This window comes from Symphalangus syndactylus, chromosome 22 (genome assembly GCF_028878055.3).
Source record: "Symphalangus syndactylus isolate Jambi chromosome 22, NHGRI_mSymSyn1-v2.1_pri, whole genome shotgun sequence".
NCBI lineage: Eukaryota > Metazoa > Chordata > Mammalia > Primates > Hylobatidae > Symphalangus > Symphalangus syndactylus.
This window is the reverse complement of record NC_072444.2, coordinates 67,589,512-67,877,869: the sequence shown is the minus strand read 5'-3', so window position 1 is coordinate 67,877,869 and position 288,358 is coordinate 67,589,512. Positions and strand designations below refer to the sequence as shown.

At 37.0% G+C, this 288,358-nt stretch overlaps 1 protein-coding gene, 1 long non-coding RNA gene and 2 pseudogenes across 8 annotated transcripts; 2 read left to right on the top strand and 2 right to left on the bottom strand.

The window, feature by feature from the left end:
- The first annotated feature begins 26,511 nt into the window (after positions 1–26,511).
- Positions 26,512–30,196, top strand: LOC129472179 (cytochrome b-like; annotated as a pseudogene).
- A 45,577-nt stretch (positions 30,197–75,773) lies between these two features.
- KYNU (kynureninase) lies at positions 75,774–228,476 on the bottom strand. 7 transcript variants are annotated; one of them, XM_063631318.1, is made up of 15 exons: positions 224,335–224,498; positions 222,818–222,967; positions 220,801–220,988; positions 199,352–199,472; positions 190,409–190,491; positions 157,096–157,157; positions 155,697–155,768; positions 154,270–154,344; positions 151,231–151,377; positions 126,634–126,732; positions 125,795–125,868; positions 88,435–88,487; positions 84,788–84,873; positions 77,416–77,646; positions 75,774–76,039 (listed from the first exon to the last, which is right to left on the bottom strand). In XM_063631318.1, exons 2-15 carry the CDS (start codon positions 222,841–222,843, stop codon positions 75,914–75,916), a joined length of 1,443 nt encoding a protein of 480 aa, XP_063487388.1. In that variant the 5' UTR covers positions 222,844–222,967; positions 224,335–224,498; the 3' UTR covers positions 75,774–75,913. The 7 variants fall into 7 exon arrangements, 6 of the variants coding, with proteins under 6 accessions (XP_063487388.1, XP_055117571.1, XP_063487389.1 ...); XM_055261596.2 differs by lacking the exons at positions 222,818–222,967; positions 224,335–224,498 and adding an exon at positions 228,345–228,476; XM_063631319.1 differs by lacking the exon at positions 151,231–151,377.
- On the top strand, positions 210,877–235,467 carry LOC134735605 (uncharacterized). The gene is made up of 3 exons (XR_010118860.1): positions 210,877–210,934; positions 234,388–235,298; positions 235,449–235,467. It is a non-coding gene; the product is annotated as an uncharacterized lncRNA (long non-coding RNA).
- Positions 235,468–250,278: 14,811 nt separating this feature from the next.
- Positions 250,279–251,947, bottom strand: LOC129472207 (RNA polymerase I-specific transcription initiation factor RRN3-like; annotated as a pseudogene).
- Between the last annotated feature and the right edge of the window lie 36,411 nt (positions 251,948–288,358).

Below are 288,358 nucleotides of genomic sequence, written 5' to 3'. Positions count from 1 at the left end.
AGTAAAGAACCCAGAAATAAAACCAAATACTACAGCTAACTGATCTTCAGCACAGCAATCAAAAACATAAAGTGGGGAAAGGACACCCTATTCAACAAATGGTGCTGGGATAATTGGCTAGCCACATGTAGGAGAATAAAGCTAGATTCTCATCTCTCACCTTACACAAAAATCACCTCAAGATGGGATCAAGGACTTAAATCTAAGATCCGAAACTATAAAAATTCTAGATCACAACATCAGAAAAACCCTTCTAGATATTGGCTTAGGCAAAGATTTCACGACCAAGAACCCAAAAGCAAATGCAACAAAAACAAAGATAAATAGGTGGGACTTAATTAAACGAAAGAGTTTTTCACAGCAAAGTTTTGTCAGCAGTGTAAACAGACCACTCACAGAGTGGGAGAAAATCTTTACAATCTATACACCTGACAAATAATTAATATCCAGAATCTACAAGGAACTCAAATAAATAAGCAAGAAAAATACAAACAATCCAATCAAAAAGTGGGCTAAGAACATGAATAGACAATTCTCAAAAGAAGATATTCAAATGGCCAACAAACATATGAAAAAGAAATGCAAATCAAAACCACAGTGTGATACCACCTTACTCCCGCAAGAATGGCCATAATCAAAAAATAAAACAATAATAGATGTTAGCATGGATGTGGTGAAAAGGGAACACTTCTACACTGCTGATGGGAAAGTAAACTAGTACAACCACTGTGGAAAACAGTGTGAAGATTCCTTAAAGAACTAAAAGTGGAACTACCATTTGATCCAGCAATCCCACTACTGGATATCTACCCAGAAGAAAAGAAGTCATTGTAGGAAAAAGATACTTGCACACTCATGTTTATAGCAGCACAATTCACAATTGCAAAAATGTGGAACCAACTCAAATGCCCATCAATCAATGAGTGGATACAGAAAGTGTGATATATGTGACATCTATATACACACACACACGCATACACACACAGATGATGGAATATTCATATATATCATGTATATGTTGTGTGTGTATATGTGTGTGTGTGTGTATACATATATATATATATACATATGTATATATATATGATGGAATACTCAGCTATAAAAGGAATGAATCAACGGCATATGCAGCAACCTGGATGGGAATGGAGATTGTTATTCTAAATGAGGTAACTTAGCAATGGAAAACCAAACATCACATGTTCTCACTCATAAGTGGGAGCTAAGCTATGAGGATGCAAAGGCATAAGAGTGATACAGTGAACTAGTGAACTCTGGGGACTCGAGGGGAAAGGGTGGGGAGGGGGTGAGGGATAAAAGACTACAAACTGGGTTAAGTATATACTGCTCAGGTGATGGGTGCACCAAAATCTCACAAATCACCACTAAAGAACTTAATCATGTAACCAAATACCACCTGTTCCACAAAAACTTATGGAAATAAAAAATTAAAAAACAAACAAACAGCTTGTAGTTCAGTGAAACCCATGTGACCTTCAGAAGAAACAAATGTAAAACAACTATGTAGCCAACACTTTCTCAACCCAGACTCTATGAAAGTTCAACCCCAGCCACACACTCACACTCTCATAATAAAATGCTTTCACAATGTGAAATGACACTGCATATCAAGAAGTTATGAAGCACCCGCAAAAGTCATCAGGAATAAAAACAGGACAAATACTTTCTTCAAAGTTTGTTTATAGAAAACCAGAAAGAACCTCCAAAATGAAAGTAGTAAAGTTAAATACAAAGATTACAAATAAAACAGATGCCATGAGGAAAACCAGCACTTCATAAAATATGACTGGCTATTTTTATAAGAATCAACTAGAATTTTTTTAAGTAGTAAGATTAAAAATTTAAAAGATATACCAAATAGCAAATCAATGATAGGTGAATAGATAATTAGCAAACTTGAAGAAAGACATGAAAAAAACAGTAATATGGCAAGAAAAAATAAGATGCCAAATACAAAGGAATGAATAAGAAACATGAAGAATTTAATGCATCTCAAAGGAGTTCCAAAGGAAAGGAATAAATAAAATGGTAGAAAACAAAATATAAAGAAGTAAAGGCTTAGAATTTCCTTCAATTAATTAAAAGACTTGAAGACATGACAGGGGACTAGGATAGAAGATGGTAGATTGAGATGACTATGATATCCATTAACTGAGATTTTTCTGAACTGAATTTTGAGGAAACATTCTGGTGAGTCATCAGGCTGTGTATATGTACACATAAAGAGAGGCATTGACTGATGGGGTTGTTCTCTCTACTCTAGTGAATATGATAATGTATGAGCCCCATACCCACCAGAAGGAAAGAATTGCGATTATTTTCTGCGATTATCTGGCTGCTGTCATACCTGATTATACATTTTATTTTGCCAGCTAAACACCAAATTGTAGCCTTCCAATTTTCCAATGAGCCCATATTACAGATGGAAAGTATAAGCAACTGATGAGGATATCTAGTAATGTGCTGAAGCAGGCTTGAATGAGTATTTACACCACAGAGATTGGCAACATTTCTATAATCTGAGGCCTTATTTCTCAGAGATTCCATTATTATATATTTATCACATACTACTGGAGATATGCTGTTGATGGAATGAGGTAACCAATACCTCTAAGCAATAATAGAAAGTTTTCATTGAAAAAGTTATTTTTTTATTTTTTAAATTAACAAGTAAAAACTGTATATATTTATGGTGTAAAATGTGATGTTTTGATATGTAAATGTCACAGAATAGTTAAATGAAGCTGTTTAACATATTCATTATTTTACATACTTATCCTCTTCTTTTGTGGTGAGAATACTTAAAACCTACTGAAACTTTGAGTCCTTTGGCCAACATCTTCCCAACCCCTCCACTCCCCAGCCTTTGTTAACACCATTTTCCTCTCCTGTTTCTGTGAGTTCAACTTTTTAACATTCAACCTATATGTGAGATCATGCAGTATTTGCCATTCTGTACTGGCTTATTTAACTTAGCTTGATGTCTACCCCAGGTTCATTCATGTTGTCATAGACAGATTTTTTCCTTATTTTTTAAGGCTGAGTAGTATTCCATTGTGTATATACCCACATTTTCTTTATCCATTTTTCATTGATTCTTGGCTATTGTGAATAGTGCTGCAATAAACGTGGGAGTGCAGATATCTCTTTCACATACTGATTTCATATCCTCTGGAAATATGCCCATTATATGGTTTGGCTTTGTGTCCCTAACCAAATCTCTCATCAAATTATAATCCCCACACGTTGGAAGAGTGGGCTGGTGAGAGATGAATGATTGATGTGGGTGGACTTTCCCCTTGCTGTTCTCATGAGAGTAAGTGAGTTTTCATGAGATCTGGTTGTTTGAAAGTGGGTAGCACTTTCCCCTGCTCTCTTTCTCTTTCCTGCCACCATGTGAAGAAGGTCCCCGCTTCCCCCTCTGCCATGATTGTAAGTTTCCAGAGGCCTCCCCAGCCATACCTCCTGTATACCCTGTGGAACTGTGAGTCAGTTAAACCTCTTTTCTTTTTAAATCACCCAGTCTCAGATAGTTCTTCACAGCAGTGTGAGAATGGACTAATACAACCCAATAGTGGGATTGCTGGATCATATGGTAGCTCTAATTTTAATGTTTTGAGGAATATCCATACTGCTTTCCACAATGGGTGTACTAATTTACATTCCTACCAACAGCGTACAAGGGTTCCCTGTTTTCCATGTCCTTGCCACACTTGTTGTTTTTCATCTTTTTGTTAATAGTCATCCTGACAGGTGTGGGTGATATCAAGTTTTGGATTTGCATTTTCCTGGTGATTAGTGATGTTGAGCATCTTTTCATATGCTTGTTAATTATTTGTATGTTTTCTTTTGAAAAAATGTCTACTCAGTTCCTTTGTATATTTTTAATTGGATTTTTATTTTCTTACTCTTGAGTTGTTTTGAGTTCCATATGGAGTTTATACATTAATCCCTTATCAGATACATGGCTTGCAAATATATTCCATTCCATAGATTGTCTTTTTATTCCATTGATTGTTTCCTTTGCTATGCAGAAGCTTTTTACTTTAATGTAATCCCATTTGTCTATTTTTGTTGTTGCCCATACTTTTGAGATCATATCTAAGAAATCTTTTCTGAGACCCATCTCACAGAGCTTTCCTCCTATGTTTTCTTCTAGTAGTTCTACAGTTTCAAGTCTTACATGTAACTCTTTAATTTATTTTGAGTTGGATTTTTTAAATGGTGTGAGATTAGGGTCTAATATCATTCTTCTGCATATGAATATTCAGTCTCCTAGTACCATTTATAGAACAGAGTGTTGTTTCTCCATTATGTGCTCTTGGCATCTTTGTCAAAAATCCATTGACATTAAGTGTGTAGATTGTGGACTCATTATTCTTTTCCATTTATCTATGTGTCTGTTTAAATGCTAGTATCATGCTGTTTTGATTACAAAACTTTGTAGTTCGTTTTGAAATTAGGTAGGGCAATGTCTTCACCTTTCTTATTTTTGCTCAAATTGCTTTGGCTGTTTGGAATCTTTTGTGATTCCATACAAATTTTAGGGTTGTTTTTTCTATTTCTGAAAAAAAAAATGACATTGGAGTTTCGATAGACATTGCATTAAATCCGTAAATCACTTTGAGTAGTATGGACATTTTAACAATATAAATTCTTCCAATCTGTAAACATGAAATATCTTATCATGTATTTGCGTTTTCTTCAATTTATTTCATCAACGTTTTATAGTTTTGAGTGTACAGCTCTTTCTTCTCCTTGGTTAAATTTATTCTTAAGTATTTAATTAGTATATCTATTATAAATGGGATTATTTTCTTATTTCTTTTTGGATAGTTCATTGTGTTTAGAAATGCTACGGATTTCTGTAGGTTGATTTGTATTCTGCAACTTTACTGAATTTATTAGTTCTAACAGTTTTTTTTGGTGGAGTCTTCAGGATTTTCTATATAGAAGATATGTCATCTGCAAACAGAGAATATTTAACTTCTTTATTCCTCATTTGGATTCCTTTTATGCTAGGATTTCCACTGTTACGTTGAATAGAAGTGTCCAGAGTGGGCATCCTTTTCTTGGTCCTGATCTTTCAGGAACAGCTTCCCACTTTCACAGTTGAGGATGACGTTAGCCATGGGTTTCTGTATATGGTTTTTGTTAAGTTGAGATACATTTTTTTCTGTACCTAATTTTTTGAGAGTTTCTATCAGGAAAAGATGGTGAATTTTGTTGAATGTCTTTTCTTCAAGAAAAAGTTATATTCTAAACTAAAGCATGCACATATGCACACACAGGGGCCACATAGGTCCCAGAAATGGATTTTGAGTTATTTCAGGGTTTTATATTACAATTTATCACTAACGTGTTTCACACTGAAACCCAACAGAAGCATTTCTATCTGGTTAGATTCAAACATAATGTTAGGACCTCTTTGAAAGAACATAATAATGAGGCTAAGCTTTCTTTTTGTTCACCACTAGAAATGAGAGTAATTAGGACATGGAGAAAATATAAATAGCAACATAAATATAAATAGCAACCTGCTAGACTTGGCAAATGCAATGATATATTTTCATCTAATACAGTAGCAACAACAAAAATAAACAAAAATAAATTAATGAGAATCTTAAAACATCACTTTTAAAATATGTATGGCCAAAAAAAAATACCTAAAATGTTTCCTTAAAGTGATGTCTTTATGGGTTTGTCATGGGTCTTATACACCTTTGTGTCTCATGAACTGCCCAAGCTATGTCTGTTTGCTTTGCTCAGGAAGGACACAGATAAGCAGAGTTTTAAAAGATTACATGGAAGAATGATTTGGTCTACTAAAAAGGCCTGTGAAGACATAAAGTGGTACGATGTTGCAGAGATGCTAGTAAAAGCTGCTGTACCTTCTACATCCTATTGGCAGTTCATTTTCCATGGGTCTCTTGCATTTCTGGTCATTTATGGGCTAGAGGCCATAACGGCTTTCTCTGGAGTATCTCTTCGAGGACTTTGTATAGGAAACAGCCTTGGAACATACAGTGTCTTCCTCTGGAGCAAAGAAGAGACTTGTTCACTGCTGAGAATAATAAAGATCATGTCTATTTTTGGTGCGAAAATTGATTGGACAGGTTTTTCTTTATACATGATTGGGGTTTTATAATTTCAGGTTTTCTCAGCTGTGACAGAAACCTCACTGTGTGAACATTTTCCACTTGAGGCCAGGTCCACATTGCTTCCCTGGGACCTGAGAGGCAAGGGAATTTGGTGTGAACATGAAGCACATGCTACCTGCTGTGCTGTGAGTAAAAGTCCTTTGTATCCGACCCAGGACTCTCCTGTCTTCTTCCACCATCTCTAAAACTTCAGCAGACGTCCTTGCCAGCTTGTACATAGAGCAAAATCCCAAACCCTTCGCAGTTATCAATGTATTCAATCCTTCCAATTATGACTTTTCTCCTTTGTACTTTTCATCACTTCAATCACTGGTCATTTCATTCTTTCTTCCATATCTTTATTCTATATTGTCTTATTTTTTATTCTTATTTTACTCGACCTGACCCCAACTTCAATATATGAATACAACACCCGACATAGGGCTTGCCACTTAATCTGTATATGTGGAATAAGCCAATACATTTAAAAGTTTCTATCTCTAAAGAGCATTTCTTGCTGAGTTTATCATTGACAACTTAAATTAGGTGTGCATAATGTTAGTTAGTTCAGTGTTGGGTTTCAATTGTTAATTTCCTTTTAAATTGTAGGATGTAGAATTGATTATAGCAATTTTATGAACTATATTTTTCAAGGGTTTTCCACATCATTTCCTTCTTTCTAGGGGATTTCTTTCTCTCTCTCGTCTTTTTGATGTACAGGGCCATTTAAGTCCTCCATGCATTTCTGGAAAACTAAAAACCCAAATCTAAGCCTGTTGAACCTCTTGTCACACAAGTATTTGAAAGAATGATACTTAAGGGAAATAGGAAATGACACTTTTCCCCTCATCTTTTGAAGACGAAATGATCCACCCCCCTTCAATTCTACCAAAGGAGATTCCTAGCTCATTTTCCTTAGCAAGAGCTTTAAAGTGTAAAAAACTCATCAAACATCTTTTCCTCTGAGACAATGTCATCTGAGTTCAAAGGATGTACACAGCTTTGCAAAACTGCTGTCTTGTTTCAATGATAAGGCCTTGGCTTTCATTTTATGTTTGATTCCAAGAAAATCAAATCTGTTTTTATGTACACTATGACTATAACTAAATCAGGAAATTAGAAGAAATAATCTATTTCTGTAGACAGCTGGGGGCAGGGGGAAAGTTTCCAGTTTAAAAAAAAATCCTATAATTATTCTTCAGCTGAGTTCATTTTTACTCTCTAAAATATGCTTGATTATGTAAACTGAAAACATATATTTATCCTTCTATACAATAAAAAAATCTATTGTGGCTCTTGGGAAACAATACTATCTTCTTACTATGCCTAACTCATCGTAAAACCTTTATTGGCTAACTGGAAGATTGAGGGCAATGGTTGTTTGTTTTTATTTTCTCAAAATCTGGTCAAAATTCCTGTACCATGATGACTATGACTTTTTTATACAGACACACACACACACACACACACACATAGATACAGACACATATATAAAAATATATTTATATGTGTGCGTATCTGTGTGTGTGTATATATATATATAGGTATATATAAATTTTAATGTCAACAGCCTACTGAATCAAAATTTTTAGGCACAGTGCACAGAAAACCTTCATTTCAAAGAATTCTAGGCAATGCAATTTTATCTCAACATACGTTAACCCATTTGATATAGTGGTAGCAATTACAAGGTTAGAGTATAATATATTAATTTTATTGTACACTCAAAAGTAATCTGAAGAGTTTAATAAACTCTATGTTAATCATACTCAGAATATGAAGCATTAACAACCCCCTCTCTCAAATTCAGTTGTAATCATTCAGTTGTAATCAATCATCTATGGAAATTGAACAGATTATTTTGTTTCTTTTAAAGCAAAGGTGTAGTTGTAAATATTTTTTCTTCAAGCTTATATACATTTGAAGGAAATTTTAAGATCATTTAAAACCTGCATATAAAAATCTTCACCAAAGCGACATATAAATAACTTTATTTTGATGATTTTTTTCATTTTTTAACCTGAAATATTAAATTACGTAAATATTTAGAAAACTGTATTCTGTATGTGTCCTGATCAAATATATGTAGATACTTTTAGAATAAAGGAGTTTGCCTCCTCAAGAAAGTTTCCTCATCCATTTCAATAAACTTCACTAAAACTCTTCTAGTATCTAATAGGTGCGGCCATGAGTAGAGCAGAGGGAAGACAATGAACTTGGTTACTACTGTCACTCTTGTGCCTTTCAATTTCATTTAGAGATTCAGGAAAGTTTTATGAACATTCCAATAAATGAGTTCAGTTGAACAATACTCAAAAAGTTAATTGAGCCCTGAAAAATATGACAAGTTTAAGAATCTATGTTACGATGAGCTCTGTTGTTATCCAGTTATTATATTTTAGTTTATAATGAGAATATTGTCACAAAATAGAAGTTACAGATCAAGTGCAGTGGCTGACGCTTGTATTCCCAGAACTTTGTGAGGCCGAGGAGGAAAGATTGCTTAAACCGAGGAGTTCAAGACCAGCCTGGGCAACATAGCGAGACCTCGTGTCCACAAAAAATAAAAATAAAAAAATTAGCTGGGCATGGTTGTGCATGCCTATAATCCCACCTACTCAGGAGGCTGAGGTGAGAGGATCACTAGAGCATGGGAGGTTCTGGTTAGAGTGAGCTGTGATCATGCCACTGCACTCAAGCCCGAGTGACAGAGTGAGACCCTATCTCAAAAAGAAAAGAAAAGAAAGAAAAAGAAAAAAATAAAATACAAGTTATGGTCAAAAATAGAGCTATTTAAGCATATGGTATTTTTTGAATTTCAGTCCTCATTGTAACTGATTAATTATATCCACATAATTATTTTACAGTAGTCATAATGTTTGTTTATTCTACAAATATATCTTGAGCATTTACAACATATTAGGCATTCTCTTCTTTGTGTGTTGCTCTGTCCCCACTCTATCTCTTCTTTCAGTTATTCAAACATGCCAAGCTCTTCCCACCTGGAGTACTTAGCTCTAGCTGCCTACTTTGCTACTGAGACTCTGCACCCCATCCTCATGTCCAGCTCCGAGGTTTTCCATAGCTAGTTTCTACAAATTTCAGCTTGAAATTCTGTCTGTTCAACTTATCTATATAATATCAGATCTTGTTCCACATTTTCTATCTTGTCTCTCTGTTTCTTTTTCATGGTACTAAATTTTTTATTTTTCTATTTATTCATTTCATTTCCTCTTCAAGAATGTGAATCCCCATTAGATCAAGTAGGTTTTTTGTATTGTCTACAATACATATCTCCAGTATCTTGTTTAGTGCCTGGCATGTAGTAAATGCCTAATAAATAATAACTGAATTAACTGCATTTTTGGAATGCTCAAATTAGCATTACTTATAAACTGAGTTAGAAACATTATAGCTGTAAAAAGCTTTGCAAAATCTCAGCTCAATTCATTTCAATAAACACTTAGGGTATCTAGTTTTAGAGCACTTATATGTTTAAGACAATCATATAAAGATGATTGATATTTATTCTCTGTATTAGTTAGGATTTTATTCAGTTACTTATAAAAGAAAATGCAATATATCAGTGGCTTAGACACATAAGGGTTTATTTTTCTTACATAATGAATCTAAAACTAGTTGGTTGCTTGCACTGATTCAGTGCCTTAGAATAGCAAGGGTTCAGTTATTTATGACTCTTTTATCTTTGCCCTCATGATGCCAAGACTGCTGCCTTAGCTCCCGCCTTCATGTCTCAGTTCCTTGGGGCATAAAAGGCAAATGAGCAAAACAGCACTCTCTTAGTTGTTCCAATTAATAATTTTACTTTTATCTTACAGACCACTATAGGCCAGGAAAACAAAGTTCGTAAATGTGGTCTTTTAGCTGGGCACACTGACAGCCAAAAAGAAAATTGGGATTCCATAACATAGAAGAGCAAAATGGTTAATGGATAAGCCACTGTTTCTGGACACCAAAATGAAAGCTTAGGTAAAGATTGTATAATTTTAGGTGACCAGTATGATTTTTTTTTTCTTTACAGATCACAAAATCTAGGAAGATACAAAATTTAGTGAGATACTCTACCTTCAACTATAAACAAGTAAAACCTATATTATTAATGAAAAATAGCTCTGTATGTTTAGAGTTTACATATAAGTGTATATATAAGCACGCACACACACACACACACACATATATGCATGTGTATACAAGCACACACGTCAAGGAGTTAAAAGAAGGTGAAATCCTGTGGTTAAGCCAAGGTCCAGTTTAAAATCATGTCATTCCTAAGTGCTCATTCTTTATTCTTAAATCAAAGTAGAGCCATCAAAAATTCGTCATACTATCTGTGTTAACAAATACCATTTTGGTGGATGGATTGTGGCTGCTTTTATTATTTCACTTAATTTAGGGAGATACTTCTTGAAATATTGGCTGATACAAAGCAATGTCACAGAGTAAGAAAATGTTGCCAGTACTGATAGCATTATCAATGCTGAGCCCTTCTCCAGTTTGTAGAATTAATCATAGGCATCATTCACAGTTAGTAGCCATTTGGCTGTCCAAACAAACTTGCTATGTCTCTTCCACATCTTATTATGCAAACATTCCTGTTTGGTTTTACTGATCAGTGTCTCCATCTCCCCTCTCTCTTGTTTTACTTATTTGTATAGTAAAATCCCTCCAAGAGAAGATAAATGAGACTCAAATAATTAAAAAAGCATGCAAAACCTAAGATTGTATTATTGCAAGGTTAATGAATGAAATGACAAGGGCTATCCTGTCATCTAGCCAGCTGGAAGTTCTGGGAGATCCATCCACCCAAAGAATCCAAACTGGCGTCAGTTTCATCTGTGGTTTGGCGCCATCTTGTGGCACTGGTTTACATTAGCTTAATTAGAGATGGGGACCATTCTGCCTTTCGTGGCCGCCTGGTACTTCCTGTAGGGAGGCTGTAAATTCAGAAATCTCACAGTTACATGGCTCTATAGTTAGTTGGAGACTTGGTTACTTCCATCAGCCATATATGAAGAGATTTGGGCAGAAAAAATACTGGGAATGTAGAACACACTGTCTCCTGAGTCATGCTTCCTGTGGTTGAAAGTTAGCCCACTTCACGACAAAAGATTGAATAGTGGAGAACTAATGCCATTCTTTTTATATCTGAGTTTCACTTATTGCAATATTTACTATATTTAAAATATATTTACCATTTTCCTGTGTACAGCTTACTTGAGATTATGTTTCAGGTAATTTACTTCATTTAGCCCTAAAGGCAATGAACAGATCCAACAGATAAGGGTGATATACAAAATACTTAAGTACTGGTAAGGCATAGGCAATGACTGATCATTAAGAGACATTGTCCATAAACAACAACTATAGCCTCGTACCCATCCAGCTTGGTGCCAGTCCCACCACCAGGCTATGCCCCAGATTTAGACTGGCAAAACAATAGAAGGCCAGCAGCTTGCTCTCCAAGCTCCCTTCTTCTATTACAATGCTCCTTGAGTTAAGGAGACTCCGATATGAATGGTCCCAGGACATCATCAAATAAAGTCATGATGAAAAGTTGGCATTGTGAGACTTCAAATTTTATGAAGAGTTACAGAAAACTAAATAATATCTGGATTTTCTTTCCTTTTACATTTCTGTACGTAATTTAATTAACTAGTGTTGCGAGATTTGTACCATCTCTCTTTTTCTTTTCAATGGTATTATAAACTAAGAAGGCTTTTTGCTGACCCACTTGACAACAGAATTGCCACTTTGCACCTTCCAGGTTTCCAACTATCACGCTACAAATTGGATCTTTAAAATGCGAAGTTGGTGACCTCATTGATTTCAGAAGTAGGGGATCGTTTCAGCCTTCCTAAAGAATTAGTACTATTGGCCATTCACATGTTTATGTGAATGACCTTAGGTTGCTTCTTCTCTAACATAAAACTGACACAAGTGGAGCCCCTGCCTTGAGATGAGACCTACATATTTTAGGCCTTGCTCTGGTTCTCTTCCAGTCATTCTCCTTCCTATAGGGTAAGGAGTCCTCAGGGCTAGGGACATGTGCCTAGCTGAAATCCATGTCTCTGTCCCCCCAGACACCTAAAGGTACTGAAGATTTGGAAATTTCCTGTCCAAAGAGCCTTGAGCCTGTTTTCAGATCTTAGTAAAGTTCTTTCCTTTACTGCAAGGTTCTGTGTACCACTAGGTCTCAGGTTTGACTACGGGAGAGCTGTTTTGGAGGGGAAGGGGTGGATAAAGCTTGGACATACATGTCAGTGAATCCCTTGGGCTGTGGGATGGAGCCCAAGGTGGGAAAGAAATCAGGACTCAAACTGAGAACCAGGGGCAAGAGACTCTGTTCTCCTGCACCCCCATTTCAGGGTGGACTCTAAAAAGCATAAGAATTTTAACTTTGAATCTAGTTTTCCAGGTCATTATAAGGGAATGTATGTCATGGCGGGAACAGAGAACCATGTTTTATTTAATAGTTTATTAATAATTTGTTTTACAACTTTTAATTATTTGATAATATGATATAAGGGTCTCTATTTGTACTCCTGCTCTGGGCTCTGCAACCGTTCAAAGTGGATTTAGGAGGTGAGTGGGGAAAAGAAGCATTAGTTTCCTAGGTCTGTAATACCAGATATCATCTTGTTCATTTGGACACAGAAGGGCAATCGAACTTTGATATATTTTCATACAGTTTTTCATCTCCCTCCTTGCTTGTCTATAGACCACATGAAATGCTGCCGACTTCTACTCCTAAGTTCCTGATCTTTTTTTAAAGAAAAAAGCTCAAGAGAGAGAAGTTGGCAAATGGAAATTAGAATCAAATTAAGACATATAATCTGAAATTAATCAATCAACTTGATGAATCTTGACCAAATTAAATTCAAAGGTAAAATCTACCAAACAAATCTCTCCTCAATTCAAGCAAGAATCTAAAACTTGACGAAGGACAGGATGGAAAGGAAATAACGTAAAACATAAATATATCTTCTGAAAATAACTAATAGTCAATTAAGGTTATATGCATATGGTTTTGTCATGATATGTTAAAAAAGAATTTTTTCTTAAGTTATAGACTCATCTTCAAGATTCAAAAACCTTGGTGGTCTCTTAAATAGTTTGTTAAGCATGTAGAAGTTGACTGGGTGCATAGATTGAGTACTCAGATAATCTCATGTCTCTTCTAGAGCCCAAATGAAATAGTATATCTGAGTACTAAAACAGCATTAAAATGTAAACAAGCAAAATTTTGGAGTTTAAACAGAGCTTTAGCATGAATAATGTAATATATGCAATTAAGAGAAATTTCCCCACATTGTGGGGGGCTTCATTCATGGTGGGCTATGATACAATACAGCAGAAATATTGAATGATGCTATTGGATTGGAAACTGATATTAACAGGGCTTTCTCTCTTTAGAAAATTTAATATTAGTAAAAAGTATATAATTTTATAGTATATATATAATTAACTTCATTCTATATAATTTCATGCTTAAAAAAGTTATTGACCTATTTGGAGTCTCAATATGCTTTATTATACGAGAAGGAAAATTCCCATTAAAAGGAGTTTTTCTATAATTTTAAATGGGAGCCATTTTCAAGTTCATGTTATCCATTGTAATTCTTCATAAATATTACATCTTATGTTGTAACTTTGTGTGATCCAAATTATACTAAGTGTGCTTTCATGTTTTCATTTGTTCTATTTACTTTGTATTTCATGCCACCGTATATTGAGATCTTGGAAAATTTTTAATGCCACATTTGTAGAAATACAATGTCTTACTCAATAAATGAAAATGCCATATGTGTAAAGCAGCCACCACCAAATATGTCAGCTATATTAAATGAAATTTTAAATGTGGGATCTGTGTTTTAGCCTTTGCATATTGATGGATTCATTACTTAAAACTGAATATGAAGACAAAGAGAACTTTGAAATGCATACCTTAGAGTATTAACAAGTACTCAGCGCTTGATGTAAATGTCAGAAAAAAAGAAAAAGATCTGATGAACTCTCTATTAGTGAAATACTGAATTGTTGCTGAATAGAATTATAAATGCCACTGAGATAATGCTTCAACCTGAAACAAGATAATTGTGGTGCCATTTACTTGCGATGTGAATCTTGGCTCAATATTTATAAAATGTTGCTCTAGAAGTAATTTAGGAAGGTGGGACAATGATGTAACTGTCCAGTTCACTCTTATGCCTTAATGTCCCAGATTAGAAATTGTCCAGGAAATAATATGTTCTAACCATTGGAGTCTTTTTCCCCCCAGCAAATTATAGCACCGTAAGTTTTCATTTTCCCCAATGTCTTTTCTGCTATAATAATGGCTTCAGGATTTAAATCCTGTGCTGTTATTGTGACTTCAAAGCCTTAAAACTGCAATTGAATGAGGCAGTTCATCTGTCATTATTCAAATATGAAGCAATTATGATGAAATAAAGATAAAATTCCATTGAGAAATACTCCAATCAATTTTCACTTATATTTAACTAGAAACATAAAATGATGCTTAGAAGAGTAAGTTTAGGTAATAAAATTGAAGAATAAAAAATCATGAATTACTGATATATAACTATATATAACTGAGACATTTGTGAAGGTTGCAGGGCATATAAATAAAATGTGTCACCACTATTGAGTGAAAGTTTGTTGTATGACAAAAACAAAACAAAAGCCAAAAACAAACAAACAAAATAACCTTATTACTTAACTGGTCAAAACAATGCTGAAATCTACCTTACCCATCAGAAGTCTCCCTTAGAATATTTATGATAATACTTGGATTTCACTTGCCCAATATAAAATTCAATAAACTCATGTGATTTTTGTGGTTTTTGTAGAAAGGTACAGTGACAGACACATGCCACAAAATCAAAATTTATATTCTGACTGAGCATTTTACGTTCCCTCACTTGTATCAACTGCATTGTTTTATAACTCTTTCTCTATTATCTTTAATATTTCATTTTTTAATCTAAATTTCAATATCCCACTTGTTTAAATTAATCAAATTGACCCAAAAGGCCATCCAATAGAATGCTTCACTGTGTTCTAAAAAGAGCTAGAAATAGAAGATAAGTTAAATATATAGCATTATGTCATATAATAATTTTATAAATATGTTTTTCATTAACTATTCCTCCATTCATTTAGCACAATTTTATTTAAAACATTTCTACATTAATCTTATTAAGTTCTCATTCTGTTCAAACTCATATAAGCATAATGTTCTGCTTTTAGTTAGCATGATTTATTATTTTCTTATTTTTTGCTTTACAAATTTAATTTCTAATATAGGACAGACCTATTAAAAACTTGTGTTTCAGCTATCTGAAGTCTCCTACATTAAATGAATAATAAATATGATGGGTGAATTTAATAGTACAAAAGAATAAACATTCTTTGAATGCCTACTATGTTTCAGACTTCTTTCCCAAACTCAGGGTGTGGGGATCAATACAATGATTAGGATGAAAACAGAGAAGTACACAATTGCAATGGAGACGCAAATAAGGGAGTCATTAATTTTGCCATGGGAATATTTAGATAGTTCATAAGACCTTGTTATAGATGAGGCTTGTACTCATCAACAAAGATTTCATTGGCAAGTGAAGACTTAGCTGAGGCTTGAAGGATGAGTAGAAAGTAACCAGTACGTAAGGCATTAGAAATGTTTTCTCAGCAGAGCATGGCTCATGCCACAAAGCAAGAGAAAACAGGGTGAATTGTGGCTGACTAGCAATTTGAAGGAAGAGGTGAGTGGTGAAATATGAGGCTTGAAAGGGAATCAGAGCCAGATAAGTATTAATATTTTGTCCCCAAATTTCTAGACATAGTGACATTTTTAAAAGGGATCAATCACAACACATTTGCCTTTTAGAAGATATTATTGCCTGCAATGTGGAGAACTCAGTTTATGACCCAAGACAGAGAAATATATGAGGTGCATTTTTATTAATCCAAAGTAAAAAAAAAAAAATGATAGTGACTGAACTATGATCCTAACAATGGGAATAAGAAAACTGAACAAATTCTAAAGGTGGTAGGAGGTAGTCAACAAAATTTGGTTATTGATTAGATATAGGAGATTGAGGGAAGGGGAAGTCTATAAATGACCATCTAGCTTGAGCAAACGAATGGATGGTAAGGTATTAAATGAGATAGTGGGTGAAAGGGAGCAAAAACAAGGCTCATTTGGGGCAGTTAGGAAGACAATGAGTTCAATTTTAACCGCATTGTGAATGAGATAGCCATAAAGTTTCACTCTAGACTTGTTTAAGAAGGATGTGAATGGCATCACTGGAAAATTCTGAGGATCCACTGGGTGACAGGTGCTTGGAGTACAAAAGGTGTATACAAAACGTAGGTGGAGTAAGAGGGCATTGAGATCAATTTGGCACATTTTACATTTTCTCAAGTGGCTGATCCAGTAGGATGGTATTACATTTAAATCAACTCAGTTGAGGAATACAAGTACTCTGTTAAAGTGTTTTAATAACAGTGCTCAGCATTTAGGTAGGAAATAGTTTCAACACTAAGCAGTATTCAGTACTCGCTTCATGATCAAGAGACAGGCTCTTAGTTTATTGGTAAAACCAGATGCCCTCTATAGCCTGGCCCAACTCTTCCTTGATCTTTATCCTTTGACAAGTCCCTTGACTTCTTCAGTGTGACAATAACAATAATAAATTGTGGCAATACAGCCTATCTCTGTGGGTATTGAAAGGCTTGAATAAATAGTGTGTAAATACTTAGAGTATTGCAGAACTAATGCCTGGAGTATAGAACTCAAAAATGCCTCATATAGTGCAGAACTGAAAAGTGTAAGTTTTTAAGGGTTTATATTCTTTCCCCACAAAATATCTCTTCTGCTTGAAGTACTAAATAACATAAACCTATGTCATTTTTTGAAAAAAAAAAAAATGTTTGCCCCATTCATTCAGCAACTACTTCCTTAGCATCTACCCTGTGTATTGAGTGATGTTGCATGTCATCAAGGAGCCCCAAACAATGTGAAACATATTCTCTGTCTGGGAACTACTTCCTATATAGTTAGTAATATATGTCTTGCAAAGATAAAACAAAACAAACAAACAAACAAAAGAATAAAAGGCCATTTATGGAGGTTAGAGAAAAGTATGATGCAAGAAATAGTGGATCACTTCTGTGACAAAACTGGGTTGCTACCGTTTAGACTGATCATTGAACACATTTCTGGTTGCCTACAGCACCTAGCATATAGGACTCCTTTTCTATAGCCATTTCTCATATAAAAGAGCCATCCTTGTAGTTCCTGAGATCTGGTTTAAATTCTGTTTCCATCAATATTAGCATCACAACTATGGGCATATCACTTAACCTCTGAAAAGAAGTTCTAGTTCTGAAGTAAAGATTACAATTAGGTTGGTGCAAAAGTAATGGCGAAACCACAATTACTTTTGCACCAACCTAATATTATTTATGACATGGCATTGCTAGATAATGTGAAGTCCCTATTGTAGTGGCTGGCCTATAATGGAAACCCAATAAGGGGTGGTTATTAGTTGTAATTTAAAAAACCCAGCAACACTAATTTTATTACAAATAAATTTTAGAAATACTACCTAATTAAGTGTTCACAACAAACTTGTGAGTTGGACAATATTCTTACTTTGTAGTGAGGAAAATACAGCTTGTTGACGTTATTTATTTTCAGACAAAAGAAGCAAGAAGTTCAAGAGCTTAGAGAAAGAACAATGTTCACAGAATGACTTTGGTAATTGTGACTCAATAATCATACAGATTCAAGAGAGATATATGGATTTCACTGGATGTCATTTTCATATCTGCTAAACTTATATGAAACTAAGGTAATGTGAAAATCCTTTGAGCTCATGGGCCTTTAGACCTAGAATAAGAGCTATTTCTATAGAAAAAATACAAAATTGAATGAAACGTAATTCTGTGGTAGGGTAATACAGACTCTCGGTTAATGTGAAGATTTGGTAATGATATGACTCAAGTATAAGGATATCATCCAAATGTCTGCCCATTTTAAGTTAGAAGGGTTCTTTTAGATCCTATAATAAACATGGGAAGTTTCATCAAAACCCCAGATAAGGATCCATTGCTTCTTGGCCAATCAATACATACTGCTCTTTAAGAACCAGAAAAGTAGGCTGGGCATGGTGGCTCACCCCTGTAATCTCTCACTTTGGGAAGCAGAGGTGGGTAGATCACTTGAAGTCAGGTGTTGGAGACCAAGCTGGCCAACATGGTGAAACCCAGTCTCTACTAAAAATACAAAAATTAGCCAGATGTGGTGATGGGCGCCTGTAATCCCAGGTACTTGGAAGGCTGAGGCAGGAGAATCACTTGAACCTGGGAGCCTGAGGTTGCAGTGAACCGAGAAAGCACCATTGCACTCCAGCCTGGTTAGCAGAGCAAGAATCCATCTCAAAAAAAAAAGAACCAGAAAAGGGAAAGGCAAACCCCAAAAATTCATGGGAAAGTAACCAAAACTGTGCTTAGTGTCATAATTGTTTCATTATGTACAATTGTTTGTTTTTTGTTTTGTTTTGCTGTTTGTCTGTTTGCCTTGAGATGAAGTAGAATTAAGCAACAAAATGCTTAAGAGAATCACATTCATGGTATTATTATTATTTTGCCATGTTGTTAAGCCAACTGTGCATATTTAGTATTTCAAATATTTGAAATGTTTTGCAGAATTTGACATATTAAAATAACAGGTCAGGCTTGTAACTCCAGTTTAAAACATGCAATTGTGTAATCTTACATTTAAGGTTGTTACTTAAAATCTCAGTAAGTTTATGTAAAGTATTAGAACATCACTGGTATAGGTTTATTCTATTTTTTAAATAAATTTAGCAAACTTTATAAGAATTGTTTAAGAACTCAAAGAAATTTTCAGCCATGTAAGTATTTAATGAGTGAAATTGAGGATATTGAAATCGCACTGTAGCTTAAAATGTTTAAAGGATGTTATGTTTCTAAATGGTACCAAATATTAGTGAAATACTTCCCATATAAAAAGAACATTTTCCCCCAGGAAATTTAGTTATGTGCACCAATCAAATTTTATTTCTACATTGTTGAAAAAGAAAAGATCTTAAATTAGACAATTTGAAGCTTTCATCTTGATGGTTAGATATCTTTTTTAGCAAAAAGGAAACATAAAAAGATGTCTGCAGAAAGATCATTGAACTCTTGATTATCACTCAGCTGAGTGAAATGACAACTGGTTTCCCAGAAGAGGTCTTAATATCATTAAAAGTTTATCTGAAAATTGCTTAATCAGTTTATCAGGAATGCTAATTTCTTCCCAGAAGGAGGTTATAATTTAAAAGGTCTGTCCCAGGCCAGGTCGGGGACAATTTTCTCTTTACAATTTTTTTAAATTATTAACTTTATTAACATTTTCTAGACTTATACATGAAAAATAAATTTTGTGATCTATAATTCTAGTAGTTACTGAAAATCTGGATTTTTCATTTTCCTTTTTTTTCTTAAAAGAAAAGCATCTTCAGATTAGACTTTTAGTTACCCAAAAATCACCTGCAAGTCCACTTCCAGCCTAAAATAACCACAAAAATTTATCAAGCAGGATTTCCTGTTTATACAGATTTTTGTATATGCATGTTTACATATATATGTACATATATACCTCCAATCACCTAATCAGTAATCGATTGATCTCTATCCAACAATGATTCGTTCAACTTGTACTAAAACAAATAATAACTATCCATAATATTAAAGGACAAACCTGATCCCTTATACTGATATCACTAATGTTCGTCATTGCCTCAACCAATCTCCTCGGGTTTCTACCCTATTCATTTACAGCAACTACCCGATTATCAATAAATGTAGGTATAGCAATCCCCTTGTGAGCAGGCGTAGTAATCACAGGCTTCCGCTTTAAAATCAAAACCTCCTTAGCTCAGTTTTTACCACAAGGCACACCTATGCCACTTATCCCTATACTAGTGGTCATTGAAACTATTCGCCTATTTATTCAACCAGTAGCATTAGCTGTGCAATTAACAGCCACCATTACAGCCAGTCACCTATTGATACATTTAATTAGAGGAGGCACACTAGTATTATCAACTATTAGTATCTCCACAGCTTCAATCTCTCTCATTATTCTAATCTTACTGACCATTCTCAAATTTGCTGTAGCTCTTATTCAGGCTTATGTCTTCACACTACTAGTAAGCCTTTATTTACATGATAATACACAATGACCCACCAAACACAAGCCTACCATATAGACAAACCCAACCCCTGACCACTAACAGGAGCTCTCTCGGCTCTCCTAATAACATCTGGCCTGGCCATATGATTTCACTTTAACTCCATTACTCTTTAACGTTAGATCTACTGACCAATACACTAACTACATATCAATGGTAACATGATATTATCTGAAGAAGTACGTTTCAAAGCGATGATACAACAGTTGTCCAAAAAGGTGTCCGATATGGAATAATTCTATTTATTATCTCAGAGGTACTTCTCTTTGCTGGTTTCTTCTGGGCATTCTACCACTCTAGCCTAGCTCCAACTCCAGAGTTTGGGGGATATTGACCTCCAACAGGCATTCCTCCCGTCAATCCTTTAGAAGTACCCCCCCTTGAATACATCTGTGTTACTTGCTGCAGAAGTTTCAATTACTTGAGCTCATAACAGCCTGATGAAAGGTAGTCAAAAGCAAATAATTCAAGCACTAGCTGTCATATTTACCTTACGCATATACTTCACCCTTCTACAAGTTTCAGGATGCTTCAAGGCCCCTTTTACTATCTCTGATGGAATTTATGGCTCAACGCTCCTTTTTTTTTTTTTTTGAGACAGAGTTTCGCTCTTGTTGCCCAGGCTGGAGTGCAATGGTATGATCTTGGCTCACTGAAACCTCTGCCTCCCACGTTCAAGCAATTCTCCTGCCTCAGCATCCTGAGTAGCTAGGATTACAGGTATGCACCACCAGGCCTGGCTAATTTTGTATTTTTAGTAGAGATAGGGTTGCTCCATGTTGGTCAGGCTGGTCTCAAACTCTCGACCTCAGGTGATCTGCCGACCTCAGCCTCCCAAAGTGCTGTGATTACAGGTGTCAAAGTTTCTCACTATCTGCCTCCTCCGTCAATTAAAATTCCATTTTACATCTAACTACCACTTTGGCTTTGAAGCCACCACCTGATATTGACACTTCGTAGATGTAGTGTGACTATTGTTATATGTCTCTATCTACTGATGAGGATCTTACTCTTTTAGTATAAGCAGTACCATTGACTTCCAATCAATAAGTTTCCATAATATCCAAAAAAGAGTAATTAATCTGACACTAGCCCTAGTAACTGACACCTTACTGGCCCCAATACCAATAGTAATCACATTTTGACTCCCACAACTTAATATGTATATAGAAAAATCCAGCCCTTTTGAATGTGGATTTGATCCATTAACCTCCGCCCGCCTCCTCGTCTCCATAAAATTCTTCCTAGTGGCCACCACATTTCTCCTGTTCGACTTAGAAATCGCTCTACTCCTACCCCTGCCATGAGCCCTTCAAACAAACAACCTGACACTAATAATCAGCACAGCCCTTATATTAGTTACCATTTTAATCCTAGGCTTGATTTAGGAATGAACTCAAAAAGGATTAGATTGAGTTGAATTGGTAAATAGTTTAAATTAAAATGAATGATTTCGACTCATTAGATTATGATAGAACATATTTACCAAATGCCCTTTATTTATGTCAATATTGTATTAGCATACACCATAGCACTTCTGGGAATATTAGTCTATCGGTCCCACCTACAATCATCCCTATTATGCCTAGAAGGCATAATATTATCAATATTCATTATAATTACTCTTCTAACTTTAAATATACATTTCGCTCTAGCATCCATAATACTCATTATTCTCCTAGTATTTGCTGCCTGTGAAGCTGCAGTGGGCTTTGCCGTACTAGTTTCAGTCTCCAACATATACAGCCTAGATTATGTACAAAATCTAAATTTACTTCAATGCTAGAAGTTATTATTCCAAAAATTATACTGTTACCAATAACATGACTCTCTAAAAACTCTATATTCCAAATTAACATGACTATTCACAGCCCATTCATCAGCCTTATTACTCTACTATTTTTTAACCAATTAAATGATAACTCATCTAACTTCTCATTAATCTTCTCCTCTGACCCTCTAACTTCACCCCTTCTAATCTTAACAACTTGACTACTACCTCTTATAATTCTAGCAAGCCAATATCACCTTTCCAATGAGTCACCCCCATGGAACAAACTCTATATTTCCATATTAATTTCCCTACAAATTTTTTTAATCATAGCATTCACAGCCACAGAACTAATTATATTTTATATTCTCTTTGAAGCCACACTTATTCCTACCCTAATTATCATCACCTGCTGAGGTAACCAATCAGAACGCCTCAATGCAAGCTCATATTTCTTATTTTACACACTAGTAGGGTCCCTTCCCATACTTGTTACACTTGTCCATACTGAAAATACCTCGGGTTCTCTAACTATAACTGTAATAATATTTGCCACCCAAGAACTATTAAACTCCTGTTCTAATAATCTTATATGATTAGCATGTATTTTAGCTTTTATAGTAAAAATGCCTCTATATGGACTTCACCTAAGACTCCCCAAAGCCCACGTGGAAGCCCCTATTGCTGGTTCAATAGTACTTGCAGCAGTACTCCTAAAGCCAGGTGGCCACGGTATTATACGGCTTACCCTTACCCTCAACCCCCTAACAGAATATATAGCCTACCCCTTCCTCATCCTATCCTTATGAGGGATTTTATGACAAGCTCTATTCGTCTATGACAAACTGATTTAAAATCACTTATCGCGTATTCCTCCGTAAGCCACATGGCACTTGTTATTATAGCTATTGTTATTCAAACCCCTTGAAGCTTCACAGGTGCAGTCACCCTTATAATTGCCCGTGGACTCACTTCATCCTTACTATTCTGCCCAGCAAATTTGAATTATGAGCGAGTCCATAGCCGAATTATATTACTTACCTGAGGCCTTCAAACACTGCTTCCACTGATAGCCTCTTGATGACTTTTAGCAAGTCTTACTAACCTTGCCTTACCCACTGCTATTAATCTAGTAGGAGAACTCTTCCTCGCCCTGGCTTCATTCTCCTGATCAAACATCACCATTACGCTTATAGGACTTAATATACTAATTACAGCCCTTTACTCCTTACATATGCTAACCACAACACAACGAGGGACACTTGTGTATTACATTAACAGTATTAAACCCTCCTTCACATGAGAAAATACGTTAATACTTATACATTTTGCACCTATCTTCCTATTATCCTTAAACCCTATAATTATTATGCGGTTTGCATACTGTAAATGTAGTTTAACCAAAACATTAGATTGTGAATCTGATAATAGAAGCCTGCAAATTCTTATCTACCAAGAAAGTATGCAAGAATTGCTAACTTATGCCCCCATGCCTAATAACATGGCTTTCCAGACTTTTAAAGGATAAGAGCTATCCATTGGTTACAGGAACGAAAAATACTGGTGCAACTCCAGGTAAAAGTAATAAACATGTATTTTACCACTACTGTAACAACCCTAATCCCCTTAATCTTACCAATCATTACTACCTTAGCCAACCCCTGCAAAAAGGATTCACATCCATACTATGTAAAAATATCTATTGCATGCACCTTTATTATCAGCCTCATCTCTACCACAATATATATATTTATAGACCAAGAAGTAATCATCTCAAACTGCCATTGAATAACAACCCAAACTCTTAAACTCTCACTAAGCTTCAAACTATACTACTTCTCCACAGTATTTATCCCAGTAGCACTATTTGTTACCAGATCTATTGTAGAGTTCTCAATAGGATATATAAACTCAGACCCTTATATTAATCAATTTTTCAAATATTTACCCATTTTCCTCAGCAGAATGTTAATTCTAATTACTGCCAATAACTTCTTTCAACATTTTATCGGATGAGAAGGTGTGGGAATTATGTCTTTTTTACTAAATGGCTGATGATACGGCCGAACAGACGCTAATACAGTAGCCCTCTGAGCGGTCCTGTATAACCGCAGAGGCGATATTGGCTTTATTTTAGCTATAGCATGATTCCTCTTATTCTCCAACACATGAGAGCTTCAGAAAGTATTTATTCTAAATCCTACCTCCAATTCCTTTCCATTAATTAGTCTTCTCCTAGCAGCAGCGGGAAAGTCAGCTCAATCTGGCTTTCATCCCCGACTTCCTTCCACCGCAGAAGCCCAACTCCAGACCCAGCCCTACTCCACCCTAGCACTATAGTTGTAACAGGGGTTTTTCTACTTATCTGCTTCTACCCTTGAATAGAAAATAACCTATTAATCCAAACCTTTACAGTATATTTAGGGGCTATGACCACCTTATTTACAGCAATCTGTGATCTAACACAAAATGACATCAAAAAGATCGTAGCATTCTCCACCTCAAGCCAACTAGGCTTTATTAATAGTCACAACTGGCATTAATCAATCACACCTAGCATTTCTTCATATCTGCACCCGCAGCTTTTTTAAAAGCTATGTTATTTGTATGTTTAGAATCCATCATCCATAATCTCAATGATGAACAAGACATCTGAAAAATAGGACTAGTCAAGACTTTACCCCTCACTTCCTCCTCCCTTATTATTGGCAGCCTTGCACTTACAGGTGTGCCTTTCCTCACAGGCTTTTATTCTAAAGACCTCATTATCAAAACTGCAAACATGTCATATACCAACACCTGAGCCCTTTCTAGTCCTCTTGTTGTAACCTCCCTAACAGCTGTCTGTAGCACCTGAATTATTTTCTTTGCTCTGATAGGACAACCTCGCTTCACAACTCTGATTAATATTAACAAAAATAACCCCTTCCTAATTAACTCAATTAAGCATCTAATAATTGGCAGTATCTTAGCTGGATTTATCATTACCAATAGTATTACTCCTATTTCATCCCCACAAAAAAACTATGCCACTTCACCTAAAATTCACAGCCCTATGTGTGACCACCTTAGGCATCTTACTAGCAATGGAGCTAAATTTTATAACTAACAACCTTAAGCTAAGGTATCCATCACAGACATTTAACTTCTCCAATATATTAGGTTTTTACTCAGCCACATTCCACCATACAACCCCCCACTCAAGCCTATTTACAAGCCAAAATCTGGCCTCACTTCTACTAGACCTAATTTGGTTAGAAAAGTCCACACCAAAAACCATTCCACAAACCCAAATATCAGCTGCCATTACTGTATCTACTCAAAAAGGCCTAATTAAACTTTACTTTCTCTCCTTTTTTATTTTGCTCCTTCTAACTCTAAATTATCTATTACCTTGAGTAATTTCATTTACAACATAAATACTAACCAACAATGTTCAACCAGCAACTACCAGCAATCAACATCCATAACTGTACAAAGCAGCCACACTGACAGAATCCTCACTCAATAAACCCATCCCCTCACCCTCAAAAATTATTCAACTCCACATGCTATTAAAATTAATTGTGATGACCATCCCATCATACTCAACTATTCACCAAATCAACACCAACCCTATTAATAACCCTAATAATAAAGCCCCTCAAATGGCAATAGTTGACCCTCATGTTTCAGGGTATTCCTCAATAGCCATTGCCACAGTATAATCAAAAAGAGCCATTATACCACCCAAATAAATTTAAAAGACAATTAACCCCACGAAAGCCTCATCAAAGTTCAACACAATACCACAACCCACAGCACCACTAATAATCATCCCTGGACCTCCATAAATAGGAAACGGCTTCAAAGAAAAACCTACAAGGCCGGGCGAGGTGGCTCACGCTTGTAATCCCAGCACTTTGGGAGGCCGAGGCGGGCGGATCATGAGGTCAGGAGATCGAGACCACGGTGAAACCCCGTCTCTACTAAAAATACAAAAAATTTAGCCGGGCATAGTGGCGGGCGCCTGTAGTCCCAGCTACTCGGGGGGCTGAGGCAGGAGAATGGCGTGAACCCAGGAGGTGGAGCTTGCAGTGAGCCGAGATCGCGCCACTGCACTCCAGCCTGGGGGACAAAGCGAGACTCCGTCTCAAAAAAGAAAAAAAAAAAAAAAAGAAAGAAAAACCTACAAACCCTATAAGAAAAAGAATACTTAATAGAAATAAAACATATGCCATTATTCCTACCTGGACTATAACCATGACTAATGGTATTAAAAAAACATCCTTGTGTTTCAACTATAAGAATACTAATGACCAAAATATGCAAAACACACTCGCTAATAAAAGTTATTAACCGTTAATTCATTGATCTTCCCACACCATCCAACATTTCTACATGATGAAACTTTGGCTCACTTATTGGTGCCTGCTTAATTCTCCAAATCATCACAGAATGATTTCTGGCTGTACACTACACATTGGATACCTTAACTGCCTTCTCTTCAGTCGCCAATATCAGCCGGGATGTAAACTACGGCTGAATAATCTGCAATTTTCATGCTAACGGCGCTTCAATATTTTTCATCTGCCTCTTTCTACATGTTGGCCGAGGTTTATATTATGGGTCATTTATATTTCTAAGAACCTGAAATATTGGCATTATCCTCCTACTCACAACCATAGCAACAGCATTTATAGGTTACATACTCCCATGAGGCCAAATATCATTCTGAGGTGCTACAGTAATTACAAATCTACTATCAGCCATCCCATACATGGAAACTGACCTAGTATAATGAATCTGAGGTGGATTCTCAGTTGACAAAGCCACCCTTACACAACTTTTAGCCTTCCATTTTGTCTTTCCCTTCATCATTGCAGCTCTAACAACTGTTCTCCTTTTATTCTTACATGAAACAGGATATAATAACCTTCGGGGATCTCATCAGACCCTGACAAAATCACTTTCCACCCTTACTACATAATCAAATATATTCTAGGCCTAACTCTCCCCCTCCTCCTCCTAATAATCCTAGTACTATTTTCACCTGATCTCCTGAGCCACCTGGATAATTGCACTTTAGCCAATACCCTCAATACCCCAACCCACATTAAACTAGAGTGATACTTTTAGTTTGTATATGCAATCTTATGATCCATCCCTAACAAACTAGGAGGTATGCTGGCCCTTATATCCTCCATTCGCATTCCAGCAGTCATTCCTATACTTCACACATCTAAACAACAAAACATAGTATTCTGTCCAGTAAGTCAATGCCTGTTCTGAATCTTAGTGCTGACCTGCTCACACTCACATGAACCAGAGGGCGGTGAGTCGACTACCCTTTCATTATCATCGGACAGACAGCATCCATTATGTACTTCTTTACTGTCCTCACCCTTATACTAATCATTGCCCTAATTGAAAACAAGCTACTAAATGAAACTGCCCTTGTAATATAATTCAATACTCTGGTCTTGTAAACGAGAAATGGAGAATTTCCTCCCCAGTACAACTCAGGAAAAAAAGCATTCCCGCTTCACCATCAACACCCAAAGCTGAAATTCTGATTAAACTATTCCTTGTACTTTTTTCAGCACACACTTTAACTACCATGCCAGTATTAATGAACTAGCACTAATATGTTAGTGCTCTTATGTACTTTGTGCATTACTGCTAGCCCCCATGAATAATATATTGTACTATAATTGCTTAACTGTACATAGTACATTAATACATCAAGGTACATTAAAAATACAATCCACATAGATAGAAGCATGTATTAATAACTCTCCAACTATCGCACATTCACTATCATTAATCGTACAACAAAACCCAGTCAATACAAATATCGACCCATACTAAAAATCCTTAATATTACATAGCACATAAAATTGTTCATCGAACATAGCACATTTCAGTCAAAAAAGTCCTTATCAACATGAATATCCCCTCCCAAATTTTGGTCTCTTAATCTACTATCCTCCAAGAAATCATCATCCCTCTCGGGAGTGCTACCTTCCTCGCTCCAGGCCTGTAACACTTGGGGGTGAGTATACTGAAACTATATCTGGCATCTGGTTCTTACCTCAGGGCCATAAAACTAAGATCGCCCACACGTTCCCCTTAAATAAGACATCTCGATGGACTAGTGACTATCACCCTATTAACCAGTCACTGGAGCACTGTCATGCATTTGGTATTTTTAACTTTGGGGGATGCTATTACTCACCATTGCGAAAGGCCTGGTCCCCTCCAAATCACTGTAGACAAACTCGGATTTGATTTCTGCCAAACTAGTTGTAGAAACTGAGCTTATATTTAATATTCTGGCCTGGCATAACAACCATAAGGTGTTAACTAATTCATGCTTGAAGGATATAATGAGTAACCAATAGACAGGTATGCACAATCACGTATGCACGATCACGTATGCATGATCACGTAGGCATGATCATGTACATGTATTTTCAAGAACTATTTTCGATTTAATCCACAAACCTCCCTTCCCCACCTCTGACTTTACCATCAACCTAGCTAAGTGTACCCTTGCCAAACCCCAAAAACAAGAGACTTAAACCCAGTCAGAGTCCAAAAGTCATATTTTAATCATGAATAACCCAACAGCTACCCTTTGATTGATGTGTTTCCCAAAAATCTAAAAAATCCTCCTACTAAATTAAGCCTCTACTTATATAACAAATAAAATAACTAAATTTTTCACCCTGGTACTAATAGAATACCTTGAACATAACCCTCTGAAAGTGCTACCCATAAACAACATCCTAAAACAATTATCCCAATGTCAAACCCCTCTCAATCAAACTTCTGCCAATTCAAGTTAAACCCCTTAAGTTACCATAATTGTAAATGACTATTTCTTCCCCTTATATTTTAACTTTATACTCAAACATTTATGCAGTTAATGTAGCTTAATTATTCCAAGCAAGACACTGAAAATGTCTAGATGGGTCTGCACAACCCCATAAACATAAAGGTTTGGTCCTGCTCTTTCTGTTAACTCTTAGTAAGATTACACATGCAAGCATCCCCATCCCAGTGAAGATGCCCTCTAGATCACCTCAATCAAAAGGAGCAAGTATCAAGCACGCACAAATGCAGCTAAAATACTTTGTTCAACCACACCCCCACAGGAAACAGCAGTGATAAATCTTTAGCCACAAGCAAAAGTTTAACTAAACTCTACTAATACTTAGGGTTGGTCAATTTTGTGCTAGCCACCGTGGTTATATGATTAACCCAAGCTAATAGATCTGGGCGTAAAGAGTGTTTAAGATCTACCCTTAATAAAGATAACTCCATCTACGTTGTAAAAAAACTCCAGTTGAAATAAAATGCACTACAAAAGTGGCTTTAATATCCTGAAAACACAATAGCTAAGACCCAAACTGGGATTAGATACCCCACTATGCTTAGCTCTAAACTATAATAGTTAAAATTAACAAAACCATTTACCAGAATACTACAAGCAACAGCTTAAAACTCAAAGGACTTGGTGGTGCTTTATATCCCTCTAGAGGAGCCTGTTCTATAATTGATAAACCCCAATGCACCTCACCACCTCTTGCCCCCAGCCTATGCGCCGCCATCTTCAGCAAACCCTAGAAAGGTTGCAAAGTAAGCACAAGTATACACATAAAAATGTTAGGTCAAGGTGTAGCCTATGAGGCTACATTTTCTTTACCCAGAAAATCTCATGATAACCTTTATGAAATCTAAGGGCTCAAAGGGGATTTAGCAGTAAACCAAGAGCAGAGTGCTTGGTTGAATAGGGTCATGAAGCACGCACACACCACCCATAACCATCCTCAAATATTATTCTAGAAACAAATATTACTAAAGCTCTCTACCCATATATAGAAGAGATAAGTTGTAACATGGTAAGCATGCTGGAAAGTGTGCTTGGAAAAATCAAAGTGTGTAACTTAACCCAAAGCATCTGGCTTACACCGCAAGATTTCATCACAACTTGATCTCTTTGAGCCAACTCTAGACCCAAACCTCTCTAAAAATATTATCGAATTATCTTAATTAAGTCATTTACCTAAACAAAAGAATAGGTGGTAGAAATTTTCACCTTGGTGCAATAGACATAGTACCATAAGGGAAAGATGAAAAAACTGTCAAGCATAAAAAAGCAAAGACAAACACTTACACCTTCTGCATAACGTATTAACTAGAAATAACTTTACATAGATAACCCCAAAGCCAAGTCTCCCAAAACCAGACAAGCTACTCAAGAACAGCTGAAAGAGCATACCCACCTATGTGGCAAAATAGGGGGAAGATTCATGAGTAGGGGTGACAAGCTTACCAAGCCTGGTGATAGCTGGGTGTCCAAGACAGAATCTCAGTTCAACTTTAAACTTTCCCACAGAATTACTTAATCTCCCTGTAAGTTTAACTGTTAATCTAAAGAGGGACAGGTCTTTAAACTCTAGGAAACAACCTTCCTACAGAGAGTAAAAAATATTACCATCATAGTTGGCCCCAAAGCAGCCACCAATTAAGAAAGCGTTCAAGCTCAACATCTGACTATCCTAAATTCTAATCACACTACTGAACTCCTTACATCACATTGGACTAATCTATTACTTAATAGAAGCAATAATGTTAATACAAGTAACATGAAGATATTCCCCATTACATAAGCTTACATCAGAGCGGAATAATCCACTGATAGTTACAGCCTAATATTAGCAAACGATTTCCTAATTAATTCCCCGGTTCAGGGGGAGAGAGAAAGGAAATGATCAGAAACCAACCACTGTAGGCAATATAATGGCCCCCAGAATGTCCATGCCATAATCCCCAGAATTTATAAATATGCTACCTTACATGGCAAAAGGGACTTTGCAGGTGTGACTAGGGTTAAGAACCTTGAGACTGGGAAATATCATTATCCCAATCTCAATTATCCCCGTGTGTCTATCGAGTCATATGGCGCCTTAAAAGCTGAGAACCTTTCCCAACTGTGATGAGAGACTCCAGAGCAATAATGAGACAGATGCAATGTTGCTGGCTGGAGAAAAGGGCCATGAGCCAAGGAATGTGGGCAGCCTCTAGAAGCTGGAAGAGATAAGGAAAAGGATTCCTCTCTGGATCTTCCAGGAACTATTGCAGCCCTGTCAACCCCCTGATATTAGCCTAGTGAAGCCCATGTTAGACATCCAACCTGCAGAACTGTAAGATAACAAGTGTGTGTTGTTCTAAGCCTCTAAATTTATAGTAATTTGTTATAGCAGCAACAGTAAATGAATTCCCCAACCTAGGATAGAAGTTGAAGAAAAAAAGCTTAATTGAGGAGGTGGTGAATTATAGTAACGGAAGCAGATGGCAACTTGAGGAAGGAACGATAATTTGGGGAAGGAATAGAAGTTAATTATCCTAGGGTTTTTATGGTTTTAGGTATAACATTTAGGTCTTTAATCCATCTTGAATTAATTTTTGTATAAGGTGTAAGGAAGGGATCCAGTTTCAGCTTTCTACATATGGCTAGCCAGTTTTCCCAGCACCATTTACTAAATAAGGAATCCTTTCCCCATTGCTTGTTTTTGTCAGGTTTGTCAAAGATCAGATAGTTGTAGATATGCGGCGTTATTTCTGAGGGCTCTGTTCTGTTCCATTGATCTATATCTCTGTTTTGGTACCAGTACCATGCTGTTTGGGTTACTGTAGCCTTGTAGTATAGTTTGAAGTCAGGTAGCATGATGCCTGCAGCTTTGTTCTTTTGGCTTAGGATTGGCTTGGCGATGTGGGCTCTTTTTTGGTTTCATATGAACTTTAAAATAGTTTTTTCCAATTCTGTGAAGAAAGTCTTTGGTAGCTTGATGGGGATGGCATTGAATCTATAAATTACCTTGGGCAGTATGGCCATTTTCACGATATTGATTCTTCCAACCCATGAGCATGTAATGTTCTTTGATTTGTTTGTATCCTCTTTTATTTCATTGAGCAGTGGTTTGTAGTTCTAGAAGAAAACCTAGGCATTACCATTCAGGACATAGGCATGGGCAAGGACTTCATATCTAAAACACCAAAAGCAATGGCAACAAACTCCAAAATTGACAAATGGGATCTAATTAAACTAAAGAGCTTCTGCACAGCAAAAGAAACTATCATCAGAGTGAACAGGCAACCTACAAAATGGGAGAACATTTTTGCAACCTACTCATCTGACAAAGGGCTAATATCCAGAATCTACAATGAACTCAAACAAATTTACAAGAGAAAAACAAACAACCCCATCAAAAAGTGGGCAAAGGACATGAACAGACACTTCTCAAAAGAAGACATTTATGCAGCCAAAAGACACATGAAAAAATGCTCATCATCACTGGCCATCAGAGAAATGCAGATCAAAACAGTGAGATACCATCTCACACCAGTTAGAATGGCCATCATTAAAAAGTCAGGAAACAACAGGTGCTGGAGAGGATGTGGAGAAATAGGAACACTTTTACACTGTTGGTGGGATTGTAAACTAGTTCAACCATTGTGGAAGTCAGTGTGGCGATTCCTCAGGGATCTAGAACTAGAAATACCATTTGACCCAGCCATCCCATTACTGGCTATATACCCAAAAGACTATAAATCATGCTGCTATAAAGACACATGCACATGTATGTTTATTGCGGCACTATTCACAATAGCAAAGACTTGGAACCAACCCAAATGTCCAACAACAATAGACTGGATTAAGAAAATGTGGCACATATACACCATGGAATACTATGCAGCCATAAAAAATGATGAGTTCATGTCCTTTGTAGGGACATGGATGAAACTGGAAACCATCATTCTCAGTAAACTTTCACAAGGACAAAAAACCAAACACTGCATGTTCTCACTCATAGGTGGGAATTGAACAATGAGAACACATGGACACAGGAAGGGGAACATCACACTCCGGTGACTGTTGTGGGGTTGGGGGAGGGGGGAGGGACAGCATTAGGAGATATACCTCATGCTAAATGACGAGTTAATGGGTGCAGCACACCAACATGGCACATGTATACATATGTAACAAACCTGCACATTGTGCACATGTACCCTAAAACTTAAAGTATAATAATAATAATAATAAAATAAAATAAAATAAATAAAAAAGAAAATTAAAAAGAAAAGAAGTTAATTCTCATGTAAGGTCCATCCCAGATGTTGGGGAACAATAGTGGGTGTTATCAGATAATTTTATTTTTTCCTCTTTGGCTGCTTGCTCATGACAGATCTGAGAAGACACTTCCACATTGCTGATGTTGACTGGATATTAAGATATGTTGCAAGTGCCTCATTCTCCAATTAGTAGAAAGGGTTATAACCAGATAAAACAAGCAAGTATGCAACCAAAGTTGCTAAAAAATGAGCACAAGCAAAATGAGTCTTTGGAACCTGGTAAAGCCAGACTACCCTTGTTTATCAAGTAGGACTAGGTATTTAAGGGCCATGAAACAGGAGATCATTTATAAAAAATTATTCTCATTTTGGTTGATCATGAAATCTAAAAAGTATGTTTAGCTATTGAGGAGGAAGTAATATTTTGGTTAAAGTAGGCAAATTATTCCTATGAGCATGTCAGGCAGGGATTGCTTATAGGAGAAAGTACATTTTTTGCATTTTTAACATTAAGTTAATTAATAATTTATTATTGTAGATTGGATGAGAGTTCTGTGTGGGATGAGATTACTCTATTTCCCCTAATTTCCTGTCTATACATTCTTTTCAAAGCTTTCCAGGCTAGCAGGAAAAACAAACAGTAACAACAACAAAAAAAACAAAACAAAACCTGCCCAGTATGTCCCTAGGGCTGAGGAGTTTTTGACCTTGAAAGCTGAGATCAAGACAGTGCCAATACTCAGGGGATACACGTCGTACTCTATGGGTTTTAGGAGCTGGGATTTGGTTACTATCAGTTAAAGGCATACCACAGAGATATTGCAGGTTCAGTTCCAGACCACCATAATAAAGCACATAATAAACCATGTGTGAATTGAGTTATATAAATTTTTTGGTTTCTCAGCCCATATAAAAGTAATATTTACAAGACACTGTAGTCTATTAAGTGTACAATAGCATATGTCCAAAAATGTACTTTTCAATTAAAGAATATTACTAAAAACTGCTAACGATCATCGAAGACCGTAGCCTTCAGCTGGTGGAGTGTCCTGCCTCAATGTTGGTGGTTGCTGACTGAGCAGAATGGTGGTTGCTGCAAGTTGGGATGGCTGTTGCAATTTCTTAAAATAAGACAACAATGAAGTTTGCAGAATCAGTTGACTCTTCCTTTCGTGAAAGAATCCTCTGCAGCATGTGATGTTGTTTGATGGCATTTTACCCACAATAGAACTTCTTTCAAAATTAGAGATAATCCTTTCAAAACCCATCACAGTTTTATCAACCAAGTTCATGAAATATTCAAAATACTTTGTTGTCATTTCAATGATCAGAGCATAGTCATCAGAAGAAGATGCCACCTCAAAAAACAAAACATCAAAATAAAACAAAACAAAAAACAAAAAACCACATTCTTTGCTCATCCATAAGAAAAAACTCATCATCTGTTAAAGTTTTATCAGGAGACTGAAGCAATTCAGTCACATCTTCAGGCTACACTTCTAATCCTAGCTCTTTTACTATTTCTACAACATCTGCAGATACTCCCTCCACTGAAGTCTTGAACTCCTCAAAGCCATCCATGAGGATTGGAATCAAGTTCATCTAAACTCCTAGTATCAGTGGTATTTTTACCTCCTCACATGAATCATGAAATATTCTTAGTGGCACCCAGAATGGTGAAACATTTAAAAAATGTTTTCAATTTTCTTTGCTCAGGTCCATCAGAGGAATCACTATCTATGGCATCTATAGCCTTGCAAAATGTATTTCTTAAAGAATAAGACTTGCAAATCGAAATTACTCCTTGTTCCATGGGCTGCAGAATGGATGTTGCATTAGCCGGCATGAAAACAACATTAATCCCCTTGTACACCTCTATCAGAGTTCTTTGTGACCATGTGCATAGTCAGTGAGCAGTAATATTGTGAAAGGAATCTTTTTCTGTGAGCAGTGGGTCTGTATAATAGGTTTAAGTATTCAGTAAATCCTGCTCTCAACAGATGTGCTGTCATCCAGACTTTGTTGCTTCATTTATAGAACATAGACAGAGTAAATTTGGCATAATTCTTTTTTTTGGGGGGGGGGGGATTTCTTTCATTTCATCTATTTTTATTTTTATTTTTTATTATTATTATTATACTTTAAGTTTTAGGGTACATGTGCACAATGTGCAGGTTTGTTACATATGTATCCATGTGGCTTATTGGTGTGCTGCACCCGTTAAGGGAACATTGTGTGTTTGATCTTCTATCCAGACCTCCCAAACTTGCTTCATGTCAGCAATAAGATTGTTTTGCTTTCTTATCATTTTTGTGTTCACTGGAGTAGCAGTTTTAATTTCCTTCAAGAGCTTCATTTTGCATTCACACATTGACTAAACCATTTGGCAAAAGTGGCCTAGCTTTCAGCCTGTCTTTGCTTTCAACATGCCTTCCTCTCTAAGCTTAGTCATTTCTAGCTTTTGATTTAAAGTGAGAGACCTGTGACACTTCCTTTGACTAGAACACTTACAGACCATTGTAAAGTTATTATTAACTGGCATAATTTCAATACTGTGTCTTGGGGAGTAGGGATGCCCATGTAGAGAAAGAAAGACAGGGAAATGGCCAGTGGAGCAATCAGAACACACACATTTATTGGTTAAGTTCACCATGTTATATGGGCATGGTTTGTGGCATCCCAAGACAATTATATAGTAACATCAAAAATCACTGATCACAGATCACCGTAACAGATATAATAATGAAAAAGCTTGCAATGTAACAAGAGCTACCAAAATATGACACTGAGACATGAAGGGAGCACATGCTGTTAGAAAAATGGTGTCAATGGACTTGCGTGACACATGGTTGCCATAGACCTTCAATTTGTATGAAATGAAATATCCACAAAGTACAATAAAGTGAAATGCAATAAGGCAATGTATGCCTGTATATACTATGCAGTATGCATGAATTATTGCTTTCTTTTCCTGAAAGTTAGTGTGAGAGCAGTCAAAGCAGGTATAGAGAGAACAAGGAAAACATTACAGGCGCCCACCCTTCCTGGCTGGAATGGAGTTTCGCATATGATCAGAGTTGCACATGTATTTCCTGCAAATCAATGAATAGTTCCTGCATTCGATGCTAAATATTCCATATTTTAAACAGGTGTGTGGTGACTGAAGCCAGAGAATCCTGTGAAGGACTATCACTTCTGTCAGGAGAGAGGCAGGTTTATAAAGAGGCTTAAGCAGCTAAACAAAATGATCAGTAATTATCTGCACTATTGTTATCCCCCGAAGGGATCGTGTAGCAATTGAGAATTGTAGAATCCCCACAGAAACACAGTGTAGAAGAGAGAGGGAAAAGGAACAGGCATAATTACAACCTAACGGTTCTAGACTTTGACTACTTTTGTCATCAGTTTCTACATCTGTACAAAGTGGGGATGTAGAATTTTAGGGCCCCAATGACCCCTAAACAAACTGCAGATCTTCAATGGAGGCAACGTGCCAGAAGCCTATATTCTTTAAATAAGTCCAGTGTGGACAGTTTTTGCTCCATTACTGGAAAACAGGACACTTTGATTGATTTCCAGGTCATGTATCTAATTTAATTTTGAGTAAAAAAAATTACAAAATAGACCTCATATAAACACTGGAATCCTATTGGGAAATGCTCTGGGAAATGCTTGTTCCTGAAAGACACTTGAGAGGCAGGAGGAATTTTTGTCAGTTTGGCCATGTTCAACCTGGGTCCTCAGCTCACTGAGAGGAATGAAGAGCTGCATCAGCCACCTACACAATTTAGGCCATTCTTTATTTCTAATTTATTTTGACTGAGCACATTTAATTCAAGCATTTGAAAGTGAAACCTTCTGCATGCAACAATGCCACTGTATTTAGATGATGCCGTTTCCTCTCTGACTCACTGATTACTGCTCATGAAGAAAACCTGAGAAGTTGAGTCTTCTGAGGAATTCCAGAAACTGAAAAAAAAAAAAAAAAAAAAGAAAAAGTCTTCTTTTATCCCTGTTGTTAGGATTAAAACTCTCCTCTTCATTTTCATAAAACTTGGTGGAAGTACCTCTGTTAACTTATTCTGACTTAGATTTAATGATATTTATCTTTATTTCTAATTCTTGTTCTTTGGGAGTAGGAATCCTGTTTCTCTATTTTCTATATTTATATATATAAATGCCAAAATAGTTCTAACACAGGATATTTTTTTTTTTTTGAGGCAGGGTCTGGCTCTGTCACGCAGGCTGGAGTGCAGTGTCACAATCTCAGCTCAATGCAGAGTCAACCTGCCAGGGCCAAGCAATCCTTCCACTTCAGCCTCTTGAGTAGCTGGGACCACAAGAGTGCACCACCAGACCTGGCTACTTTTTGTATTTTTTGTAGAGAGGGTGTTTTGCCAGGTTGCCCAGGCTGGTCTCAAACTCTTGAACTGAAGCGATCTTCCCACCTCACCCTCCCGAAGTGCTATCATGCCTGGCCTTAAAACAGGATTTTTAACGATGCAATAATTGAACCAGTCCCTTACAGTTGTGCATTTGATTCTTGCTTTCTATCTTTATAAATAATATTTAGACAAGCTTTCCTGAACATAATCTTTATGAATTTTTCTGGAGTCTATTATATTTCCAAAGGTAGCCACAACCAGAAAGCCCATCCATGTGGTCTCCCACAGCATGCCTATGCTGCTTCAGCATCAAGAAGTAGAATCAATTCCCCCTTCCTTGGGATCTAGGCTAGCCCTGTGACTTGTTCTGGTCAGTAGAATCTGGTGGAAGTGACACTGGGAAACTTTCAAAGCTTGGCCTAAAGACATCTACAGCTTTTGCTGTCACCACTTAAAATGCTCGCTTTTGGGATCTAGTCACCATGAAAAGGGGCCTGAGCATCCATGGGGTGGGGTAGGGTGGGGGTGGGGAGAAAGAGAGAGAGAGAAGTCTCAGGTGTCCAGCATCTCAGCTATCCTTGCTAAAGTGCCAGATATGTAAGTCCTCTTAGTTATTCCAGCCCTAGATGCCATTGGAGTGGAGTTTAACCCTGTAAGACATTCCAGACAATGACATGTAAGTGGAAAAACCACTCCAGCTGAGCCCTGTCCAATTTCTGACTTACAGAATTATGGGCAAATCAAAACATTTTTCTCCCAACCATGAAATTTATGCAGCAATAGATAATTAAAAGATTTTGTAATTTAGAAAAATGCTTAGAAATACAATTATAATTCTAATTTTTAGGAGGATAATATTTCTGGAAAATACAAAGCAGAGGTCTTTCTGGTTTCCTTAAATCATGATTCCTATGAGTTCTCATAGGGGATTTTAGATTTAGGGAGACACAGATACAGTGTAACATAATTCATTGTTCAGCTGTGTGAAATTAGGCTTTCCTGCATTCTTCATTGAGACTTATAGTCTGGAAAATCAGAAACCTTATCAAGAGGAAAATGGGTGTTAAAAGAAAAACTTCAACCGAATTGTTTAAAGGAGCTTAATTCAGCAATGAATTATTCATAAATTGGGCAGCCTTCTGAGCCAGAGTAGGCTGAGAGACTCCAGCACACCCAGTTGGTGGAAGAAAATTTATGGACAGAAAAAGGAAAGTGACGTACAGAGAATGGAAGTGAGGTATTGGTTACAGCTTGGTGTTTGCCTTATTTGAACATGGTTTGAACAGTTGGCCACCTTTGGCCAAAACTCAATGATTGGCACAAGTGTAGGCTACCGTCTGTTTACACCTCCATTTGTTATAGTTTACAATAGTTTACAATGTACAGAAAAACATTAAGGCCAAACTTAAGATATGTAAGGAGGCAGGTTTAAACCAAACGTGATTTAACAAGGGTTTAAAAGTCACTTAAAATTGTAAACATGTGAAGAAGCAAATCTGGTGGACTAGGTCTATACAGTTATTCTCTAAGCAGTGATTCACAGACTTTAGCATGTGTCAGATCACTGGGCTCCACCTTCAGAGTTCCTGAACAACCAGGTAGAGCCCAAGAATTTGTGTGTCAACTACTATTAAGACATTGCTGTTGCTGCTGGTCCAGGGACCACACTTTGAAAACCACTACTCAAGACATCATGGTGAGATTCAAAACAGAGGAAGTGCTGTAAGTAGGGCATCCATCTGAAGGGATCCTAGGGAGATTTTTTTTTTAATGACAGAAACTTCAAACAAAGATTGGGCTGAGGAGAAAAGGAGGCAGAAGAAAATCCCTGCACGGTACTGATGACCCAAAGGAAGAAAGGCTTTTTGCTCTGATGCCTTTTTAAAACTGAGTGGAAGCCTGCCTAGCAGAGTGACCTACACCTAATTGGGGTAGCTACAAAAGAGCAGACATCCGGCACTTGATAGGACTATTGTGAAGATTAAAGGAGTTTGTATATATACAGATCAATGAGAAGGCATCTAGCCCAGAGTAAATGCTCAACAAGTTGCTTACTATTATTATTAATTTATTTATTTTCCATGACATGTTTATAGCTAAGGAGTTGTTGGCATAGGATGGCTCAGATATTAACACCTCTCTCCAGGTGGAAAGCAAAGGTAGGTGAGAATTAAAATGCGGCATACATTTCCCAAAGTGGACCTCAGAAGTAGCATCTAGCAAGAAAGATGTCCAGGCAGGAAAAAGGTCATCTTTGTAAAGTCTAGCAAGGACAAATACATGGTTAAGAAAACCCCCCTCAGGCACCATATGGATAGTTAAGTTCTCATCCCTTACTACTTCTTAGCTATAGGTATGTGAGAAAAAAGCAAATAAATAATAATAATAATAATAGTAACTTATTAAGCATTTACTCTGTGCTAGATGCCTTCTAATTGATCTCTATATAAAAACTTACTTAATCTTCACAATAGTCTTGTCAGGTATGTCTCATTATTATTCTCATTATTCAGATGGGGAAATTAAGGTACAAAGAAACTAAGTAACTTGCCCATGGTCATACACTAAAAAGTGGCAGAGTTAAAACTAAACCCAGCAGTCTGGCTCCTGTGATGACATGCTTATCTGCTTGCAATTTAGAATTTAGAGATTTTTTGAGTTTACAAAGTAAATTTTATATACATTGTACAATACTTAACACTTCCACAACTTAAATGCATTCATATAACTGCAGCAAAATAAGTAAATATTCAACATATGAATATTCACACTAAGTATAATAAATAAAAATGATAAGTAGCCTAATGCCAATTCATATAAAATGAATTAAGTAAGAATATCTTTAATTATCAAGTTTGAGTCCTCTCCCCACCCTACTCTCAGTTGTTTCATGGGGCTTTGGAGCAACAGAGATTTTTCAAAGATGGGAGGTGAGGATGTGTTTTTCTTTTCATAATTAAGTTGGAATGTTTGAATTACTTTTTTACTTTTCCACCAAGTCATACGTTATCTGGCAATTTAAAGTCTATTTCCTTGCTTCTCTAAGCATTCCACCAACATTGGAGATTGCCATTGTTCTGATTATCTCTTGCTATTTAACAAATCATTCCACAATTTAGAGGCTAAAATCAACTCATCTCATGAGTTTTTTGTCCAGTATTTGAATAAGGCTTGGTTTAATGATTCTTCTGTTCTGTGACATCAACTGAGGACACTCTTACATTCAGCTGGCAAATGCGCCGGTCCAAAGGGGCTGAGATTTATTTACTCACATGTCTAGTACTTTGGTGCAGTTGGCTAGATGGCTAGGCTCAACTGGGTCTGCTGATGGGAATGTGTATATTATATGTGCCTTTTCTAGCATGACAGTTTAAGGCAGTGGGCCTTCTGACATGGTCGCCAGCTTCCCCTTGAGGGACCATTCTAAGAGAGCAGACTGTAAACTGCAAGGCTTCTACGACAGCCACAAAAGGTCCATATCCTACTGGACAAGGAAGTCACTAGGGTGAGCTCAGATTTGAGAGGAAGAGTTAGATTCCATTTCACAATGAGAAGAGAAACCAAGAAGCCCTTGACCACATTTAATCTAATATATTCATTCAAAATAAGAAAAAAACTGATGAGCATTTTTAGCAATTTTCCAATCTCAGTGTTTCCATTTTAACTTTATTCTTTGTTAATAGGGTTGAAATTATATTAAATATTTATTGATCATGTATACTGATTATGCATATATGCATGATTGTTTATTTGTGTCCTTTGTCCTTTACTGGGTGTTTATTTTTCCCTTATTGATTTATTAGGGCTTAATAAAGTTCTCATATTACTAGAAAATGGGTTTGCTCATATATTATACACAGATATGGAAGAACATTTCATATTTTTAGAGAGATATAAAGGTGTGGAATAGATTTTATCTTGTTTAATCCTTGCTTCTTGGGTAATCATTCTAAGCTTGGTGGTATTAAGACAAATAAAAGTTCTTTGAGACATATACAACACACACACACACACACACACCACACAAGAAATTATAAGATTTTCTGTGATTAAACGATTAGAGATAAGAAATCTTTTTTAAAGGTCTGTATTGGGTCTTTTTCATATGTTATATTAACCCATTTAATCAAAATAAAGATAAAAGAAACATTAGAAATGACAGGAGAGTGCTAACATTTGTGGGGCATCTATTGAGCCAATTACTTTGACAAGTGATTTATGAAAAACAGTGTTAGAATATTTAATCTTCACAGCAACACTGAAGAGTAGAAACTAGACGATTCCTTTCCCCACCTACAATAATACAGGTTAGAAAAGTAAGGCATAGATAAGGTTAAGGAAATTGCTCCAAATCACAAAGCTACCAAGTCCTGGAGCAGAAATTCAAACTCCATATCCTTTCCACGTCCTTACAATGCTTCCCTAGTATTCCCCACAACAAAACTACTTTGCCACTAAATGGTCTCTATTTTGAAACTTTATTTAGATCACAATAAAGAACTTTTAGAAGATACTTGTCCAAGATGGTTTTTATACCTTCAAATGATTAAAAATGAAAAAAAAAATTATGACACATGAAAATTACATAAGATTCAATTTTTTTTCTCAATTTTTATTTTTGGAATTCCACCATGCTCATTCATTCATTCATGTATTGTCTATGATATCTTTCATGCTATAATGTCAGAGTTGTGTAGTTGTCTCAGAATTTATCATCCACAAAACCTAAATTATTTATTCTCTGTTCCTTCACAGAAAAGGTTTACTGACATCTGCATTAAAACACTCATTTCTTTTTTTTTTTTTTTTTTTTTTTTTGAGACGGAGTCTCGCTCTGTCGCCCAGGCTGGAGTGCAGTGGCGCAATCTCGGCTCACTGCAAGCTCCGCCTCCCGGGTTCACGCCATTCTCCTGCCTCAGCCTCTCCGAGTAGCTGGGACTACAGGCGCCCGCCACCACGCCCGGCTAATTTTTTGTATTTTTAGTAGAGACGGGGTTTCACTGTGGTCTCGATCTCCTGACCTCGTGATCCGCCCGCCTCGGCCTCCCAAAGTGCTGGGATTACAAGCGTGAGCCACCGCGCCCGGCAAAACACTCATTTCTTGAGACTGTGTTGCACTATGTTAAATATCCCTACTCACAGACATACGGAAAAAACATAACAGAAGATACCTAAAAAATGATTTCTTAAAATTTGTTTTGTAGATATCATTAAAAAGATTTCATTAATACAGAAAACAAAAAATGGCAGAGAAAACAGTATAATAAGAATTGAAATTTTCCAGTGAAGATGCTGTCTGCAATAATGCAATACATTTTTCATTGACACACATTTACTAAATAATATGTAAAATACTGACACCTAATGTTAACTTTTTGTATTATAATTTCAGAGAATTTTTCAATAGCCCAAAAAAACATTTAGGAAGCTATTAAAAAATTAAAGTTAAAAAAAAGGTCACATAGTTTTTCCAAATAAAAGTATTTGATTGTTTTTATTGTGTGTTAATGGGATAATATTTCTGAAATTAAAGGTAGAAAAAGATACATTTAAAGCTTACAATAAAAGTCATGGGCCTGCAACTGAATTGAGTATTAGTAGCATGAGTGTACCACTGATAATATCTCCACAAACTAATATTTTAATGCAGGTGTCAGGAAACATTTTCTGTAAAAAAATAAAACAGAGGCCAGGTGAGGTGGCTCATGCCTGTAATCCCAGCACTTTGGGAGGCCGAGGAGGGCAGATCACTTGAAGTCAGGAGTTTGAGACCAGCCTGGCCAACATGGTGAAACCCTGTCTCTACTACAAATACAAAAATTAGCCGGGCTTGGTGGCACAGGCCTGTAATCCCAGCTACTTGGTAGATTGAGGCAGGAGAATCACTTGAACTCAGGGGGCAGAGGTTGAAGTGAGCCAAGATCACACCACTCCACTCCAGCCTGGGTGACAGAGTGAGGCTTGATCTCTAAATAAATAAATAAATAAATAAATAAATAAATAAATAAATAAAATAAAATAAAATAAAACAAAGAATACATAACTGAAGCTTTGTGGATGATAAGGTCTGTCACAGCTGTACAACTCCAGCACCACAGTATGAAAGATAACATAAACAATACATGAATGAATGAGTGTAGATGAGTTAAAAAAGAGGTTGATGATGAAATTTGAATTTCATATGATTTTCATGCATCATGAACTTTTTTTAAAAATTGTTCTTTACCATTTAAAAATGTACATATGATTTGGGGATAATGGCTCATGCCTGTAGTACCAGCACTTTGGGAGGCCAAGGCAGGAGGATCGCTTGAGGCCAAGAGTTCAAATCCAGGCTGGGTGACATAGCAAGAGCCCATCTGTATTTTAAAAATTACAAAATTAGCTAGGTGTGGTGGCGCATGCCTGTAGTCCAACCTACTCTGGAGGCTGAGGTGGGAGAACTGCTTCAGCCCAAGAGGCGGAGGCTGCAGTGAGCTGAGATTGCACCACTGCACTCCAGACTGGGCAACAGAGCAGGACACTGTCTCAAAAAAAAAAAAAAAAAAAAAAAAAAAGAAAGAAAAAGAAAATGTACAAACCGTTCTTAGCTTCAGAGATGAAAAAAACACAGTTGGTGCATTGGATTTGACCAAGGAGCCATAGTGTACCAACCCTTGTATAAGGCCTTTTCATTGACTGGTTAGTGTAGGACAAAGTTTTTGAACTTTCAAACAGGAAACCTTCATTATTAAATGTTTCTCAAATGCATAAAACACATTTCCATGTGAAGCCCTGCTGCACCACACGCACTCTGCCCTTTGTTTGGGATGCTCTTTCCCCAACACTCTGTTCCATTTCTCATCCTGTATATTTCATGTAAATCATTCTACCCCTGACCCCTCCCAAATCTCATGTCCTCATATTTCAAAACCAATCATGCCTCCCCAACAGTCCCCCAAATTCTTAACTCATTTCAGTGTTAACTCAAAATTCCACAGTCCAAAATCTCATCTGAGACAAGGCAAGTCCCTTCTGCCTATGAGCCTGAAAAATCAAAAGCAATTTAGTTACTTCCTAGATACAACAGGCATACAGGCGTTGGGTAAATGCAGCCATTCCAAATGAGAGAAATTGACCAAAGCAAAGGGGCTACAGGCCCCATGCAAATCCAAAATCCAGCAGGGCAGTTAAATCTTAAAGCTCCAAAATGATTTCCTTTGACTCCATGTCTCACATCCAGGTAATGCTGATGCAAAGGGTGGGTTTCCATGGTCTTGGGTAGCTCAGCCCCTGTGGCTTTGCAGGGTAGAGCCTCCCTTCTGGCTGCTTTCACTGGCTGGTGTTAAGTGTCTGTGGCTTTTCCAGGTGCATGGTGGAAGCTGTTGGTGGATCTACTGTTCTGGGGTCTGCAGGATGGTGGCCCTCTTCTCACAGCTCCACTAGGCAGTGCCCCAGTAGGGACTCTGTGTGGGGACTTTGACCCCACATTTCCCTTCTGTACTGCCCTATCAGAGGTTCTCCATGAGGGCCCTGGCCCTTCAACAAACTTTTGCCTGGGCATCCAGGTGTTTTGACACATCCTCTCAAATCTAAGCAGAGGTTCCCAAGCCACAACTCTTGACTTCTGTGCATTCACAGGCTCAATACCATGTGGAAGCTGCCAAGGCTTGGGGCTTCCACCCTTTGAAGCCATGGCTTGAGCTCTACATTGGCCCCTTTCAGCCACAGCTGGAGCAGCTGGGATGCAGGGCACAAAGTCCCTAGGCTGCACACAGCATGACGACCCGGGGTCCAGCCCACAAAACCATTTTTCCCTCCCAAACCTCCGGGCCTGTAATGGGAGGGGCTGCCATGAAATCCTCTGACATGCCCTGGAGACATTTCCCCCATTGTCTTGGGGATTAACATTCAGCTCCTTGTTACTTATGGAAATGTCTAAAACTGGCTTGAATTTCTCCTCAGAAAATGGGATTTTTTTCTCTCTCTCACATCATCAGGCTGCAAATTTTCCAAACTTTTATGTTCTGCTTGCCTTATAAAATTGAATGCCTTTAACAGCACCCAAGTCACATCATGAATGCTTGGCCGGGCGCGGTGGCTCATGCCTGAGATCCCAGCACTTTGGGAGGCCAAGGCGGGCAGATCACGAGGTCAGGAGATCGAGACCATCCTGGCTAATATGGTGAAATCTCGTCTCTACTAAAAATATTTTTTAAAAAATTAGCCATGTGTGGTGGTGGGCACCTGTAGTCCCAGCTACTTGGGAGGCTGAGGCAGGAGAATGGTGTGAATCCAGGAGGTGGAGCTTGCAGTGAGCCAAGATCACACCACTGCACTCCAGCCTGGGCAATAGAGCAAGACTCCATCTCAAAAAAAAAAAAAAAAGAAATTTCTTCTACCAGATACCCTAAATGATCTCCTCAAGTTCAAAGTTCCACAAATCTCTAGGGCAGAGGCAAAATGCTGCCAGTCTCTTTGTTAAAACATAACAAGTCACCTTTGCTCTGGTTCCCAACAAGTTCCTCATTTCCATCTGAGACCAACTCAGCTGGGACTTTATTGTCCATATCACTATCAGCATTTCTGTTAAAGCCATTTAACAATTCTCTAGGAACTTCCAAACTTTCACACGTTTTCCTGTCTTTTTTTGAGTCCTCCAAATTGTTCCAATCCCTGACTGTTACCCAGTTCCCAAGTTGCTTCCACATTTTTGGGTGTCTTTACAGCAGCACCCCACTCTAATGGCACAAATTTACTGTATTTGTCCATTTTCATGCTGCTGATAAAGACATACCCAGGACTAGGCAATTTTAAAAATAAAGAGGTTTAAAGGACTCACTTGAAACTGTGGTTCCACATGGCAGGGGAGGCCTCACAATCATGGTGAAAGGTGAAAGGCACATCTCACATGGCAGCAGACAAAAGAAGAGAACTTGTGCAGGGAAAGTCCCCTTTTAGAACCATCAGATCTCATGAGACTTATTCACTATCATGAGAACAGCATGAGAAAGACCTGCCGCCATGACTCAGTTACGTCCAATCTAGTCCCTCCCATGACACGTGGGAATTGTGGGAGCTACAATTCAAAATGAGATTTGGGTGGAGACACAGCCAAACCATATCAAAGAGCCAATTAAGCTTCTTCTTTATAAATTACTCAGCCTCAGGTATTTCTTTATAGCGATGCAAGACTGATCTAATACAGTATATTAAAGAGAAATGTACCCAATAATATGGTGAAAGACAGGGACAGAAAACCACAATAGAGATGCCCATTCAAAAGAAGAGAAAAAGTATGGAAGGTGCATAGCAATCAGCGGTCCATAACAATTCTGAAATCCAATTGGCACATGCCACCAGTTCCTTGATTAGGACTCAGTTTTACTCCTTTGAAGTGGTTCTCTGAAGGTCCTTGTTTCACTTCTATGCTCTTGATTCTATATTTCTATATTTTGAATCTTTATTTCTTTTACATGAGAAATAGAACATTCTTGAAGCTGAATAGCTTTCTCAGCCTGCTTCCTGCTAAATTAGTTATCTGTGGCTGTGTTATGAATTACCTGAAAACATATAAGTTTAAAACAATAAGATTTATAATATCATTGTTTCTGTGGCTCAGATTCAGTAACTTAACTGGGTTCTCTAAGTCATGGTTGCTTATAAGGCTGCAATCAATGTGTTGGCTGGAGCTGCAGTCATCTCAAGGCTCAAACAAGGCTGGAGCTTCTTCCAACTCCACTTAACGGGTTGTTGAAAGAATTCAGTTTCACATGAGCCATTAGACTAAGGATCTTCATTTCTTGGCTGTTGAATGGAGACCTCTAGTAGCTCCTCGCCACATGATTCTCTCCAAAGGGCATATATCAATATTGCACCTAACTTCCATTAAACTGAGGAAGTGAGAGCACAAGAGAGGGCAAACAAGAGAAAAGCCAGAGTTTTTATGTAGCCTAATCTTGGCAGCAGCATCCCATCACTTTTGCCATAATCTATTATTAGAAGCAAATCAGTATTTTCAGCTTACAGTCAAGGGGAGGAAATTACACAAGGAAATAAGTACCAGGAAGTGGGTATCACTGAGAGACATCTTGGAAGCTGCTATACCCCAGTTATTTGGGAATCTATAGATCTCTTTTCACTTTGAACTGCCTTCATCTTTTTAAGGCCAATTGATACAATTCTTTTAAAATTGCAGATTTTCTGTGTATCAAATTTTATAATTTACTAGAAAAAAGTAATACTCACAAAAGTCTCATTTCATATTGGGCAGAGAGTTGCAGGGCTAAGAAAAAATACTGGTAAGATTTTCTGAAGCAATGTTGTCTGGTTAAGAAGTCCTACAAAATCTCAACAGAAGATCCTACATCTGCACTTTTCATCTGATATTGAGTCTGAAGCCATGTTTAATGGAAGGATTTCATCTTTTCCCTCAGACTGTATTTTCATTTGAGAATCTTTTGCAGGATAGAGAAACTATCTTTTTTCCCTACTTTGGAAATCCTGGTTGAAAATATTTTCTCTATATTCTAATTGAAAATTGAACATAGCTCTTTATTTCATCTCTTTATATCTGATTTTTATCATAGGAGAAAACAAAAAATAAAATAAAAACACTTGTCACTTTTTACATTTGGTCTGGAAATCTTAGCTAAATCTACAAGTTTATTAGATATTGTTTCTGTCTTTCATGTTACCTCTTGTCACTAACATGAGTCAACTTTTCTCAGGTCTCCAATATCAAAACACTCATTATCTTTTCAACTCCCATTAATATATTTCTTAAAAAAGCCCTTCTATCTCCACCTAATCTCTGGTCCTAAAGCCAATGGCAGATATATATATATATACTTTTTGAAATCAAATGTATTTGCTTTCAAGTTCCATTCCAGGTAACAAATATATGACCAATAAACTGATGTCTTTAGTTTGGCCATTGGGCAAGCAAACTCTGCCTTTTTCATAGTTGAGTGCAGCACTGAGGTGAGTACCAATTGTTCCTCTACTGTAGAATAGGACAAAGTTGTTAAGCCCAAGAAAAGTATTAACATTTTATCCTCATTGCCAGTCAAGAAATCACCAAAATTTCCCACCTTCCACCACCCCCAAAACCCAAGTAAAAGGGGTATAAATTAGCCCTGTGTAACTCAAACTTATAAGAATCAGACACAATCATTGGCAAACAAAATTCTTGGTTTTTCCACCCTCCTATTCAACATTTCCCCTGTATACCTAAGAATGCAGGAGTGTAGATATTTAAAGCAGGCTCAGTAGCAAGTCAGCTAACGTCAGGATTAAGGATAAAGATAAGTTGAAATTTTTCAAACCCAGGAGGTTGGCTGCTGGTGGATTGGAGCACCTTATAATAAGAAAGGGGATGCAATAGGAGAGGGAGAGGACTCCCAGCACCAACCCCCATCTCTCCTTGTGTGAAAAACTCATGTTTGTTTGAGGTAGGGCAACCAGGCCCACATACAAGAGGAATGACTGATCCCTCAAATACACTACACAGTGTGGCTTCCAGGAGTCCTTCACCTTGGGCCTCAGAAACCAATGACATTGACATGTTCTCAGCCATATTCCAAAATATACATAGGATTCTTTGCACCAGGGGAATGGGGAACTCTGCCTTGAAAGGAAGCAAACACCTGTGAAACATGTTTTCAGTCTGAAACCACATCTTTCTTTATAGGACCTGACATAAAGTAATTTAACCTGCAATATTATACATACAACTTTGGAAAGGGGAGTGGTGTTTTACAGGCTGACTTAGTCAACTCCTAACCAATAGTACCTCTGAGCTTAAAGGAAGAGAAACCCTTTCTTAATAATTTCCAGTTCTTCATATTCTTGTTTTCTTGTTAAAATTTTATATATATATATATATATATATATATATATATATATATATATATGGAAAGGTATTTATTTTAGATTTCCCCTTCTTTTACAGAAACCTGAAATAGCCAGGTATCATATGATTCATTGACAATATCTCAAACCCATCTAGATTTCACCAGGATACATGGTTAGTCTGTACAAGAATGTGCTCCAGTCTGTTCAAATCCACCCTCATTCCATTGTTTTCCCTGTCATTGTTATTCAAAGTCCTATGCTGTGGAAAGGACAAAGGAGGAAGTCACAAAACTTTTTATGTACATATATAGACATAAATACAATCTGTAGGTGAGGTGACAATAGCAGTAGGGGGTCCAGTCTGCACACATAGTGAGAAAATAAATTCATCCCCCACATCCCATCCTTTAATGTGAAGGATTCTGCTCCAAGGTTCCAAGTGACCAGCTAAAGCAATTAGGTATACGAGAACAATATTCCCATCTGACTCACCCAAGTGTCTTCGTGTGGAACTTCAGGGTGGAGCTGCAAAGTGCAATGGCACATATTTTAAGTTTTAGTCACATCAACACCTCACTTTCAGGTGTGAGTTTTTTTTTTTAATCAGTTGTTTGTAACTAACTTATGACCCTAGAACTTCGTGCCTTAAAACAGAAACAATTTATTGTTTTTCACAACTGTGTGAGTTGAATAGGTAATCCTCTGCTTAACGTGGTATGATCTGAAGTGCTGGGAGAACTTAAAAGTCTAAAATGTTCTCATTCACATGACAGCAGAGATGGTGCTGGCTCTAAACTCAGTTTGGTCTGTTGGCTGGGGCTTTGGTTCTCCTCCATGTAGAACTGTACACGTGGCTGGTTTGGTCTACGTAGCATGGTAGCTGGCTTCAGGGAGTAACATTCAAAGTGGTAAAAGTGGAAGCTGCAGATTTCTTAAAATGAAGCTTTGGAAAGTTACACAATGTTGCTTCTGCTGCATTCTATTGATCCCAGCAAGTTACAGGACCAGGACATATTCTATGTGGGGAGGGAATATACGTGGCCCTAAGCACCGACAGGCATGATTCATTAAGGGACATCTTTGGAGTCTGGTGTATTGGCAATGTTGTGAAGTATGGATTAGGAGGGTGTGAGACTGACAGCAGAGAAAATAGGACTCTACTACCTTAACCCAGGCAAGAAATACTTATCAAAACAATAGTGCTTATAAGTGAATGGAGAGCACACAGACACTGAAGATGATCTGAAGGTCACCAATAGATGGAGAAATTCGAGAGACTGAGAGAATGCTGGGACAATTTACAAGTTTTTACTAGGGTTTGTTTGTTTGTTTGTTTGTTTGAGATGGAGTCTCCCTCTGTCGCCCAGGCTGGGGTGCAGTGGCACGATCTCGACTTACTGCAACCTCCGCCTCCTGGGTTCAAGTGATTCTCCTGCCTCAGCCTCTTGAGTAGCTGGGACTACAGTTACTAGGGTATTTCTACACTACAGTGACCTCATTGAATAAATAGGACCTGAAATCGCTTAATATGGATGCTAAAAGCAACTTGGACTTCTCTCCTGAAGTTCTATATGCTGTCAGGTTTAATTATTCACAGGCCACTCTTCTCTGAATCATTGTCTGTGTCCCACCAGCACTAATGAGATTAGGTAGTGATAAGCACACTGATCTACTATTTATTCCCCAATCTAGAATAATGTTAATGCTATCCTCTACTGCTGTGAGCTCCTATTCTTGTTAGCACTGTACAACCAAAATCTGCTACTCCTAACTCTATAAATGTATCATTATTTAATTCCTTGGAGTTCTCAGAAATTCACAATTTCCCTGAAACCCCAAGTCAGTAAGAGGTAAAAATGTCCTTCTATTATTGCCAAAGCAGCTTTAACAGGGAAGGCACAGCGACTTGCTTCAACAGAATCCTTCACAAGAACTCCTTGTACACACATTCCTGCCTACCTGGAACCCAGAGGATAGAAACACAAGTCCTAACCTTGGGAACCCTGGTAAAGACAAATCAGTGACTGCCTGCTGCAAATGCAAGTCGGAAGTCTACTGGGGTCCATTGGGAGGTAGGCTAAGAATGCTCCCTCATGACAGAGTACTTTTTGGTCAATCAGGTAGTTTTTGGTCAATCTCTTAACAGAGATTTATGACCTGAAAAATTATGTCTATGTCTTCTGACCAAAAAGAACCACCATTAGAAATTCCAGAGAATTTTAAGTAGTTCCAATATGATTTAAGTGTGTGGGAATTGCAACAAATTATTGTTGAGATTTAGATGGACAACTGCATGTGAGACACACTACCTAAAACACATGGAGTTTGCCTAAGTCATGAGTTGCCCACAATTCTATACATGGCCCAATCTACTCCCATCTTGTTAGCTATGGAATTCCCAGCATGCTCTGTGGCTGCAGAAGTTTACATTTCAATAGTGAAATCAGGTTCCTCAGTTTCTTCACGTATATCTGTCCACTTGTGAGTTCTTCCAGAACCAGGACCATATAATCTATCTAAGTGGGGATGTGCTGGTAAATGTTTAACGACTAGTAATCTGAGTATACTTTGGACATGAATGTTGGCTGATTATTTATTTACAGTAATGTGCCAGATGAAAATAAAACAACAAAAATATTAACTTGTTCCTCAATGATGTGAGTGACATTTTGATGAAACAGATAATAGTTTTGAATACTGAAAGAATATTTCCCCATTTTAAAAATGTTATTCACAGTGTAGCAGCTACAGCCATGACACACTTAAAAGTTTTATCTAAATTATTAATATTCTTTTTTATGTCTAAAAAATCAATAAAACAATAAGTCAAGTCCTGTTTTGTAGGGTTTGTCAATTTCTATGGTATAAATACTTCTACCATGGCTTATTTTAAGCTATCAATGTAACGTTAAGGAATGCAGAATTAGGACAAAATATGCTATTATATAGTATTTTTTCATATTTAGATACAATAGACATAAACTGAAAAGTATGGATAAAAGTAAAATGAATAGGAAGTGATAAGTTGTACATGTTTATTGCTAGCTCTTAAAAAACTTTTGTGAAGCAGAAGTTGCCAAGAAATATACAGGGGGATCTGATGCACCTTCACTTCCCTTCCTCTAATGTTGCTATCTTGCATAACTATAGCACAATAACAAAACAGGAAATTGACATTGGTACAATACACAGAACCTATTCACATTTCACAATGACACATGCCGTCGTGTGTGTGTGTGTGTATAGTTCTATGCCATTTCATTGCATGATACAGCATTATAGCATTACATAACCACAACAATCAAAATACAGAAATCTTTCATCACCATGAAGTACTCTCAAGTTACTTCATAGCAATTTCTTGATTCCCAATCTTTAACTCCTGGCAACCGCCAATCTGTTCTTTATATCTGTAAAATGTGTTATTTCACAAATGTTGTGTACATTGAGATACACAGTGTGTAACCTCTTGAGGCACGCTTTTTTCACTCAACATAATCCCCTTAAGATTCATCCAAGTGTCTGTAAGTATTACTGATTTGTTCCTTCATATTTAGGAGTACTATTTTATGGTATGGATGTACCACAGTTTGTTTAACCATTCATCCATTGAAAGACATGTGGCTTGTTTTCAGTTTCTATTATAAATATAGCTACTATGAATATCTGTGTGCGTGAGAATTTTCTACATAGACAATAATGTCATCTGCAAATACAGTTACATTTCTTCATTTTTAATCTCTATGTCTTTTTAAAATTATTGTCATTTTTTGCAATATTATGCTTGCCAGTACTCTTTGTTGAATGAGAGTGGGGAAAATAGACATCTTTGCTTCTTTCCTGATCTTAATGGAAAGCATCTAGTCTTTTATTGTTAAGTATGATGTTAGCAGTTAAGTTTTCTGTAATTGCTCTTTTTGAGTCAATATCACTAATAGATAGACTCTGTAGTTTTCTTTTCTTATACTCTGGTTTTGTTATGAAGATAATACTGGTCTCATAGAATGAGTTGGGAAATGTTCCCTTTTCTATTTTTTAGAAGAGTTCATAAAGTATTGGTGTTAAGTCTTTAAATGTTTGATAGAATGCACCATTAAGGACATCTAGGCCTGTAAGTTGCTTTGTTGGATGTTTTACAATTACTAACTAAACCTTTTAAGTGTATTTGGATTTTCCATGTCTTTGAGAGATATAACTTATTCTTATTATAACCATCCAAGCAGCAAAATATTACAGTATACATCTTAGGCACTCAATATATAGAAAATATTTTTAAAATTCCTGCTATATGTAGGATTCTGTAATAACAAGTGATTTTCTATTTAATATCTAAATATAGCAAATAAAATGAATTGAATTTTCTATATGACAAATGTTTCAAAAGAAAACCAGCAATTAATCTTCTTAGTCCTACCAATTTGTTCTCCTTTCCTTTTTATTCTTTTACCATTCTTCATTTTCTGTCTGCTAAAAAAATACTATGAAAGTAAATTTAAAATGGTTTACAAGCTGCAAATAACTTATAAATAACTAAATACAACATGAGTTGAATGAACAGAGGAAAATGTAGATAAATTTTTCATTATCATGTAGTTTCTCCATACCTAAACTTTTTTGACTAGAAATGTCTTTAAGTGTTATATGCCTGGCAGTAATGATTGGATTAGTCTTTGTCCTTTGAATAACTTGTTCTTTCCTTTAGTCATCACATACATACACACACACACACACACACACTAGCTTTACTTTTTTCATAAATTGTATATTATTCAGCATTTCCAGGATGTGCCTAAACTTGTGAAGATAAAGATGTCTCATTGTGATTCTTTCCTGATCCTCAGATACTCAGAATACAGATACTTCCAGGTCCAAATAAAATGTATGAAGTTGTATATTATGACGTTGTATATTATCACATGATGTTTTCCCTCTTTTTTAGATTATGTATGTTAAAAAAATGAAAACTAAGTATTTATTTTACATCATGAACCTTTGTTTCTTCACATATAAAATGAAAATGGTGGCAACTTTTACTTCACAATATTGTTATGAGAATTATATGTGATATTGTATATAAAGCATATAGCACAGTGTTTGGAATTGGTAAGTTCTCAATAAATTCTATTTCTAGTTATATCTTCAAGTCTAAGGGAAATTAATGATAAGTCAATTTAATAATGGTAATTTTTAATATTTTAATTTTTTATGACTTGGAAACATGAAAGATTATTATTTGGCTCCACAGGATTCTAATCTTCACCATTTATTAAAATATAAATTTCCACATAATATTTAAATCAGGAAAATTGAACTTTTATTTATTTGTAGAAGAGCTTAGTCTACATGGTAAACTTTCTTTCTGTATTAGTCTGAGAAAATTGGATCAACCATGGAATACAAACTCAGCTCTTGGAGTTGTGGCAATGTAACTGCAAAATTGGCCAAAGAAAGCTGTGTGTGTATTTCTGACCTTCTGAAAGGTCAATTGTTTAGTAATAAACTTAATTGACAATAAAAAAGACAACCCAAAATGATGATTAAAACTCAAAATAATTGAAAGTGATGTATTGTCTTTATTTTTAAGTATGGAGACCTGCTTAAGTTTTAGTCATGCCATATCAATTACAACTTGAAATAGCTTAAGGATTTATGCATGTTATACTGACTAGCAATTAAATTGAATGTATATGTGTATCACTCAGTAATGATCTTTGCACAGGATGTGTACCATACAGATATACTTGTCTCTTCAGTTACCCCATACTTCTCTATAGAGTGTGTTCTGCATGAGGACTTGAGGCAAAGATTTGGCCCATGTGTGGAAGAGCAGGTTTCTATTTATACGACACCATTCCTCCTCAACTCACTCAAGCCTGGATTACAGTATGTTGTCTAGCTTCTCCAGAAATCTCCTTTTTCATTTACAATAATAAAAATTCAATTTTTTGTCCACATGTTTAAAATGTTTTAAAGCTGCCATTCACTAACAGCCGTAGTTTAGTTACACACAAACTGTTTGAATGCCATCAGAACTTCTTAAATTACAGCTTTCTCCCTAATTATGAGCCATACATTATTGTCTATATCATCTGTCGAATAAACAGTTTTTGTGCCTGCCAAAAGAATATCTGGAGGTGTTCTTATTTACATTGTATGTTGAAAATACAAATAAAAACACAAACATGATTTACTGCATGTTATAATTAATAGAAGCACCATGATCAAAACATTACCTGATTTTTTTTTCTTAGTTAACAGTATTTCTTTAAACAGAGTTGATATTTGGGGGAAAAAAGTCTTTCACTTCCATTGAAGAGGAAAAAATGTCAATATCAATTTTTCTGAAATCTTGAATTCACTATATATTAAAGGTAGAGACGTGTTATAAAAGGTGTTATAAAAGGTAGAGATGTGTTAAAATCTGTTGAGAATTTATGATTTTCTTAATGTCAAATTGAGATATAGAAAGCATATCTACTACTATATGAACATATCTAAATCAGATGTAGTATAATGTTCAGCAGAACAGAAGAAACATTAACATAAGGATTAATTATCCTTCTAACAAATGTTAATTATTAGTTTGAAATCAATTGTACTGTCTTGATTCTTTTCAGTGAATGAGATTCCTATTTTTTTAGAAGCCTATTTTAATTTCTACCTTTGGCAATATATTCACATACTGGTAGTTACAAAAGACACAAATGAATTTTTCACGATTAAGCATAATTAGTGAAATATTCTTGTTTAGATGTTAGATAATAACATACTTTATTTCATTATTGAATATTCATCAACTTTCAGTTTTGGAATATAACGGATTCTTTCTATTTATTCATTGCTTTCCGTGTATCTTACTATGTGTTATGCCTTCCTTGTAATTTTTTATTGAAGTAATTCATGTAAATAGTTAACAGCCACATGGCAGTACTAATACTAATAAATTGTGCCAAATATTTTTTAAATGATTTCACATATTAACTCATGTAATCTGTAAGACATCAATATGATTTACTAATACTAGTACCCAATTTTATAAACAGAGAAATAAAGTCATTAAATATCTCAGCCACAATATCACAATTATTAGGTGGTGGAAACAGTATTTGAACCCTATATTTTGGTTTCAGGGCCTGTGAATTTAATGCTTACAGAGTAGTTCTTTGTAGATTTTAATGCTTATGCTAAAAATAATGGTCCTCTGACCCATTCACATCTATCTTAATTTCTGCAAATAGGGAATTGCTTACAACTATTTTTGCTGTTTCTACTTATATTTAGCTCAATATTTTTAAGTAATATGTGTCGATTGCTATTTTGTATCTTCAAATTTACATTTTTCCCTATTGTGAAAATTAAAGATTTAGCTGTTACATATCTCCCTCTCCCACATTGTGCCTGCATGCAAGCACACACATACACATTTTCTCTTTCCTCATCCTCCAAATATAATGAAATCATGACTTTGATTACATCAATATTCATTGTTTGCATGGTTATGGCTACATGAATATTATTTACAACTAGTGTTGTGTACATATGAAAGAGTAGGGACATAGGTAAAATATATTGGGGACTCAGCAATGTTTAATATTAAATATGTCATATTTTGTACATTACCTGGTTTACTCTGATAATGTTTCCTTCACTGTATAGTTTTATTTTAGAGTTCACAATTGACTTCATTTACATTTGTTCAACATTGTTGTCTCTGTTTATTGGGATCCTCAAATTAGTTCTGACAGAGCTTAAAGTAGTAGATGGGAAAGGAATATTCTAGGTCTTTGCTTACTGAAAAACATCTTCAGTCTACCTTCACATTAATTGATAATTTGGCTTGTCATATAATTCTGAATTGAAAATAACTTCCATCTGCTGACTTTTTGCATTAATCTAATTATTCTTTTTTTCTAATTTTGAAAATGTTTCTCAATTATATATTACAAAATTTTCTTGAATTATTTGTTTCCTATATTACATCTTTCATTTTCACAAGCTCTTTCTTGTTCTCTGTATCTTTTTAAGAGGATAGTTGTTCCACCGTATTTTCTTTTCTCTCTGAATATATTAATTATACCTTTTTTCCCTGTGCTTTATCTTCACTGTTTCCATTGAATTGTTTGTTTCCTGTTTGTCCTTTTGGACTCTGTCCTGAATTTTAAATGTTATGGTTGACAGTCTGGTGATACTTTGGGTGCATTCATTTTTAAAACTGGAACTCTAAAAACCAGGTGCAAGCATTTTGTGCAAGGGCAGAACTTTTTGATTGGTGGACACCATTGTACCACAATGAGCCCGATGTAATGATTTGTAGCTCTTATCAATTGGACTGGGCAGTTTTCCCAGAGATAAATCTATAATCATATTCCTGGGGTGTGCTGGGGGAAAGGCGAGTATAAGCCTGGGTGTATGAGTAAGTTCTTAGGAGCTAAGTAGGGAAAGGGAGCTGGGGCTTTCACCACTTAGAATGCAAAATGTTGCTGAATCACCCTATTTTTCTATCAAACGGCTCACTCATCTGCCTCCTCGGATGTACTCATGTCTCTAAGCCCAGAACTATACTAGTTCATCTTCTCTAGAGAGTAAACTCCCACTATCATGGATGTGGAGAAGATTCAGTGTTCTGGTTGCACAGGCTGGAGGAAAGAATCTGGGCTCCTACTGCTAACTTTACCAACTTTCAACCACCTGTTTTCCAACTCCCCTGCATCGTAGCCTTCAGCGACAACTAGTACCTCCAATGCTGAAACATTTCCATGGTTCTTTGACTTGGATCAATTACTTCTCGTTGATATCCTCCCCTTCTCACACAAGCAATTATCTTCGAACTTTTCTGCAGCCTGCTACGTCAGTTTCCTCTACTTTCTAGCTTTGAGCAAGTTGACGTTCCTAACATGCTCTTGTCCCTTATCATTTTGGAAGAGCTTTTCATGTTTGTACCACTTTTATTCATTTGTTAACATTTTCTGTGAGTTAGAGCACCAATATTACCTGGAAGTGTGGTTATTATACAGTAATTTTTTTCACGTATGATTATTGTAAGTTACTCAACTTTGCCAGAGAAAGTACTTAAAATTTTAGTTTTTTGTTGTTGCCTTTTTTATATTTTTACTTTCTCTGACACAAGTATACATTTAAGCTAAATAAGTTATTTTCTAATGAATAGGTAATCACACAAGCACTGAATGTTAAACTGCACGGAAGAGCATGAATTGATTGTAATGAATATGCCAGCCTTTGGCTAGACAGACTGAAAGCCATTCAAGGGAGGTGTCCCCAAACCTTTAACCTGCTTCTCTTCAATCCTCCTAAGCACTGTTGAAACAAAGAAAGATAAGAAAGAATCTAGACAACAAATATAATGTATAAAAATATATGTAACAAGCTTGTTATGAAAGAAGTTAATATGGCCACCAATATAACCAAGTAATGGTTATAAAATAGCAATATTATTTAGCATTCAGTGAAAAATGTGACATTTGGAGTCAGTTACCAGTTTCAAGCAGTCTGGTTCTGTTGTTGCCACCTAAAAAAAGACTGTCTGTGATTCTCTCTTTCTGTTCTTTTTTTCCCTCTTAATTGCCATTTTTTCCCAGACCAGCTGTAGCATCTATGTCCTGACTTTGATCCAACAACTTACTTTAACCCATAGAGAAAATGTCTCCCATAGACTGTGTATATTGCTGCAATGTCTCCATTCTTGACAAGCTTGCTGTTTTAACACAATAGAATGCACAGAGAGCTGCATGAAGTGAAGCTTCCACATACTAGGAAAGAGAAAATTAAGACCCCTGTTTAGTAAATATTGGCATAAAAATGAAATTCTTTTCACCTAAAATAACATTGTGAGTATGTGAAATTGAAATTTCAACAGAGGCCAAGGAATCCAATGTTAGCTTGTTTCTCTTTCCTGGGAAATCATGCTTTAAAACATGTTTCTCATTTGATTTAGGACAAATAAGTCATTCTCAAGTTCAGTCCTGGGTGGGGCACTGGCAGAGGGTCTTTGAGGACCTTCTAAGGCAAAGAAGGTTGTAGTGTGATAATAAATAAGACATAGCCAGTGCATTTAGATGCTCTCAAATCTGAAGATTTTATAATTATCTTCAAACTGGATAACAGAGTAAAATTGAATTTCTACATGTGGAAAACTGGTATCTATTAAAAGTATGTTTTGTAAATTTCATGTATTTCTGACTTGTTCCAGTGGGCTTACTGTGAATCTGATTCAATTATAAAGGAGTTTCTATAACCTGCTGTTTTGAGGCAAAGGCCCCACTGCTAGACTCAAGGTAAATATGTGCAGCAGATATTACTTGTCAGGACTACACATTACTCATTAATTACCAGCTCAGGATGGGATGAACTAAGTGTTCAGCACAACTGTAAGTACTGTATACACCAACAAAAACAGAAATATTAACTACATCATTGAGCAGTTTATGTTAAAGGAAGGAGGAAATACGTTGTCCACAAATACAATGCAGGATCCAATGTGTTCTTTGAAGCCTATTATAAGAAAATTACAGACAAAAGCTTTTAAAATATGGAGGCTGATATGGTTTGGCTTTGTGTCCCCATCCACATCTCATCTTGAATTGTAATCCCCATGTGTTAAGGAAGAGACCTGGTGGGAAGTGATTGGATGATGGGGGCGGTTTTCCCATGCTGTTCTCATGCTAATGAGTGAGTTCTCATGAGATAGCTGATGGTTTTATAAGAGGCTCTTCCCCCTTTACTCTTACCTTATTCTCTCTCCTGTCACCTTGTAAAGAAGATGCCTCCTTTGCCTTTTGCCATGATTCTAAGTTTCTTGAGGCCTCCCCAGCTATGTGGAACTGTGAATCAATTAAACCTCTTTTCTTTATAAATTACCCAGTCTCAGGTAGTATCTTTATAGCAGTGTGAGAACAGAGTAATACAGTAAACTAGTTATCAGGAGAATGGGGTACTGCTATAAATATACCTAAAAATGTGGAAGGGACTTTGAACTGGGTAACAGGCTGAGGTTGGAACAGTTTGGAGGGCTCAAAAGAAGATAGGAAGGTGTGGGAAAGCTTGGAATTTCCTAGAGACTTGTTGAATGGTTTTGACCAATATGCTGATAGACAATGGACAATGAAGTCCAGGCTGAGGTGGTCTCAGATGAAGATGAGGAATTTATTAGGAACTGAAGCAAAGGTCACTCTTGCTATACTTCAGTAAAGAGACTGGTGGCATTTTTTCTCTGCTCTAGAGATCTGTGGAACTTTTAACTTGAGAGAGATTATTTAGGGTATCTGGTGGAAGAAATGTCTAAGCAGCAAAACATTCCAGGGGTGGCAGGGTGTAAAAGTTTGGAAAATTTGCAGCCTGACCATGTGATAGAAAATAAAAATCCATTTTCTGGGGAGAAATTTAAGCTTGCTGCAGAAATTTGCATAAGTAACAAGGAGCTGAATGTTGATCACCAGGAACAAAGGGGAAAATGTCTCTAGGACATGTCCGAGACCTTCATGGCAGCCCCTCCCATCACATGCCCGGAGGCCTAGGAGGAAGAAATTATTTCCTGGGCTGGGCCCAGGCTCTGTGCAGCCTTGGGACTTGGTGTCCTGCATCCCAGCACGTGTGACTGAAAGGGGCCAAGGTACAGCTCAGACCATTGCTTCAGAGGGTACAAGCCCCAAGCCTTGGCAACTTCCACGTGGTGTTGGGCCTGTGGGTGCACAGAGGTCAAGAATTGAGGTTTGGGAGCCTCCATCTATATTTCAAAGGATGTATGGAAATGCCTGGATATCCAGGCAGAAGTCTACTACATGGATGAAGCCCTCATGGAGAACACCTGCTAGGGCAGTGCAAAGGCGAAATGTGGAGTTGGAGCCCCTGGAGAACTCCTAGTGGAGCTGTGAGAAGAGGGCCACCATCTTCCAGACCCCAGAATGGGAGATCCACTGACAGCTTGTACCATGCACCTGGAAGAGCTGCAGACTCTCAATGCCAGCCTGGGAAAGCAGCTGGGAGGGGAACTGTACACTGCAAAGCCACAGGGTTGGAACTGCCCAATATTGTGGGAGTCCCCCTCTTGCATCAGCTTGACCCAAATGTGAGACATGGAATCAAAGAAGATAATTTTGGAGCTCTAAGATTTAATGACTGCCCTGTTGAATTTCAGAATTGCATAGGGCCTATGGTCCCTTTGTTTTGGCCAATTTCTCCCATTTAAAATGGGAGCACTTATCCAATGCCTGTACCCCCATTGTATCCTGGAAATAACTAACTTGGTTTTGATTTTACAGGCTCATAGGCAGAAGGAACTTACCTTGTCTCAGATGACACTTTGGACTTGGACTTTTAAGTTCATGCTGGAACAAGTTAAGACTTTGGGGGACAGTTGGGAAGGCATGATTTTGAAAAGTGAAGACCAGAGATTTGGTCAGGTGTGGAATAATATGGTTTGTCTTTGTGTCCCCATTCAAATCTTATCTTGAATTGTAATACCCACATGTCAAGGGAGAGACCTAGTGGAAAGTGACTGGATCATGGAGATGATTTTCCCCATGTTGTTCTTGTGATAGTGAGTTCTCACAAGAGCTGATTGTTTTATAGGGTCTCTTCTCCCTTTACTTTTCCCTTCTTCTCTCTCCTGCCACCTGGTGAAGAAGGCGCCTGCTTCACCTTCTGCCATAATTGTAAGTTTCCTTAGGCCTCCCCAGCCATGCAGAACTGTGAGTCAATTAAATCTCTTTTCTATATAAATTACCCAGTCTCAGGTATTTTTTATAGCAGTGTGAGAATGGACTAATACAAAGGCAGAAGGGATTGTTTCCAACATCAGAATATATGGTGAAAAGATTACATACAAGATGTTATTGAAGTCATAAATTTTGAGGCAAGTGACATAAATTCTCATCCAAGTTGTCACTGTTCATTGTTTTTATTAAATTTTCCAACGATAACAAAAATAGAGAGAATTCCACATATTATTCACCCAGTTTTCAAATTTATCAAGATTTTTTCATACTGTTTTTTTCTTTTTCTCTCCTACCTCTCCTCTCCTCTCCTCTCCTCCCTTTCCTTCTTTCCTTCCTTCCTTTCTTCCTTCCTTCCTGTGGTAAGATGACTAATGACCCTCAAAGATGTCCATGTCCTAATCCTTAGAGATATGAATATTTTACATTACATGGCAAAGAGGAATTGTGATTGTAGATGGAATTAGGTCACTAATCAATTGACCTTAACATAGGGAGATAATTCTGGATTGTCCAGTTGGCCTCAATAGACTCAAAAAGGCTCTTAAAAGTGGAAGATGGAAGAAAAGGAATAGTTAGAGGAAGATGTGACGATGAAAGAATAGGTAGAGAGATGAAACATTGCTGTCTTCAAAGATGGACCTTAAGCCAAGGATTGTGGGAAGCCTCTAGAATCTAAAAAAAGTAAGAAAACAGAGTTCCCCCTGGAACCTCTAGAAAGAAATATCACCCTGCCAAGGCCTTGGTTTTGACCTCATGAGACCCATGTTGAACTTCTAACCTATGAAACTGTAAGATAATAAATGTGGGTTATTTTCAGTCACTATGTTTTTTGGTAATTTGTTATAGCAGCCATAGAAGAATACTACACCTTTTTAGTTTGTCATCGTTGTTTTTTATAATTTTGCAGAGGAATTTTAAGGCAAATTCCAGATTTTGTATTATTTCACTCCTATGTACTTGGTATATATATCTAGAAATATGAATAGCTTCTTACTCCCACAATACTATTGTCACGGTTAACAAATTGGATAAAAATACATTTCTCATTCAAATTTCCTCAATTCTCACAATGCCTTTTTATAGTTGGTCTTTGAATGAAGATCCAAACCAAGTCCACACACTGCATTTGTTTATTATATCTCTTCAGTCTCATAATTCAGGGTAGTGCCTTCTCCCCTACCTGCCTCCTATTGTATTCATGCCATTGACATGTTGAATAAATCTAATCAGCAGCTATGTTGCATGCCCTGGATTTGACTCTTTATGGTATCATTTAATTGCCCCTCTATTCTTCATACTTTTTATAAACTGGAAGGTAGCTTTAGGGCTATTTTGATTGGACTTGGTTTCTTATTTCCTGACTGTACTGCACAGTGGTGCAGTCTACTTCATATTCATCACATTGAGCACATAATTACATGTTGTTCCATTTTTAGTGGTATTAGTATTGATCAATGAAGTTCGTAACAACGATATGCCTCCACTATATATTAATAGTTTTCACTAACTTTTCCTTTAATGTTTTATCTTTGCCTGAATCTGTTATCCTAAGTATTGAAAAATGATTATATTCGATTTTCTTCATCAAATATCGTCTGTAATTTCATATAAAGAATAATTTTCCAAAGTGGAGTATTCATAATATGCTCATATTATATATGAGAAAAGAGAGAATTGTGAATTGCCTATATAGCTCTATTATATAAAAAAGTAATAGAAAGATAAAGTGAAACGTGGGGAAAATACTTATACATAGTAAGAGGGAATAAATTGAAGAATTGGAGATATTGTAGAATATAAAATTTAAAAAGAAAATTTATAAAAATTAAAAGAAAAATTTCAAAATACTGAAATAATATATCCAATTGGTGGTTGGAAGGACACAGGAAAAAAACAGTGTTATTTCTATTCTCTCACTCAAGAATCAACATAAAATGCTCTACCTCTGGTCACCAAAATGTGTATAGGGATTTCTCCTCACCAGCAACCAATTCTGCATTGAACACAAGCTAGGTATCCTCTAATTGAATTCAATTCTGACATGATATACCTGGAGATAGCATTCAACCCCACAGGTTAAGGGCTCAGTTCCACAAGACTGCCCCCACAACCCCACTTCCAATGCTAATGGCAAGTCCCTGGCTTTTTACCTACTAGTTATAAATTAGTATATTAATCTGTTTTCCCACTGCTGATAAAGACATTCCCAAGATTGGGCAATTTACAAAAGAAAGAGGTTTAATGGACTCACAGTTCCACATGGCCAGGGAGGCCTCATAATCATGGTAGAGGTGAAAGGCACATCGCACATGATGGCAGACAAGAGAAGAACTTGTGCAGGGAAACTCCTCTTTATAAAACCATCAGATCTCATGAGACTTATTCACCATCATGAGAACAGCACAGAAAAGACCTGCCCTCATGATTCAATTACCTCCCACCGGGTACCTCCCAAAACACATAGAAATTCAAGATAAGACTTGACTGCAGACAAAGCTAAACCATATCATTCTGCCCCTGGCCCCTCTTAAATGTTCTCACATTTCAAAACCAATCATGTCTTCGCAACAGTCACCCAAAGTCTTAACTCATTTCAGCATTAACTCAAAAGTCTGCAGTCTAAAGTCTCATCAGAGACAAAGCTTAAAGATGGACCTTAAGCCAAGGATCGTGGGAAGCCTCTAGAATCTAGAAAAGGTAAGAAAACAGAGTTATCCCTGGCGCCTCCAGAAAGAAACATCGCCCTTCCACCTATGGGCCTGTAAAATCAAAAGCAAGTAAGTTACTTCCTAGATACGATGGGGATACAGGCATTGGGTAAATACAGCCACTCTAAATGGGAAGCATTGGCCAAAACGAAGGGGCTACAGGCCCCATGAAAGTCTGAAATCCAGTGGGGCAGTCAAATCTTAAAGCTCCAAAATGATCTCCTTTGACTCCATGTCTCACATCCAGGTCACACTGATGCAAGAGGTGGTCTCCCACAGCCTTGGGCAGGTCTGCCCCTGTGACTTTGCAGGGTATAGCCCCCTCCTGGCTGCTTGAACGGGCTGGCATTGTCTGCAGCTTTTCCAGGTGCGTGGTGGATTTACCATTCTGAGTTCCGGAGGACAGTGGCCCTCTTCTCAAAGCTCTACTAGGTGGTGCCTCAGTAGGGACTCTGTGTGGGGGCTCCCACCCTACTTTTCTGTTCTTCACTGTCCTAGCAGAGGTTCTCCGTGAGGGCCTTGCCCCTGCAGCAAACTTCTGCCTGGGCATCCAGGCATTTCCATACATCCTCTGAAATCTCAGTGTAGTTCCCAAACCTCAGTTCTTGATTTCTGTGAACCCAGGCTCAACACCATATGGAAGCTGCCAAGACTTGGGGCTTCCACCCTCTGAAGCCACAGCCCAAGCTGTACCTTGGCCCCTTTTAGTCATGGATGGAGCGGCTGGGACACAGGGCACCAAGTCCCTAGACTGCACACAGCAGAGGGACCCTGTGACCAGCCCACGAAGCCATTTTTCCTCCTAAAGCTCCTGGTCTGTGATGGAAGGGGCTGCCACAAAGGTCTCTGACATGCCCTGGAGACATTTTCCTCATTGTCTTAGTGATTAACATTCAGCTTCTTGTTACTTATGTAAATGTCTGCAGCCAGCTTAAATTCGTCCTCAGAAAATTGGTTTTCCTTTTCTACTGCATTGTCAGGCTGAAAATTTTCTGAACTTTTATGCTCTATTTCCCTTTTAAAACTGAATGCCTTTAATAGCAACCAAGTCACCTCTTGAATGCTTTGCTGCATAGAAATTTCGTCCTCCAGATACCCTAAATAATCCGTCTCAAGTTCAATGTTCCACAATTGGACAGGGCAGGGGCAAAATGCCTCCAGTCTCTTTGCTTTATGTCTAAAACATAACAAGAGTCACCTTTGCTCCAGTTCCCAAGAAGTTCCTTATCTTTGTCTGAGACCACCTCAGCCTGGACTTCATTGTTCATATTATTATCAGCATTTTGGTTAAAGCCATTCAACAAGTCTCTAGGGAGTTCCAAATTTCTCACACTTTCCTGTCTTTTTATGAGTCCTCCAAACCATTCCAACCTCTCCCTGTTACCCAGTTTAAAGTTGCTTCCACATTTTCGGGTACCTTTTCAGCAGTGCCCCTCTCTACTGGTACCAACTTACTATATTAGTCCATTTTCAGGCTGCTGATAAAGACATACCCGAGACTGGGAAATTTACAAAACTAAGACCCAATTCCACATGGCAGGGGAGGCCTCACAATCAGGGCAGAAGGTGAAAGGCACGTCTCAAATGGCACAGACAGGACAAGATCCTTTGCAGGGAAACTCCACATTATGAAACCATCAGCTCTCATGACACTTATTCATTATCATGAGAACATCATGGGAAAGTCCTGCCCCCATGATTCAATTACCTCTTACCAGGTCCTTCCCACAAAGATAAAATTCCAAAATCAAACAAGTTAAATAAAACATCTTATTATCCTAGACAAAATTGAAAATACCACTATGAAATAAAAATATAATTTGTATTTTTAAAATATGTATTTTCTTTTAAATAAAAAATCCTAGAAACATGATCAGCTCAATTAAAATGAGCACTCTTTCTGCTAAGATTCTGGTCTCTAAAGAAGGTTTTTCTCTGAAAGGAACTGTATAGTCTTAGATAAATAAATAACAAGTTTGAGGTTGGAAATATGTAATATAAGCCTACCTGTTTTTATACTAAAGGCTATGAAGTTATCAAAAATAGATAGGGTCATGTCAAAAGGTCTCAAGAGCCATCTTAATCAAAAGTTGAAAAACTAGAGAATTAGTCAAAACAATTATTGCAAGAAACCAAAACCACATCAGATCTATTTACACGCACTACTTCACAATGACCTCCATTATTATTGTGTTATTTAGGACTAAATCTTGCTGAAATTAAAAATAAAGTTATTAGTGGGAAGAGAACATAGAGCATATCATACACACAGTACGCATGCTAATGGCCCACACAAGCATCATATCCATAATCTCAGTAACAGGGTGCCCTAATCCATTGATTTCCAGGTTGTGTTTTGTTGATGTGATATTTCCAGGCTGTTTGCAGGTTTCTTTCTTGAAGTGGTGCAAAAAATCCATTTACTTAAAAAAATCAATGTTCTAACAACTTCAGTTTATGGAGAAAATACACTATATAATTTAAATGTGAACCCATATAGTTTTGAACTCAAGAATAAGTAGAAAGTTATTGAGCATAAAATAGCTGTAGAAAAGTTTATTTAATTTGAAATTAATTTACTGACTTCACACCCAGTCTTTCTTCAGTCTGTTTTTTAATAAGTTAAAGCAACATGAAATAAATATAATTAGTTTTAAACAAACAGCCCTATATATTGTAACAGCCCCAGCAGATCACCATAAAAGAATTGACATTCATATAAATTTGCATGACTGGATGAAAAAAATGTGGTATATATACACCAAGGAATACTATGTAGCCATAGTATTGAGGAATGAGATCATGTCCTTCGCAGGGACATGGATGAAGCTGAAAGCTATCATCCTCAGCAAATTAACACAGGAACAGAAAGCCAAATATCGCAAGTTCTCACTCATAAGTGGGAGGTCAGAATACATGGACACAGAGAGGGAAACAACACACACCAGGGCCTGTTGTGGGGTGGGAGGTGAGGGGAGGGAACTTAGAGGACGGGTCCATAGGTACAGCAAACCACCATGGCACACGTATACGTATCTAACAAATCTGCAGGTTCTGCCCATGTATCCTGTTTTTCTTTAGAAGAAATTTTTTAAAAATACAATTGCTTTAAATATTTATTATATTTATATTATGTAAATATATATTTATCATGTTTACATAAAATAGATTTTACATAAAATATATTTTATACTGTATTATATTTCATATTTTATATGTTTTTATTTTATTTAAATATATATTTATATATTATATACATATTCAGGTAAATCCTACTTACTTGATTTGAAAAAAACCAAAAACAAGAATTTAAAGTGTTCATCTCATTGATTCTGTGCAACTGACAGAAGCAAACATAAAAACTCTGGAAAAATCAGACTTAACTCAGTTTTCAAAGAATTCAAAAGGTCAAGGTAAATGAGCAGTTCGAAGCTATCAATCACAAAACTACAAAAGAAACAAGGCATCACATGTGAATTCCAACAGAAACAACTGTACATTCATTATATATTAGATATGGACTATCAAGTATTTGTGATTAAGAATAAAGAAAATGCTGACTTAGATCAGGTTCCCGCGACACCGTGCTTGAGACTGGGATTTAGATGACTATGTTTTATTGAAGGAGTGCTCATCAGGGAAACCTGTAACAGAGGAAGTGAAGGGGATCACCAAAAGAGCTGGGCAAAGGATGGTCTCAGGAAACCAGTCAGGGTCTCATCCACAGAGAAGGGGTGGCTTCTGAAGCATAAACTGTAGTGTGAAGATTATCCTTCTCCTGACTGATACAAAGTGTAAGTTTTTCATATTTTCATGTTTTTTTCCCAGTCCTTTATAGTGTGTGGCCTGACCCCAAAGTATGAGGAGGGAGGTAGCTAAAAGCGTTGGTGGCAGCCACCAGGCAGGACAACTGATGCAGGGAACCTCAATAGGGAACCAGAATGTCCACTACTAATGCCTAAAGCAGAAGCACATTCAAAAGATCACAAATGGAAGTAATTTTGAAAAGAAATCTAATGAAACTTTTAGAAACTAAAATATATGTTTTAGAATTCTTAATCAAGAATGCAGCCCAGAAATTCAAAGAAATAGAAAATATGAGGTTAAAGGCATAAATGAGAGAGTGAAAAATTCTAACATATATCCTTTTATTTTAAAAAGGAAATAATGGAAAGAGGTAATAATTGAATAAATAAATGATACTTCTGAATTTTCTAGAACTTAAAAAATTAATCCTCAAATCTTGGAAAGACAGCAAATAAAGAAATAGAATAAACACAATAATAACTGCCTAGACACATAATAGAAGTGCAGATCTTAAAGACAAAGAGCCCTTAAGAGCAACGGTTGAACTAATTTACATTCCCACTAACAGTGTAAAAGCATTCTTATTTCTCCACAGCCTCACCAGCATCTATTGTTTCCTGACTTTTTACTGGTTGCCATTCTGACTGGCATGAGATGGTATCTCATTGTGGTTCTGATTTGCATTTCTCTGATGATCTGAATGCTTAACAGCAGTAATGGAAGCCAAAACACTGTAACTTAATATTTTCTACTTCCTGAAAGAAAATTACTGTCGACATAGAATTCTATATCAAGTGAAACTGTTTTTAAGTAATGAGAAAACGGTATCAATAAAAGTGTTTTTTCCCAAAGAGTAATACAATCTACCACTAAAAGTTCTTCATTAAAATGAATTGTAATAAATTATATATGTACTTCATCCATAAATAAAATTCTGAATTGTAGGGAGAAATAGCAAACATTAGTGAGAGAGAGAGAGAGAGAGAGAGAGAAAGAGGAGGGAGGAAGCTAGACTAAAAATGCTATAATGAATAGCAATAGTGTATAGGTAAAGAGTTGGCTGTTTGATGTTAAAGCATTCTCATTTCTTCAACCAGTCAGAAGGAGAGTTATAAAAATGGCTAATTCTAAACTTCATTATATTTGCATGTTAAAATAGCCAGAGTAATTGCTAAAATAACAAAGAATAAGTGTATAATTTCCACACAAACCGAAAGAAAAAACAGACTCAATACACCGCCCCCACACACATCCCTAAATCCAAAAGAAGAAAAATAGAGGAAAATAAATAAAAATCAAAAACAAAATGAGGGGCTGGGCGTGGTGGCTCACACGTAATCCCAGCATTTTGGGAGGTCAAAGTGGGCGGATCACCTGATGTCAGGAGCTCGATACCAGCCTAGCCAACATGGTGAAACCCTGTCTCTATGAAAAATACAAAAATTAGCTGGGCATAGTGACCTATGCCTGTAATCCCAGCTATTTGGGAGCCTGAGGCATGAAAACTGCTTGAACCCAGGAGGCAGAGGTTGCAGTGAGCTGAGATCGTGCCACTATACTCCAGCGTGGGTGACAAAGAGAGACTCTGTCTCAAAAAAAAAAAAAAAAAAAATGAGGTCCAGGAGTGGCAGCTTATGCCTGTAATGGGAGGCTGAGCAGGGAGGACTGCTTGAGGCCAGGAGTTTGAGATTAGCCTGGGCAACATAGCAAGACTCTGAATCTACAAAAAAAAAATTATTTTTAAAAATTAGCTTGGCAGCGTGGCATGTGCCTGTCGTCCCAGATGCTTGGGAAACTGGGGCCAGAGGATCACTCAAGTCTTTGAGTTGGGGGTTGCAGTGAGCTATGATCATGTGCCATTGCACTCCAGCCTGGGCAACAGAGTGACACCCTGTGAGAAAGAAAGAAAGAGAGAAAGAGAGGAAGAGAGAGAGAGAAAGAGAGAAAGAGAAGAAAGAAGGAAGGAAGGAAGGAAGGGGAAAAATGTGCTCATTTGCATATAATTTCCTATATTAAAAATATGTATCAATCAAATTCATGTATATACAGTATCAATTATCAGTTAAATGTTAAATTTTATAAAAGATAACACATGGGGGCTGGTGCAATGGCTCATGCGTATAATCCGAGTATGGGAAGCTGAGGCAGGAAGATTGCTTGGGGCCAGGAGTTTGAGACCAGTCTGGGAAATGTAACAAAACACTGTTTCTACAACATTTTTTAAATTTAACACTTAAAAATGAGCCAGGCATTGTGGCACATGCCTGTAGTCCTAGCTACTCCAGAGGCTGAGGTGGGAGGATCACTTGAGCCCAGGAGTTTGAGGCTACAGTGAGCTATAATCACATCAGTACACTCCAGCCTGGGTGACAGAGTGAGACCCTTTCTTTTAAAACAACAACAAAGATAATGTGGAATGACAATAAAATTAGAAGTACTTAGGAATTTGTCAAACTATAAATGTGCTTTTCCATAATAGAGAAAATAAAAAATTTTGCGAAGCATTAAAGAAATCATAAATAAATGGAAATAAATGCCATGGTCTTGGGTAGGAAGGCTCACTATTGAGTCAATTCTTCCAAAACTGATCTAAAATTTAATTGCAATTCAATTGAAATCCCAACAGGGGTTTTATGGAACACAATAGATTTATTCTAAATTTATTTAGATGTATTCAAAAATATAAAAAAAAGTAGGGGGCCCAGGATAACCAGGCCAATTCAGGGCAATCTTAATAAAAAGAAGCTGAGAGATTTAATCTAGCAGATGCCAGGCCCTGCTATGTTGTAGTAATTAAGGCAGTGAAGTATTGATGAAAAAACAAGCAAATTAGCCAGTGTGAAAGTACAGATAGCCCAGAAAGACGTCCATATATATATTGCTTTCATATATCTACATATCTATATTTATATAGATATATAGAAATCTGGCTTATGAAATAAAGGAATTATTAATAATATAAATTATCTATATGGGAAAAAATGAAACAGAATCACCACCTCACATCGTTTACAAAATTACTTGTAACATATTAGAACTTAAAGATGGTTTATGACTCTTCCCTAAAACAAATGTAAAATTTGAAATACAATACTGAGCAGCAGTGAAAATGAATGGAAAGCTATATGCCACAAATGGATGGATCTAAAAATATGTGCAAAAGCAGAATATATACAGTATAATTGCATTGATACAATATTCATGCACAACCAAAATTAGCTAATAGATTTTTATGGGTACATACATGGGTGTAAAACTTAAAGAAAGTAAGGGAATGAAAAAAACAAAATATAATTTGACGGTTATCTGTGGATTTGGGGAGGGAGCAGAATGTGAGCTGGAAAGAGAATTTTTAATGCTATTTTTTAACCTAGGTGTTGAGTACATGGTGCTGATTATGCTTGCCATGATATGTATATATACTTTGATATAATTTTAATGTGATTAGCATGAAATATTTTAGAACATTTATAAACTTAAGAGCACCTTCCAATACTTCCCCTCACTCAACCATCTAATTAATACCCTTCAGAAATTACGATTTGTCATTATAGATTTACTTCTCTGCTTACAAGTTCAACATATGTTTCTCCTACTAAGCTCCTTGTTCCATGAGAACTGAAAACACATATGTTTTGTTTACCACTATGAAGTTGAAAAACAATTCCTGGTCAGGCATGGTGGTGTGTGACTAAAATCTCAGCTACTCAGGAGGTTAAGGTAGGAGGAACATTTGAGCCCAGGAGTTTGAGTCCAGCCTGAGCAACATAGAGAGACGTCATCTTCCATCTTTAAAATAAAAGCATTCCTATATACCAACATAGGTATATAGGACAAACAGAGAGCCAAATCATGAGTGAACTCCTATTCACAATCACTACAAAGAGAATAAAATACCTAGGAATACAACTTACAAGGGATGTGAAGGACTACTTCAATGAGAACTACAAACCACTGCTCAAGGATATGAGAGAGGACACAAACAAATGGAAAAATATTCTATGCTCATAGATAGGAAGAATCAATATCCTGAAAATGGCCATATTGCTCAGAGTAATTTATAGATTCAATGCTATTTCCATCAAGCTGCCATTGACTTTCTTCACAGAATTAGAAAAAACTACTTTAAATTTCATATGGAACCAAAAAAGAGCCCATATAGCCAAGACAATCCTAAGCAAAAAGAACAAAGCTGGAGGCATCACACTACCTGACTTCAAACTATACAACAAGGCTACAGTAAACAAAACAGCATGGTACTGAACAAAAACAGATATATAGACCAATGGAACAGAACAGAGGCCTCAGAAATAACACCACACATTTACAACCATCTGATCTTTGAAAAATCTGACAAAAACAAGGAATGGGGAAAGAATTCCCTATTTAATAAATAGTGTTGGGAAAACTAGCTAGCCATATGCAGAAAACTGAAACTGGACCCTTTTCTTACACCTTATACAAAAATTAACTCAAGATAGATTAAAGACTTAACTGTAAAACCAAAAAAAACCCTAGAAGAATATCTAGGCAATACCATTCAGGACATAGGCATGGGCAAAGAATTTAAGACGAAAACACCAAAAGCAATTGCAACAAAAGCCAATTGACAAATGGAACCTAATTAAACTAAAGAGCTTCTACACAGCAAAAGAAACTATCGTCAGAGTGATCAGGCAACCTACAGAATGGGAGAAAATTTTTGCAATCTATCCATCTGACAAAGGGCAAATATCCAGAATCTACAAGGGACTTAAACAAATTTACAAGAAAAACACAACCCCATCAAAAAGTGGGTGAAGGATACGAACAGACACTTCTCAAAAGAAGACATTTATGTGGCCAACAAATATATGAAAAAAAAACTCATCATCACTGGTCATTAGAGAAATGCAAATCAAAACCACAATGAGATACCATCTCATGCCAGTTAGAATGCTAATCATTAAAAAGTCAGGAAACAACAGATGCTGAGAGGATGTGGAGAAATAGGAACACTTTTACACTGTTGGGAGTGTAAATTAGTCCAACCATAGTGGAAGACAGTGTGGCAACTCCTCGAGGATCTAGAACCAGAAATATCATTTGACCCAGCAATCCCATTACTGGGTATACCCTAAGGATTATAAATCATTCTACTAAAAAGACACATGCACACATATGTTTATTGCAGCACTATTCACAATAGCAAAGACTTGGAACCAACCCAAATGGCCATCAATGATAAACTGGATAAAGAAAATGTGGCACATATATACCATGGAATACTATGCAGCCATAAAAAAGAATGAGTTCATGTCCTTTGCAGGGACATGGATGAAGCTGGAAACCATCATTCTCAGCAAACTAACACAGGAACAGAAAACTAAACACTGCATGTTCTCACTCATAAATGAGAGTTGAACAATGAGAACATATGAACACAGGGAGGGGAACATCATACACCAGGTCCATTCGGGGAGTTGGGGCAAGAGGAGGGTTACCTAATGTAGATGACAGGTTGATGGATGCAGCAATCCACCATGGCACATGTATACCTATGTAACAAACCTGCATGTTCTGCACATGTGTCTAAGAACTTAAAGTATAATTTTATTTATATATATATATATATATATATATATATATGAATCCACTTATGTGTAAGTTTTAAGGTTTTGAGAACTCTTCCATCTATGAGGATTAGTTACAGTGGGAAGATTTGCTAAAGCTGAATGTAGCCACTCAATTAAGGGAGATAACATGAGTAATGTAGCACAATACATGGTACATGGTAAGTACATGATAAATATCAGTAGTTACTGGTATTGGTAGGTGTTGATGCTGGACTTCCACACATTATTATTTATGTCTACCATCCAAAGTGTTTATCTAAGTTTGTTTATTTCATTCAAATTTGTTTAATCGGGGGCAATAATTATGTCACTCTTTCTTGTTCACTATGTATACAAGTCTACATTATTTTGTCAACTTATAAATAATGATTGTGGCATCAACAGTTGAAAACTAGGTAAGTCCAACAGGGCTAAGTGTAACTTTAAGTTTTTCATAGTGGGTAAGAAAGGTCCATAGATTTGAGATAAAGATGTCAAGAGATGGAGCACATATTTCTTATACCTCTAATCCTCAGAAAGATCTTGGGGTTATTTATTTACTATGGAAACATAGTAATATAATATCTAAGCTCTTATATTAGGGGAAGTTCTGATTTAAAAAGAGATTACGATAACATTAAAGAAAGAAACATTCTTAAAAAGTGTGAATTAGGGCCCATGAGTGGGTGAGGAAATCAATATAATGAGTTTCCAACATTTCTTACGAGATAAAATAGAATAGTACATATTAGAGCACAGGCTAATAATTGTAAAAAGTTTTATTTTTGCTATGTAGACTATTTTATCAAATAGAAGATGGTAGCTGTTTATTTGAGATGCATGCTAATTTCATGGATGGTAATGAGAAAGATGGCCAATGGTGACTGTAAGAAACTAGTGACTGAAAATTGAAAGATGGGTCCTCTTTCAAAGATGTTAAAATATGACAAAATATCTTAGAATCAATAACACTTGGCATATATTCACATAAATACTGGTTTCTGATACTATAGATCAGCAAGAGTAATGTGGATTGTGCCTAAAAAATATTTGAAAGCCACTATCATATATATATATGATATATATATCATATATATATATATCAGACTACAATGCTTCAAAGAAACTCCTTGCTAAATTGAAACTAAAGTAATATTTCCAAATTTGACACAATAATTGCACATACATTATGAAGTTGTCAGTTAAATCGGTAATTAAACCAACATAAAACATTTCAATGACCATGAAACGTGACAGCTTACCGCGACTGTATAGATAATACTTGAACCAACACAGTTTTGGTCCCCCAAACACCAAGCACCTAGGCAGCCCTGTGGACTCCTTAGTGCCACAGACTCTGAAAAATTATATCAGATTTTCCGTAAGGTATATTATTTATTGTTAGTTACATGTGGTCAATGGTGACATACTTTCAATAATTAAAAATTGAATAATACTGAAATAACCACAGCAGCTTTCAGTATAATTTGCTTAAGTTTTTTCTGGAAAACACTGCTAATTTGTTGTTTCTGCAGAGTCAAGTATAGAAGTGAGCAGATTGGTAAATTTATAAACATCATGGAAAGAATTATAGAGAGGAACTGGAGCCACTCGAATGCCATTTGGATTCCGCTTGTCACACTGTGGGGAAAAAATAAAGCCACAGTAATGCTAGCGTTATTCACACATTGAAAATTTATATTCCAGATAAACTTACGTAAAGCACTTTCATAATGATTTCCCTAAAAATTAATATATAAGCAAAATTTTTTACTTTAAAACATGGTGTTTTTATGTTTTATGAAACTTTTCTCTTGATAATAATTTAAGAAATAAGAATGGATTGGTGCATAAATAGCCAAGATAAATTCCTGAAATCTATTCAGCAGCTATCTTCCTTAAACATTTAATAGATCATAAATACATTTCGTTTTTGTTTTTCCTGTAGGGACCCCATGGAAGGACTGGAATTCTTGGGTGAATTTAAGTGAATGAAAACCTCATTAGGGTCTGGAGAGTTTTAGTAAATTATCCTTGAACTTAATTCTCTAATCTTTGATCTCACAAATAAGAAGTGGGCTACATTGTAGGTCCTGAAGTAGCACCAGATAATTTGACATGACTGGAGATCACTATGGTTAACTTTAGAAAACACCTGCTATAGGCTAGACAATATAGTATATAGTTTATGTGTGCTGTCCCATTTCAATCCAATCACAACTCTTGGAGGTAATTTATTTTATACCCCAAATACAGATGAAAATTTCAAGCCAATAGATCCTAATGAACTTTCCAAAGAGGACAGAGCTTGACAACAGCAGAGTTTGATTTAGAACCTTGATAATCTGACTTGTGCCTCCAGCATCTGGGGGTAACCTCTCCTACAGGTAAACATGAGCCAAGCAGCGCCTTAATTACATAATCATTGGAAGTAGATACATTATCTTTTTTCCCTGAAATTACTCAGTTCACATTTATTAGTTCTCTTCAAGAGACTCAGAAGGTCATATAGGCTGAAGGGTTCAAAAAAATTATTCCTTGCAATGTTACCACTCCTGAGAAGTGTACATATATATTTTTTGACAGAAGTGACAAGGTTGAAAATAACTTAATTTGATCAAGCAACTAAATAAGACTTTTTTTACCCTTCAATAAATTGGTATGATCTTTAATTCCATTAATCCAATAAACGAATTGTAGTACAAACTAGAGAAAACAATGTCCTGACTATGATGAAATAATTTTTTTCTGCCCAAACTGTTATGAAAAGAATGAGTAAGTTACAAAAAACTATTCCTATAACCCAAGTTTGTGGTATCTTCTTTTTTATCAGAAATGACAGATCTCTATGCCTTTCAGTTAGCATAGTGCTGAGGGCTTAGTTGGCACTTAATTTATCCTTAATTGACTGACTGATATGAAATAACATGCGACAATGAATAAATCAAAGAATCCAAATTTTATCCCTAACATGCAGCCCATAGACAAAATCTGGTAGCGAAGCAAGACATACTTACAACCACTCCTCTTTTTTCTAGTTCCTGGAAAACATCTTTGTTTGGAACGGCAAATGTTATTGTTAGCTGGCACCCCCGCTCCTCTGCATGAGATGGAGTAATTATGTTCACAATTGGTTTCTTGGTCGCTGCTTTATCTTTGCCATAGTTATGCTTGATCAGGTATTCCAGATAGCCAGTTAGCAAAATAGATTTTTTCCGCAATGCCTTCATTGTCGCTTGCTTAAAGATCTGTGGAATGAGTAACAATCAGATTAGTGTCTTATTGATTTACAAAGAAGCAAAAATAAGAGTAAATCATGCATAAAAAGGAAATGCCCATGTTGGACCTTTCCAATAAATATCTCCTTTTACATAATCTTTTTTTGTAAAATCATGCCCTCCTTTAAATGCTTTGCTATTAAACACTGAAGGTAAAATTTCCATGACAGAAAAATTGTAAAAATGTCACTTAAATAAAACTTAAGGAAAGAAAGAAAATGCAAAGGAAGAAAATGTAAGTTAATATCATATACCTGTGGCAGGCCAGGTTTCACTAACACAGGCCTCCATCACAACTGTTTCAGTACTGACCGAGTGGTTAAGTTAAATATTAAAAACTAAAAAAGCCAGTGCCCTTATACAAAGGCTGGGATGTAACAAAAGCCCATCAAGAGTTTTGCCTAGGCTTTCCCCGGGCCTTAAAGCATGACAGAATAACGAAGGAATTCTTAACAGGACCCATTCAGGATTAAACAAGTTGTACTGTGGGTGTGAAGAAACTCTCCAGGCCTCTACAAACAAGTTTATGGAAGGTCTGGAGGAACTCCTCAAACCTCAGTGATTTAGCAGAAGACAAGATAAGGGTAATCACTCCAGCACCTGGACCCATTTAGATTAAGTAAATTTACTGAGACTCCAGAGGAAGGTCTTCAGGACTCAGACCTTAGTTGTAGATTAAAAGAAGTTAATCACTTATGTCTTTAGATGAATGCACACTTACACGTAAACATATAGCTTAGAAGGTATATAAGCTCGGAAAACTTCATAATTTTGAGTTGGTCTGGTGATAATTTCCAGGCCTTCTCCCTGTAACCAGTTACAGAAATAAAAACTCTCTTCATCCCCTGTTCATCTGCATCTTGTTATTGGGCCACGAGAAATAGCAGCCCAACCCTCAATTTGGTCCGGGAACATACCTTCAAATTTATTTTAAATTAACTTAGTATAATCAAGTAAAACATACCTTAATAAATGGATTTAAATATCACACAATGTAAGCTTTTCCCCAAAACCACTTTTTGAAATCATAATCAAGAAGACTTTTCCAACTTTGATGTAAAGTTTGTTTATCCTCAAAAAAGTGCAACATGATCTAAACATGTGCAAATGTGGAAAGCAGTGTTACTGGTGATATTTATAACTGCTTTACTGACTCCTAAATCTCTTCCAGTTTAACAATAAGAAAAGAAGCAGTTAAATAATAATGCTAAGTTTTCTCAGAAAGGAAAGCAAATAATATTAGATAATGCATTTATTTTTACTGAAGCATTTGGGCTTGCTTTCTCTCATTTTCCCCCTTCTAAATTCTAGCACTGGTGTGAAAATACTGCCATTTGTGGCCTGAGATGTCTTATATTAAGATGAGTGACAAGGGCACACAATAACTGGTGTTGGAATATTAGGGGTCAGAGCAGATGTGCTTTTCTGGCTTATCTCTTAAGGTCAAGTAGAGTGTAAAAATATATCCTATGTATAAGAACTGAATGAACCGCAAACAGAGTGTGATGCACTGGCCTGCCACTTAATGTTCCTTTTCTGTGTCATGAGCAAAGATATCAAGAGCAAAGATAGGGTCATTTGGTGATATTGAGACTTTATCAAGTGTATGAAAACAGTTATCCCTGTATGTACACGTGGCATGTGTAGGCAGGCACTCTAATAAAACTCAAACCATTCAGCCATAGATTTCTCGGAACTATACTGTATGGAGGCTATGGACTGGCTGAAGGAGAGGATGGGAACTGTACTGAAGGTAAATGATATCTAAGCAAGAGAGGAAAAACAGCACAGAATGGCGCCTGTCTCTCTCTTCAACCACACCTCCCAGACAATGTCTGAAGCCTACAGAGACAGCTCAAGTAGAGGCTGATATCTTGGTTTCATAAGCCCCCGAGAGAGATCTGGAGTACAAATAATAGTGCTCCAAGACTCAGATGACCCAGGTTACACAGAATTTGGTAGGAGGCATCTCTTCATTTTCTTGGGCAAAGCAAAATGTAGGTAGACTTGGTACAAGGAGGACTCAAGGGAACACCGCCATGTCTGGAGTCAAGGACCGCGAATCAAAATTCTCCAAGAGGAGCAGGGACAGGCAAGGCACAGGCCACAGCTGGTTTGGCTGTGAAGTTTGGAATAAAAACCTATGTGAGGAATCTTTCCAAGATTCTCTCTGGAGCTTAATAATATTCTCAGAAATTCTAAATAATAAATAATGCTAGGAAATTTTGTGGTTATGCTATGGGTGCCCTAATATGTACATGGGGGCAATCAATATGTGTAGTATCACATTTAATGATAGTTCATTTGTGTGCATAGGTTAGTAAAACTTTGAGAAATATTACTTGCATTTAGTTTTTAAAGGGGCTTAGGGAGTGTTGCTCTTGAAGCTTTCTCTTGATAACTAGAAACCAAATTTTTTGGTATGACAAATAGCTTCCATCTTTGGAATGTTGCCACTCTTTAATCATAAAATAACTTGTAAATATAAAACTTACTTTCTCCATTACAACCACAACAAGGGCAACTGCATTCTGAGGCACTTTTAAATTCATCTCACAGAGGGTAGAAGTCTCTTCTGAGCCTCACATAAAAATATTGAGAGAGAATAATAGGGAAGTAACATAAATATTCTATTTTCTTTTTTGCTTCTCATAAATGTTATGATTTCAATATTGAGAAAGAATAATTTTTTTAAATTAGAAAAAAATGAAAAGTGTGGTTTGAAAAATATTCAGCTTAGAAGATAATACTTGGCAGAGTTTCAACTACTTGTATTTTTTTTCTTACTACAAAATGAACACAAAGCTAGAAAAGCTAGATAAGTTTAAACAGGAAAAATAAGTTTGGTGTGATGTTTTCAATTGTCATATTTTTCTCTTAAATTCTTAAAGCTGGCTCCCTAGGAACTTTGAAAGGAAACATATGGTACATTTCTTTGTTGAGTCTTCTGACTGGCCATGTATTTTAATTGAATGCTCTAACTTTGTATTTTGCAGCCACTTATTTCATTATGAATTCAGAATACTGAAAGATGCTAAATATTGTCTACCTATTGCTACATATAAATATGAACCTTCAAAATATAATATATGTATTGTTTAAATTTAAGTATTTTGAAAAGTGAGGAGACTTCCGAAATAATCTTGTCCAAACACCTTACTTTAAAAAATAAGGCAAATACATCCAAAGGGAGTTGTTGCTTGTGTAAGGTGACACTTCGTGTCCATTGAGGGAGAGAGTACTTGCCACCAGGTTCCTGGCCTCAGGCTTCATCCCTTGATCCACAATATTTTAAGAATTATTGTATAAATGATTCGGATCAAAAAATATAAACAAAAGGACAGTTTGAAACTGATTACAATGTGCTATTTTTAATATCAATCAACCATATACACATGTATTTATAAAAAAAAGCCATATTAATATCTTTTTAAACAGTCATTGTATTAAAAATCTAAGGTCTTATTTATATACAATTGATTCTTAAGTATAGAATCTCTCCTCCAGTTCGTATTTGACTGTGTTGAATATTTCTTAAAAGTAGAGACAACAAAGAGGCAGTCTGATTCATGCATTTACTTCTTTCATTTATTGAAACTTCAACCACCTATCTCCTAAAATGGAATAAACTGGTTTAAAAAGATAAGGTGGCTGAGTGCAGTGGTTCACATCTGTCATCCCAACTGCTTAGGAGTATAAAAAGTAAAGTAGAGGTTCCTCTTCAAAGACTTTCCTTCCCGTCTAATTAGGAATAAATAGTAACTTCTCTTAGAAGCAAAATTTATTCAAAGACCTGTGCTAACATTCTTAAATATCTGCTAGCTGTAATAAATAAATCAATATACTTTATGTTTTTAGCTCCCACAATTTAGCCTAAATATTTGCCCTGGCATGCTTATACTGGTCCAAGCAAGCATTAGGTCATAGCCTGTTCCTCTTCCTTCTTTAAAAGTGTTTTTACCTTTCTTAGCATTCCACAAGTTACTTCCTCCTTCCTTTGTTCCCCTCTACCTTTACCTCTTTTAAAAAGTTCTGAGTTACTAGCCAGTCGGGACAAAAACAGAGTGTGAGGTCCCATCCCAGCCATTGGAAACCAGACACAGCAGTAGGGGGGGACATGTCAGGTCATAAATGACCCAGTCTCCTTTGTTCGGTGTACTCTCATGGCAAAACTGCTGGCGAGTGTACCCTTTCTGCAGGAAGTAAAAATGGCCTTACTAAATAAATTAAATATACGTTCAAGTGCTATTTCTTTATAGCACCGAAAAACAAACATTTCAAACAGGAGACTGAGGCAGGAGAATCGCTTGAGGCCAGGAGTTCCAGATTAACATGGACAACATAGCTAGACCTCATCTCTAAAAAAATTTAAAAATAAGCTGAGCACAGTGGCATGCCCTGTAGTCTTAGCTACTCAAGAGGCCAAGGTGGAGGATCACTTGCAGCCAGTAGTTCGAGATCAGCCTGGGCAACATGGCGAAATCCTGTCTCTACAAAGAATACAAAAATTAGCCGGGCATGGTGGTGCACTCTTGTACTCCCAGCTGCTGTGGAGGCTGAGGTGGGAAGATCAACTGAGTCCAGGAGGCAGAGGTTGCAGTGAGCTGAGATACCATCACTGCACTCTAGGAGTGAGAGAAGGGGACCCTGTCTCAAAAAAGAAATAAAATAAATAAAGAATAATAATCAGCCAAGTGTGGTGGCGCAGACCTGCAGTCCCAGTTACCTGGGAGGTGGGGGCAGGAGGATCACTCGAACCCTAGGAGTTTGAGGCCACGCTAAGCTATGATCGTACTATTGCACTCCAGTCTGAACGACAGAGCAAGACCTCATCTCTAAATAGAGAAGACCTCATCTCTAAACATAAATAAGTAAAACTTAAAGAAAGGTAAGTATTAATAGAAACATAGTTAATTCACTGATGCTTACTCACATGAGAAACCCATAAATGTCTAGAAAATAGGACATTTTAACAATTAGAGAAAGGGAAGCAATTCAACGCATTAGTTTGTAATTCAAAAATTTTGCAATTTACAGTAGGAAAGAATTTTGAAAAAACACTTTTACCAACATAAGGCTTGATTAACTAAAGATAATTTTGGTTAGAACATAGTCTCAGCAGTGAAATGAGCAGAAAGAGGCTCAAGGGAAATATGTCAGTGATTAGATGATCCAGAGAAATGCATATCATTCTTCTTGTGGCTTTTAGGGTTTTAAGTTTAGATATTGACTGGGTAACATAGTGAGACTTTGTCTCTACAAGAACTACAAAAATTAGCCCAGTGTAGCGGTGCACACCGTAGTCCCAGCTACTCAGGAGGCTGAGGTTTAAGTTTAGATATTAAAAAGAAAAAAGAAATCAGTTCTCAGATTATAACTGAAAATAAAAACTTTGTCTAGGTGACTCTAATACAGTGTGGTAGGAAAACAGTGGCTGGAAGAATAGGAATGTGCTTCCTTTCCCACAGCGGAAGGGTGAATACTACTAGAAAAGCCAGTCCACTGCAGAAAGTTTGCTAAAGTGAGGGCGTCTAAAAGCAAATTTCCAGGTGCATCTGAGAAGTTATTTGCAAAGATACGGTGCATCAGAGGAAATTACTTTAGGTACAAGCTCTTCCTAAATTATGTCCTGGTGCTTCTGATACTGTCACACATCTTCTCGCTGATACAAACTTGCAAGGAATGCAGAAACTTTATTTTGTTGCAAAATGTTTGAACAAAATATTTCTCTGAATGGATACTATAAAAACAACTCAAATATCATTATCTGATTTACTAAGCAGATTTTTACTCAAAAATCTTTCAAAAATATATATCACTGGCTGAAAAATCTGGTTACTGTGTCTATTTTCCAAGTTAAGGATTCTGCCATGAAGTGAAAACAACACAAGCTCCATCTAGTGGTTAAACTGAGTAGGTGCGCTTTAAATTGAGACGGAATGAAATGAGGTGATCACTATTCAGTGGTGAAATTTAATAAAAACAGAGGAACTTGATGCTGCCATCCAGTGGCCAGAATGAGAAACTGCTATAAGTGTTCACAGAATTATGCAATTTTAGATTAGAAGGAATTTTGAATCTTCATCCTGTCACTCATTTGATGCTGAAATCCTCTATAAGTTTTTGCTAAAATATCATAAACTACATGATTTCAGAAGGAGACATGAAAAAATTTCAAATCCTTGTTTGAACAGTTCTATGTAAAACCTCTATTAGAAATATATATGCGTGTTTACTTAAAATATATTTTACTTAAATATAGGTATACAAAATATATATTTACTTTATTTACATTATTATGAATTTTATACTATATAAGCTATATATTTTTACTTGACTGCTTTTAGTCTAATACTAAATAATAGTATCTAAGGAATCACAATTTCATTTTCTTGTTATGTATATTTATCATTTCAGGGTGAGACTAAATTTACCTAAATAAAAATATAAATTAATTTAAAGGAAAATATTGAGTCAGTGATAGTGGAGACTATAAATGGATATAATGGCACAGAAGTCCCAATTTAAAAAAATCATAAAACCACCCTACCTTATGAGACAACCTTATTTAATCTTTGGTTTATTCTGATTATTCTTTTTTTCCTTCAAGTAAGTCTTTCGTAGCTTTGTCACATGGTACTTGGTCAGTTCATTCACCTACAATGAACTAGAAAAAGTACAGTCCCCAGTAATCATGTCAGGCACGCAATATTTTCTCAATAAATTTATGTTGAATGAGCGAATTTATGAAGAACTAAATATTGCATGCTTATTTGGTATAAAGAGAGGCCAAGAGAAGGTTAAATAACTTATTCATGTTTAAACAGATTCTAAGTGGAGTAAAAAATGTATCTCCCCAAAAGAGCTCCATTTAATATTTACTATGTGCCAACAATGTGCCAAGCATTGTGCTGGGGGCTGGTGACATGAATGAAGGAAGACCCTCACCACATCATCACTGTCCTAAAGGGGAATGCTGCCTTCTGTCCCTTGTTCATGCACAGTGCACATGTATCATCTTGCTGTGTAGCAGAGAAAGTACTACAAATTGTCACAATCAGATCAAGAAAAAAGACAAAGATGTGGGAAGGTTGAAACATACATCACTTACCTCTAAACTAGCATGCAAGGAACACACCAACAAAATGGGAGGATTTGAAATTCGGAATCCACAGACCCCAGGGATTAACTGCAGTTCTGAGAAATTAATATCATGTCATTATCACATAAGGTAACTTTAAAAGTGTCCATAAAGATACTAAAGTACCGGAGAGTAAAAGAGCAAGACTTAAACTTTTATTCCTGGGTAGGATTTCTGAGATATTAAAGATAAACCGCATGGAACTAAAATATTGATGTTATTTCCCCTTTACCAGCAGTTCCCACCTCCCTTGTCCCCACCTTCTTAGCAGAACACCAGAAATCTTAGACCCAAGGTAAAAATGACCTCTTCCGGAAGTTTTTCTGGACCCTGTTCTCTGCCTTCCTATTCCCAAGCCAGGATTCCTTGTTCTGCCCAACTTTTGCTATTCTATTATGAAACCATGTCAATGAGAGAGAGCGTCAGCTTTTAGTGGCATGTAATTGTAATGTTGCCCAAAGGCAGAAATATGAATGAAATGACCTAGGAAGGTGAAATGACCTAGGAAGGTGACTTTTAGCTCTAGGATTGTTAGGTCAAGCGGTTTCTTTTACAAAACACACACAGACACACACATGCACACACACACACACACACACACATACAATAGAGGGGGCTTTAAAAAAAAGTTCTGCCTAAGTATATAAAAAAGGTAAATTAATAACAGATGCTCTACTAATTAGAATTAAGCAGATTGAACTGTAGCAAGTTAAATTCAATAGGGTTAAGATAGCTAGTCAGAGATAAGTTAACGCTATGACTGAGTAAAAGAATGTTAAAACATGATGACTTTTTATAAAGTCATCAAATCCAGAATTAAGCAAACTGTGGTGATATGGTTTGGCTCTGTGTCCCCACCCAAATCTCATCTTGAATTGTAATCCCTGTATGTCGAGGGAGGGACCTGATGGGAGGTGAATGGATCATGGGGGCGGTTTACCCCATGCTGTTCTCATGATAGTGAAGGAGTTCTCACAAGATCTGATGGTTTTAAAAACAGCAGTTTTTTGTTTTTTGTTTTTGTTTTTTTTTTTTTTTTTGAGATGGAGTCTTGCTCTGTCACCCAGGCTGGAGTGCAGTGGCGAAATCTCGGCTCACTGAAACCTCCGCCTCACAGGTTCACGCCATTCTCCTGCCTCAGCCTTCTGAGTAGCTGGGACTACAGGCGCCCGCCACCACGCCTGGCTAATTTTTTGTATTTTTAGTAGAGATGGGGTTTCACTGCGTTAGCCAGGATGGTCTCGATCTCCTGACCTCGTGATCTGCCCGCCTTGGCCTCCCAAAGTGCTGGGATTACAGGCGTGAGCCACCGCGCCCGGCCAAAAACAGCAGTTTTTATGCACTCTCTCTCTCACCTCCCATCACCTCATATGTGCCTTGCTTTCCGTTTGCCTTCTGACATGATTGTAAGTTTCCTGAGGCTTCCCCAGCCATGTGAAACTGTGAGTCAATTAAAATTCTTTCCTTTTCAAATTACCGAGTCTCAGGTGGTATCTTTATAGCAGTGTGAAAACAGACTAATATATATTGCCATATGGCCTGTGGGCCAAATTTGACCCACTAGTTTCGTTTTTGTTTTTGAGACAGAGTATCACTCTGTCACCCAGGCCGGAGTGCAGTGGCTCAATCATGGCTCACTGCAGTCTTGACCTCCCCAGGCTCAGGTGATCTTCCCACCTCAAGTTCCCAAGTAGCTGGGACTACAGTTGCATGCCACCACTCCTGGCTAATTTCTGTAGTTTTTATAGAGACGAGGTCTCACTATGTCACCCAGGCTGGTCTCAAACTCCTGTGATCAATTGATCCATCTGCCTTGCCTTCCAAAGTGCTGGGATTACAGGCGTGAGTCTTCATGCCAGGCTCTGCTTTTCAAAATACAGTTTTATGAAAACACAGCCACAATCTTTCACTTACGTATCACCTATGGCTGCTTTACCACCACAATGACGGAATTGAGTATTTGCCACAGAGACTGTATAGCCCAGAAAGCTTAAAATATTTCCTATCTGGTCCTTCACAGAAAAAGCTTGCTAACCCTGATCAAATTCAATTCCTTTATTTCCAAATAAGAAAACCCATCTCAAAGAATTTAAATAACTGGTATAATAACATATCTAATTATTTTAGTAGCCAAGGTAAAATACAGGTATCCTGACTAGACTGGAATATCACATCTTGCAATTTGGTTGCTACAAATCTGCATACCAATGGACCCTGACTTAATAATGGTTTGACTTAAAATTGTCCAATTTTACAGTGATACAAAAGCAGTATATCTTCAGTAGAAGCCATACTTGGAGTACCCATACACCCATTGTGTTTTTCACTTTTAGTATAGTATTCAATAAATCGTATAATATATTCAATGCTTTATTATAAAATAGGATTTGTGTTAGATGGTTTTGCCCAACTCTAGGCTATGTAAGTGTTTTGAATGTGTTTTAAGGTAGGCTAGGCTAAGCTATGATGTTCTATAGATTAGGTGTATTAAATGCATTTTTTACTTAAGATATTTTCAGCTTATGATGGGCTTATCAGGAAATAACCCCATTGTAAGTCAAAGAGCACCTCTATACATAAAACATTATCTCAGGCCAGCCTAGACAACATAGCAAGACCTCATCTCCACTAAATCATCATCGTCATCATCATCATCATCCAGTCATGGTGGTGCACACCTCTAGTCCCAGCTACTTAGGAAGCTAAGGCGAGAAGATTGCTTGAACCAGGGATATCAAGGCTGAACTAAGCTTGATTGCACCACTGTACTCTGGCCTAGGTGACAGAACAAGACCCTGTTTCAAAAACAAAAAAATAAAGTCAATAAAAAACGAAAACAAATTTAAAACAGTATCTCAGGGTTTAAAGCAATCTGAAGGATCCAGTTTATGTTGAACTCTCAATGCGCTTATGATCTTTCTGCATCCCATGTGATTGAGAAACAGGGTCACGCAGGAAAAAGAAGCTCTGTATGGTAGAGTTTCACTGCTATCTGCTGGGGTTAACTGCTCACAGGAATTGCTACACTCTTTGGTACATGGCAAAAGCCACAAAACGAAAATAGGAAAAAAGAGGAGTGAAAATGAGTAATGATTAAGGTGCTGCTATGTCCTACTTGGCTTATTGTTTTGAGCTTGACTAACCCTAAAATCAAATCTTTAAATAGATTTTATTATTCACATTAGATAAGTGGGAAAGAAAAAACAATGACACAAGACGATATAACTTGTGCAGGATCAAAAAACTATTAAGCAGCAAAGTGTGATTAACACCCTAGTCTTTCTGGATCTGACTCCAAGCCCCAAATTTCCTCCTGTCTTCCATGCCCAGTGTTTCAGGTGCTCTATATTGATGGCACCTGACCAAGCCACATGACTCTTACCTTGGACTTCATTTTCATTTACCTCCCTACTAAGGGATAGACTCAAATCATGCTAAAATCTATAAACTCTTAGTCTTACACTCTGGAAATGTCATTTCTTATGTGACAATTCGCAGTGACATTTTTGAAGTGCACTCTCCCTGGGGCATATACATTACACATAATACAAAGACAGATGAACATTGAAATAAAGTTAAAATAAAAATGACTTATTAGGTAAAATAAATACACTTACTGTTATCCATCTTAAATCTGGTGCTGAGTTCATGGCCAAACCATCCCACTAATCTAAAATATAAATAAAAACATTAGGTTTTTGGGGGTTTTTTTGGATGGAGTCTTGCTCTGCTGCCTAGGCTGGAGTGCAGTGGCGTGATCTCAGCTCACTGCAACCTCTGCCTCTTGGGTTCAAGCAATTCTTGTGCCTTAGCCTCTCAAGTAGCTGAGACTACAGGCATGCACCACCATGCCCAGCTAGTTTTTGTCTTTTTAGTAGAGATAGGGTTTTACCATGTTGGCCAGGCTGGTCTTGAACTCCTGAGCTCAAGTGATTCATCAGCCTTGGCCTCCCAAAGTGCTGGGATTACAGGTATGAGCCACTGTCACTGGACATAATATTTTGATCTATAAAAATAAACACTACTAATTTAGAAACCTGGGGCCTGCATTATAAAGCCATTTGTAATATAAGTCATCAAATACTTCAGCCGATAAAATACTATATGGTATCATATGGTAATTAATATTTATAATTTAAAGAATGAGGATAAAAATCTATCCATCTCTATTATTATTTTATTTTTGTGTGAAATATCAACTTAAGAGTTATAGTTAATGACTGTTTTTTATTTAAAATAAAATGAACAAAAATATTAAGCAGTTTTTATTTTAAAATTAAGCTAAAAGCTCAAAAAGGTCAAACAATACAATATTTTCACAACAGAATCTCTAAAGAGAAATGTACCCAAAAAAACCCATATAATTGTTGAAAGTTTCAAAAACTTTTAAAAGAAATTGGTTGCTTTCATATTGTTTTTGTTTTGTTTTGTTTTGTTTGAGACAGAGTTTTGCTCTTGTTGCCCAGGCTGGAGTACAATGGAGCGATCTTGGCTCACCACAACCTCCGCCTTCTAGGTTCAAGTAATTCTCCTGCTTCAGCCTCTCAAGTAGCTGGGGTTGCAGGCATGTGCCACCACACCTGGCTAACTTTTTTGTATGTTTAGTAGAGATGGGGTTTCACCATGCTGGTCAGGCTGGTCTTAAACTCCCGACCTCAGGTGATCGGCCCGCCTCAGCCTCCCAAAGTGCTGGGATTACAGGCCTGAGCCACCACGCCCGGCCTCATATTGTTAATAAGAATGTCGGCCGGGCACTGTGTCTCACACCTGTAATCCCAGCACTTTGGGAGGCCAAGGCGGGTGGATCATGAGGTCAGACGTTCGAGACCAGCCTGACCAGCACGGTGAAACCCCGTCTCTACTAAAAATACAAAAATTAGACAGGAGTGGTGGCACACACCTGTAGTCCCAGCTACCAGGAGGCTGAGGCAGGAGAATCGCTTGAACCCAGAGGGGGAGGTTGCAGTGAGCCAAGATGGAGCCACTGCACTCCAACCTGGGTGACAGAGTGAGACTCCGTCTCAAAAAAAAGAAAAAAAAAAAAAAGGAATGTAAAATAAGCCAGACATAAAATACAAAATATATGGGGAAAATCATATGCGTGTGTGTATATATGAGAAAAAGACTACAAAACAATTTAGAGAAAAATATAAAAACTTTAGAAAGAGAAATATCATGTTGCTTCTAATCAATTATCCCTAAATATTTTAGTTTTAGTGATGTCAAAATAAAAATTCCAAGGCACTATTTTTTGGGACATGACAAAATGTTTTAAAATTTATACAGAATAGAAAAGTATAGAGAGGAATATGCTATATTATCTTGTAATAGTATCCTATATGCTTTATATGATAATACAGCATATTATAAAGTGCAGTACATAAATGAGACTAATTCTAGTAAAGAAACATCAGTGAGACAAATGAGATATGACGGTAAATACAGAAACAGTCCTCAGATAATGTCACAATTATCACCTCTTAATTATGACATTTCCAAAATGCAAAAACGAAAAAATTATATTTACATACTCATGATTTTCAAAACAGAAATTTCTAAGTATAAAACAGAAGAAAATTCAAAGGAACATACCAACAGATTTATAAACATTTAAAATTCTGTATTAAAAAGACAGACAAAATTGCAAGGCAAACCAGAGATGGTGAAGAGAAGTGATATTTGTCCCATATGAAAGAGTTTTCACTAAGAGTTTTTACATAGAAAAGGGACAATGTACCAAGAGCAACCCAGCTACAGAGCAGGGACGGGCAGTTTATAAAGGAGAAATGTCTATGCCCCATGAATTCAGGAGAAGCAAACAAAACAAACAAAAGCACCTCAATCTCACTAATGTTTCACACTATAATGTAACGATGAGACCATATTTTATATATCAAATATACAAAATGATTTAAAATTATGCATATTTTCATTAAAGATTCAAAGAAAAGGAAATCAGCCACTGTTGAATAATGATAATAAATAAGTAATAAAATCTTTCTAAAGGACACTTTAAGAAGATATATGGGAAATATGCATTGCTTTCTGTCCCAGAAATTTTACTCCTTCCAATTTAATTAAATTGGATTACACTATTTGGATTACACTATTTGAAGTACACCAAGATTTGTGTACTAGTGATAGGGAACAGCGGGCACAGAAAATCTAGGCAGAAAAGAGTGGGTCCCCAGGAATTCCCACCCTCGAGCTGAAAAGCCTGAAACCACAGCCCAAAGTGAGAACTTCTATCCCTGCTTTCCCGCTCAAATGTTGCCTTTTCCTAAACCACTCAAGGCCCCACCCCGCCCCATCCTGTGCCTATATTAATCCCAGACTCAGCCAGTAGACAGGATACAGCTGGGCATCGGAGAGAAGTGGCTTGACTTCAGAGGGACAGCTTGGTGGAGTAACTTCGTAACTTCGAGAAGAATCTGGCTGTCACACTGGCTCTTCGCCCTGGCTGGTGGAAGGCAGCCGCCTCATGTGAAAAGTCAGAGGCCCCACTGAGCTATTAACACTTACGCCGACTGCTGACAGCAGAGCTAAAAGAGCACTGTAACGTGCCCTCTGGGGCTCTGAGGGTCGCAGGCACTCCCGGTTGGACTCTGCTGTGGGGCCTGCATGCAGTTCACTCCTGCCGGTTCTAAAGCGTGGGGCCAGTTCCTACACCTGCTCACCTGTGCGCTCCCTCCCACGAGGGGTGGAACGCTGCAGGTCCAAGTGAGTGGAGTTGGGTCCTACCAGCGCCAAGTGGCCAGCCGATTCCAGCACTCATTCATTCCAGCTCCCGTACTCGTTCGTTCGTGCACTCCCTCCCGCCAGGAGTTGAGAGCAGCGAGCGAGCGGGGCTTAGTAAACGAGGCATCCCTGTCAGGAATTCCGCGAAGGGGTCAGGGAAATATCCTGCTTCATTAGAACAATTAACACAATACAATTTTCAGTGTTGAAACCACCTGAATATCTTGTAATGCAGAACTGATAAAAACAAATTACACCATTGCATGTGAAGGGATACTCTGCAGCCATTATAAAAATCCTATTTAAAAGAATATATATACAAAAAGATTAAAATGGAGATCACAATATTTTGAGTGTGATTCTAGTTTTAAAACACTAACATGTATGCATTTATATTTAACTATGGCCAAAATGTTAAATATTTTAATCTATGCTTTATTCCTATCTATGTTTTCCTTAAAACAGATTTTTCTTAAAGAGCACATATTGTTGTTGCATTAAAGAAAGGTTCTAAATTATCATTTTAACTCCTCTTTATTAGTCCAAATTTTAATTTCAAAAATATTTTATGCATTTTGCATATAGTTTTATAAAATTAGCAGAGTCTATGAAAAATGATTAATTTTTAAAAATCCATCACTTAAAAATATCATACAGTTCTCACTAACTTATTAAAATTCATAGTGTACCAGCCCAGGCATACCTTTGAAACCTTATTTCTAATATTTATTCTCTCATTTCAAGTAATTCATTATGAGAACCTTAATGATCCTCTCTCTTTGTCCCCAATGGTTCTTCTGGCTATAATGATGATATTAGGTGGAATCTGCATAGGAGGAACTGAAAAAAATCAGAACAGAGTGGTAAAGGCTCAAGTGATGGAATATCTACCGAAGTTCCAGTTTTTTTAAAAAAAAATTATCTAAAGTAAAGACAAGGTGCCCAATTTGAATTTCAAAAGCTACACCCTTGATACAATTAAGGGTATAGAATACAAGAGAGCAGTGCCATTTTTACAGCGGCGGTTACATTATGTATCCTGCAGAAAAAGGAGGCACATCCGTAGAAAGAACCAACAGGACCCCTAAGGGATGGAAGTAGTGAGCAAATGAAAAATCTGAAGGGCTTACTGTATTCTTTCTCCCCTAGCCTCCTGCTTAGGTACCTCCCCCAAATTGCTAATCCAGGAAAATTCAACACATTCTGTGATGAACAATGAAAAAAGAACTGGGTATAACACTAACACAAAGATTTTCCACAAAAAATGGGAGAAATCTACAAGCAGATGAAAAATATGCACGAGGAAAAGATTGCCTGAAAATGGATGAGAAATGTAATGAAAATGAATACATAAAGAAAACAACAGAAGCTTAATGAAATAATATTCCATGTGTTTGGAAAAAGCCAAGTAAAAATGTAGGAATAGGATTAACATATCTTAACAATAGGAGGGATGAAAATGAGCATGCAGAAATCAGGAAAGAATTAGAAAAGAAAAATAAAACACACAAAAGAAAGGAAAAAAGATTTGAAAAACTGCAAGAAAGGCAGGATACTATGGAAAACCTAGCAAAGGACAAAAGATAGTTGTAAGAAAAAATAAACAAAAAGATATATTTAAAATAGTTTAGAGAGAAAATGACAAATTTAGTAAACAGATAAATAAGTTCCATCATAATCAAAATGAGTTTCCAAAGAAGAAAAGCCTGAGCAGAATTTTTTTAAAGTTGTAATTCAAGACAACTTTAAGGAAATAAAAATGATTTGAACTACATTGAAAAAATGCAACATCCTCTGAGTTAGTTGGGAGGAATTAACTCAGAATGGTCAATTCTGGTTACTGCCTATTAAAATTATTGGATTTTAAGGATAGAGAAAAAATTGAAGTTCCACTCAAAAAAGGTTAAGTCAGAATAAAGAAAGAAATGTCAGATTGGCTTCAAATGCATCAAATGCAACCATTCAATGACACAGACTAATATAGAAACACCTGTATAATACTCAGAGGAAAAAAACATGATACATGAATGCTATGTTTGACTAAGCCAAATTGTATAAGTTTTACTGGTATTGATCAAGCAAGTGTTCAGCTAATATTTTTCCCATGAATTCTTCACTACCTGAAAAAGAACTTAAGTCAGCCAAGAGATGACTGGTGAAACTATAACAAAATGACATATTGTGACTATCGAATGTATTTAATTATAGGACTGAGACTAAACAAATGTGGAGATTAAGGTAACAGTAAATAGGAAATGATATGTGAAAGTGTAAAAATAAACAAATGGGGAGTTAACGTAGTTTTACTCACTATCCATAATTTAAACATGATAGATCAGGTAAAACAAGTATAATCAAATCTAAGAATACAAAGTGAATATCAAGAAAGTTAAAATTATTGACAAAAGTATCCCTCTTATCATTTTTTTGGTCTGAATTCCATTTTGTCATATATAAAGATTGCATCTTGCTTTATTTTCCATTTTCTATTTATACTCTTGCTCATCCTTTTATTCTATTTTTTTCTGAGTTATTTATTTTGAGTCTCTTTGCTTTGTAGTACAATCTGATGACTTTATCTTTCAATATGTGAATTAAACCTATTGATATTTATTACTTTGACAAATATATCTGGTCTTAATTCAATGTCATTTAATGTCATATTTTCTATTCCTAAAGCTTTTTAAAAAAGTCTTTAAACATGAGATGATTTGCTTAATTTTTTTGAGTAATTTACTCATTTTTTATTTAGTACTTATTTTGATATTTAAGGTTTTAATTTAAATTTTTCTTTTCCTTTATTCTATTAGTCCTCTTCCTTGAACAATTATAGATTTAGCAGCTTTCCTCTTCCTTCTACCTAATCTGTTATCACTTGATAGTTTTGTCAATAATTTGAAGAATTCACAGTAAAGATAAAACAGTTATGAATTGCTCTTCATAACACAATGCCACACCAACACTCATAATGCAAACATTACAGAGAGTATAAGGAGAGATAAATATCCTGTGGCAGAAGTTTTCTTAACCTAAGTCCATGACAGATCAAGTGGAAAAATATATCAATTAAGACGGTACATCTAACATAAATGTTTAATGCTGTGACTTGAAATAAAGATTATAGCTTTCAAAAGAAATGCTCATAAAATGTTGACTGTAACTACACAAAATCTTTAATATCTCCAAAAAGTATATATTGCTGACCATAGTATCCGAGTATAATCCAATAAGACTAACAATCAATCAATAAAAAACTCAGAAAATGAAAAGACTCAATTACCTGGCAAGTTTAAAGTAAATTTATCTGAAATTACTTTCAGGATAAAGAGAAATACAAACTGAATTGGTAAAATTTTCTTTATAAGAATGATTTTTAAAAGCTCCAGATCAAGACTTTTGGGAAATTGCCAAAACAGTGCAGAGAGAACAATTCATAGCTTTAAACTGTAGATCAATTTTAAAATTAGAAAGACAGCAAATAAATCAATAATAAGACTAAAAAGTGTTATAAAAATACATGAAACAAATCTAAAATAAAGCAGTGGTACGCAATTAACAAAGAAAAAAGCTGAAATTAATACTTAGAAAACATAAAATGACAGTTACATTGATACATAAGTCAAGTTTGCTGTGGTGAGGGAGAGGAATACCAATTAATCAAGAAAACACAAGAAGGTATAGCTATGAAAAGAAAAACATATGCAGAAGGATATTCACAAAACAGGGAAAAATAAGCACATCATAAGACAGACACTGCTTAAATTGACAAATCTAGATTAAATGAATAATTTTCTGAGAGAATATTACTTATTCATCCTAATCCCAGAAAGGAACAAAAATGTAAACTAATAGATTTTATTAGGAGAAATAGAGAAAAAGCTTAAACATCTAAAACTCACAAAAGAAGGTAATCTCATGGGGAAATTCTATCAATACATTTTAGAAGATAATTCCAATGCTATTTAAACTAGCTCAGTGCATAGAAAACAAAAACCAAATCAAAAAAGAGGTACGGGACATATTATCATTTTTTGTGATGATATTATAATATTAATATTAAACTAGGTTAGGATTGCACACATACAATATTCAGTCTTTAAAATATTAACACAAAAATCATAAAATACTGCAAACAGATTCTAACAGCATATTAAATAATAACACATTATGAACAGTAGGGTTCACATAGAGCAAAAATGGGTCTATACTAGCAAATTTATTAATATACAATTCATTTTATTAATAAAGCTAAAGGAAAAAATAAGATTATCTCCTTAAACCGTGTAAAGACATTTACAATATTCTTATTCTTAAGTTTTAAAAAATCTAAAGAAAACAATAGTAGAAAGATACTTAATGTAATGAAATACAGCAACCTCAGCCTGAAAGTCAAACTGAGATTTAGCAACACTGAAGTAACTTTCATTAATACCAAGATTTGGCAGATATAAAAATAGGAAAGAAGATGTAAATTATTACCACTGTACCTTCAAGTTACACAATTTTTTACTTGATATGAATATTCAGATACTTTTGTATGGTAGTCTGGTGGAAAATTAATATAAGAAATAAATATCTGAAATCTAAAATTGCAACAAACAGATATATTACCAAAAAATGTTCAAGACCTACATTCCTGAACAACAAAAATATTGAACAATATTCAATATCAAGAAAATGTCAATTATCCTTAAATTGATGCACAAATTTAATATGATCTCAGTTGATATAATGTGGATTTTGTCCCTGCCCAAATCTCATATTGAAATGTAATTCCCAATGTTGAAGGTGGGGCCTGGTGGAAGTTGATTGGATCATGAGGATGGATTTCTCATGAATGGTTTAGCACCATCCCTCTTGGTACTGTCCTTGCAATAATAGTGTGTAAGTTCTTGTGATTTCTGGTCGTTTAAAAGTGTGTAGCATCTCATTCCTTGCTCTCTCTTGCTCCTGCCATGTGAGGTGCCTGTCCCCCATTTGCCTCCCGCCATGATTGTAAGTTTCCCGAGACCTCTACAAAAGCCAAGTAGATTCCAGCATAATGCTTCCTGTACAACCGCAGAACCACGAGCCGATTAAATCTCTTTTCTTTGTAAATTACCCAGTATCAGGTATTTCTTTATAGCAATGTGAGAAAGGCCTAATACACCAGTAAAAATAGATTTTTATTTGGGAAGCAGAAAAGCTGATTCTAATGTCATTTGGGAAAACAAATAATATTAAGAAATCTCCAAAAAACAATATATAACTCATTATATTAATAAAGCTAGAGAAACTCAGGATCAATTCTATAGACCAATGAATCAGAAGAGAAAGTCCTATCAAGCAACAATATATTTTTAAAAAATCCTCTGCAGCTCATATTACAAAGGGTTAATCTTTCTAGTAGAAGAGTATATATAGATCAATAAGACCAAAATAAAAATCTAAGAAAAATGGCCAAAGGATATGAATAGACCATTTACAGAAAAGAAAAACAAATAGTTCTTAAAAGTTAAAAAGAAAATCTCTCCAATTACTAATAATATAAATACAAATTAAAACTACATTGCGATACCATTGTTCGCCTCTCAGACTGGCAAAAATACAAAAGTCTGATTATGTACTCTATTGGTGTGACTGTGGGTAAAGGCTAACTCCCATGTATTACTTTGAGAGTATAATGTGATGCGCCTCTGTGAAAATAAATGAGCAATAGCTACCAAAGTTATAAAGACAAACACCATTGACCTATGAAATTCACTTCTGGAAATTTAATCTCTAGAAGCATTTAAATAGCTATGAAGTAAATTATGTATAATTATACTCAGTGCATCTTTTTAGTAATAGTCCAAGATTGAAAGGAACCTACAAATTGTCTGCACAGAAAATCAACAAAGAAATATCAAAGTTAAACTATAGTCTACCAAATGGACCTAACAGACACTTACAGAATATTTCATTCAACTACTTTAGCATACACATTTTTCTCATCAGCACTTACAACATTCTCCAGGATAGACCATATATTAGGCCATAAACAATTCTCAACAACTTTTAAAATGTTGCAATCATATCAAGTATCTTTTCTGATCATAAGGGAATAAAACTAGAAATGAGTTACAGAAGGAACTTTGGAAACTGTACAAATACATGGAAATTAAGCAACATGCTCCTGAACAACCAGTGAGTCGATGAAGAATGTAAGAAGGAAATTTAAAAATTTCTTGAAACAAATGAAAATTGAAACATAACACACCAGAACCTATGGGATACAGCAAAATCAGTACAAGAGGAAAGTTTATGGCAATAAATGCCTACATCAAAAAAGTAGAAAGTAGAAAGATTTCAAATAAAAAACCTAATGATGTACCTTGAGGAACTAGAAAAGCAAGAACAAACCAAACTCAAAATTAGTAGAAGGAAGGACAGAATAAAGATCAGAATAGAAATAAATAAAATTGAGAATAGAACAAATATAAAAGATCAACAAAACGAAATGCTGTGGGTTTTTTTTAAAGATAAACAAAATTGGCAAACCTTTAGCCAGACTAACAAAAAAGAAGACCCAAATAAATAAAAACACAAACTGAAAAGGGAACATTACAACTGATACCACAGAAATACAAAGGATAATTACAGACTACTATGAATAGCTATATGCAACAAATTGAAAAACCTAGAAAAAAATTAATAAATTCCTGGACACACACAATCTACCAGGGTTGAACTATGAAGAAACAGTAAGAAGATTGAAGCAATAATAAAAAGTCTCCCATTAAAGAAAATCCAAAGACGTGATGGATTCACTAATAAATTCTACCAAACACTTAAAGAAGAACTAATACCAATTCTACTCAAACTATTTCAAATATTTAAGAGGAGGGAATAGTTTCAAACTCATTCCATGAGGCCAGCATTACCCTGATACCAATAGCAGACAAGGACATAGCAACAGAAAAAAAAAAAAAAAAAAAAACTACTGGGCAATATCCCTGATGAACACAGTTGCTAAAATCCTTAACAAAATACTAGAAATTCAATTCAAAAAACACATTAAAAAGATTATTCGCCATGATCAAGTGTCATTCATCCCAGGGACGCAAGGATGTTGCATCCAACATCTTGAGCCATCAACATACACAAATCAGTAATGTCATAATCACATGAACACAATCTAGGACAAAAACCCTATGATCATTTCAATACGTGCTGAAAAGGCACTTAATAAAATTCAACATACCTTCATAATAAATATCCTCAACAAATTGGTTATAGAAGCAATACACCCCAATAACATAAAGGCCATAGATGACAAACCCACAGCTTACATCAAATTGAACAGGGAAAAATTGAAAGCCTTTTTTCTAAGATAGGAACAAGACAAGGATGCCCACTTTAACCACTGCTGTTGAACATATTACTGAAAGTACTAGACAGAGCAATCAGGCAAGAGAAATAAATAAAAATCATCCAGACAGGAAAAGAAGAAGTTAAATTATCTCTCTTAACTGATGATATGCTTCTGTATCTAGAACATCCTAAATAATCTGCCAAAAGGGCCCTGAAACTGATAAACAACTTCAATAAAGTTTCAGGCCACAAAATCAATGTAAAAAAATCAGTAGCACTTCTATACATCAATAAAAATCAAGCTGAGAACAAAATCAATAATACAATCCCATTTACAGTAGCTGGAAATAAATAAATAAATAAAATACCTAGGAATACATCTAACCAAGAGGTGAATGATCTTTACAAGGAGAACTACAAAACTCTGCCAAAAGAAATCAGAGATGACACAAATGGAAAAACATTCCTTGCTCATGGAATCAATATTGCTAAAATGGCTATACTGTTCAAAGCAATCTACAGATTCAACACCATTCCTATATCAAGCTACCAACATTATTTTTTCACAGAACTAGAAAAAACTATTCTAAAATATATAGAGAACCAAAAAAGAGCCCAAATAGACAAAGCAATCTTCAGCAGAAATAACAAAGCTGGTGGCATCCCATGACTTGACTTCAAACTATACTCTAAGGCTACAGTAATCAAAATGGCATGATACTGGTACAAAAACAGACACATTGACCAATGGGACAGGACAGAGAATCTAGAAATAAAGCTGCATAACAGCCATCTGATCTTTGACAAAGTAGACAAAACAAGCAATTGGAAAAGGACTCCCTATTCAATAAATGGTGTTGGGATAACTGGCTGTCAATACGCAGAAGAATAAAACTGGACCCTTACCTTTAACCACATAGAAAAATTAAATTGAGATGGATTAAAAGCTTAAATGTAAGACCTAAAACTATAAAAGTCTTAGAAGAAAACCTAGGAAATACCATTCTGGATATCAGCTTTGGCAAAGAATTTATGATTGAGTCCTCAAAAGCAATTGTGACAAAAACAAAAATAGACAAGTGAGAGCTAATTAAACTAAAGAGCTTCTTCACTGCAAAAGAAACTATCAACAGAGTAAACAGACAACCTACAGAATGGGAGAAAATATTTACAAACTATGCATCTGACAAAGTTCTAATATCCAGAATCTATAGGGAACTTAAGCAACTGAACAAGCAAAAAACAACCCCACTAAAATATGGGCAAAAGATATGAACAGATGCTTCTCAAAAGAAGACATACAATTGGTCAACAAACATATGAAAAATGCTCAACATCACTCAGAAAGATGCAAATCAAACCCTCAATGATATACCATCTCACAGCAGTCAGGACGGCTACTATGAAAAGTTTAAAGAAATGGCTGGGCATGGTGGCTCACACCTGTAATCCCAGCACTTTGGGAGGCCAAGGTGGATGGATCACCTGAGGTCAGGAGTTCAAAACCAGCTTGGCCAATATGGCGAAGCCATGTCTTTACTAAAAATACAAAACTAGCCGGGCTTGATGGTGCACGCCTGTAATCCCAGCTACTAAGGAGGCTGAGGCAGGAGAATCGCTTGAATGTAGGAGGCAGAGATTGCAGTGACCTGAGATTGCACCATTGCACTCCACCCTGGGCAACAAGAGTGAAACTCCATCTCAAAAAAAAAAAAAAAAACAAAGAAAAGAAAAGGTCAAAAAACAACCAATGTTGGTGAGCCTGTGGAGAAAAGAGAACAGTTATACGCTGTTGGTGGGAATGTAAATTTTTTCAGCTATGTGGAAAACAGTTTGGATATTTCTCAAAGAATTTACAAATACCATTCAACCCAGCAATCTCATTATTGGGTACATATCCAAAATGAAATAAATTATTTTACCAAAAAGACACATGCACTTGTATGTTCATTGCAGCTACTCACAATAGCACAGACATGGAATCAACCGAGGTGCCCATTAATGGTGGGTTGGATAAAACAAATATGGTACATATACACAATGGAATACTATACAGTCATAATAAGGAATGAAAGCGTGTCCTTTGCAGCAACATGGATGCAACTAGAAGCCATTATCCTAAGCAAATTAATGCAGCAACAGAACACCAAATATCACATGTTCTCACTGATAAGTAGGAGCTAAACATGGACATAAAGATGGGAACGTGGACATAAGGATGGTAACAGCAGACACTGCGGACTACTAAAGCAAGGAAAGAAGGAGGGGATCAAGAATTGAAAAACTACTGGTGCTGTGCACAGTACCTAGGTTATGGGATCAGTAGGACCCCAAACCTCAGCATCACACAATATACCCAGGTAATAAGCCTGCATATGTACCCTCTGAATCTAAAATAAAAGGCGAAGTTATAAAAATAAAAAATAAGAAATTAACTAGAACTAAAGCATAAAGTCATAATTATCAAAAGTTCTAATTTTCTTTTTGTTATGGTTAAAACACAAGTCAGAACCTTTCTCAAATCTAATATAAACAGCAGTTCATATAACTGAACTAAATTTTGACATAATTGTTTGTATGAGATGTCAAGCTAATGATAATGGATTTTTACTTGGAAAATTATTAAGAATTGACTTAGAAGACAGGCATAAAGTACTTGAGACTTTTCTGGTAATGATTTAAAAAATCCATGTCCACTCAGAAAATTCTCACCCTGCATTGTGTACATGAAAGAGAGAATTTTATAATCTTATTAGAGATAACCAAATTGTTTCCTAAATTACGTATTAACGTATTGAAATGTGCATCTGTGTGAAAAACAGAATTTGAAATACAGCTGAATATGAGGTCTTGCCTCAGAGGTGAAGTACATAAATCTTATTCCAAAGGAAATAATCACTGACTGTAAAATTTTACGTGATAGTAATAAACTTGATACTTTATCTGTGCAGACGTCCACTTTCACTTTTCAAAGCCTCAGAGCAAGCTTTATTTTAAGTGTCAACTCGCTAAAATATTTCAACAGAATGAACTTTTAGAGAAAACTATATTCTAGAATTGGTTGTTTAGACTTGTAGCTAAAGGACAGATTTTGAACAGTCTGGAGAAAAAAAGGAAAGGAGATAAGAATATGTTTCAGGTGTGAGGAAATAGACTATTCTTAGGGCAAAGACATGCCTCTGGCATTACTCCAAACTGAACTGGAGCCGCTGAGTTAAATTCAAAGAACCTATCAATGAATTTCACTGTTGAAATTGACATTCTGTCTAAGCCACACTATTCGTTGCTAGGAAAATCTGAGCTTCCAAACTGACATCACTGATTCCAGTGTATCTCAAAATATGAAGTCTCTATTTTAGAGGAAATGTTTTGGGTAGTCTCATTTATACGCTCACAAATCTATGTTTATATTTCACTGATCCTACCAAATGCAAAACTTCATCTCCATAAACAGAACAAAATAAAAGAGGGACAAAAACCCAGGAAGAAAGAAGGAATGTCATTCACATAAACATAAACAAATATCCAAGTTTACATCTAGCATTTAAGGACATTTAAGGACATCCAGATGGTCTTTGTCAGGTCATGAGTCATGACCTGATAATATATTATATCCAGCATTTAAGTACTGATCATATTTCCAGTTGTATGCATTGACACTGTGAATAATTACCACATACTTCTTCACTCTACTTGGCGCCTGAGAATTTTGCATGATGCCCCTGGTCTGTCCATTCCACCTCCAATATGCATATAGGATAGGTAATTTGATTTCCCCACACCCTCTTTTTCCATTCAAATTTTTACTTTTAGTATTGAACTGTTTGATCTTAAAAGAGTTCTGAGGACCTTTTCCATTAAGTTTGCTAAACTTTTAGGCACACACTTAATATTCAGCTTCAGAATTGTTGTCTAATGATTTTTCTAGAAAAGCACTAAATCTGATTAGAAAACTTATCATCCATTGAGAGGCCAAGACAGGAGGATTACTTGAAGCCAGGAGTTTGAGACTGGCCTACAACATAGGAAGATTTGTCTCTTAAAAAACAAAAAATAGCCAGGCATGATGGTACACACCTTTAGTCCCACCTACTTGGGAGACTAAGGCGGAAGAATCACTTGAGTCCAGGAACTCAAGATTACAGTGATCTATGATCATGCCACTGCACTCCAGCCTGGGTGACGGAGCCAGACCCTGTCTCTAAACAAACCCAAAAACAAATAAACACACACCTGATGAGTTTTAAATCTGTCCCTGTTTTTCTATGCTATATTAAATCTCATGTTGTAATTTCCTCTGATTTGAAAACTGTACGGATTCAGAGACAACTACTCATATCCTATTGTTTGGAAAACGTTTGAGGTGATAAAACTTTAAATATATTAAGAATTTTGCTCATCATTTACAAACGGTCTCCCATAACTTTCTTCTTCCCAACAGTGACTCAATACATTTTATAGCTTCAGGATCATTTGTTAAGTGGAGAACACCAAACGGTACATATAGAACCAAAATTCTAATTTTTAGCTTTGAGTTCCAGAACAAACTTCTGAAACTTATAGCAGAGACAATTCTCTTTAAAAGCCAAGACTTTTGATTTGCAATAGACATGTCTGATCTCAAATCATGTGTTACATATAGCCCAGCATAAAGTTTATGCCAGAAACAGCATATACAAAAGAAAACTGAAGAAACAATGGACCTAACCCATTAATTAAACCAAATTTGCTCCTGCTGGGGAAGGAGAAGCCTCAGAAAAGGATGAGATTCATACCTGATTCACGTTCCTAATACTTAGCCAGGTTGTACTCCATACCACTAGATAAATTCCAAGGGATGAGGCTGGGAGGGTTGAGAGGTCAGTGGGAACTCCACATATGTTTGAGAAGATCTGATGATGGAAATGACCTGAGCCATGTTCCCTCAGCCCTAAGGGGCAGTCCAAAGGTTTGTAAATAATTTCTTCATGCCCCAAATTGGTGCCATAGTCTTGGTGTAGGAATGTTAGGAGAATGGACCTGTGTGTGATAGCACCTCCATTTAAAACCCAGGTTCATACTATATCCTCTAAAGATGCAAGAAACTATTTTGAAATTCCTGCTCCTCCAGGGATAGGTATAGAAGTGACTGACAGACCCCAAGTCTCCAATGGAGCTTTGGGATGGTTGGGATAAAAGGCATGAGGCCATTTCAGTTTCATACACATTTGGAGGATGTACTGGTAATGAGAGCAGTTGACCAAAAGGGTACAGGCACATCTCAATGTACTCCAGGAGATGGTGTGGGTCCGAAGCCTCTCCCTTACCTATGCCTGAGTGTTCTGTATATCATCTACCTTTGCAATGTCATTCTGTGGCGGAAAGGAAAAGAACGCTGAACCAACAGAACTTTAACTCCGAATTTACTGAGAAAAACAACAAAAGTCACCTAGAAGTTACAAGACCAAATTTCCTTCAAGAAACAGATGTGGGTTCATGATAGAATTAAATTCAGATAGACAAAAACAAAGAAAATAAAATTATTTGTTCATTTAAATTCAAGACTTGATAGCATTCATATATGCAACTTTTCTTTAAAACTATCAAATTTCTAGAAATTAAAAATAGAGCTACCATAAGACCTAGCAATTCCTCCTCTGGACATATACCCAAAGGAAATGAAATCAGCACCTTGTAAAGATATCTGCACTCTCTTGTTCACTGCAGCATTTTCAAAATTGTGAAGATTTGGAATCAACCTAAATGTCCATCAACAGATGAGTGGAAAAGAAAATATGATGGACACACACACACACACACACACACAGAGAGAGAAACAGAGAGAGACAGAGAGAGAGAGAGAGAAAAATATTATTTAGCCCTAAAAAAGAATAAGGTCTTGCCATTTACCACAATGTGGATGAGCCTGGAGTACCTTATACTAATTAAAATAAGCCAGAGCCAGGTGTGATGGTACACACTTGTAGTCCCAGCTACGTGGGAGGCTGAGGTGGGAGGATCACTTGAGCCTGGGAGTTTAAGGCTGCAGTGTGCTGTGATAGCACCTATGAATAGCCATCACACTCCAGCCTGGACAACATAGTGAGACTTTGTCTTTAAAAAATTAATAACAAAAAAAGAAAGAAAAAAGCCAGACATGGAAAAATTGCCTGATCTCACTTATGTATGAAATCTAAAAAAAATTCAAATACACAGAGATAGAGAACAAAAGAGTGGTTACCAAAGACAGGTGTGAGGGAAGGTCAGAGGACACAAAGTAGCAGATATGCAGGATGAACAAGTCTAGAACTCCAATGTACAGCCTGAGGACTATAGGCAGTACAGTTGTATTATATTTGGGATTCAGGCTAAATGAGTAGATTTTCACTGTTCTTGCTAGAAGAAAAATGAGTAACTGTATCAAGGTGGATATCTTAATCTGCTTCACTATAGCGACCCTTTACTGCTTCTATATATCCCATACAGCATGTTATAGACCTTAAATATACACAGTAAAAAATAAAACAAAAATATGAAAAATATTATGAGAAATGACACATGGGCCTTTGTACTCCATAGTCCCTTCTTTTTTTCTTTGGAGATGGAGTCATGCTCTGTCGCCCAGGCTGGAGTGCAGTGGCATGATCTTGGCTCACTGCAACCTCCACTTCCTGGGTTCAAGCCATTCTCCTGCTTTAGCCTCCCAAGTAGCTGGGATTACAGGCATGCACCACTAGGCCCGGCTAATTTTTTTGTATTTTTAGTAGAGATGGAGCTATGCCATATTGGCCAGGCTGCTCTCGAACTCCTGACCTCACGTGATCCACCCGCCTCGGCCTCCCAAAGTGCTGGGATTATAGGCGTGAGTCATCGTGCCCGGTCCAGAGCCCCTTCTGAAATAGAGCTGCTTTCTTCTGTTCTCCTTTGTCACAGGAAACATTTTATATTTTGGAGAACCTCCAACTTGGGGAGACCCTCCGATATGGGGACAACCAGTGTATTTTCTCTAGCTGAATCAGCAGTGACTTTGGATATTTCCTCCCAGAACCATCAGCATTCTAGACTCTACTTACAGCTTCAGTGATTCGGGTTCTGAAGACTTCCGTGGATTGTCGGAACACAGCATGAACTGAAGCAATGTGTACTTGTCACTTCAGACTGCAGCAAACTTTACCTTGCTTTCCATCCTTTTCTATTCAGACTGGCCTTTGTAAACCAATAATCTATCATTCTCTACCCAGAAATATCACATGTTGGTGCAAAAGTAATTGCGGTTTTTATCATTCCTTTCCATGGCAAAAACCACAATTACTTTTGCACCAACCTAAATAGTTCCAGGTTTTTCCTCTTTGGTAATCATAACAAAAATACTTAGGAAATAATGTACTATTCAAATACACAAGGTTTGTATATTTATACTATTTTATGCTATATATATTTATACTATTGCAAACATACAACTTTGTATACTTCTGCTTTCTCAGGAAATTTATTGACATATAACTGAGCCTTTCTTCGTATTTTTTCATCAAGTTCTCACTCCTATTATAGATGCACACGTGACTTGTTGACAAAGAGGGCCAGACTATTTTCTTTCCGGTTTCTCTAGGTCACTGGAAACTCTTAGAGCAGGGCCTTGTTCTGTTTCTCTTTGCATGTCTAGGTCCTAACATGGAATCTGGTATATGAGAGCTCTACAGGTACTTCTTAAAGTGAAATGTGACTGCCCTAAGCAAACTTTAGACACAACCAGGTAGGTCATTTTCGCTTTCTACCCTTTAAAGCAGTGTTAGACAGTGCCTAGGGCAAGGATTGATCTCTCCATCTGTGACTGCAGTCTCATCGTAGTATTAATCAATTTGCTAGTATCAGACTTGAATCATCTATTACACTTGTCAAATAGCCCACATCTCCACTAGAGGGTAGATCTTTCAGTCCAACATGGAGAAAGCATATCCCTAGAGTCTGGATGACCTACGTATCAGGAAGCCTCGCTCTTAGCTTAAGCTAGGCCAAGATATTTTGTGTTGGTTTTCATTTAGAGAAAACACAGTTTATGTTAGCCTTGAGGTGATTTGACTATGATGCATTGGATCAGATGGCACCTGACCAGTGAAAATGATACTAGTGACCCCTTTGGTAGAGGGGGGTTAGATACTGGTGATGGCAGATTAACTTCCCTCCAGGTGAAACCTAATGAGGTATGATTTCATCACCCTAAGTGCTTAAGTTAGTAGTACCTAATTTAACTAGAATTCAGGAAACATTGTTGATAGTAAAGATAGTATTGTGTGCTCGGGAGGAAAAATGAATATTGCCTTTATTTTTATTTTTGAGACAGAGTCTTGCTCTGTCAGTCAGGCTGGAGTGCAGTGGTGCTATCTTGGCTCACTGCAACCTCCGCCTCCCGGGTTAAAGCGATTCTTCTGCCTCAGCCTCCTGAGTGGTGGTGCACACCACCACACCCAGCTAATTCTTATATTTTTAGTAGAGACGGGTTTTCATCATGTTGGCCAGGCTGGTCTCCAACACCTGACCTCAACTGATCCACTGACCTTGGCCTCCCAAAGTTCTGGGAATATAGGTGTGAGCCACCATTCCAGGCTGCCTTTATTTTTTATTTTCTCTAGCAGCTTCAACACATTTAGAACTATCCATGTTGAGAGCTGACAAGGAAGATTTTACTGGACCTGAGACTTGACTCTCAATCCCGCAACTTTCTACCAGTAGAGAGCTGGGCACAAGTTTATTCATCTATAACTTCATAGGCCTATGGTTAAATAAAGTGTGAAGTTTCTAGCACAGTGCCTGTCAAGGTAAGCTTATTGTAAACATTAGTTAGATTCCCTCCCTACTTGAATATATCTGGTATTCATCTTAAACCTTACAGTTGAAAATTAATGCATGGGGAAGGAAGTGTAGAAGCTTATCAACTAATGAATTTGTTAGATTTTCATGAATTAGTCAAAATGATAGGCATATTAAGAAATCTGTCTTCTGGAAGTTTAAAGTAAATGAAAGTGATGTTTGTTCATGGAAGATCTTAGTCAAGTAATAGGAGAATGTCTTTGATTAGAAGTCAGAAGACTTATTCTCTAGTTCTGCCTCTGCCCAAAACACAATATGTCCAACACAGCATTCGTGTTTTTCTTTATATTTGTTCATCAGCTCAACTCTTTGTTAGGTAGTTTTAGACACCTGAATTGGACACCATTAGGTTATTTCCCTCTTCTCTTTGAGTCTTATGAGTAAGTAATTTTGTTGTTTATTCTTCAAAATGGCCTTGTTATCTACTCCTTCCTTTATATTCCACAGTTAGACCCTAACCTAACCCATATCATCTGGTTTACAGAAAAAAAAAAATCAAATTTCAATAGACAAGCAAAATTAATGACAAAATTTTGAAGTATGAATACCAAAGTCTTGTAAAGAAGTGTTTTTTTGTTTGTTTGTTTGTTTTCAGACAGAGTCTCACTCTGTCACCCAGGCTGGAGTACAGTGGCACAATCTCAACTCACTGAAATCTCTGCCTCCTGGGTGCAAGCAATTGTCTGCCTCAGCCTCCTGAATAGCCGGGATTATGGGTGCCTGCCACCACACCTGGCTTTTATTTTTATTTTTTTTTTGTATTTTTAGTAGAGACGGGGTTTCACCATCTTGGCCAGGCTGGCCTTAAACTCCTGACCTCAGATGATTCCCCCACCTTGGCCTCCCAAAGTGCTGGGATTATAGGCGTGAGACACCGCACCCGGCCGTAAAGAAGTGTTTTTGTATTAAATATCAGAAACAGGATTGGGCAGCTATCTTGAGTTAATTTGAACAGATAACTGAGCTATATTAATGAGTTAAATTGTGTAGAAAAGCAAAATCATCTTAGAAAGTAATTGCTTATTTAATGTACTAATGTTTATCATGATGTATATTCAAAATCCATTCTTTCCGCAAGCATGAATGGCCCTGTGCTGAGTACTGAGGGGAACTTATTATGACTCCCCCGTTAAGGCTGGTAAGATAATGTTTGCATAAAAAGGAGGAAATAAGGAAGGAGTTCTAGCATAAATGAATCAGATCCATTCACATTAGTTTAGAACCATAGGGCCATTGACTATTATTTTATTTTTTATTTTTTGAAAAGAAGAAATGCTAAAATTTACCAAAGAAACTTATTTCTCCTATATTTACATATCAAAGATAATATATGAAATTTTATGCACATAATGCTTTCTGCGGAAACTGATTCAAAATGTACCGCTTGGCATTTTCTTTTTTAAAAATCTGATGCAAACAGTGGCTGTGAGACAGAGCAATGAAAAAAATAGCAACATGTATTTCCCATTTATTTTCAATGGGATCAAAACAAAAATCAGGAGCAATATTTCAGTATTTCAATCTTTTTTCTGATTTAGCAAACTTTTCTTTCATTTTTTGTGCATTCACTAAAGAACTGGGTACTTGACACTTCTGTTTGTGGAGTGATATTAAAAATTCAAGAGTATGAGTTATGATGATTGCTGGGTATATCTGACAAAAACATCAAAGACCTAGTGTTCAAACACAGTATCATAGGAGGAAATAATAACTTGTGCTTGAAAACAGTGATGACATTTTCATAACCCAAATATGAAAGAAACAAGGGACTGCACGAAGAGTAAAATGTGTTCTTAGAAAAAAAGAACTCAGAACTGATTCCATAACTGTGGTCAGGGCATTGGGGTTTTATTAATGTTTTATTTACTGAAGTTACAAAAGTGCTTTATATCTGAAAAAGTATAAGTACAATATGATTGTTTACAAAGAATTTCCGAGTTGCCTATCTCATTATTTCATGCTAATATCTCTCTTTTGCATTTATTCACTTAAGAAATTATATATTTCCACCAGCTTTGTACAAAGGACACAAAGAGACCATCTGGACCTTGAACCAGCTCCACCGAACATTCTAATTGTTTGCCATCCATTGTCTTTCCCCACCCCCATTACCTGTGGATCTATTACCCCTGTATGGAAGCTATGAAACCCCACAGAACATTTAAGAATGGCCTGGCGAATCAAATTATTGGCTCCTGTGCCAATAAGAAATCCTGTTCAAAAGGAATAGTTTAGCAAAGCTTCTGCACATCCAGCTGCTAAGGAAAAATGGATGGAAACTAAGACATGTTTGCTGGGAAATGGGCATAGTCATTTCCTGTATTCTCACTTAATTTTTACAACACCACTTTGAGTTAGATATTCTTTCTACCATTTTAGATTTGAGAAAAGTAAGGCTTAAAGTGGCTGAGTGACTCATCCAAAGGGGCACAGCTAGTTAAGCCAATGTCCTGCTCAATAAATAATCAGGAACACTGACCACAAGCAAGAAGCTGTGATCAAGATAGCATAACCGGAACCAAGTTGAAGGAGGGAGTAAAACAGTATCTTAACAAGCCAGCAGGAAAGCAGAAGCTCAGATGCTGGGTCCCTGGAAACTGAATGGAAGAGCAGAGGTGAAAAGTAGGGCTGAGTAAAGTAAAATGGTTTAATAACTCTACAGTTGATACTTGTTACTAGGGGCTCTATATCTATTGTTTACGCTCCTGATTAAATTATCCTTCTTTTTGGAGGCTTATTAGAGTTTTCTTATGTTTCACTTATTAATAATCCAAAAATAGTTAATGAGACACTTTGCTAGAAGCCAGAGAGACGCAGCATAAGACAAAACAGGCATTGTGTCTGCCCACCATCGCTGCACAATAGTTTAAAGTCTATTGGGTGTGAGGATGGCTGGGGTAAGGGGGTAATTAAGTATATTCAATGAAATTGTGGTGGGCAGACTCTTAAAGTGCCCTCCTAGTGTTCATGCCTTTGTCTAATTCACTCCCTCTTGCCTAGATAGGATCTGAGACTCCACACCAAGAAGTAAGAATCCAGGGGACAAAGTGAGATAGAAAGAATGAAGAGAAGGAAAATAGAGTCAAAGCTAGGTGTCTCATATTTTCATAGTCAGTACTTAAGGAAGACAAAGTGCTGACATATCTCATCATGAGTGAGGCAATAAGTGGATTGAAACACTGAAGGATATGAAACCAGAGACTCAAGATAAGATGTTTCAGTTTCATCGCCATGAATATCAAAGTAATTACAAGGGGAGAAGAGGGTGAATGCTGATTATACAAATTGGGTCATTCTTGTCATACTCACCTAAATCAAAGTCTAAAGGCCAGAGGAAAAAAAGCACCCAGGGTACATAGCACTGCTCCAAGAATTGACTTCTCCACAAGCCCAGCTGCTGAAACTACCTGCTGTAACCCGAAGTCCAGTTTCACTTAGTATCTGCTGAAATACCTGCTATAACTAAGACTAGTTTTACCTACCACTGTCACTCACCAATCAGAGCTTGCCAGCTCCCAAAAGCTTTTCTAGTGCCAAAGAGATTTCTTTCAAAAGGATATGTAACATTTCTTTAAAATAAATACCCCAACATTTTCTTCGTTCTTTAGACACACTGATGACTGCCTGATCTGTATGTGTGCCCCAAATTGCAATCCTGTGATTCACAAATAAAATGTTGAATTTAGAGATATGTCTCTGTATTCTATTTTGACCTCAATAAGAGTAAGAGAAATAGAATAAAGAAAATAGTAGCTCTTTATAGAGGTTATTTATATTATAATTCTCTAACAATGAGTAGTAAATGGAGTCAGAGTACTCCGGATGTGGAAAATAATATAATTTTCTGCAAAACGTGGCATAAAGATTAATATCTCGATGTAATAGTGATATCATTGAATTCAGTGGTCATAGCAATTACTTAAATAAAATATTCATCAAAACAACTCAACCAGTCATAAATACAGACTCACATAGTTTTCTGCCATGTAGCAACAGAAAAGTAGGGGAGGGAATATTTCATATTATATGTGCTATAAAGTCCTGGGGCCATTGGTAGCTAATTATTTTGGACTGTCACTAATTTTTCATATGATGTTTTACTTCCTTTATGTCTTTATTTGGATATAGAATATTAATAATTACCTTGTTATTTTAATAATTGGTGGCTTTGATCTTCAATCTTAATGAAATTCTAAATGTAATCTCCTCTGGAAAAAAAATTGGAACTTTGTAAGATGAATGCTCTACATGTTCATTTGATAAAGAAATTTAATCATTTGATAAAAGAAATTTAATCATTTAAGTGGATTACTATAACAAGAAGATGAGATTTCTATCTTATTAAAATGTATTTTTACCCATACCCCTTGTGAAATAAAGACATGTTGGCTCTCTTCTATGATGTATGACATTTTTCAGGCTATTCTGAATATTTTCATGAGGAACAACAACAATGATGTTATATTTTTAATATAACAGCCCATACTGATATATGGTTAGCTAAAGTTTTGAAAAACATTACTAATTTAAATAAGAAAAGAAAAAATAATTATATTTAGTAAAACAATATTAGAGAGCCTGTTTCCCATATTATCTTCCAATTGCTAGCTCACAACTTGACCCTAGGTGATTGATGACTCCTCAAACACTCAGCTAAGGTCTTACAAAAATAATCAAACAAGTTTAACTTAGAGCATGTGTGATTTTTCCCTCCACTTAGGTTCTTTTAGTTGTTTTAATAATATTGAGACCAACAAAAGCAAATGTTAATTGAGATTTTATTATAAGCCAGACACCATTCAAAGCAATCACTTAATTTTTAAAATAATCCTATGAATTATACTATCATTATCCACATTATAATACAAAGGAGGAAATGAGGGCTCTAAAATTCTTGATAAATAGTCTAAGATTTCACAGTTATTAATTGTTAAAGTCCAAATGTAGATATAGACCATCATGACCCAGGATATTCACAGAAAATGCAAAACCATCAGGAGCAGGTTTTTAAAAATGAACCAGTGATTTAATAAAAGCAATGTTTTCCAGACTACTTCTGGGTTTGGGGCTGGCAGAATGCTAGGCTAGGATAGACTAGAATAGGCTAAGATGGCAGAGCTGCTATTCTTTTTTTTTTTTTTTTGAGATGGAGTCTCACTCTGTCGCCAGGCTGGAGTGCAGTGACGTGATCTCTGCTCACTGCAACCTCAGCCTCCCGGGTTCAAGTGATTCTTGTGCCTCAGCCTCCCGAGTAGCTGGGATTACAGGCATGCACCACTACACCCAGCTAACTTTTTTGTATTTTTAGTAGAGTTGGGATTTCACTGTGTTGGCCAGGATGGTCTCAATCTCCTGACCTCGTGATCTGCCCTCCTCAACCTCCCAAAGTGTCAGATTACAGGTATGAGCCTCTGCGCCTGGTCTTTTTAGTATGTACAATGTCCACTCCCTCAAACAAATGTTCTTTTGACCTTCTCTATTCTTTTAGAATCTCTATAAGGAGTTGCCTTTCTTCAAAATGCATGATCCTAGACACTTGATTTAGTGAACTTGGGTAAGCATCTCACTCATCTGTTACAAGTTCAAGTCTTTACAAACAGAAATAAGAGCTGTTTAAAACCTTTTAAAAAGCAAATAAAGAAATGATTATTTCAAAAAAACATTCAAACACAAAATACATTGCACAGAACCTAGGAGGAAGTTAAATTCATTTTAAGACCCATCACTTGGAATGTAGGAAAGATAAAATCCAAACACAAAAGAAATGCAATCGTAATGAAATCTTGGATTCTTAAAAAGCAAATAGTCGAAAGCTAATGAAGTAAAATTAAAAACCACTGAATTAGTTTATAAGTAGCTATTATCACAATGGGCTCATAAATCATTCCTAAAAACTAAATGTCAACAATAACAATTAAGATACAATCTCCTTGTACTTGGACTAAAAATTCAAATGTTTTCTCATCAAAAAAGGGAATTAATTTACTAAGAATGGAGATATAAACAGAATTTGAGAGAAGTAAAGTGTTGGAAGAGATCCAATAAATAATAAAAGCATAGATCTTAATATGCTGTATGTTCTTTGAACATCATAAATTCCAAAAAAGGAGTTTCAATAAATGTTATCAAATGGAAAGCATCGCTTGTCATAAAGGCATCTTTGAAGTATGATACTCAGATTCAGTAAGAGAAAGCCACTGGGGATCTAGTGAATATGATTTTGGATGTGAGGAGTTATGAAATGAAATATCCAAACTCTCCTTGATCTCTTCAGCAAGTCTTTAATAGCAAAATGCTCAATATGAATTCCTAAATATGTCATTCATTAACTTATCCTTTAAACCCCTTACCTATCACCTCAACCTCACCAAAACTAAACAACAACAAACATCTGTTTCTTAGCTTATGTTAAAGAACAATTTCCCCTTTGGCACAAAATCAAAAATATAATAAAAATAGTTCACAATCTTTCTTAAGAACATACATTTTCATAGAACACTGCTGTCATAAGTTTCTTTAATTTGGCAACTTATTACCATACATTTAATAATTTAAGTTTGTGTTCAGGAATGCGAACATTCTTTTCCTCTTCTCTCTCTTCCTAAAGGCTATAACTTAAAATAAAATACAATTGTCCTACTGTTTTCTTGGCTTTAAAAAATGTGCTGATCAGACAAATTGTCATAGCATTGCAAAAACATGGAACATGCTGGGTACAGCATGATTGTTTATTCTAAAAATAAACAGAGTCTGTAATAACAACTTGGGATAAGTTAGAATGTCTGTCATCCTAGCATCCTCTATAACCTAATCTGAAGTATGTTACTTATTTTCCTCATTAAATAATCAGGGTTCATAGAGTCAAAAGTTCCACAAAGCTTGTTTTGTTTAGAGAACAATCGGAAATTTATCCATTTAAATAACTTTGATATAGTCTTAATTTTCATAGTAAAAACTTTAGCAACTGAAGTTTAAGAAATATATACATAGTACTCTTTCATACTTGAGAAAAGGAAAAAGAATGTTATAGCAAATTTGTTATCAAGTTGTCTGAACTGACTGTACTTTATTGCATGCACTTATTACAGAAAGGAGTGGAAAGGAGGGTCACTGAAGTTATTGATATAGCCGGCGATGCACAGATTTCCATCAAGCTGGTTTTAGTTTCTGAGCTATCCCTACCGGCAGTTCACTCAATTGTGATGCTTCATTTTTATCACTTGAGAATGACAGCATTCGAAAGCTGGAAGAGAATCTTCCAGAGATCACTGGGGTCTATTTATTTTTTCCACAGGCAAACCAAGACTTAGATAGGTAAAGAGACCTGAATTTGTAATCTTGTTCCACATGAACAGTCAGTGGCTCCCCTTTGTCTTTAAAATAAAACCAAAATTCCTTAGTTGGAACATAAGGATCTGAATGTTCTGGCCCCTGACTGGCACGCGTGGAAAATCACCCTGCCCAACAGGGCTACCTCACAGTTACTGCCTGTTCCCTTTCAGTCTGACTGAAAATTATGGGATTTCTCCAGTTAGCTTACATTTCATCTTTGTAAGGTTCTCCCAACATCTCTCTTCTTTCACTGCCCACACTGAATGGTAAGTTCAGGACAATGGGGGCTCATTCATGCCTGTATCCCCAGTGCTTTGAATACAGCCCTGTCTATAGTGAATGCTCAAGAAATAGGCCAGCATGGGCAACACAATGAGACCCTGTCTCTACAAAATAAAATTTTAAAACTTTGAAAATGTCATAATTCTTTCATAATGTTCAGTATACATATTAACTTTTTCTTATGAATAGGTATAGACTTTCTGCTTTTCCTTTTGATTGTTCCAAGGTCTATTCATCTATCATCAGCCAAAATGTTTCTTTCAGCCTCCACTAACAATCTTTTTTAGCCAGTCAATCCAATTTGGATGGCCTACTACAAAAAGCATGAGCTTGACCATACTACAGTTCTGTCTTCAAGACAGTAAGGTCAGTTTAGTAGGATTTGGGCATGGTTGCATGGGTTCATAAGTCCCCTAGTCAAGATCTTCAGCCATATTCCCACAGTAAGGCATTACTGTTGCTAGACTGCCATGTGTAGTGAGAAGAAAGGCTTAGGAAACAGAGACACGCTTGGTACAGTGCAAGCAGATATTCGAGTTCAGAAATCAGAGTAGTTCAGGCACATATAGAGAACACAGAACTAGTGTCTATAAAATGATGATCAGACAAAACAGTAGATATGCATCAAAACAAGTGGGCAAAACAACACAAAACAAAACACAATGAGAGAAGGAGCAAACAGAGTCTAAATCCAGGCAGTTGGTAATCAGAATAGTGGCAGGAAAAACAAAAGTATGGCTAAGTGACAAAAGCAGATTCAAAGGTACTAATGACAAAGAAAAAGTGTTGAAAACTGAGAAAGTAGATTGCTTCAGCTCATAAACTGTACATTCACCCTTTGATGCCAGCAACTGGTCCCCAAGCATGCCCACTGGAAGGCTTGGCATGGCATGACATTAAACAGGTACAATATTGCTAACATACTCTTAGTTTGAAAAGATCTCTATCAATTCCTAGTTTTATAAAATATTCATCTAATCACAATTGTTCTGCTTTTTTCGAAGTTAGCTGACTTAATGCTATTCTAGAAAGTAGTTTTAGGATGTATCATAAAATTCAGTTTCATTTGTTTCTTCTCATTTGCCCACTCATCTGTAAATATTAGTGCTTCACTTGGGTCTGTTACATATTCAATTACCTCTTCAAATCTTACTCTGTAAGAGGCTTGTTCTAATATGTCCAGTAAGCTAACAGTATGATAAGCATAGTCATAAAAAAGCACTTCCAGAAATGATAAATTTTAGTTAATAAAAATTGTTTTCTGAAGTTTCAGAATATGTTGTTCTTATAAGAGCTAAGTCAATATTTTTTTTTGGCGTGAGACTATTATTAACAAAAAAGCCTTTGAACATTTTCTAAATATACTTTTCTGAAATATCTTATTATTTTGAAATATTGGCAAAATAATCCTTTGAGTTAATACTGATGCTCCAAGTCCAAGAACAGAAAGTTTTCTAGATTTAGGACTTTAGAAAGAACGACTTGAATTTTGTTCATCAATGTTGATTAAAAATTCATGAAGGATTTTAAAGTTGTCTGTAGCTAGTTTTCATGGATATATTTGGTCTTCATAGAAGCATATGGAAATGCATATTTAATTTGACAGTATTTTGCAAATCATACCCGCTTCAGAATAATTTGCAAAGTAGAAATGCTTCCATATGTTAGAAGATGGTTTGTCTATTATGCTGAGAGTAAAGACAGAGCCGTATATTCAACAACAAAAATTTAAAAAATACTTTCTTCAGCGCTATAGATTATGAAAGTAAAGAAAGATTAACAGGACAATGTCCCAGGACTCAAAGAATTTAGAATTAAGATTTCAATCTATAATAAACTTACTAAGCAACCATATAAGACATGCTAAAATGAATTTTCATAGGGATCATTGGGCCCTTAAAAAACATAGTGTCACATGGTTATTTTCTGCCTAAATTGCCATGGCTTGTGCGAAATCTTCTTAAATCCTGACCAAAGCTGATTGGAGCAGGGACTGATATGGGAGACAAAGCAAGCTATTTATATATGAGTTGATCATGAGGACAACAGATGGTAGCTCTGGACAAAAGAATAATTCCCACCCAATCAAATTCTCTCCTCTTGAAGAGCAAAACAGGTGAACATAGAGAATATGGATCACGTGGTTCAGAAGTTTGTTGTGAGTAATATATTCCAAGTGTTCTTGTGTAGACGGTGAAGTTAGCCTGCCTGAGTGTTGGAAGTACCAGGACTTGGTACCTGGTCTGTGTTGCTGAGGCAGCTCGCAATGCTTCACACAGCATGGATTATTACGACAAACTTCCACCCTGTCTGTTTGGAAATCATAAAAAGCCAGATGGATACATGTATGTTCTAAACAAGAACACATGAAAATGTAGCAATAGCTCTTCACAGTTAATAGTAAGAAAAAAATAAAGCCCCTGCAGATTTCAAAGGTTACTTTAGGGATAAAACTTGAAGTAATTAAAACAAGAGCTGAAGCTCTTTGACAAGTTTTACTTTTTATGCCTGAAAGGTTCATTGACCCTATATATCTTCAGAGACACTGGACTGCAGTTTTAGAACAGAAAATAAATGTTTAGGTTTCAAAGGACTTTAGTGTTCTCAAATTAATGACTATTTCATCATTATCTGAGAGTAGTGATTTACAAGCAAGAATAGCTTTAATGTATGTTTTTATACTGATAATTACTATTTTGGCTTTCTTTAATATCTAGGATTACTTTATCTCTGGAATTAAAAAAATACAGATTGTTTACTGAATTTATTTTTAACTGTGCTCATGCCTCAATGCATGTAAGTTATTTTTATGATCACGGCTTAAATTCCCTACACAAGAAAATTATCTGGAGAATTTCGCACAGTAAAAATTGTCAAGCCAGGAAGATTTTTTTTAAAAATCCTTTAAAAATTATTGATCTAAAATGGTTTCTAAATGAAAATATGTTTAGGTTGTATGTCACGATTCCACAGATGAGTTTTCTTCAAGTGGTGTGTCTACTTTTGGGTCCCTTACAGTCACCATTTGAGGACTAAGACTGATGACAGGTGTAACCCACTTCACAAGTGTGTTCCCAGAGGAAGGGAGATCTTAAAGCAATCACGATTTTACCACTGTTTATAATGGCTAAAATATTGTTGAAAGATAAAGAACAATTTTATGATAATGAGGCAGGCTTTAAAATGTTGTCAATAACTCCAATTCCATAAAAATTCCATTGAGGAGAATAAAAAGGAAAAGATCACTTGGCATATTCCTTTAAGAAATGCTATTTAAGTAATTCTTTGTTGTTTTTTATATCTCCTTAAATTCATGGAACTTATGAAGTGAATCTCTCTCACAGGCAACAATTTTAGTTTTCAATGTAACAGAGTAAATTTATTCACTTAGTTAGTATTGCATTCCATTTTACAGAAGATTCGTATCTGTAAGTTTCCCCACCTCCTTGCTCAAGCTCTTCCCAAGCAGCTTTGAGTCAGTCTGCTATACCTCCGCTGCCCCTACGGCAAAAGCAGTCTGAGAATTCACCCAGTAATTAATCAGAGGCTGCCTTATGGCACATATTCTAAGCTTGGGTTGCCTGTGACTTAAATCACTTATTTAACTACTTAAAACATGTATCTCCAAACGAAGTATAACATTTTAAAATCGCAGGCAATAGCCTATATTTATTTTTCATCTATGAAAGCTTTTTGCAGAAAAATATTGGTTGGTTATGTTTGTTCATGTCTCTTTAATAAACTCAGGATCATTCTCTTTACATGAGAAAGTGAAGATTACCTTAGAAAGATACTTATGTGAGATAAAATGCAAGTTTTACTATATTTAGTTTCCGAGATAGAAAGATGTGTGTGTGTGTGTGTGTGTGTGTGTATGTATACACACACATATACAGACATATCCAAAGTCTTTATTATCTGATGACAAATGAAAATATAAAAAACCACTTAAATAAATCAATTTTAAAGTCAATGGCAGAAGGTTTGACAGAGATGCTGTCTTAAAATATAGAGCTTAAAATTATTTTTAAAATGTAATATATGATTTGAAAAAATATAGGTTAAAATTATAATATTCTAATAATTAAGAATAAGGATAAGCCGTGTTGATTTTTTGGTATATTTCTTGGCAAAATGATATGGTAGCAAAATATCATCCCTTTTATAGTATATTTAACTTTCTCAGCATGACCTTAAAGATAATTTTTACAATGATTTGTGAGGCATTCATCATTTATCTTGAATCCTTGATGTTCCAGTTATGTCCTTTTGAAGTACATTGTCCAATGTCCTCTACTTCACCTGGTAACTGCTCTGACATATTCTCATTGGCCACGATTCTGTGATTCAGGAGTTTTCCAAATTCACTTGCATCATGACATCCTGAATCTCCCTTGAAAAATCTTACTTTACAATCATTTTCATTACATTTTCACTGTATTATCTGATATTTATGATATTATATAATCAGCAAGAGACTATGACTTCGTAGAGTAATTCATAGCGATAGATGCTGCTACTACTTGGAAAATGATGTTCAGGTAAGGACTAATTTTACAAGCGGGGAGTTTATTAGTGAATATTTTCCTTATATCTTTGGGGACTGAAATCATATTTGAATAATGATAAACTCTTGCAATTTGCAATCAGATGAGAACAAGGGCTAAAAATTATGCAAGTGGTAAAGCTGGAAATAAAAGTTCGTTTCTTCTACATCAGTTGTGTATTGTTGAGATAACTGTGGATGAGATACTTTTGGGCAAGAGGATTAAGGACTGAGGTCTTGAGAGAATCAATGAAAAGGTGAAAAAGTAAACCTTTTAAAATACAGAAGAATTCTCACACCCATTGGAGCAGAAGCAAAAGAAAATGGTACCACAGAAGCTTAGAGATGTGGGAGGCAAATATTAAAGACAAAGGAGATAGCCAATTACATATGGCTGAGAGGCCAAGGAGTTGTAGCTGGAAAGTCATCCATGTTAACACTGGCTAAATACAGTCTAAATAAGCAGAACAGGTGCCTCAGAAGGCCGACGTCACATTTCAACTGGGGATTCTATAAAAACTCACTGAGAAATCTATTGGCACTGGTCTATCTCATTTGAAAGCATCAGAAGTGTTGTGAAGTCACACATTTTGTTACTGTGACCTATACTTCCTGTTGTCTCAAACTTTGCACAAGAAGGCCTTATTCTGGTACTAGATAGGGACTTGATAAGCAGTAATTCAGAAGGCATCATTAGGAAACTAAAACAGGATTTAAATTATAGATAAGTTTTGGGCTATGGCATTCTCAACTATTGCCTGGAAAAGCATATGGAATTGAAATATGTAAGTCAGTGTTCCCCAGACAAATGTGCAAAAGATGATCTCTTCATACAATGTTAATTGTACACTTGGGACAAGCATGGTATAAAGTTATAATTTTTTAAGTCTTTTTGCTGAAATTTCTGGATGTTTATTTTTATTCTTTCTGGGACTTTCCTGGGAATTGTTTGATACATATTGTTTGTCTAATGTTGTTGCCAAATAATAACAACTCTCATAACTTAACCATGCACTGAAGTCAGCCAGCCTTTTCAAAAGGTTCTTTTTCACCAGCAAATTACTCTTTACAATAAAGGAGATGATTCAAGCCCTTAATAAAGCCTTTAAAATGTCATCACTGTTTAAAACTTTCAATCAAATACCTCTAGCTGATTATGGAAATGTGTTGGCATGATTTAAAATTCAAGCATTTTTATCAAAATTGTCAGTCGGCCCCATTCTTGCCCATTCAAAAAAGCTCAGAAGAAAAGTATCCCAAGGGAAATGTGCATTTTAGGAGAATCTAATACAATGGGCAGTTTGCTACACCAGCGTGAAAAGTGAGGAACAGCAGGTTTTCAGTATATACAATTTCACTGGCTCACATAAAAAAAGTAAGTGATAGATGGATTTGTAATACCTCATGTTATCCACTCCTGTTTTCATAGTAGACTCTCTATTAAAAAAAGAGGGAGGTGGTATCTTAAATTGCAATGTATGGGCTCTTACAGAAGAATCATTTTAAAGGATTCACAAAGCTTTGAATCCCCTAAAGTTAAAAGGTTAAACAGTCCTCTAAAGTGTGCCATGAGGGTTAACATTTGTAACTTTTTTTAAAACATTGAAAATTTACAATATTATTTAAGCATGTTTTTAGTGAAACATTTCATATTGTCAAATTTGTACTATTAAGAGTAGTTCCCTTCATATTTCAGAGCAATAACTAACTGTGTAGACTGAATTAAAGTCTACCTTGAAGTGGCACAAAAACATCCAAGAAGTCATTTATTCATGACCAGTCCTAATTTATTGTACAGACAGAGTTTAGAATATGACATTGCAATGAGCAAAGTTAATAATGAACTAGGAAAAGGTTAAATTCTAGGTGAGAATAACAGCTTGAGTTATGATGCTTAATGCAGTGGGTTGACTCTGGCCTCTAATTTATTCAGTCTCTTTATGGGCAAAGGGCTCTTGGAAAAGCCTTAGGTCACAGGTTTTGAACAATGTCCAAAATGCATATTTAAACAAAAAAGGAAGTGAAATCTCTTGGTACAGATGCAATTTGCCGTTTGCTAATGGAAACATCACATAAAGGACTATTTCAAAAATTATATACCAAATATTAGACTTCTAAAATGCAATGTTATATATCTGGGGATACACTGTCTACACCAGGTGGGTCACCCATGCTTATAATTCCTTTCTTAGATCAGCCTTTATGAACTGTTAAGTCTTCTGTTTAACTAAGCACCAAGAATGCCCCCTCAGGTTTCCTTCCAATTTTCATCACATTCTACCTCTTTATTGAAGGCTTAAACTGCACAATTATTGCACTATCAACATATAGTCAAACTGTCAAAAAGAAGAACACATAATTCAAACATATGTACTTTAAAATACTTGTTAAAGAGTGAATGAGTGGACTATGAGAAGAAGTGTTATTTGGATATTATTTATTTGAAATAACATGTTTAGCCACTAGATGTCACCCTTTTTAAGCAACAAAGACTACTTCACAAAGTGTGACATCAATAGCAGTTACATTAGTTCCACTGTATTTGATGTTCTCCATATGGTTCTCGGCTACATACTGAATACTTTAACAGTGAAAAACTCTTTGGTCTCCCTAAAGCTCTAAGAGAACAGAAAAGTAAGATGACAGAAGGCTTATTATACATAGTTAAACCAGCTAATCTTGGAATGCTAACAACTGAAATATAATTATTAATTGGCAAATAGAGTCAGTAGTCATACAGACTCTAAAGTTTTCTCAAAGTTTGAATTGGATTTGACCTTAGAACTATAAATATCATTCACAAGAAAACTTCCTCTCCCCATCTTCACAATATTTTATGTATGGACATTCTTGTAACATCTGAACAATTACCCTTATTTGAGCAGCGTGATATTGCAGGCTTTTGGGTCTTTTGTTTATCACTCTTCTCACAGGTGGTATTTGATTTTCAGGTGAATAAAAAAATAAAACACTGAGGGACACAAAGTTAAGTTTCAGCAAAACATTTCTTTTCCTATCAGGGACAATGAAGTGATGATTGGGAAATACCTTGTCCTTGACTTGTCCAAATCTGCTGCATTCCATTCCTAATTAAAGGGCTCTGATTTCCTAATGCAAATTAAGTACAATATAAGATACTTGGTACAGAATAGAGAGCCAAGGCTAGAAGTTGACAGCACTGAGATCAGTCACTGACATCACTTAAAAAGAAGCTTTAGGAGTGTGAGAAAACAACAAACAGGAAAACAACCAAGGTTTTTCTTAACGTGGCCTTCATGAGTCAAGCCTAATTTAAGTCCCATAAATTTCCATAGCTAAATTGTTAAAATGCAACAACAGCTAATAACATATAATTTTCCAAAAAAGTTAAAAGCAAGGTTCTCATACACATACAAAATAAACAGCCATGAAAGATCTCATTCAACCCACTAAATAGTGGCAGAATCAGTAAGATGGTAGGAAGGCCAGAATTCTTTCTTATAGCATATAAGAGAGATTATATCTCCAAGGAATGGAGATTATATTGTACAGTCAGCTCATCAAAGGTCTGCTAAAATAAACTTGGTGATAGTTACAAACTAATGTCCTACAAAGTCACAAACCATAAACTTTGAGGTTATATTTTCTGCTTAAGAGAAATGATCTCTACTGGGCAAAAGTCTACATGTTACCACGCACATTCACAGTGAGTCAACAAAGTAGTTAGGGGTTAGTACTAAATAATTACCAAACAATACTTGGGCTAGGGTGTTACAGAATGCCACCCATCTTTTTCCTATATATTTTAAATTTTGGATTTTTTTTTCATATAACCCCACACCTATTGATCACATATAATGCTGTATTAGTCCATTCTCTCACTGCTACAAACAACTGCCTGAGACTGGGTAATTTATAAAGAAAAGAGGTTTAATTTGTTCACGGTTCTGCAGGCTGTACAGGAAGCATGACTGGGAAGGCCTCAGGAAACTTACAATCATGGCAGAGGGCGAAGGGGGAGGCAGGCACATCTTTCATGGCCAGAGCAAGAGGAAGAGAGAGAGGGAGAAGGTGCTACACACTTTTAAACAACCATATTTCATGAGAACTCACCATCATGAGAATAGCAAAGGGGAAGGCCCCATTGTCCCATCACCTCCCACCAGGCCCCTGCTCCAACATTGGGGATTACAATTCTACATGAGATTTGGGTGGGGACACAAATCCAAACCATATTAAATGCTTAAGTGGCTATACTTAGTGTTTTACATACATCATCTCATTTTATTCTCACAATAACTGCTTATGAGTAGGGGCTAGTACTACCTCAGCTCAGAGCCCAGAATATTGAACAATCATAGAAGATTCGCCAGGTGACAGACCACCAAAAGACCAAGCTGAACTGTGAACCTGGTCTGCCTAGATGGTCTTTCTCTTGGGAGCCTAGACTTAACATAGATTTAAACATTGTCTAGAAGATTTTGAAATCCCACAAAATGAGGCATATGTGAGCACAATACAATCCCTTTGTCCTTGTTCCTTGTCCATGGTGAGAGAAATCTCAAGTGCAAGACCTGTGCATGCTAGGAGGTCAAAGCTTAACTCCGAACACTGACATTCTCTAGAATTTGTATATATTACTTCTTCCCCTCCCCCCACCCCTTCTATCCCGGCACTGGCTTACCCTGTTGATATAATACATGAGATCCTCTATTTCAATTTAAATAAATGGAGACTGAGAAATGGCCAGGGTTGTGAGTCATCATACAAAAGCAAGCAATATCTTATATACTATTTATGTGGAAAACATGGTATTCTTATAATATTTGCCTTTTAATCTTCTCAGAGACGTTGGGACATGGAGGGAAATCTAATGTACTGATAATGATATTCAAGTAAGATGTCTGGTTGACTAAACATCTGTCCAAAGAAAACGTTGTCTTGTTGTCTTAAGTTTAAAACCTTAAAACCTTGAAAGCAATTTAGACACAATTAAAGAAACTATAGAAAATCATCTTAAATTCCTAGGATTTATATGCATAGAACTTCAGAAATGTGAGGTGCTCCAAAGCCTATTACTAATTCAGCTTCAATTCTTGTAAAGATTATACCACTCAGCCAGTGGCTGAGAAAATTCAGAAAACTAATCAAACATTATTACATTATCTATTAGGAGTCTAGACAGTCTCCTCACCACACATACTCCAATACAACAACTATGAAAAGGGGTTTTTTTTTCTTCCCAGCATATTATTTCTTTATCTCCATACCAGAAAAAAGTAAAAGGAACACTTATGAGTTCCCCAGTCAAATAAAAAAACGTTTGTTGGTGTATTACATTTGCATTGATACTTGCTCTAAAATATGAAAAGTTCTATAAAACAGAAGAGTATTACTTTTTATGTAGTCAGTCTGTTGTTCAGTGTTCAGCTTCTTCGGGTTTCATGGATTATAAAGTCTTTTAGGATAGAAGATATTCCCTACAAGCTATCACGTAACGTTTATAGCTTTAAAGGTAGATGTAATTTTAATAATAACATGCCACATTTAAGGCTCTATTAGGCACAGCTCTGGTTGCCTTTGATTTATTCATCAACGTGAGGAATCTGAAATTTTCTAAAGTCTAATTTTTGAAAAAAATATTCAAGTGCTCTCTTTGCTTCTGCTCTACATGATTGCAGTGACTCGTCTTTAGCACTGAAGCTTCCCTTTTTGATTAAATTTCTTGTTCAACCAATTGAATTCTTTGGAAAGCATTTATTTCGAATGAAGTATATTGTTGTTAGCAGAGTAGGAAAATAATTATAATCCAATCCTAATTCCTATTGGATAGCATCTTAAAGAACTCATGTAAATTTAACATATTATTAACGCAAATTAATTTGTTCATCACCAAAGAATTAGCTGAAGATGGTACTCACGCAGGTTTAATCGTATGGGCATGCTTTTCATGAACAAAGGCACCAGCAATTCCTCCTGCTCCTGAATTTAAATACTAGATTGAAAATAAATTAAATTATGTGGGTTTACTTAAATATATGACAAAACTAAACAATGTAGTCATTTGAATTTTTTAAGTGAAACCACAACATTTGACTAGTTCAAAATGTGTGATTATTTGTGTATTTATGATAAAACAGAAGCTTAGGTCACCTTCTTCAAAGAAAAACAAATAAAAAATACTATTATTAGGTTGAGAATAAATGGCTATTACTTTTACGGGGCAATTTTGCTCCAGCTGGTAGAAAGCAGTTTTAATGAGGTCTGGCTTCAAAATTCATACATTTAAATTATTTTGTCCTAAAATATTGTAATAATGATAAAAATATACTTTTAAAGCAAGTAAATTGTAATTGGTTTTATTTTCATGCTCCCTGTCAACTGTTTGCAAATATGAATTCTAAGTTGATTCTCTAAAAATTATCTTTATATATGCAGAAATTTCACAACTTATCAATAAAAAAACTAAAAAGATCATCAATTTGAATTAAGTGTAGGGCTTTTTCTACAGAACCTCCTGACTTTTTCATAGCAGCCTAGGAATTGAAGAATTAATTTGTCTATATTGATAGAAATACTAGAATTAAATTACTTATCATACTATTCCATCATATAACTCTATTAACTAAAAGCAGAAAATACAATAAAAGAAATAGGGAAAGTAACTCAAATCTTTAAAACTGGCCCACAGATCCAGTTTCTCCTTCAGATTAATGTCAATGTGAAACAAAGGGATGTAAACGTATTAACTCGTTCGTACCTTGTAGGAACACCAGCAGGCGAAATCAACTCCCCAGTCATGTAAGTAGAGTTCAACATTTCCAACTGCATGTGCTAGATCAAAGCCAACATAACAACCCTAGGGAAGAACATAATAATAGGCTTTAAGTTTGCTTAATGATTAGAAATAATAAGTACAAATATTTTTAAGAAAATATTTGACAAACTTCTGTACCATAAATTATGGTTTGCTCTTTGATGCAATGGTTCACAAAGTATGATCCATAATTCCCAGGACCCTTTCAGAAGGCCCACCAGATCAAAGCAGTTGTCATGATGCTAAGACATTCTTTGCCTTTTTTGCTGGATTGACACTTGATAATGCAGAAGCAGTGATGGGTAAAACAGCTGCCACCTTAGCAGGAGCCAAGGCAGTGGCACCGAACTGTACTAGTAGTGATTACATTGGTCCCAGCCTTTCACCTGGGGGTATGGGAAAGTTTCATGTGAAAATATCCTTGTGAAAACTGTAAAAATGATCAATTTTCATTAAATCTCAATATCTTAATTCTTATATTTTTAATTTTGAGTGTGGGAAGTACACATAAAACCCTTGACCACATTCTGACGTAGGATGGCTATCTTAAAGCAAAGTATTTATGCAATTATTTGAGCGGCAAGCTGAACCTGCCACTTTTATATCATGGACAACCATTTCTGCATGACAGAGCAACTGACAAACAATGATAATTCACATGTGTGATGTATTTAACAGATATTCTTTTGAAAATGGAGTGTCACTTCAATAAAACAACTTATAATATTTGCTGCCAATGATAAAATTAGAGTTTCCAGAGGAAATTAGAATATTGAAAAACTTGTATCCACTTCCATGAGTATGAGTAGCTCCCATTATTGAGATAATTCTGAATATAGTAATACATAATCTTTAATTATTATATGATTAAATATGTCAATATTTGGAAAATACACATAATTCAATGAACCGATATTTTCTGAATGGCCAATGCTCGATGTTACATATTGTGCATTGATAAAGGATCTATTCAAAATGCAAGTTCAGTCAATGGATTTTAATATAATAAAGTACAGAAAGTTCAGTGATTCAGTTTCAAATTCCATACCAGAACTCCTAAAAAGTTCTCACTTGTCAAATTCTGATGCAATATCAAAGAATACACAAAATTGACGGAAAGGCTATTCAACTACTCCTGCCTTTTCTGATTGCATATCTCCATGAGTGCCTATTTTCTTTGTAAGATTCAAAAAGAGAAAAAAAGAGATTGAATGCAGGTGTAAAAAACCAGCTGTCTTGTATTAAGTCAGGTGCTAATAAGATTTGCCATATATAAACAATGCTACTGTTTTTTAAAGAAAACAGTTTGTATAACAATATTTTGTTTATGTTAATATGTAATGCATTTGTTTTTATTCTAAAACAAATAAATACATTTTAAAATTTTGTTTTAATTGCAAATACAGTAAATACAGATATACAGCCAATGTCAAATCTCCTCAGTGGTTTTTTAAGAGTGTAAAAGGTTTCCTTTTCTAAAAAGTTTCTGAACTGCTGCTCAAGTGTATCCTAGTAATATGAAAGAGTCAATAGTTTCCTTGTTTAGCATTTAATCCCACATCATGTGCATATTTAATCAGTTCAAGTATATGCACTGTTATAAATTCTATCAATGGTTCTGCTTCTCTGCCCTCTCTTGCACCCATGTTATTTGCCATGTAAGTTCTAGTTCCTCCACTGTGGGTAAGGTGTAAGTCTCAGCCACTGGGATCAGCCCTGTGACTTGTTTAGACCAACAGAATGTTAGCACATGTAATAAAAACAGTCTGAGAAAAGTAGTTGAGTTGCTCTCTCTGGCTCTCTGCCATCTCTATGAGAAGGACTTGCTTGGGCCAAACTGCTGGCCCAGGTGGAAGATAAAAGAAATGTGGAGCATAATCATCCTCACCTGAACTCAATCTGGATCAGCTGCTCCTCCATGCCCTCCTCACCCCTCGCAGTTTGCCACAGAAACATGAGTGAGCTCAGCTGAGACTAGCAGAACCCCTCCAGCCAAGTCCTACCTTGATGCTCTGACACCAAGGTGATCCATAAATCAATGGTTATTGTTTTAAGACAACAAGTTTCAAGATGATTTGTTACACAGCATTGTAAGGGAAGACATCCTTTACTTGGTCTTAGGAATTACCACTGCCATTCCTCTTAAAGAGTACAAGATACCAAAAGATCACAAGATGGAGGCTTGGATCAGTTACTGCTTGAGTTCTTCTAGGTCTCTGTTAGAATAAGAGTAACAGTCCTTGCTTAATACTATTTGGTAAGCAAATATGCGTACTTTGATACAATACAGATCCTCAATGTGAGCCAGCTGTTTTATATAGTGCTTAATTTTTAAAAAGTATTCTTATCCAATAATAAAGAGGAAGAATGATGTTGCTTGGGAGAGAATTTCAAAGTTTAATGTTAACTCTACTGTCTCCTTCATACACACTGACTTTGTACCCTCAGAGTCTCTTCTGATCTGACTCCATTCTGTTTTAGTTATTTACTTGTCATGAGGTTTTAAGTGTTTTGTGTGTCTGTGTAGTGGAATTCACAATGTTAAAAAAGCAAGTCTCTGTTTCCACTGAATTCTCAGAAGCACAAACTGGAACAATGAATACATATTATCCAAATTGTACCCAAGTAGGAAGTTTCTAATTTATTTGCCGATGATCAAAGTCATTTAACTTACTGAATATCAAAATGTTGAAATGTTTACTGAGAAAATATAAAGATTAATTCCACATGAAGACAACTTTGTACATGAACATGAATTTAAAAACTGATGGCTAAATGCAGGTGATAGGACTTTGCAAAACATTTTACCTCTGGGTTTGTGTATGATTGGTTTACCAAGTGTAGTTTACTATGTGTATGATTAGTTTACCAAGCACACATACCTGCTCCAAACTAGATTTTTTGAAACACTGAAGGCACACAACTCTCAATGGAATTAAAGTTTTTGAAGTAAATACTTGAATAAATTTTAGAAGTGTTCTAACACTTCCTAAGAAAAAAAAAAACCCAAATTACAAATACAGGTGTTTTCCCTAGAGAAGAGACATGCAAACTATAGTCTGTTTCTGTAAATTTAATTTTGGATCACAGCCAGTCTCATTTGTTTAAATATTGTCCATGGCTGCTTTTACGCTACAGCAGCAGAAATGAGTTGTTGCAACAGGGACCATATGGCCCACAAAGCCTAAAATATTTGCTACTTGGTTCTCTACAGAAAGATGTGCTTACTTCTACCCTATAGCATTGGTTTGCACAAAGAAACCTCAATATACTGAAAAGTTAATTAATTAAAAACCTCATTCACTATAGTATGACTGGAGATAGCATCTCACAAAAGGACAATATATCAGCACAATATAACTGAATTTTGAGGGAGGAGGGGAGATTATTTATTCTTTGTTTCTCACCAAAAAATGAGCAATACATACCATGAAAATAAGTCAAGTGCTCCATTGTAATATAAGTTTAAGAGTAACAGGACATGAATATAATTAATCTTCATCAAAACTTAGAAGTCATCAAGTCATCAAAACCTAGGTTTGGAGACTAATGTTTAGCTTTAATAGACACACCCACCCACACACACACACACATTTATTTGTTTATATTTTAAGATACACTTATAATACTGAAATTCCATATGAGGAAAAAAAGTTAATTATTCTAAATTTGAAACCCTCTTTTCTTGTCATCAACATTTCCAATTAAAGCAACTTTTATGAAGCAATTTTTACAGCTCAGATTTTCACATATTTGTTTTTACAACTCAATTTTTCTAAGAAAACTCAAGAAATAGAAAAAGCAGCACTTTAATTATCAATTACTTATAAACAACGGCACATTGAAGAAACCACAAAACTTCACGTACAATATCCCATTATTAAAATCCTTGTGGCCACAACTGTGGTACCACGTTGAAAAATCAAGCACGACTTCTACACTACGTTTAATGCATTTGTAATTATTTCCCCATTGGTTGGTAGACAATATAAATTATTAAAATATAAAATGTATTGAGAAAAGAACTGGAAGATACAAACATGAGTATCACTGCAAAGTGATTTCACAAAAGTGTCACTAGATGGCAGCATCTTAAACATTAAAAAATCTAAAGGTTCTCCAAAACCTCTCTACAGCCATCCAGTTATTTTCATTGTTTTGCCTCATGTAGGTAACATGATACGCACAAGTGAAAGCAAACACTCTATACTTGAGTACCTACTTAATGCAATTTTTCAATAAAAATCAAGTATTTTTCAACACATTTTATTTAAAATTACCCACAGGTGCTCACACTCATGTTGATACAATCACACTCAATACTGACACAGCTCACACTCATATTGACACAACCAGCACAGCATTGTTCAGCCACCATGCCACCTTACTTTATAGTCAATCCAAAACTTGCAATCATTTTCAGGCCATTCTGATTATTTCCAGCCTGCCTTCCTCCAAGAAACATTATAAATCATACATTTGATGATAAAACTCGCTGCCTTTGTTCACAGAGCCCCCATTAATTTCAGAATGCAACTCACAGTCCTTGGTATGGTTATCAGAGGTGTTTGAACCAGAGCAACTCCATCTTGGGTAGGGTCTGAGTAAAGTAAGTCTGAGAGCTGCTGGGCTGCATTCCTGGTAAGTTAGGCATTCTAAGTCACAAGATGACACAGGAGGTCAGCACAAGGTAGAGGTCATAAAGATGTTGCTGATAAAACTGGTTGAGTAAAGAAGCTGGCCAAATCCCACCAAAACCAAGATGATGACAAGAGTGACCTGTGGTCATCCTCACTGCTCATTATAAGCTAATTATTAGCATTATAAGCTAATTATAAGCTAATGTATTAGCATGCTAAAAGAGACTCCCACCAGTGCTATGACAGTTTACAAATGCCATGAAAACATCAGGAAGTTACCCTATATGGTCTAAAAAGGGGAGGGACCCTTGGTTCTGGGAATTGCCCAACCCCTTCCCAGAAAAATCATGAATAATCCACACCTTGTTTAGTATATAACAAGAAATATAATAACCATAAAAATGGGCAACCAGCAGTCCTCAGGGCTGCTCTGCCTATGGAGTAGACATTCTTTTATGCTTTTACTTCCTTAATAAACTTGCTTTCACTTTGTTTTATGGACTCACCTTGAATCCTTTCTTGTGAGAGATCCAAGAACCCTCTCTTGGGGTCTCTTGGATTGGGAGCCCTTTTCTGGTTACATAGCTATTTGTTTTTTATTTTTTAAGTTTTTGTAGAGATGGGTTCTCACTACGTTGCTCAGGTTGGTCTTGAACTCCTGGGCACAAGCCATCCTTATGCCTCGGCCTCCCAACACAGGTATTGCAGGTGTAAACCACCATACCCAGCCCTCCTGGGTATGACTAAAGATCTGTATGATCTGTTGGTGCCCCTTGTTCAGATGCCCCATATAGAACTCTCTCTATTTACATAAACTTCTCCCTTTCCTGGGGATGTGCTTTCTCTCCTCCATTTGCCTAGCAAGCTCAGATTTTGATCACTGGATAACTTTGAGCGAAGATTCTTTCGCCATCTCTCTCTTCTCTCTTATTCTACAGCCCTGTTTGTACATCTCTCTTGTAACAATTTTCCAATCTTACTGTCTTCTCTCACACAGCATGAACCCAAATAATTGTGGAATAAATAAATAAATGAATGAACAAATAATAAAGTCTTACAAAAGTCAGTAGTTATTCTCTAAAGTGATGTTAAATTTATAAGAATATTATTTGAGGGATTCTGTTTCTGATGCAATTTTATTGCATGTGTTATTTATTCAGACATGATATCTTTTAGAATGAAATATCTTGGGCAAAACAGTATTTGAGAATATGTTCAAAATCATTCTCAATTAACAAGAAATATCGTGTGTGTTTTGTCTTTGCCATCTTCACTAACACAAAACTAAATTTTTTTCTAATTAGTGAAATAATATGATACATAGGGCCTGTGCTGAAATTTCCAGGAGAAAAGCTAGCTCATCTTTCCTAACTTTGATTAATTGCCTATTAAAATGAAATATAAAATGGTAAAGCTGAATTATTTTCCTAGTAGCATTAAAGCTCTGATTGCTTTATTGATTGATTTGGTAACAAATTGATTTTGGACTATTATTATTATTTAGTTTATTCCTTTTTCACCAAGATTAAATCCTGTGAATTGTGAAGATTCTTAGTAATTAGCAAATTTGGTATGAAAAATAGTACTTATACAAGATATTTGTTGCTATACCCAGGGCTGATATATAGATGGTATGCATTGATACACTCTTATTAACTATTAAAATAATAAAATAGTTAAGTTACATAAAAAGTCTTTGTCCTAAGCCACCTGAATAAGCAACCACGGTTGCAGCCCTTGAGTTCATGAGAGGTGTCTGCGAATATCAGCCTGTGATGTTCACTGCTAGGGACTGGCCCAGACTCCATTGGATAAGACAATGCCTTTGCCAGTGCCACTATATCATGGTGGGTGAATTCCAGGTGACTATCAGTACCTTCTAATAGGCTAATGATGGATACTACCTGGTATTAACATAGAGTATGACCTTCTTTGTGACTGTGGGAAATGCAGCTTCTATACCATACCAATCAGAACTTTAAGTGTTCTGAACATCATTCCTTGCTTGATGCAAAAGTAATAAGAAACAATCCAAGAACTACAGTGCTATACATTTGGACAATATTACTTTTAAAAAAGTATAATGAGAAATTTAAAGAAAATGAACAAAAAAAGAAAATGGTATAGGGAGATGTGTGTCTGAGTGTGTGTGTGTGTGCACACATGCTGGTCATCTTTATATAGAGGATATGAATAAATGATTAGCAATAATAGGTTGGCTAGTTAACTCTGATATTGGAATTTCCCAAAGAAATTCCTAATTAGGGAGTTTTTGAATAGTACTAGAGAAAGTTGGGAATGGAAAGGAGGAAGATGAAAGCTGGTAGGTTTTTTTGCCACAGTCTTGGAGCATTTAACTTTCCAGAATTCATTCAAGTGTTATGATTCAAAAGCATACTTACGTGCTAAGTTAAAAACAACAGTAAATATTTCTATAAGAGGGGCCTCCACTATCTCTGTAAATGACTCTTTTCAGAGTGAATTTCTATTCTGAAAGTTCTGCCTTTCATGAAGACTAAATTTGCCATGGCCTTCAAAAATCCTTCTCACTCTTTCTCTATTTTTCCTTTCCTCCCAACTCTCTGGTTATGAGTAGGAACTAAGCATTATTTTGCATATTATGTTCATGCTGTACTTAAAGTCACTAAGTTCTACAGGTCACAATTCCTTTCCAAAAATTATTTAATATAGCTATCTACTATTTTTATGCAATGTGTTAAGCTTCATTTATTTATATCAGTATAGTACAGTTCAGTGAGAATAGCAACTCCTCACTATCAAAACATGAAACAATAGAAAATGAAAACCAACACAAATAAAAAGGAAAAAGGCACAATCTTCAAGTGGAGCTTCAGTGAAATTTAGGAGAAATCACGTCACATGGCAACCAGAACCAAAGCTTACGTTATCTGCAGGACAAAACCACAATTTTCTTCCAACTTATTTTAATCCTATGGCTCTTATAGTTAATATGAGATCAAAAAATGAATAATCAGTATGTGTATATATATATATATATATATATATCTCCACACAAAATTCCATCCAGGAAGCTAGCCACCTGAAAATCAATTCTAAATGCTCACATTTTAGTTGAGCACCAAACAGGAACAGAAACAAGAAAAATTCAGATGGTAGAAAATATTTGAGCCTCAATTTTGTAAACTACAGATAAAATTCTAAGGCCCCCGAACCATCTGAATGGACCCCTCCTCTTGGCCAAGGGCATTCCAGAGTTAACCTGAGAAGCTAGTTCAAGCCATGATGGAAGAGGGGATGGACATACTTCATTATACTTTCCAACATTAACATCAGCACAGACCATAAGTCTGATAGGAAATATTTACATTCTATTCCCTCTGAAGCCTGCTACTTGGAGGCTTCATCTGTGTGATAAAACCTTGGTGTCCACAGCCCCTTATTGGAACCCAGCCATTCCTTTCTATTGATAATAACTCTTTCAACCAGTTACCAAAAATATTTTCAAATCTATCTATGACCTGGAAGCCCAGCCCTCTCCTCCCCAGGCCTTCAGCTTTGAGTTGTCTTTCCCTTCCAGATCAAACCATTGTAAATCTGGTATGCATTGACTGATGTATTATGTCTCCCTAAAGTGTATAAAAGCAAGCTGTACCCTGACCACCTTGGGCACATGTCATCAGGAGCTCCTGAGGCTGTGTCACGGGTATGTTCTTAACCTTGGCAAGATAAACTTTCTAAATTGACTGGGACCTGTCTCAGATACTTTTGAGTTCACAACCTTCTGAAAAATTACCTAAAATTAAGGTAATTTACCTAATGATTGATTTCAAATATATCTTTTACCAAATATTTTAAAATATAAGTGCATAGAGAAGGTGATCATTACAAAAACCCTTTACACAACAAATAACTTGGAAAAACCCCATTGTCCTAGAGCTATTGAATGACTGTACTTATGTCAATATATACAAACAGAGGAGACAACAGGCCCTGGTAGAGACAACACTTCTCTGTGCCACTCAGGTGGGCTAATGCTAGAGAACTGGATGCCATGAATATACTTGGGAGGTTCCAGAAAGGTTAAATGTGGAGTCTTGATAAGTAAGCAACAACAAAGAAAGGGCCCCAGCTGGGGAAGAACAATGAATAATTGTTCTGAGAAATGTTAATCACTAGTAACCTGTGGACACAGTGACCTCCTTCCACACATAGCCCCAGCAGCATGGCTTCGGTCAGCATGTGGCCCCCTCCAGCACAATCCCGTCAAACTTCCCTCCACCCCTTGCCTCGCTGCAGACAGCCTCTTCTCTGTCGTAATGCCCATTGCTTTCTTGCAAGGTATCTTCATACTTTCTCTAATAAATCTGCCTTTCTTTACCTATGACTGTCTTGGTAAATTCCTTTGCCACCCATGATGAGCTCCAGCTAGTCGCAGCTGTGACATTAATTTTGAAGACAAGAAATCCAATAAGGGAGTGTTCTGAATCAAAAAAGGGGTATCATGAGAAAAGTGTACACAGCAATCAAGGAACTCATTGAATTAAAAATGAGTATCTTTAACTTGGAATCAGAATGAAATTAGAGTAAACATGTTTACATAGTGATTTAAAAACTCTGGTATGGATTCAAGGATAAGCTAAACAGTGAAATGAATTCATCAAGATATATTCATTTATTTATCAACTTGTGCAAATTAGGCTAACACAGAATTAGGGAGATGGGAGGGCTCCCTGGACCCCTTCAGAGGATTTGCGACATGGGTGTGGTTCACTTACTCAGCTGCTTGTGGGAGGGGAGCATGCAGGCGAGTGTGTACCAGGGCAAGGGTGAGTGCTTTTGGGCTCCAGACCCATGGTAGCATCTAGGAGTATGTTACAATTAGTGCTCTTTTAGCAGTTGCCTTCCATGGATGGCCAAATGTTAACAAGCTCAGTGGGGAGTCAAGTGACAGTCTTTTACACCTTGCCCTCTTGGCACCTAGGAGGTCCTTGTCTGGCATCCAGGAAGAATGAGGTCACAGGGACTTAAAGGATGGTGAATTGAGTGATGGAGGTGGGATCTCAGTGGGATGAGGAACTGGAAAGGGGATGGAGTAGGTAGCTAATTTTCCCCTGGAGCTTGGCTGTCCCAGTCTAAATCCTCTCTGCCTATCCAGCTGCCTCTTTGATGTTCAGATGCTTCTTCTCTCCTTCTCTGCCATGCCACTCTGCTCCTCTGCCAGAGGAGTTTGGGAATTTTATGGGTACAGGATTTGGGGGGGGCAGTCATGGTGAGCCAGGGTGGTTTTGGAAAAAAGCAGGAAAACAGGGATAACTGTTCTCATTTAGGGCCATGGTCTCCAGGCTTGAGGGTGAGGCCTTTGCTGGGGAAGCACCCTCTTCTACCCAGTATTTCCCTGGCTCTTGACTTTATCATTAGAATTTTATTACCCACTAATTTCAAGTCATACCCTAATATTTTTTAAAAGTGTAGTAGCTTATAACTATTGCTACTCTAAAGGAAAATATGAAAGTAATGTCTTGTGGGAAAAGAGTCACAGAATGGGTAGTTGGAGAGAAGAGGCTGGACACAAGCAAGCTGGTGCTTGTCTTTCGATAAAAACCCTGGATTCCTGAATAGCGATGGTGAAGATGTTGAAGATGGCCAAGCTATCACAATTTGTATAGGCCTTCTTGAGCTATGTTTATTTCACAAGAAGGAGAGCCTTTACATTTTTTAAAATTAATATGTAACTCAAGTTACTCTTTGTTTAAGTTCCAGAAGGCTTCCAGCAATGTGATTTACATAGCTAGTCAGTTACTCCTTGGGGGAAACTGGCAAAGAATCTGGCACCATTGTTATGCCCTCTAGTTATGCAAATAGATGGCAGGGGGAAAAGACAGCTTCTCAACTTCAGTGGTGTGAAAGGAAAATAAAAACTGGGACCTCAATTTACTAGGCCAAAAGGAAAAAGCTGAAAGCTGAGTCATACTAGAAGCTGTCTTTCCTGTTTTTCCTAAGCAGATAGCTACAGATAAAAGGTTAAATCCTACTCTACGTTCACCTTATTTTATGTAAAGTGCCGATTTACTGAGCATGAGAGGAATACATAATTGATTATTCCCTTACCTGCTCCTTCTCTCTTGCACCATGTGGGTTACCATACCCTTCCCCTTTCCCCTCCAGCCCACTTTTCCCCTTTAAATACTGAGGTCCTCAAAATTATCTTTGTAGGAAGGCACAGACCACAGTTTCTGTGATTCCGTTTTTATTTCTTCTGGGCATGTACTTATCCTTGGAATAATAAACTTCTAAATTGAGTGAGACTTGTCTCAGATACTTTTTGGCTTACTATGGGAATGAATGTTCTGAACTATCTGAATGCTCTCCTTGAGATTATTCACAGTTTGTGGTTTTGGCCAACCTTAAAGCTAAATGAATTGCAGCATACATAAGTATACTTTTTGTGGTGTTAGAACAGGTCAAGGTTGTTTTTTTCTAAGACACCTTAGTGAATCTATTGTCTCCGTTTTTCAAGCACTTAACACAGTCTAAAGCAATATTCTCTTTACATATTTCTATGTCACATCTGATTCTGATCTCTTTAAAGACAGAGATGGTGGGATTTTTTTCTTTTATTCTCTATTTTCTCTCTGTCTCTTTTAAAACCCAGAGCCTGACGTAAAATGAGAGGTCATTATACATGTGAAAGAATAAAATTTCTTGAGAGTAATGTGCACCTCAGCTAGTATTAGAGAGTGGAAGCGGGGGATGAGTACTTCCTGCTGGAATTCTCTCCAGTGGTTTGCAGCTGTGTTTCCCAATCATACAGAGGCTTGCAAGCTCTTAATTAGAGGGAAAGCGCCTGCAAACACCCTAAAGGTCACTGAAGGTATGAGGATGGGAGTGGTAATGGGGCCATCCTTGCTGGGAGCTGTTGCCAATGGAGCAACTGCCTAAGAGACCTGCCAGAAGGAGATAAAAGGGGTATGGAGGGGCCAGTGTATTGGGGCTTCCCTATACGAGGGTAATTGGAAAGAGTAGGCTTGAGGTTCTGAGAAGGAACACTGATGAATGCTGGCACTATCTCATTCAGAAAGATTTTTGATGCTTATTGACATTTAGGCAATGCCTTCTTGACATTTAGGAGCAAAGTAAAACTTGTGGGTTTTCAATATTCTCAAGATAGACAATTACGTAGACTACAGAGACAGAGGTCCCAGATTACCAAGAAAAGAAAGGACCAAAAAAAGATGATATATTTTTTCTTTGATGTTTTTAAATGCTGACACCAATTTGCCATTACATGATTAGTTTATATATATATATAATATATATAATGTGTATATATGAGATTAGTTTATATATAAATATATATTAGATGTATATACGATTAGTGTGTGTGTGTGTGTGTGTGTATATAATATATATACACGAATCATGTAATGGCAAATTGGTGTCAGCATTTACAAACATCAAAGATACAAACTTTTTCTTGGTCCTTTCTTTTCTTGGTAATCTGAGACCTCTGTCTTTGTAGTCTACATAATTGGCTATGTATGGCAAATTCATATATATAGAGACCTCATCTCTGTAGTCTCTCTTTCTCTCTCTCTCTCTCTGTATATGTATATATACATATATATATGGCCTCTGTCTCTGTAGTCTACATAATTGACTATAAATGGCAAATTCATATCTATATATAGACAAGATAATACTGTAGAAAGACAGCTTTGGTATCAGCTATAGCTAGACTCCAATTCTAGCCTTTACTTGCCAGTTAAATTGCCTTGAGGAAATGCTTAAACTCTCTCAGATTCACTCTCCTCAAATGAGCAGTGGTGAAAACTTACTGTTAGGGTTGCTAGGAAAATTGGAAATACATGTCAAGTACCAGAAACACAGTAGGCCATCAACTGTAGCTATTATCATTCACATTTTTACGAAGCATTATTTCAGAGACTAGATTCACTGTTTCAGCCCTGCTTGCTTAAAGTAGACATCGACAAGACTGTCAAATCTAGAGATGAGAGATAAGAGGAGGGAAGAAAATGAGCATTTTGCTAATGAAATTTAAGGGAAAGGTGTGAATTGAGAAGGTATTAGAACTGACGGCTGGATAGATAAGAGTAAAGGGTTTGGAAGAAAGGAAAAGCAAACCAATCCTGAGCCCCTAAACGACTGTGTAATTTGCAGGTACAATAATCTCCCCACTTTAAAGAAAGTATATGCTTGAAAGAGCAAATTTCAGCTATTTCTTTTTACCAGAAAAAAATAATTGTCTTTACTGTCAAAAGTAAGTATGAAAACCAAGAAAAATTAAATAAATTCAGTCATGCTGTTCTCTTCTACAGTCTTTCTCTGGCTAGCAAGGAACTCACACAGAATGTAGTTTGTTTGATTTATTTCAGAGACTCAAGATGGGAAAAATAGCTTAAGGTAATTTTTCAAGCTTAATTTAGTTCATTTAATATTTAGTGACTTAATGGAGCAGTCTGCATGTCCTAAGCGTGTCAAAGAATAGAAGTGGAATTTGAAAAAAAACTCAAAACTTACAAAAAGTATCTTGATTTTTTAGACTAATTAACCATTATAAGTTATTCTGCAGAAGCTTCTGATTCTTTTTAAACAGGAATACAGTTGTGCTTTTTATGCAGTACTGTTCCATCAAATCAACGAGGCTCACTTGACTGCTGATGTACACACATTTATACATTCACTTGTCTAGCAAGTATGTATTTAATGATGAAAGACTATGTGCAAAGCACATGAATCTGTGAAATTTGCAAGGTCTACCCTCAATCAGTCATTGAACACTCTACTGACATAGCTTCCTAAATTTGAGAGTTAAAATAGGCATAGAAGTAATTATGAGACAGTGCAAACGGTGGCCAATGATACATTTTTCATCATGGTGTGGAAGTATAACAGGAAGACGGATATATCCTGATACAGAAAAGTGAGAAAATGTTGCTAATAAAAGTCAAGGATTTCATGTGCAGGTTTCTACAAGAGTCAGTCAAGTAATGTATGAGTTGGGCCTGCAAGAAATACTTTATTTTACACTTCATTGTAAGAATATCATAAGCATGAATACACACACACACACACACACACACACACACAATGTTGTGGTATTCATATAGATATATTCACCAGCTATGACTTGGCTTCAATGGTGGGCTCAGTGGGTAAACATGGATGTTGCGTTGAAGAGCTTAAGCCCCATCTAAGGGACAGAGCTGCTACCCAGTGTCGCCACCTATAGGAATGAAGGTCCATTGTTGTCAAAATTCTAATTTTTTGGAAGATATTTGAAACCAGGAGTTTTTATATGAAATCTCATGAATTCCTATTGTTGGCATATGACTACATTTTAAGAACACACCATGTTTGCTAATATAATGAGGGCCTACACAAAGCAAATCTCTAGGACAAGTTGTAACCTGTGAAGCAAGTAATGGTTGACTGAAAATAGAGGAAAAGAGAATCTTGGGCCGGGCGCGGTGGCTCACGCTTGTAATCCCAGCACTTTGGGAGGCCGAGGCAGGCGGATCACGAGGTCAGGAGATCGAGACCACGGTGAAACCCCGTCTCTACTAAAAATACAAAAAATTAGCCGGGCGTGGTGGCGGGCGCCTGTAGTCCCAGCTACTCGGAGAGGCTGAGGCAGGAGAATGGCGTGAACCCGGGAGGCGGAGCTTGCAGTGAGCCGAGATCGCGCCACTGCACTCCAGCCTGGGTGACAGAGCGAGACTCCGTCTCAAAAAAAAAAAAAAAAAAAAAAAAAGAGAATCTTCACTTGTGGGAATATGTAGGTGGAGGGAAAGCTAAAAAGGACGACAAGGAGGTACAAAGTAGGACATTGAGACAGGGAATATATACAACTTTTGGCTTAGCTGATATATAAGTTATGTGAAGGAGAACAGTGGAACATATGATATTGATAATTCAGCATATGCAAAATCTTAAAGAGCTAAAGTTATTTGCATTCTATTCCACAAACAGTAAAGGAACAGTGGTCATCCTGTGGGAGAAACATGATGCAGGAAATTCAAGTAGGCAAAACATGGTGCCAATCACAACCGTCCCAACAAAGTCCAATGGACTTTTCAGACACATGGTGACTTTTAACCTTTATTCATCAATTTACCTACTAGTCTTATTATAAAGTGGATTTAAAGCAAGTATTTAATTTATCCATCATGTACTAGTGACAATTATATCTGGAGATAGCCCCATTTAGATATAAAATAAAAGAACAGTCTCCCATAAGGTATTTTTCTGCTGATTACTGTGTCAACCTGAATGGCCTATTCCTCAACCAAATTTACTTTATTTTAAAATATTTATTTACATACTGAATTTGATAATATTGCATAGACACCTATGGGACAATTCTCAAAGACACTGCTTCTAAATTGCTTCCTTTGATGCCAGTTTTTATAGACAATATGATGATTATCTTCTTTGCTCACCACCCTCCTCCATAAGATAGATTATCTGCTGGGAAAATATTTTCTCTGAAAATCAACTAACCTTTCATGTTGACATCCCTAATCTTGTTTGTATAAATAATTTAACTGATGAAAGAAGTGAATTTCAGAGAATAGTGTGGAAGAAATCTCTCATTTTATTGGGAATTTTTTTTCTGCCCAAAGATCTTTTGGAATTCCATTTGTATTGCCATGAGACATAGCCTTCCTTTTCCATTTTTATGGAGGGTAGAATAAATTAGAACTGATGTGTACATTTCACATTGGAAAACTTTCATTTTTCAGTTTAACAAAGACTTAAATCTGCCTTCCTTGGTTAGTCAAGAGGCATGAAAAATGGAATATTCAAGAATATACTCTGGGCTTTAGGCAACTTAAGTATTTTATGAAACATCTATCACCTACAAAAAACTTAAGTGTAACACTTCCTTCGGGAGGCCCTAAATTTAGCTGTTATGCCAATGAATGAGGCTAAATTAGGAGAAACAGATATCCCTCATGGCTTTGATAAGGGTGGCTGCAGAAGCAGAGATCCTGATTGACAACCAGGAGGCTTGCTTTTCCCAGATCTGTAATCCTATAACAACATCTGGAGGCCAGGCTTCATTTCCATTGAGAATTACTCATTATTTCTCAAATGGTCTATTTAATCAAAAGCTTAAATTAAACACCTGATGAAGACTTCTTAGAAACAGCTCAAAATTTTCAGATTCTTGGGCACTGATCCTCACCAACATATTTTGACTTATTTGACATATTTTAGGCTTCCACCTGCATGGATTTAAGACTATAGATTGCTCACTATCTGTCTGAACAAAACAATCTTCCACTATTTCCAAAGTGAAGAGTAAAGGCCAATTAGTTAATGGAACATTGCATCTAAGCTTTATGTCATTTTCCCCCACGTCAAAATACAGGTCTAAATTCCTTAATCAATATTTTTCATAAGCAGATATAGTATATCTTTTATCACCCTGAAAATATGTGTCAAGTATATATACACATACACATATACACATATATAAGCATACCCATAAACATTTACAAATATATGTATGTGTGTGTTTGTGTGTGTTTAACATCTTTTTCTTGAATTCTGTGAATAGAACCAAAGGTGAGCTAAACTACAGGAGTTCAGTACAGATACTTTATTTCTGATGCTTACACATAACCTGTTTTTATTGTCACTGAGGGAATGAGGATGAATAAAAATGATTTCCCAGGAGATAAAAAAAATTATGTGCATGAAATGGATCTGTCCTTTCATACCTTCATCTTTTGAACTGTATCATAATGACAAAGCATACTTATTTATTTATTTATTTATTTAGAGACAGGGTCTCACTCTGTCCAGCAGGCCGGAATGCAATAGTGTGATCTTGGTTCATTGCAGCCTCCACCTCCTGAGCTCAAGTGATACTCCCACCTCAGCCTCCTGAGTAGCTGGGACTACAGGCACACACCATCACACCCAGCTATATTTTAATTTTTATATAGACGATGTTTCAACATGTTGCTCAGCCTGGTCTCAAACTCCTAGGCTCACACAATCCACCTGCTTCAGGCTTCCAAAGTGCTGGGACTACAGGCGTGAGTTATGGCGCCCACCCAACAGAGAGTTTTCAAATTCTTGCAAAGATACTGCAATTGCCTCCTTTTGTCCACTTGTATTTCATTCCAATCTATTCTCATCACCATATGCAGGATATTTCTTTGTAAAATTAATACAAATATGGCTCTTTGAACGGCTAAAACCTTTCAATGGCTTTCCATGGGTCTTCAGGGCAAAGCTAAATGCCGTAGTGGGACCTTCTTTAGTTGGCCTTTGGTCTGCTTTATAGACTTGTCCTCCCTTTTCTAAAATTATACAAATTACACTGAAATACTTGCTTCCCTGCAATCCTACCAATATTTTTAACTTTCTAGAAGGGATTTTACCTGATAATTTCTACCTACATTCTATAATTGGCTCAGATCTCATCTTCTTTAAGAAGGTCTCACCCTAACAATCCAGGTTAAATTAGGTATTTCTATTTGCAACTCCTTTATTATAATTTACTGACCAAATATGTACTGATAAAAGATCCAAATGCATGCTACTCTATGGTTCTACTATAGAAACAATAGAGACAAGACTCTTCTTATACACTAAGATCCTATTCGGTGAATGGCCAGTGACAATAGCAAAATGTCTCTAATGTCAACAATTTCTGTTACCAGCTAACATTCCAGTATTAAACTTTTATGAAAGAGGTTAATTTTTATGGATAAAAATTTCATACATTATGCTAATTTATATTTGTACACAAAAGTGTTTAGTACTGATTTATTCTAGCTAATTAATTGCTCGTTCTGATATCCCATGTATTATTGATATTATTCTACTGTAATAGAGATAGTAGAGATATTATTCTATTATAATATTACAAGAGTTGATTTCCAATTTTCAGGACTAAAAGCATCACGGCCAAGCTTTCTGTAGAAATTTGAGGCTTGATCACTCAATCATTTGTGTTCTAAAAGAATCTCAAAATTGTTTTTAAAAAATAATTAGGCCTACCTGAGGATAAACAGAAAGTTCACTGAGGTGGACATTCATATTTAAGTGTGGTTTGGGTACCTGTGATTTTACTAAATGATTTTATTAATGATGACTTTATTCACATTTCTGATTTTTGCCTTAAATTATTCTGGATCCAGAAGTAATTCATTTTTATTCAAACTGCTTGGGCTATCATTGTGATTATTTATTAATAATTTAAACAGCTTATGGTTGAGTCTAAGAGATGTGAGATGTTTGCACCAAAACAAAGCATCATATGGCACACAAAGAAGTAGAAGCTAATAAAACAATGTTGGAGTTTGCAGAATTTGGTCTTCTTTTTAACCACCATTTGCATTCAACTTTTAGTAAGCTGAAAAAAAACAAATATGCCAGCATCCATATAGGTAAACTAAAATGTGTAAAAGATGTGAGAAATTAAGGGGATCATTCATTCATTCATTCAATAAATACTTATTTGGCTCTTCCTAACAACTAGGTCCCATTTAAGTTTCCATGTGCTTTAAGCCACTTTAGATTAAATTAGGAAGGGATGGAGGAGTACAAAGAGTTTGTGCTGAGTTTTTTAAAAATAAGATTATTAAAATTTTTGTAAGTTCCATCTGTTAACTTTTAAAAACTTAGTCTAGTCTCTTGAGTCCTGGCCAAACTGCATATTCTTTTCTTTTTTTTTTTTTAATTCTAGCGTGGAACTATTCAGTGACAGTCTTTAATAAAAAATTCTGGATATTTTACTTTCTGCCTAAAGAATCTCATTTCTTCATTATTTATTTTTCCAACAAGCCTGGAGAGTCCAATTTTTTTTCTTAATATGTTGACAACTGCTAACATTTATTAAGTGCTTACCATCTGCTAAGCACTAAGTATTTTTAAAATGGTATACCTTTTCATTCTCTTTAGAACAAACCTATGAAGTTGGCACTATTATTTTCCTAATTTGTTAAATGGACAAAATAACTCACATTAGTAAGTGAATTAAAACTGTGCTGAAAAGTAACGTAGAGACCTAGAGTCAGGTGCAGGTCTGACTGTGTCTTCCTGATCTACACATTCTGTCAATGAAAATGCCATACTGCGTCTTAGAATAAGTATCCTACTCCATCAGGAACACACAATAACTAGTTCCAGGTGTAGCAAAACTAATAGCTGCTCTTGAGCATGCAGTAATACTTCATTTCCCAGAAAAGGTCATAGACTTGAGTGTTAGTCAATGGAATATAAGTGGAAGTAAATGTTGCCATTTCTAAGCTAAGACTTAAAGAAGTTAGTGTGCATTCCTTTGACTGACTCCAGACAGAGGCTGTGGACACAAAAGCCAAAGGACACAACCATGAATCTTTTGGAAACCTGAATTAATGGATGGAGAGAAAGTTAATTCCTGCCTGATGCATGAGTAAAATATAAACATCTATCACTGTGAAGACATTTGTGACTGTATTTATTTATAACCAATAACTATTCTACCTAACATATCAAGAGTTCTTATTAAAATATTTTTCATTATTTATTTCCTATTTCTTATTATAATCTAAATTTGCGGGAAAGTCTATTCATATCTCAAGATGATTTAGGCGTATAATCTTGATTCCTCTTGCTTTATATCTTATTGTCACCTTGTCAATTTTCCATGAATTGTTTCAAATGCTTTGTGAAATGAGACGATAAAAGAAAAAAGAAAGAGAGAGAGCAAGGGAGAGGACGAAAAGAAAGGAGAGACGGGGGAAGAATAAAGGGAGAGAAAAAAAGGAAAAAGAGCAATGAAAGAGGAAAGAGGAAAATGGGTTAGGAACAACGAGATCCTATGAAGGTATAATTGAGGAACATAAGAAATATTATATTTAGCCAACCCCAACCCCATTCCCAACCCCTTCCTCTTAGTCTCTCTCTACTGTAGGGCCATAGATATGAAATATTTCCTTACTCATGCTCTTTCTTAGCTGCCATTTCAGGAAGCAGTGAGTCATTAGCAGGAATCTGCTAGGTTTTTTTCTGGGAAAGATTTAGCACTTAGGATGAAAGAAACATATGAAGCTGCCCTGCTGCTTCTCCCTTCTTCCTTCTCTCTGCCTTAAATAGAAATGAGATTTCTGGATTTGAGACAAATATCTTGTGACTGTGATGGAAAAAGTCTGAGAAAACTCTAACGAAACTTGGGAGATGGCACTCAGACATAATTGAGTTGCTGAAGGGACCCCAGGAGCCCCTTGTCTCAAGTCTTTCATGGTGAGAAAAAGAAATCTGCATTTTTCACCCAAGGTTAACATTGTTTCTTGTAGCTGAAAACATTCATCTTTGATTCAGAAATATTAAAATAAAGACAGACCCTGAAAGGATGAAATTAATAAGAGATAGGTTAAAAAGGTCAAGAACAGAAAAGCTGAGTGTATTGGTCCAGAAAGATGGTGACATGATGATACAGTAGAGACATCTTGTGGATGACACAAATCTCTTTGGACCATATTGATCCCAAGGTACATATAGGACATCTAGATGTAGTGGGGAGATGCAGGCTATTTCCTATTGTACAAGTAGCCTGGAGTCTGCACTTGACAGTGGTAGCTGAATTATGGCAGTGGTTAAAAATCACTAGAGATATAATGCAGGGGACACTCAGAAACATCTACAATTAGTGGGTGTAGGAAAGAAGTTCCTAGTAGAAACAAGTAACAGAATATGAAAAATATAGAAACATGGAAGTAAGACAGAGCTCCAAAAAGATGGGTTGGCACATCTTCATCTTGGAGAAGCATCTTCAAACTGATATCTCTTGCCACATGCTGGCCTTCCCTTGTGATTGAGTTCTCTAACCTGTTTTCCTTGGTCTCCCCCACTTGCTACAATCTCAGGCCTCCTCTGTTAAGAAAAGCCTCAGTATCTTAAATCCATTGTGTGAATCAAAGTCATATTATCAATTGTTCTTTTTATGAATTAGTTTTCTTCTTTGATGACCACTGGAAATCATGTATTTTCTCTCTCCTTCAAAATCAGTTTCTATTATCACCTACAATCAAATCAGGAAAAGAAAGCTAACCATATAGAAAAATGGGCAAGACACTTGAACAAGCATTTCATAAAAGATATATAGAAAATCAACAAATATTTGGAAGATTCTCAATCTTATCAATAATCAGGGAACTGCAAAATAAAACTGCCATGCATTACCACTGCAAACTACTTAGAACAGCTAAAATTATAAAGACTGAAAATAGTAACTATTGGTGAAGCTGTAGAGAAACATAAAGTCTAATACATGCTGGTAGAAGAACAACTTTTTTGGAGGATTGGCATTATTGGTTAGAAATAAATATACAAATACCTTATGGTCCAGGAATTCTAATTCTAGGTATATACTTAACAGAAATGTATATGAATGTGTACCCCCCAAAATTTATGTGAATATTTAGAGTAGCGTATATTATTACATTAGTAGTTCTCAAATGAAAATAAAATCCAAATATCTACCCTAAATAAAATGGAAAAAACCTGTGATCTATTTCATACTATGTAAAAATACACTGAAATAGAAACAAAAACAAACAAAAGTACTGCTAGATACTGCATGAACGAATCTCACACATATAAAAGTAAGCCAAACACAAAAAAAACTTTATAAAAGATGAGCATCTAAAATCCCAAATTCAGAAATCTGAAAGGCTCCAAAATCCAAAACTTTTTGAACACTGACAGAATGCTCAAAGAATAAAAATTTCATTGGAGCACTTGAGATTTCCAGATTTGGTGTGTTCAAGCAGTAAGTATAACGCAAATATTCCAAAATCCAAAAATATCCAAAATACTTCTGGTCCCAAGTATTTCAGGTAAGGAATATTCAACCTGTATATGCCTTCATATAAAGTTCAAAACTAGACAAAATAATGCATTTATATAAAGTTCAAAATGGACAAAGCTGACTATGTGGTTAGAAGTTAGGGGAATTATAAATTTGAAAGGGGGATGCTATGGTCTAAATGTTGGTCTCCCCAGACCCCAATTTTATATGTCACAACCTTATACCCAATGTGACAGTATTAGGAGGTCAGGGCTTTGGAAATGATTAAGTCATGATTAAGTGATTCCTCATGAATGGAATTAGTCCCTTTGTATTAGAGGCTCTAGAAAGCTCCCTTAGCCCTTCTGCCATGTGAGGAAGGGCAAAGCAACAAGGCATCATCTGTGAAACAAACAGCAGCCCTAAGCAGACACCTAGTCTGCTGGCATCTTGATCTTGCACTTCCCAGCCTCCAGAACTGTGAACAATATACTTATGTTGTTTTTAAATTACTCAGTTGAAGGCATTTTTTGTTATAGCAGCCCAAGTGGACAGAGACAGAAGGTAACAGGTAGTATTTGGAAGAAGACACAATTGAGGATTCTGAGTATTGGAAATACTTTTTTTCTTGATAGGGGAGATGTTTACAAGGCCTCAAAATAACTCATGAAGCTATTTGCTTATGATTCATGCTGTTTTTGGTATACATACATTTCTTAAATTAAAATATTTTTCACAATTTCTGTTTCTTCTTCCTTATCACATGACTATGAAGATTTTACTTCAGAACCTCCTGATTGACTCTCATTGCTCCATCCCCCCATCATTTTGTATTCCCACCATGCTTTATTTCTGAAAACTTTTTTTTGCCTCACATGTCCAAATCTAACAGTGACTGTGTTATGCCCTTTGTTCCTAGAATTTCCTATCTCTTTCTTGATTGACACCTGTAATTTCTTCCCTGCCTCTCTCTTTAGTTTTATTCATAGATGACTAGACCACCGAAAAGACCTACCAAAGTCTACATTTCAAAGAACTTTGCCTCACCCTGGTTGACAATAGGAGGAACTATAGCAAGAGGGTAAAAATTTGTTAGAATAATCTTGATAATGGATAAATCTACATCTGCTATATCCCCACTTGATTCCCATAGTATTGATTGCTTCTTCATAGTTACATTTAAAGCTGCTCATTCCTACCTTCATTTGTTTGACTGACAGTTCCATGAGACTAACTTGGTAGGCATTTATTATATTTTTTAAGTTAAAGAAAGCCTGCAAAACATTTAACAAATGGCTTTAGCAATCAAAGTACTTAAGTATGAGATTTACATATAAAACCTAAAGTAAACAAATTTATTTTGTGTTTCAATGGGAAACAAAAGAAAGTGTCTATCTCAATCACTTTATAATGTCATATTAATTGAGAAGAATAGAAAGGTAAGGAAGCCATTATTTAATAGCAGAATGCGTGCCAATCCATTTGGTGTTTTATATTCATCATTCTCACACTGAACCTATAAGGTGGGTGCTGTAGTGTTAAATTAGCACTTTTAAAGAGAGATGTCAAGTAACTTGCTCAAGATTGTGTAACAATTAAATGACCTAGCCAAGATTTGAACCTCAGATTGTGTGATCGAAACCCATGGTCTTTCTTCTGTATCTTGCTGTCTCATATCTAGGAAGGGTAATGAGACATACATGTATACTAAGGAAGCAGGGGCTGCTGATTACTTGCATAACATTTTAAAATATGATTTTTTTATTGGCCTCCCTTTATTCTGGTGCTTAACATTTAATATCTAAATTAAGAAGACATTATCTTTATATCTTTTGTAATGCACCACTTTCAGAGTTATCCATCAAGCCAGTTGGAAGTCGTTGTTAGAAATGCCCAGAGACTGCTGACAACAATGCTAAATATCTTTTCATTAGTTCCATTCATTAGCTTCAATAACTGAATATATTAACTAGACCTCACACGTATATTAATCCCATAACTTACTAATATTCAGAATAAAATTCAATTGTCACATTTTTAAATACATGGCTTGATTGCTAAATGAAATAGAAGTGCTATTTAAAGATTTTAAACGCAAATTGTGACTGTTGAATGTTGCCCCTTTAATTTTTTTTCAAATAAATACTAAAAACACTTTTTACAAACACAAAGAGACACGACTTCAAAACAATTTAACTGTGATTTAGTAGTGGGTAGGAAAAAAATAAAGCTGTCGTCACAGGCAGTATAAACAATTTTCAAGAGTCTTAGGAATAAAATGGCCTCCTTAAAGCAGCTTGTATAAAATTTGATCTACTGATAAAATTTAATTCTGCATTTCTTCATCTTTAGATACTCAGCGTTAAGTGAAAACTGATTTATATTTAGAATGATTTATAGTATGACAAAGTACGAGCTGAATTTTTAATAGACCTAGCATGTACTTCCTATCCTAAGTATTTTGTCTGCTTCCTGGTGATTGACCAGCTAAGTACCAATGGCATCACCTGCAGCTTGCCTGGTCTGCTGACTAGAGGCAAATGCATAGAGCAACTGCTACTAAGAAGGTGAGACCACAGAAGTGGCAAAAAAAAAAAAAAAAAAAAGCAGTTTAAATAAAGATGACTGAAGCAAAAAAGAATACAGATTTTCTTTTAAAAATGTAAGGCTTACTGTTTTTTTTTTTTTTTTGAGATGGAGTCTTGCTCTGTTGCCCAGGCTGGAGTGCAGGGGTACGATCTTGGCTCACTGCAACCTCCACCACCCGAGGTCAAGTGACTTTCCTGCCTCAGCCTCCTGAATAGCTGGGATTACAGGTGCCCACCACCATGCCCGACTAATTTTTGTATTTTCAGTACAGATGGGGTTTCACCATTTTTGTCAGGCTGGTCTCAAACTCCTGACCTCGTGATCCCCCTGCCCTGGCCTCCCAAGTGCTGGGATTACAGGCGTGAGCCACGGCGTCCGGCCCAAGGCTCTTTTTTTTTTAACTTTTGAAATAGTTTTACTCAGACACAAGCTAAAGTACTTCACAAGTCATGCAATTAGAACACTCTTAAGTAGAGTGATGTTTGGAGTAAGGTGGGAAGAAGTAAGTGGCACGCATACCTTCGCTTGTCCAGCTTTTGTGATGGCAGGAATATTAAAGTGCTGTCCAGTGTAAAAATGCACTCCACTGAACAGGATCACTGCAATTGAGTCTCCTTCCTTCTCAATTACTTCAAGGATATCCTCTATTCTTAAGGTTTCTTCCCCCTAAATCAAGTTAGGCACAAGTTAGGTCATATCCATAATAATAAATTTGTAATTTCATATTGCCGATCTAAATTTCACCATGAGCTCTTTTGCATTACAAAATAGAAGATTTTTTTTTTCAGATTAAGGTTCTTTAAAAATCTGGCATAAGAGCAGCATTTGAGCATAATTTTTATTATTAAGAAATGATAATGAAAAAGTAGAAAAGTGGCTTTTAAGGTGAAAGTCTGCAAAAGCCTAATTGCTTAATTTATTCTCCAGTTTTAAAAAATTAATTTGTACTATTTCCACAGCTATAAGTTGTTTTCTCCTTATTCCTGACTAATGAAACACCACAAAGTGCAAGAAGTCCATGAAGTATTGTATAGCAAGATAAATTATCAGAAATTGGTATTGCATTTATCAATCTAATATCCTGTTATTTTTTCCAAAAAAAGAAAACATGCCGGGTGCGGTGCCTCACATCTGTAATCCCGGCATTTTGGGATGCCAAGGTGTGCAGATCACTTGAGGTAAGGAGTTCGAGACCAGCTTGGCCAACATGGTGAAACCCAGTCTTTATTAAAAATACAAAAATTAGCCAGGCATGGTAGTGCATGCCTGTAATCCCAGCTACTTGGGTGGCCGAGGCACGAGAATAGTGCCACTGCACTCCAGCCTGGGTGACAGAGCAAGACTCTGTCTCAAAAAGAAAACAAAACAAAACTAAACTAAACCAAAGAAAACATAACACTTACACATCTTTTATCTGAGTTTTACCTAGCCAATATCTTCTATTAGATTAAGAGTAAAATCTCCTCCAAAATAATCTAAAGCTCAAGACCCAAACAAGAAGAAAAATATCAATAAAACTGACTATAATAGAGGGGTTTTTTCCTTATATCTTTCCACTACAACTAATAATTGATTACTTACTAAAAGTTGTGAATGAATTTAGATTTGGTCTTGCAAACAACTTGAGCTGGAAAAAATTAGTTAAATACAAAGTACCTATGTGTATCCTGTATCCTGGCAAATCTGAAGTTTTCATATTTTTTTTTTTTTCTTTTTGAGATGGAGCTTCACTCTTGTTGCCCAGGCTGGAGTGCAATGGTACAATCTTGGCTCACCACAACCTCTGCCTCCCGGGTTCAAGTGATTCTCCTGCCTCAGCCTCCTGAGTAGCTGGGATTACAGGCATGTGCCACCACATCTGGCTAATTTTGTATTTTTAGTAGAGATGGGGTTTCTCCATGTTGGTCAGGCTGGTCTTGAACTCCTGACCTCAGATGATCTGCCTGTCTCAGCCTCCCAAAGTGCTGGGATTACAGGCGTGAGCCACTGCACCCAGCCATGAATTTTCTCCAGTGCTGTCTGACATGATTTTGAGGTCAATGCATCATTAATTACATTAATATTTGGGGGAAGCTCATTAAGATATTATCCTATAGTTTACTTTTAATTTTAATTATCTTGGTATTTGCCAATTACTCTGCTCCATGTTAAGAGAGTACGTGTGTGTGTGTGAGTGTGTACATGTGTGGGTGTGAAATACACTCTCTACTAGAAGAAGCCAGGAATTTGTTTACAAAATGGGCATCAATAAAAATTGGCATCCCAATATTAATGGGATTGTTATTAAAATATCTGAATTATTAAGTGAAGTGTACTTTATATAAAGAAAAGAATTTCATTAATTGTAAGTAAAATTAATAACTTGGCAATCCAAAACTCTTTATTCTTAAAATAATCTAATAAGGTTTACCCACCATAATTTCCAATAAAGTGGTAAGGAAAATATTATAGATATTAATGCTTAATTTATATCTTAAAAAATCAGTATTAAGCACATAAGAAATACATTTCTCAATGACAGGATATGGCCCTCTCTCATGTTGACTTGTTCTAGGTAATGCTCAACAGCGGTCCCAAGATTATGAGTAACTCGTGAAACTCCACAATATTGGTCACTTATGTGATTATTAGCAGCTATATTCATTTTTGCTAGAAATTAACAATTTATATCCTTTCATGTGAGAACTTTTTATTCCATTAATTTATTGCATGTTGGCAAATGGAAGTGAATAGAGTACATCTTTAATTTATTCAAAGTAATTCTTGGTTGAAAGAAGTAAAAGGACTAGTGGCCGGGGAGCATCTTATGTGAAACTTAAAATTTATTCTGTATGATTCGCCTGGTGACAAATTACACAGGCTGCAGGGTTTAAATGTCAAGTCTGTGAGCCTTATATCTCTATTAATGTAAAGTACACATTTAGATCTTAGGTCAAGCCTGATTAGACACATGCTTTTGTTATCTGTTTACATATAAAGGAGTCTCAGAGAATAAAGTAACTTTCCCAAAGTCACATACCCAGTACACTGGAGAGTCTGAGATTTCACTGGACATATTAGCCAGACTGTAAAGCCCAAGCTCTTCCCCTTATACCACATCCCTTTCTCCACTATCCTAGTCTAAACACAAAGAAAATGTTTGATACTTAGAATAAGAGGGGACATGAAAGATAGTCACGATTCCATTTCAACAAATAATTCTGGTCTTTAGCAGGATTTTAATGGCACCCATGGGCATGACGTTTGAAATTAAAAATGATATACTAAATTTGTCACACTTTTCCCATCCCATTGAAGAATATGGCAGACTCCAGTGGTATTAACAGAAAAATAGTTTGCTTGCCATATGGCTAGCCCTTGAAAAATGAAAATAAATACACATCTGAGTTATTCTCTATTTTAAGCAAAATGATCTAATAGTAACAGAAGTATAGCTCCTTCATGCTTTCTTGAAAGTTCCACTAAAGTAATGAAGATTTTAATAAACTTTTGAGGAAAATGAAGAAAAAAATCAATATTAAACAAAGCATGATGAATATTTCTTTCTTTCTCATATACCTCTCTTGGCTTTATCATCCGCATACTTTCTTCAATGTTAAGTCCGTGAAGTTGTAGTTGTGACTCAATAGCATACTAAAAAGGAAAGATGATGTATTTATCAAATCAAGCTGAGAGCACAGAAGTACACTGAAATAACAAATAATAAAGTAAAAATAAAGGCATATTATTATATTAAATCCAAGGTGAAGGTTAAAACACCTAAACAAAATACACAACAGAGAAGAACCGCTTAATAAAATTCACATATAGAATTCTGAACATTCTTTGAGATAGATGAAAACAGAGGGATCTCCTTGACTTAAGGAATTATAAGAGATTTTAGAATAAGAAATTAAATCCAAGTCAAAACCAGAATTTGGAAAATAAGCAAAGTGAATAGTAGGGACTTGTCATGCTTGAACATAGGATATAGAAATGGCTTACCCTAGGAAGAGTAAGTTAGCTAAAAAAAGGCATTAAGAAGTTTACTTCATTAAGAGTACCAGATATGTATGCGGATAAGCCACCACACCGACCTGGAATCTTTTGTAGCTATTAGGATTTTGATCCATTTTAGTAAGATATTAGGGTTTTATTCCTTTTGACATAATTACTTGCCCTAAAATTACAAGAGCTAGAATAATAGACAGCAATGATGTAGAGAAATAAAGTTTCTCTAACACCAAAACTAAAATATAAAATGTACTTTCAAAATTAATTAATTATTTATTATTTACTTTATAGAGACAAGGTCTCACTATATTGCCCAGGCTGGCCTCAAACTCCTGGGCTCAAGTGTTCCTGCCTTGGTTTCCTGAAGTGTTGAGATTGCAGGAGTGAGCCACTGTGCCCAGACTTACAATGTACTTTTATTTGTGTTTGTGTCTGAAACCATAAAATTTCTTATCAAGTAATAATAAACATCTCATCATCAAGTAAAGTAATGTGACTTTTTTTTAGTAAATCACAAGAAATATTTTTAATCTGTAATAAATAATATTTTGATAATAATGGGCCAACATTTATGCTAGCATGCTATGGAAACAAACTGAACAAATAAAAGTTTATATTCCTATTCTATTTAGCTAACGGGTTAAGCACTGGGGTTTGTATTGATTTGATTTCATAAAATAAAAGAGCAACAAGAATTAATAAAACATTTATAACTGCACTTGATTTAGACCAGTGGTTTCCTCAGTGTCTTTAAAAAGACTAATAAATCAATGTTCCTATTCCATCCTCTCTTCCCTTAACACGTGTTTTACTTTAACAAAAGAAATAAAGCTATAATCTATTAGAAAAATTTAATCAAAAGCATTTGACAGACCTTTTTATTGTAAGATTGCTTGGAAAAGCCTAGTGAGTAAACATTCAAGTCAGGCAAATGATAACGCTGCTCTAGGAAGAGTAGAAAGAACATAAATACAATTTGAAGAAGTCCTTACATGATCAGAAGGGAAGGCTTTGGCTTCTAGAAGAATTTTATATCGTTTTGGTGTAGGCTTAAAAAATGATAACTGCAATAAAATGGATTTATTGAGAAAGCATTAATGCACAATTTATACATTTGTTCATTTTATGTCACACTTTCATTTTGTAATCTCCAGTATTTTAAAGACATTAATTAACTCAACATCTTAAGTGTTTGTCAGGGCTACCTTTTCAATTAGCTGTGTTTCCAGTGAATTGCAAAGAGAAAGAAGATATTGGCTCAATTTGCTTATCAATGAAACAGCAAACTCGGGGGAAAATGTGAATGAGATAACGAATCCTCAAACTTTACTTATATATTAATTGATGAAACTTAAAAGTCTGATGATTAACAACAAAAAAAGATGTTAATTGAAAAATTATCTTCCCAAAGCATTTCATGGTAATATTGATGGCATGACACTGAAATGGTCTATGTATGTCTTATTTGTATTGACAGTAGCTCATTTGTTCAGTGAAGCTCTTTCATTTCTCCACACAGTTCCTAGAGAGTGATATTGACAATAATAACAACGAAGATGATAGCTACTGTCAACTGAGTGTTGATCAGTGGCCAGGGTAGGAAAGCAATTTTCACATATTATTACATTTAATTATCATGCAGATCTTTGAGGTAGATATTATTTTTCTCATTTTTACAAAGGAAAATACTAAGACTTAGAGATGCCAAAAGCCTTTTTCAACCTCAAATAGTCATTATGTAATTTAGCTGGGAGTCAAATCCAGGGATATCTGAACTTGTAGACATGTTTCCAAAACATACTTAAAAAGATGAAGTCAAGATTCTTCAAAGCATTGGGCAGTCACCATTAACACAATATCCCAAATAGATAATAGATTTGACACTTTAAGGTAAAACTGTTTATTGAGTAAGATGTAAGAATTACCTTAAACACATTAACTCATTTAAGGTACTAGACCCCTTTTTAAAAATTTAATTCTCCAAGTCTTTTTTAACCTATATTAATATACAAAAGTATACTGATCCACTAACTCACTGTGCTGAAGCTATTGGAAAATTGTCTTTCCATAAAGCTCAGCGCTTTGCTAGCATTACACATCACCGTTTTGTAGGCTTGCATGTAGTTTGCCTATTTACCCATTATGGCCCTTATTCTTTATTTTCCCAGACAAGAACTGTTCATTATTCTAAAGCTCTTCTCAAGAGTCAACTCTTCTATGATTAGGAAGAAGCTATTATATCATGGTCCAGCATTTCCTAGTAAAAATGAAAATAACCTCACAATTTATTTTTAAATAAGTAAACCGCCAGAAGCTCATGAACTAAAGATAGAAAAACATCAGATTCTGTAAATGAATGTGTTCTAAACATTAGTGGGAAAGAAAACTTACCATTAGAAGATGTAAATTTACAGTCAAAGCATTCATTAGGGCTATTTCTTTCTCATTGGCTCCTGTAAAATAAACATATCATAATTTAGATGTTTCTATTATGTCTAAAGATACTGAAAAAACAAAGTAGGAAGGCTTCATTCAATCATTCTTCATGTCTTTAGAGATAAGGGCATATTTGAGGTGTCATCACAAAGAAATGGAAGTTTTCCCATTTGACTCATTTTATCAAATGATATCTGGACTTAGATGCACATAGCTAGCTAAAATTATATTTCTTTTATGATGTAGTAAATAACAACAAAATAATGAAGCATTTGCTTTTGCCTGTAAACTAAAAATGATATATCCTATTATCAGCTCGATTGTCAAATTCCCAAGGAGCATATTTTTGTGGTAAGTATATCTTCAAAGGAATCTAAAAAGATATTAAGGCCAATTACATTTTTAAAGTTCGTTGTTTCTAACATCAAATTAAAATGCACCTTTTATAAAAGGAGGCAAACTTTGTGAATCATAACTCACTGTTATTACAGTGAAATATAAAACAAAACAAAACAGCTGCATAGCAAAGTATGACCCAAATAGCTCTGACATTTATTCATACACACTGAGATGAAAGATAATATAGACATGTATTGTCTGATGAGAAAATATGCAAAAGTAAGATATCCACTATATAATTATTAATATAATCTGATCTAATTCCTGCTAACAAGGGTTTTGACACTAGAAACCGACCCAGAGACAGAGAATACATTGGTTACTTAAGAATTCAAAGCATAATCACAACAATAATAATACTTTCCATGTTTTGAGTTCTTACGATGTTTCTTCAAGGCAATTAGACCTGTGTAATAGAAATTATGCCCCTTTACTGTCACTGAGAAAAATGAGATGTGTACCTTAATGTTTTAAGGCTGAACTAGATGTTGGAGAAAATGTATAACACAAATCCTACATTTTGTATCCAGAGGGATATTTCTGAGACAGTCCCATTTTAAAAGAATAGACAGTACATAGAATAAATCTAATAGGCAGATTCCAGGATAAGTTCACTAGAGGGGAGAAGCCATGTAGATAAGTATATAATTTAAGAATTTATATTTCAACATAGCCATTTAAGGAAGGGCCTGTATCTTTATTGGGTCAAAGAAAACTTCTTGTTGCATTTGCCACGTAGATTTCTTCATTTGACAGACGAGGTTGATGAACAAGTGGTGGATGTTAAAAGATGTATCTCTGATCATTGTAAGGTGAATAATATCTAACATCAAGGGGCAGTAAGAAAAATCTCACTGTATATTCCTAGAACTAAATAAAATTTGTCTTAGATATACTAAGATATGAATATAAGCTTATGTTGCATATAGTGACATGCCTTCTTCTCCATGTTCCAAAGACAAGATTTCTTTGAAATATGGTTTAAAAAATACTGCCATCTTCATTATATTTGTTTCCCTACATTATTGTGGAGGCTAAAGCAAGTCTATATTGGGTGTTAATCTGCCATGTTGACTTCTGGGTAACCCTTATTCTGGGAATGCCTTTAAGATTTCTATTTTAACTACTGCTACCATAAATCCTGCCCTTAGGCAGATTCACATAGCATTCTTGCCTTTCCCTGAGAGGTTGACTTCAATTGTTCCACACAATCCTTCCCTATATTTTACATATAAGTCATACACGGTGGGTAATGGTGCGGGGGGATTCACTATCTAATCTTGTTGCCAGTTGCCAGGACATCATGACTTCTGTTTCTCACTCACTATTAAATGTTTCTTCCTGAGAAACTAGATTTGTCAGTCTCTTTCTTGGGCCTTTCAGCTTCCTCCGGTTTGGGGGATAGGTTTGCATAAACCTGTTGACCACAGAACAATTATAGTGTGAATTTTTACTGCTATTTCTAAAACAAACACTATCTAAAGTAACTTGATCTTACTCTTGACTCCCTGTTATTTGTACACATCTTTTTGGAAAACCATTTATTTAAAAAAAATGGCAGGGTGAGTGGAAGGAGGAAAGAAAAAGTAATATGAAGAAAAATACAGAATTAGTAGAAAGAGAAGCATTTTAAAGAATAAAGTGAGGAGAAAATAAAACAAAAAATAATTATCACAAATAAAATCAAGAAATGGAAGAGGCAGGAAAAAGGAGGCTTTCTGTAGAAGTTCAGACATTCCATTTTTGCTTAAATATTATATTCTGATTAAAATGGATATAATGGTAGGCTGAGGCAGGAGGAATGCTTGAACCCAAGTGTTCAAGATGGGCCTGAGCAACATAGTGAGATTCTGTCTCTGTAAACAGTTTTTAAAAATTAGCCAGGTGTAGTGGCATGCTCCTATAGTTCCAGCTACTCTGGAGGCTGAGACAGGAAGAGTGCTTGAGGTTTCAGTGAACTATAAATTGCACCACTGCACTCCACACACTGGCATGGGTGACAGAGTGAGAACCTGCATCTAAAAAAAAGCAAAAATAAAAACAAAGAAAGAAATAATAAACAAAAAAAAAAAAGAAAAAGAAAAACATAAATGAAAAAAGAAAATTAGAATATAGGCTGGGTGCAATGGCTTACATCTGTAATCCCAACACTTTGGGAGGCCAAGATGGGTGGATGGTTTGAGCTCAGAAGTTCAAGACCAGCCTGGGAGACATGGTGAGACTCTGTCTCTACTAAAAATACAAAAAACAGCTGGATGTGGTGGTGCATGCCTGTGTTCCCAGCTACTTGGGAGGCTGAGTTGGAGGATCACTTGAGCCTGGGGAAGGTGGCGGGTCAGGAGAGGTAGCAGTACACTCCAGCCAGGGTGACAGAGGGAGATTCTGTCTCAAAAAACAAAAACAAATGAACAAAACACGATACAGATTCCTGGACATTTTGGTTCTCCAAACAATACAGTGTTCATTTTGAATCACCTAAAATTTTTCTTGCTTGGGAATGTGATGCACCTACACACACGTTCCCCTCCAGATGTGCTGGGCAGAATTAAACTACACTTATACTTGGTATAGAGCTTCCCTTATCTCACTTTCAATGGCCTCCTCACACTTGGGCCAACTCTTTGTAAATAATCCCTTCCTGATTTGAACAATTTGTCTGTACACATATACAAACATTATTGTACAATGGACCACTTTAAATTAAACTTAACTGAGCACATCACAAAATGCAATCTTCACCTGCTACTGACCTTTGTCCAAGGACAGGGTTAGTCCAACATGCAAGAATGTGTACACTTATAACTGGGGGTGGTGCAAACAGTAAAGTTTCAAAACATTAACAGAAGTGTTTACTACAAATATGACCTAAAGGCACTAAAGAATTTAGTGTTCTTAACATCAAAGAGCTACAACAGACTGATTTTTAGTGTACAGGCATACTTTATTTCATTGCACTTCATTGTTTTTTGTTTTATTTTGTCACTCAGGTTGGAGTACAGAGGCATGATCACAGCTCACTGCAAACTCTGCCTCCCAAAGTCAAACAATCCTTCTACCTCAGTTACAGGACATCCAGCTAATTTTTTGTATTTTTGGTAGAGACAGGGTTTTACCATGTCCAGGCTGGTCTCAAACTCCTGAGCTCAGGCTATCTTCCTGCCTTGGCCTCCCAAAGTGCTGAGGGGATTATAGGCATAGGCCACCACACCTGGCCTTTTGTTTGTTTTTTAAACAAACTGTAGGTCTGTGGCAACCCTCCATCAACTGATCTTATCAGTGCCATTTTTCCAAAAGAATGTGCTCACCTCATGTCTCTGTATCACATTTTGATAATTCTTGCAATATTTCAAACTTTATTATTATTATTTCTGTGATCAATGATCTTTGCTGTTAATAGTGTAATTATTTTGGCATGCTACAAACCACATTCATATAAGACAGAGAACTTAATCAATATATGTTGTGTGTTCTGACTGCTCCACTGATTAGCCCTTCCCCCATTTCTCTCCCACTTCTCCAGCCTCCCTGTTCCCTGAGACTCAACATTGAAAATAAGCCAATCAATAACCCTACAATGGCCTTTAAGTGTTCAAGTGAAAGGAAGTGTCACATGCCTCTCACATTAAATCAAAAGCTGGACATGTTAAGCTTAGTGAGGAAGACATGTCAAAAGCTGAGGTAGGCTGAAAGCTAGGTCTCTTGTGCCAAACAGCCAAGTTGTAAATATAAAGAAAATGTTCTTGAAAGAAGTTAAAATTGCTACTTCAGTGAACACAAGAATGATAAGAAAGACCAACAGCCTTGATATGGTTTGGCTGTGTCCCCACTCAAATCTTATCTCGAGTGGGAGGGACCTGGCAGGACGTAATCATGAGGGCAGGTCTTTCTTGTGCTGTACTCCTGATAGTGAATAAGTCTCATGAGATCTGATGGTTTTAAAAATGGGAGTTTCCCTACACAAGCTCTCTCTTTGCCTCCTGCCATCCATGTAAGATATGACTTGCTCCTCCTTGCCTTCTGCCATGATTGTGAGGCTTCCCCAGCCACATGGAACTGTGAGTTCTCTGGTAAACCTCTTTCCTTTGTAAACTGCCCAGTCTCAGGTATGTCTTCATCAGCAGCATGAAAACAGACTAATACAGTAAATTAGTACCAGTAGAATGGGACACTGCTGAAAAGATACCCAAAAATGTGGAAGCAACCTTGGAACTGGGTAACATGCAGAGGTTGGAATGGTTTGGAGGGCTCACAACAAGACAGGAAAATGTGGGAAAGTTTGGAACTTCCTAGAAACTTGTCAAATGGCTTTGACCAAAATGCTGATAATGATATGGACAATGAAATCCAGGCTGAGATAGTCTCAGATAGAGATAAGGAACTTGTTGGGAACTGGAGCAAAGGTGACTCTTGTTATGTTTTAGCAAAGAGACTGGTGACATTCTGCCCCTGCCCTAGAAATTTGTGGAACTTTGAACTTGAGAGGGATTATTTAGGGTATCTGGTGGAAGAAATTTCTAAGCAGCAAAGCATTCAAGATGTGACTTGGGTACTGTTAAAGGCATCCCATTTTAAAAGAGAAACAGAGCATAAAAGTGGGAAAATTTGCAGCCTGACAACACGATAGAAAAGAAAATCCAAATTTCTGAGGAGAAATTCAAGGTAGCTGCAGAAATTTGCATAAGTAACGAGGAGCAGAATGTTAACCCCCAAGACAATGGGGAAAATGTCTCCAGGGCATGTCAGAGGTCTTCATGGCAGCTCCTCCCATCACAAGCCCAGAGGGCTAGGAGGAAAAAGTGGTTTCATGGGTGGGACCCAGAGCCCACCTGCAGTGTGCAGACTAGGGACTTGGTGCCCTGAGTCCCAGCCACTTCAGCCATGGCTGAAAGGGGCCAAGGTACAGCTCAGTCCGTGACTTCAAAGGGTGCAAGCCTCAAGCCATGGCAGCTTCCATGTGGTGCTGAGCTTGTGAGTACACAGAAGTCAAGGTTTGGGAACCTCCGCCTAGATTTCAGAAAATGTATGGAAATGCCTGGATGTCCAGGCAGAAGTTTGCTGTAGAGGTGGGGTCCTCATGGAGAACCTCTGCTAGGGTAGTGCAGAAGGGAAATGTGGGGTGGCAGCCCCCACACAGAGTCCCTACTGGGACACCATCTAGTGGAGCTGTGAGAAAAGGGCCACTGTCCTCCAGTCCCCAGAGTGGTAGATCCACTGACAGCTTGCACCATGTGCCCAGAAAAGCCACAGACACTCAACACCAGCCCGTGAAGGCAGCTGGGAGTGAGGCTGTACCCTGCAAAGCCACAGGGTTGGAGCTGCCCAAGACCACATGGGAACCCACCTCTTGCATAGCATGACCCAGATGGAGACATGGAATCAAAGATCATTTCAGAGCTTTAAGATTTGACTGCCCCACTGGATTTTGGACTTGCATGGGGCCTGTAGCCCCTTTGTTTTAGCCAATTTCTCCCATTTTGAACAGTTGTATTTACCCAGTGCCTGTACCTCCATTGTATTTAAGAAATAATTAACTTGCCATTTATCTTACAGGATCATAGGCAGAAGGGACCTTCCTTGTCTCAGATGAGACTTTGGACTGTGGACTTTTGAATTAATGCTGAAATGAGTTAAGACTTTGGGGGACTGTTGGAAAGGCATGACTGGTTTTGAAATGTGAGGACATGAGATTTGGGAAGGGCCAAAGGTGGAATGATATGGTTTGGTTGTGTCCCCACCCGAATCTCATCTTGAATTCCCACATGTTGTGGGAGGGACCTGGTGGGAAGTAACTGAATCATGAGGGCAGGTCTTTCCTGTGCTGTCCTCCTGATAGTAAATAAGTCTCATGAGATCTGATGGTTTAAAAAAGGGGAGTTTCCTTACACAAGCTATCTCTTTGCCTGTCGCCATCCACATAAGATGTGACTCTCTCCTCCTTACCTTCTGCCACTGTCATGAGGCTTCCCCAGCTATGTGCAACTATGAGTTCTCCATTAAACTTCTTTCCTTTGTAAATTGCCCAGTCTTGGGTATGTCTTTATCAGCAGCTAAAAACAGACTAATACAAGCCTCATTGCTGATATGGAGAAAGTTTGAGTGATCTGGTCAGATGATCAAACCAGCCCCAACATTCCATTAGGCCAAAGCCTAAATCAGAGCAAGGCCTCAATTCTCTTCAATTCTTTGAAGCCTGACAGGTAAGGAAGATGTAAAAGAAAAGTGTGAAACTAGCACAGGTTGGCTCATAAGGTTGAAGGAAAGAAACTTAGAAGTTCAAGGTGGACATAGGTCCCAGGAAGAGGAGTACATAGCATAGGAGCCAGGCAGTGACCAGGGCACAGCAGTGCCACACCCTGCATAGGGTCCAGGTGCACTTGCGTATCATGAAATGCAGATCCTTTTATTGATGATTTCTTCAGTGGACACAATTATTAGATCTTAAAAATCTGGTCGTTTCAATTGAGAAAATAGAGGCAACTACTCTTTGTAAATAAAGAGGCATCCAGGCCTGGCTTGGAGGACCCAATGATACAAGAAATTTTGAAGAGCAGTCTCTCAACAGGGCATCATGACAGCAGCAAACTGAACCCTGCTCTTTTCAGCCTATAGCTATACTGCCTTTCATGATGCCCATGGTATTTCTGTAGATGATGCCAGCAAAAGGGAGAAAGTCCATGGTTTTACCCCAGGTTTCTTATATACTCACATATAATTATAGTACACAGCATTATCAGCAGAAATGCAAACTGTAATCATTGCCAAAGAGTATATTACTAGGGGAAGGAGTAATTGCTTCTTCAATCTTCTTTGGAACAATCCCTCATTTGGGCCCAAATGAAGTATTCCCAGGATAACCTATGGATGAAAAAAACCTGACCTATCATCTTTCTCAACCAAGTCGATGGAACGAATGTTTTTGCATTCCGAAGTTTTGGGCCCATTCAATGGATCAAGGTAATGAGCAAGAAAGGCAATGTCATGGACCATTTCAGAAGAGCTGGGAAAAAGGCTGTTAAAGAAACAGCAATATCCAGGGAAGCGCTGTTTGGGACATTAGCTTTTGTTCTGATGTCTTCAACTACTTTTTAAAAAGACACAGTATAGTAAGCTTGAAGAGGAAATCCCATCTGCAATAGAAAAAATGGAATGCTTCTATAACACAGGTGTGTAGTGGCAAGTTCTAAGTGAATCTGTCTGGTTCCTACTTGAAAATCTTCCTCTCTCAAGGTTTCAGTTTAGAGAACTCCACTGAAGTTTTCTTGGGAACCTCAGAGGTGTCTGTGTTAGCAAGATGACTTAAGATTACACATACTGAGGTCATTTCCAGGTTGGTTGTGTCAGGGGTCTGTAAGGCTGACTGGAAAAAGAGCAACAAAAGGATATACTGTTTGACGTTACTCAAAGGAGTTCCTCGGGGAAGGGTGAGGTGAGAATCAGCCCACAAAAGGGTACCATGAAATTACTAATAAACTTGTTTCAAGTTGGCTATTTGAAATACAAAAAGTGCAAGGTGAAACAGCAAGTGCTGATGGAGAATCTGCAGCAAGTTACCCAGAAAATCAAGCTAAGATCATTGATGCAGGCTTCACTAAACAACAGATTTTCATGTAGATGAATGAGTCTTCTATTGGAAGAAGATGCTACCTAGGACTTTATGGCTAGAAAGGAGGTCTCAGCTACAAACCTTCAAGGAACAGGTAGAATCTTATTCGGGATTAATGTAGCCAATGACTTTAAGTTTAGGCCAATATTTATTTACCATTCAAAAAATCCTAGGGCTCTTAAGAATTATGCTAAATCTACTCTTCCTGTGCTTTATAAGTGAAACGACAAAGCCTGGACAACAGCCCACCTATTTACAGCATGGTTTGCTGAATATGTTAAGCCCACTGTTGAGACCTAATGCTCAGAAAAAAAAAATATTTTCAAAACATTTAGTGCTTATCGACAATGCACATAGTCACCCAAGAGCTCTGATGGAGATGTACAAGGATATTAAACTTTTCAAGTTTGCTAACACAATATCCATTCTGCAGTCCATGGATCATGGAGTAATTTTGACTTTCAAGTAGTATTCTTTAAGAATAAAATTTGGCAGCTGGGAAGGGTAATCCCAGCACTTTGGGAGGCCTAGGCAGGTGGATTGGTTGAGCTCAGGAGTTTGAGACCATCCTGAGCAAAATGGTGAAACCCCATTTTTACCAATGATACAAAAATTAGCCAGGCATGGTCGCATGTACTTGTGGTCCCAGGTACTTGGGGGAAGCTGAGGCCGGAGAATTGCTGGAGCCCAGGAAATCAAGGCTGCAGTGAGCTGATTGCACCACTGTATTCCAGCCTATGTGACAGAGAAAGACTCTATCTCAAAAATAAAAAATAAAAATAAAAAACAAAATAAAAAAATTAAAATTAAAAATTTGGAAGAAAGGTCAGGTGCGAGGTGGCTTATGCCTGTAATCCTAGCACTTTGGGAGACCAAAGTGTGTTGATCAGCCAAGGTCAGGAGTTTGGGACCAGCCTGGTCAACATGGTGAAACCCCACCTCTACTAAAATTATAAAAATTAGTCAGGGATGGTGGCGCATGCCTGTAATCCCAGCTACTCGGGAGTTTGAGACAGGAGAATCACTTGAACCTGGGAGGCAGAGGTTGCAGTGAGCCGACATTTTGCCACTGCACTCCAGCCTGAGCAATAGAGTGAGCATGCTTTTCTAAAAAAAAAAAAAAAAAAAAAAAAAACATTTTGTGAGGATATTGTTGCCACAGATAGTGATCCCTCTCTGATGGATCTGTGCAAAGTCCGTTGAAAACCTTCTGGAAAGGATCCACCATTCTAGATGCCACTAAGGACATTCACGATTGTTGGGAGGAGGTCAAAATATCAACATGAACAGGAATTGGGGAGAAGTTTATTCCAACCCTCATGGATGACTTTGATAGGTTCAAGGCTTCAGGTGGATGAAATAATTGCAGATGCAGTGGAATACCAAGAGAACTAGAATTAGAAGTGGAGCCTGAAGATGTGACTGAATTGTTGCAATCTCATAATAAAACTTCAACAGATAAGGGGTTGCCTCTTATGAAAGTGCAAAGAAAAATGGTTAAGATTTTGAAGATGGTGAAGATGCTGTGAACATTGTTGAAACAACAACAAAGGATTAAAATGTTTCATTAACTTAATTGATAAAGCAGTGGCAGGATTTCAGAGGATTGCTTCAAATTTTGAAAGAAGTTCTACTGTGAGTAAAATACTATCAAATAACATCACAAGCTACAGAGATTTCTTTCATGAAAGGAAGACTCAATTAACATGGCAAACGTGATTGCTATCTTATTTTAAGAAATTGCCACAGCCACTCCAACCTTCAGGTAACACCATCCCAATTGGTCAGCAGCCATTAACATAGAGGCAAGACACCCCCCATCAGCAAAAAGATTACAGCTCACTGAAGGTTCAGATGATTGTTAGCATTTTTTAGCAATAAAGTATTTTTTAAATTAAGGTATCCACATTGCTTTTTAGATGTAATGCTATTGCATACTTAATAGACTACAGTATAGAGTAAACATAACTTTTATACGTACTGGTTAACCAAAAATTTGTGTGATTCACTTGATTGCAATATTTGCGTTATTGCAGCAGCCTGGAAACAAGCCACAATATCTCTGAGGTATGTCTGTATTTTCAAAAGATTATTTACCTAATTGACCTATCTTTTTTGGTTCAAATTAGATTTCTGAAACCAATATTGTCCTAAGATGTTTCAATATCATCATTTCACTAACAATCTTTTTTTTAAAAAGTTAACCAAAGTTTATTCAAGTTGTTTTTCTTCATTCCTTTACTTTTTCCTAATTATTTTGAATTAATGTGGAAACATCAAGAGCTCCGGTTATGTGGGGGCAAAATTTTTAAAATGCTTCCAGAGAGCTTAGCAGGTTTTGAAAGGATCTTTATTTTATAAGATCATCTATGACTCACTGCAATAAATGTCAAGATTTAAATCACTTCTGAGATGAGTGTGAGCCAGTATTCTAATCCAAAGAGTGCTTGTCTGCTTATTTATCCTTGTTTATTTATTTATTGAACATCATATTTTTGCTTTACCAGAAGATAAAACTTAGTTAAATGCAAGCAACTGCATTCTGGTCTCAAAGATTGGCAAGCTAATGTTTATGGATCCCTTAAGTATTTCAGCACTTCTAATTATGTGACTTGTATTATTTCAGCATGCATAGCAACTCAATGAGGTAACTACTCTAATTTTCTTCACTTCATAACGAGGAAACTGATGTGCAAAGAGATGAACTAACTGACCAGAAGTCTTGTAGAAGAAAAATAAGAATGTTCTTTCAGGGTTAAAGCATTGTTTACAGAAAATACTCTGTGTATTTGACTTCAGACCCAGGATCATAACCAACTTCCCTCTGTGTCTTTTTAATCCTAACATAATTTCAAATCTCTTGCAAAGTGGGGATGACAAGGCCCTAAGCTGTTTACCATTGGATAAGAGGGTTCATTACGGGTCTTATAACTGCCATAACATGTTCTGTATATTTTATTAAGCAGATGGAAATGTTATTGTAGATTTGGCTGTAAGGTTTGTAATTAGGCTAAGTCCAAGAACTTTATATTCCATTTTTCAAGTAACAAATTTCAGCAGCCTTTAGAGGTGGCTGGTACATGACTGAGGGTCTGTAACTGTGGGGGGATAGCTTCCAGGGATTATTGCTTCTCTGAGGGTCAGCCACAGATTTCATGAAGTAAATTTATGTTCACATTACACCATTTTTATAATCTTGAATGCATATAGCTAACCCTGTGTGATTTTTATGTATCCAGGGAGAAGTAAGCCGAATAATAATATTAATATTCTTCAGCAATTTTATTTCTACCATCTTGATAGTAGATTAATGATGACATTAATTATAAGGGAAAGTTATTCCATGTTTTGAAGAATTATTGGCTCACTATAAAATGTTTCATTTTTTCTTCTCATCTGAAATTGAATTTTTTCTGTCTATGAATAAATATGGTTGTTTATTATTTCTTTCTCTTCTCTATCCACACTATCAATTTGTACACATAATAATTTTTATTATCCTGTTAACTTCTTTTTAAAATTTTTTATGGTAAAGTAAAGGCTGTGATTTCAAGAACCTGGAAGATTCCATCACGACCCAAAATATACAACTTGTCTGTTTGCTCATGGCACATTTAGATAACCTGATGTTACAGCAGGTAGTCAGGCAGACATGAGCAGGGCAGGCGTCTCCCTCCCATCACCAGGAATGTCAGGTGATGGTCAGGCAGTTGTTAACTGTCTCCCTAAAATAATAATTGGTTGCAGCCAGTGCCAGGGAAAGACAGACTCCCAAAAGATAGAAAAAGAAACCCTGAAACTGATGATCAGCAGCTTCCCAATATCTCGGGATTTGGGTGAGTGGGCTCAAGCATGTACATTAAGAGGCAAAATGGCTGAGTTTTAATGTCTCTTATGTGACCTTCTAGGGACATTCAGCTGGTAAGGAAAGAATGCCTCAAGTGAGCATGCACATATCTCCAGTAAACACACTGCATATGCAGCCCCTCCAAAGTGCTACCAGGCCAATGTGCATGAGGACAGCCCACCCCAAGGGAAGAATCAGGGGAGAAGGGACGCAAGCCCCCAGAAGCATGCCAAAATACAAAACCCAAAGTCAAAGGTCAAACCATGCACTTGATCTCTCAAGTTGCCCACTTGGCCCTTTCAAGTGTACTTTACTTCTTTTCATTCCTGCTCTAAAACTTTTTAATAAACTTTCACGGGTAATTTTCAAGATGGCCGAATAGGAACAGCTCCGGTCTCCAGATCCCAGCCCCAGCGACACAGAAGACGGGTGATTTCTGCATTTCTGCTTGAGGTACCGGTTTCATCTCACTAGGGAGTGCCTAACAGTGGGTTCAGGACAGTCGGTGAAGCGCACTGTGCGCGAGCCGAAGCAGGGCGAGGCATTGCCTCACTCGGGAAGTGCAAGGGGTCAGGGAGTTCCCTTTCCTAGTCAAAGAAAGGGGAAACAGATGGCACCTGGAATATCGGGTCAGTCCCGTCCTAATACTGCGCTTTTCCAACGGGCCTGGAAAACGGCACACTAGGAGATTGTGTCCCGCACCTGGCTCGGAGGGTCCTATGCCCACAGAGTCTTGCTGATTGCTAGCACAGCAGTCTGAGATCACGCTGCAAGGCGGCAACGAGGCTGGGGGAGGGGCTCCCGCCATTGCCCAGGCTTGCTTAAGTAAACAAAGCAGCCAGGAAGCTCGAACTGGGTGGAGCCCACCACAGCTCAAGGAGGCCTGCCTGCCTCTGTAGGCTCCACCTCTGGGGGCAGGGCACAGACAACCAAAAACTCAGCGAGAACCTCCACAGCCTTAAATGTCCCTGTCTGACTGACAGCTTTGAAGAGAGTAGTGGTTCTCCCAGCACGCAGCTGGAGATCTGAGAACGGACAGACTGCCTCCTAAAGTGGGTCCCTCACCCCTGAGCAGCCTAACTGGGAGGCACCCCCCAAGTAGGGACAGACTGACACCTCATTCAACCGGGTACTCCTCTGAGACAAAACTTTCAGAGGAACTATCAGACAGCTGAATTTGTGGTCTCATGAAAATCCGCTGTTCTGCAGCCACCGGTGCTGACACCCAGCCAAACAGGGTCTGGAGTGGACCTCTAGTAAACTCCAACAGACCTGCAGCTGAGGGTCTTGTCTGGTAGAAGGAAAATTAACAAACAGAAAGGACATCCACACCAAAAACCCATCTGTACATCACCATCATCGAAGACAAAAAGTAGACAAAACCACAAAGATGGGGAAAAAACAGAGCAAAAAAACTGGAAACTCTAAAAAACAGAGCACCTCTCCTCCTCCAAAGGAACGCAGTTCCTCACCAGCAACGGAACAAAGCTGGATGGAGGATGACTTTGATGAGTTGAGAGAAGAAGGCTTCAGACGATCAAACTACTCTGAGCTACGAGAGGAAATTCAAAACAATAGCAAAGAAGTTAAAAACTTTGAAAAAAAATTAGAAGAATGGATAACTAGAATAACCAATGGAGAGAAGGGCTTAAAGGAGATGATGGAGCTGAAAGCCAAGTTTCGAGAACTACGCGAAGAATGCAGAAGCCTCAGTAGCAGATGCGATCAACTGGAAGAAAGGGTATCACTGATAGAAGATGAAATGAATGAAATGAAGAGAGAAGGGAAGTTTAGAGAAAAAAGAATAAAAAGAAATGAACAAAGCCTCCAAGAAATTTGGGACTATGTGAAAAGACCAAACCTACGTCTGATTGGTGTACCTGAAAATGATGGGGAGAATGGAACCAAGTTGGAAAACACTCTGCAAGATATTATCCAGGAGAACTTCCCCAATCTAGCAAGGCAGGCCAGCATTCAGATTCAGGAAATACAGAGAACGCCACAAAGATACTCCTCGAGAAGGGCAACTCCAAGACACATAATTGTCAGATTCACCAAAGTTGAAATGAAGGAAAAAATGTTAAGGGCAGCCAGAGAGAAAGGTCGAGTTACCCACAAAGGGAAGCCCATCAGACTAACAGCTGATCTCTCAGCAGAAACTCTACAAGCCAGAAGAGAGTGGGGGCCGATATTCAACATTCTTAAAGAAAAGAATTTTCAACCCAGAATTTCCTATCCCGCCAAACTAAGCTTCATAAGTGAAGGAGAAATAAAATACTTTACAGACAAGCAAACGCTGAGTGATTTTGTCACCACCAGGCCTGCCCTAAAAGAGCTCCTGAAGGAAGCACTAAACATGGAAAGGAACAACCGGTACCAGCCCCTGCAAAAACATGCCAAATTGTAAAGACCATCGAGGCTAGGAAGAAACTATAGCAACTAACGAGCAAAATAACCAACTAACATCATAATGACAGGATCAGATTCACACATAACAATATTCACGTTAAATGTAAATGGGCTAAATGCTCCAATCAAAAGACACAGACTGGCAAACTGGATAAGGAGTCAGGACCCATCAGTGTGCTGTATTCAGGAAACCCATCTCACGTGCAGAGACACACATAGACTCAAAATAAAGGGATGGAGGAAGATCTATCAAGCAACTGGAAAACAAAAAAAGGCAGGGGTTGCAATCCTAGTCTCTGATAAAATAGACTTTAAACCAACAAAGATCAAAAGAGACAAAGAAGGCCATTACATAATGGTAAAGGGATCAATTCAACAAGAAGAGCTAACTATCCTAAATATATATGCACCCAACACAGGAGCACCCAGATTCATAAAGCAAGTCCTCAGTGACCTACAAAGGGACTTAAACTCCCACACAATAATAATGGGAGATTTTAACACCCCACTGTCAGCATTAGACAGATCAACGAGACAGAAAGTTAACAAGGATATCCAGGAATTGAACTTAGCTCTACATAAAGTGGACCTAATAGACATCTACAGAACTCTCCACCCCAAATCAACAGAATATACATTTTTTTCAGCACCACACCACACCTATTCCAAAATTGACCACATAGTTGGAAGTAAAGCTCTTCTCAGCAAATGTAAAAGAACAGAGATTATAACAAACTGTCTCTCAGACCACAGTGCAATCAAACTAGAACTCAGGATTAAGAAACTCACTCAAAACCGCTCAACTACATGGAAACTGAACAACCTGCTCCTGAATGACTATTGGGTACATAATGAAATGAAGGCAGAAATAAAGATGTTCTTTGAAACCAACGAGAACAAAGACACAACATACCAGAATCTCTGGGACACGTTCAAAGCAGTGTGTAGAGGGAAATTTATAGCACTAAATGCCCACAAGAGAAAGCAGGAAAGATCCAAAATTGACACCCTAACATCACAATTAAAAGAACTAGAAAAGCAAGAGCAAACACATTCAAAAGCTAGCAGAAGGCTAGAAATAACTAAAATCAGAGCAGAACTGAAGGAAATAGAGACACAAAAAACCCTTCAAAAAATTAATGAATCCAGGAGCTGGTTTTTTGAAAAGATCAACAAAATTGATGGACCGCTAGCAAGACTAATAAAGAAGAAAAGAGAGAAGAATCAAATAGATGCAATAAAAAACGAAAAAGGGGATATCACCACCGATCCCACAGAAATACAATCTACCATCAGAGAATACTACAAACACCTCTATGCAAATAAACTAGAAAATCTAGAAGAAATGGATAAATTCCTCGACAAATACACCCTCCCAAGACTAAACCAGGAAGAAGTTGAATCTCTGAATAGACCAATAACAGGTTCTGAAATTGTGGCAATAATCAATAGCTTACCAACCAAAAAGAGTCCAGGACCTGATGGATTCACAGCTGAATTCTACCAGAGGTACAAGGAGGAACTGGTACCATTCCTTCTGAAACTATTCCAATCGATAGAAAAAGAGGGAATCCTCCCTAACACATTTTACGAAGCCAGCATCGTCCTGATACCAAAACCTGGCAGAGACATAACCAAAAAAGAGAATTTCAGACCAATATCCTTGATGAACATTGATGCAAAAATCCTCAATAAAATACTGGCAAACCGAATCCAGCAGCACATCAAAAAGCTTATCCACTATGATTAAGTGGGCTTCATCCCTGGGATGCAAGGCTGGTTCAACATACGCAAATCAATAAATGTAATCCAGCATATAAACAGAACCAAAGACAAAAACCACATGATTATCTCAATAGATGCAGAAAAGGCCTTTGACAAAATTCAACAACCCTTCATGCTAAAAACTCTCAATAAATTAGGTATTGATGGGACGTATCTCAAAATAATAAGAGCTATCTACAACAAACCCACAGCCAATATCATACTGAATGGGCAAAAACTGGAAGCATTCCCTCTGAAAACTGGCACAAGACAGGGATGCCCTCTCTCACCACTCCTATTCAACATAGTGCTGGAAGTTCTGGCCAGAGCAATCAGGCAGGAGAAGGAAATAAAGGGTATTCAATTAGGAAAAGAGGAAGTCAAATTGTCCCTGTTTGCAGATGACATGATTGTATATCTAGAAAACCCCATTGTCTCAGCCCAAAATCTCCTTAAGCTGATTAGCAACTTCAGCAAAGTCTCAGGATACAAAATTAATGTACAAAAATCACAAGCATTCTTGTACACCAATAACAGACAAACAGAGAGCCAAATCATGAGTGAACTCCCATTCACAATTGCTTCAAAGAGAATAAAATACCTAGGAATCCAACTTACAAGGGATGTGAAGGACCTCTTCAAGGAGAACTACAAACCACTGCTCAATGAAATAAAAGAGGATACAAACAAATGGAAGAACATTCCATGCTCATGGGTTGGAAGAATCAATATCGTGAAAATGGCCATACTTCCCAAGGTAATTTATAGATTCAATGCCATCCCCATCAAGTTACCAATGACTTTCTTCACAGAATTGGAAAAAACTACTTTAAAGTTCATATGGAACCAAAAAAGAGCCCGCATCGCCAAGTCAATCCTAAGCCAAAAGAACAAAGCTGGAGGCATCACGCTACCTGACTTTAAACTATACTACAAGGCTACAGTAACCAAAACAGCATGGTACTGGTACCACAACAGAGACATAGATCAATGGAACAGAACAGAGCCCTCAGAAATGATGCCGCATAGCTACAACTATCTGATCTTTGACAAACCTGACAAAAACAAGAAATGGGGAAAGGATTCCCTATTTAATAAATGGTGCTGGGAAAACTGGCTAGCCATATGTAGAAAGCTGCAACTGGATCCCTTCCTTACACCTTATACAAAAATTAATTCAAGATGGATTAAAGACTTATATGTTAGACCTAAAACCATTAAAATCCTACAAGAAAACCTAGGCAATACCATTCAGGACATAGGCGTGGGCAAGGACTTCATGTCTAAAACACCAAAAGCAATGGCAACAAAAGCCAAAATCGACAAATGGGATCTCATTAAACTAAAGAGCTTCTGCACAGCAAAAGAAACTATCATCAGAGTGAACAGGCAACCTACACAATGGGAGAAAATTTTTGCAACCTACTCATTTGACAAAGGGCTAATATCCAGAATCTACAATGAACTCAAACAAATTTACAAGAAAAAAACAAACAACCCCATCAAAAAGTGGGCAGAGGACATGAACAGACACTTCTCAAAAGAAGACATTTATGCAGCCAAAAAACACATGAAGAAATGCTCCTCATCACTGGCCATCAGAGAAATGCAAATCAAAACCACAGTGAGATACCATCTCACACCAGTTAGAATGGCCATCATTAAAAAATCAGGAAACAACAGGTGCTGGAGAGGATGTGGAGAAATAGGAACACTTTTACACTGTTGGTGGGACTGTAAACTAGTTCAACCATTGTGGAAGTCAGTGTGGCGATTCCTCAGGGATCTCGAACTAGAAATACCATTTGACCCAGCCATCCCATTACTGGGTATATACCCAAAGGACTATAAATCATGCTGCTATAAAGACACATGCTCACGTATGTTTATTGCGGCACTATTCACAATAGCAAAGAGTTGGAACCAACCCAAATGTCCAACAACGATAGACTGGATTAAGAAAATGTGGCACATATACACCATGGAATACTATGCAGCCATAAAAAATGATGAGTTCGTGTCCTTTGTAGGGACATGGATGAAACTGGAAAACATCATTCTCAGTAAACTATCGCAAGGACAAAAAACCAAACACCGCATGTTCTCACTCATAGGTGGGAATTGAACAATGAGAACTCATGGACACAGGAAGGGGAACATCACGCTCCGGGGACTGTTGTGGGGTGGGGGGAGGGGGGAGGGACAGCATTAGGAGATACACCTAATGCTAAATGATGAGTTAATGGGTGCAGGAAATCAACATGGCACATGGATACATATGTAACAAACCTGCACATTGTGCACATGTGCCCTAAAACCCTAAAGTATAATAAAAAAAAAAAATAATAAAAAATAAAAAATAAAAAAAAAATAAACTTTCACTCCTGCTCTAAAACTTGCCTCGATCTCTCCTGCCTTACGCCCCTCAGTTGAATTATTTCTTCTAAAGAGGCAAAAATCAAGGTTGCTGCAGACCCATATGGATTTGCTGCTGGTAACACTAGCAAGTAGAAAAAATAAATTTGGCCTTTGCTACTCTTTACTGCAGTTACTACACAATTATTTTAATTATTTCATCATTTAAACCACACTTACTTCCAAAGAGGGTTTCAGATAAATTGTAATACAAAACTACTTGAGGAAGAATGATAGAAAGTAGCAACACAATAAATGCAGATGAGAAACAAATTAGAATTTATTAAATATTTTTGTTACTTCAAACTTGATCAAATTTTTCTCAGAACTTCTTAGTAACCAAGGCAAAACGGGAAGCTGCATGGGGTTTGCAAACAAAATGAACACACACACAAAAACACATTCTAAAAGAGTCTATTTGAGTGAAGTGATACATTTTTCTTTTCTTTTTTTTTTTTTTTCTGTCACCCAGGATGTAGTGCAGCAGCATGATCATGGCTCACTGTAGCCTCAAACTCCCAGGTTCCAGCAACCCTCCCACCTCAGCCTTTCGAATACCTGGGACTACAGGCATGCACCACCACGCCCGGCTAATTTTTGTGTATCTGTATTTCTTGCAGAGGTGGAGTTTCACCATGTTGCCCAGGCTGGTCTTGAACTCCTGGGCTCAAGCAATTCTCCTTCCTTAGCTTCCCAAACTGTTGGGATTACAGGCGTGAGCCACTGTGCCTCGTTTATTCATTTTTTCAATTTGACTTAAGGACCATTTCTCTGACTAATATGTAAATAATTTTGGAAGTTAAAAACTTTTGGAGATAATAGTATGATCTGAGAGACCAAAACACATGCCCCTTTATCGATAAAGATGGATCCAATGGTTCAGGAAACTAAATTACCTACAGGTCAGGTCACAGGTTCAGGGCCCATCCAGCATGGCAAATCTCTTAAATTCCTGTGGCTCTAAACTCCCTAACCATAGGAGCTATCACACCCTTCCTAACTCTGATTTACAACCAAGACCACTGAAAAGACATCAAATAAAATGTGACAATGCATTTGTCATATAAGGATTGAGGCTTTGGGAAAGTTATAAATATTTTGTTTATGAAGTTTCAGGTCTACAAAACTCACTTTGCCCATTTTAAGAAATAATTGTTATCGTCTATATCCCACATTATATTTTGGGACCAAACACATCTAATTTAACTAATGCAGCATTCAAAGACAAAAATGCAGAAAACTAAATGAATTTTATCCCATAGGTGTGTTATAACAAGAAATATTTGGTTTTTGTTCCCAGTTCGGGGTACAGGGCTCCTAAAACCCTTGGATATTCCAAGTGGTAAAGTATTTTTTGTTATTCATAACAAGCCCCCTTAGATCACAGGAGAGTTGATGCTAATGAAGTGACTTAAGTTGGGGCCCTGAGAGATGTCTCACGACGGGGGGCTGCCCATCAAAAAGACCAAGTGATCAGAGGGAGTAAAGGTGAAACTTTTAGCTCTACCCACTGACCTCCCAGAGGGAGAGGAGGGCTGGGATTGAGCTTTATAAAAACAGTAAGACTCAGAGAGGTTCTGGGCTGATGAACACATCTAAGTACCGAGAGAGAGGCAGGCTCAGAGAAGTCATGGAAGCTCCCCCATTTCCATGCCCTATGCATCTCTTCCTTTGGCTGTTTCTGAGTTGTATCTTTATAATAAACTGGCAAACATAAAGTCAAGTGAAAGTAAAGTTCTGAAAGTACTCTAGCAAATTATGGAGCCTGCAAAGGGCACTGTGGAAATCCCTGAATTTACAGCTGGTGCATCCAAAGGGTGGTTTCTAGGATTTTTGACTGGCATCTGAAGTGGGGGCAGTCTTGTGGGCCAGAATATAAATTATATTACTGTGTGGTTTTTCAAAGACAGGCAGAAAACCCCTACAGCTATGGTTGACAAATTTTCTTTTAAAAATTTAAAATAAGTTTAATCCCTTTAGTTTTCTAAACAAGACTGAATATTTATAGTCTTTCTCTTATTTTTTGTTTTTCCTTAGTAACAATAATGAAAAGTGACAGGTTTGAAATTTCAGTGATCTTTATGTGTCATACATGTATTTATGGGGCAACAAGGCTCTTGGACATTTAATAAGTTGCAATACAGCTGTAAACTTTTAAATGGTCAAAGGACATCTTTTTGCAGGATTTATTGGCTTCATAAATAAATCTCACTGAATAATATCAATTTACCACTTCCCTGGCTTGTATATAAACATTCTAACTTCTCTTTAGAGGATGATAAATATTAAGAACAAAATAACAGGATTAGAATGCAGTTTATGTTCTGAAAGCAAACTGAATAAAGTGAAAAAAAATTTACAGCTAAGAGAAGCATATATTCTCTGGTCAAATTAAATGCAAATTCTTTTTCCAGTTTTTTTGTTTACACATTAGAATACTTGAATGTCTAGAATTGGCTTCTAACAAATGAACACAAATGAAGGATTTATTACACAAATATTTCGCACACTTTTAAATGTAATTCAGGATTGTTCAGAGGAGAATTCCCTCCATCAGAATATGCACTGCTCTAGGTAATTCTGACAGCCTGATCAAGTGCACTGTGTTTTGAGAATCTACTGGTGTGGGAGGAGATTCTTGGTTTTGGCCTTTACTGGATCTGGCTGTCAAAGATTCTGGCCCTGGGTTCCAGACCTAAGCATCCAGGGCTGCCCAGATTAGTCCTGGGGCTTCTTGGGAAAGTCTTTGACTCAAGTCCTACACTGAGCCTGACTCCAAGTGTGCTACTTTCTGATTTCTGACTGTTCCTTTCTTCACCAATGGTTGTAAATTTCTGGTCTATGCAGATTTCTATTTACTTATTTTTAACTGTTGCTATATGTTTTTGTTTTTCTTCAATCACTTCTCTGTATTTATCATAGAATGGAGAATTTTTGGTTTGTACTCAATCTGTTATCTTTTCTTTTTCTTTTCTCTCTCTCTTTTTTTTTTTTTTTTTTATGAGATGGAGTCTTGCTCTGTCACCAGGCTGGAGTGCAGTGGCATAATCTCAGCTCACTGCAACCTCCACCTCCCAGGTTCAAGCGATTCTCCTGCCTCAGCCTCCTGAGTAGCTGGGATTTCAGACACATGCCACCATGCCCGGCTAATTTTTGTATTTTTAGAGAGACAGCATTTCACCATGTTGGTCAGGCTGGTCTCGAACTCCTGCCTTGTGATCTTCCCACTTCAGCCTCCCAAAGTGCTGGGATTACAGGCATAAGCCACTACTCCCAGCCTCAATCTGTTATCTTAAACTAGAAGTTGATATTCTGATCTACAATATAGTCACACAAAACCAAGAGAAATTGTATAATGTAATAATTAATAATAATTGGTAGGAACTTGAGTTTGCTTTTGTTTATAACTCTTCTACTGAGGTTTAAGGGGTTTGTTTTGTTTTGTTTGAGACAGGGCCTTACTCTGTCACCCAGGCTGGAGTACAATGGTGCAATCATGGCTCCTTGCAGCCTCCACCTCCTGAGCTCCTGCCTCAGCCTCCCAAGTAGCTCAAACTACAGGTATGAGCCACCCACACCCCGCTAATTTTTCTTTCTTCTTCTTATTTATTTATTTCATTTATTTATTTATTTATTTTGTAGAGACAGGGTCTCACTATTTTGCCTCAGCTGGTCTTGAACTCCTAGGCTTAAGTGATCCCCTCTCTTTGGCCTCTCAGTGTTGGAATTACAGGTGTGAGCCACTATGCCTGGCCCCCTATAAAGTTATTTTTAAAAATTTAATAGGTTACCATATTCATATGGTCATAAACTAAAAACAGATTTTTTTCCTTTTTTAAAAAATTTTCTACACAACATGGATGTATAAAAACAGATTTTCATGAAAAGTTTTGTAATTTGGGTATAATAAACATGAGTGTTGTTGAATCAAGTTTAGCCTAAAGCTATCTACTTACGTATATCAAGTTTGGCTTAAAGGTTTCTCTGTGCATAGTGAACTATAACCTAAATGGAGATATAAACAAACCGTAACCTGCTCCAGTGCTAATCACCGCGTTTTGGCCAAAGAAGATAAACTGTTCAAACCCTGCTCAAATAAGGCAAATGCTGAGTTGTAAACAACCTGGCTGTTTCTGTACCTCACTTCCATTCTCTGTATGTCACCTTCCTTTTTCTGTCCATAAATCTTCTTCTATCATGTGGCTGTGCTGGAGTATCTCTGAGTCTATTATGGCTTGGGAGGCTGCCCAATTTGTGAATCGTTCTTTGCTCAATTATACTCTGATAAATTTAATTTGGTGAAGGATTTTCTTTTAACAGATTTAGACAAAATTATGGGAGGATACTGTTTTGGAGTGAGCTCATGCACTAGGCCCCCACAGACCAGACCAAACCAAAAAGCAGTCACTTACGATAAATGTGACATAATCAAAAATAAGACTTCAAGGAAACAGATATATCCTAGAACAGCTAGGTTTTGTTTTTCTCCTGTAAACAGGATATTCCAGCATGAGGAGGTACCCTCTACTCTAACCCGTAAAAAAAAAATTACCGAACTCCTTGTTCCTATCTTACAAAATCCACTATTATGCTATTTTCCAGTGGGTTTTAAAACCAAATAAGGACATTTATGATGGTGATAGTTACATCAATGACTAAAGTTTTGGTCAATCTCTCAAAATTGAGATGACCAAAAAGGGAGATTGTTAAATTAACTTTAGCCTAAACTTGCCTCCTTACATATTTTAAGTCCAGCCTAAAGGTTTCTCTGTAAATCATGAACTGTTACCTAAATGGAGGCATAAACAGACTGTAAACTACTCTTGTGCTAATCACCACATTTTGGCCAATCAAAGGAGACCAACTGTTCAAACCATGGTAAATTAAGGCAAATGCTGGGCTGTACCCAATCAGGCTGCTTCTGTACCTCACTTCCATTTTCTGTACATCACTTTACTTTCTCTGTCCACAAATCTTCCAACCACATGCCTGTGCTGGAGTCCCTGTGAGCCTACTCTGGCTTGAGAGGCTGCCTGACTCATGATTTGTTCTTTGCTCAATTAAACTATTAAATTTAGTTTGGCTCATGATTTTTTTTTAACAGCGTGTTCTGCACGTGATGGGGTTTGTTGTAAGGTGATCCCATTTGCCCATCATGCTGGGAAACGCCCTCATGTCAGACTCTTTAGGTTGTGTAGATAACAGAGTAGACTTGTCCAGCCTCCTGCGCGGGGACTGCTAGCTAAATAAGAGTGCAAGTAGATAAACATTTATTTAATGCTTTTTTTTTTCACTATTGTAAGATGCTTCCTGGGGCCTGAAAGCTTAAGATGAGTAACTCCTCCCTTCTCAGGCCCAGTACCAAGGCGCAAGACCACTTACATTAGCAGGGTGCACCAGCAAAACAGCAGAAGCAGGAAGACAGCTGGCCGGAAGATAGCAACCCTGGTTGGAAGACACATACTCCTGAAGATCGAGAAAGAGGCCATCCAGGTACAAAGTAGCAGTTACGACAGACTAGGACACTTCCTGTTTACAGGAGACTATAAAACCTTTGTCCCATCCTCACTTGGTGATGATGCCATTTTAGGCCTCAGCCCACCTGCACCCAGGCATTCATTAAAACAGCATGTTGCTCCACACCACCTCATCTTGTCTGTTGAGCTCTTGGGGTTCAAACCAGTACAAAAATTTTACGTTCTGGTGCCGTAACGCAGGAAGGGCTCAAGTCTGCGTCCTCCTTGGGCCTACCCCTCCACCCCAGAGAGCAGGCCACAGCAGCCAGACAAAGGAAACTCCTCAGCCTCCAGTCACCCCTCTGCATGCACACTGGTCACTGATCTCACCTACCAGTAAGTTTCCTGGGAGCCCTGTCAACAGGGAAAAATCTGCATGGCCTTTCTTGGTTTCTCCAGTCCGAAAATCCAGCTTTGGTCCAAGAAGGCTCTAGTGTGTGCCAGGCAGTTGCTGATCATCTGGTCTTAGGGGGACACCTCTAAGCCATTTGATCCCGTTCCGGGAACGAAAAAGGCAGTGGTGACGATCACTCCTTTTATCGTCTCCCTTCAGCTGTCCGGGACGGTCTCCTTTTTCTCTGTTTTCCCATGCCTACCCTCCATTATGGGAAACTCCCGGTACTCCATTCCCAAAAACAGCCCTCTAGGCTGCCTCATACAAAAACCCTGCAAACCTTAGGCCTCAGGCAAGATATCCACCCTAAGTGCCTCGTCTTTTTTTACAATACAGCCTGGCTGCAGTACAAATTAAATAATGCATCTAAATGGACCGCAAATAAAACATTTGACTTTACAATTTTAACTAACTTAAGCTATTATTGCCGATGACTGGAGAAATGGGGAGAAATTCCTCATGTCCAGGCCTTTTTTGCACTCAGATCACAGCCCAACCTCTGTAATTCTTGCTTACCTGTTCAAATCCTTCTCTTCCATTCTTGCCATCCAGATCATCTTTCTCCTCCCAACCCTACCTCTTTTTCCTCATTCAACCCAGCAGACTGCTGTCCACCCCTCCCAGCCCCTACCTCTTTCTGTCAACTGCCTTCTTTAACCTGTTGTCTTCTCAGCCACCATCTTCTCAGCCGCCATCTTCCCAGTCAGCTGTATCCACTTCTTTTCCTACACCGTCCCCTCAGGACAATTCTAGCATTGCCTGTACTCAATTCTTCCTCATTGCCCTCTCCTGAAGCCTATAAACCCATCCTGCCACCTTACGCCCCTATGTATCCTCCACTGCTTATCGACTCAACTCCTTTCCCCCTTCATACCCTCAGCAGGAACCACTTCCGGCTTCTTCCTTCTCTCCAGCCCATACTCCCTCAGGCACCATCTTTAGCCCATGCCCCACCCTTACTTCAGGAAGTAGCAGGAACTGAAGGTATTATTAGAGTTCGCGTTCCCTTCTCCCTCACTGATCTCCCTCAAATTAACAAAAGACTTGGTTCATTTCCAGAAGACCCCACTTCTTACATTAGAGAGTTTCAGTACCTTACCTGAAACTAAGGTAAGTTTTTAGTAGTCCTACAAACTAACCTGTCATGACCTCTACATTATCCTCTTCCACCCTCACCCCAGAAGACCAAGACTGTATCTGCACCCTAGCTCAGGCGCATGCTGATACAATTCTTCACCAAACTCCTGCCCAGCCGACTGGCGCAGAGGCAGTTCCCAACCAGGACCCCACTGGAATTATCAACATGGGGCCTCTGGATGCCACCATCAAGACCACATGATTGTGTGTCTCCTTGCAGGACTCAAAAAGGGTGCCCATAAAGTAGTAAACTATGAAAAACTTTCAGAAATCACCCAAGGTCCTGACAAAAACCCAGCCCTTTTTCTCTCTTGTTTAACTGAAGCCATAAGAAAATATGCCAACCTAAACCCAGCCAGCCCAAAAGAAACCACAATCTTAAACCTTTGGTTCACCTCCCAATCCACCCCCAATATTCTGCACAAACTTCAGAAGCTTGATGACAGCCCTCAAACCCCACAAGGAGACCTTCTTAATTTAGCCTTCAAAGTCTTTAACAATCATGATGAGGAAAATGAAAGGCAAAAAACAGGCAGTTTCAAATGCGTACCTCCACCATTCGGGCCCTGCAGGCCCGCAGGGGTGCAGCTCTACACGGAAGCCTCCTGGCAATCCACCTCCATCTGGCGCCTGTTTCAAGTGCGGCAATGAAGGCTACTGGTCCAGACAATGCCCAAACCCGGGTAATCCCACCAGGCCATGCCCCCTCTGCGGAGGACCTCACTGGAGGTTGGACTGTGAGCAGACCCCACAAGGACCACCCCCATCCCTTCCTAAGCTGGCCAGAACCTCCTACTCGGATCTCATCGGCCTTGCCACTGAAGACTGATGGTGCCTTGAAATGGACACCCTGGCAACTACCATCTCTTCATCTGAGCCAAGGGTAACCCTGATGGTGGCAGGTAGGCCACTGTGTTTTTTAATTAATACCAGGGCAACCTACACTGCTTTACCTAATTTTTCAGGACCCACCGAGTTCTCTCAAGTCTCTGTCGTAGAAATTAATAGACAAGTCTCCAAACCCGGAGCCACCCCTCCACTTTTCTGCTCCCTACATGCCTTTTCTTTCACTGACTCTTTGTTTGGTCCTGTCCTCATGCCAAACTCCACTCCTTTCAAAACTCCACACTACTCTTCACTTCCATGTTCCCCATAGCACCCAACGCATCAACCCAGACCCCTCCAGGGCTTCTAACTTTCTTCTACACCTCCAACCTCCCACCTTAAAACATGCAACTTTTCCTTATCCCCTATCCGTAGTTGACCCCACTGTTTAGGACACTTCCACGCCCTCAGTCACAAAACACCACACCCCCATCCACATTGCCCTTAAAAAGCCCACCCAGTTCCTATCACAGAAGCAGTATCCCACCTCCCAAGCACCTCGCATAGGCCTAAAGCCTATCATTTTTCGCCTCCTCACCAGTCACCTACTCCACCCAACAAACTCCCCTTTTAACAAACCGGTTCTACCTGTTAAAAAGCCAGATGAAACTTATCACTTAGTCCAGGACCTCAGGCTCCTTAACCAAGCTGTACTCCCAGTATGTCTACTAGTTCCTAACCCACATACTTTACTTTCCACAATTCCCTCGAATACCACCCATTTTTCTGTTCTGAACCTAAAACATGCTTTTTTTTTCTTCCACAATTCCTCTACACCTTGATACCCAAAACCTCTTTGCCTTTAGGTGGGAAAACCCCAACTCTCACCTTTCACATCAGCTCACCTGGTGCATGGTACCTCAAGGTTTCAGAGACAGCCCCCATCTTTTTGGACAGGGCTTTGCTCATGACCTCGGTACCCTATCCCTAAAACCGTCCCTTCTCCTTCAATGTGTTAATAATCTGCTCCTGTGTAGCCCCTCTCAAAAAGACTGCAACACCCACACTATCTCTCTTTTAAACTTCTTGACAAAACGGGGTTATTAGGTCTCCTCTAAGAAAGCACAAATATGCACCCCCTTAGTCACCTGTCTAGGGCTAGCTCTTACCCCATGAACCCAAGGGCTCACAGCCAACTGCATAGCCCTCCTTCAATCCCTCCTGCCTCCGCAAACTAAGCAAAAAATTCTCTCTCTTTTCTAGGATTAGTGGGATATTTTAGGCTCTAGGTTCCCTCCTTCGCTCTACTTGCCAAACCATTATATCAAGCTGCTAAAGCCCCACTCCATGAGCCTTTAAAATCTGCACAGCCTATTACCCAACCTTTCCGTCTACTCCAGAAGGCTCTCACCTCAGCCCAGTCCTCACTCTCCCAGACCTCACCAAACCTTTCTCCCTCTATACCGACAAACAGCGTAGAGTTACACTAGGTGTTCTAACCCAGGCTAAAGGACCCACCCTTCAGATTATTGCCTACCTCTCTAAACAGCTTAAAGCCTCAGTTCTTGGATGGCCTGCCTGCCTCCGAGCATTGGTGCAGCTGCTGTCCTAACCCTTAAAAGCCTAAAACTATCTCTCCATGCCAACCTAACAGTTTATTCAACCCATAACATCAAAGACATGCCAACTCACTGCAGTGTACTAGTCTCATCTCTGCCCCACAACTTCTCCAACTGTATACTCTATTCATAGAAACCCCCCAAATCACTATGCTAAACAGCTCCCATCTAAACCCAGCCATGCTCTTACCTGAAGCTACAACTACTGAAGACCCTAAACACTTCTGTGTGAACACTGTTCAAACCTTCCTTATACCTTTTCCAAACCTAACAGACCAACCCCTTCTTTACTTGGTTTGTAGATGGCAGCTCCTTCCTATGTCAAGGACGCCTGCATGCTGGCTATACTATAGTGTCCCCCGCCCCTCCGCCCCACATACTATTGAAGCCAATCCACTCCCCCTAGGTACTACCTCCCAAAAGCTGAACTCATTGCCCTCACTCAAGCTCTCACACTGACAGCCGGACAACAAATTAACATATATTCAAATTGTCATTATACGTTCCATATAGTACAGTCACACTCATCTACCCGGAAAAAACAGGGTTTCCTAACTGCAAAAAACACTCCTGTCATAAATGGCTCTCTCATCAACAAACTCCTTCAAGCTATCAGGCTCCTGCAGAAAGTTGCCATCACTCATTGCAGGGGTCACCAAACCCAAGACAATCATATATCGGCTGGAAATGCGCTAACAGATCAGGTAGTGAAATAAATAGTTCTGCAATCCGTGTAAGGCCAGTTTCTCTCCCTGTCCTTGTTCTGTCCTCTTTACTCCTCAGAAGAAAAGGAGGACTTCTGAGCCCAAAACCTTCAAAAGCAAGGACCATAGTATGTCAAGGAAAGGTGCTTCGTTCTTCCTCACTCTCAAAACCTTCCTCACCTCCAAAGAATCCACAACTCTTTCCATGTCGGTTACAAACCTCTCTTGCAACTTTTCCACCCTATTCTCACTTGTTCTCACCTTTCCAGCCATGTCTGAGAAATTACCCAGTCCGGCTCTATCTGCCACTCAGTGTCACCCCAAGGTTCCCTCTGGCCACCACCTTTTCCTACCCACCAAGCCTGGGGCCAGGTACCAAGGCAAGACTGGCAAGTAAACCTCACTCACATGCCGCCCAATAAGCAGCTCTGCTATCTTCTAGTCTTTGTCTATACTTTCTCCGGGTAAGTAAAAATGTTCCCAACAACTTCAGAAAGTGCAAATGTTGTCACACAAACTCTCATCATGCATATAATTCCCTATTTTGTACTCCCAACATCCATCCAGCCCAATAACAGGCTGGCCTTCATCAGCCAAATAATCCAAGTTGTCTCTACATCCTTAAATATGAAGTAGGTTCTCCACACACCCTACAGGCCTCAATCTTCAGGCAAAGTTGAAAAAATTAATTCTGTCCTTAAAGCCCAACTCACCAAGCTGGCTCTAAAAACCTACCAGTCGTGGACAAAAAAATCTCCCTTTTGCCCTCATGAGACTCCGCACAACACCAAAAGCACCCTCTTTTAATAGTCTTAGGGCCTCCACCCTTACCAAACTCTAAGCCACTCAGAAATTACCTCCCCTTCTTAATCCAGACACAGCCTTTCATTCGTGAAGCAGCAAATGAGGCTATACCTTTCCCTGTCGACACCTCCTTGTCCTCTGAACATAACTGTCGTGCAGGCACAGACGCGTTTCCAGACAATCCAGACGATGCTCCTACTACAAGGACAGGGTGGATACCAACCCGTCTCTCAAGAATACCCCAAAAAATAAGGTTTTCTTTTTCCAAGGTGCCCACGCCACCCCCTATATCATGTGTGAAGTAGTTATTGAGAAAGTCGCCCTTTTCCCTTTTATCTATAACCAAATAGACAGGAATATAAGATTCTCCCTGGGGCCTGAAAGCTTAAGGAGATGAATAACTCCTTCCTTCTCAGTCCCAGTACAAGGCACAAGGCTACTTACGTCAGCAGCGTGCGCCGGCAAGATTATCAGAAGCAGGAAGAGAGCCGACCGAAAGACAGCTACCCTGGCCAGAAGACACGTACCCCTGAAGATCGAGAAAGAGGCCATCCAGGTACAACACAGCAGTTATGTCAGACTAGAACACTTCCTGTTTACCGGAGACTATAAAACCTTTGTCCCGTCCTCACTTGGTGCTGATGCCATTTTAGGCCTCAGCCCGCCTGCACCCAGGTGCTCATTAAAACAGCATGTTGCTCCACACCACCTTGTGTTGTCTATTGACGTGCTCTCGGGGTTCAAACCGATACAGAAACCTTACAACTATGGTATATATTATTAATTGAGTTGGTTACACCAAATTCATATGTTAAAGCCCTAACCTCCAATGTGAGTGTATTTGGGGATAGGCCTATAAATTAGTAATTAAGGTTAAGTGCAGTCATAAGGGTGAGGCCTTGATATGGTAGAGCTGGTATACTTAGGTGTCCTTATAAGACGTGTGAGAGACACCAGAGAATTCTTTCCTCCAGTACGCAAAAGAAAGGCCATGTGAGGACATAGTGAGAAGGCAGCCAAGAGGAGAAGCCAAGAGGAGAACCCTTACCAGAAACCAACTCCGACAGCACTTTGCACCTTGATCATAAATTTCTAGCCTCCAGTACTGGGAAAAAATAAACTTACATTATTTAAGCCACCCAGTCTGTGGTGTTTGTCATGGCAGTCTGGAGACCCTTTCTTCTCTCTTTTCTGGAAATTAATCCCCTAGTCATCTCCTGAAATGGGGTGTGGGAGTATTCACCTGCAGCATCAAGTTGGCAAGGGGATCTGATATTCTAATTATATTTTAAACAGAATTTCAACAAATCTTCTTTTTTAAAAATTCGTATTTTCATCACTACTTCTGGAGGTGTGAGGACTAAACTCTGACCTTTTTTCTCTCTCGCCCAAATTCCTAAGAGGCCTGGGGAGTAACACCCTACAAACCATAAAATCTCACCAAATGGGTTTTATTTTATCCTATATGACACAGCTTACTTTCCAACCTTACTCTGGCATAACATCAAATGACAGATAAAGAAGAAAATCAAAATATTTTACCCCAAAATATGTCTCTTTGACATACTTTGAGTGGCCCTACAAAGCCTTCCGTTGTGAGGGAAAATTTGCATCTGTCAAGAATATGAGGAATATAACCAAATCTTTCCCTTTTCAGTCCCTTCCAATACTGAAGAGATGAACTGAGAGACTAGAACCCTTTACAGGTATGAGTAGGAAACAATTGCCATCTATTGTCTCTAAGGGCAGCCACCTATGAGACTTTATCTACATAATAAGAACCTTGGTTTTCATCACCCCTTATCTGCCTCCAGACACTCCTTTCTATTGACTCCAGGTTTTTAGATAATAACTTAACTCTTTCAACAAATTGCCAATCAGAAAATCTTTGACTCCACCTACAACCCTATGACCTATAAACTCCTACGTTACCCACCCATGCTCCTGTCCCGTCCTCTCCCCCAAACCTATGGATACTTCACATGCGTAGATTGATGTCTTTTGTCAACCCAACCACCTTGGGCACATGTTCTTAGGACCTCTTGAGACTGTGCCTTGGGTCATGACCACTCATATTTGGCTCAGAATATTTTACAGAATAATTTACTCTTCAAATATTTTACAGAATTTGGCTCTTTTCATGGTCAGGTGATGAGCAGGGTAAAGCAGATGGCTTTTTATTTTTTTGCCGTTGGGAGATTAGGATTTGGTTTACTTTTTTTTTTTTTTTTTGAGAAAGGCAATTACTGCTTGTCTATCTGCAAGCCAACTCCCCAGATATTATTATCATCTCCTCTGTCATTCTATTTTGTCCTCTGGGGTTTAGACTTTGTAATTTTTTTTCTATTCCATTCAGAATTCTTTAGTGAGATTTTAGAAAAAAGAGTAGTTACATGCATGTGTTCAATCCTAAATCAATTGGAAAATTATGCCTCTTTGGTAGTGTGATTAATTTTATATTTCTTTGTATTTTACTTATGTATGTACATTAATTTTGGATTTCTTTGCATCTTCCTTTACTGGCAGTCCATGAGGATAAGGAAGGTGAGTGTTCTTGTTTTTTTTTTTTTGAGGCAGGGTGTCACCCTGTCATCCAGGCTGAAGAACAGTGGCATGATTTGAGCTCACTGAAGCCTCAACCTCCCAGGCTTAAGCTAACCTCCCACCTCAGTCTCTCAAGTATCTGGGACTAGAGGTGTGTGCCACCATGCTTGGCTAATTTTTAAATTTTTTTTGTAGAGATGGGATCTCACCATGTTGGCCAGGCTGGTCTCAAACTCCTGAGCTCAAGCAATCCACCCACCTCAGACTGTCAAAGTGCTGGGATTACAGGTGTGTGTCACCATGCCCAGCCCTTATTCACTTTTATGTCCTCAGAGCTCCCACAAGTCATGACATATAGCAAAGAATCAATAATTACTTTTTAAATAAACAAGATACTCTCCAGATTTTAATGATTTGCCTGTTGCCATAGTTTTTTCTATGCATAGGTCCAGCTTTCCCCACTCCATTTCCCTTCCAGCCACGTTGATTTTCTCTCGAATTACTGGTCAAGATTCAAATGGAATGAAGCAATAAAGATATTTTTATGTTTGCTTATAAGAGAATAAGCTTTCAAAAAGGATTTGAAAACTTGAGTCTTCCCTAAGTCCTTAAAATAGTTCCAAATAGCACCACTCCAATTATCAAAATATCATTTTTTTGTTCAATACCTTAAATTTTAAACAATGCTGAATATTTAAGCCAATTAAATAACTTTTTTCAAAATGTTAACACATTTACCATCTAAAACTATCTTAAATACCACCGATAGTATATATAACTCTCTTTAGGATAGCACATTTTAGACTAAAAACAGCATCAGCTGTGTCATTTTCAGTAACATGAAGCTAACATTTAAATAGATCACCAAAGATTAAATTGAAATGAGCAAAAGCATGACCGGTGTTTTACACCATTAGCATGTGAAAATGTTCATTATATCAAATAGTTAAATTATAGAAAATTCATTTCAGTTGATTTTTATGAAATTTATTCAATTATAAATTAATACAATGTATGTGTTTTTCATAGGTGTGATAAATATTACATTTAAAGTATGACAGAAAAAAATAACATTTTATTTTTATATAAATAACCTTGTTATGCTTACCATAGCTATCTCTGGGTTAACAAATTTAAGTTGAGAGTGTACTTCCTTTTTACTATTAGAGATTAAAATAGAAAATCACGATGTTCTTCAATAAGATTTTGACTTTATGAGCCTGTGTTTATAACTAAATGATAATATCTTTACAGTTCATTTGGAAAAACTTCAGTGTTTTGTACTTACCTACAATGTCCTTCATAAGGCCTACAATACTCTCATCTCCTGTAATCCAAGGACGCTTCCCCACTTCATGACCATAGGCTGCTCTGAAATTGAAAACGGACATAAACATTTCTTAGCTTTTATGTGCATGTGTGTGATTATTTCAAATATCAGCTTTAGAAAATAAACATTTCTATGTGGACCTTTCTATGTGTTAGTAATTATATAAAATCAGGCTTTTTTAAAACAAAATATATAATACTTGGGATTAATGTCTTTTAACTTCTCTTTTTAAATTTCTTTTATTTTCTTTTTGTGAGGAATGGGGGAGATTGTTCATATGTTATTTTAATATCTTGCTATATTCTAGAGTGTAATTTTTTTTGGTCTCAGTTATTTTGTAATTTTTAAGATTATTTGAACACTACTTTTATACCTGTAGAATGTAGTATCTATACTAAAACTTATATACTATTTTGTAAGGCTAGAGACTAAAATGATTATAAATTGACATTTAAAATATAGCTATAATCTGTACATTTAATAGAAGTATATAAAATGTGATTATACTCATGATACCATTTTATAGGTAAATAACAAAATTTATGAATAATCAAAGCCAACACTACTTGGTTTGACATATTTGCTAGCAATTTCATCTGTCACATTCCAGCTCAATTTTATTATTCTAGTAAGTATCCCAGGAGGCATAGTAGAAAAATGCAAAATACATAGAGTACTTCAACTTTCAAGAAATTTCCATGAAATGAAGAAGGCAAATACACTTGAAAAACATAGAAGAAATTAAAACAGAGGATTAAGGTGAAGTGCCTCTGAGTGCTGTTACATTGTTGTATCTTAGGATGCTCTGAATGTGATAGTTCTGTAAGCAGACAAGGGGGTCTCCAGGGATTACAACATTTAATAAAGTTGAACCATTAGCCTGTTTTACAGCCTCCTGCCCTGTCACCTGTTTTTTTCCCAAGCCTGGTGTGTAATGCTGTCATCTTGTTGGTTGGGGCAAGCTTCTGACAGACCCCAGCAACTCATAGAGGAGCCTGAGTGAAATTTCCTCATTACCATGCTAAAGTCTCCACCCTGGGGAGGAGCTATAGCTTCATTACCATAACATGCGATCTACGCACTGGCATGATTACTCACTGCATCTCTGCAACTGAGACTCTTCCTCTGCATGCGATGATGCATCTTCTCCCTTATCACCCTATAAAACTCCCCTATCACTTTCCCTCTGGGAGACACTGCTCTTGTGAAAACTCCCAGTGTCTTCCTTACTTATGCCAAGTAATCAAACTTCTATTGATCAAAACCTGCTCTACTTTTTTTTACTACAGAGAAATAGTTTATTTTAAATCATATTTTAGAATTAAGCATTATTTTAAAACTTATTTCATAATAAACATTGCAAAGATGATTTCACAATTAAAAAGATAAATATTAAATATTTAAGCCTGCTATATATTCCTCTGACTCTTTTTTTTTTATTATACTTTAAGTTCTTGGACACATGTGCAGAATGTTCAGGTTTGTTACATAAGTATACACGTGCCATGGTGGTTTGCTGCACCTATCAACCCATCACCTACATTAGGTATTTCTCCTAATGCTCTCCCTCCCTTAGCCCCTCACCCGCTGACAGGCCCAAGTGTGTGATGTTCCCCTCCCTGAGTCCATGTGTTCTCATTGTTCAACTCCCACTTATGAGTGAGAACATGCGGTGCTTGGTTTTAAAGTTCCTGTGTTAGTTGGCTGAGAATGATGGTTTCCAGCTTTATCCATGTCTCCAGAAAGACCTTTGTTCCTCACCACATGAATGAAGCCCATTTTTTCTGGGTAACAGTTCTTAATTCTTTAGGAATCCAAAAGTTTGTCAGCTTGAAAGAAAGGAATGAAAATGTGCTTTTTGTATAGTACCAACCTGGGTTGAGTCTGTGTCAGTAAACTGGTGGGCTGGTACTCCCTAAGAGGGGCGGTAAGACCAGAGGTCTAGAGCACTGTTTTTCCTCCTTTGCAGACTTCCAAGGTATAAATACTCCCATCATGGGCGATTTCGTACTACCAACAGAAATTCTGAGTATTTAATAATTGGCTTTTGACATCTGGTATAAGCCAGCTCCAGGTCAGTACTGGTCATGAGACCACACTTATTGGAAGCTATAGGGCTTCATTTTCCACATTTGTACAAGTAAATGGGTAACAATATGGACCTTAAAGGATTCCCATGAGAAATAAATGAGATAACATGTGAAAGAGACGGTTACGTAGTACCCTGTTTCTGAGTCTTCTTTCCTAATGTAAATCTAATGCTAAAACTCCCTTCATCAGCATGTGGTATAGAACACAATTTTTAAACTAACATTTCTATTACCATACAAAGTAAGATGAAGGAAGAGGACTTTCTTTGAGAATAAACATAGACTGCTAAGAACTAAGGATGGAAGAGAGGGGCAATTGTTAGTTATTATTATTCATATTATTATTAGATAGCCTGCAGCTTGCCTCTTTCTTGATTTCTAATATAAATGCTAAAGACAAAAATCATTATCATTAAATGGTAGTTAAAGGCTGATACTTGGATCCTTTTTTATTTTAATCACATAGAGCTCCATGGCCTTTGCTGATAGCATAATACATCTTATTACATTTAGGTAGTAAAATTCTATGTTCTGCCTCAGAGAATTTGTATCTCAGAATATTATGCCACCTACTCCTCACTCTGGTAGACACCATGGTAATAATCTTTAAGGATATGTTTCTTCCTGCAATGCTTTTGGCATCTCCCTCCCTTTAAAATACCACACAGAGTCTGCTTCTTCATTTTGTTAGCCCACTAGCCTGGGGTAGTGAAATGTATTTAGAAAGTGTTACCCAAATAAACCCAAAGTAAAGTGGCCTGTCATTAGAAAGAGTTGATATAGATTAAAGTGCAGTTACAAATATCAGTATTAAAGTTAAGAAAAATATTATATTGTTCAAACAAAGCTACTTAAAATAGTTGCAGCATAGATGTAATCTTCTTTTACAAACGCTGGAAAGGAAAAGAGAGCATGGGAGAGAGTTAACTCACTGCCACAGAATAAATCATTGCTATAAGTGGGTGTTTTCTGAGACATGTACTAGGAGTATTTACTCACAAAATTAGAATTGCAGGATGTAAAACTAGGAAGTTAATAGAAACTTGGATCCTCTTTAAAGTAGGACCATGCTGTAACCATCCCACAAAACGAAAAATGGCCCTGTTTTTAGAAAGCTTCCTTCCATAAGTAAATAATTACAATTTCACAGCCTGCCTTCATTACATTATAATTTTTTTTCCATGATCCAATTGATGATTAGCCAATAAAGATGTTGAGAGGCCAGGGACGGTGGCTCATGCCTGTAATCCCAGCATTTTGGGAGTCCAACGTGGGTTGATCCCTTGAGACCAGGTGTTTGAGACCAGTCTGGGCAACATAGAGAGACGCCGTCTCTACAAAATTAAAGAAAAAATTAACCAGGCTTGGTGGCATGTACCTATAGTTGTAGCTACTCAGGAGCCTGAGGTGGGAGGATAGCCTGGGCCTGAGAGTTTAAGGCTGCAGTGAGCTATGATCACGCCACTGCACTCCAGCCTGGGCAACAGAGTGACACCCTGACTCCAAAAAAAGAATGTTAATTAGAAAAACAAAAACAAATAAAGATGTTGTGAAAAATCTTTGTAACATGCCATTCTATGTATTTTCTTATGCTCTCTTATTCAAACACTATTGCTTTTAAAGGAAGAAATGCTTAAATTAAATGAGACTAGAAGGGTCTGAAGGAGGCATCTACATCTCTCTGGCATGTTTTATCAGTGTCCTGTCAGCACACGTACACTGCCATGTAAAGTAAACTCTGTGGTTTATTCCTGATATTTAATTCAAAGGGATATTTTTATCTTTAAATAATCTTACCTAAACTGTCACAGTTCTTAGCAGAATCCCTGTAGAGACAAAACCGTAGTAGGTTTTTGCTCTTATGAAAAAGAGAGAACACCCTTTATATAGCAGATTTGACAATGTAAATGACCTAAGATATTGTGATTCTATTTTAGGAACATAATACCCATTTCCCAGCTTACAATATGCTCTTTAGGACTGATATATCCTTCTGTTCTAGCTGAATTGTGGCATTATGATTATTAACCAGTGTTATTCTCCATTAAATAATCCAGGTCATTAGTAAATATTTAATATAAAATATTATTCCCAAATACTTTATGCCTATTGCCTACTCATTCCAACAGACCCATAGATTTCAGGCATATTTTTGCTTCTTCTTGTTACAAAACCTTTTTGCTTATAATTATTAAGTATCAAATAAATATAATCACCCAAAAAGTTGTATATTTCAGAATACTGGAATTGCCTAAATATTGCCATTTTGCAAAACAAATATATTCTTCAATGTGTGATTGATCTACTTTAGAAATCCTATAGAGTTGAAAATGAAAATGCAAAATAATGGTAATAGAATTTTAAAACTAACACAGAGGTAAAAGCTTCTAAGAAAACTGTTTTCACAGTTTGCCTTAAATAAGTGTAAGTTTTAGAAATCATTTGGTTCTTCTATCATCAGAATGTGTCCCCTTCAAATTCTTATGTTAAAATTTGATCTGCCAATGTGACAGTATTAAGGAGTAGAGTCTTTAGGAGGTGATTCAGTCGTAAGGGCAGAGCCCTCATGAATGGGATTATGACCCTTATAAAAGAGGTGAGAGGCAGGTGTTTGCCTCTTCTGCCACATGAGGATGCAGCAAGAAGCACCATCTTGGAAGCAGAGAGCAGACCTTACCAGACACTAAGTCTGCCAGCACCTTGATCTTGGACTTCCCAGCCTCCAGAACTATAAGAATATTCATTTCCCTTCTCTATAAATTATCCAGACTCAGGTATTTTGTATAGCAGTGGGAACAAACTAAGACAGATCCTAAAATATTTCTAGTTGTACCTCTATTCTTGGCTTTTCCTTAGTATAAGAAATCAAAGATGGTAGCCTTATGAATTACAAAATCAGGCTGCATTATGGCAAAAAATCATTTATTCAATACTTAGATGTGGTAGGCAGTATGTCTGCAATAGGCCATAAAACTGGAGAAGATGGAATCCATGAGCCAAATGGCATTTCCTACTTTACAGTACTTGGATGGACAGAGATTTGACATCTATATGCCTGTGTAAAATCTTGCTTTGTTAAAGCACTCTAATTTTTATGTTACTATTAAGATTATAATATTTTTTTGAGACTGGGTCTGACTCTCTTGCCCAGGCTGGAGTGCAGTGTCACAATCTCAGCTCACTGCAACCCCCACCTTCCAGGCTCAAGCGATCCTCCCACCTCAACCTCACGAATAGCTGGGACTACAGGCATGTGCCACTACATCCAGCTAAATTTCTTTTGTATATTTTGTAGAGACAGGGTTTTACCATGTTGCCCAAGCTGGTCTCAAACTCCTGAGCTCAAGTGATCTGCCTGCCTTGGCCTCCCAAAGTCCTGGGGTTACAGCCTTGAACCACCGCGCCTGGTCAAGATTATACATTTTTAACATTATCTTTTTCAACCAAGCAACTACTTTCAATGTGCGTTACAGTATTTAGTAAATGTGTAATCCTCTTTGACTCAGCGATTCCCATAATCTGCCATTGGTCAAGAAGAAAGGGAGTCACTGACCTGGCTTCAGTATCAGCCAAGAAGTAGAGCAGAAGTGGCATTGAGGGACGCAAAGAGGAAGAAGTGATCCGACAAAACTTAACACAATAATGGGAGGCCCTGGATCTAGAGGCAACTGAACACATGCAGTGTTTGATTTTAGTACAAAAAAACAAGGCAACAGTCAGAATGAAAACTGAAGAAACCAACAGACCACTGAAGTGGCATGAAGACTACGTGTATGTATGTATGTATGTATGTATTTAAAGACATGGTCTTGCTGTAGCTCAGGCTGGAGTGCAGTGGCACAATCACAGCTTACTGCAGCCTCAACCTTCTGGGTGCAAGTGATCCTCTCACCTCAGCCTCTCAAGTGGCTTGGACTACAGGCATGCATCACCATGCCCAGCTGATTTTTGTATTTTTTGTAGAGTTGAGATCTCACAATGTTGCCCAGGCTGGTCTGGAACTACTGGGCTTTTGTGATCCACCCGCCTCAGCCTCCCAAAGTGCTGGGATTACAGATGGTAGCCACTGCATCCATCCCTTTGTTGCTCAGGCTGGTTTTAATTCCTAGGCTAAAGTGACCCACATTGGCCTCCCAAAGTGCCAGGAATACAGCCATGAGCTATCATGCCTGGTCTGACTACTTTGAACACATCTGAACAAAGAGCAGCCACAGAAAGAAATTTATCTAAACTTAAGCAAAGCCTCCTAAAAATACAGCTGCCACTGACCCATCCTCAGAGGTAGATGGACCTTAGCACCTGGAGGTACAAATTCAGCTGCCATTCATCTCCCTCTTGGGAGCTTCCAGCTAGGGAGGATACTGCCCATTAGCATCATGATGAAAAAGCCCAATGGAAACTTTTATGTTTTCCCATTGAAGCTCTGAAACTCTTCCCTTTAGTCAAGCTGGTATATAAACCCTTACCCATGGCTGTTCAGCAAACTACCCCTTGTAGAATTCTTGTATCAGAGTGTGAAATAAACTTTTCTCCTGTTAACCTGTCTGTTGTCAATTAATTGGCAGGCCCTCAATCACTTTGACCTAAGTACTCATTTGGTAGAGAAAAAGTTTCCTCCCAACAGAACTTCAGCTGGAAAAGATCAGAAGTGGGATTTTAAGCTAAATATTTGGGAGGTAAAAAATAATGACGAGCAAACACTTTTGGGATCAGGAATGATGGGTGATGTAGGAAGAAGAGGCATGTGATCAGGCATCCCAAACACCACAGACATTTATGGGCAGGGCCATGATGTTGACTGAGTCACTACAGCTTAAAACAAGACTAAAATAAACAAAGGAAGGATGGAATAGATGTCCATTTGCTTAGAAGTCTTCTTTAATTCACTGTACATTGCCTGTAGCATTAAAATATACAACCCTTCTGAATCATCTGTCTAATGAAAACTCAGTAAGAAGGTTTAATTAAAATTATGAAATTTTCCATCATCACAAGGTGAAATATAAAAGACGAAACAATAGAAGAGCATGAGGTGCTTTCCTGAAATACAACTTTAAAGTCTTGAAAATAATCAACCGGTTTCTTACTTAAGTAGGATGACCATAAGGATCTGAATAGAATAGCAGGGCAGAATATATTTTAAATGCTTAGAGGATAAAAACTCACAACCTTGCTGCATGAATATCCAAGAGGCAAGGACACTCTATAAAGTTCAAATTCATTCAATCTAATTATCTGCCCTCTCTTACATTAAGGCCAAAAATGAATATTAACCATTTTTATTAACTATGACCCCCATTCATTAAATACTAAAACCTGCTCGAGAAAATGTGGTGGTATGTATTTTGCAAATTATGCATTAAAGTTATGCAGATAAAGTTATAACATGATTAATAAATTATATAAACTATCATTCTTACATCAAGTTGTGAAATTACATTCTTAATCACTAAAATTAAGAACTTCAGTGTTATCTAATAGCCATAGTTGTAATCATTTGCACAGTGTAAGCTAAACATTATTTATTTATTTATTTTATTGAAACAGAGTCGCCCAGGCTGGAGTGCAGTGGCACAATCTCTGCTCACTGCAAACTCTGCCTCCCGGGTTCAAGCAATTCTCTTGCCTTAGCCTCCTCAATAGCTGGGATTACAGGCACCTGCCACCACGCCAGGCTAATTTTTATATTTTTAGTAGAGAAGAGGTTTCACCATGTTGGTCAGGCTGGACCATTCCCGACCTAATTTTTGTATTTTTTTAGTAGAGATGAGGTTTCACCACGTTGGCCAGGCTGGTCTCAAACTCTTGACCTCAAGTGATCTGCCCACCTCGGCCTCCCAAAGTGCTGCAATTACAGATGTGAGCCACTGTGACTGGCCTACTAAACTTTAAAGAATGGATATTGTTCCCAATTTGAAAACCAGTAGCATGAAGAATGAAGAAAGGTAAAGAATGTACTCTGAGTTTCCATGACAGCCAAATGTTTTTCCTCTGAAATTCTATTTGATTTGGTTTCATCTTTCTGAAACGTTTTCGTAACTGTCAAGTTTGGCTCATCTTCATATTGATTTTTCAGTTTCAAATAATCAGAAAATATTTAAAAAGTATTTCTGGTTATCATAAAAATAAGTGTTGATAATTTAGCCTAATCATGAAGAAATCAAGCTTTGGAACATTAACTCCTCTATTAGTTATTAAAGAAATAAAATAAAATGATTACATGTGGTTTAGAGATGTCAGTACAGGAGAGGAACTTAAATGTTTAAATCTTGTTAAAGTTTTAGCCCTGATTCTGCCACTAACTTGCTATGTCACCTTATTCTGATCCTCAGTTATTTCATCAATCAAATGAGACTACTGAGCAGCTAAGGTTTCTCCGTATCCATGGATTCCCTCACTATGGATTCAACCAACTAAGGATCAAAAATATTTGGGGAAAAAAATGGATGGCTGCATATATACTAAACATGTACAGACTTTTTTTCTCATCACTATTCCCTAAACAATACAGTATAACAGCTATTTACATGATATTTATACTGTATTAGGTATTATAAGTAATCTAGAGATTATTTAAAGTATATGGCATAGGCCTAGGTTCTTTGGAAATATGATGCCATTTGTATACAAGGGACTTGACCATTGTGGATTTTGGAATGATAGGGAGGCCCTGGAACTAATCCTCCACAGATACCAAGGGATGACTGTACTAGGATTCTATTACACATTTTTCCAAATATTAGACAACCTAATGTGATTTTGTAAATTTTTGTATGAGATGTAGAGTAGTAGCTTTTAAAGTAATACTTACATTTTGGCCCACTTATCTAGTTCTTCTTCAAGATATGTTTTCACCATTTTTGGCTGAAGGCCAAGAGAATTTCCCAAGAAATAGATGGCATTTTCATCCTTATTCACTAATGATAAATCAACTGAAACAGAAGAAATGTCAAAAAAAAAAGCTTTTTCAGTATGGTATTGTTAAGCCAGTACAAATAATTAATATAATCAACTCTAAGAAGGATAAAAATTAAAAATTAAAAATTACTCCCAAGGATGACATCAGGTCCTCTAAAAAATAATTAGCTTTTGCATTTACATTTTAAAATATAATTTAAACCTATACAGGCTATTATGAAGATCTCTCGTATTTACTGTTCTCCATGAGGAAATCTAAATTAGCAAATACTTCCAATCATGAATTGCCAAAGCATTAGAAAAGAGTTAAAAACAAATGTTTTTAATTAGGAAATACATCAGCCTATCTAATTGTATAAGAAGATTACCAGAATTTAGTCAAGTACTAACACTGTACTAATTTGTGTTGTAGACATGGCAATTTTTTAAAAAATGCAAATAATTATTTATATAACTAAAGTAGATATACTGGATCTATGTGTTTTTTTCATTCTATATCCATACACACGTACACACAGTACTAACATATGTATAGGCAAAGATTATTTTCTATATCTACTTCTTATTCATATAAATCAAACTTTGATGATTTTTATCCTACAGTTTACCCACTGCAAACAAGCCAATCCATGTACTTAAGATGCAGTCCAGAAAGTCACAAGTTTACAATCACAATTGTAAACTACTGAGTTTTCTCTTATATCTTAGGGGAAAAAAAACTAAGCTTCTCGTTTATATTCCACTGGAATCATTAAGTACTATGTTGGTCTTTACTTCAGACTACTTAATTAAACCTTTGAAGACTTTTTAAAGACATACCATCTATTTCAACCTGATCTCTTTTATAGCTATTGTTTTTCATTGGCATCTTTTAAGCCTGACCAATAAAAGATATGTACATATTGTTTACACGTGTGCCAGAAGAGTCCTCTTGGTTAAGGTATCCATTATTTCCTGGACCTAGGATTAGATATGCCTCCCCATTTCCCATCCTAAATGTTATCATGTCAGCCAGGCACTGTGGCCCATGCCTGTAATCCCGGCACTTTTGGAGGCAAAATCGGGAGGATCACTTGAGCCCAGGAGTTCAAGACAAGCCTGGGCAACACAGCGAGACTCCATCTCTATTTAATTTTTTTTTTTAAATAAAAGGTCATCACATCAATGGTTCTTGTCACATTGGACATTACTGATAATCTCCTTATAGCTTGAGTCCAAGTTTAGTGGCTTTGGGATTATATCCACAGTTTTCATGACTCCTGTGCTTTCTCTACACAACCCTTGAGAATATGGGAGCTCTAGGTTCATCCATAGTTCCCAGTCCTTCAGTGCCAGCTGCTAACTCTTGCACAATTCAATGTCGTGTGGATTCTGTTGGACATCTTGTTTAGTATTTAATGCTTATGAAGTGGGAGAGGGTCCCCTTTCTGAAGCATTTATTGTATTTACCATTTTTTCCCAAAGGCAAGTCAGGATTAACGTACACCAGCTATTCTTGTTTTTAGGATTATTTTCTGTCTCCTGTACTGACAACTTTTTTAGCATATTGTGAGTTTAGTGCTATGCTAAAACATTTATTGTAGAAATTATGATATTACATTTTTCTTTAAAGTAGGTGTTGCCAATCAGGGCATACATTTTTTGCAGTTTCTCAATGGTCCTCTTGGTTTTCTCTCTCATTTCAATGGCCTTTTCACAAAGGCCACGGAGCTTACTAGAACTATCCTTTTCAAAGTGAACTGCTCGATTAACACATGTCCTGTTAGTAAATCCCAAAATTTTGGTTAAGTCACAATGCTTCAAGACCGCAGTTCACTCTTCTTGTAGGTATTGTTTTCCAACTCTTTCTTTTAGTGCCTTTGCTTCTTATTCCCTGGAAAGTCTTCCTCCATTGAATTTAGCCTGATCTTATTAGGGGGAGGAAAAGGGGGGTAAGGTGTCTCAATTTATTCCTCTTAATCCATACTGTCCAGAGTTACTCTGAGAAAACACTGAGAGGTGTCATGATGTGGGGATCCTGTGGGTTCATGTTCAGATCAGATCATTTGCTGCATTTGTTCTGTTAATACCCAGCAGGCAGGATCTTTAATGAGTACCCTTGTTTTAAACAAGGCAGGGCAAACTTTTTCTGTAAAAAGCCAGAAAGTAAATATTTCAGGCTTTCCAGGCCATACAGTCTCTGCTGCAATTCCTCTTTTTTGTTATGATAGGATAAAAAAAGCCATAGATAATTAAAAAATAAATGTGGCAGTGATCCTAAAAACTTTATTCCAAAAAGAAGGCAGAGATTTTTTTTAGCTTTTTCTTAGGGTCACACTTCAAATTCTGGCACAGATTGGGCATGTTAAAAGAGTTCATCAGTTCCCCCTATCAGCCAAGTCTCCACATTCAGTAAATCCTCCTTGAGCTGGGAATACTTGCTTCATGTAACAAGCCCCCCTAGTTTACTAGGGCTTCTAGAACTAAGGCTTCTGGGTAGCTTAAACATAAATTTATTGTCTTATAATTTTGCAGGCTCTAAGTCCAAAATCAAGTGTTGGCAAGGTTGATTCCTTTCAAGCACTGTGACGGAAGAATATGTTCTAGGCCTCTCTGCTTGGCTTATAGATGGCCATCTCTTGTGTGTTTGGCGATCTCCCAGTATGCCTGTGTTTCCGATTTCCCCCTTTTATAAGAACATCACAACATATTGAATTAGGGCCCACTCTAATGATCTCATTTTAACTTGATTAGTTTTGTAAGGACAGTATTAGGCACAGGTGGTTAGGCTGTCAACACAGACATTTTTAGGGAACGTAATTCCACCCATAGCAATCTGCTTAAAGGTTCACTTGACTTCAAACTTGTTTACGAGCTCCAGATTTTCAGCTTTTAACAAGCAGGGCTTGCTCCAGTTAGTCCTTAGGTCAACAGTGTTAGAGCCATTCTTCTGGAATGCTCCTTTCTTTGAAAAGGCTACAGTATGTTTGCTATAAAGCTCATGGTTCTGAAAACTCACTTGATTGCTTGAGGAGCATTTTAGTGCATCACAAATGTCCACCCTTGTGGACCTTATGAGCTTACTCTTTCAGTTTATATGAAGCTTAACCTAGGAACTAGTTTCAAAATATCAATATCACTTCCGATTTAAATCTTCTCGCCAGCCCTAGCTCATGCTTGACTTAAGTTCAGGAAACTGCAGTTTGAAACAAAGGAACGAGTCTATTAACAATTTATTTTCTTGTTCCTCACTGCTGCTGCTTCTAATTCCTCCAATGGAGTGGAAAAAGAAAGGCAAGAAAATCTTAGTCCAGCTTTGGTGCTTTTTGGTTAGCTCTTGCCCTTATGAAGTATTTTTTCTGAGTTCATGAAAATCTCCTTCCCACTGGAGACCTCCAATCTCCAGTTTCCTGAAGTAGTTAATGAATACTTAAGCTGATGTCTCACGATCTGCTCGCTACCACCACTTCCCACCTCATACAATATATTTCTAGAATATTTATGCAAAAAGTACCACAACCCAACAAGCAGACTTCTCAGGTATGACCCTTTTGCAGTATATTTTTGTTATAGGAGTTATTAAGAAATTATTTTAGGCAGATAGAGATGAAAACGGGTCCTTGGGAAGTTTTTGTTTCTTTTAAAGCAGCTCCAGAAATGTTTCTTGTCTAACAGGAAAGCCCCTGCTCTTAGAGCCTGCAGGCAAGCTTTAATATGCAAATGAAGGCCATTAGAAACTGGGTCCACCAAACATGGTGATTTCCCTTGTCTTCCTCTTGTCTCCGCATGTGCCTGGCAACATGGCCGCCCTCACATATCCCCACAACTGGTCTCTAACACAATCAGAACACACACAACATTTATTGATAAAGTTCACCATCTTATATGGACATAGTTCATGTTGCCCCAAGATAATGACAATAATAACATCAAAGAGCACTGATCACAGATTACTATTATAGATATAATAATGAAAAAGTTTGAAATATTGTGAGAATTGCCAAAATGTGCTACAGAAACATGAAGGGAGCACATGCTCTTGGAAAAATGATGTCTACAGACTTGCTGGAATTGGAGTTGCCACTAACTTTTAATTTGTAAAAAATGCAGTATCTGTGAAGCACTCTAAAGAAGAATGCAGAGCTCCCCAGGTATGGGCAGTTTTCCAATCAGGAAAACAGGTGAGGTGCTCAAGATGGATGACTAGAAGTAGCTAGTGTATGCTGCTCTCATGGAGAGAAAACAAAGTGGTGAGTAAATCCTACGTCTTCAAGTAGATCATCTAAGAGGTCATCTTGGTATTCAACAAGAAAGCAAGAGGACCCACAGAGAAGAGAGGAGCAAAGCCAAGGACTTGCCCACCTGGGACCAGTATAGATGTGGGGAAAGCTCCCTAAAGTCAGGAAAGGGTTGATGAGTGAGAGTTCCCAGGGGATCCAAACTTCTGCCATGGACCTTTGCAATCCTGGGCATGGGAGAAGCCCTTGACCTCAGTGGAACTCCAAATCAACACAGAGACCAGCCTGGAGTCTTTGCAGGGGTACCACTTAAGCCCTGTGGAGCCACACAGGTCTTGGATCCCTGAGCAGCTAGGCATCAGCTGCCATAGCCTCAATAGAGACTACTGTAATGGTGCCAAGGAGTGGCCAGACTGCCTAAGCCAACAACAATAAAACAGGTCAAAGAAGGGCAATACATAATGATAAAGGGTTCAATTCAACAAGAACACTAAACTATCCTAAATATACACATAGCAAACACTGGAGCACCCAGATTCATAAAACAAGTACTTCTAGACCTATGAAAAGACTTAGATGGTTAACAACACTAGTAGGGGATTTCAACACCCCACTGACAGCATTAGACAGATCATCAAGTCAGAAAACTAACAAAGACATTTTGGACTTCAATTCAACACTTAACCAATGGGACCTAATAGACATCTACAAAACATTCCACCCATCAACCACAGATTATACATTCTTCTCGTCTGTGAACACAGCATACTCTATGATTCACCATATGCTTGGAGATAAAGCAAGACTCAATAAATTCAAAAAATTGAAGTCATATCAGCCATACTTTCAGACCACAGTGGAATAAAAGTAGAAATCATTACCAAGAAGATCTCTCAGAAGTACACTGTTACATAGAAATTAAGCAACTTACTCCTGAATGACTTTGGGGTAAACAATGAAATTAAGGCAGATATCAAAAAATTACTTGAAATAAATGAAAACAGAGACACAACCAACATGTCAAAATCTCTGAGATGCAGCAAACACAGTGTTATGAGGAAAATTTATAGTGCAAAGCACCTACATCAATAAGTTAGAAAGATCTGCAATTCACAATTTAGCAACACACCAAGAGGAACCAGAAAAGCAAGAACAAACTAACCCCAATGCTAGTAGAATAAATAACTGAAATCAAAGGAGAAAAGAATGAAATCAAGCACAAAATATTCATAAAGAGATCAATGAAACCAAAAGCTGTTTCTTTAAAAAGACAAACAAGATCAGCAGACCACTATCTAGATTAAAAAGAAAAAAATAAAGATGATTCAAATATGCACAGTTAGAAACAACAAAGATGACATACAACTAATCCTGTAGAAACACAAAAGATCCTGCCAGGAGCAGTAGCTCACGCACGTAATGCCAGCACTTTGGGAGGCTGAGGATGATGTATCATGAGGTCAGGAGATGGAGACCATCCTGGCTAACATGGTGAAACCCCATCTCTACTAAAAGTACAAAAAAATTAGCCAGGCGTGGTGATGGGCACCTGTAGTCCCAGCTTCTCGGGAGGCTGAGGCAGATGAATGGTGTGAACCCGGGAGACAGAGCTTGCAATGAGCTGAGATCATGCCACTGCATTCCAGCCTGGGTGACAAAGCGAGACTCCATCTCAAAGAAACAAGAAAAAAAAAAAAAAAAAAGAAATACAAAAGATCCTGGCTGGTCGCTGTGGCTCATGCCTGTAATCCCAGCACTTTGGGAGGCCAAGGTGGGTGGATCACCTGAGGTCCGGAGTTCAAGACCAGCCTGACCAACATGGAGAAACTCTGTCTCTACTAAAAATACAAAATTAGCTGGGCATGGTGGCATATGCCTGTAATCCCAGCTACTTGGGAGGCTGAGGCAAGAGAATCGCTTGAACCTGGGAGGTGGAGGTTGCAGTGAGCCGAGGTCGCACCATTGCACTCCAGCTTGGGCAACAAGAGCGAAACTCCATCTCAAAAAGAAAAAAAAAAAATACAAAAGATCCTTACAGACTCTTATGAACACTTTATCCATGAAAACTAGACAATCTGAAGGAAATAGATAAATTCCTGGAAAGATACAACCTCCCAAGACTAAACCAGGTAGAAACTAAGACCCTGAACATTCCAATAGAGTTTCAACTTGAATCAGTCATAACATCTTACCAACCAAAAAAAGTCCTGTGCCAGATGAATTCACAGCTAAATTCTATCAGACTTACAAAGAAGACCTGGTACCAACACTGCTGAAACTATCCCAAAAAATTAAGGAGGGGGTGACTCCTCCCCGACTCATTCTAGGAAGCCAGTATCACTCGACACCAAAATCTGCCAAAGAAATAACAACAAGAACAACAACAACCACAAAATTACAGGTCAATATCCCCATAGAAGCAAAAATCATCAACAAAATACTAGCAAACCAAACCCAGAAGCACATGAAAAGGTAATATCACCACATTCAAGTAGGTTTTATTCCTGGGATGCAGGGTTGATTCAACACATGTAAATCTGTAAATGTGATTCAGTATGTAAAGATAATTGAGAACAAAAACCATATGATCATGTCAACAGACATAGAAAAAGCTTTCAGTAAAATCCAATATCCCTTCATGATAAAAACTCTCAACAAACTAGGCATCAAAGGAACATACCTCAATATAATAAGAGCGATCTATGACAAACCCACAGCCAACACCATACTGAATGAATAAAAGCTGGAGGTATTCTCCTTAAGAACTGGAACAAGTCAAAGATATCTCCCACTCCTACTCAATATAGTACTGGAAATCTTAGCAAGGGCGGTCAGTTAAGAGAAAGAAAGAAAAGGAATCTAAATAGAAAAAAAATTATCTATCTTTACTAATGATAAGATTCTATACCTAGAAAACCCTAAAGACTCCACCAAAATTCTAGAACTGCTACACAATTTCAGTAAAGTTTCAGAATACAAAATCAACATTAAAAAATCAGGAGCATTTCTATATGCCAAGAATGTTCAAGCTGAGAGCCAAATCAATAATACAATCCCACTTGCAACAGCCAAAAAATAGTAAAACACTAAGAAATATATCTAACCAAGGAGGTGAAAGCTCTCTACAAGGAGAACTCCAAAGTACTGCTCAAAGAAAAATTATAGATGACACAAATAGAAAAACATTCCATACGCATGGATTGGAAGAATCAATATCATGAAAACCACCATATTGCACAAAGCAATTTATAGATTCAAAGCTATTCCTATCAAACTACCAATGTCATTTCTCACAGAAATAGAAAAATTATTCTAAAATTCATATGTGACCAACAAAGAGCCTGAATAGCCAAAGCAATCCTAAGCAAAAAGAACAAGGCTGATGGCATCACATTACCTGACTTCAAACTACAAAGCTACAATAACCAAAACAGCATGGTACTGGGACCAAAACATATACATAGACCAATAGAACAGGATACAGAACCCAGAATAAAGCCACACATCTACAACAGTCTAATCTTTAACAAAGTTGACAACAACAAGCAATGGGGTAAGAACTCTTATTCAATAGGTGGTGCTGGGGTAACCAGCCAGCAATATGCAGAAGAATGGAACTGGACCCCTACCTTTCAAAAAATACAATTATTGACTCAAGATGGATAAGACTAAAATGTAAGACCTAAAATTATAAAATTCTTAGAAGAAAACCTAGGAAATATCATCCTGGACAGTGGCTTTGTCAAAGGATTTGTGACTGAGTCCTCAATAGCAATTGCAAAAACCCCCCAAACTGACAAGTGGAACCTAATTAAACTAAAAAGCTTCTGCACAGCAAAAGAAACTATCAGCAGAGTAAATAGACAACCTACAGAATGGGAGAAGATATTCACAAACTATGTCTTGCAAATATTTAATATTCAGAATCTATAATGAATTTAAGCAATTCAACAAGCGAGAAACAAATAACCCCATTAAAAAATGGGCAAAGAATGGAGGCAGAGGTGGGGGGATCACGAGGTCAGGAGATTGAGACCATCCTGGCTAACATGGTGAAACCTCGTTTCTACTAAAAATACAAAAAGTTAGCCAGGTTTGGTGGCAGAGGCCTGTAGTCCCAGCTCTTGGGAGGCTGAGGCAGGAGAATCACTTGAACCTGGGAGGTGGAGGTTGCAGTGCACTGAGATCACACTACTGCACTCCAGCCTGGGAGACAGAGCGAGACTCCGCCTCAAAAAAAAAAAAAAAAAAAAAAAGGCAAAGAACATGAATAGACACTTCTCAAAAGAAAACATACATACAGCCAACAAATATACGAAAAAGTGCTCAACATCATTAATCGTTAATGAAATGCAAATCAAAACCACAATGAGATACCATCTCACACCAGTCAGAATGGCTATTATTAAAAAGTCAAAAAATAACAAACGGTGACAAGGTTGCAAAGAAATAAAACACTTATACATCGTTGGTGGGAATGTAAATTAGTTCAGCCACTGTGGAAAGCAGTGAGGAGATTTCTCAAAGAATTTAAAATAGAACTACCATTTGACCGAGCCATCCCATTACCAAGTATATACCTAAAGAAAAATACATTGTTCTACTAGGAAAACACAAGCATTTGTAGATTCATTGCAGAACTATTCATAAAAGCAAAACTATGAAATTATTCTAGATGTCCTTCAATGGTGGATTGGATAAAGAAAATGTGGTATAAATACACCAAGGAATGCTACATAGCCATAAAAAGAATGCAATCATGTCCTTTTCAACAACATAGATGCAGCTAGGGGCCATTATCTTAAATGAATTAATGCGTGATCAGAGAACTGCATACTATATGTTCTCATTTTTAAGTGGGAGCTAACATTTGGTATATATAGCTATAAAGGGAGGAACAATACTACCTATAGGGTACAATGTTCACTACTTGGGTAACAGGATCATTTGTACTAAAAACCTTGGCATCATGCAATTTACCCATATAACAAACTTGCACATGTACCCCCTGAACCTAAAATAAAAGTTGAAATTAAAAAAATAATAATACAAACAGCAAAGTGCAGTAAAGTGAGTTATGCCTGTATGTCCCTTTAATATATTCATTGCTGGCATCCCAATAAAGCTAATTTTAATCTGAATTGCAACTATGTTAAAGTCTTTGTGTAAAGGCTTATATCTTCTACAGATATAGATTACCTATCATAATGACTTCCACAAAAAAAAAAAAAAAACTTGATATGTGTTTGGAACATCCTACTAATAGCATCAACATTAGCCATACACGACCACAATTGTAAATACATTGTTAGATACAAGTACCAGATAGTCTGTGTTTGAAAGAGACAAACTGCCATTCATGTTAATATCATACATATATTGATATGCTACTTTTAAAACTAGTTATAATAATATTCCTAAAACAATTTTTTTAATTATATAATTAGAAAAGAGATCATTTTGGCCAGGCGCGGTGGCTCATGCCTGTAATCCCAGCACTTTGGGCGGCTGAGGTGGGTGGATCACGAGGTCAGGAGATGGAGACCATCCTGGCTAACATGGTGAAACCCTGTCTCTACTAAAAATACAAAAAATTAGCCAGGTGTGGTGGTGGGTGCCTGTGGTCCCAGCTACTTGGAAGGCTGAGGCAGGAGAATGGTGTGAACCCAGGAGGCGGAACTTGCAGTGAGCCAAGATCGCACCACTGCACTCCAGTCTGGGTGACAGAGCAAGACTCTATCTCAAAAAAAAAAAAAAAAAAAAAAATTTGATCATTTCATATTTTATTAGGACTTAGATACTGGTCTATCACATCAGGAGCTTGAACAAATACCAGTGCCTGGGTTTGAGTCAAAAACTCTAAATTTTTTGATGTAGGACTCCAATATAGGCGTATTTTTTAAAAAAATCCCCCAACCAATTCCTTATGTGAACTCACTTCAGAAGGCCTGGCATTTAATTTACCCATTAAAAACAAAACAAAAAATAAACAAAAAATGAGACTTCTCAATTTAATTAAATTATCCAAGGTCACAAAGGTAGCTTACCTTCAACTTACTACAGCATAAGTTTACTGTAATTTAAGATTTAAGTTCATTTTAAATATTTTAAAATTTAATGATAAAATACATATGAACTCAAAACTTTCCAATACTTTTCACAGATGAAACATACAGAAAATTACATTGTTTCCCATTTGTAATAAAATTAAAAAGCTACGTTAGGACAGAGGTGAAGGGCCCAGTCCAGTTCCCCCAAGGGCTAAAAGAATAAAAATCTCAGCATACTTCTAACTCCCAAACACGCATATATACAAACACTCAATAAACAAACTCATATTGAAAATCAGGTGTAAATTTAATAGAGAAACTACCTATATTTTCCTTTTCCTTTTACAAATTGAAGAGGAAACCTAGAAGTAACGACATGTTTTGATAGAAAGGCAAAGGTAACATTTTAAATGTTTTTTTAAATGGCTCGTCTGTGTAAAGAATATTTGAAGTACTGAGAGACAGGACTAGCTGGATTTTCTAGGCTGACTAAGAATTCCTAAGCCTAGCTGGGGAAGGTGACCACACCCAACTTTAAACACAGGGCTGGTAACTCAGCTCACACCTGACCAATCAGGTAGTAAAGAGGGCTCACTAAAATACAAATTAGGCTAAAAGCAGGAGGTAAAGAAATAGTCAAATCATATATTGCCTGAGAGCACAACAAAGGGACAATGATCGGGATATAAACCCAGGCATTCGAGCAGGGAGTGGCAACCCCCTTTGGGTCCCCTCCCATTGTATGGGAGCTCTGCTTTCACTCTATTAACTCTTGCAACTGCACACTCTTCTGGTCCCTGTTTGTTACGGCTTGAGCTGAGCTTTTGCTCACTGTCCACCACTGCTGTTTGCCACCATCGCAGACCTGCCATTGACTCCCACCCCTCTGGATCTGGCAGGGTGTCCGCTGTGCTCCTGATCCAGCAAGGCGCCCATTTCTGCTCCCGATCGGGCTAAAGGCTCGCCATTGCTCCTGCACAGCTAAGTGCCCGGGTTCATCCTAATCAAGCTGAACACTAGTCACTGGTTTCCATGGTTCTCTTCTGTGACCTACAGCTTCTAATAGAGCTATAACACTCACCGCATGGCCCAAGATTCCGTTCTTGGAATCTGTGAGGCCAAGAACCCAAGGTCAGAGAACAAAAGGCTTGCTGCCATCTTGGGAGCGGCCCGCCCCATCTTGGGAGCTCTAAGAACAAAGACTCACCGGTAAGAGTATCAGTATTCCCACTGATTAATTTCAGCATTGAAAAAATTTAAAAATTCTTTCCATATAATTAATGTTTATTTTTGGAATATTACTAGCTAGGTATTTGAGTTTAGAAGTAAAAACTAGTTTGTAACATATTTCGCTTTATAATAATTTTTTGAAGTAAATATTCATTGTTTTTAATACCATTGAATTTAAGTTGATTTTTTTGTCCCTTGAACTAGGGAATACGACTTCCTACCTTTCATATTTCAGGAGAATCCTAAGACATAGCTAAGAATGAAAGCTCACCAAAGTTGTGGTCTGTGATTTAGGAGAGCGTTTGATGCTCAACAGCTACTGTGGAAGCAAAGTCCTGGGATTGGCTGCAGCAATTGCTAGGATCTTGATGACAATTTTTTGGCCTGGAAGTATGAAAAAAAAAAAAAAAAGAAAAAGAAAAGAAAACATCTCTGTGGAAGCTAACTTCTATGAGAAATGTATGGTTTGTTGGTTTTGAAAAGAATTCAGCTGTGTGCAGTGGCTCATGCCTGTAATTCCAGCCCCTTGGGAGGCCAAGGTGGTCAGATCACTTGAGCCCAGGAGCTGGACACTGAGCCTGGGAAAAAAGTTTTAAAAATTAGCCAGACATGGTGGTGCATGTCTGTGGTCCCTGCTTCTCAGGAGGCTGGGGTGGGAGGATTGATTGAGTCCAGGAAGTTGAGGCTGCAGTGAGCTCTGATGGCACCACTGCATTCCAGCCTAGATGACAAAGAGACATCCTGTCTCAAATAAATAAATAAATAAATGAAGATACAGAGAAGAAAAAAGAATTTACATTTAACATATTTTCCTCCATATCTGTATGTAAAGATAATACTCTACTAAAAGGCCAGGCGAGTTTAGGGGTTTTATTAGAATGCTCTCCTGTTTAGATATCGTAGGTTAAAATTTTAACATATTATGACTGTTCATTTGAGAAACTTAAGTGTTGCTTATTTTTTTTTAACCAAGAATTTAAGGAAAAAGAAGAAAAGCACATCCCTAAAGATATACAATGTTTCTGCAGATTGGTCAACCTGAAATTGTTGCTGATTGTATTATAAGTAGTAATAGAAAGCATAAAGATTTCAGCTGTGTTTGTTTCATTTGTGCTTTGATTATTTGGATCTCGGGTATTACCAAGAAAATTACAAGCATCTAATATGAATTTGTTGGGTGACAACTGTCTAATTATAAAACTTTCCCAGTCTTAATAATTGTGGTACTAATGTGATTTATTTGTTGTGTTGTTGTTGTTGCTGGCAATATTGAATTGTGTTTCAGCAATTTGGAATAGTGCTTAAGTGGGATTTATGATTATGTCCATAAATCTGTGACCAGCGTCCTCTGAGGAACTAGGTTACATTTTATTAGCAGACAAATAATCCCCAGAACTGAAAAATGCCATGAAGCAAATGAATGTAACTGGCTTTTAAAGAACACTCCAGCAAACAGCAGGAGAATAAATACTATTTTAAATGCACATGGAGAGTCATTAAGACAGACCATTGTCCTGGGTCTTAACAAATGTTCTCTAACCACAGTAGAATTAAACTACAAATCAATAATAAAAAGAAAACTGAGAAATGTTCAAATACTTGGAAATTAACACACTTCTAAATAAATTATGGGCGAAAGAAGTCTTTAAGACTGATGATTAGGTGAGGAGCTTTTAGACATGGTAACTAAAGCACAATCCATAAAAGAAAAAATAAATATACTGTGCATACTCAAAGTTAAAATCTTTTGTTCTGTGATGTACGCTAATAAGAGAATAAAAAGATAGCTACAGACTGTGAGAAAATATTTTCCTATCATTTATTCAACAAACAACTTGTACGCTGAAATGCAGAAAGAACTCTTAAAACTGAAAACATGACTCACGCCTGTTATCTTAGCACCTTGGGAGGTCAAAGTGGGAGGACATCTTAAAGCCAGGAGTTCAAGATCAGCCTGGGCAACAAAGCGAGACCCTGTCTCTTAAAATTAGCAGGAGATTTGCTTGAGCCCAAGAGGGTCAATGATGCAGTGAGCTATGATTGTACCACTTCACTCCAGCCTGGCTAATGAAACAAGACTCTGTCTCTTAAAAAAAAAAAAAAAAAAATGCTCCATAATCCCCAAAAAACAAAACTCAACAATTAAAAAACAAAAAATCCAATTAAAAAAAAAGTGGTCAAAATATTTGAGCAGACATTTCTCTAGAGGATGGATGGTACATAAGCTTATGAAATGTTTAATGCTTAAGTTCACTAGCCATTAGCAAAATGCATATAAATACCAAAATAAGATACTTATACAAACATATGTGACTAAAAAACAAAACAACAAAAAACCTGGTAATACCAACTGGGGGTGAATATGGGGAACAATAGACATTCCCACACATTACTGGTGGCAATGCAAAATGCAAAATGGTACAGCCACTCTGGAAAAGTTTGCCAGTTTCTTATAAAGTTAAAAATATACCTATAATATGATCCAGCAATCAACTTATAGCATTCTAAAACAGGACTTGACAAACTGTGGTTTGAGTTCCAAATCAAGCCCATGACCTGTTTTTGTATGGCCTGAAAGCTAAGAATGTTTTTACATTTATAAATGGGAGAAGAAAAACTAGGAGAAGAAAAAGGAAAAAAAGACGAGAAAGAATATATGAGGCCTGGCAAGGTGCAGTAGCTCACACCTGTAATCCTAGCACTTTGGAAGGCCAAGGAATAAGGACTGCTTGAGCTTTGTTCAAGATTAGCCTAGGCAACACAATGAGACCTCATCTCTACAAAAAGTTAAAAAATTGGCCTGGTGTGGTGGTGCACGCCTGTAGCCCTGGCTACTCAGGAGGCTAAGATGGAAGAATTGCTTGAGCTAGGGAGATCAAGGCTGCAGTGAGCTGTGATTATGCCACTGCACTCCAGCCTGGGTGACAGGGCAAGACCTTTTCTAAAAAAATAAAAATAAAAAAAGAATACATGAGACCTGTCAAGAGTGAAATATTTACTATCTGATCTTAAAAAAATTTAGATAAAAAATTTACATTCACACAAAATCCTGTACCTGAATGTTAATAGTAGCTATTCATAATCACCAAAATTGGACACAGCTCAAATGGCCTTTAGTGGACAAATGAATAAACTACTATAGTCCATTCTTAGGGTAGAATACTATTCAGCAATAAAAAGAAACACTTCATTGACATAACTTTGCTTAATCTCAAAGGCATTTCCTTAAGTAAAGGAAACCAGTTTCCAAAGACTAAATACAGTATATAATTTCTTCATATGATATTCTGGAAAAGACAATAGGGATATAAAATAGATTAGTGGTTGTCAGGGATTAGAGGTATAGTGGAGAGATTGGTTACAAAGGGCTAGCATAAAGGAGTCTTTTGGGGGTTATGAAATTGTTCTATATACTGAGAGAAGGTGTGTTTATGTAATTCTATACATGTGTTAACACTCAGACTGTACAACAAAATATTCCAATTTATGGAATGTGTATTTAAATATTAACAATATCAATAATAAACTCTCCTGATGAACAAGTTATTTCATACTTCTGTCATTAGGAAAGAGAATATTCTACCAATTCTTCTTAATGGGGGATAAGAGCAGATCTTAGGATGAAATTAAAAAATAAAATGCTGGGAACATAACAGTCCAGCAGCACTTGTTAAATAGAAGTATGAACAGAAAAAGGTGTGTAGTGACAGGGTGTCACTATGTTGCCCAGGCTGGTGTTGAATTCCTGGACTCAAGTGATCCTCCTGCCTCAGCCTTCCAAAGAGTACTGGGTTACAGGGGTGAACCATACAGTTGGACAAAAAGAAGCAGTTTTAGCTGTCTGGCTTAAATAATTGAACTATGGCATTAGTTTAAAAAAGAAAACATATGTTCTTCCATCTCTCTCTATATATGGAAACATATATATTTTCATTTTAGACCTATTTTCTATTAACATATTTTCTTAAATATATTTTAAGTTGTGGCATTCACATACGTTAGACCAGATCCACAGGTTTGGGTCATTGAATAAAAAAGAACCTGGAGTAAATTTTAGGTAAAACTTCGGAAGTTGATACTCAAATACTGGCTACAGAAAAACTGGTTAACCCTGAAGAAGGAGTTCCTGAAAGGGGGTAGGAGGCAGTTTTCCCAAGTGCTGGCAATGTTATGTTTCTTGATCTGGGATCTTGTTACACAGAGGTGCTCATGTTGTAAAATTTGTAGAGATGTATGACTTCTGCATTTTAGTAAACAAAAAAGTATATTATCTTTACTATTATTCAGAAGGTAGTGAGTGAAGATTTTTTTGTGTTGCTATGTAGCTCGTAATATTAAATTTCCTGGTGGTGTGCTGAGGAAATATTCATGTCCTGTCCTTTTTCCAATAGGGATGCCCCATACAAGACTATGCTCCCAACAAGCTTCTTGGACTTTGAACATAATTCCTATAATTTCAGGAAGAAGATGGAGAAAAATGTAGGATCACTACAGTCTACTTGCACACACTCCTTAGATACTCTTGTCCAATTTTGAACCCATTAGTTCTCTCTGAGGTCTAGATTGATGAGCAGTGTGGCATCTGAGGGAGAGACACTTTGTATTTCGAGGATTCCAAAAGAGATTTTCCACGCCTTTGTGGATAAAATTCCTTGAGGAAAGAGTTCATATGACAAGACAGAAAAGACAAAACATTGTCCCAGGCAAAAGTGAAAGTGTACTCTCCTTGTAAGAATCTTTCTATTCCCAGTCCTTTGTCCTGTGGCTGAGGTATGCCTGGTATCATACTGCCCAAAAATATGGAAAAGTTGGTTGGGACCTTGAGATTTCTTTGTAAAATCTCAATCTGGATAATGTTGACCTTAGACACTGGGGCCAATATATCCTTAGAGAGTAGGGAAAGATTGTCTTTAGCAATTTGCATTATCTTAGAATATTGGGTTCCATGAGCTGAAAAAGGTGGGAATAGACAACAAATCCAGCATGGACTCTGCTTGGCTGAAAATCATATTTACCTCTGTTGTCTGTCTGTCTGTCTCTTTTTTTTCCCATACCATCTTCTCAATGCACAATCATATTCAAGCCCCCACCTTCCTTGAAAAAAGCATTCATTCATTTCCTTTTGTTCCTTGTTATGTTTCCTTTCACAGCAAGGTTTCTTGGAAAAGAAGCCTAAAAATCTCATTTCCAATACTTTACTCCTTCAATGACATCTAGAAATACATAGTTTCCCTGCCTGTCATTCCAGTGAAGGTGTTAAAGTTAAGACAATTTAATAAAGCTCTCCTGACGGCTTATACCGTCTCTGTGATAGCCGATGATGGCAAGCCCTCTGATTTCTTTGAATATGTCTCTTCCCTTGGTTTTAAAACACGACACTTTCCTTGTTCTTCTGTGTCTCTGGCTCTTTCTAGAGTTCTTTCTTTGTCAATGCTTAGAATTTTGTTTCTACCACCTTCTTCTCACTTAGGTATGATGCCAAGATAATATCATCCATACCTACAGTTTCAACTATTAACTAAATGCTGATGACTGTCAAATTTCTACCTTCTAACTAAACTCAACTGCTAGTTGTACCCTACATGCATTTCATTTTTCCTTTACAGAAATAGAGTTGTTAGCTTTGCATGTGGCCATCAAGAACAAAAATTGTGTTTTAGACTCAGTCTTCTTTGCAGATAGGCAGGGCCATGATCAAACACTGGCCCAGGGGGCTTAGGTCTATACATGTGTTAAAACTCATGAGGCAAACTGAAACCTTTCTCAAGGGAGAGTGCACACGCATTATTTGTCTTTTCTTCTTTGTCACTGCCTGCTTCTCACTGCTTGTAACAGCTGCCACCTTCTTGGACTCGGAGGTCAAAGCCACAGGTGACAGGGCAACAAGAGATAAACAAACAAATGAAAAACCAGTTTCTCTTTCAATGAATAACTTGTTTTGTTCCAAAACAAGTTAATTATATCAGTGAATATCACCACTATTCACCTAAAACAGAAATTATGGCTCATAGTATGCCTCTCCTACATCAGGTTAATTTAATGAGTATTTCATATATTTATTGAATATTTTCCTTTACCTCCACTTCTATTACATTTACTTCTTCAGACTTACTGTTAGGTACCCACATGCACTCATTTACTATTCACCCTATTATACCAATCATCCTAGTACCCTGTATTCCCTATTCCATACCTTATTATTTACTATTTACCAATACCCAGCTTTTTACATGACATACTTTGATCATGTAAAACTATTCTTAGGGATCAAAGCAACTATGCTTTCTCTTTTGTGTTTGCAAATGCTGTTCCCTCTTCGTGATTGGACGTCACTCCACTCTAAGATCTGCCTAGGTGACTCCCACGCATTCACAGAGAAAGAAGACAGTTCCTACACTCAGGGAGCAGACAGTCCAATGCAAATGAAATGACAAGATAACAAATATGTCCACTAAATGCAGAATTTAAGTAACGTGAAAAGCTCCCAATATTGGCCAGGCATGGTGGCTGACACCTGTAATCCCAACAATTTGGAGTCTGAGATGGGCAGATCACTTGAGCTCAGGAGTCTGAGACCAGCCTGGGCAACATGGTGAAACCCTGTCTCTAACAAAAATACAAAAACTTAGCCGAGTGTAGTGGTATGCATCTGTAGTCCCACCTAATTGGGGGGCTGAGGAGGGAGGATTCTTTGAGTTCAGGGGGGTGGAGGTTGCTCTGAGTCAAAACTGCACCACTACACTCCAGCCCGGGCGACAGAGTGAGACCCCATCTAAAAAAAAAAAAGTCTCAATGTCTACAAAATTAAACTTTTAACTAAGGAATGCTCTTAATTGTTTTCTTATGCAAGTTAGAGATTTATCAGATTATCAAAATTACAGTTATAAGTACATGTCCTTTTATAGCTGGATAAAATCTTTTATTTAACACATCTTTATTTGTTGTTGAATAAAAGATTCTAGTTTATAGAGAAAAGTATGCTTTCCTATATTTCATGCACTGATACCTCATATCTGTCACAGCCTTCTAAGCCTAAAAACAGTTGGGTTTAAGAGGCTCTCTATTACGTTATATGGAAGCCCTGGAGACAAACTTAAGCATGACTGTTTTGCTATGCCAGTTGCATCTGAGTCTAAACAATTACATGGGCAAAATTATAGAAGATCTTGTTTGGATAACTTTAAATTTTATAAGTACTTACTAAAGTCTACTAAAGTTGGGTGTCAATTTACTGATCTCTCTCCTGGATGTGTGGTAAGATTGAAGGAGAGGATTATTTGACTATGAAAAGAATAGTGAAAGGAACACCTTTTTTTTCTCCAAATATAGCTTAATAGTAAAAACATTCTTTGAGTTAATAATCTTCTATATAGATCAAAATAATGGCAAGTTCAGTAGATTACTGTTTGCCCAGGCTGGAGATAAAAAAGTGGAATGAAGAAATGTTCTAAAATTAGATTATAATGGTAGTGTAATCATATGCAATTACTAAAAATTATTAAATTGTGTACTTAAAATGGCTGAATTTTATGGTCCATAAATTATACTTCAATTGAGTGATTTTAAAAAAGCAAAAGCAGGATTAAGTCAAGATACATGGGCTAGCAGTCACAATATTTGGAACCCATTTCTGGTTCCGCTATTAGCCAGCTATATTGACTGGACATTTTCACTTAAAATCCCTAAGATACATGAGAGAAGGAGTTTATATCCTTAAGAGAAAAAAAAATAAAACATTACCACTTACATTTATTTTAGTTTAAAATTAAATGTATACATTAAGAGCAACTTAAGACAAAAAGGAAAGCAATTACCAAGGAGTTTATGACAACAATCTCCAATGGTTGTCTAAGAACTGCAAATTCAAAGAAGAATGGAATAATTTTTTTTATTATCTAATGAGCAAAGATTCTTAAAACTGCTAATCCTGCCTGGCATAGTGGCTTACACCTGTAATCCCAGCACACTGGTAGGCTGAGGCGGGAGGACTACTTGAGTCCAGGAGTTTGAGACCAGCCTGGCCAACATGGCAAAACCCTGCCTTGACAAAAAATACAAAAATTAGCTGGGCATGGTGGCACGCACCTATAGTCCCAGCTACCCCAGGAGCTAAGGTGGGAGGATTACTTCAGCTTGGGAGGTCAAGGCTGCGGTGAGCTGAGATCACGCCACTGCACTCCAGCCTGGGTGACAGAGCAAGACCCTGTCTCCAAAAAACAGAAACAAAAACAATCCTAGTGATCCCCAAAGTCAGTGAGGCAATTGTCTTCACTGTTGGAGGAAATGTAAATTTGCACAGCTTGTTTCTGGGATGGCAGTTTGACACTCTGAAAAAGATTGTCTTTGTCTTGTGTCTGTGCAAAAGCCTTATGGGGCTATCCAGTATGCTTTCAGAAATTTAGGTATAAGGATGTTTCAAACAGGAATATTTATGATTTTAAAAATTTTAGAAAGATATCTTTCCACATGTATGCCTTGCATTTCTCTTGCTTTTCTTTTTATTTCTTTCTTATCTCTTCCTTTTTTCCTCCCTTCTTTCTTTCCTTCTCTCTCTCCCTTCTTTCTTTTCCTTGTTTATTGTTCAGCTGTGCTCTTTAGGACAATGTTGAACATAAGTACAAAAGCCGATTAAAAATATTTTTGACCCCTTTCTCTGATAACATCTCAGGCACCACCTAAGAATAGAAAACGAAAGTATTTATTTTAATAAAATTTATATTAGAAACCCAGAGAAAACATAATATACAGTAGAAAAACATCAAAAATGTACAGGCTATGCCTGTAGACTTTCTTCAAGATTAAAAAAAAATCTCATATTGGGAGTTGTGAGCCTTTCATTTGTTCAAAACTTGTTTATTTCTGTTCTGTTTTTCATTGTTCAGAACTGCTAAAGAAAGTTTATTTTCTTGATGTTATGCTAGTCTCCAAAAATAATAATTCTATAGGTTGCTGGGTACATAGTTGAAGACAAATAGGTGTTTTTAACATTTGTTACATAGTATATATTAGCGTTATACAAACCAGACATCCTAAAATTTTGTTAGCTGAACTTCTTGGCTCCTGAGAACTGTATACCCAAACTTGTACCTTATTTAATCTGAATAAAAATGGAATCGGACTATTATAAAGGATGCGAAACCCAGTTTGGTAGACTAATTCCATTCAACCTGGGAACCTTTTTTATTAATGTAAAATGGAGTAAAGCTAAATATGATGAATCATTTTTTATTGTTATACCTTCGCTACTTATGTTTTATTTTTTTAAATGACTTCCTCAAACCCAGAACAGAGTCAGATTACTACATTATTTTAAAATGTAGTATGTATTTGTTGGGCATTTGTTGTTTCTTGGTAACTCTTACACTCGCCATCTTTACAGCATGCAAAGACGGCTATTCGTATAACATCCGTCCTAATATATCCAGGTCACAAAATAATATTTTCTCTAAGACAAACATCATATTATTATAAACTAAGTGCCAGAATATAAGAGCTATTCTAACATTGCATTCTAAAATAATTGCTTTGAATCCCAAGTGCTTAGAGAACAAGTAAATGTATCTGCCTATAATTTTCAATCAGTCACTCGATTGTTCAGAGAAGTAGTTGACAGCATAAGTAACCTGTATGTATTTCATTCAGAGTGGGGGAGAAAACAGACAATGTGAGGCTAAGGTAGGCTTACAGGTTTATTGAGAGCACCAGGGATCTTCTGCTTTTCAAACATAATTGCAACGGCTCTATTATGTAATAGAACAATGATTTCCAAAGATTATATAATAAACACATGCAGTAGCAAAAATAAATAAATAAATAAAATTTAAGAACCTTCCCAGCATTCTTACCTGGAGGCAGATCCCGTATTTTGGGAATATAAAAGCACTCCCTGAAGTGCCTCAGCTTATCTTCCTCATCTAGGTGGAGAGCCACCCTCTCATCCGTTGGGTGGCATTTGAGTTCAGCCGCAATGCGCTGCACTGTGTCAGCTGGCAGCTCAAGAGATGAAGGCTCCATTACAAGTTGTTCTCTAAAACTGAAAGAGAATAATAAAATATTATCTAGCCACCATAATTTTCCTGTAGAAAATGAGCCCTTTAGGTAATACACCTTTTGTTTTCACTAAGACTCCCCTTTCCCCAACCTCAGGAATAATATACTTAACCAACCAGCATTAAACCCTATGCATGAGTTTTTCTCATATATAAAAAGAAGAAAATAGGCCAGGCGTGGTGGCTCATGCCTGTAATCCCAGCACTTTGGGAGGCCGAGGTGGGCAGATCACTTGAGGTCAGGAGTTTGAGACCAGCCTGGCCAACATGGTGAAACCTCACTTCTACTAAAAAAAAAAATACAAAAATTAGCTGGGCATGGTGGCAGGCGCCTGTAATCCCAGCTACTCGGGAGGCTGAGGCAGGAGAATCACTTGAACAGGAGGCGGAGGTTGCAGTGAGCTGGGATTGTACCACTGCACTCCAGCCTGGGTGACAGAGCAAGACTCTGTCTCAAAAAACAAACCAAAAAAAAAGACAAGAGAAACAAAATAATAGTAACTTAGAGATAATGAAAGGACTAAATTAGATAATAGTGCTCAGGACAGAGTAAGTTCCCAGTAAATGTTAGCTCATTCCATTCTTATTATCTAGAAATATGTACCACACTTGTGGCTTCCAAATATATATAACGTCATCACCTTTTCCTCTAGGTATCTTATGAGGAGATAATGGTAAGGATGATCTTTGTCAAAGTGTCGAAAAGCGGCATCCCACTTAGCTTGTCCTTCTCCATATCCCAACTCCACTGTCCCACCCCCAGTGGTTGTTGGATCATGGTTTTAAAACTATGGACATATTGAACCTGAACAAAATTCTTTATTTGTGAGTGAAAATCATATTCATGGAAAAGGTAGCTTTACTTAAAATGTTAATATTTTGTTCATGTGAATACCAAAGAGATTCATCCACCTGCTGCTGTTAATAATTATAAATTTCTTCTTTTGCAACACCATATTTATTATCTTAGAACAAACAGGACTGTGTGATGTTTCTTGAAACCACATTGTATTCTGTTTAATCATCAGGCAACATTTCCCACTTTTCAGAAAAGGATAAATGACAATGGAGATTTAATCACATATGTTTTAAACTTCACCCAAGCTTGTTTGTTTATATTTCTCCTCTCCTAAGTTTGGTTTTTTGAAATTGAACAAAATGATATTACAGGAAATAAAATTCCTTTGGGCTAGTTAGATTTACATATAGTTTTGCTGATTTCATTTAATTTATACAATTATTTACTCTTTCAACAAGTATTTATTTGGTACCTATTATGTGGCTCCCAGCACTGGCAGGACAGCGGTGTATGAGACAGTGCATAAGTGCCAACCCTTGTACAATTTATTTGTAAAGGAAGAATAGAAAAACAATGTGGTTTCAGTAAAAACTATGAGGAAACAGCAGAGTAATGGGACAGAGTCACTGGAGTGTGGAAGAGCTACCTTAAAGGGTCATGTTCATCTTTCTGAGAAAGTGATAGATGAGAATGTCTACATCATGTGAAGACCTGGACCTGGAGGAACCTGGCAACAAGTGCAAAGTTCCTGGGGTGGAAATGGGCTTGGCTTGTTCAACTAAACACACTAGGGAGGGAAAAAGAGGGAAGGAGGAATGACAAACTGTGATACGCAAAAAGCAAAGGCAGAAGGTAGTCATAAAGGAATTTGGGAACTAGAAAGAAATTTGAAATTTTATAAGTTTAATGGGAAACCATTGGGGAGTTTTGCATAGAAAAGTAATGTGATATAATTTTACATTAAATAAAAATCACTTTTGTCTGTAATGAGTTTTAAAAACAATGAGATACCACCTCATATCAGTTAGAATGGCGATCATTAAAAAGTCAGGAAACAACAGGTCCTGGAGAGGATGTGGAGAAACAGGAATGCTTTTACACTGTTGGTGGGACTGTAAACTAGTTCAACCATTGTGGAAGAGAGTATGGTGATTCCTCAAGGATCTAGAAGCAGAAATACCATTTGACTCAGCGATCCCATTACTGGGTATATACCCAAAGGATTATAAATCATGCCGCTATAAAGACACATGCACATGTATGTTTATCGCAGCACTATTCACAATAGCAAAGACTTGGAACCAACCCAAATGTCCATCAATGATAGACTGGATTAAGCAAATGTGACACATATACACCATGGAATACTATGCAACCATAAAAAAGGATGAGTTCATGTCCTTTGTAGCAACATGGATGAAGCTGGAAACCATCATTCTTAGCAAATTATCGCAAGGACAGAAAACCAAACATCACATGTTCTCACTCATAGGTGGGAATTGAACAATGAGAACACTTGGACACAGGGCGGGGAACATCACACACTGGGGCCTGTCATGGAGTGGGGGGATGGGGGAGGAATAGCAGTAGGAGAAATACATAATGTAAATGACGAGTTAATGGGTGCAGCAAACCAACATAGCACATACATACATCTATAACAAACCTACATGTTGTGCACATGTACCCTAGAACTTAAAGTATAATTAAAAAAAAAATTTTAAAAAAAGTTGAAAAGGGAGACTGATTAAGGATAACACAGTAGTTCAGGAAAGAAACGGTGGTGAATTAAATTTGGTGATGAGGGCAAAGGTAGAGAGAAGAGTGCGGATTTATTATGTATTTTGGAGAAAAAGTAGATAGGACTGGCGGATAGATTATTTCTAGTTAGGACAGGAAAGGAGCTTTCTTCTAGCTTTGGGATATGGGCAAATATGTGAAATATGCTGAAACAAAAATACCTGGGGAAGAAAAATTTTGAGGAGGGAAATTGGAACTCAGTTTAACGGGCTGGTTGTGGTGGTTCACGCCTGTTACCCCAGCACTGGGAAGCCGAGGCAGGGGATTGCTTGAAGCCAGGAGTTTGAGACCAGCCTGGGCAACGTAGCAAGATGTCATCCCTACCAAAAAAAAAAAAAAAAAAAAAAGCCAGGTGTGCTGGCACTGGCACGCACCTGTGGTCCTAGCTACTGAGGAGGATGGGGAAGGAGACCAGGAGTTTGAGGTTGCAGTGAGCTAATTGCACCACTGCACTCCATCCTGGGCAACAGAGCATGACTGTTTTAAAAAAAATTCTATTTAGGATGTATTAAGTTTCAAATAAGTATTGAACATGCAGGTAGAAATGTCAAGCTGGTCATTGGATATTTGAGTGTATAACTTAGGGGAATATTGGATCACAAGATACGTTTAATATTTTTCAATTCAGACTGTACTTAATGCCTGGAACTTCTGGGGGCCCAAACTCACACAGAACTAAAGCTCTAGAATTCAATTCAATCTCCATTCTTCTGCCTCCCTTCACCTTTTACCTTAACTAACACACACAGTGTTTGGCAATAAAGAGTTGCATATCTGAGTGTTACATAATGCCAGTAAAACAGACATTCTTCTTGCACTCTCGATTCATTCTTGCACTTTTTGGGCTTCTTCTTTTCTCAATTGTCAATGGTCTCCACTGATAAGCCATTCTTTATATTCCTAGACAAAGATACCAAGCTTCACCATTGCATGTTTTTTACTTTGATATCAGTTGTGACTCCTAACTGCTTCAATCCATGGTTCTGTACAAAAGCATAGGATTTCAACATCGATGGATGGTGCTTTCAATATCTGACCATAAGTATTATTTGTCCTCCACATGAAATTTTCTGTTGCTGTGATTCTTCTCATACCATTTCCTTTGCCTAAAATGTTTTGCTCCCCTTCAACTTGTTTGGATTCTAGCCAACCTTCAAAGACCTAATGCTCTAATGCTTTTTTCAAGAGGCCTGTTAGGATGTCTCAGGCAAAAGTAGCCTGTCTTCCTCTGAACACCAATAACAATTAAGAGCACGCTTATGTACTTTACTTATGATAATAATGCATTCTGCCAGGTACTATATTTATTTGGACATATGTACGGATAGGAAAGATCAAAAACATTTGCTATGCCTAAAACTTGATTCTAAATGGCTCCCCACCCATAGCTTTCTGATGAAGGCACCTGCATTTTGAAGACAGATCACTGTGTCTCTACCACTTGGCATTATCAATTGCCTGGTCATAGTTTATTAGACCTCTGTTGGACACTTACCCACTAAAGACAATGTAGTTTCATCAAAGATCTGTGAATCATTTGCTATAAAAGTTCTAACCAAACAGTGATGATGTTTAGCTGAGCATATAATCAAATTCTTTCAGGAATCTGAGCTGTGGGGTGTGCTTATTCATTCAGTTAGATACAGGAGCTAGAATTTAAAATAATCATAGATAGAAGCTATGAAATGCTAGGGTCTAGGAGGCATACTGTCATAGAATGACTCATTTTTCAAAGTAAAACAGAAACACTGATTGTTAAAGCATGAAAAGCATGAAGTGATTCCAGCAGCATGTAAGAGTCACTTAGTTACACAATGGCAAGGGATTGAACAGCTATGTCTCCTGAAAAGGTGACAGGACAAGCCCATTTTGTGAGTCACTGAATCCTTCATGCAACATGCTATGTGCAAGGCTCCAGGGGACCCATCTTCTTGGCTATTCCTAAAATTCCATGAGATGTTTTTCTGCCTTACTATCAAATTAGTCTTACAACAAACATGTTACTTATGGTAGCTGGACTGGGTGCTGTTCTACCCTACTAAACTGAACTCTACCTGGGGGCCGGAATCATGTTTAATTTATCTTTATAGCCATCTCATTTAGACAGAGTACCCCTGCCGCCAAAATGGCTGTTCGAGAGAATAAACAAAATTGGTTGATGAATTATTCGACATAATGACATATTACTAGGAGGACACCCTCTCTCATTCTGACCATATGAGAAAGACTTAGACAAATATTTCTAATGAAATTCAGAATCAAGACAGCTTGCCTTATATTTGAGACTTTCTTTGGGAGGTCAGCCCTTTGAGTTCATTGGAGGTGACTTTAAACTCTAAGTGGGGTTACTTAAATAAAGAGATTAGTTTGTTACCAACAGATTCTGAATAAAATTCAACTTTCCTTATTTTAAAAATGATATTGATTAGTGTCATTCTCTCTGTATCTTATTTCATCCTTGTAATAATCCTGAGGCATCAGAGTCCTTTTCCTCCATATTGAGATGGTCTCCACTTCAACTTGTTTGGATTCTAGCCAACCTTCAAAGACCTAATGCTCTAATGCTTTTTTCAAGAGGCCTGTCAGGATGTCTCAGGCAAAAGTAGCCTGTCTTCCTCTGAACACCAATAACAATTAAGAGCACACTTATGTACTTTACTTATGATAATAATACATTCTGCCAGGTACTATATTTATTTGGACATATGTATGGATAGTCCTTTTCCTCCATATTGAGATGAAAACCTGGCACAGACAGAGTAGAAACAACAGTGGACTAAAAGGATAGCAGAGTGCACAGTAGGGTACTTTACCATGCCTGAGATGCTCAGGCCATTGTGCTGGTCTTTGGCAAAGCCCATGAATGGAATGCACAGAGCACAATTCCTCCTCAAAGCCTTGAACCTCTTACGTTATTTTTCCTTGCATGTTGCTTCCTGATGTGTGTGTGTACGTGTGTGTATTTCTTCAGCTCATTCCCTTTTTCTTTGGCTTCAATTTTCAGTCCTACACTTAAGCTGCAAAGGACCACAAGCTATGTATGAATCGATTTACCTTTTTAATCCATCCTTCCCATCTAGTTTCAGCCAGGCATAAGTTAAAGTGGCTGGTTCCGCTCCTGGGCCTGTCACATGTGGGGTACCTTGAGATACTTGATGGGCATAGTCTTCCAAATGACTGCACCCCGCCCTACTCCACCACTGTGCACAACTTCGCATAGACTGAAATATAGTCTTTAGTTCCCAGAATAGCACAGTGCACTCACTCTAAGGATGCAATTTGTTCACTCATACTAATTGCTGCTTAATTCTGCATTCACCCCAGCAGCTAAGACAATTAGTGTTCACAAGCCATAATATTATGCCATGTTTAGTTGGCAAATAAAGTGACATGCTCATATTCTGAAAGGAAGAACTTAAATCCAAACTCTTAAAAACTTCAACTTTTACATATTTTACAAATTTTCAAATGTTACATATTTAGTGTTAATTTTATCAAGAAGGGGGACATACATCCATATGGTCTCAGACAAGTCACCTAACTGCTCTGTATGTCAATGTTACTTAAATTTTACTTTCTTCAAAGGATTATGGTTAAGCTCAAATGACATTAGGTCCTTTATAAAAAGATAAAAGATAGTTTGTAATATTTTTTAAAATTATCAATACCTTCTGATGGACAGCATCAGTGTGCCTTTGATTTAGGTTTGGAAATTGTGCTTTCACAATTTTATTTTGATAGCTACAAATTTAAGGTAAAAAGCTTGTATAATAATTAAAAACTGATTGATTTTAAGGAAATCACAGAATTCAGAATCTCGTAGTCACCCACTGATTTAGGGCTAAAGAGTTAAATAAATGACTGTGAGTGTCTGGTAGTTAATCTTTACACAGTTTCACATTCATGCCTGAAATGAGCAAACTGTACACAGGAGTTCAAAGTTTAGAACCTGACTTAAAAATATGTGAGAAAATGTGTAGTTTTTCATTAGTAAAGAAAAAAAGAAAAACAATATGCATATTGAGCAAGATTCTTTAAGTATATTATTGAGAAATGGGTAACATTACTCTGCTACAAGTGTATATTTCATATCTAGGATATGAATTACTTGCTGGACACATTAAGAAAATCAATACATTTGCTTCAATGTTATTACTAAATAACACCCCACTGGCCTCAAAATAAAAGCAGAAAGGAAAAAAGAAAATCTAGCATATTTTTAAAAAGTGTATCAACTTTCTTTTCTTAGGTTTCATAAAATGAAAGGGGAAGAAACTCTGTTGAAAAGTGGGCATTTTCACTTCTCTAAATAAATATTTAATATGACTACTAGCAGCATAAGACAATTAAACTTACCAGAAAACAGCAGACTTAAAATCTGTTTAAGAATATCTTTCCCTCCTCTGGAGTTTGACCTAATCTTACCGCTTAAACTCAAATAAGAACAGGACTAAGTTTGGTTTGTCAAATGTAACCATCTTCAGTGCACTATGTTCATCAGTTCTTTTCCATTACATTGGTAAAGATCTCTTCATTTCACCCATTCCTAGAGGTGGGGCCTTTAGGAAGGTCACACCATTTTTATTTACAAGAAGAACATGAAAAAAATAAAAAGAAGAGAGCAGCAGAAAAAAAACCTCTAAAACACTGTGACAAGGATTCTAGCTGACAGAAGTTTCATTTGGAAGAAACATGGAGTAAACATTAGGGTAGAGAGTTTTTATCAGCGCCTCAAGCTTACCAGCTAGGATTCCAATGGAGTGCTTGGCTCCCAGAATCTCTCCAGGAACCTCTCAAGAATTCCGTGCAAATGTACAGGCCAGATCTTAGGGTGAGAAATTCAAAGAACTGCTCAGACTCCACCCAGTGGAGAATTTATAAACATACTTTACTTCCTCTCCCCTAACCAATCTGTAATCTACAGCCACTGTCAGAAATTTAAGCACCACGTGCTCCTGCCCACCATTTCAAATGCCAGAGCCTCCAGTGAGGGCTTCTTTCTAGAAGCAACTTTGCTCTTTAAACTCAGGTAAACACGCACTTGTCCTTTAACCATATAAATCTCTGACCTCTGAACTGATGAGTTTGTCCTAGAGCTAAATTCCAAATTTTGCCTTACTTCTTCACTTTCAGCTCTGGATTTTTGAGACAGTACCCTCCGTCAAATACACTGAGGATTTTCAGTCTGATGGTCGAATCTATGACATTTAACTTTTTAGTCAAAAATTTAAAATAGGCTCTCAATTCCAGAATACACTCTATTGCCTAATATGTGAGTTTTAAAAAACCCCTAGGTAATAAATCTGGACAGTTAACAAGACAGTGAAGGAAGAAAGATCTGAAGATTCAAGTGGCAACTAGCCTGGCAAACTTCATTAATGCAAATTATTCATTTAAGTCTGTGAACTGTCTTTCGTTCTAGTTTGACTACCTCTTTAGGCTTATTCCTGCCTGAGCTTGGGTCTTTTGATGAATATCCTTGTAGTTATAAAAACGAAGAGCAAAGACTTTCAATATTAGGACTAGGGATGAAGACTGTGCCTGAATAAATGAATGACTTACGCACACCTATGCTTTATTTAGTAACCCACAATAAATCAAGTAAAGTGTCATTTAATCATTTCTATCAAGTGTTCATTGTATAACCCTGAGCAATTCACTTAACCCTTGTGGAGGCTCAGTCTCCTATTTATCAAATGAACTTAAAAATACCTTCTTCCCAGGATTATTGAGATGATAAAACCATGCAGGTAGAAAGCCATAGGTACCATGACACTCAAGTCAAAAGTGACATATTGTCTTTTTTTTAATATTAAGTAACCAGACAAAAAGTACTACTCTCCAGTTTCCAAGAAGGGAGATAAAGTGCATGGAATTGCTTTAATACGGGTAATTGACCAGTGAAAAGAAAATATATTTCACTTCATCAATCCTATCCTTACAATAATCCTATAAAGTAAGTAGACTACCAATGGATTAACTTAGAAGAGTAAAATTTTGAATCCATTCAGGAAATTTCAGAAGGTGTACTTTTTTTGCATCTATTCTGTGTATGCCTTGTGCTGTAAAAACTTTGGAAGATTACTAGGCTCTAATATGTGGGGAGTGAAACAGAGGGCAGATCTGTGTCATTTCTGTGTCACTCTTTTAAAGACTGACTATAGATTTAGAGAGAGAGAGATGGACATCAAGGTTTTGTTTTCACAAGATCGTGCTTCTTCTAAAATTTGTAATAATATGATTAAAAATTTCATCAAAATATTATCTTAAAAACTACTGTTTAACTTGTCACCTTTAAAGAACTTACTTGGAGGTCCAAGCTATACTTCTATTTCTTATGTTTTATAAATTTCTTTCTTTCTTTAAATTTGTTACATTTGAGGAATAAAAATAAAATCCTAAGCCCCTAGACTAACTGAACGGACACCCTCTTGGCCAAGGGGACCCCAGAGTAAACTTGAAAACTAAGTTTTTGGCCATGACAGGATAGGAAGTGGAACACATACCCGCTCCATCACTAACTATGATTAGGCTTTCTGCCCTATGGCTAAACAGAAACCAGTCATTTCAAAAGACTACACCAATGACATCAACCATCACCTGATGTTATCCCACTTTTGTGGTTTGGAACAAAAAGAGAATACTGACCATGGAGTGTTTCCGGCTAGTCTATGGAGAATGTGCAGTAAAGGTTTTCATGTCCTCTCCTTCACATTGGGCTGAAAACTGCCCCCTCAGATTGTATTAATGCTGTCATTTTTTGAACACGGATCCCATGGTGAGGCATGAAACTCCATTGTGCATGCGCACATTTCTCCCTTCATAGATATTCATGGCTCCCCCTATAGCTTATTGAATATATATATTCAGCTACCCGGCTCAACATAAATTTGTTTCTTTTGCTCCTCCCTCCAAATGTCTGTTTCCAGCTTCTGACCAGAGGCTACGCTTTTCAGAGGTCAGAGTGACCACCCTGCAGGCTGCAACCTTTTATATGAAATGAAGCTCTCCTTTCCAAATGTATGAACCTGTCATTCTTCAGTTGACACCTTCATTCATTCAAGAAAAGTATTAAGCATATTATTTGTACCATGCACAAAGTGAAATGCCAGGGATGTAATGGGGAGCAAAACTTGTATAATAACATATGCCACTAAATACAGAAGGGAATTATGAGAGAATGAGTCATGCGGGGAGGGGTGAAAGCAAGACCCACTACAGGGCCAGCAGTCGAGGTTAAACAGAGAACACTGTGAGCTATCATTCCTTCCTTTTGGAAACAGGAAGAAAAAGAGTGTTGCCAGAATAAGCTGTTGTACAATTCCGAGTTGTCTATTAATTTCCAGGTATGGCATCTGCTTATAAAATGATATATTTCTGAGAGGAAAAGACTAATTTTATCCTCCTCAGAGCTCTGCCTATGTATGGAGCTAAATAAATATCTACTGAATTGGTTAATTTGTTTTTTTAATTAAGATCTAGTCTATTTTATAAAAATTGATTATTGGAAATATGGGAAAGTTTTGTCCTCTCAAAAGGTAATCTTGAACCATGAACTTTATTCTTATTCTTCAGGGCCTTTTTGCCATAGTTAGGCCAGTATCTAGCATTTAGTAGACTAAAATGGGTGCTTGCTGGATCATTAACCAAATTAAATTCAGAGCGGCAAACTGTTTCTGTAAGAATACAAGGCTGCACTACCAGTCTGATCATAACACCTAATGCTAGGTGCTCAGTATGTGAAATGAGGAATGAGATTAAAGACAGGGACAAGTTAGGAAAGAACTAATAAAAAAACTGCAGTCTCAAACTTGGGTAAACAGAAAATTTCACAATACATTATTTTTCAGAATTAAATAAAAACGCAGAGCTCACATGTGACTTCTTAGGAGGAAAATTTACTCTGAATCATTATTGGAACTCTCCTTCTTTACACAGGGTGTTGGGAAGTTCCCAGACGAGAGGGGCCGATTAGCTTCCTTCTCTCTGCCCTCCTACTTCTCCTTTCCCCTCACCATATCCCCAGGGCCCTGCACACCCAATCACTCTTTCCAAACTTCTCCTTGGGGATAACCAATATAACATAACAATAACTTTCTCAAATGCCAGTCATGAGATTTGCCTTAAGCAATTTCTGCCAAGGAACCTACAGCATCTTCTCTATATGGATAGGGGAAAATATAAAAAACAGAGCACACACAAAATTCTCTCCCCTCTCTTCTTCCCTCTCCCCTCTCTTCTTCCCTCTCCCCTCTTCTTCCCTCTCCCCTTATCTGCCCTTCCTTCCCCTCTCCTTCCTTTCCTGCTGCCCCTTCCTCTTTCACTCCTCTCGCCTTCTCTCCTCTTTCTCCAATGCCCACCTCTTGCCTTCCCTTCCTCTCTTTCTCTCTCTCCTTTTCTTTTTCCCTTTTTCTCTCTTCCCTCCACTGCACTCTCATTTCCTCCCCTATTCTCTCCTTTCTTCTCCCTCTCCCTCACTTCTACAACCAGGAAGGCAAAGCAAATTAATATGCTAATAAATCACTAGGCTATATTTAGACAATCTACTTTTTCCTTCCTGTGAGGTACATAGTCTGGTTATTAGAAAAATTTCTCAGTAATGGGCAGGGACTTTCCTACCCTCTATATGTTGTATTTTCAGTTTTTCAGAGGAAAATGCAAGGGCTCGTTATAAGCAAATGACATTTTGCCAGTTGGTGATTAAAATTTATTTAGAACCTGAAATTCCTATAACCCATTCCCTTTTTCCTAGATCAGAACTTTTCCCTCACTGTTAAACTCACAAAGGTATAGAAGGCAATCTAAATCACGTGTGGTAGCAGGGGAACTTTAGTAGTTTTCTGTTATATGTGTTTGCAGGTCAATTTGCTCTATTGTCTGATTGTGTACATGAGGAATTTCTGAGTTTCCTGTAAAACACGAAAAACCCAAAGTGACTTGAGTCATACTGACATCATTGACCACATAACAACATCACTGATGTCATGATGACTCTGGAAAATGGGAGCAGGCATTACAAAATCTCCATTTAAAGACAAAGCTTTCATATACCAGGGTTTTTTCCTATAGTACAAGGTACAATGTACATGCCTTCTTTTACCATAACAACTCACAACAGAAAATTTTTTTTCTAATATTAAAAATGACTATCAACAGGGATAGTGTAGAGCTGATATTTGGAGATGTCAATTCAAGATCCTTTCTGGGATTTGTCCTTTTTTCCTATGTTTGTCTGGCAAAGTGTTTTCTAGTGTCACTAATACATGCTGTAAAATTTCCCATTTTGGAAGTGTCCAGTATCGGTCCACCATTTTGCCAGTCGTTTGAAACTTCTCATAGCTTATAGTATGACAGACACCAAAATATAGCAAATTCCTAAATTGTCTTAACCCCACATTGCAGGCAGGGGAAAGAGTTCACTAGACTAGGATCTGAAGAATGGTGCAGTATGTCCCCAAAAGCCAAATAAAAGTGCTTCTAAGGGGCTCTGAATCTAGACAAGGAAGATGCAGAGTATTAGATAAGAATAAGAGCTAGCAAGAAACAGAAAAGGACAAATGCATTTGAAATTTTAACTTGTCTTCATGTAAGAAAATAGTATCCTCTATAGAAATATTTTTGTAATTTAGAGGAAAAATTAGTTAGCAAAATACAAATTTTCAAAACTGACCAAATAAAAGAAACACTTGAAGAAAACAATTCCTTTAGAGGAGATTAAAAATGCATTTAAAGAGTTATTGTATAAAAGGAAACATCCCCACTGCCAGGAAGTACACACAAAAAAAATAGAAGGCAACATTACGTTTGAAAAGTTTTGCATATGAATTCTAGCACAGCATTAAAGATTAGGAGAATCTCATGTTATTCAAACTATTCCAGATCATACAAAAAGATGAGATTTCCTGTTCATTTTCTGAAGTTATGCTAATTTCAGTTCCAAAGCTTGATTAAGAATAGGAGTGTAAGCTTCAAAATACTGTTTCAATTAAAAAAAAAAGTTGGTAAGGAATTGTATCACATCTATTTTCATCAGAGCTAATTATTATTATTTATTTCAGATAAACAGGTTTTATTTTCATCTTGAAATATTCTGTTTTTTTTGTTTGTTTGTTTTTGAGACGGAGTCTTGCTCTGTTGCCCAGGCTGGAGTGCAGTGGTGCAATCTTGGCTCACTGCAAGCTCCGCCTCCCGGGTTCACGCCATTCTCTCGCCTCAGCCTCCTGAGCAGCTGGGACTACAGGCACCCACCACCATGCCTGTCTAATTTTGTTTTTGTATTTTTAGTAGAGACGGGGTTTCACTGTGTTAGCCAGGATGGTCTCTATCTCCTGACCTCATGATCAGCCCCCCTCGGCCTCCCAAACTGGAAAGATTCTATACTTAAGTTGTTTTGTAAAAAGATTATACAAAGTTTAAATAATCCTGCAAACATACAAAGTAAACAACCAAGTATGTGTGCAATAGCTTTGAGCAATATCACTCAAAATTACATAACAGTCATAATTCTTTTTATTCCGGATATACTAATTCAGTCTAAAATAAATTACAGCTTTTCCCTGCTGCATTGCTTTACCATATTTTGTTATTTTACATGGTGTTGAACTGTATTTTCCTTTTTCAGCTTATTTTTAATTTAAAAAAATGTTTATTCTTTTATATAGATTTTCTTCTATTCCATTGTGCAATTTTAGGTTCATAGCACAACTAGGCAGAAAGTACAGTGAGATCCCTGTATCCCCTTACCCTCAACTTATTTTTTCTCTTTCTTTTTCTTTTTGAGACAGGGACTCATTCTGTTGCCCAGGCTAGAATGCAGTGGTGTAATCATGGCTCACTGCAACCTCCACCTCCTGGGCTCGAGTGATCCTCCCATCTGAACCTCCCCAACTAGCTGGAACCACAGGTGCGCACTACACCACATCTGGCTGATTTTTGTATATTTTGTAGAGACAGGTTTTCACCACGTCGCTCAGGCTAATCTCACACTCCTGAACTGATCTGCCCACCTTGGCTGTCCAAAGTGCCAGGATTACAGATATGGGACACTGTGTGGTCCCCTCAACTTATTTTTTTAACATTTATTTTTTCCAATCAAGTTGCTCGTCTCTTTCACTTTTGTCCAATTTGTTTCTTATATTTTCTTTTTATTATTATTTTAATATTGATTCATTTTTTAACTTTTTTATTCCTTTTATTTCTTTCCCTAGTTTATTTCATAACTCACCTTTATGCTTATTTCTATTTCACTGATTTCAGTATTAATTATTTTAAATTGCTTTCTGTTGCACAGTTTTAGCTTTATTATTTCTTATGCTATTTATTCTTTATTTTTACTCAACTTCTTAGTTTCTTGCATTGTGTTCTTTCACTTTATCTCATTGGTTTAATTTCATAATTCTAATTATTTCCTGGTTATTTTAACGTTCATTTTAAGAAATTGCTATTGTTTTTAATTTCAAAAATGGTCTTCGTATGGTATATGAAAAACAATTCAATGTGGATGGCCCCAAGGACAAAGAATCTGTACCAAGGAAAGGTGGCCTTGCAGTTTTCTATCAAACTTCCCAGGAACAGCAGTTTGCAGCCTCCTCTTTGCCGCAACACACCAAAAGGATCAGGGTCATTGACTCTTAGTAGTTCTCAGCTGTGATGCAGTAAAGCATTTCAAAACCTCTAGCTGAATGCTAAGACAAAGGTAATCATAACTTTGGTTCACATTCCTGTTGCGTTATTTGCAGTAGAACATTTTATATCCTGAGTAATATCAGTTCTATTTGTTAGAAATGTTTTCTTCCAACTTATAAATGTTATGCTAAGTTAAACTGTTTCTTCACTGTAACTGCAGGCTTCTCATTATGCGAAGGTTGAAGGATCTCTCCCTGCATTCCCTTCATGGGCATCTCTAGACTACTTGGCCTTATGGATGCTTCGGGCTCTCCAGTGGCTTCAGAGATCCCTAGTTTTCAGGTTTGATGATCCTGCCTCGTTCCTAACCTTCCTGCATAAACACAAAAGACAAATGACAAACTGGGAAAAAATACTGGAATATGTAGTGTATACACAAGTTAATGTTCTTAATAGATAAAACTATTATTATTTATTTTCATTTTACTCAATAAAATATTCCCATTTGTTCATGTTATACTTTTTCCTATGAATTTAATTTTTATCTTAATATAAGAAAACCTGTTTCGTTGATATTTTTCTTGTATATTTTCTTTGATTTACTCTTTTTCAACATCTTTTGTGTCATTTTATTTAGTTTTTTTTAAGGCACATACTTAAATAAATATCTACGTACCACTTTACATTTATATCGATTCTGCCACTGTGTTTCACCCTGTGCAACAGAGCGAGACCCTGTCTCTCTTAACAACAAAACAAAACAAAAAACAATTCCTCTCATACAGGACCCCTGTATCTTTATTGTGCTTGAAAAATGGACCTTTGGACTCACTGCACTGACACAGGCTGAATGCAATAATAGGTTAATGTTTTACTGACACCAATGAGTAGCTAAGCAGGTTACCTTAGATTTTTAATTAATGAAAAGACATGAATATAGAACAAAAAAAAATCAGCAAGAAGACATAGGCAGAAGAAATTGCTTTCTAATTTCCTCTTATCCATGACTTTTCACAAAAAGCATAGACTCAAAAATTCTATTGGGTTTTTAACAGAAAACATGGAGTCTTCACTTTGACCAATGACTGTCTACTCCTTCCTTCTATAGCATTCCCCCTCCCGCTGCATGTCTCAGTCTAACTGGTCATTGGTAGTGGCAGGAGACAGACAAATTCCTAGGCCGACAGGGTTGGGTTCCTGATGAAACCCAGCCAGCAAATCAAAGACACTTTAAAGCCTGAAAACTGAGATGCTGATTCTAGATACAGTCTATGACCAGAGTAAGAACTTCTATTCCTGTTTGCCCACTTTTTTCCCGATTGGTCCTTTCTGAATAATGCTTTCTTTTTTTTTTATTTTTTCTTTTTTTTTTTGAGATGGCATCTCACTCTGTTGTCCAGGCTGGAGTTCAATGGCGCGATTTTGGCTCACTGCATCCTCCACCTCCCGGGTTCAAGTGATTCTCCTGCCTCAGCCGCCCGAAGAGCTGGGATTACAAGCGTGCCACCACACACCGCTAATTTTGTATTTTTAGCCTAGACGTGGTTTCACCATGTTGGTCAGGCTGGTCTTGAACTCCTGACCTCAGGTGATCCACCCGCCTTGGCCCCTCAAAGTGCTGGGATTACAGGAATGATGAATAATGCTTTTTAACCAATCAAATGTTGCGTTTTTCAAGGCTACCTACAACCCACGCCTTCTCATTCCAAACCTATAAAAACCCCAGACTCAGCCACACAGACAGCTACCTGCTTTCTGGCCCTTCTAACACAGTGGGCTACCCACTTTGGGTGCCCTCTTGCTGTTGAGAGCTTTTCTGTCATTCAATAAAATGATTCTCTGCCTTGCTCACTCTCCAGTGCCTGCATACCTCATTCTTCTTGGTTGCAGGACAATAACCCAGAACCTGAAGAATAATGGGAGCAAAAAAGTTTGTAACATACTCCTGGCCAGCTCATCAAGCTGAAGGGGGTGAAGATGACAGGAGCTGTGACCCTTCTGGGGGCCCAGACCTTGGGACTCTCTGAGCCAGAGCTGTAACACACCACTGTTCACTAAGCCACAGGCGGCAGGAATGAACAAGCTATAATATGTCCCCACTCGCCGAGCTGCAAGTGGCGGGAAGGAGTAAGAGAGTTGTGGCATTCCCTGGTGTCTCAGACCTCGGGACTCCCCTAGCAGAAGTTGTGACACCCACTTGGTGCTCCGCGGCTGCTTGTGTTTCTGAGTTTTCCGGCACCACCTTGTCCCCCCTTGTCTGAAGGCCCATACCCAGCTGTGGAAGCCACTTTGGGCACACCTGGTCCCACTATGGGCTGTGCACAGAGCTGTGGTGATCACAGAATCTGGGAGTGAGCCAACGACAGCCTGCCAGGCCAAGCGGGTGGAGCAAGCCCAGATGGACCAAGCAAAGCTGGGGCAGAGTACCAGCCACAGAGGTTTTCAGCTGGCAAAGCGGCAGGAAAAGAATCCTGTGTCATCGTCATGTTACAACTTCCTTTGGACAGTTTCTTAACTTCATTCCCTGTCTCTATATTTCATCTTATAATCAAGACTCTACGTCATCCATAGATCAATTTTTCTAAAATGCAAATGAAATCATGTCTTAAGATGTTATGTAAAGGCCTTTTATAAAATACATTTTTTTCTGTATTATGATTATTTTTCATTGTAGAGATGGGGGTCTCACTATGTTGCCCAGGCTTAAAAGCCTTTCTTATTGATACGTGAAAAGGGTGAAGTTTTAATATGATACACCGGGCCTGGGCCTAGTTCTAGAGTCTCATTTTGAGTGACTCTTCCCCATGGATGCTATAGTTCAGCAAACTTAAAATCGAACTGCCCCAAACTCTCTCACTCGCCTCTCTGTTTTTCCTTAAGTGCAGTTACTTCTTTTCTTTGCAATATTCTTTTTTGTTTCTCTTTCTTTCTTTCTTTTTTCCTGTTCACCACTGATCAGAAGGCAGGAATATTTTCTTTCTTGATTGCCCTTTTTAGGAAATCAACTTGAGTTTCAATCCTAACTTTGAGATATTCCTTTGTACTCCAGTCAGTTTGTTGTCTCTTTTTAAAATGTTTCCGGCTGGGTGTGGTGGCTCATGTCTGTAATCTCAATGCTTTGGGATGCTGAGGCATGAAGACTGCTTGAGGCCAGGAGCTCAAGGCGAGCCTGGGCAACAAAGTGAGGCCCCATCTCTGCAAGAAATTTTTAAAAATAAAATAAGAGAGCGAAAATAAGATAGTTACCTCTGAAAGAGGTAACGTTCTACAAATCAGAAGTATGACTGGAGGTATGAGGTATCCTGGAGGTATGAGTGGATTTATCTGCCCAGTATGGCCCAATTCTCTTTGTTATTATTAAAGCAGGAAATCAACATGACTCAAGTTTAGCACCAGGTAACGTAGGTTTCATGTGGCAAGATGACTTAGCTAAACCTGATCATCACGTTTGAAGCCAATGGCTGCTGATCTTTACTTCCCTATCAAACCTGCTGCAATGCTTTATAGTAATGGCTATGTACTTTCTATACACTGTCTCCTTCAGTCTTATGTCTCTTTCCAATACTCAGAGTGGAATGGAGTTTAGGGATTGCTCCCTGGTCTAACCAATTTTCCAAAATTACTACTCCGGGTAAGACTTTTAAATTTTTTGAGACGGGGTCTCATTCTGTTGCTCAGGCTGGAAGGCAGTAGCACCATCACAGCACACCGTAGCCTCAACCTCCAAGTCCCAGGCTCAAGCGATCCTCCCTCCTCAGCCCTACAGGCATGTGCCACTGCACCTAGCTAATTTTTAAATTTTTTTTTGTAGAATCCCTAATTTGCCCAGGCTGGTCTCAAACTCCTGAGATGAAGCAATTCTCCCACCTCAGCATCCCAAAATGTTGGGATTACAGGCATGAGCCACCACACCTAGCCAAGATATTCTTCACTGTATCCCATGGGACCATACCTCCTGCCCAGGGAGAACTCCCTGGCTCACAAAAGATAAGAGTGCACTCTCCATGCCTAGCTTCTTTTTTATATTTATTTATTTGTGACAGGGTCAGGGTTTACTGCCCAGGCTAGAGTGCAGTGGTGCAATTATGGGTCAGTGGCTCACTGCAGCCTGGACCTCCCAGGCTCAAGCGATCTCCCGCCTCAGCCTCCTGAGAAGCTGAGACTACAGGCACATGCCACTACATCTATCTAATTTTTGTATTTTTATTTTGCAGAGATGGGAGTCTCTCTATGTTGCCCAGGCTAGTCTCGAACTCCTGGGCTCAAACATTCCACCTGCCTTGGCCTCCCAAAGTGCTGGGATTACAGGCACGAGCCACTGTGTCTGGTCCCACACTTGGACTTCATAGGTCTGAAACTTCATTTTATTCAAGAGCTATTCTTAATATAATAGTTTGTGGTTTAAGATTCTAGCTATTAACTTTTATTAAAGACAGAATTTTCTTCTCAGTTTTCTAAAAAGCTTTTTTTTTTTTTTCATATTCTCTTGTCTTTAAAGAGCAGTGTGAAAGTGGCTAGCCTGCCCCTTTAACTGCAAGTTCCCCTTAAATCTTACTTTCACTTCCACTGTGTTACTGAACCTCCTCTCTGACAAAGGTCTAATGACTTCCTAATTGACAAATCAAAAACTGCCTTCTCTGCTGACAGCCTCTACATTGAAAGCTCTCGTTCCTATCACTTCTTTTACAGTGCAAATCTCAGTTAATTTCTATTCTCATTCTCCTTTGTCTCCTCTTCTCTTTCAATCTCACTCTACACTCTTTTCCTTGGGTTACTAAGGAGAAACATATCCCTTTATTTTTGTACTTGTAGCAGTTTTTCTACTGCTCTTAATAACCCTTAGCACAGGCTAAGTTCTCACTTTACCTGTACACTTGATTGCTGCTGTGGTTTGTTTGTATGTATTGCTCCAAAATTCATATGATGGAACTTAACCCACTAGGTGGTGGTACTAGGAGGTGGGGTGCTTCGCAGGTCATTAGGCTATGAGAATTCTGCCCTCATGGATAAGATAAATGCCCTTTTAAAAAATGCATCATAGAGCTGCCTCTCTGCTCCCATGCCTTTTACCATATGAGGACACCTAGACTGCATTACCTCTGAGAAATGAGCCTTTTTCTTTTCTATTCTCCTTCTACCATGTGAGGACACAGCTTTACCTCCTTCTCCAGAGGATGCAAGTATAAGGCACTATCTTGGAAGCAGAAAGCAGCCCTCACCAGACACCAAATCTGCCAGCACCTTGATCTTAGATTTCCCAGACTCCAGAACTGTGAGAAATAAATTTTTATTTTTTATAAATGAGCCAGTCTAAGGTGTTTTGTTATAGCAATGCAAACGGACCAAGACAATTACCTTTTTTACTAGAATATTTGTTACTTGAGCATGAAGTTTTATCTTTCTTTACTGCCTTTTACATAGGAGGTAATCAAATGTTTCCTGAATTCAGGTTATTAAATTATATAATGAATTAGATATATTGCCCCTGTGTTGCCTCTTTTCACCAAAATCTACTAATAAACAGTTATGTTAAGAAATTAAATATATTGCCAGGCGCAGTGGCTCATGCTGTAATCCCAGCACTTTGGGAAGCTGAAGCAGGCAGATCACAAGGTCAGAAGTTCAAGACCAGCCTGGCCATGAGACCAGCCTGGTCAATATGGTGAAACCCCATCTCTACTAAAAATACAAAAATTAGCCAGGTGTGGTGGCAGGTGCCTGTATTCTCGACTGCTCGGGAGGGTGAGGCAGGAGAATTGCTTGAACCTGGGAGGCGGAGTTGCAGTGAGCTGAGATTGAGCCATTGCACTCCAGCCTGGGTGATGGAGCAAGACTCCGACTCAAAAAATAAAAAAAAAAAATAAATAAAATTATATTAAAATATCACAAATTAAAATCAACACCAAAAATAAAAGCATTATGACAATGGACTAGGAAATTTAAAAACAATATAACCAAAAAAACAATGTTCAGCCATATGCCTGAGTATCAGTTGAAATATGATGTTTTTTAGTCATTGGTCAGAAAATTTATTTTAGTCTAATTTTCACTAACAAAATTTTACAAGTAAAACATGGCAGAGGTATACAATTTTAATTAAAATTTTAAAAAATCCACCAGAATAAAACAAACGCTTTTTTTTAAGGAAGCCATCACATTAAAGAAACCATCACATTAGGCCGGGTACACTGGCTCATGCCAGTAATCCCAGCACTTTGGAAGGCCAAGGTGGGCAGATTATTTGAGGCCAGGAGTTCAAGACCAGCCTGACCAACATGGTGAAACCCTGTCTCTACTAAAAATACAAAAATTAACCAAGTGTGGTAGTGTGTGCCTGTAATACTAGCTACTCAGGAGGCTGGGGCACAAGAATCACTTGAACCTGGGCAGCGGGGTTGCAGTGAGCAAAGATTGTACCACTGCACTCCAGGCTGGGCGACAGAGTGATTATTCTGTCTCAAAAAAAAAAAAGCCATCACATTAATAAGAATGCCCCCTGGTATTATTAAACTCTAGCTGTAGAAGCATTATGAAGAGGAAATGCTTTACCAGCACTTCTTTCCTCATTGTCACACCCCACAGCCTACTCTCTCAAAAATGAAGTTGCTTCTATCATGAGCAATCCCAGGGATGGTAGGAGAAACATATAAACACACATACCCTCAGAAAGTTAGAACTAATCCTTTCCACTGCATGTCCACAAAAACGACTGTGTTTACATTTTCAGCTAGAGATCATATGAAAAGCTTATTCTTTGCAACTCTGTCTCCTAGCTTAACTGTTGACCCAAAGTCTTTATTAAATGAGTCCAACTCGTGTTGTATGAGATATCCCTACTGTGTCTATTACTCTTTCTTCTTGTGCTCTCTGTCTTGACTACAGTACAATTACAGTACAAAACAATAAAAGAGACACTTTCCTTTATGTTTGCGAGAATAGAGCCTATTGACATATGGTTTACAAAACAATTATGAGTGCGCTTACAGTGCACATTGAATTAAGAGGGTTAGCTCAGTTTGGAAAACCCTAGCATATGTATAATTTCTAAATCTGTAATATCTAGTAATCTACTTGATAAATTAATTGAATTTATTGATTAATGCAATAAAAGTACATAGCTGATCTGAAATCTTCCAAGAAAAGTAATTATTTTATATTTATATTTAGTCTATTAGATATCCAGAGAACATGATTAGAATTGAGCCCTTCAAAATATTCTGAAATTACGTCCTCATGGAATGGCAAGAAGTAATAATTGTTCTGCTTGGGGAAGTCAGAGAGGGTTCCAGAGCAGAGTATACACACATGAACCTACTCCCTCTCATTTGCTTACAGCAGACATTGCGAATAAAGCTCACACTTCACTCTTTTCCTCTGTTCCTAGATGTGGTCTTTCATTTCCTCAGCAGAATACTCCTGGCATGATCTTTAAGGAATGAAATGTTGTCTACCAGCCTCAGCTGAGCGTACACAGTTCTGGGAAAATGTGCATCTTAGACTAATCTGATTTAGTAAGTGAATATAAAATGCTCCCCAGGACACCTTGCTAGTAAAGACTCCAACTAAGATTAGAGGATGAATTAATAGAGCCAAGAATGGACATTGGAGTGGGAATTTACTAACTAGCAATTTACTTTAATGATTATTTCCCGATAACTTCTGAAATATTTTTAATGTTTAGAGAATTTGTTTAGCAACTGAAAGGAAAACTTTCTACTAAGAAATATGCCATGCACATTTAAAAACATTCCAATTGCTCCATTGTCTTTCATATCTATCTCTATTTGCTAATATCTATAATGCAAATTTTAGAAAACACATCTTGACTCATCAATTTATGAATGATTTTACTCCCTATCATGACATTAGCAGTACATTTTTTTTCCTTTCCCTTCTAGGTTTGTTTTTCTTTTTTTTTTTTTTTTTTTTTTTTTTTGAGACGGAGTCTCGCTCTGTCACCCAGGCTGGAGTGCAGTGGCGCAATCTCGGCTCACTGCAAGCTCCGCCTCCCGGGTTCACGCCATTCTCCTGCCTCAGCCTCTCCAAGTAGCTGGGACTACAGGTGCCCGCCACCACGCCCAGCTAATTTTTTTGTATTTTTAGTAGAGACGGGGTTTCACCGTGGTCTCGATCTCCTGACCTCGTGATCCGCCCGCCTCGGCCTCTCAAAGTGCTGGGATTACAAGCGTGAGCCACCGCGCCCGGCCCGATTTGTTTTTCTTCAGGAAAGGAAATCAGATACAACATAGACGTTGTGTTTCACGATGTCTTTTTCAAAATATTTTGACAACCTGGGTAATAAACCCTGCAGGAAGGGCTAGAGTAGAGTAATGATGATGAAAGTGTCACAGTTTTGAAAATATAAACATATAGATTTAATGGATACTTTTGTGAGTCCCTTTGTCATCGGCAGGTCAGGTACCTGATGCAGAAAGGGAGGTCAGGTTTAAGGACAGGGTCTCTTTCCCACACAGGCCGGAGTGCCTGGCTAATGTGAGTTCAAGAACAGAGTAAGGCTCCTGATTTCCCAGCACATCTGCATCTATCACTGTAGTCTACATGCTAAGCTTAAGGTGTCTAGCTGAAGATTTTGGTCTGGGATTAATTATGCTACTGGAAAAGCACTTAGTTTAAATCTAGATTAAACTTAAATTTCCTAAATTTATACATATATCTAGGTACAACAAAATATCAATTCAATTTGAAAAGAGACACTTCTCAAAAGAAGACATTTATGCAGCCAAAAGACACATGAAAAAATGCTCATCATCACTGGCCATCAGAGAAATGCAAATCAAAACCACAGTGAGATACCATCTCACACCAGTTAGAATGGCCATCATTAAAAAATCAGGAAACAACAGGTGCTGGAGAGGATGTGGAGAAACAGGAACACTTTTACACTGTTGGTGGGACTGTAAACTAGTTCAACCATTGTGGAAGTCAGTGTGGCGATTCCTCAGGGATCTAGAACTAGAAATACCATTTGACCCAGCCATCCCATTACTGGGTATATACCCAAAGGATTATAAATCATGCTGCTATAAAGACACATGCACATGTATGTTTATTGCGGCACTATTCACAATAGCCAAGACTTGGAATGGACCCTAATGTCCAACAACGATAGACTGGATTAAGAAAATGTGGCACATATACACCATGGAATACTATGCAGCCATAAAAAATGATGAGTTCATGTCTTTGTAGGGACATGGATGAAGCTGGAAACCATCATCCTCAGCAAACTATCGAAAGGACAAAAAACCAAACACTGCATGTTCTCACTCATAGGTGGGAATTGAACAATGAGAACACATGGACACAGGAAGGGGAACATCACACACCGGGGCCTTTTGTGGGGCGGGGGAAGGGGGGAGGTATAGCATTAGGAGATATACCTAATGTTAAATGACGACTTACTGGGTGCAGCACACCAACATGGCGCATGTATACATATGTAACTAACCTGCACGTTGTGCACGTGTACCCTAAAACTTAAAGTATAATAAAAAAAAGAAAGAGGCTTAATAAATCCCTGGTATGTATTGAACCCTCACTATGTGTCAGATGTTGTATTAGTGTTTCATATTCATTATCTCATTTAATTCTTAGAGGCAAAAAAAAAAGAGTTATAGGTATTATTATTTCTACTTTACAAATCAGGAAACTGAACTAGAGATATAATAGGCCCAGTTAATAGGAAAGTGACAGATTAGGAAAAGATTTATATCTAGAATATTTAAGAAGCTCCTCAGGAAGAAAGACAGAAGACACAATAGAAAAATGACCAAGGAATTAAAATAAGCAATTCCCAAAGGGAAAACCTGAATGACTAATGCATTTTTAAAGAGATGGACACTTTAGAAATCAGAGAAGTGCATGTTAAAGGCATACTGAAATATTTTTATATATGAATCATGTTGTTAAAAATTAAAAATTTAGATAATATTTACAGTTGGAAAGAATGTGGAAAAGTAGGAAGTCCACTTTGCACTCTGTTCCAGTACAGCCATTATAAATAGCTTTATTCAGTTTATTGACACTAAATAGGAACATACCAAATGTCCCAGCAATTTTACTCCTGGGTATATATCTGTATTGTTTTTCTCCCACATCAGTTATTTAAAGTGTCTCACCAGACCTCCTTGAGGCTTTTAAGGCTTTCTGCACCAACCTAATATCTAAAGAATGCAGGCAAGCATTGGAAATCCAAGAGATACCTACAGCGTGAGCTCTTGGAGGTCTTATCTTTGAGCTCTAGGACTGTGCTGAGTCTCTGATTCAAATTTCCAGGATCTGTGCTAGGAATTTTGTCTTTGGAAGAGCTCCCCTTAAAAGCTCTCAGTGCCTCTTTAAATAGTAAAATCAGGCTTATCCAATGGGTTAAGACAAAGTCATCAATAAAGAAGCTAACTTTGGGCTTGGCGTGATGGTGCATTCCTGTAATGCCAACACTTTGGGAGGCCAAGGCAGGCAGATTGCTTGAGTCCAGGAGTTCAAGAGCAGCCTGGGCAACACTGCAAAACCCCATCTCTACAAAAAATATAAAAAAAAATTAGCTGGGGCAGGGCGCGGTGGCTCACGCTTGTAATCCCAGCACTTTGGGAGGCCGAGGCGGGTGGATCACGAGGTCAGGAGATCGAGACCAAGGTGAAACCCCGTCTCTACTAAAAATACAAAAAATTAGCTGGGCGTGGTGGCGGACGCCTGTAGTCCCAGCTACTCGGAGAGGCTGAGGCAGGAGAGTGGTGTGAACCCGGGAGGCGGAGCTTGCAGTGAGCGGAGATCGCGCCACTGCACTCCAGCCTGGGTGAAAGAGCGAGACTCCGTCTCAAAAAAAAAAAAAAAAAATTAGCTGGACATTGTGGTGCATGCCCGTAGTCTCAGCTAGTCCAGACACTGAGGTGGACAGATTGCTTGAGCCTGAGAGGTCGAGGTTGCAGTGAGCTGAGATCCTGCCACTGCACTCCAGCCTGGGCAACAGAGTGAAAGAAAGGTAACTTTGGGTATCTAGGAAAGTTTCAAACCCTGAACAGAATATCATGAATTCCACTGCCCTTTCCTTGGCAAAGGGTCAAAAACCAGACTTCTAGGCACCTCCAGAGATACAGATAGAGCTCTTCCTGTCCAGCTGGAAATCAGCCCTATCTGTGTTGGATCCCGTAGAAACACTTCTTCACTTACAAAGAGAAATGTGGGCTATTGTCCATATAAGCATGTTTTCCATAGCAAAGATTAGAAATGTTAAACATAAGAAAATGAAGAGACACAATATGTGATATGTGTATGATGGAATACTATAGAACAGTAGAAAGAATAATATCTATCTATATCGACAGAGATATCAAAAGTAAAATATTCAGTAAAAACCACAATCATGACATTTTCATGATATGTAGTATATAATGCAATTTTGATCATAAAACATACAAGCATATACTATATATTATTTAAAAATCCCCATGGATATAAATAGTGGCATGGACAGTGGTTTGGGAAGAATGCAGATTATGAAAGAAATAATCAATGCTTATTCTAAGAGGGAATTGGATTAGGAATGGATCAAAGGAAAGAAAATAAGATATATGTGTGTATGTGTTTGTGAGAGGGAGAGAGAGAGATTGAGGGAAAAAGAGAGGAAGTGGGAAGACTTTCACACAACATAGTCCTCAAAACTGCAATAATAGACAATATAATAAAAGAAAAACAAAATAATCATAGCTGGGATTCAAAGGTGACATATTTCTGTGGATAAGAAGTAGAAAAACAACAATAAAGCAGTTAAGTAGGGTTGAAGTTATGGGCCTAAAGGGCTCTGGATCTGGGTAAAAAGAAAAAAAGATACAAGTTTGGCTCCTGTAGGAGACTGAAGTGCCTCTTACAAGTTGGGCTACTGGAACTATGACTGTTACTTTTGAAAAACACAGTTGAGTGGGTGGGCATGATTTGAGTAAGGCAATTAGAGTGGGAGGGGAGAGAGAATATTAATAATCACATGAAATTATTTCTTAAGTCTACAAAGTAAAATTCCAAATTATATTAAGTAGCATAACATTCAGAAAGACATACACAATGATTAAGCACTCAGATGATAAATTTCTTCCACATCAAATTATGGTCAAAGGAATAAGTGTATTTTAGATTATTTAGGAAGTAAAAAACAGGAAGACTGAAACAAAATATAAGTATAAAAGAAACATCAATTAAAATCTTGATAATGAAAATGTAGACACTAAAACGTACATAGATATAACTTCAGGCTGAGCACAATTGGATAGAGAACTAGTAAAGACTAGGACTTTAGTTGCACTTCAATAAAGCACTGTTTATTGGGCTGACCAAATAACATACTTACTGTATTTATTATTTGATTTCCAGCATCCCCAATCTTTTTCCCCCAGATTGGAGCTCACAAAATGCTCTTTTCTTGGTTGGGGGATCTCTCTCCTCCATAGTGATACTTGAACAATCTGTTCTAGTTGTTGTTTGGTTTCAATTCTATCCATTTCTCCTCTAATGGGTGTAGAATAATATGGTTTTGATTATTTGCGTATCAATAGATAGCTTTATTTGCTCTGACAGATGAATGATTCAGGGCTGGGTATAGAGTCTTGAATTACAGTCCTTTTCTCTCTCCCTTCTCTCTCTCTGTCTCTCTCTCTCTCTTTTTTTTTAAAGTGAGAAGTCTTTTTAAAATTGGGATACCTCCTATTATTGGCATAAGAATGAAAGTTCTGGATTAATCATATCATTGCTTTATTTTCACAATGGATTTTTTTTTCTCAAACTCTTTTGAAACTAAACAGACTATTTGTAACTAGGTACTTCTGCATTGAAACTGCTTCCCAACCCACAAAGATTACACTTACTGTTAACTTCTCTAGATACAATTTCTTTTACTCATTTTATCCAATATACAAAAAGCCACTTTTTGTCAGCAATTAAAAAAAGAGAACCATGAGGCTCTCAAATGACTTTCCACCAAGCCACCAAAATCAAATCACCAATATCCAAACTTTTTGAAGCAATGACAATTTCTGTTTTCCAAAAAACATATTTATAGACTGAAATTCAAACTCTACATTGCCACCAGTGTAATTATGCAATAGCATACAAAGCCTTAGGATAGAAGATGTAATTCATTACAAAATATTTGTGGTCAAGAAAACATTGCCTGCCTTTAAATAAATAGAAGGGGCAGAAAAATAAATATGTTTGAAGATGGCCATTTTCACAAGTAAACAAAAAAGTACACATTTAAAAAACAAAGCAAAAATATACTTGAACTTCAAAATGACTCGGGCAGTGCTTGGGCAAATTTGTTATAAAGCAAGGTTTTGTCTTAGACTTCCCCTCTTTCCCAGTGTTTAGTTATGAAAATAGAAAAAGAGGCTTGTAGAGAAGGATTTCACCAAGCTGAATCCCTGATAGGCATAGCCATTGGATAAAGACTGCCATAGTAAGTTTGGTCTATTATTGGCCTATTATTGCTAGCAAAACCATTCCACCAAATAACCTCCCTTTTTTTTTAAGAGATGGGGTCTTACTCTGTTGCTCAGGCTGGAGTGCAGTGGTGCAAACACAGCTCATTTCAGCTTCTACCTCACGGGCCCAATACATCCTCCTGCCTCAGCCTCCAGAGTAGCTGGGACTACAGGCATGCACAAACATGCCCAGCTAATTTTTGTGCTTTTTGTAGAGACAATGTTTTGCTATTTTGGCCAGGCTGGTCTCAAACTTCTGAGCTCAGGCAATCCACCTGCCTCAGCCTCTCAAAGTGTTGGGATTACAGGCGTGAGCCACACCATGCCCGGCCCTAATTTTTTTTTTTTTCCTGTTTGAACAAAGAAATTCTCAAAATAACCAAATGATGCAGGTGAAAAATAACTCTCTCTAACTGCTACCAAAGAGCAATTCTAGTTCTAAAGGGACACTTGAAAGCTGAAGAGTAAAATATGATGTAATTTTTTTAATGCAAGCCCAAGCCTACTTTCAGTCAATGTGAATTACATTTGCCTGGATCTTCACTTTTTTTTCCAAATTCATTTTTACACCATGAAAGTATATTATTTGTGTGATTCTGTTTCTCTAATTTCTCTATCTCTTCCCAACTGGCTGTTATTGGTCTCTGGGGTCCCTAGCGATCTCCTTCAGTGCCAGCTCCAACTCTCTTTGTCCCAAACCAGGTTTGGATGTCTCCCCAGTCTCCATTTTCTCTACACCCTACTGAAATTCCAACACACGACTAGAGTAGGAGGTAAACAATGCAGCAAAAATAACACATTCTACTTAGAGTCTTTAAATAGAGGATTTATCTTAGATGATTCTTCACTGAAAGCAGATCAGCAAAGTTCTATGACTATGGCTCTGAAAAAAAATCCTGTGTTAAAAAGGCAGTCTGTCAAAATAGGCTGCTGTCTATATTAGAAATTACACAATAATTACATCAAAAAGCTGTAGTGCATAAGAAAAGTACTTTTTTTTCTTTCTTTTTTTTTTGTTTTTGAGATGGAGTCTTGCTCTGTCGCCCAGGCTGGAGTGCAGTGGCGCGATCTCGGCTCACCGCAAGCTCCACCTCCTGGGCTCACACCATTCTCCTGCCTCAGCCTCCCAAGTAGCTGGGACTACAGGTACGTGCCACCATGCCCAGTTAATTTTTTGTATCTTTAGTAGAGATGGGGTTTCACTGTGGTAGCCAGGATGGTCTCCATCTCCTGACATCGTGATCTGCCTGCCTCGGCCTCCCAAAGTGCTGGGATTATAGGCATGAGCCACCACCACGCCCGGCTAAGAAAAGTACTTCTTAAACGAGCAAAGTCTTTAACATTTATCATCAACCCCACCGTAAAACATTGCACATGATATTCAGTCTTCTAATTTTGTCTCTACGGGGAACAAAAAAGAAAAAACAAAGTCTGTTCAGACGCTCAAGTCTAACTTGCAAGTATGATGCCTGAGTCAGGTGCTCGTTCTAGTTCAATGCAGTGCCCAAACGGCATAAACAGTTGCCGAAGAACATGATGAGTGATGGGGAAGAACCCTGCATCTCAATCACAAATCCTTGAGATGAGAAGCAACTGGTCTGGCAAGTATAACACAGGTGGGGAGCCCACACTACTTAAAGGACTTAGGAAATGTGAATCACATCAAAGTGGCTGGGTATAATCCCAGTCATGGTATCATTTGGGGGAACTTTGCCTTTCAAAAGATCATCTTCATCTTCTGCCATCTCCTTTTTCATAGGTTTCTTAAACTCCTGAAGCTCTTCGGCACTTATGTCTTCCCGTATCTGATAGAATCAATGACTTTCTTTGACTGCTTAACCACACAAGGATCAAAGGGGAAGAAGGCGTCCAGTGGGTTGGTGCACATTCACCCCGAGTCCCCTCCAGCTGTATTTCTGGCCGTTGTTCCTCTCACGGATAGTGTAGCAGGCTAGCTGATATTTATTTGTTACAGCAGCAAATAAGTTAACCACTGAGGGCAGGCAAATCTTCGGAGGATTTAGCTGCCTAGTCACTATCCTTTAAAAATGTAGGCACTGAAGACATCTCAAACCTTCTTTCGGGTTTACACTTAAAAGCTGCTTGTGTCTAAAAACAAAGGTGTGGAACATAGCTTGGAAGGCTGGGTAAAATGTTTGATGGAGAGCAGTATCACAAAAAGCCTTCATTCTCAGATCCTAGTTATTAAGGTATTTGTGTGGCCAGTTAACTGAAAGACCTAGGCATGATTTTATAGTTGTAGTGAGAGGAATGAATTTAGCTCTTGCCAAAGAGCTTCCAATATAATTTCCAGAGGCTTACCTGATGATGGCAGGATTATTTGGATCCTGCATTTTTTTTTCCCCAGAGATGTTCCAAAAATGCTTCTGAGAGTCGCAATTTTAAGCTATGGAGGTAAAACATGAAAAACTGTACATGACAGGAGGCAGGGACGGGCAACAGGAGTTTGTCAAATATGTTGATCAGTTTGTGATGTATTATAAATCCTTTATTTTGTTGTTACCAACCTTATTTTACATAGCAGACATACTTCACGTACTGCAAAAGCAAAGACAGCAGGATGTCCAGGCATTCAGCTACAGGGTGCACCATCTGACAAAGCCATTTGGAGTCAGCCTTAGAAACAGTCTCTTCATCTTCGTTCATATTAAACAATCATTCCATGGAATCTGTCCCACTACAACTTTGAGCTGCTTTTTCCTCAGCATCTTCAATATCCTGCCAGAATGCATTCACATCCAACTTGAATATATTTTTAATAATAAGCTTCAGAATTTCATTCCTCAAGGTTGGAAAGTATATACTAATCTTCAGTAAGTTATGAATGTAACATTCCAACGTTCTCTCTGATTGAACAAATGGAAATGTTTCCACCAGTATGGGCAAAAGAAACCACAGTGCCAGTGGGACATATCTTACTATTATTTGTAAGGTTGTATGACATGTGTCAAAATTTGCAGGAAGATAATCATCTCCATCATCAGAATCTGAAACATTTACATGGTTTGTTTGATCATTCAGGGAGGGTACCCCAAATGGGAAGCAATTATGCTGAGACGGGCTAAGGAAGACAGTCTGTTGATACAAGATAACCCAGAGAAGCCAAATACTCTTCCACCACTGTTTGAATTCTATTCAACCAAGGCAATCTCAATGTAATACTGAGGAGCTGCTCAAAGTCTTTTGCCAAGTTCATGACAGAAGAGCGAAATTCTCACAGCCAGTTCAAGATCTGGTCATCCTTTATGTTTGGATCTCACAACTGGCTCTTCAACAGCTCAAAGTTATTTGTTTCACTCTTTGTACTTCGACAAGACTTCTGTTCCCGTTCCATCAAGATGAACAATTTTTCTTGGGGGAGAGCTGGAAAAATAATTCTTGAATGCAAGCGTATTTGAAATACTGGTCCATGACATACCCAGCTTCTTGACCACAGAAGCTGAAGCCTCTGCTTCCCCGGCAACCATGTGAGAAGCAGCCTGGCTGGCCGCCCTGGGGCTTAAAGTGATAGCTGCGCCTCGCCTGGAGGCCCTTTCTCTTGATTACTATGTTACAACCTGACATTGTTCAGCGATTTGCTTTATATAATGAATCCTTTTAGGAAGAATTTTTTTTTTTTTTTTTTTTGAGACGGAGTCTCGCTGTGTCGCCCAGGCTGGAGTGCAGTGGCGCGATCTCGGCTCACTGCAAGCCCCGCCTCCCGGGTTCACGCCATTCTCCTGCCTCAGCCTCTCCGAGTAGCTGGGACTACAGGCGCCCGCCACCACGCCCAGCTAATTTTTTGTATTTTTAGTAGAGACGGGGTTTCACCGTGGTCTCGATCTCCTGACCTCGTGATCCGCCCGCCTCGGCCTCCCAAAGTGCTGGGATTACAAGCCCTTTTAGGAAGAATTTTATCCGACTTCTAAAATTCATTATTTAAGAATGCTTTGTTACGGTAACTCACTTTAAGTTCTTTGTTAAATTTCAAGTCTTAATTTTCCCCCACTATTCAAAATATACTTAAATCCACCTATAGATAAAAGCCTGCATAAAATATTGTAAAGAAACTGGAAATAGATAAAGAAAAAAATCCCAGCTATAGCTTGTATAAATCTGCTTCCTTAAATGCCAGATTTGTTACAAACACTTTGGAATATTTCATCGAAGTCTCATTATAGGCGGAGAATGAGTTTTATATCTCAGGAAAATAAAACACAAACATATAATGCCTTTGCATCAATGTTCAATATAATATTTTCTCTTAAAAGAAACAATTTACATTTAAAATACATAAGCATCGGATGCACATGCAGAGACATAACTGCACCTGCTTTCTGCCCTGAAGAAATGTACTGCAATTCCTTCTAGTCTGTATTACAATCTATTATCTAGCTCCAAAAACTATTTCAGCAGTGTTGTTTTAAAAATTAAACTATTATAATGTAGCTCAAGCAAATGATGGATCTTAAACTCGATATTCAGAGTATAGCCCTCTACCACTGATAGAAATTGATCCTTCTAAATCTCCAAAGTCAAAACATATTCAGGGGGATAAAAGTCTCAATTTGACTTTTAAAGTGACATATTTTATTCTGCCCAGAAAATAATTCTGTAGTATCATTTGAACACCTATTGTGTGCAAAATGTCAATGGACTATCAGTAAGAAACAGGATTTTAAAGCTCTTTTAATTTTATTTATGTATTTTTTGGAGACAGGGACTCACTATGTTGTCGAGGCTGGAATGCACTGGTTCCATCAAGGCTCACTCAGCCTCAGCCTCCAGGACTCGAGCAATCCTCTCACCTCAGCCTCCCACTGAGTTGCTGGGACCACAGGCATGTGCCACTATGTCTGGTTTATTTTTTTGTAGAGACAGAGTCTCCCTATGTTGCCCAGGCTGGTCCCAAATTCCTGGGCTCAAGCAATATTTTCACCTCAGCCTTCCAAAGTGCTGGGATTGCAGGCATGAGCCACCATACCTAGCCAGCTCTTTTAATTTTATACACCTATTGTTTTTTGTCCCTTGAATTGTTGCCCCTTTGCTTATGCTAAGTGAATCTCTACATATACTATTGCTGAGCAGATGGTCTTCTGTTACTTCAGGCTGTGTTTTGATGAAGGTTTCTCTTAAGTGAAATCTCACTATTTCCATATTTCCATAATATATCACATTCAGTCTTTTTTCACCGTTTTTGTTACATTGGTTCCCAATTCTTACAATAGCTTTCATATTTGTTTCTGAAACTTCCCATCTTAAATCCTGCTACAAAGTCTTACCGAAACCCAAGAAGATTTTTTTAAGCATTTTAGTCCTGATGATTCCATATAACATTAATATTTAACTCCCTTTAATGTCATTATTTGCCCTTAACATTTTAATTATTTAATAAATATTGAAATTTTGGAATATGGAAATGAATATTTGAAAATATTCGAATAAATGTTAGACCTCCAAATCAATCTTTTTAAGCAAGATCTATGTCATTTCTTTCTTTGATTCCTAGCAGGGACTCTAGCGGGGGCACGGTATATGAATGTTGATTGACTGATTGTTTCTCCTACTTGTCATACTGTTTGTCATTCCCATTTGACTCACTGCACAGGAGCCCACTAGTTTTTCTGCTGCTATCCATCTTTATAGCTACACCATATGGTGGGTATGTGAACACAAAGGCTTTGATCAGCATTGAAAATGGACTCTCAAGGATCTCATATTGAATATTAGGTCCAGGCATGGAGTGAAATTGTATACTCATAAATGTTTGCAAAGAAATCCACCAAATTTTGGAAGTAAGTTATTAAGCATTATGCTCTGAGCATTTATCTGCTTATAACACAATGCTTATCTAAGTTTCTAAGATTGGGATAATTCACAGGTAGAAAATCCACATGTGTAAGTGGCCTATCGGCCCTTTTCACTTAACATTGATTATATTCATAAGTTCCTCTAAGGGAAGTTTAAAATCCTCTGTCTGTCATTTCAAAAATCTATTGCTCAGAAGACAAGACCACACTAACAAGCCACTCAAGATGGAATAAACAGCAGAAATAAAACCTCAAACGCTATTAGAGGAATTAACTAGAGAATTATTAAAAACTATCTGAGGATCAATATGGATCATGAAGCAGGAGGGCAAGGCACTGGCAACAAATCCAATCAGATCATCAGAAAAACTCTGGCCAATGGTTTCCACTAGTGCTTCAATGGCAAGAACCAAGGTTATAACAAAAACTCACTGCAGAGATGTTATAGTTCATTGTGTATAAGCATTTAATGTACTGAAGTCTCATTACAGATATGGGTTCCACTATTTTTTACATACTCATTCTCTTTATACAATCCCTTCAAAAATGGCCTCAAGATTTTGCTATATACAGAGCCCTGGTCTGTCTAGATGCAGACTTTCCATTAAGTTCCTATTCTGGGAGGCAGAGGAGGAAAAAGCATGAAAGCCTCACCTCTGCAGAATGCTCTCAATTAATTCTTCCTCAGTGTGCTACCTGTGCTACTGTGCTGAGATGTCAAATGTGATACAAAAATAAACCCAAATTATAGCATTCAATAATTTCAGTGAACTGTACAGTTTTAAATTATCTCTTATTAGTTAACAACATGAACTATCTATTACAATCAGACTAACCTTTTAACTATACAAAATACCTCTCCTCCCATTTCTTCCACTGCATGCAGACTCTCCCAGCACAGACACAGATGCCATGCTGTCACACTCCTTATGTCCTGTCTGTGTTTGCTCTCCTTGGATAGCTTCTTCTTTCTTTCAGCCTATCTGTGTCCTGACCATCTTTCAGAAGTCAGGGGTTGGGTGACACTCACTTGACAATACTGAGCACTTTTTTTCTCTAATCCCCTTTTATTATTGTCAGTCAATTACATCGAACTTGTTCAAGCAGATGAACATAGGACACACTCAGTCAACTTTATGATGATTTATTTCTCTGCAGACGGCATCATAAAAGCAAAAGTATCATATCTGCTACATGGAGTCAGCTGGGCGCTGCCCCTATCAGAATTTTGTCAGTTAATAGGGCACCAAAGGATGGGTGGGAGGTGATGTGATGGGTGGGAGGTGACGTTTTGTACTTGATGCCAACTCAAATGTCAAAAACAGCTCCAAATCCATCAATATTTTCCTTGAAAACCTCTATGGAAGTGTCGTCAGTGCATTAATTTCAGACATTATGATCTAATTTATGTTTCTAACATGTACGGTCAATTGATTTATGAGCACGGTCAAATACAGAGAAAATCATAAGATAGGAAGCCTCTTTATAGGTATCCTCCTTCATTATTCTCTGCCTCGCACTTCAATTTATCCAGTGTTCCCATACTGCTTGCCTTTCCAATTATGTTTCAGTGCTTCACTTGTTTCAGAAATAGTTTCATATCAATGTATGAGAAGAAAATACCTAACATGAATTAACACATTAGGACTGGTTGAATTTGAAGCTGTCAGGGGCAGGTCACTGAACAATATATGGAGATTTTTTAAATTTTTTAAATTAAAAATTATACATATTATTGTGATGGAGGGGGGATCTTTTCTGCTACTCTCTTAGGTTAAGTAACTAGGGGCTTGTGAATTAAACTAACAAAAGACAGATTAGCAGGAGGAAAAAGCATAGAGTTTAATTAATGTTTTACATGCATGGGAATTCACAGAAAACAAGGAAAACCCAAAGTGGTTTGACTTGGGGACATATATCATTTTAACAAAGGAAAAGGTGTTTGGGCTTCAAGGGTCAAGAAATACTGGAGAACCGACTAGGAAGCTTATGAGGGAAGATAAGGATTATTTTAGTAAGGTCTGTTGATGTCAGTATGTCTCAGTGTAAATTCTTTCTCAGTGATTAATGCTCTTCTATGCCTGACACAGGGAAAGAGGAGGATTCCTTTGCAAAGGGAAATTTATACTCTATTTTAGGCAGTTAAAGGGAGTGCAGAGAATTCTTCTGGAACTCAACTCAAAATAATTCTTATGCCAAAGTGGCATATTTTGGGGTGGCATATTCTGACCCCTTTCGACTGCTTACTGTAATGGGCACAAGACTGGATCATTGGTTTTTTATCCTTTTTAGAGATGTTCGTCAATTCCTAATTATTATTTGAAGGGATTGAGTCTAATGTAGAAGGGAATGATGCTATTTAACCAGGACAAAAATTTCTGAGAAAGCAGAAGAGCAGAATCCATCAATAGCTTATAAAGGTAGTGTATTGTAATGGATAGTGAAGCAAACCCTGAAGGGAAAGATTCATGTTCAACTCCCAGTTCAGTACAGTCAGCCCTCTGGATCCATGGGTTTTGTATCCATGGATTCAACAAGATGCAGGTAAAAAATATTATGAAAAAAAGAAAATTAAAAATACAGCAAAAAGGTACAAATATAAATATATATGGCATTTGCATTATATTGGGTATTGTAAATAATCTAGAGATGAATTAAAGAATTCAAGAGGATGCACATAGGTTATATGTAAATACTGATTTTTTTTTTTTTTTTTAGACAGGGTCTTGTTCTGTCGCCCAGACTGAGGTCAATGGCATGATCACAGCTTACTGCAGCCTCGAAATCTCAGGCTCAACCAAACTTCCCACCTCAGCCTCCCTAGTTGCTGGGACTACAGGTGCATGCCACTATGCCTGGTTAATTTTTGTATTTTTTGTAGAGACAGGGTTTTGCCCAAGGCTGGTCTCAAACTCCTGAGCTCTAGGGATCTGCCCACCTCAGCCTCCCAGAGTGCTGGAATTATGGAATTACAGGTGTTAACTTTTTTTTTTTTTTAAATAGGGATTTGAGCATCCATTGATTTTGGTATCCATGAGGGGTCTTGACACCAATCCTCTATGGATATTTAAGGACAATTGTACTTACTGTGAGAAATTTTTTTGGTTTCAGAATCTCTCTTAGTCAGTTTCTCAATGAATGAAATAGAGCTAATAAGCTAAAATTGTTATGAAGATCAAAGATAATGGTAAATACAAAGGTTCCAATATGTAAAACGCTACATATGTAAAACACTGCAAAAATATAGTATAACTATATTTAACATATATTTATATATGTTTATATATAGTGTAACTATACATAAACACTGTTCTTTATTTTTCTTCTGTAAGGTAATTTGGTTCTGTGTAGAGTTTCTCTGCTAAAAAACACAGAGAGTGCTACATTCTGTATTTTTCATGTCTGAAGTCAATCCATTGTGCGCTGCTGATATTACCAAGCTCTGCTGAGATCTGCTTTGGGGGCTACATGGCACAGAGAATAGAACATGAGTTTAAAGTCAGAACACACAGAATTTATATTGAGAATCTGCCTTTTTTTTCGTTTTGTAGCTTTTGTCAAAAGACAACCTCTTTGAGTCTGTTACCCTATCTGTAATAATATGACGTGTTATCTCCCTCACAGGTTTCCTGGGAGAATTACATAATATTGTATATGTCTAGGGATATTTCCATGGGAAGTTTCTTTGAAAACCTGTATGGAACTGTCATCAGTGCATTAATTTAAGATATTTATGGTCTTATTTATGTTTCTAACGTGCAATCCATTGATTTATGAGCAAGGTCAAATATAGATGAGAATCACTAGATGAGTTCTTGGTCACAGGAAGTTTTACACATGATAACATGATCACAGACTGCCCCTTTCTCTCCTATCCCATTCATCTCTTAGTAAAATTTTCTGTGGAGCTACTTAGGAGGCTGAGGCAAGGCATTTAGCACCAGCCTAGGCACCACAGCAAGACCTCATTCCAAACAACTTTTTTCTTTCTGTGGATATAGAAGATGAAATACCAGTTTTGGATAGAGAAAGCTTGTATCTGGAAAGAACTCACCTTCAGAATATGAGGGTGAGTTAGAATCATATTTTAAAATCATATTTTAAATGACAAATAATAATTTTGTGTATTTATAAGCTACTGTGTGATTCTTAATGCATACAATGTGAAAATCAGCTTATGTAACAAATCCATTACTTCACACACTTACTTTTTTTGAGTGGGGGAAATATTTAAAATCTATTATTTTAGCAATTTTGAGATATGCAATGCATTTTTATTTTTTATAGTCACCATTCTGTGCAATAGATAACTCAAATGTCTTCCACCTGTCTGAAACTTTATGCCCTTTGACCAGCTTCTCTCTTTTCCCCATTCATCCACCTACTCCAGCCTCTGGTAACCATCATACTCTCTGATTCTATAAGTTCAACTTTTTTGGATTCCACCTGTAGTGAAATCATGCAGTATTTTTATTTTTGTACCTGGTTATTTCACTTAGAATAATGTCCTCCAGGTTCATCCATGTTATTGCAAATGGCAGAATTTTCCCCCTTTTAAAGGCTGAATAGTATTCCATTATGTATATATACCATATGGAATATGTAGGCTCCTTTGAGTCAAAGGGAGTGTGCTGTTTTGCTTTTCACCATATGAAAGTGACCTTGAGACAAGGCACTACTGTGTTAATGACATAGTATTTTACATACGTCATTACAGGTTGATGAATCTAAAGGCTTTTGTTTGGTTTTGTTTTGTTTTGTTCAGGAGGAAGAGGGAAATAGAGAAGGTATGCATTAAAGCAGTGCCGTGTTAGAATGTGTCTGCCTTAACAGAATGCTAGTCAAATTGACTTAAGCTTAGCTTAGTCTGAAAATTCTTTAGACTCAACCAATAATAACAAAAGTTGCAGGAAGGAAGTGAGTTAATGTAAGAAGAGTAGCTATAATTATATTAATGATGTCTACTATTTTCTTTTTCTTCACAGCCCACTTCCCAGACCTTCACCCTGACACACACGCGCGTGCGCACACACACACACACACACTCTCCCTCTCTCTCTCATACACACACACACACACACACACACACACACAATACAGCCAAGAAGACAAAGCTGCAATGTGCCTAAGTTACTCTGTATCTCTTGAGGTACTTACACTGTGAGGGAGAAGGCAAGAACTAACATATTTAAACAGTGCTACCATCCCTACACTATTCTATATTCATAGCTCAATGGCAAAATGAGGAAAAGTAAAGGAAGGAAAGATACACATAAAAAATGTCATGGCTGGGCGTGGTGGCTCATGCTTGTAATCCCAGCACTTTGGGAGGCCAAGGCGGACAGATCGTGAGGTCAGGAGATCGAGACCGTCCTGGCCAACATGGTGAAACCCAGTCTCTACTAAAATACAAAAACAAACAAACAAACAAAATTAGTCGGGCATAGTGGCGCACATCTGTCATACCAGCTATTCTGGAGGCTAAGGCAGGGGAATTGCTTGAACCTGGGAGGCGGAGGTTGCAGCGAGCTGAGATAGCGCCACTGCACTCCAGCCTGGTGACAGAGTAAAACTCCGTCTCAAAAAAAAGAAAAAAGAAAAAAAGAAAGAAAGTCACTATGTTCCTCTGTGTTTGGTGAAACATGGTTTTCACATAATCATGCCGAGCCAACTAATTCTCCCAAATCCACTGAATGCTTAAGATACACACACACACACACACACACACACACACTCATTAGTTTATAAATGTGAATGAGAGGAGAGAAGTAAATAGCGAATGTTTCCAAGAATCACAGAAATCTCTTAGTGGTTTATAGATGTAACTTTTAGAAGGTAAACTTGGGATTTCTACGAAAAGCTACCTTACATTTTGCAAAATATTTTAAATTTATTCTAGTGAGAGAAAGCATTTGTGAGAGATATGTGCATTTTTGATCACTGATTTATGTAATCAGAGATCTCTGTAAGGAGAGGAGAGGAGAATTTTGCCACATACGATTTCTTTTTTAAAATTTCTTAAATGTAAAAAGTAGATGAACCAGCATATAAAAATTCTGATAAATGTTAGTAGAAATGCCAGTGTAATTTTAGGGAAGGAAAATAGACTGACCAAAATTAAAGTGCAATGCTCAATAGACTAAAAATATTAAAGACGTGAACGAGCATAAAAGGAAAGAATAGCATAACAAAATGCGTAGAATCAGAGCTAGTAAGAAACAAACTGTAATCCTAATCAATATAGAAGAGCATAAGTAGAAATGCATTTTAAACTGTAAATTCCACAGGAGAAAATACTAGGGCCATAGTTAAATGCATAAGTAATCAAATTAATATTGATTTATAGCCATTAGGGTTGAATGAATTTGCACCTATTACACCAGGGCCAAAAGATGCAGCAAGTTTTTTATATACTCTTGTTTATCCAATTAAAAATATTCTAAAGTTACATCCTATTTGTCAGAATGTTGGCATTCATAGTTTTAAATGACTTTTACAGGAATATTTTCTATTGATTTATTATTATTGTTATTATTTTTGAGACAAGGTCTCATTCTGTCACCCAAGATGGAGTGCAGTGGTGCAATCATGGCTCACTGCAGCCTTGATCTCCCTGAGTTTAGGCAATCCTCCCCCACCTCAGCCTACTGAGTAGCTGAGACTACAGGTGCACGCCACCACGCCTGGCTAATTTTTGCACGCTTTGCAGAGATGGTGTTTCTCCATGCTGTCCAGGCTGGTCTTGAACTCCTGAGCTCAAACAATCTGCCAGCCTTGGCCTCCCAAAGTGCTGGGATTCCAGGTGTGAGACATGGTGCCCAGACAAAAATTTTCTAAAAATGAAAACTCGGTTTGTCTGCAAATTTTCCTTGAAATTTTACTCATGCTGATGATCAACATGTACAGAGAAAAACTAGCTTGACTGTCTTTCACTTTATTTGTGTAGATACTGGCTAAAGTTACTCATAACACACTGCCGATTGTCATGAAACTTTTCAGGAAGCTCAAATACAATGCCACTAGTAAATCCAGATTACACAGCCAAAGAATTAGTTGAGTACTAGTCACCATCATGTAGACTCAGAGTTGATCTTGCAATTAAAGAGGCAAATAGAAAGACATTAACTATATATTACACTTAATTGTGTTTGATCCACAAATTGTATTACCCACTTTGTGAGTCTGCCACTGGAAACTCAGGGACCCCAATTGCAGTCCTCAGTATAATTAATGGTGACAGTTTTCCTATATCTACTTGCTAATGCCATCTATTGCCTGTGAGGTCTCACTAAGACAAATGACTTAGTCAGTTGTGGATAAAAATGTTTTCCATCAGAAGTAGGCTGTGACATTGCCACAGAGAATAAGCTCAACCTGACTTTATGAATGGCAAAAATTTTCTTGCCAAAATGTGCAATGGTAAATTATATTGTTAATATTTATTTCTATCCGTACAAAGGTAGCAATGTCAACAAGACCAATGGTTTTAGTCACATCTGTCGTACAGGTTTAAAAATATCTACTTACTGCCCAGACTAAATTTGGTACAGCTTTGTGTTTTAGACTTTAAATTTACTTTAGCCTGTCAGGTTTTAGTTTTTCAGGAGAAGTAAGGAGTAAAATATCGGTCATATTTACCCATTATAATCAGCCAGGGTTAATATGCTATTTCTCTTAGGGCAGAAGTAAACCAAAATTTAGGGTTAGTTTTATAGAAAGTAATACTCTTGGACTGGAATAATTGTCATTAATTTTACCTCCCACATCCAGGGGAATTTAGGTTTGTTCTAAAATAAATAAATAAATAAATAAATAAAATCAATCTTAAAATGTGTCTGAAGACAGAAGTGATAAAAATAAAATTTTTATATTTGTGATGCACATGAATAAAATTACAAAAATTGTGACTTTTAATGCATGAAAGGGAACACGTGTAGAATTGTAATAGTAATTCAATACTACTTTTTGTTATACTTTATCATTGAGAAATTTAATAGAAACTACATGTGATAAAGATTTCTTTCCCCAAGTACAGGCCTTTGTCTATATATAGCTGGGATTTTTTTTTTTAAGTAGGAATCAAATTGCGTTATTTGCAGCACAACACTCTCTGGAAAATTACAAGGGAACAGGAAATGAAGGCCAAATTCTATTCATAGTCATCAAAGCCTTACATGATTTAGCTCCTGATAACTTTCTGAGTTCAACTCACATTGTATTCTTTTGTTTCTCAGTGATCTCCAAATACAATGGCCTTCATTCCATTCCTCAAACAGCCCATTTTGGTCACTTCTAGTGTTTTACATTCACTCTTCTCTCTGCCTGGAATCTTTTCTTCAATCTCCTTGTAGCAAGTGCAATTTTCCCATTCTGCATCAGTTCAAATATTACCTACAGGGGAGATCGTCCTTGAATGCTTTAACTAAAAGTGAAATCCCAATTCCTTCACCACCAAATTTTTTCATTTGCATTTAGAATTCTCTGGAATGATTCAATTTGTATATTGGTTTACATTTGTTTCCATGAGGTAAGAATTTTTTTTTTAGAGTTATATGCCCGATACATAGTAGGTGTTCAATAAATATTTGCTGAGTTGATGTTGAACACATTGACTATTATATTAGCGTATTTTAAAAATCCCTACATTTGCTCATATAAATTGGACTATGGGAATATAACTTATTCCCATATTCTTTCACACTGTTTTCTTGTATATTAATAAAAGACATAAGTGATGAAAATGATCAACTATAGAAATTACACCAGGCTTCTTTAGGTAAAAGGAAGGATAGCAAAGATTAAAAAGTCACTTTTCCAGCACTTTGGGAGGCCGAGGCGGGCGGATCACGAGGTCAGGAGATCGAGACCACGGTGAAACCCCGTCTCTACTAAAAATACAAAAAAATTAGCCGGGCGTGGTGGCGGGCGCCTGTAGTCCCAGCTACTCGGAGAGGCTGAGGCAGGAGAATGGCGTGAACCCGGGAGGCGGAGCTTGCAGTGAGCCGAGATTGCGCCACTGTACTCCAGCCTGGGCGACAGAGCGAGACTCCGTCTCAAAAAAAAAAAAAAAAAAAAAAAAAAAAAAAAAGTCACTTTTATTAATGTTTATTTTGTTAATGTTTATTAATGTTTATTTTATTAACATTTATTAATGTTTATTTTATTAATGAAACCCTGTTATTTATTTAACAGGGTCTCACTCTGTTGCCCAGACTGGGCAGGATCATAGCTCACTGCAGCCTCAAACTCCTGGGCTCCAGGGATTCTCCTGCCTCAGCCTCCAGAATACTTGGGACTGTACGCATGCACCACCATGCCTGGCTAATTTTTATTTTTATTATTTTTTTAAAGGTGCATTCTCACAATGTTGCCCAGGCTGGTCTTGAACTCCTGGCCTTAGGCAACCCTCCTAAGCTAGGATTACAGGCGTGAGACACTATGCTTGGTGGTCACTTATCTTATTGCTTTAAAATCACGAATGCAAGTTAATTTTAGAATTCATCCTATATTATGGACATTTTTTTGTCTTGAAACGATCAGATTTTTTCATCTGTTCATTTGCTCATTCATTTACTTACATATGGCTTGACTTAAGATATTTACTGAGCCACCGCTACCACTGCTACATGTAAGGCACCATTCATGGTTTTTGGTATTCATCAGACAAGAAAACCCTTCACTTGTGGAACTTAGTGGGAATAAATAAATAAATAGCAAAAACAGTAAAAAAGAAACATATATGGGAATGCTAGAAGATGGATGAAGCTATAGAAAATAGGGCAGGTAGCAGGTGAGGAAGGGCGGCAGGCTACTCTTGCTGACTATTGATTATTGCATAAGGACAGCATTGTTTACATGATGTATGCTTTGCTATTTGTTCCTGGAAATCAATACTATTTTCAAAAGGTCTATCTCAATGTGCATGCCAAATTTGCTATTTTTCACATATTTAATTATCTTTATTACTACCACTTTTAGTTACATTTAATGAAATGATTTTTTACTAGTATTTCCAGCACTTACCCAGGTTCTATTTCTTTCACAACATTCATTCATAACATTCATAATATTCTGTTTTTAACTTATTATTTCTCTATCACTAGATTTTAGCTTCAAAATATAGCCTAGTATTTTCATTATTCTAGAAAAATTGCATATTTGTTTTTATTTACCAGTGCCAAGCATATAATAGGCAATTAAAACAATTTTTGGAATAATTAGCAAATGTATCTGTAAATGTTCGTAATATTCGCTAATGCATCCAACCATTGCTCTGTGGGAAGAACTGAAGTGCCCATTAACCTAAATGCAGATGATTTAGCTGGAGAAGCTAAATATTCAGCTTTGCAATATAAAATTGTGTGCATTTGTCTGAGTCAGAGCTCTATCTCTGCAGACATTGTTGCTGTTTTTGGCCTGGGTGAGAAGACAGGAGGAAACAGATGGTAGAAATATTTATTTTCTTTAAGAGATTTAGATTGGGTTAAACTACATTGAACTGTATTGTTATACTGCAGAAATGAGTTCTTGTTGAGGATGACTTAGAGGAAAGACAGAATCTGGGACAAGAAATGAGAATTCAGGATACAGGCCTTGGGTTTGGGTAATGGGAGAATTTTCCTCCCCAGACTTCATAATAATTGAACCTAGGAGAGAATGCTCCACTGCTTTTTTGATGGTAAAAACTAAGCTGACCCCTAGCATTTGTAAGCAAGTTGTCACCCTGAGTGCTAGGCTTTCCCCTGAATATGTCCTGGACCAGTGGACTTTGAAAAGAACCACAAGCGTTTAGCCATTAGAAATAACTGCTGATTGTATACCACCTGGTTACTCATGAACTCTCAGTTAAACTTTTGTAAAACTGCAATCCAGCCCCAATACTGTAGAGAGGGATTTAGAGGAGGACCTTTTTCACTCCAGTGTCAAAATGGTAAAGCGAAGGTTGTATTTGCCTCATCCCCATCACTCCACTCCCAGTTGCCTTCAGGTTTGTAGCTGCAATGGCCCAAATGATGGTTTGGGGGCAGCAGTTGGAGAGGAAGCCAGAAGGTGAGGTAGACATGCATGTAGTGTCAACAGCCACAGCAAGAAGCCAATGAGTCATCTATTAATGTCCACTAAGGTCTTATTCTGTTCAACGTGCTATTCATGTATCAATTCATGTAATTCTCCTAACTCTGTGAAGAGCACTATCGATACCACATGCTACTGGTATAAATGTAGGGGGAGAGAACATTGAATAAGAGGCTGCCACTCTGACAAGTAGCTCAGTGTCATAATTTTGATATCAACAGAAACATGTCTAAGTTGATTTACAGAAGATGATAAACAACACCATACTTGTTCCAGAAGTTCTATTTGTGGGGAGTTCTTCGGGAGAGATTATAGGCAGGCGTGGACTGGAATAGGAAGCTATGGAAAAAGCTCCTGTTGATTCCTAAGACTGGGTATTATCACTTGGATTAGAACTTAGCTTTACAAAGAGTTAAGAAGTTCAAAGGTCTTAGTCTTAGTTGCTGGATACATGCTGAATACAACTTGGTGAATTGCTCAGAAGAATAACTACTAAAACCAAGGCTGTAACTTATGAAATAATTTGTACCATCATAAATTGTTACCTTTTAGCTCACAGGGCTTCCCTGGGGAGCATGAACTCTGTTGATCAATTCACTCTGAGTACAAGAGGGGGTACTTGGGGGTTAGATACCCTGGTTACTTCATTTTCAGTCATTGCCATATATCAAAACCAAGAAGTTACTGAGGACACATGTGTCTCAGGTCCACTCCACCCATCCTGACCTAGGACTAGGGGAGAGAAAGAGAATGTTTCATTTTCTTACTGAAACTCTAATGTCAAAAGTGGGCTACGCAATCTGTGTTCTATAAAATATTTGCAGAGAAAATGAAGGAAAAAGAGAATGACAGAGAGAGCTTGGTATCTGCAACCATGCCTGTCTAGGTTGGTTAACTGAGCTAGGATGCAATATACTTGAGAGAATGATTCTGACAGTCTTTCCTATTGACATCGACTGCTATCATCAAGTCAATCTGGCAGTGATCCCTACCGATGATTAAGGTAGCTTTGTAACAGAATCAACTAAGCTTTAGTGATGTTTTGGTACACATCCATAAATCCACCTATTTATTTATTTTTTTCTTGGTATTTTATCAGAGGAAAAATAGGTGTTTATTCTCTGCATATGGTGAACTAATTTAACCCTTTAATAAGTAATTTCGAAATGAAAGCATTTGTTGCTGAAAGATATAAATATCAACCAACAGGCACTACAATGGATAATCTCATGGGGCCTTCTAAGGTTATTAAGGTGAAGCCTTAATGGAGCAGAGAATTCACAAACATTGCAGGATAAATTATGAAACGTGATGCTCAAGTTGACATGTCTATTGTAAAGCTTTTTGTTTTGAACTGAATTCTCCAAGCAAATATAAAATATTACAGAGTATTAAAAAGCACATGACATACATATATTAACAATAAAACTACCAAGTATTATTCAATTATTTACATTTGAGCCTGAGTATAACTTTTGTTATTAGCTTAGTAAGTGCCCTGCTTTATTCTTGCATATGTCTTGGCCGAGTGTACCAAAAGTCAAAACAACTTAACTGTATAATCCCTGGAAGATGCCTAAGCCTCATGTCTATAGACACAACACACAGTAAGCCTGAATACATTTAATACTCTTTTCCTTTCTTGTTTCTTTTGTATAGCTGTGCTTATAATGCTACTATGCTGTTAAAGAAAATAGATATGTAGAAAATAGTTAACCTAAATAGCTGGGCAGTACTAAAAATGGTTAATTGTTCATTTGAAACTATCAGTCAAAACCTGCAATGATGTATGAAAAGTTATTTGAATTTAGTGCAAACAATGTGTGTATACATAGAAAAGTGGTGGAGGTATACAAAAAGTTCATAAATGTTGAAATACAATCAATAAATGTAGAAAAATATGTTCAATTTCTCTTGTAATTAAAAGGAAGTATCATTTTCCATTAAATTGACAAAATAATAAAATAAGCTGTGCTTATAGTGTTATTATGTCATTAAAGAAAATAGATACATAGAAAATAGTTATCCTAAATAGCTGGGCAGTATTAAAAACTATAGAATACCAAACTGAATACTTATGTTGATACCCATGTCAACAACCCAAGCATCTTGCCTCAAAACAGAATTAAAAAAAAAAACGGGCGGGGGCGGGGGGTTGTTTGTTTTTTTTAGAAAAGGAAAATGCACAAGAGTGTAAAAAAGTTTGAAACATCATGTTTTAGTTTTTACAGTTGAATGTCTCTTCAAAAAGGATTCAACCTAAAATAATTGTCATTGAAACCACGAAGTCTACTTATTTCTATGGGAATAGCTCACTGGAGTTCTGTCATTAGGATTCCTGGGCATTAGGGGAGAGAATCTCTGCTGTATAGTTTCCCTGCCTATTGTTCTGTGTACCTGAGGGAAAAGAGTATTGTTCTTTTGGCAAAGAGAGAAAACTGTGAGATTCCGGACATTACAAACTTCTCTCTTCTCGGAATTCTTAATTTTCTCTTAATGTTTGAATGCGCATTACATATTTCTCTGATTTGATTACAAACTCTTTGAGAAGACAGACTTATTGTATCTTCTACTTCTTTCTATATACTCTAAAACAACTGAGATTTCTACGAGTAACCAATGTACATTATATTAATTGTTGATTCAAACTGATTGAACGAACGCGTCATAAAAATTGTAAAGGGGTACTTTTTATTTGTGTAATTTTATTTTTGCAGCTTGGACAATAGCTCACATTTTAAAAGCCTTCAAATGTGTTTTTGAATCAATCAATAAATATTTACTGAAAGGTTTCTGTGTTCTCAGCACAGCACAGGATGAATAACAACAGTGCTGAACAAATCCTTCAAATCTACTTTTATCCCAATTCTACAGGAAACGTTTCTTTCCTATGTTTATTTCAAACTCCAGATGACTCTCAATTTTACATCAAATGTGACTTTCTAAAATGTGGTTTAAGATAATCATTTAATATTGCACATTTTTAAGAATAAAGAAAGTAAAATATTCAATAGCTTTTGAAAAGAAGGACTATGAAAGGTGCTTTGTCTTAAGATATATTAAGATACATATGTAAAGTTGAGATGTTATATACCATACTTAATTATTTAGTTTGGTTACTAAATATATATTAAGTAAAAATTTAATGACATATCATTTTTAATTTTACTCTATTTTACAATCAGTTATTAAGAAGTACTATTATAAATTTTAGTGGATATATGAATGGAGCAGAGAAATATGCCTGGAAGGGAAGCAGATCCAGGTGTGTGTGGGTGTACAGAATTCTTATACAGTATATGCACATTTTGTATTTATATTAATTATTTTTTAAAAATTAACATCTTAAAGCTATGGAGATAAAAGATTATTTTATAACATATAGTGATAATTGGCTGACGATTAGGTAATTGTAACTTAGATTCCCTATTTTACTGCATAAGTCAAAATAAATTCTAGATGTATTTAATAAGACATGAAATTTTAAAGTGACAAAAAAAATTGAGTGTACCTTAGGATAAGGAAATATTTTAAAATTATGATACCACAAGAGAAGCCATAAAGGAAAAAGACATAGATTTATCCACATAAAATAAAAACTTTTAATAGGGCAAAAGTTAGAATATAATTAAAAGTAAAACTTTAAAGCTATATACTATATATGTAATAAAGGCCTACTATTCTTACTGCAAAATAAATAGGTGAAATACTTTGGAGACAGTTCATATTTGAGAACAAAAAACCCGATTAATTGCCCAAAAGAGTTGAGAAGAAAGGACACTGTTAAAATGTTAATTTTCTTCACTGGTGTAAAAGGAGCTAGAGATACACAAAGCAAATTTGGCCTAAGTATTGATAAAAATAGAATCATTTCATGTTTTTTAATTGTTCATTTGAAACCATCCATCAAAACTTGCAATAATATATGAAAAGTTATTTGAATTTAGTAAAAACAATGTGTGTATAAATATAAAAGTGGTTCAGATATACAAAAAGTTCATAACTGCTGAAATACAATTAATAAATATAAGGAAATATATTCAATTTCTCTTGTAAATAAAAGAAAGTGTCATTTTCCATTAAGCTGACAAAAATGTTAAAAAGCAGCAATATCCTATATGGGAGAGGATATGGCAAAACACTGGCACTCTTTCACGATACCAGTTATTTGTAATTCAGCACTTTCTGTCTTAGAATACTTTGACGATTAGAATATTAAGCCTTAAATATGCCCATATTCTTTAAATCAGAAATTTCTTGTTTTGTGAGTATATCCTTTGAAAATTAATCAGAGAAATGCACAGAATGTCTCTTTCAGCTACTCAAGAACACCTCGATTATAGTTTTTCAGAGAATGGTCTTAAGTTCTAATTAATGCTCGTTTGGATAATAAATTACAGAGTGAAAACAAATCTCTTTATTACACAGAACACTGTGGACTGGGTCTCACATCTACACCTTTTTTCATTTTTCTCATCTTCCTCTCATGAACTTTCACATTTGCCCTAGGCTCTGTAAACTGACTTTGTAGATGTTATTATATTCTCTCCTGTATAGCTAAATCCTTATTTTTGGTTCATTTGCCCCAGTTCTTTGTGTATGACTTCACCCATGATTCATTATACTGTGATACACATGGAAAGCAAAAGGTAAAAAACAGTGTTCAGAAATGGTGAAAAACAAGGGACTATGAAATTACATAATATGGTCAAAGAGAACCTCTCTGAAAAGTTGTATTTACATCAGTCATGGGAAGGAGAAGAAATTAGCCAATAAAAGAATTAGAGAACAGTGTTTCCGATAGAGGTGAGAGGACAGCAAACACAAAGGCAGGAAGGAGCTTGTTCAAAGACTTGCAATGAGGAACATGTGAAAACAATGGGACAGTGGCTGTAGGTGAACTAGGTAAGACAGGCAAAGTTTAGATTACAAGCCCTTTGTAGGTCAAGACTACGTATCTGAATTTGTTCAAAGTGTAGAGGGAAGCTATTAAAGGGTTTTAAGGCTAGAGGTGACTTTATGTAATTTATATTTTTAAAGGTTGCTGTGGTTACCCCTAGTTCTATCCAACATGTCCACGAAAGCAATGATTAAATATAGAGAAACTATTTAAAGCAACCATTAAAAGACATTAGAGAGAACTAAGAAAGACAAGATGTAGGGCTCTTTTTCTTAAGGGAAGGGAAGCAAAAATAGTGACATGCAGGTATTTTGGCTCTCTCCTCTCAAGGCTTTTGCCAACTTTCAGGTCATGCGAATACAGCCCAAGCCAAAAATGGCCAATTTTACAGGCGTGTGTTCGGTACTGGCAAAATGGATAGAACTTGAGAGAAAAAAGTCCTGGAGAGAGAAAACTTCAGAAAAGTGAGTTTAAAAATCTGCACGCAAATTTCTCCCAAGAATTGGCTTATGTCTACAGAGCGAGATTCCAAGAAACTCAGCAGAAACAGTAGCTAAAAGCCAAACAATTGAACAGAGATTTCAGGAACAGTTTTGGGAGGCAGATGTTGGCATCTGCTTTCAAGACAGAGGGTCCTTGTTAGACTCCAAGAGCTTCCAGCTGTGAGATACCAGATGGGTCATGGCCTAACAACAGACTCTGCTGTAGGAGCACAGCCATGAAAATGATGATCTAGGAGTAAGGACAAACTGAAATAACTGCTTAGAAATAGATTTAATGGAGGAAAATGACTTAGAAGCTTTAGGGAGGAGGAGGTTGGGGTGGTTCAATTGATGGGATCAGAAGAATGAAGTCCAAACTTGATTTTTTTAGTAGTAGAAGTATTCAAGATTCATAAGGAAAAATCAACAATATTTTTGGTAATCTCTGAAGTGTACACTCTGAAGTTTAGCTTGGAATGAAATCTTTTGACTTTACAAGAATTTTCTTAAAGAATGAACCTATTGTTTCTAAAGAATTTGTTCTATATTATTTCCCGGATATGAGTTATGTATTAGTTAGGGTTGTCCAGAGAAACTGAACCAAGAAGATGTACGCATATTTCACATCATCTATCTATCTATCTATCTATCTATCTATCTATCTATCTATCTAATTATCTATCTATCTATCTATCTTCTTTCTTCCTATGAATCATCTATCTTCTTTCTTCCTATCAATTATATCTATCTGTCTGTCTATCAATCTATCTATCTATCTATCTATCTATCTATCTATCTATCATCTATCTGTCTGATTTATTATAAATAATTAGCTTGCAAGATTATGGAGATTGGCACATCCAAAATCTATAGTGTGGGCTAGAAGTCTGGAGACCCAGGAGAGCCAGTGGTACAGATGAAGTCTGAAGGCAGTTGGCTGAAGAATTTCTTCTCGATCAGCAAGTCTTATCTTTGTGCTGTATTTAGGTCTTCAAATGATTAGGTGATGGCCAATGACATTACGGGAGGCAATATCCCCTATTCAGAGTTCACAAATTCAAACATTAATCTTATCCAAAAACACCTCAAAATTAACATAAAATTAACCATTACAAGACATAATTGGCATAACATGCACAGATGTTAAGTGATTGGTTCAATGAGTTTTGACAAATATATGCTCCTATGTAGCTACCACTACAACTGAGAACATTTCTGTGACCTCTGAATGTTTCCTCATGCACCTGTGCACTCAGTCTCTTTCCATGCCTGGTGAACATTGATCTAATTTCTATCATCAGTTTTTTTCTGTTCTGTAACTGATTGTAAATGGAATTTTGAATATCTAGTGTCTTTTGCCCAACATAATTCCTGTGAGATTCATCCATGCTGTTGTGTGCCTTGATCACATTTTGATTTATATTGCTGAATAGTATGTTGTTATATAAATATCTACTATCTGTTTACTCTTTCACATTTTACTTTGTTTCCAGATTTTAGCATTCTAAATAAAGCTATAATAAACATTCTTATAAGAGTCTTTTTGGGAATATGAATTTTAATTTCTTGGGAAATTTTTACCTGAGAGTAAAGTTGCTAGGTCATGCAGTAGGTTTTGCTTTATAGCAATTTGCCAAAGAGTTTTCCAAGCGAAGGTACAGTTTCTCTTTCACCAGTGATATGTGGGAATTCCAGCATCTCTACATGTTTATGACTTCTTGGTATTTCCATTCTTTTAAATTTTAGTCATTCTAGTGAAGTGATTTCTTATTGTGGTTTTTACTTGAATTTCCATGATGACTAATAATATTATATTTTTTTCGTGGTTTTATTAGCCAGTTGTATGTTCTTTGGGGAAGTGTCAAATCTCTTGCCAGTTTTTATTATGCTTGCTTTTAAAAAATTTATTGGGTTTTAGAGATTTTTTAATATATATTCTACATACAAATTCTTTATCAGAAATGTGCATTGCCAATATTATCTCCAGGTCTGTGGTTTACTTTTTCATTTTCTTAATGATTCATTTAATAAGCACATATTATTTTATTGTTTAGATCTTATCTTTTTCTGATTTTATTATTAGTGCTCTTTGTGCTCTGCCTAAGAAATCTTTGTCTACAGAAAGTCATAGGGGTATTATTCTTTTATTCTAGAAGTTTTATACTTATGGCTTTTATGCCTTTGTCTGTCATCCACCAAAAATTATTTTTTCACAGCATTATTGAAGAATAATTGATGTACATTAAACTGTACATGTTGGCCAGGCTCAGTGACTCATGCCTATAATCCCAACACTTTGGGAGGCCAAGGCGAGAGGATCACTTGAGCTCCGGAGTTCGAGGCCAGCCTGGGCAACATAATGTGACCTCATCTCTATAAAAAATCAAAAAGTGACTTGGGCATGGTGGCATGCACTTGTAGTCCCAGCTACTTAGGAGGCTGAGGCAGGAGGATCACTTGAGCACAGCAGGTCAAGGCTACAGTGAGTTGTGATTGTGCCACTGCACTCTGGCCTGGATGACAAAGCAAGACCCTGTCTTAGAAAAAACCCCAAAAACAAAACAACAAGTCCATAATGTGATGGATTTTGACACATACAGCTCTTTGAAGCCATCATCACACATCAAGATAATAAACATATCCATTGGAAAACATCTTTTCATCACTGAAGGAATTGTTCATAAATGACATTGATGAAATTGTACAAGAAGCCAGATGTGACATCTCTAGAGGTTTTCATCTGGTAGAAGCCATGTTATTTCATTTTCTACTAATTCTAAGTACATATTTTCAACACATTTTTGCTAGTCATGTTATGTTTTCTTAGATCTAAGCGCATATTTTCAACATACACTTGCTATATATTTTTATTCCATCAGTACAATGTATACTTTCAAGTCCAAAGCACATTTTTATTCAATATCTTTCCCAAGCCTTTAAAAGAGGCTAAACGGTTACTCTATCCTACTTGAGAAACCACACATTAGTTAGGAGAGGTTGCTTTTAGGGCCACTCTGCTTTTCAAAGCCTAAATCATTTTTTTCATTTTAATTATGATAAAATATACATAGTATAAAATTTACTATTTTATCCATTTTTAAGTGTACACGTTATTGGTATTACATACATTCACACTGTTGTGAAACTATCACTATTCCTTTTTAGAACTTTTCATCAAACCCTACTGAAACTCTATTAAACAATAATTACCCATTCCACCATCACCCCAACTCCTGATAACCACTGTTCTACTTTCTGTCTCTATGAATTTGTCTATGCATTTTTTTCTGTATTGTGTGAGATGGAGAGAAAGATCCATTTCCCCCCCATATGAATATGCAGTTACTCTAGCACCTTCCAACTTGTCAATTTTTATCCCCCAAAAATCCTGCTAGGATTTTGATTGAGATAGCACTGAATCTATAGATTAACTTGAGAGGCACTGAGAGCTTAAAGATATTGAGGCTTTCAATCTATGAATAAGGTAAATCCTTTTCCTTATCTAGCTCTTCTTTAATTTCTTTCTGAAGATTTTTTGAGTTTTCTATGCAGACATTATGCACATCTCATTAAATGCATTATTTATTTTTGTTTTCTAATGGTATTGTAAATGGGATTTTTAAAACTTCATTTTTTTCACGTAATGAATCACAATTATAGTTTATAATTTGAAAAAAATTGACCTGCATATACACATGTGCAACCGTTACAATCATAACCAAGCAATAAACAAATCCATCATCCCTAAAAGTTTTCTCACGCACACGTCTAATGCTTCCCTCCTGCCCCTCTGTACCTTGTTCTCTCCACTGTCTGCTTTTTTGTCACTGTAGATCCATCATTTTGCACTATGTAAATGGAATTATACAGTAAGCCTATGTTTTTGTCTGGCTTATTTCATAAAGCATAATGTTTTGAGATTACTCATATTGTTGTGTGTACCAATGGGTCATCCCTGTTATTGCTGAGTGCTGTTTCATTGTATGGATGTAACACAACGTGTTTATCCATTCTTCTTTGGTAGGCATTTGGATTCTTCCCAGTTTTTGGGTATTACAAGATAGTTATCATGAACACTCATATACAAGTCTCTGTATGAACATATGTTTTCACTTTTCTTGTAAACACGTAAGTGCAGAATGTCTGAGTCATATAGTAAGTGTATATTCACCTTTAAAAAAAATGCCATTGTTTCTCAAAATGGTTGTACCATTTTCCATTCCCACCAGCAGGGTATGAAACTCCCAATCCTCTCAAATGTTTGTCATGTTCAGTCTTTTTAAATTTTAGGCACTCTAATACACTTTTAGTGTTATCTCATTATGATTTGAACATGCATTTCCCTAATGACTAATGATGTTGGGCATCTTTCATGTGCATATATGCCATCTTGTTTGGAGAAGTGTTCAAATCTTTGCACATTTCCTTAAATTTTAAATTTCTTATTATTGAGTTTTAACAGTTCAAAATATATGCTTTATATAAAATGTGCTTTGCAGGCTGGGTGAGATGGGTCACACCTAAAATCCGAATTCTCTGAGAGGCTGAGACAGATCACTTGAGGTTAGGAGTTCAAGACTAGCCTGGGAAACACAGTGAGACTCCATCTCTACAAGATATAAAATAAAATTAGCTGGGCATGCTGGCACATACCTGTAGTCCTGGCTACTTGGTAGATTGACACAGGAAGATTGCTTGAACCCAGGAGCTTGAGGTTGCAGTGAGCTATGATTGTACCACTGCACTCTAGCCTGGGCAACAGAGACCTCCCTCTGAAAAACAAAACAAAATAAACATTAAAAGAAATAAAATATGCTTTACAAATATTTTTTTCCAGTCTGTGCCTCATTTAAAACAATGATAGACACAATCAATCAAATGATAAAGGGTATATCACCACTCACCCTACAGAAATACAAACAATCATCAGAGAATACAATAAACACCTCTATGCAAATAAACTAGAAAATCTAGAAGAAATGGATAAATTCCTGGACACATGCCCTGTCCCAAGACTGAACCAGGAAGAAGTTGAATCTCTGAATAGACCAATAATGAGATTTGAAATTGAGGCAGTAATAAATAGTCTACAAGCAAAAAAAAAAGCCCAGGACCAGATGGATTTACAGCTCAATTCTACCAGAGGTACAAAGAGGAGCTGGTACTATTTCTTCTGAAAGTCTTCCAAACAGTTGAAAAGGAGGGACTCCTCCCTATCTCATTTTATGAAGCCACCATTATCCTGATATCAAAACCTAGAAAAGATACAACAACAAAAAATACACCAAAACTTCAGGCCCATATCTCTGATGAACACTGATGCAAAAATCCTTAATAAAACAATGGCAAACTGAATCCAGCAGCACATCCAAAAGCTTATCTACCATGATCAAGTTGGCTTCCTCCCAGAGATGCTATATTGGTTCAATATACACAAATCAATAAATGTGATTCATCACATAAGCAGAACTAAAGATGAAAACCACAAGATTATCTCAATAGATGCAGAAAAGGCTTTTGATAAAATTCAACATCCCTTCATGTTAAAAACTCTCAATAAACTAGGTATTGAAGGAACACACTTCAAAATAATAAGAGCCACATATGACAAACCCACAGCCAATATCACACTGAATGGAAGCATTCCCCTTGAAAACTGGCACAAACCAAGGATGCTCTCTCTCACTACTCCTATGCAACATAGTATTGGAAGTTCTGCCAGGGCAATCAGGCAAGAGAAAAAAATACAGGGTATTAAAATAGGAAGAAAGCAAGTCATATTGCCTTTGTTTGCAGATGACACAATCCCATATCTAGAAAACTCCTTTGTCTCAGCCCAAAAGCTTCTTAAGCTGATAAGCAACTTTAGCAAAGTCTCAGGATACAAAATCAATGTGCAAAAATCACTAGCATTCCTATATATCAACAACAGACAAGCAGAGAGCCAAATCATGAATGAACTCACATTCACAACTGCTACAAAGAGAATAAAATATCTAGGAATACAGCTAACAAGGGAAGTGAAGGACCTCTTCAAGGAGAACTACAAACAACTGCTCAAGGATATCAGAGAGGATATGAACAAATAGAAAAACATTCCATGCTCATGGATAGGAAGAATCAAATCGTGAAAATGGCCATACTGCCTAAAGTAATTTACATATTAAATCCTATTCCCACTAAACTACCATTGACATTCCTCTCAGATTAAAAAAAACTACTTAAAATTCATATGGAACCAAAAAAAGAACCCATATAACCAAGACGATCCTAAGTAAAAAGAACAAAGCTTTGGTATCACACTACCCGACTTCAAAGTATAGTGCAAGACTACAGTAACCAAAACAGCATGATACTGGTACAGAAACAGACACATTGACCAATGGAAAACAATAGAGAACTCAGAAATAACACCACACATCTACAGCTGTCTGATCTTTGACAAACCATACTAAAACAAGCAATGTGGAAAGGATTCCCTGTTTAATAAATGTTGCTGGGTGAACTGGCTAGCCATACGCAGAATATTAAAACTGGAGCCCTTCCTTACATCTTGTGCAAAAATTAACTCTAGATGGATTAAAGACTTAAATATAAAACCCAAAACTATAAAAACCATAGAAGAAAATATAGGCAATACCATTCAAGACATAGGTACAGGCAAAGATTTCATGACAAAAATGTCCAAAGCAATTGCAACTAAAACAAAAATTGACAAATGGAATCTAATTAAACTAAAGAGCTTCTGCACAGCAGAATGAATTATCATCAGAGTGAACAGGCAACCTATAGGATGGAAGAAAATTTTTGCAATGTATCCATGTGACAAAGATCTAAAATCCAGAGTCTACAAGGAACATAAACAAATTTACAAGGAAGAAAAACCATTAAAAAGTGGACAAACGACATGAACAGAAACTTCTCAAAAGTAGACATTCATGCAGTCAACAAACATATGAAAGAAAGCTCAACATCACTTATCATTAGAGGAATTTAAATCAAAATCACAATGAGATATGATCTCACTTCAGTCAGAATGACGATTATTAAAAAGTCAAGAAACAACAGATGCTGTGCAAGTTGTGAAGAAATAAGAACCTTTTTAAACTGTTGGTGGGAATGTAAATTAGTTCAACCATTGTTGAAGACAGTATGGCGATTTCTCAAAGATCTGGAGGCAGAAATACCATTGACTCAGCAATCTCATTAATGAGTATATACCCAAAGGAATATAAATTATTCTATTATAAAGATACATCCATGTGTATGTTCATCCCCCTATTTGCAATGGCAAAGACATGGAATCAACCCAAATGCCCATCAATTATAGATCAGATAAAGAAAATGTGGCACTTATACACCATAGAATTCTATGCAGCCATAAAAAGGAACGAGATCATGTTCGTTCCAGGGACATGGGTGAAGCCGGAAGCCATCATCCTCAGCAAACTAACACAGGAACAGGAAACCAAATATTGCATGTTCTCAAGTTGAACGATGAGAACACATGGACACAGGGAGGGGAACAACACACACTGGGGCCTGTTAGGAGGAGGTGTGGAGAGGGAGAACATCAGGAAAAACAGCTAATTCATGTGGGGCTTAATACCTAGGTGATGGGTTGATAGGTGCAGCAAACCACTATGGCACACATTTTCCTACATAACAAACCTGCATATCCTGCACATATACCCTGGAACGTGAAAAATAAAATTGAATTAAAATAGATTTTACAAGTGAAAAAAATTAATTTGCTTAACAGTGTCTTGAAAGAGCATTTAGACTATATACAATTAATGTAAAATTGACGTGGTTATGTTCAAGTCTATTATCTTGATGTTTTCACTTTGTCCCTTGTGTTCTTTATCCCCTATTTTTCCATTTCTCACTTTTTGGGAAATAATTGTTTTTAAGATTGTGCTTTATCTCCTTTGGTAATTATCGGCTATAAGTTTTTGTTTTTTTATAGTTACTTTAGGATTTATAGTTCATATCTATAACTTATCACAGTCTGTCTTCAGCTGATGCTATCAATTTCACCTATAGAATAAGAAACTTTAAATTGTATATTTCCATTTGCCCTGTTGGCATCTATTGTATTTATACATATGTTATAAATATATGTACATATATGTACATGTATATACAAATACGTATGTTATAAATATATGTTATAAACTTCAAAATCTATTTCTATTTTGATTTAATTGGCCAGTTATCTTTTTATAATTAAACTTTTTATTTTAAGATAATTGTAGATTCACATGAAGTTGTAAGAAGTAATGTTGAGAGATTCTGTGCATTCTTATTGAGACTCTTCCAATGCTAACATATTGCAAAAGTACAGGAAAATATGCCAACCAGGATATTGACATTGAAAGAGCCAAGATACAGAACTCAAGATACACCCCTCGTTCCTGTGTGCCAGCCCCACTATACTATGAACACCCTGAGAGCAGAGGCAACGGGGTCTACTTTTCTGTTCAGCAGGCAGTCATCACTGCCTGACAAAATAACTGGCTCTTTTAAACACAAGGAGTGGTACCATCATGCATTTTGATAGGACACGATGTGCGGAACGGAGAATCAGCGTGGCAGCCGTGGTGGAAACCAGGCCTCAAACAAGTGTGTCCTGGCAGTGGAGGCCAGGGTGCCTGGGGGAAGGCCTGTGCTGGGGCAGGCAGCTGGGCCTGGCAGAAAGATTCTTCATCACCACACAGATTCTTCATGTTGTTTTTTTGCATCCACATCCACTTCACTCCACCCACTTCTTTACCACTGGAAACCACTAATCTGATCTCTATGTCTGACATTTTGTTATTTCAATAATGTTCGAATTTTGTTTTTGTTTTTTTTTTTTTTTTTTTTTGAGACAGAGTTTCGCTCTGTCACCCAGGCTGGAGTGCAGTGGCGTGATCTTGGCCCACTGCAAGCTCCGCCTCCCGGGTTCATGCCATTCTCTTGCCTCAGCCTCCCCAGTAGCTGGGACTACAGGTGCCTGCCACCACGCCCAGCTAATTTTTTGTATTTTTAGTAGAGATGGGGTTTCAGCACGTTGGCCAGGATAGTCTCAATCTCCTGACCTCGTGATCCACCTCCCTCGGCCTCCCAAAGTGCTGCGATAACAGGCGTGAGCCCCCACACCCAGCCTCGAATGTTCTTTAAATGGAATCATACAGTACGCAACTTTTTGGGATTGGATGTTTTCACTCAGCATAATTCTCTGGAGATTCATTCAAGTTCTTGTGTATATCAACAGCTTATTCTTTTTATTGTTAAGTAGCATTCCATGGTGCAAATGTGCCACAATTTGTTTATTCACTCAGCAAGAGGCATATAGGTTATTTCCAGTTTGTGCCTATTATTAATAAAACTGCTATAAACATTAACATAAAAGCTTTGTGTGAACATTAGTCTTCACATTGCTGAGATATTCAGAAATGCAGTTGCTAGGTTGTATGGCAGCTACATATTTAATTTTTTCAGAAACTGTTTAACTGTTTTCCAGAATGGCCATTAACATTTTACATTTCCACCAGCAATTTCTGTGTATCTTCACCAACATTTGGTGTTTTCACTACTTTTTATGTTAGCCATTCTAATAGATACGTAGTGATAGCTCATTGAGCTTTGGGGACTCAGAGAAGTTACCTGGTAAGAAGTTTGGTCCTTTTAGGTGTTGCTCTTAAAATTTATTAGTTGTGCCTTGAGCAGTGCTCACTTCATAGGTATATATTCCCAACTACCGAGATAAACTTTCTGAGTTCTCTATCGCATGTATTATGAGTTTATCCAGTGTGTCTGGAAGAGTTGGACACAGTTCCCAGCTGTGTGTGTTTCAAGCCATATTCATTCTAATTAATGGTTGGCATTTCCCCAGCCTCAGTTTCCTCATTGCAGCTCTCCCACAGCTCTATGTCTGAGAAGCTATTCTCACTTTTCAGATACTCTGTTCTGTGAAATCTTGCTGCCATGTTCTTTTCAGATTCTTAGCTCTGTCTCCTCAACTCAGTGAGTTCTCCATGTTATACCAAGTTTCCTCCTTACTGTGCCATGGCCTGAAATTTCTCTGAAGACAGCAAACTAGGAAAATTATACGGCTCAATTCATATGTTTACTCATTTCATTTGCCCGGAAGAAATGACTGTCTTTCATGATTTGATGTCCAGTACTTTGAAAACTGTTTTTCATGTGTTTTTGTTTGCTCATTTTTGTTTTGCTTTATTTGGTTTGATTATCTCTGGTGTGATGGCAAATCTTGGCCAGAGGTGCAACTCTGAGAAGTCCTATTTAACAACCATGATTTACTAGTTTTCTAATACTGCTACAAGAAATTATCTCAAATTTAGTGATGTAGAATGACATGAATTTATTCTCTTAAAATTCTGGAAGTCAGAAGTCTAAAACTAAGGTGTTGGTAAGGCTATGTTTTTTCTGGAAGCTTCAGGGGAGAATCCCATTTTCTTTTCCTGTACTTACAGGTTGACTGCATTCTTTGATCTCTGGCCCCTTCTTGTGTCTTCAAAGTGCATCATTCCAACCCTTAATTCCATTATCACATCTCCTTTTACTGACTTTGTTCTTTCTGCCTCCTCTCTCTTACAATTCAATGTAATCTCCATACCTCAAGATCCTTGACCTAATCACATCTGTAAAGTTCCTTTTTTCATGCAGGGTAACACATTCACAGGTTCCAGGGATTGGGATTAGGACATGGACATCTTTGAGGGGCTACTATTCAGCCTATCACACATTACAAATTCATTTTAAGACAACTGCAGGGCAAACAAGTAAATATTTCGTAACTAGGTATGCCTTATGTCTTTTTGTGAACAATGGCTTTTCTGTTCTTAATACTGTTGTCCATTTATTAAAAATATATATTTAATATTTATTACCTGTAAATGTTATCTATAGGTAAGACTATGAAGATGTTCTGTAGCTTAATTTGAATGAATTTTATATTCAAATATGTTTAGTATGACTAGTTACAAGACAAATGACTAATAATTTAAAAATGCCTGTATGGGTCAAAGGAATCATCTATGCTAATGTATTTGAGCCAAATTATATTATGTTAATGACAGAGTGTGTTATTTTACTTAGAATTAAACAAACATATAAAGATATAATGGAGATCACCTTATTCAGTTTACAGATTTGTTTAGCATGGTAGCAGATATACCTCAGTATTTTCTCAAATATAGATCAGGTTCAATCCTCTCAAGTCAGATTTTTTAAGACATAGGACTGTTAGGAATAACAATAGAAATACATTTTAATCAGCCATTGACATTTCCACTATAACAAAATTATTCTATAATTTATAAAGTTGTATCTTGTTATTGCATGCTACTTCTTTATAGCATCATGGTTAAGATTTGGGAGTAGAGTTGGAAAGATCTGAATTTAAAGTTTCTTAATCTGGGGAATGATACTTAACCTCTCCATATTATTTTTCCTAGATTCTAAAATATTACCTTCCTCATGGGATTGTTTGAGATTAAATGAAGTGATATAAATAGAGTAAGTAGTGCTTTAGTTACATGTGATTACATATTTAGTGTTTAGAGACATGTAATTAGGACATAAAAGTATTAGTTCTTAGTAATATTATTATGGCCTGAATAATTTACACTTAGAGAAAGAGACAAGAAAGGGAACATTCATCTTTTTTAAAATTATTGTAGAACATGCTTAGTGTAGTACTATTTATCTCACTGGAAGTAATCTTAGAACTTGAGATGAGATCAAATTTTGAAAATTCTAAATATTAACTGACAGGCATTTTTAATGCCCTCTCTGCATTAAAAGTGAGAGAAATTAAAAATGGTTATTTAACAACTAAAAATTTGATCAGTTCTGTAACTGTGCTTAGTTATATATCCAGAAGTGAAGTACACTTACCCAGTAGTTATTGCCAAAAAAAAGTCCTTCAAAGATGGGTTTATCTAAATGTCAATGTGTGTATACTATTTATTCACTAACTACTATTTGCAAAAGTGTTTTTCTTAAGGTCAAGCATGACTACAAATACAAAGGCATATAAAATTATTAATAAATATTTCACAGATGGTTGATGAAGAGCTATACATCTAAAGAAAAAGGTTAAATAGCAACTTCTTCAAGTTAAAGTGTTTAGAAAATAGATAAATAATTTTACTCATAACTAAAACCTGTATTCTAAATTTAAGCAACAGGAAAAACCTCAAAGCAGTAAAAAACTCTCTTTTTGTGATTTTATAATAGAAATATAGAACTATAGCAATTCAAAAGACAACAGGGTAATTTAAGTTTCAGTAAGTATGATATAAAAATTACTCTCAAAATTCTTCCTAAAGCCATCACCAAATTGTTCCATGTCATAGAATATATGACATTAAAATTTATCTTAAAGTATGTCAGGGTGCGACAGAAAACAAGAGAAAGATCAATTTTGATTTTCTTAACCCTTGCCTTATCCTTTAGATTGAAAACACCTCTCTCCTTGGACATCACAGATAAGTGGGATTGTTCCCATATCAGTATATATACTCTCTCTCTCTCTCCATATATAAAATATATAAAATATATATATAATATATATAATATATATAATATATATATAATATATAATATATATTATATAATATATAAAATATATAATATATATAAAATATATATAATATATATAAAATAGATATAATATATATAAAATATATATAACATATATAAAATATATATAATATATATAAAATAGATATAATATATATAAAATATATATAATATATATAATATATATATAATATATATATTTATGTATATATATATTTATGTGTATATATGTATATATGTACATATATACCGATATATACCAGTACATATATACTGTATATGTATGTATACAGTATATATACCAGTACATATATACTGATGTGGGAACAAAGCCACTTATGTACTTGCACATATACTGTGTACCTTTGAAAATATAGGCTAAGATTCATGCCTTCCCTTTCTCATTCTTAACAACATTCTTACATTTATATTGTACTTAGATTTTTACTCAAAGCTCTTTTCAAACACCACATTTTTTCATTCATACCACAAATATTCATTGGAAACTTCTTGTATCTCAGGCACTTCCTAAAAGCCAAACATATAGCAGTGAAGAAACCTGACCAGTTTTTGTTCTTATAGATACTATGCTCTTGAGAGACAGAATGACCATACAAAGTAAAGAGATAATTTAAAATGCTAATATAATGCATGCTATGACCACAGGAGTAGGTCACTGGCAGAAGCAGATGACAGAGAGTGACTAGGATGTTACTTAATATGTGGTGGTCAGAAAAACGACACTTGGCTCACAGTTTCCACTTAATTGTACTTATTTTTCTATTATCAAAGAAACAGATGGACTTATTTATTTGTTTTTGTATTTTCCAAAACAATTATATTATCTCTGGTTCCTCAAGAGATAGCTTCACTGACTTAAGAGGTTATGCTATATATTTGAGCTTTTCTAGATAGTTAATTCAAAAGTTGCTATTTTGAACTTCATTGCCATATCCCTGGTAAAATGATTACTAAACGCTATGTGCCATGCAGATTACTATTTTGTATATAAGGAGCCATGCAAAAAATCCACAAACATGTTTGGAACACTAAGTGCATTTACAGAATGATTTCTACCAGATAATGTATTTCCTAATCAATTGTTTTCATTTTTGCATTAGAGACCAGTAACATAAACATTTTGGTGTCACCTAATGTTTCCCTGCAAGTTAATGTCATGGCTAGACCTCTTAATTATGACTCAATGCACTTCCTATGCCATTACGGTCTCTAAAGCTAACTTGATCTTACTTCTGATAAAAAAAAAAAAAGATTACTTTAAAGCGCATAGTATACTTCCTGACTCTGAAGCACCATTCACTCTAGGATGCAGTGTTACTTCTAAAAAAGATGCTTCCAATGAAACTAAAATTCAATGCTTATTGTCCCTTACATTTGTATTTTATATGTGTATACTAAAAGAGCTTTTTAAAGGGTATATTTTTATCAAGAATAAAAAACAGGTTGAGTTGTTTCTGTAAATCTTACATAATTAGACTACAAATTTTCTGAGTAATTTTTCAATTCAGCAATTGATATGATCTTCAAAAACACTGATAATATAGTATTTCCTAAAATCATATATAGAGGAATGCTTTAGTAATGGATTCTTAAGACAACTTTGTAATTATGATGATCTAGCCTACTTTTAAATACCACATCAGGAATTTTACTAAATACTATCTGATTCAATTTCTTTACTCATAGTTTCTAAGAGTTTAAAAGAACTCTCCAGAATTATTTCTGGGCTTTCCTACAAGCCACTGCTACATTTTCTGCAAGTTTTATCTGGCATTTTGATGGTTGCCCATACATAAGTAATGGAATTATCCTCACTGGCTGATTGCTGTTGGGAAACACTATTGATTTCAACACACATCAAATTTCAAAGATGTTAAAATGAGAAAAAAATCTGTGTCTCATGAGTGAGGAAACACAATAACATAGTGAGACCATTCAAGTATCACTAATTCAACAGGAGGCTCTGCTTAAGTTCTTATAATTTATGGTCAAGCCTTAAAATCAAAGTCCAAAATGTTATATTAATGCATTAGCTTTTTTTTTTAATAAAAAGACATTCATTTTAGGATCAAAATAAAATTTCCACATATTCTAGTTTTTCTTTTTGTTCCATAAGTTAAATTAATACAGACCTTGATGCTTAGCTCTAAAACTTCAAATTGCTTATTTGTACTAATATAACTAAATTCTCTGGAGTAAAGTATCCCTGTGAAATCCATAGGATATCCTACAGCAAATCCTATGGAGTTTACACTCAAAACACATCTTGATTTGAACATTTCTCATCATCCCTCTGCTACTACACTGGTCCAAAGCACCATATTCTATTGTCTGGATTACTGTAGTAATCTAACAGTTCTTACCATTTCTACCCTGGCTCCGTTTTGCTCTATTCTCAACACAGCATCCAAAGAGGTACTAATAATTTTTTTGCCTAAAACTCGGCAACTGTTTCTCATTTAACTCAGAGTATGATTCAAAACCTGTAACAACTTAATAATCCTTGTGCTTACATTTCATTCCAAATAACTCCCTCAAATTTTATATTTTCCCTTCTGTTGTATTTTTCATATCATTTACAACCATCTAACATTTTTACATATTACACTACAATATAAGTTTCACAGGGAAAGATTCTGTTGTTTTGTTTACTGTTGTATTCCCATTATGCAGAGCAGAGAGTGGTGCACAGTAAGTATCCAGTACTCAGCTAACAAGTGAATTCATCCTGCCAGGCTAAGCATATACTTTCCTTGGGGGCATAGATCAAACTCTAAGAAGTAGGTGAACATAGACTCAAAAGAAGAGCAATTATTTGCATGTTTCATACTATGATAATCCAGTGCTTCTATTTCCATGAAGAGATACCATGCATTACATTTAGAGTCCAGCCTGAGTGTGTGATTCAAACTTTTGCTTTCCTGAAAATGCCTCCTAAGCCTTATTTACTTTTATTTTCATTTTTCAAATTTTTATTACACAAGCAATACTTTATTGCCTTGGTCTTTTAAATAATGAGAATATGAGATTGGAAGGTTGAGTCCCTTGACAACTATCTTCCACTCTCCCCATCCTTGCCTGACTTGTGTGCATTCCCTTAGGGGAAAACACAAAGACAGTTTATATCTCCAAATATGTGCAAGAAAATTTATATAAGTTTTAGTGCAGGTTTTTATTTTTACATATTTAAGAGTATTGTGTGTGTTTCGTTTTATAATTTTCTTTTTTTCCACTCAAATATGTTTTCAATCTGCCTATGCTAACACATATACAGTCTTACACTTTTTATTGCATGCCACTTTATTGTACTTTGCAAACATTGTGCTTTTTACAATATGAAGGTTTGAGCACGTTTAAGAGTGCTATTTTCCAGCAACATGTGCTCACTTCATGTCTCTGTCACATTTTAGTAATTCTCTCCGTATTTCCATTTTAACTTATTATTATCTATTAGAGTGATCTGTGATCAGTGATCTTTCATGTCACTCTTATAATTGTTTTGGGGTGCCACAAAACATACCCATATGAAATGGTGAACTTAATCAACAAATGTTGTGTGTGTTCTGACTGTTCCAGCCATTGGCCACTCTCCTGTCTCTCTCCCTCTCCTCAGGTTGCCCTATTCACTGAGACAAGAATGTTGAAATTAGGCCAAGTAGAATCCTACAATGGCCTCCAAGTGTCTAAGTGAAAGGAAGAGTTGCTTGTCTCTTACTTTACATAAAAAGCCAGAAATAAAAAGCCAGAAATAATTAAGCTAAGTGAGGAAGGCACGTTGGAAGCAGAGACAGGCAGAAAGCTAGATCTCTCGCATCAACATTAGCTAAGCTGTGAATGCAAAGGAAACATTTTCTTTAAGGAAATTAGAAGTGCTACTCCAGTGAACACAGGAAAGACAGAAAGCCAACAGCCTTCTTGCTGATATGGAGAAATTTTTAGCGGTCTGGACAAGAAACCCACAACATTCCTTTAAGCCAAAGCTGAATCCCGAGCAAGGCCCTAACTCTCTTCAATTCTATGAAGGCTGAGAGAGGTGAGCAAGTTGCAGAAGAAAAGTTTGAACCTAGCAGAGGTTGGGTCATGAGGTTTAAGGAAAGACGCCATCTCCATAACACAGAAGTGCAAGGTGAGGGAAGTGTTGATGTAGAAGCTGCCAGAAGTTATCCAGAAGACCTAGATAAGATAATTGATGAAAGCGGCTATACTAAAAAAAACAGAATTTCAATGTGGATGAAATAAACTTCTAGTGGAAGAAGTTGCCATGTAAGACTTTCATAGCTAAAGGGGAGAAGTCAATACCTGGTTTCAAAATTTCAAGGATAGGCTGACTCTCTTGTTAGAGGTTAATGCAGTTGATGACTTTAAGTCCAAGCCAATGCTCATTTACCATTGTAAAAATTCTAGGGCCCTCAAGAATTGTGCTAAACCTACTCTACCTGTGCTCTATAAATTAAACAACAAAGCTTGCATGACAGCACATCTGTTTACAGCATGGTTTACAGAATATTTCAAGTCCACTGTTGAGCACTAAAGATTGCTGTCAAAATATTACTGCTCATTGACATGCACTTGGTCATCCAAAGTCTTTGACAGAGATGCACAAGGAGATTCAAGAGACATGCATGTTTTCATGCATGCTAATATAACCATTCTGCAGTCCACGGATCAAGGAGTAATTTTTTTTTTTCCACAAAAGGAAGTACCTGCAACCATCAAGGAGTAATTTTGACTTTCAAGTTTTATTATTTAAGAACTACATTTTT

Bases quoted from the DNA above. Each gene is read 5' to 3' on its own strand.
- KYNU (XM_063631318.1), bottom strand. From the start codon at position 222,843: ATGATCGCCATTCTAACTGATATGAG. The intron at 151,378-154,269 runs GTATATGAGAAA...AACTTGATTTAG, and splicing joins GGATGATAAAGCCAAGAGAG to GGGGAAGAAACCTTAAGAAT. The intron at 88,488-125,794 runs GTGAGTACCATC...TTTATATTTTAG, and splicing joins GCCCATACGATTAAACCTGC to ATTAGTGGGATGGTTTGGCC.